The sequence below is a fragment of the Euprymna scolopes genome, chromosome 42, assembly GCF_053919585.1.
Source record: "Euprymna scolopes isolate OS-2025 chromosome 42, ASM5391958v1, whole genome shotgun sequence".
Classification (NCBI taxonomy): domain Eukaryota; kingdom Metazoa; phylum Mollusca; class Cephalopoda; order Sepiida; family Sepiolidae; genus Euprymna; species Euprymna scolopes.
In genome coordinates, this window is record NC_136523.1 from 45,806,650 (window position 1) to 46,045,712 (window position 239,063).

Sequence of the window (239,063 nt, forward strand, 5' to 3'; positions counted from 1 at the left end):
GTACCCTTTTCTTTCATTTGTTTCGTCACGAAATAAATCCTAGTTCGTTTAATTCAATTTAACACATATTTCGTCTCTTTCTCAATTCAATTCATTATTCCTAATTTGCACCACCTCAACAAATTTGCATTTCCTTCTATAACCACAAATCCACAACAAACCGGCGACCGACCGATGTGAAACGAACACGCATGGTGATCCTACCTTTTTGAAATTAATTGTTTTGAGCGATACGCGCGTTTTATTTGATAAAGGAAAAAACGAACTTTTCAACAAAGAAAAACAAGTGAACTACTACCGACAGGAATAACTACTACAAACAACAATGACGAAACCCCTCATCAGACTCGACAGAAAAATAAATACGGAGCTTTCGACTTCATCCCGAATTTAAAGAAAAATTCGAGCTCGACAAACATTTTTCACGGTTTCCTGACATTACCCTGCAACAAACGCGAGGAGCAAAATCACATAGACCTATGCAATTCTCTCCCACACAGCAGACGCAACAATAAAGAAACAATTACAGGACATCCCTATCAACACATAGGAAGAAGTTGAATTAACAATACGAGTTGAGATTCTCCACGCGTGCTGATAAACTCACAAATTGGAAGTTTCGTTGACAGCCGGCAATCACACTCATCGTTCAACAAGAATGAATGCACAACAAGTGCCTGTACAAACAATGTGCACACACTACCACAGACTCACATGCGAAGACAACGGCAACTGGAAACTCGTTCAACAAGAACGAATGTGCAACTAGCGCCCATCCAAACAATGCATACATTACCGCAGACTCACCTGCGAATATACCGTCAACTGGACACATCGCGTCAACACAAAAAAATTTTCCTTCCAAACGAACAATTCACTTCACTGTCCAAGCAACTTGTTGCACATGTCAGCACACAAAAAAAAAAACACACAAATATCACCCTAAAAAAAGAGTAAACGCCTTTCCGCGCGTAAGGTAATACTTTTTTTTTTTACGAACACACTCCGTTTTTGAGTTTTTTTTCAAACAACCACACCAACAGCAAAAAAAAAAAAAAAAAAAACAGGACGAAAAGTCAATTGCCGAAACCATTACGTACACAAAAAAATATATATATAAATACCTATACACTGCATATATTTTTTTTTTTCCTAGGAAGGAGAGTATTTCGCGAGCCTTTACTAGTCTCACACAAAAACATGCGTTCACATTTCAAGCCATATTATTTGTCATATACATACGCACACACAAACATACGCACGCACGTCCACACACGTACATATATTCACGTTCGCGTATATACACTCACATTCACATGTATACACACACACACGCTAACGTATGCACATGTACGCACACATAGACAACGTCACTTTCCCTTTCAAAGGAAATCCACACATGCGCAAAAGACCACTGGAAACAATTATAAAAGCAAGAGCAATAAGCAGCATCTTTCTTTTCCAACTCACTTTCCGAGGTGCGAACAAACGATATTGACCTGAACATGAGATGAAAACACACATTTCCTTTTTCTTTATACACCACCAGTCCCGCAACAAACGATTGTTACACTCGAGGGCGGACAAAAACATGTGTTATATCTAAAACAGTCATTCTTTCAACAGTAAATAAACGACACGTTTATCTTATCCATCAATTGAGTTTTTGTTTCCTTCATACCACCCGTTTCATTATTTTCTTTTGCAACAGGATTAGGATTTATATATCCTAGTCCTCTACAAACTCTAGCACAACGCCAACTATTCCAGTTTGTGTGTTTAGGGTCAACGAATCTGGCATTTAAACCCATTGCAAATTTAGCGTTTGCATGGTATTAACCCCTGGATCCTGGGACTATTCTTGCGCTATTTCACCACTTTTCTTACATGATGCGTTTGCATAGTAAAGTGACTTGTCACATCGCGGATGTTTGAAATAAGGAAGTTTTAAAAAAAAATGTGGTTAATTTTATGTGTGTGTGTGACATATTATTTAATGATTTTTAATGGATCTAAAAGATAAATTTTCACGAGCGATTTACAAAACCATCTTCATGTTTTTTTGGGGTTTTTTTTTCTTTTTGAGTGGCCTATGAAATTATATAACTTGTAAATTTTGTAAAATTCTACTTTTATTTCTCACGTCCGTATAAAAAATATAACTTTTTTTTTGTTGTAGATTTCGGTCTGCTTAAAAAGAATATGATAACCTTTTCCATAGCAAATTTACCGCTTGCGTAGTATGAACCCCTGAACCCTGGGACTATTTTCACTATTTCACTGCCTGTGAATTTCACGCGCAAGTGGTTTCTAAATGAAATGTAGGTTCACGAGCGCATACGCGCATAGTTACGTCACATTTCACGAGGCGCATGAATACATGTTGGACATTTTAAATTACAAGAAATACCTTTCATAAAATAAAAAATAGTTTTCACCTCGTTTAATAGTAAAAATAATGATGTCAGTCACGAGCGGTTTACAAAAACATACTTTTATGTTTTTCGTTTTTTGGAGGGAGGGTATTCACTTATAGAACTTATATAGCTTAGCAGGTGCTTTTGCAGTTTAATAAACTGTTTTTCCATAAGTAACACACCGACATTTATCAAGCAGAGTACTGCTTAAAATTTCACAAAACTTCTTTGTTTACATTTGGGGGGGGGGCGCTGCCCCCTCGTCCCCAAGTAGAGGATAGAGTTGAGAGAGATAATTTCTGGGGTGGTAGAAGGATCTAACCATCTTTTCAGTTAGTTTGGTAACGGATCTGATATAAGTATTCCATTTAATGTCAGGTCTCAAGGTCAGTTCAAGAAATTTGTCTAAACCAAGTGCTTCATCAAGGCGAAGGTCATTCATTCTAACTGGGGCTAGTGGGCATCTGAGCATTGGTGATGAAAAAATAGAAGTTTGGTTTTGAATGCATTAAAGGTAACTAGTCATATTTTTAATGTGGTGTGACCACCTAGGAGAGCGATATTGCTCTCCATTGGGGAGATTAAGACCCCCTAAAACACTGAGTAAGGACGGGTAATTATGCTGAGATTGTCTGTTAAGCGTTAATTGGATCCCGGACAGCAGCGAATAACCTATCAAAAGGGATGAATTTATTGTGTTTTTGTAAAACAGACACATATTTTATTGTTTATGAAAAGTGACAAGAGATGTCAGATTAAAGTTAGAATGAAATCATTCATTCGTTTGGCCTGATGAGCCCGTGCTCAGGATGTCTTGCTTTCTGAGTGCGAGGGGTCAAAGTGTTAACCTTTTGAGTATGTAAATAAATTTAAGTTCTTATCCCAGATCCGAAAACCTTGCAGAAGTGCACACACGCAAAGGATTCAGGAATTCCCTGAGGGATGTGTTGAGTTCTGATTGGTCTGGGGAACAGCTTACCCCACCCCTTCCAATAAAAACAAATGTCCGAGCCAAAATTATCAGATCGAAGCCGAATCTTGAGAGAAACACACGCTCCCAAGAAACGCCCCCTCCCTCTCTCCATCATGGCCACTATCGTGGAGAATGAAGAATAAAATTTTGGACTGTTTTTCAGGTATAATCGAACTGAACAATTGTACATATGTAAGACACCTGTAATTTTCGTGAATTAACTTTTAGTGGACTAGAACCCCTCTAGTTTGTTTTCTTTTCAGTTTGCATGAGAAGCTAATTGATTTTCAGCGGAAATCAACACGAAGCCTGCAACACTGAGAATCCAGAGAAGACGATCATCGGCCATTGCAGTTTCAACAGGGTCAGAGACCACATCTACTGACCTAAGGTGAGAGGCTTACATTAATCCATTGTATAACACGCTCCATGTCAGAGGAAAGAGATCCTCATCTTTATTAGCTTTTGAAGTCCTGCTATAGAAGGTAGTATTGAAGAATATAATTTGAGATGTCATTAATAAAGATCAGGAAGAGAGTTGGGCCCAGGATAGATTCCTGACGCACACTCACATTAAGCTTCAGATTTCTGCCCATAAACGACCATTGGATAAACATTTCAGATGGAAAAGGATCTGATGGTTGAGAGGACATTTCCAGCTATTCCATAGCTAGAAAATTTTATGAATTAGACCTTTGTGCCAGATCCTATCAAATGCCTTACATAAGTCAACAGCTATTACTCCAGAAATAAAGCCTTTATCAATAGATTCACTAATCCTGTGTGACATTACAGTCAGCACATTGGCAATTGATCTCAGGAACCATATTGCAGGTTGCTGAATAGGTTGTTTTTGCTGAGGTTGTTGACATCTTCTCTATTTATCACAGATTCAAGCAATTTACTCATGACGCACAGGAGGTTGATTGGTCTGCACTGAGATGCGAAAGACCAACCCCAATACTTTTAAATACTGGGCAGACTATCGAGGTTTTCCAAGGTGTTGGGTAGCAGTTTTCCTTAAGGCAGTGATTGAACAACTTTGTTAATATTGGAGCTAATGTTCGAACAAGTTTTCCCTCACATATACACACCCACATGTACGCACGCACGTATGCACACACACACGCACGCATATACACAGCCTCATACACACACTCACATTTATGCGCATACGCACACCCGAGCTGCGACGTCACTTCCTTTTAAGTGAAAACCAGACATGTGCACCCAGAACACTAACTCCAGTATAAAAGTCAACAAAACCTGTCAACTTCCCTTTTTCGTCCGGACCAGCGTTCGACCTGTTGAGTCGACGAACCGACCGCGCGCCCTAACGTCACTTTCCCTGCTACTGTAATGTGGGATAAGCGCACATACACTTTATACGCTTTCTCTCTCCATGAACTGAATTGACTTTCTCACTCTATCTCCCCTTCGGCTTTGGTCCATCAAAATAGACATGTGCGCGACTCTCTACTGAGCTTAACCCTCTCTTTCTACAGGCTGGCCTGCCACTTCGCGTTTCTCTATTGCATTCCCCTTTCCTTCCACGCGCGTAGTCGTCAATGGCTGAATGAACACGTGCACACCCAAGACTTTCATTTCTCAATCGAAAATAAATGACATGTTTATTTTATTCCAGCATTTGAGTTCTTTGTTTTCTTCATTCAATTCGTTTCATTATTTTTTCTTGTAGTGAGATAGGGTATTTATATTCTGGTCTGCAACACTAATTCATGTTGTAGCTGTTCTAAAATTGCAGGAGACGATTTAAGCCGAAGTTATTTCCTACACACAGGTGTTTTCTTACTGAATAACGTATTGATCACTCTGCGAGTAAAAACAACAAGTTCGCGCGAAAGGAAATAGATTTAAATTATGTAATGGATATAGACGTGTTGGTGAAAGTAATTGGCCCAATTATTGCATTCATTTATTTAGATTTTAAATAGCGTTTGCGGTTATTAATTTCACAATATTAATATGTTATATACTTATTTATTTATTTATTTATTTATTTATTATTTACAATAAAAAGGTCGTTTGATTGTTCATAAATGCTTAGGCTATTTTCCTTTTTTGAAATTACATTAAAAATAATTAGTAGCCCGCATGGGGACTCGAACCCCAGACCCTCAGATTTCTTCAATGAAATGAAAATACTTCATAAAAGTCTGATGCTCTACCGACTGAGCTATGAGGGCTGTCATATACAAGCGAACCAGCCACATAATTTTTTTCTTTAAACCTCTGTGAGAATATGTGTGTCTGTGTGTTGGTAATGATTTCTTTTTCTCTGCTATCTCTTTCCATCTCCCTCCCTCCCTCCCTCCCTCCTCTCTCTCTCTCTCTCTCACTTTGCCTCTGCATGTCTTTTTTTATTTTATTTTCTACCTATTTCTGTCTTTCTCTCCTTGTTTTATTTTTATCATAACTAAGCGGCGTCGTAAGTCGGATACGTCATAACTTTATGATTTCGGGTATTAAAAACAAATAACCTTTTTGTTTGTCTTTACACGCTGGTGTTATTGGAAAATCTAATGAACTCTTATTTATGTAACTTAAATCATTTAGGTTAAAATGGTTGTTACTTTCAACCAACTCATTGTTATATTGAAGCGGTTGGCTTCCAAAATAGCTGTCAGATTTTAGGAGTTTGTTTTACAATCCACAGAGCTACGAAAAAGTTGTCAAATAAACATATAACAAGTAAATGTTATCAAAGGCAAGATAAGTTACTTTTATATCTATCTGGATAATTTTTTTAGTGTTTTTATTTAATGTAAAATGTTGGGTTTGTATTACTGTACACATAGATTCGAAAAAGTTGTCAAAAAACAAGTTACTTTTCTACCTAACTGGATAATTTTTTTAGTGTTTTTATCTAATTTAACATGTTTATTCGGTTCGAAAAACATACAGTGTTTATTGATGTATTTAAAAATTGCAAATGGCGGTGCCGGTGCACTCTCTGGTGAACACGGTAAGCTTGGGAAAATGAGTTAAAACTAAAAAACTAACAAATTGTATTTTTTAGTTTTAACTCGTTTTCCCAAACTTACTGTGTTATTAGATTTCTTGACAGGTGTTTAAAAGTAGCTTGTTTTTCGATAATTAGAAATTTTATTTTTAAAAGTACTTGACGTTAAGTTTAAAAAAATGTCTTAAGCCCGCATGGGGACTCGAACCCCAGACCCTCAGATTTCTTAGTTAGATTTGTTCATAAAAGTCTGATGCTCTACCGACTGAGCTATGAGGGCTGACGATTAGAGCTCCAGTCCACCATTCCACCAATATTCAGTATTTGTACTTGTGTTTGTGTGTTCGTGATGTATTTTTATGTAATAGATAATTGTTAAATTTTAAAGTTATTTCTTGCGCTTGTGTGTGCGTGTGTGTGTGTGTGTGTGTGTGCCTGTCTGTCTGTGTGTCCACATGTGTCTGTATTTAGCTACGACTACTTTGTCCATCCCAATCCACTTCGACTTTACTTCTTTGTTCAAATGTTTCTATGAATAATAATTTCGTCAAAATATAGAGCGCCTTTTAGCAATTTAATTTTTTGAACCAAGTAAAGAATAGATACCCTGTAAGCAGACGACGGCGACGACTAGTGACAACCGGCGCGCGCACATTTCAATTGACACCAGTGATTCGACCTTGACATTGGCACAAGCACATGGTGTTGATTGTTTAAATTATTTAATTTTAATAAAATAAAATAAAATAAAATATACCTGATTTCGCGTCAAATAGCAGACATAAGCGAATATTCGCAAGCAAGATTTTTTAAAAATATATTTACAAAACTTTTGAAGATTTAAAAGAAAAATATATATTTACAAAACATTTTTTAAGTAAGTAACAAAACGAACGTATTTAAATAGAATATATTTAAATAGATGGGTGCCTTTCTGAGTGCATTTTTAATATATTTACAGAATTAAAAAAAATTAGAATAATAATAATTATAATTATAATAAAATAAATAACTAAATACATTTAAGCCGAACTTATTAATGGCAAAAACAAGTATAAAATAACTGCCTTGTTCGGATTTTGTGAATGTTTCAGTTTGTTTCACGGATTTTTGCGACAAAGATTGATTTTTATGTACAGCGTTTTTTTTTTTTGTTTTTTTTTTGGGGGTGCGTTTTTAATACAATTCAATTCTTTAAAAACATTCTTTAAAACATTAACTTTAGCGAAAATTAATATATTTTTAAATATTAAATTTTGATTTAATCTTATGATACACTCACGTGATCAATTTATTAAATGACAAAAAATTCCAAGAGTAATATATTTAAATAAATGGGCATCTTTCCGAGTGCGTGTTTAATATATTTACAGAACTTTTTAATAAATGTTGCGAGGTTGTATAAATCATGTTCACGACTTAGCAATAAAGAAAACCATTATACCAGTATATATATAAAATCACATTATTTATTTAAAACCAAACAAAGTTTATACATTAGTGCAATAATTGGGTAGCTCCATGTGCAAGCATCTTACAGGTAACAATCCATATGAAAAATATGCGAGCCGACCTCATGTTTCTATTGTAGCTCTCCAAGTGCATGCTTATGAAACGCGTGGTTTATACGTGCGCCCGGCTTGGTGTCACCGGAAGCCATGTGCTGCCTGCACGCGCTCTGCTCCATGCACAGCTTGTTCTGTGTCTGTGTGTTCGATGTAGACAAAGCAAGTTTGGCAGGTCTAAACAACTCACTATAATATTCCCCCCAGATAGCTGGAAGCTAAAAGGAAAGAAAAATGGAAAAGAGCGTTCATGGATACGACATCTTCATTATAAGAACCAGTGTTATTTACATGTTACTTTAGCATTTTATAAGTTTTATAAGTTTAATGCCCGCAAAGGGAAAAATTTGCAACTAATTTTATTGTGAATAAAATCTCTTCATTTCAAAGCAAGACCTTTATATTTTATTCTTTACCCTCCCCCCACTTTGTATTCCATGCTGTCATTTTTTTTTTCAGGTTAGTTACTTTAGCATCGAATTTATCTGGAAGCAAGATAAAATTACGACAGGAGGAGTGGGGGGGTTGAAAGCCGTTCTTAACATGAGAGGTTTGAGGGTTTATAATATGCTGGGGCACGTCGTAAAAATTTACTGATATTTTAATCAAATAATTTTTAATTTGAATTTTTTAACTGTTTCTCAAGATTTGTTTATGTAAATATAATTTACTTTCTGCTATTTGTTTATTTCTGACTTGATTATTTAAAATTTAAACCAATGAATATTATTTTAATACTCATTCAAATATAAAATACTTGTGGACTTAAATTTTTATATTTCACTAGTATAATTAAGAAAATGGATTTTACTTTTCTACAGAGGAGGGGATCGCTTTTTTGCCAATATTTTTGAAAGTCATCCTCTCCTTTCGATTGTCTAGCCTTAATTTAAACATAAGTCACTTCCGGTTTGGCGGTGGTTGTAACAGCAAAGACGTCACGTTTTTTCCCCCGTTCTTTTCCTCCTTCAGAGTACGGGTTCGAGCCTGCCTTCCTACTACCACTTTTTTGGGGGGGCTCAACATACACCTCCAAACACCCGGGCAACGCCGGGCTGAAATGCTAGTATATATATAAAAGTGAACGTGTCTCTGTGTGTATCTGTGTGTGTACATTTCCTTACGCAATAACTGTCAATTTTCAGTCTACAGACTAGAAATTTGTTATACAGATTACTGAGATTTGGGAAAATCTTTGTAATCCATTTTTGGCCAGAAACTTGGCTATTAAGGGGTCAAAGTTCAACGATTTGACCTTTGAGAACTCTATCAAACTCTTCTGCCAATTTTGAGTCTAAACACTTGAAACTTTAGATATAGGTTCCTTGGACATGGATCTAACTTAATAACTTGATTTGAGCCCCAAACAATAAATGTTAAGGGATCATAATAGGGATCAAAGTTTAAAAAATTGGCCGCTTTTTTTCCCCCTCTCTCAACATACACCTCCAAACACCCGGGTAACGCCAGGCTGAAATGCTAGCAAAATAATAAATTAAGGAAATAGTTTTTGAACAAATTAGAAAATTTAGCTATTTCCCCATGTCTGAACGGCAAACAATCATTTTTTTTATTTGAATCATTGACAATTCGGTAGATAACATTGCTTATTGGGTAATGTCCAAGATCAGTGTTCGGAAAAAGAATAAAGTTTTTAGGAAAGGTAAATGTTTTACCTTCCTGATGAAATATGTTTAAAGAACAAGACACAAAAAAAAAAAAACCAACAAACTTCTTTGTAACAGTAATAATCTGAAATATTTATTGGAGGCAGGAACTGGCAGGTCGGACTGCGAAAAAGGAAAAAAGTTCTTTTTGAGGCCATCATCAGTCAGTCAGTACTGTGTCATCCCCAGCTGATAGCAGTTGTCTCCAGTGGAGGCCGTCTATGCTATAGCAGGTTGTCAAGTGGACAGCAGACGAGAGAAGAGGTGTTGCTTGGCTGAAGGTCTGGTTCTGACTGACTGACGTTCCCTCAAGACTTTTTAGGGAGCAGATGAATCAATGTGCCCTGTTAGCCGATAAATCAGCCTGTGGCCCGGAAAACTCGAGGGGGGGGGGGCATTGATTCACTATAGAAAATAGTTCTTTGTAACTGCTACAAGCTACTAGAAGTGGATATGGTTGGTTATGTAAAACAACTGAACAGGACGGACTAACAGAGTTATAGACATGCAAAGTGAAACCATGTATTTATAAAAAAAAAATAAAAAAAAAAAAAAAATTAGTTTTAACACTTATTTTTGTTATTATGACCCCCCCCCCACACACACACACAAAAAAAAGGAAACACTAGTTGGATTATCAAATAAGAAAGTATTTTAATCAGCAAAAATAATGTAGTTCTAACACTCCTTGTGCTATCACGACCTAAAAAACAACTTTGTGCTATCACGACTACTTGTATTATCAAACAATGAAACAAATATTTTAATAGAAATAATTTATTTTCAACATGAACACAACAATCTAATACATTATTGTATGTAATCTATATATCTATAAAAGTGAAAATGTCTGTGTATGTTTGTGTACATTTCTCTACCAAATAACTCAATTTTTGGTCTAGAGACTCAAGATTTGAAATAAGGAGTGTTGAGATTTGGAGAAATCTTTTCTTTTTTTTTTTTTAATCGGTTTTTGGCCAGAAATTTGACTGTCAAGGAGTCAAAGATCAACAATTTGACCTTTGAAAACTCTACCAAACTCCTCTGCCAATTTTGGGACTAAACACTTGAAATTTTAAATGTAAGCTACTTGGACATGGATCAAACTTTTAATTTGATTTGAGCAAAAAAAAAAAAAAATAAATAAATAAATAAATGAAATAAAATAAATAAATGTTAAGGTGAAAATTGGGGTCAAAATTTAAAAAAAAAAAATGGACCTCCATGAGCGTTGTTCAAATGTTGGAACGCTAACTCGACTTTTTATTTTATTTATTTAAATTTTTTTTTTTTATGTTATGTTTTTAGTAATTTTTAAGGTTATATTAAGGGGGTGGAGGTGAGTTTTTATTTTCTGATTAGTTACTTATTTATTATTTTTGTTTTTAATTGAATTTTTGATTAGCCAAGCAGCGCTATCTAAATGGAAGCAGATGACATTCGAATTGGAAGAAAGCGACTAAACCAACAAAAAAAGCTGACAAATATATTTTCAAACTCGCCAAAAAGAAAAATGACAGGCAAAAAAATAAATCTATACATGTTAGAAAAAGAAATAAAAACATTGATGCAGACAATCTCATTGTCAGGAGAAAAAATTGCTGTCCCCAAAAAATGAAGTGCAACAATTGTAAACACAAATGTTTACTTAAAAAGAGATCGTGTGTAAAGGATGGTTTCTCCTGGAGATGTACAAATGGGCAGTGCCAACAAAAGAACTTGACTGAACAAGAAGTCTTGAAAATAAAAAAAGAACAAAAAAAAAATAAATAAAAAATACGGTTACAAAAAAAGAAAAGAAAACAAAAAAAAATTGTACTTACACCTATCAATTATATAGTTAAAAAAATTTTTCTTGGAGAAAAAAAACAAAAAAAACTTTCTGTTGATAAATATTTTGAAAAAAAAAAAAAAAAAAAAAATTAGAAATTAAATACTAAAATGAAATAAACATATTTTCATTTTTCAAGGTAGGTTTTTTTGTTATTTTTGATTATTTGCATTTTTTCCAGTTTGTTTTGCTTTTTTTCATTCATGTCTGTTACGACGCTCGGCTGACACCGATAATTGCCGATCTTGCCCGATCCATGCTTGACAGGAATTCACCAGAATTCGGGTCAAATTATGCAAGAGTACCAAGACTTGGAAGAATGACATGGAAAGTAAAAGTCTAATAGTGAATCTTGCCAAGACTAAATTGATGACCAGTGTTGGAGAGCTCTTAGAAAGAGGCTAGTTCCTCGGATCAGGTCGTGGAAAGAGAGTAGAGTGCAACTCAATTTTTTGTGTGCAAGAAGTGCAAGACAATGGAGATGGATGAGAACTTAGATGTGGAGAAAATATATTTGGATAAACAAGTTTATTGTCAGCACCATAGAAAAGTTGTGTTAAATGCCCGGTCTTTATGTATGAAGGCGTTGATTTCTCGATATACAGGGTGGAATGATATAATTGTCCTCCTAAAGAAAACAACACTACAGCTTTATTTTAAAACTTTTATAGAAAGAAACAATTCAGTTAACTTGATTATGTAGTAGAGCTGATATCTATCAAATGTAGCAACCTTCAGCCTCAATACGGGTCTGGAACTGGGAACATGCCTTTTCCACAAGTGTTGGCAACCACACCAAAGACCATAACTATGGCCGGAAACTTTGTTTTCATCACTCTGGGCACATCCCTGTCATCCAAATTTGCAATTTGCTGGCAATGATCTTGTTCTCATAACTTGGATCGGTAGAGAGCATGCTCTCTCTCGAACATTATGTCACTTTCAGACAGGATAGAAAGCTTCTAATGCTCTTGGGATTTGTACACAACTGGCCATTTAGTAGATGGTCCACAACAAAAAAAGAAAACCTGTTTTCATCAAACAGAAATGGAACCATGCCGTCTTTTCTAGAGCCACAATTTTATCATTCCACCATGTATAATCAGAAAACAGCTCAGAAATTGAAAGAGAAATTGTCCTGAAAAGGACAAGTGTCTGGGAGAGGAGTATAAATCAAAGAAAGATTTAAAAAAAAAAAAAAAAAGACAACATTATATACTTTATTTCTGATTCTTTTATTTCTTCAGACTTGTTAAACTTTTTTTTTTTTTTAGAATTTAAATACGAGATTGTTATATAAACACAAAAATTACATGATGAAAAATAAAATTTACATTACTATCATTTCAAATGTTCAAAATAACGAAAGCAGGATATACATACATTAATTTACAAATCATCTACAGAAATAAACATTCTTGAAAACTTATTAAAAAATTTTTTTTTGATTTTTAGATACTGTCCAGCAATCAACCAGTCTAAATGTATTCAAGCATTTTCAATACTCAACACATCATAAAAGTTTTGCTATTCGATTGTTTTTTTTTTTTTTTTATTTGATGGCATATTAACTTTTTTGGGGTTATTTTGAAAAAAAGCTTTTGTTTAAATTTCTTTATACTTTTAAATATTTATTTATTATGTTTGGTTTGGTTGTTTTTTTTTTCTCTTACGGCATATCAACCCTTTTAAGGTTATTTAATGCCAAATCCAGTCATTTTGGAAAAAAAAGGTTTTGTGCTTTAAATTATTTATATCTTCAAATATTTATTCATGGTGTTTGGTTTGGTTGTTTTGTTTTATCGCATGTCAACTCTTGGCACTTGTACAGTTTAATCAAGACATTAAAAAATGAAAATATCGAAAAAAAGGTTATATTGTACATATCCGTTTTGGACTGAAGATCTCCGAAAAAAAATTTCATTTAATTTGATCGAGTAGTTTTTTTTTACAGCGGAAAAACACATTCTTATGAGAGCGCGTTGAAGTCAGCCATTGTGAAATTTGCTGAACATGCCATGGGGAGATAACTCAATGTAAAGCACCGACACTCCCTCCCCATCTTTAATTCTAGCTTTTCTTCCTAAAAATCGAACCTTTTGCTTGGTATCATAAATTGTTTTTTCGCTGTAAAAAACTACTTGATGAAATTAAGTGAAATTTTTTTTTTGGAGAACTTCGTTTCATAACGGATACGTGAAATATAACCTTTTTTCGATATTTTCATTTTTTAATGTCTTGACTAAACTGTACAAGTACCCAACTCTTTTTGAGTTATTTAATGCTGAATTCAATCATTTTGGAAAACTTTACAATTCAAGTTTTTATATATCTTCAAATAGTCATTCATGGTGTTTGGTTTGATTGTTTTGTAGAGGAAAATTGCTTTTGGCTTTGCAGAACATGATTGAGTTTTGCAAAGAGAAAGGAAAAAAAACAACAGGCATAAATTATAATTATTTTATGCACATTTGAGATAATTTTCAGTGAGGATATGTTTACAAAATATCATACAATATCTATACATTATATATATATATATATATATATATATATATATAAACTGAATGTCTATATATATGTAAACATGCACTAGCTGGTTGCATGTTAAGTGAGTTGCATAGTAATTTGTGGAGTGTGGAATCAGTACTTTTATTGTCCATCTCAAGTGCTTTTGATCTTCATGATAATCTTCATAAGTTGTTATTTTTTTTTACTATTTTGTTATGATTGTTGTCTTTTAAAAGAGAAATAGGCTGATTTGTTTACAAACAGAAATGCATTCTGATGGATTTAATTTTCTAAATCAGAAGAGTGGGAAGTGAACCTTAAGTTTATTTTCAGCAATTTTATAATTCATGTTTGCTTTATTTTATCATTTAGGCATCACATTCTGTGAGTGATGTTTCTTACAATGGGGAAAGAATTGCTGTTTTCTGGGTTGGAATCTATCTATTAAACATTTAGTATTGACTAGATTTTAACTTTGAAGTATTTTAGTCCTTACATTATGTGGATTCTTGCCTTATCTGGAGCGATTTCCATAAAAAGAAAAAAAAATTAATTTTTAGGTATCACTATTGCCAGAAACAAGAAATGTTCTTTTAGAACAAGATGGCGCCACCTGATATCTCATGACAATCCGGTGTAGGATAGAAACAGAACGAGCATCAACTAAAAGTTATAACTTCACCATTCCTTCACAAACAGATAGACTATAGAGGAAATTCTCTGAAGTTTTTGGCATTTTTTTGCTTCGTAAAAGTTCAAGGGTGATGTGGGGTTTGCCTGTTTCTTCATCAGGGACTGACAAGGATTTGAGATTGTTCAAAAGTTCCTTGGTTTTTTCAGAAATTTCCTAGAAAGAAAAAAAAAGATTTTCAAATAAAAGTTTACAAATTGGAGATGGAATTGGAAATTACTTTGAAACAAATAAAGAATGTGGACAGAGTCAGATATGGAGCAGAAGCTTTTTTTATTGTTATGATGTCGGAAATAAAAATAAAGAATTTTTTATAAACTTGCTAAATTTTAAGCAGAGTGTGGCCAAACCCAATGAAAAGGTGCCCAAGTATAGCAGGTGTGTCTAAATGCAACTTTATCTTCTATTTGTTTTTGTGGCCCCAGGGCAACACCAGGTATCCCTGCTAGTCAGAATATAATTTTCCAATATATATAATTAATATTTGTTCATGATTAAATCGACCATTTCATTGACCTCTTAACCTCAAGTGTTTTTTTTTTTTTTTTTACAGACTTGATAATTGCTGACTCATCTATATTATATAAAGGCCAGTTGTCTGTGGTTTTATGTCCAGCTAAAGGTAAAAAAAAAAAAAAAAAACCCTACAAAACCAACACCCACTAAGTTGGTATATTTTTAATTAGCATTGCTCCGGATGAATCACATCTAAAATTTAGAAAAAATTTTTTGAGGGTCAGCCAAGTCAAGTTTTGTCGGGAAAGAGGGGGGGGGGCAGTTTTTTAGTGTTATTATGTACCAATTATACTAATCAGTTTTTCAGTCATTTCCAATGTTATGTATTATAAAAATAGAGGTGGAGGACTTATTTTAAATACATTAAAACAAGAGAGACGAAGACGGGTTGACAAATGAAGATTGTTTTAATATAAAGATATTCAGATTTACTTGCCTCCCATGAGAGCAGAGTTATACACAAGGTCAGTTTTTAATGTGAAGAAAATAAAAAATACAATTGCGAATTATTTAGGACCTCTATCCCGTCATGGCTGATGGAACAAGAGTACACTACACCCGTGATGTAAATAAATGGTTCCGCTCGAAATTCTGTCTAAATTCCCAAGTTCGACAGAAACAATCCAGAGTTCAACAAAATGCATCTGAAGAAGGTCGGAGGTTACATCGACCAAAACATTATGAAAATCACACTCAAGATGAGAACAGTAGTCTGATGAATCCAAGTAATACAAAAGAAAATCCGACTCCCCAAAAAGGGGCACTCTGGATAGAAACAAAAATTAAAATTGTCTCAGTCATGAAGGATTTCTCCTCCACTTACCACGGACAGAAAAGATGAAGTGTAACATCAGAACAGATACTACACTATGATCACACTTTTAAACCTCTTATTTTGTTTTGTTACTTTGAGCAATGTCGAGTAGTCTTGTTAGTACACATATATAACAAATGACAAAAATCTTTATTCCAAATTTAAAGATGTTGACCATCTTACTGTTTATTCCAGAAAATTCAAAGATGGCATAATATAATGGAAAAAAGTAATTGCAACTTCTCTGCCAATTTTCAGATTTTGTAATTGTTGTGGTGGCAACCACTTATTTGCATATGCGAATAACATAACACTATAAATGGCAAGCCTAGGTTGGCCTTGGTGTGTCTTACTCAAATGCCACCGGAAGTGACGCCGAAGAGCGTACATGTCCTCCCACCAAGACTCTCTGACTCGACACCGTCATTTGTACATATTGTAAATATACCTTTTCTTATTATTGCGTTATCTTGTTGTTTGCGTCTTCATTGTATTTCCTTACTAATCATTGTTCAACCTTGCAACCACAACAGTAATCATGCCCATAATATCCCTTTATTTTCTTTTAAAGTTGATAAGTGCTTTTTCTTCTGATGAGTTAAGGGTGAAATACATTTGTTGATTAATATAATAATTAAATTAATAGTTTTGAGCTACAAAACAGGTGCTGTCAAGAATTGCGCATGTCAATTTACTTAAACAAACAGTAAGATGATCAACATCTTGAAATCTGGAATATAACTTTTTGTCATTTATTTGTTATATGCTCTGCAATTACATGCAATTACATGCAATTACATCGAGCTTCATTAATTAAAGGATTGGTATGAATAAAAGGTGAAATATATTTGAAGAAATATTTCCACACACACACACACACACACATATATATTAGTGATGGGAAGATTCCAATATTTTTCCCTGATTCCGATACAATTACTGATTTCGTGCTACATTCCCAAGCCCGATACAATTCCCAATTCAGATTCTTTATTAATCTCTAATTATTTAACTATAGAGTTGTTATTTTTCCTGATTTCTGTAAAAACACATGTTCAATATGCAGATATTTTCCTAAACGTCAAAATACACTTGTGGAGAATGATCTATCGATTTTAACTTTACTGGTATTTTAAAACCAATAAATATTTATTATTTTATCATTATTACCAGCAATGGAAGATTTTTGTTTAAACAAAATCGAATAAAAAAGACAATTAAAAGAATCATTTTGGCATCAGAAAATAGGGATCAATATTTTTCGATCCTCAAATCTTCCGATTCCAACACTATATATATATATATATATATATATATATATATATATATATATATATATATATATGAGAGAGAGAGAGAGAGTGAGAATAAATGAAAAAAGTTATATTCCAAAATTCGTGATGTTGACCATCTTATAATTTATTCCTTTAATTCAGTTGCCATTTACAATTCTTGACAGTATCTGTTTCGTAGCACAAAATCAATCATTTAATTATTATATCAATCAATTTTTTTTTTTAGTTTAGTTTCGTATATACAAACATGTATAATAGTTTATAATTTATTGATATTTTCATGAGTATGTATATACAAATTAGAATTAATAAATTTACTAATTATTAAATAGAACATTTTGGTAGAAGATTCATAAATTAATGTAGATTGTTAGTACGAATAGTTGGGTTTAATGACTTTGTTTAATAAAAATTCAATATGGCATAATGGAAAAATATAGTTATTTGCAGCTTTGCTTCCAATTTTTTTAGTTTAATCATGTCAAATCACACTTCATTTCCTTTTGACGGACTGATTGTTGCTATTTCTTCTGATGAGTTAAGGGCATAATAGATTCACTGATTGATATAAGAAGTGATTGATTTTGCGCTACGAAACAGATACTGTCAAGAATTGTATAAGTCAACTGAATTACAGGAATAAATTATAAGATGGTCAACATCACGAATTTTAGAATATAACTTTGTCATTTATTCTCTATATTACTCTGTAATTACATTGAGCTTCTTAAATAAGGATTGATATATATAAGAAAATATATTTCTACAGAAATATATATATATTTATTTATCTAAATATTAAACCCAGGTGACCTCATTCGTGAAGCCATTGACCCAGCACCACCACCAGACTCGAAGAAATGCAGCGATGGCCAACTCAAGACCTGGCTCAGGACGGTGAAACAGGATACTGAAATGATTCTTGGCTCCCTTGTAGCGGAAACAGCCTCTGACCACCGCTATATGGGATGCGGTGAATTTGTTGAATGGAGCTGGCCCAACCGATCCGTGGTGAACGTTGCAACAACCATTTATTTATTCCAGGTTAAAAATATTCAAAAGTAAAAAAAAAACACTGAATTTAACAAGGTTGTTAATAGTGCTCAATAAAAAGAGCAAGATTTTATTAAATTTAAGTAAATAAAATTACCATTCATCGCTACAATAGATCTACTGTTTCAATCTAGAAAGATTTCATTAGGCAGCACTAGCCTCAGGCATTTTGAAGCCTAATGCTTCTCATCAAAAGAGAAGATAGCTACATTACAAATATAGAGAAATGCGACATCTATATATAAAGGTATAAGTGCTTAGCTTACCTTGATGACTTGCTGGTTAGAAAGCTCTACATTCTCTGCACACTGCACCATAAACATTGCAATTTCTTTATGCAGTTTCCCTAGAGTAAGTGCCTCTTTAAAACAAAAAACAACAAAAAAAAACGACAGTTAAAAATAAGAGAAAAAGATTATGAGTACACTTTTTTTCTTTTTACAAAAGGAGTCAACACTTATCAAGGCCTGGAGGCGCCTCGAGGATAATGATTAATGAGTATGGAAGTCAACGGGAAAATATTTTAGTTATCGTTAGTAGTGGAAATTTAATAAATTGGATTACTTAAGGGACGGCTCATCAAGGACTTCTTCACGTTGGACTGGAAGACAACCATATTGTAGTCAGTTGGAAAGCAGGAAAACGGAACAGTTCCACAGGCGTGCAGTTCTAAGAAAGAAGCTTTGTTCATGGAATCTACAAGTTTAGGCACAGATAAAGAGTGGGGAAAATTATTGATAGTGGTTTCAGCTAGACGAGTGTTTTTCGTGAAACTCAGACAAAACAAGTACAGGAATGCAACATTGTAATAATGGGGTAGGGGATGGAGCTTGGTAGACAGTATGAGACTCTTTGTTTGAACCCGATCCAAGACATTGGTGCACTAACCCAGATGTGGCGACAATACATTCTATGACTAATTAAAGAGAATAAGTTTTCATTTTATCTACCTACTGTAACAGAGCGCATATGAGTGTATGGGAAAATAGCAGCAGCAGTGAAGAATGGATGGCAAGCGATTGCATTAGCAGCAGGAGCAGTGTTTGAGCACATATGCAAATTAAGGAAATGTGCATGAGCTGGTGCAAAAAGAAAAAGGAAAAAATGCCACCACGTGGTGGAAAGAAACAAAGTTGACGCTGAAAGAGATGGACAGGTAAAGAGAAGACGAGAATGGACCAGCTGTGGCCAATGTGCAGTTAGAAGAAAGAGAAACGCATGCGATGTTAGATGGACATGTGTTAGTGAGATACTTTAAGTGGCGTCGGGACAGCAGAATAACAGTAATTAATGCTTTTGTTAAAAAAGAAAAAATGCCGACCTGGATTTTTTTTTCTTTTCTTTCTTTTGTTTGCAACGGTGATATTACAATACTACAGTAACACCTTGAGATATGAATTTATTTCATTTCATGACCGCTGACGCATCTCGAAAAAAAAATCATATCCCAAAATAATTGTTCCCATTTGAATTAAAAGAAACAGAATTAATCCGTCCCATGGGTAAGAAAATTTACCCAAACCAAGCTCAAATTACACTCAATCACTAAAAAAAGATAAATACAACAGTAATGACACGGAAACTGATATAATGATAAGTGTTAATAAAAACAATTAAAAAAAAAATAGAGTTATACTCACCACCTAGGCAAGTGCTAGCATAAGGGATGCATGCAAGAAGGATAGAGAAAGAAGCAATGCTACTGCACACACAATACAAGATAAAAAGGGGCAAGACTATACATAATTAAATCAGTGAATGAACTTATTAAATGCTTAATATTTAAGTCTTAATGTAAAATAAAAGATGAAGTAAAAAGAATAAAGAATAAAATTGTAACCAGAAGATATCTCACTACTGATGCAATTCTCTATCTGTATAAAAGCCAAGTACGCCCAAGGATGGAGTACTACAAGTTCTAGATAGGAGAATGCACTCCTTAAGATTAGCCAGAACAACTTTAACGGAGATAACTCCGATAATTTAAAATCTTAAGACAGGTACATATTTTATTTTTATTTATTTTTTTTTTATTATTATTTTTTTTAAATATTTCTTTATTAATTTATTTATTTTTTCCATTTAGTGTCTTTTAACAACTCTTGCTGACATTTTCTTAAGTAATAACCTGTACATTTCAGTTGACCTATTTTTTTGCCCTATATTATTTTTGCGCCTTTTAACATCTTTTTGTCTGAGTCATTTTGACATTTGCTTTTCTATTTTATATTTAATTCTATCACCATTTAATTTTTTTTTTTTTCCTCTTCTTCTTCCCTGATCTTTCTTATTTACATTATGTCTCGGCAGCCGTGTGAAAAGCATATCTTCTTTTTCTTTTATTAATATTATTGGATTTTTCCCCCTTTTCCTTGTACATATTTGTGAATTATTCCATGGATTTCGGCCTTTTGGATTATTTTGGACCATCTTCCAATTACGTGATTTCCTTGGATTTTACTTGTGCAAATGGAAATTCAATTAACTTTCTGGGAGTTATATTTTTGGATTTTACCGTCATTGGATTATTTACCTTTCACCAGACTATCCATTCACGTGTAATCACCTTTTTCTTTACCATATTCCCTCTGCTTCACTTTTTGTTATCAAGTAAGATCTTTGACTTACTTGCAGTTTCATCAAATACTTTTGTATGCAAAATCCGATCCCGCATTTTGCTAATTCCTACCCTCTGATGAGAAGAAAAGTATTTCTTCGAAACTCTGCGGATTAAGGACTATCCACTTATCAAGTGTTTCCTTTTCAGATTAAATATGTTTTTAACTCTTTTTCAAAGTGTTTTTTTAACATGTTTTATTAACTGTTTGCTCTTATAAGTAACCTTGTCTATTTTTTTTGTGCAGAACAGTCTCTACCAAACTACTATTAATTTTTAGCCTACAGATTTGAAACTTGATATCGAGAGGATTTGGACCTGTGGAGAAAATTTGATTTGCTTTTTAGCTGGTAAAAATAGCTGCTAAGGGATTAAAATTGAAAAATGTTGGAACTTGGTAGGCATAAGTCACCTAAACATGTTACTTCTATGCTTTATATCTTTAACAATTTTACTTTTTATATGTGTATGAACTTACTTCAAATGGTAACAAATAATGTTGTAGAGCTATGTGTTTTGGTTTCGATTCTAGCTGATGGCATCAAAGTTATTTTTTTTTTTTTTACTTTTGAAATCACTACTGTATATTGGTTAGAAAATAATCAATAGAAAATTGGCTCTATAATAATAAATACCAAATCTACATAAATTAAAATATATTTAAGCGTATTTTATGACTGGGCTTTGATGCCAGGCAATATATAAGTTGAAATAGTTTCTATTCCAACATTGTATATTTAGTCAGAAAGGAAAGGAAAGATATTATGGCCGTATTGGTTTATAATGCAGAAAGTCATGACCCAGGTACATCGGTGACTATGAATTTTATGAAGAAAGTGTGGACCAACCTTTAGCTGAAGGAGCAACGTTGATTTCACATGATTGAAGGTTGACCATCACATCATAAAGATCCATTCTGTAAATGACAGACAAAAAATAAATAAAATAGGAATTTAGAAAATGAAATTTTTTAAAATTCAGGGTTTGTATTATAATCCACAGAGGTATGAGAAAGTTCAGGAAAAAAATAAAATAAATGTTACCAAAGGCAAACTAAGTTTTCTACCTAATTGGATAATTTTTTAGTATTTATATTCAATCTAAAATGTTTGTTTGGTTCGAAAAACGAGTAATATAAAGCGCTACTGAAGAAAAAGAAAAAATGGGTGCGATGTCTTTGACGACTCGATAATCACTTCAAAATAATACAAAATGAATTTATTTTTAATTCAGGGCTTGTATTAAAATCCAAAGAGGTACAAAAAAGTTCTCAAAAACAAAAAAAAAAAAAAAAAAATAAAATAAATAAAATAAATATATAACAAGTGTTACCAAAGGCAAGATAAATTAGTTTTCTACCTAATTGAATAAGTTTTTAGTGTTTTTATTCAATCTAAAATGTTTGTTTGGTTGGAAAAACGAGTAATATCAAGCGCTACCAAAGAACAAGAAAAAAATGGCCACAATGTTTTTGAAGACTCTATAATCACTTCAAAAGAAAAAGAAAAAAATGGTGGTAGAAACTTACCCAATAAATGTTAGTGACATTTCTTGGGTGGACTTCTACCATCATTTTGTTTTATTTCTTATTTTGAAGTGATTATCGAGTCTTCAAAAACATTGCGGCCATTTTTTCTTGTTCTTCAGTAGCGCTTAATATTAGTTGTTTTTCAAACCAAATAAACATTTTAGATTGAATAAAAATGCCCAAAACTTATTCAGATAGGTAGAAGAGCAACTTATCTTGCCTTTGGTAACATTTATTTGTTATATATTTGTTTTTTGACAAATTTTTCATACCACTGTGAATTGTAATACAAACCCAACATTCATTATAATATATACTTAAGTGTCATTAAAAACAGTGACCTACTTTCCTCAGTGTGTTAATTGGCTACATACCACCTGATCATAATATTTTTAAATATTTTGTATTTAAAAGAAATTGAATATTTGGCACTTGTGTAATTTTATCTTTGGAGATTTCTTTTTTTTTTTGTTTTTTTGTGGAGAACTCTTTTGAAGGGGAGATAATTCAATCCGAAAATGTCAAAATTTTGCATAACTTTTAGTTAAAAACAAAACAAATGAACGCCATACAATAACAAAATGAAACAATTATCTGAACATTTATTGAATGCAAATAAGATTAAGAAAAATTTGTTTTCTCAAAAAAAAAAAAAAAAAAAAAAAAAAAAAAAAAGACATGCATTCCAATAATGACTTATAAATTTTAAAACCTATACATTTTTATGTAATGGTAGCTTTCATTAAAAAATTTCCTTAATTTTATTTTAATTCAATTAACGTTCAGATAATGTTTTATTTTGTATTACTGTATTACTTCAGTATATTTGTTTCATTTTTAACTAAAAGTTAAGCAAAAAATTGTCTTCCCTGAGTTCTTAAAAACTATGAAAAAGAAAAAAAAATAGGTTAGATTACATCAAAAAACAAATATGGTTTGTATTTTAAAGGGAAGTAACTCTTTTCCTCGCATCATTTGCCTTAAAGAGTTATGTCCCTTGCATTACTTCCCTTTATATTTTAAATATAAAATATATATATTGTAAATTATTTCTTTTGCTCCTTCTCAGTACTCTCCTGACTCAGCGAGGATTATGTCACACGTGTATCGCGCAGTTGTATCTAAGTTTTCCTTGGCTGTGAATCAGATTGAAAGGTAATGTTTATGTAATAAACTCATTCACTTTTCTTTTTATTTCAACTTGTAGAAGCATTTTGTGTCCATCATAGATATTAAAAAATAACAAACTGGTGTATCTTGTGGGTATTTTTTTTTTACATCAATGTTATCTAAATCTAATATTTTTCCTTATTTTATAATTTATTTTATTGTATTATTTTATGTTGATATCAACTTCGATTATCGTTTATTGATACTTATCAAAAAACATTCAGACACAAAACCAATCTAAGAACACTACTAGGCACATAAAGTACTTCTGTGTGAAATTTCATAAAAATCGGCCAAGCTGTTTTCGAATACACAGAAACGAACTCAGAGAAATGCAAATCCACAAACAAAATTCCTTTTATATAATAGTAAAGATAGAGGTTAGAGTGAAAGATGTTTTGGTGTTTTAAATGTTGTTTAAACAGACAAACCTGTTTTGGATTGAAGCATCCGTGAATCCGGCAATATATGAAGATCTGCCCTTTAGATCTGTATTAACTTCCTGGTTGTCTAACGTAATAAATGGGATGACAATGCTCCAATCCTGTCGATGCCAAACCAAAGCAGGTAAACTCCTACAAAATAAGTTTTGAATTTTATAAATTTGATTACTAATCCTTGCTTTTCATTCGTTTTTCCATAAAACGCAAAAGCTTTATTAAAATTATTCACTGTACAAGAGTACACAAAAAGAAAAGGCTACAAAAGCAAAGGGTATAAAAACAAACAAAGAAGTACTAAAAAAGAGGAGTACGAAAAAAAGAAGTACAAAGAAAAAGAGAAGTAATAAAAGAAAAATACAATAGAAAATGTACAAATAAAATACATAAGAGAAGTACGAAAAACGAAAAGTACGAAAAACGGAAAGTACGAAAAACGGAAAGTACGAAAAACGGAAAGTACGAAAAACGGAAAGTACGAAAAACGGAAAGTACGAAAAACGGAAAGTACGAAAAACGGAAAGTACGAAAAACGGAAAGTACGAAAAACGGAAAGTACGTAAAACGAAAAGTACGAAAAACAGAAAAGTACGAAAAAAAGAAAAGTACGAAAAAAAGAAAAGTACGAAAAAAAGAAAAGTACGAAAAAAGAAAAGTACGAAAAAAAGAAAAGTACGAAAAAAAGAAAAGTACGAAAAAAAGAAAAGTACGAAAAAAAGAAAAGTACGAAAAAAAGAAAAGTACGAAAAAAAGAAAAGTACGAAAAAAAGAAAAGTTCGAAAAAAAGAAAAGTTCGAAAAAAAGAAAAGTACGAAAAAAAGAAAGTACGAAAAAAAGAAAGTACGAAAAAAAGAAACGTATGAAAAAAAAAAGAAAAAAGAAAAAAGAAAAGTAAGAAAAAAAAAGTAAGAAAAAAGTATGAAAAAAAAGTATGAAAAAAAAGTATGAAAAAAAAGGAAGGAAAAAAAGGAAGGAAAAAAAGGAAGGAAAAAAAGGAAGGAAAAAAAGGAAGGAAAAAAAAAGGAAAAAAAGGAAGGAAAAAAAAAGGAAAAAAAAGGAAGGAAAAAAAGTATGGGAAAAAAAGTATGGGAAAAAAAGTATGGGAAAAAAAGTATGGGAAAAAAAAGTATGGGAAAAAAAAGTATGGGGGGAAAAAAGTATGGGGGGAAGTACGGGGGGAAAAAGTAGGGGAGGGGGAAGTACGGGGGGGAAGTATAGGGAAAAAAAAAGTACGGGGGAAAAAAAAAGTACGGGGGAAAAAAAAAGTACGGGGAAAAAAAAAAGTACGGGGAAAAAAAAAAGTACGGGGAAAAAAAAAGTACGGGGAAAAAAAAAGTACGGGGAAAAAAAAAGTACGGGGAAAAAAAGTACGAGGAAAAAAAAAAGTACGGGAAAAAAAAAGTACGGGGAAAAAAAAAGTACGGGGGGAAAAAAAAAGTACGGGGGGAAAAAAAAGTACGGGGGAAAAAAAGTACGGGGAAAAAAAAGTACGGGGGAAAAAAAGTACGGGGGAAAAAAAGTACGGGGGAAAAAAAGTACGGGGGGGGAGTACGGGGGGGGGAAGTACGGGGGGGAAAAAAGTACGGGGAAAAAAAAAGTATGGGAAAAAAAGTATGGGAAAAAAAAGTATGGGAAAAAAAAGTATGGGGAAAAAAAGTATGGGGAAAAAAAAGTATGGGGGGAAAAAAGTATGGGGGGAAAAAAGTATGGGGGGAAGTACGGGGGGGGAAGTACGGGGGGAAAAAAGTAGGGGAGGGGGAAGTACGGGGGGAAAAAAGTACGGGGAAAAAAAAAGTACGGGGAAAAAAAAAGTACGGGGAAAAAAAAAGTACGGGGAAAAAAAAAGTACGGGGAAAAAAAAGTACAGGGAAAAAAAAGTAAGGGGAAAAAAAAGTAAGGGGAAAAAAAAGTACGGGGGGGAAAAAAAGTACGGGGGGAAAAAAAGTACGGGCGGGGGAAAGTACGGGGGGGGGGAAGTACGGAGGGAAAAAAGTACGGGGGGGGAAAAAAGTACGGGGGGGGAAAAAAAGTACGGGGAAAAAAGTACAGGAAGGAAAAAGGCATAAAATGAAAAAGCAAAGAAAAGAAAAAAAATACCTCATAAAATGAAGGAGTTCTTCCACATTCGGATGATATACAACAACATGTTTTTTCAACATCAATGCCGTATAGATAAGAATTGTCTCAACCGCAAATGACTCAATCACACCTGTGAAAATTTAAAGTAAACATTTTAATAAACACTAGTTTATACCACTTGACTATATCAATTTCCATCTTTACCTAGATTTTCCCATTTTATAACTGTAGAAAGAAAAATATTTGTGAAAAATGTGCTACTTAAAATTTGCTTCAGAAAGTAAATAACCATGATTAATGAATTTTTATATTGTTTTTATTGGCAAAAAAAATCACTTTGAACTAATGCCAAATACCCTTTGTGTCTATATTTTTTAAGCTTATGATGTGCCTTCAGTAAGTTTCCAGATATTTTTATATGGGCACTTTTATTGAAACTATTGTAATGTTCCAATGAATTCTGGAAAGCCTCAGGGAAGTCCTCTGGTGTGAGCGTGTCAATGACCCTCGTCACAGCCTCTTTCATTTCCTCAATTGTCTATATATATATAAAAGCGAAAATGTGTGTGTGTATGTATGTATGTTCGTTTTTTGTGTATGTCCGCAAAAGGATTTTTTGCGGCGTCTTCTCGAGGCTGTTACTCATTTTTAAAACTTTTTATATCACATCGAAATCATAATATCTACGAGTTATGAACAGAAGTCGCGTGTGTATTTAATTTGCCCGACTTTCAAAAGCTAAATATTCAACATTTTTCGATTGGCATATGTAGATTTGCCTTTTTCGTATAATAAAAGCGAAAAGGTTGTTGCATCGTTCCCAGCACGATCGCCGGAACGTCCAAAAGCAATCAGCTTTGATCAATGCGGTTTTTCTCTTATATCAGACAATTGCTATTCAATTTGGACAATCCCCTTTCAATGGGGAGCTGGTTTCCCCCTCCCATCATCTTGGGGAAGCCCAAACTGCCCCACGGTAAATGAAAAAAATGATCCCGCAGTGGAACAAAGTAAACAAACGCCAAAAAACTGTCCCGTCATTGTAACGCTCTTGCGATGACCTCATTAAGCGGCGACCTGTCAATCAAACCTCCTTGACTTGACTTTAATCGCTCTTACATTAACATTGTCGCCGTAGCACAGGTGTTCAGGCTCAGTCTAAGGCTCCGGGTTCGAGCCCACATGCCACCAACCTCCCATCTTTAAAAAAAAAAAAAAAAAAAAAAAAATCGCTATCGTTAAGTTTCCTTTTTGTTCTGATTTACCCCCCCCCCCAAAAAAAAACACACACACATTTACAAATACCCCCACCCCGCTAGTCTATATATGTAAAAGGCAAATGCGGCGCACGCATTTTTGTATGTCCAAATAAGGCTTTTTTCGCCGACGGTCCCGGGGTCGTTACTATCACTTAGAAGTGTTTAGTTACCCCCTAGATAATGATATCTAGTGGGAATGCGCGTCGCGTCTAGATTTATTTACAGCGACTTTTACAAAATTATTGTTATTTTGGCTTCTCACGTGTTGATTCGGCTTTTTCGTATAAAAAGCGAAACTAATTCAAAGCTAAGACATTGTTCTCGGCAATCCGGGACAAGGTTGAGAGGGCCTTACTAACCGGGGCCTCTTCCCCCCCCCCATGTCCCTCAACACAAATGAAATTTTATTAATATTGTTATCTTTTTTTGTATTTTTTTTATATAAATAAAAAATGTAGGAACACCCCCTCACCACACTCACATAAATACAAATTTAAAAGGGTAACCATGATAAAGATGCTGGCCGAGAGAAAAATCTTTTAAAATTTACAATAGAGATGAGATGGATCAACCAACCTCACCATCCCCTCTTCTTTTTGAGTTGGCCTTGTGCCTAAGTTTTTTGTTCATTTTCCCTATTGTATTTTTTTCCTTTGAATAAAAAATTTAATATCTCAAACTGTAGTATCTGTTCTTCAGATGCTGCACTTCAATTTCTTGTTCTCTGTCAGTGGAGGAGAAATCCTTCACGACCGAGACAATTTTAATTTTTGTCCCTTTTCTCCACATTAAAAAACAACCCTGGTATCTAACTGTCTCGTGGGGAGGCATTGTAAATAGGGACATTGTTATCGGCAATCGTGCCAGGAACGTAGCAATCAGCTTTAATGCGAGGAAAATTCCTTATATCAGACGATTGCTATTCAATTTGGGCAATCCCCTTTTGATGGGGAGCTGGTTTCTCCCCAACATTTTGGGGAAACAAAAAAAAACCTGCCCCACAGTAAATGTTAACTCCATTACTTCTATTTGGCCTCATTAATGAGGTCAAATAGAAGTAACGGAGTTAACTTTATTGCGGGCATCTGTCAATTCAAACATCTTTCTGTTACTATTTCTTGGTCGGTAAACGGTTAACGTTGCACTTTTTTTTTTTTCATACTTTATTATTTTCCAACTGCGCCTCAAGGCTTCGACTTCGATTCTTCCTACTTACCTACCAAAATTTTTTTTTTTTTTTTTAAACAAACACCCAGGCAACAATTTTTTTTATTATTCTTTTGTTTTGATTTACCCAAAACCCTAACACACCTCCAAACACCTGAGCAATGCATTTATTGTCTCTATAGACACACAATGGTCCTTATCCATGAAATTCTTTATTTAGCCAATCAACTCTGGTGTTCCGACTTCCTTACTCCTCCCTCACCTATCAACATCCCTCACAGCCCCTCTGCCTTCCTTGAATCTCTTATGCCACTCAAAAACTGATGCGTGATTGATGAAATATGGTCCAAAAGCAGTCTAAAACATTCCATATGTTTCTGTGGTATTTTTTCAAGTTTAAAACAGAATTTTATCGCATATCGTTCTTATAAAGTATCCTCACGTCTAGATTGCATTTTTGAAATTCACCAGCTGTGACAATCAGGCTTTAGTAAGTTGTATTCCAATTCCTGCTGTAGCAGTTCATTTGAACCTGAAATTATAAAAATTGGCCAGTCATCTTATAAGATGTATAGCAGTAATATGCTGAATTTTCAAGAGTTTACAATAATTTTAACTTCCTGTACAAAAAAAAAAGTCTAGAAATTTATTTAAGGCACCTCGTACTTAAAAAAGATTTTTTTTTTATGTCATGTTAATTTCTTAAAATTTATTAAAATAATATATATACAGTAAAAAAAAAAAAAAAAAAAAAAAAAAAAAAAAGAAAAAAAAATACAACCTATTGACAAAAATACATGAATGAGATATGAAACCACCCTCTTTTCCACAGATAAGACTTTAAAAAGTATTTGGTGTTCGTAGTAATAATATCGTATGAGTTAGACATCTATACAGCTATTTTTAAGCCAGTCTGAGAAATTGTCTTCAGTCGGGTGACTAGGCAATGTAGGATCAGGTGATCTGTATTCTGGGGAGATTTCTTGCACTCTGGGCAGATTGGGAAGTCTATTTGTTTCCATCTGTGTTTGTTTACTGCAGTTCTGCAGTGTCTTGTTCTGATCCGGTTTGCAGCTACCCATTTTTAACAAAACCTGGGAGGCACAAAGTTGGGTCTTCAATAGTGTTCCCCTCCTTTGGGAGTATTGTTTCTCCATTCCTCCTTCCAGGTCTCAACTGGGTCAAAACTTTTGATTTTTGAGTCGTAGAAGTGTTTTTGGAACTTGAGCCTGGAGGTATCTGGAACATCTTTTAAAATTTGTCAGATTGGTAAGTCTGTGTCCTCCTCAACGTTTTGAATCCAATGTTGAGTTGCCTCTTCTCTCCTTATGCACAAAGGCTCACCACTTTGTCGTAGTGTGAAGGATTTAAAACTAAGAGTGTTCCACCCAGGTGATCAGACGGAATTTAGACACTTCCTGAATTCCCTCCTGATCAATTCTTCTACACCGTCCCAACAGGAATGGTGTTTGTAGGTAGGCCTACACAAGTGATATATGGCAGTTCAAGCAAAAATAGATATCTACACAAAATATTATGGAAAATTATCAAGTAGAATTTTTAATAAAACATAAAAGTAACACAGGGGTTTGTCAGAACAACTTGGCATGAGGATACTTTTCCCTAAAAGTAAACCCTGACCAAATATTCAAAATAACATAGTGTTCGCTGCCCAAATAAGATCTCTTTTCTATGGCTAACCCATATTAGCTTTTACGAGGAATGGTGCACCTTCTCCAAGGGATATTTACCTCCAGTAATAGCTCAAAGCTGGATACTCCACCAGACTAGATAAATTCTTGTCCTGGAATCCAGTAAGATCAAGAGACCAAAACGTAAGATATACTACAACACATGAAAATCGTTAATTGGTGACAGGAAAATTATGTTCTCAATTTCTTAACTAAGTGTTTGGTTGGTTGTTTTACGGCTTATCAACCATTTTTAGGTTTATTTTAATGCCAAATCCAGTGATTTTGAAGAATTTTTTAATATATCTCTTGTTTTCAAGTCGGTTTCTATTTCACCCATAGTTGGGACCCTAACAGGTACTACCACTCTAGGTCAGAGTGGACCTGGAAGCAATAGCAATTAAAGGGTGGCTCCACACTTCCGAAAGCCTGCAAGCTGGGGCCTGACCATCGGATATAGTTTAAGGTCATATCCAGGACCAACTCAATGTTTAAGATATAAAGAACTTAAATGGAACATTCGAATATCTATGCATCTCATATAGAGTTCAAGTGTTAGCCCCAGGTAGTGGGCCCCCTTTGATTTCTGAGAATTTGATTGAAGTTAAATAAAACAAAAAAGTGTAACCTTAATGTATACGAGTAAGAAATGAACATTATTTATCACTAAAATTTTAATTGATAATTTTCCATATATTATGACTGTTATGCTCTGACTGTGTTTGTTACAGTTCAAACCTCTCTCAGACCCCCACACTGTCTGGCACCGTCGAAAAGGAACAAACAAACAAAAATAAATCCAACCGCTTTTTTTTTTTTTTTTTTTTTTAGCAAAAGTAATTTATTATTACTTTCCAAACAATACCTGGTTCTTGCTTTTATTTTTCTAACTGTTCATTTCTGTCACCACCACCACCACCACCACCATTGGGCCACACGTCCATCTTCTCTAGTTTGGACTTTGCTTCTCCCGACCACGCGGTGTCCTTTTTTTTTTTTTTCTATTTCTTGTCGCACACACTTCTTAATTTGCATATGTGCTTTTTGTTGGCTACTGCTGCTAATATCTTCCCAAACCAGCTATCTTCCAGCTCTTACTGATATTTTCTCACGCGCTCATACACCCTCTGTTACGTTTTTGGTGCAGATATTTATTTTTGCCTGATATCATAGCATCTTATAAATTTATTATGAACTGCCATATTACAACCGTGTATTTCTTAAGACTTACATGAGATTCAAATTCTAGTATTGACATCATAAAAACACTACTACCTTAGTAAGGTGCTCTCTGCCTATTCCCTTCTATCAACCAATTTCACATTTCTATTTCTGTACAAATAGACCCCCCCCCCCAAAAAAAAAGAACGCCATAACTTTTTCATAGTAGATAGATTAAATACTAAGATAAAATTAACTGAAAAGAAATTTTTTAAAATTAATTACAAACTAAAAATAATGTGTCTTATGTTGATTTTATTTTGGGGGGAGGGGGGTTAAGTCTTCAGGAAATGCAAAGATCCATATTATTTGGATTCATCGGACTACGGTTCTCATCTTTAGTGTTATTTTCACAACGTTTCGGTTGTTTCAGTAACCTCCGACCTTTGTCAGGTGTATCTTGTCAAACTTGTCATCAGAAACATTCCCGAGGTTGACAGAAACATTCCTGAGGTCGACAGAAACATTCCTGAGGTCGACAGAAACATTCTCCAGAGTTCAACAGGATACACAAGAAGAAGGTCGGAGGTTACATCCACTGAAATGCTGCGAAAAATGACATTCAAGATGAGAACAATAGTCTGAAGAATCCAAATAATCCAAATAAACAATCCGGCACTTTTACACTATTGGGACAAGATTTTGTAGTTAATGAATAGAGTTTTCAGATGAAAAAAAATGGTTTCAACTGATGTTTTTGTCAATTCTAATAAGTTACAATTGTAGCTTTCAAATTATGCAGTCAAAATTACCCAAATATTTCTGAATTATTAAAAAAATAACTTTAATCATGTTAGCAGGTGAAAAATTACTGCCATCTTTGTTTAATTCGAACAGGAAATTACCTCCCTGTTGAACTTGTGTTTTACGATCGTTTTCATCAAATTCTATTTTTATTTTCTTTAATAAAAAATTTTCTACCATATCAATTTTCGTAATTTTTGGATATAACCATCTTAAAAATATTAGGAATACATTCATGCCATTGTTTTCATGTGAAATTAAGTTTTACGATTTCCGAAATTTCATCTGAATAGTGTAGAAGCACTACCAATCCTCATGTGAAAAATTGAAGAGACGTTGCGAGCCTATCCTTGTTTTATCGCTATTTCCATGGCAGGTGCTCGTCTGAACTCCAATCTTTGGTCCCCCCTCGCCAATCCTTCACGAAAAACACCCGTCTAGCTGAATCCACTGTGAAAAATTTCCCCCACTCTTTATCTGTGCCTAAATCAAAACCTAGATTCCATGAACAAAGCTTCTTTCTTAGAACTGCACGCCTGTGGAACTCTGTTCCGTCTGCCTGCTTCCCACCTGACTACAACTTGGATGTCTTCAAGTCCAACGTTAACAAATTCCTAATGAACCGCCCTCTTAAGTAAACACTTCATTAAATCTCCACACTAACGTACTGTACTTGCAATGACCCTTATCCCTGAGTGGCTTCCGGGCCTTGATAAGTGGTGACCACCGTGTAAAAAAAAAAAAAAAAATTGAGAAACATAAATGCAAAGATAATCTTGCTTACATGGTTCCAAAATCAGGTTCTGATAAGTAGTTCTTTACTTACTTCTGAGATCGGCTTTCGTATATGCTTGTCGCTGGCTGAAGTCAGAGACAGAAAAGATGCCGTTATTTGTGCCTGTGCATGTTCCCTTCGTGATGACACTCAGGTAGAGTTTTAATATTGCAGTCGGATCACCAGATTTTAAGTATGATATCAGCAGCACTTCACACAGGGATTTGTATTTCTCGGGTTGAAAATCTTTTGTTATTAAAATCAGCGAGACAAAGCGGACCTGGAGTGAAAATCAGAAGAGGTAAAATAAGTAAATTTCATTGTATATAATGTAAGATGACAGTTGTCTGGTAGTTAACGACATGGACTGACGACCTGGGTATCCCAAGTTTAAATTCGGTTCATTCCACAAAAATCACTTAAATTTAGGATGTTGGCAACCTTCACATGGTCCCTCCTGTAATCTCTGATATCTAGAAAGAATTCTGACTAGAAAAATATCGGGGAAACCAATGCCAGCAATAGGATTTTAACATTCATATGATTAAGCCAAAAAAATAAATAAATAAATAAAAGCTATGGAGGAGTATAAGAAGGCTATAGCAATGCAGGGAACCGGATGTTGTTTTGATATGATGATTGAACAAAAATGGACAAAAGAAGGTTTATTTGTTCTGTTATTTCTTTTGAACTTTGTATATCCATTTATTTTTCAAGATAACCACAATATAAATCAGTAAATATGAACTTACTGTTTGATATAACCCGAATGGTGGAGGTCTTAATATTTCAAAAATGAACAGTTCTTCTAGTGTAATATATCAAGTAAAGTCGTTCCGATTCTTAATATCGTACCTAAATAGCAATTTGAGAAATCAGTTTCATCCTTATTCTTACAGCCTGTTCTAAAAAAAAACAAAAAAAAAAAAAACACAATGTTAAATTAAAAAAAAAACAAAAAAAACTTATGTTATTTTGACTTTTGCTTTTTGTTCAGTGGAAGTTCTATCCTTACATCATCAATGCTCTGATATCCATCTGGCATCAATTGAAATGAATGGCTTTCATCTTGCGGTGGCTTCATGTTTTGATAAGCTTCTGGGCTTGACCTTTATTCCTGATCTGAAATGGAACACATATCAAATCCATTGCCAAGATCGCTGGGAAAATGGTAGGATCCTTCTACTGCTCCAGTAGATATCTCACTCCTGATGCAATTCTCTGCCTATATAAAAGCTAGGTACGGCCAATGATTGAGTACTGTTGCCACGTCTGGGCTGGAACTGCTAGAAACAGCTTATGCCTTGATAGAGTTCAAAACAGACTTCGTAGCTTAGTGGGGGATGTCCTTTTCTCTTCCCTGCAACCCCTTTGCCACAGAGGAGACATTACGAACCTGTCTCTGCTTTATCATTATTTCCATGGCAGATGCTCGTCAGAGCTTCAATCTATGGTCCCCTCCTCGCCAAACTTTCACAAAAAACACTTGCCTAGCCAGAACTACTACCAATAGTTTCCCCACACTCTTTCTGCACCTAGACATAAATGTAGATTCCATGAGCTGAGCTTCTTTCTTAGAACTGCACGCCTGTGGAACTCCTTTCCGTTGACCTGCTTCCCAGGTGACTACAACCTGAATGTCTTCAAGTCCAATGTACACAAGTTCTTGATGAACCATCCCTCTGTAATCCAACTTACAAAAATCCTATTACCTATGTCAAAAACGCTATAATCACATTGACTATTGTATACCCATTAACCCTTATCCTTGAGTGGCCTCCGGGCTTTGATAAGTGAGGATTCTTGTATATAAAAAAAAAAGTCATGACGATGTTTACCAAAGAAAAGTACTTTCTGATTAATACTTATGTAAATTCCAGTTTAAATTTAAAACTGCATCAAAAAAAAAAAAAAAAAAAAAAATTCTTTATTTTGAAATGATTTTTTGGTTTTGCAGAATGGTTTCATTTTTAATAAAATATGTTATAAATCCAAATATATTTTTTTAGTCTTTAGTTTGAAATGTTTTTTTTTAGAATTGTTTTATATAAAAAAATAAAAAAAACTGGAATTTTTAATCCCGATTCAATAAAATATTTGTAATATAAAATAAACATCTAAAATATTTTATTTTAGAATAAAAAAAAATCTGACGAAAAAAGATCAATTAACATTAAATTCTAAATTATAAAAGAAACTAGAAACTATTACTATTATAGCAATAAAAGGGGGAATAATCTATATATCTATAAAAGTGAACGTGTCTGTGTATCTGTGTGTCTGTATGTGTACATTTCCCTATGCAATAACTCTGTCAATTTTCAGTCTACAGACTCGAAATTTGATATACAGGGTACTGAGATTTGGGAAAATCTTTATAATCCGTTTTTGGCCAGAAATTTGGCTGTTAAGGGGACAAACTTCAACGATTTGACCTTTGAGAACTCTACCAAACTCCTCCGCCAATTTAGGGTCTTGAAATGTTAGATATAGGTTCCTTGGACATGGATCTAACTTAATAACTTGCTTTGAGCTCCAAACAATAAATCTTAAGGGGGTCATAATAGGGGTCAAAATTTAAAAAATTGGCCGCTTTTTTTTTTTTGCTCAACATCCAAATACCCGGGCAACGCCGGGCTGAAATGCTAGTTTTAAATAAAGAAAGTAAGAGTTATTGCCCCTTATATATTTAAAAAAAAAAAAAAAAAAAAAAAAAAGATTGGTGAGTTCCAGGGAGAGAAAAGCGTCGCCAGACATTCAATATCGTCTGTAATTAATTTAATGCTTTTGACACAAATAATCTGTGTTAAAAAAAAAGAAATTAAAAAAAAAAAAAAAAAAAAAAAAGATATAATGAGCTTGCTTACTAGTTCTATGTTATCTAATAATTCTGACATCACAATTTCTCCAAACACAACAAAATTTGGCGACGAGGATGATATCGGATTAAATACCAGATCTCAAAAACAAAAAAAAAATGCAAAATCAAAAAAAAAAAATAAAATAATAACTTCGGATAAATCTTTTCTCCATAAACAGAAAAAAAAATCTTTTGCACAATAATTTTTTTTTTTAATGAACAAACTAAAAAAAAAAAAAAAAGAATTTTGTGCACAAACGAAAAGAGAAAAGCAAAATTATTTAAATCATGGATCCAAATTTATTGCGAAACCATTTAATTTTTAAAGGCTAAAAACAATTTAATTCAAACTTTCACAAACAATTGATGGAAACATCAAAATCAATTTCTCTGGACACCATAGCAAGCACAATAACAGAGTTTTCGTACAATCCGGATTTAAAACTTTTACTGCTTGGTACGGACAATGGGAGAATACGTTTCAACGAGAGTTCGCATCCATGGACGTATAGAAATTACGTTTACTACTTTGCAAGCTGGGCCAGCAGAAAATGAAAGATATTCAAATTTTATCTTTTCGAAAAAACCAGGAGATTTCACATTTGATGAAACGATGGCACAGTTATCAAGCATTTTTGGTGAGTCAGCATCATTAATATTGTTTGAAATTAAAGAAAAAATACTACAGACAATTTTGTCAAATATGTTAGAATTGTTAATCTACAATGTGAAAATTTTCAGCTGAAATCACTGAGAGGATCAATTCAAATGCCTCATTTTCATCGCAAGGTTACCATCTCCAGAAGATGCGAACATATGTATAATGTCTATGGTTGATAAAGACAAAGAAATGATGGTACGAATCCTGACCACAGAATGTCAATGACTAATAAATCTAAAACGAGACACAACAATGGTGCAACAACAAAGCCCATCGGTTTCACACAAAATCAAATTGGTAGAAAAATTTCCGACTGGGAATAAAAAAAAAAATACCCAACAAAGAATATTCCTGAAAAAAATTTACTTTAATTTGCCAATGCGAGAAAACGTTTTGGTTGTTCCTACTAATTAAACTTACATTAAAAAAAAAAATCCAAATGCTAATTCAATAGAGTATTTGTAGCATAAAGTAAACATCCAAAAGGTTTCAATTGTAAAGCATTCTATTTTAGCAAAAAATCTGAAGAAAAAGACCAATTAACGTTGTTAAATTCTCAATTATAAGAAAACTGTAAAAATTTCATGGTATACACTGGCATGACTCCCACTAAACAGAAAGCCGAAGTTAAAAAGTTTTTTTGAATTCAACCAAAAAATGTAATTCTGTAAAGTTTCTTTAAGAAAACACTTTTCCAACTAGAAAGATTGCTACAGTGGAGACATTTCTCAAACAGCCGAGTTGGTCTAAGTCATTAAAAAAAAACTTTGTTATTGAACAGTTATTCTTTTAGTGTAATATATAAAGTCGGTCTGATATTGAAAATCAATAGCAATTAATTTGACAACTCCATTTCTTCTTTATTTTTACACCATGTTCTTTGCAGAAAAAGAGAGGTGGTAAATTAAAAAAAAAACTTGTCATTTTGATTTTTGCTTTCTGTTTAGCCAAAGTCATGCTGATTATACCACCGAAAAGTACTTTTCCAACTAGAAAAATCGTTACAGTGGAGACATTTATCAAAAGCCGAGTTGGTTCAAGATAAAAAACACTTTGCTATTGATTGATGTTTTGGCTATTATTACACATTTTTTTCTTCTAATATACTAACACGCATCATCGTATTTCGCTGGATGTCCATTACACATGCTGGCAAGTATTGGAAAACTTTTAGAACTCTACTTCCAAAGTCACCGATATCCGAGTCAGACTTTCAATCTATATTATACTATCAGGTAGACCCGACATTGCCCTGGATTGAATGATGATCAACGAATATTTCACACTCCCATATTTTTATTGTCATCGAAATCGTTGAAATCGCCCATTTTTCAATCAAAAGATTCATTGTCTGCCCCATTTGAGGAGCCATCATGATGGATGGAGAGGAAACTTCATATGCTTCTCTGCAGTGACAGTCCACAACATTTTGTAGTTTACATTGCACTGTAGAGAACCTACTGTTGATTTTATAAAATTATTTTTTAGTTATAAAGGCTTGAATTAAAGTTTAAAATGAAAAAGTCAAGAAGTATCATGTTTCCATTGTGCTCTAAACAAACATTCATTTCAAATGTACCCGTCATATCAAAGAATCTACTGTTAGTTATAAAATATAATTGGCATAAGGGAAGTATCTCCTTGATCAAAAATCAGAGTTACTTCCCTTAGATTAATATATGAAATGTCTGGAATTAATAGCAGGGAAACTTTCTTAAAAAAAATGGGGGGGGGGATACTTCGTTGTTCAATGAATTAAAAAATAGGTTTCTTCAAGAAAAATTTTTATTTTTAAGAGCAAGCTGGTTAAATTCTTTTTAAGGGAGACTTTCTTCAATTACAAGTATTCAGTAAGAGTAATGCACTTGTTGTCTGCTGCAAAACTAACAGCGTTTGCACATGCTCCAAGAACAACTTCCTTTCATTAACAAACATGGTGGACAATTCAAAATACTAGAAAATAACATTGCACACTAAATGCGTTAATAACAAAAAAACTACTTGTCAACGATAAATTTAAAAGGTGATATTCGTTCATAGCAGGCCAGATTATCCCTATATATCCTTAAAAGTCAACATTCTAAAGGTAAGTCTTCGGTTGGACAAGCAGCGCACACTGACAGAGATTTTTTCAAGGAGTTTATTTTCTTTGTTTACTCATTTCTCAGTGGACTCTAAAAGAGTATGTATGCATGTCCAGAGAGGGGAATGGGATGGGCAGAGAAGAAAGAGAGGATAGAGAGAGGGAGGAAGAAAAGTGGGGAAGAGGAAAGAAAGAAGTTTTAATAGAAATATGTTACACCTTCGCTCCGGGCAAAGCCAGGTAGCCCTGCTAGTGTACTATAGAATGGTCACTAGAAAAGCAGGACATTTGAGACTTTGATTTTTACTTTGTTTGAATTTTATTGCGTCTGGTTTATTCACTTCTTCGATTTTTCATGGGTGACATTTTGAGCATCTGTAAGTGTATTACAATATTCGTCTTTGAAAAAAACTTTATAAAAATTATGGTAGTGTTAGGACGATTAATCCGAATTGGAATCTAAACATTTTGGGATTCCTTTAATTATCTCTATATTCCTATAAATTAGTTTTTTTTTTTTTTTTGTGCATCGATATTCATAAAAAAAAAAAAAGAAAAAAAAAAAGAAAATCCAAAAAATCACTTTTCTGTATTTATTTAAAAAGAAAATACAACTTTCTTATATATGGGCCATGGAATTGCATTCATTTGCAAAATATCTAGCTAATTTTCATATTCTTTTTAACATTCATTTTAATTAATTCTCTGTTAGTTTTTTCAGTTTTCTTATGGGATGATCATCTTTAGTTTACTATTATGTAATTATATTCATGTAGATATTCTACATGATTTATACTTGCTTAATATTAGGTTATAGTAAACACAAACCTCTTTCTATATATATTTATGTATGCATATATATATTTGTTTAAAAATTTTGCCTACCAAACTCCTGTCAATTTTTGAACTACAGACATGAAACTTCATATATAGGGTATTTGAACTCATGCAAAACTTTATATTTGAGTTTTAGCCGGGAAAAATCAGTGCAAAAGTATGAAAATTAAAAAAAAAAAATAATAGAATTTACCAGGTGAAGGTCGAAGTATAGAATTACAAATATGTATGTGTAATGTAATAGCTATTGGTTCATGTTTTAATGTTTAGCCTTGCAGTAAACATGTCTTCATAGCTCAGGCATTAACATCAAAAGAAAAAGTAAATTGTAAGCTAAACGTTTTGGTTTCAATTCTCACTGGTGGTACTGCAGGAGTCATTTTCTTAAACTTTTTAAATTATTACTATATATATTGGGTCCAATATAATATAATAAATATGTAATCTGCATTAATCAAAATATCATATTAAATTATTTAAATATATTTTATGACTGGGCAATGCCATGTGGCCTGCTAGTATTTTTATATTTGCTTAAAATAAAATCTTTCACTGCTAATAGTAATAATAAATTATAAACGTTTATTGATTTTGAACTACCAGCAAAATTAAAATCGATAGATCACCTCACAATTGTTTTTTTTACGTTTAAGAAAATATATGCACATTTAACGTGTTTTTATAGTAATCTGCAAAAATAACCTTATAGTTAAATATTTAGATATTTATAAAGAATTGGAATCGGTAATTGTATTCGAATCGTCCCAGGAGTACCATAACATATATATATATATATATATATATATATATATATATATATATATATATATATATAAAAGGCAAAATGTGTGTGTGTGTGTGTGTGTGTGTGTCTCGCAAAAAATTCCAACAGACGCGTTGGAATGTGACAAAACCGATATCATTTTAAACCTTGATCTAACCCGGACGACAAATATTGAAAAACTGGCCAAAAACATTTATTCCTTCACCATCAACTCGGCAGTTTTCTACAAGGAGGGGAGGGGGTCGCTTTTTTTTTTTTTTTTTTTTTTTTTTTTTTTTACACAAGTGATTGACTAGTCTCCATTTCAACGTTTGTGACTTTTGGTTTTTCCATGGAGGCAAAAAATAGATGTTACATCTTTTTTTTAAACCTTTTTTCTTCACGTTACGGGTTCAAGCCTGCCTGTCTACTACCACCCCCCTTTAAAAAAAAAAAAAAAAAAAAAAAAAAAACCTTTCTCCACCCAAACTGCCTACTGTTGTTTTGCCCCCCCCCCCAATACCACATTTTTTTCGGGGGGGGGGGGTCCTTACTACACTACCTCGACACCTGGGTAACGCCGGGTACCCCCTGCTAGTTTATAATTCGAGTATAGATGAGTCTTTGAAAATCTTTAGGTTATTCTTTGTAAAAATAAATAACCGTTGGATAAGTTTCCTGCTTTTCTAGCGACTAAAAGTAAAAAGCTGATCAATACAAAAGAAAAAAAGTCTTTCTAACCTTCGCAAGATTTTGTGGGCATGGTTGCTGCACTGGACCCGTGAAGATGTAATACCAATGATGGCCCGTTTGACTGTACAGAAACTGAATATATGGGGTCGATTCGGTTGCCATGGTGCTGCGTTGGAGGAATTTCTCTTGTAGTTCCTGCGTGACTGAAGGGTACGACCACACATATAGGCTGTCTCCATTATTGTCTCTTTCTGTAGAATGAGAGGAGAAACGCCAATATTTATAAAATCGACAGGTTGACCGGTATTTTGAAGGAGTAAAATAAATTGAAAGATTTGGTTTAAATTCATGCAGGTCTCATATAGTTCATACACAAATTAGATTCCGCAAATTCTCCCACAATCCATAGAACAATAGTAATGCATGGTCATTTTTAGTTTTTGATGCGTCGGTAGCGAAATTCCAAAATCAAAATCTTGAATTTCAAGTAAAACCAATAGTAACTACTTAATTGTCATGCCGCAGTAATGAGCATATCCAAAAATTATGAAAAATGATCAGGTAGAAAAATAATTATTAATAAAAACAGTTTTCAAAGACAATTAACAAAAATTAAGTTTTGCTGAATTAGCCCAAAATTTTCAAGGTTTTTAGAAAATACTTACCTCCCTTGTTATGATTTGAACTCTATTTTTTTCTAAATTTTTTTTCAGCAAAACTTAATTTTCAATAACTTTCTTCAAAAAGTATTTTCATTAATGATTAATTTTCTACTCTATTGTTTTTCATGATTTTTGAATATGTTCATCATTGAGACATGACAATTAAATTGGTTTTAATTGGTTTTGTTATATATATACTATTATTATTATTTTCTCTTGTTGTTGTTATTGTTCGTTGTTTCTGGAAGTCAGTGTTGCGAACTAAATGTCAGTGGCTGTCAAATTAATTTCCAGGATACGAGTTGCGATGAATATTAAGTATTGTTGGGAATTATTGAAGCTTTCTTTTATCTACATGTATATAAATGATTCATTTTTGCATATTACGCTTCATGTGAGGAGTGTTAATGACTGCTGTATTGGTACTGTGTAATATCCGGTTTGGGTAAAGTGAATGGTAAGGTAAAGCAATGGAGGTAATGGTAAAGCTAACGACATGGACAAGCAACCAACATGTGCCAAGTTCAAATCCAGTTTGTTCCACAGAAGTACTTTCACTTAGGGATGTTGGCAACCTTCATGTGATCCCTCTTGTAAATACTCGATGTCTTCCTAGAAATAATTCTAACTACAAATGTTATATAGGAGTTTCATTATTATTATTATTATTATTATTATTATTATTATTATTCTTGTTGTTATTGTTCGTTGTTAGGAAGTCTTATTAAAAGTGAGTCTTAGAGAGTCTTATTAAGAGAGATGTTGCGTTCTGTGTTCGTGTTATGAAGAGATTCATATATATAAAATGTTCATACTTAAAAGTGTAGTAGAAGCTCTTAGAGTGAGGAGACAGTGTTGAGATAGTCTTAGTGTTCACATTGTAGATATGAGATGTAGAGACATTGTGTATGTGAAGACATTTTAAAACACAGGATATATAAGACATATAATGACAATTTCACTTGTCCTTTTGGTAGAATTACAACACAAAGACGACGTTTATAAAACACATGACGCGTTTATTTCCATGGACCGGTCGGTGGTTTTCTTAGTCAGGAATTCAAAGTTTTACATTCTATGTTTCAAAGGTGACCGTCTCGCTTCCAGATGTTCGACTGTCCATCTCTGGACTCCAGACTGTCGTCTGTCGTCCTCAGACTCTCTCTGCCTAACTCTAAAGTTTCTAACTATATCGAGAACTTCCCATTTTCCATGACGTCATACACATGTTAAAACATGAGTCTTCTTTCACGTGTTCTGGAAATGCGTGTCCAATACATTTTCCTTTGTTTACAAAAGGAATTTTAACCTATATTGCAGTAAATATGCAGTAAAGTAACCTTTATTTCCAATATGTTAAAAACATGTTTATTAAATTATCCTATAGTTGAATTCCTCAATTCAATTTCATAACAGAATTGACAAATGCACATTCTTTTTCTTAAAACTATTTTATCTCTAAGCTAAACAATGGTTTGTTTTTACATTCCATTTCTAATTCTCTATCGTAATCTATTTCTAAACCTAAATTACGAGGTTCGAATTTCGTCTATTCTATTTCATTTTTACATTTAACTAAATCTCTCTATTTTTATACTTACATGAAAAGGGGACAGCCCTTATCATGTAACAGTTTTACTTGAAATTCAATATTTCGATTTTAGAATTTCACTCTAATAATGAAGAAGCACTGGCTATGTCCAAAAATTTAGTACACAAAGTTAAGACACCGGAAGTGTTTTACCTAAATATGGAACGGAAGTCAGTAAACATGAAATGAAATACAAAAACATATGGAAATAATTTATTTGAAAAAATTATTTTATTTTTAACATTTTTTGTGCTATCATGAAACAATAAAAAATAATAAACTTTACATTTTTACATTTCTATAAATAGTTGTTTTTTTTTTTAATAAAATAAAATATGCATTAAGTGCACTTGAAAGCCAAATCACAATGCAATATTAGGAAAATAAACAAATATTTTACTTGCTTGAAATTTATAATTTAAATATATTTCGGAGTCAAACTCTATCCTCAGTATGTTTTCTTCTTTTTCTTCCCTCTTTCTTGCCATCTTGTAAAGTTGGAGAAAGAAAAGTCTGTTTGTATTATTGTATTGTTTTATTCAAATTAAAACAACGTTTCTAATATGGAACTCACACCCTTGATGTTAATCTCACATAGCCAATGCCATGTTCCAAAATTTCAAAATACAATCACTGAGAGACAACGTGCATATCTTTACAAATAGACTTTGTTGTGATCCTCTAATGCAATCAGGTGGCTGTTAACAGACAAGTAGTAATCTTGGCCGAACAATTTAAAATCAGATGAAAAACAAGCAGTTTTCCAGATATTAAGCAATGTAATTCCTTATGTTATCAGTGGTGGCCATTTGTGTACGTGCAAGCAGCACATGCATATTTTGCCGCACGTGCTTGCACGTACAGAAATAGCCACCACTAATAACATATAGAATTACATTGATTAATATCTGGAAAACTTCTTGATTGCAGCAAAAATGTGGTGCTTGAATGTATAGAAATGGTCACCACTGATAACATAAGGAATTACACTATCTGCATACTAATTTTTCTTTATGTTTGTTTTTTTAATTTCCTTGTGTCTTTATTGAAAGATGAAAGCAGATAAAAAATAAATAAAAAAGCAGCCTATTAGCCAATAAACAAACAAAAAAATGCCTCCTCACTAGGTGGCCATAAAGCGGGTGCTCAATTTAAGTGAAATTTACATGGAAAAGTGATCACCCACTTTTTGAAAAAGTAATTTCTTCATATCATGCAATCTACTTATCTGCCTCAAATTTAAATGTGATATTCGTTTTCAGTATCTCCGAAAATTTACAAAAGTCGTCATTTTAAAGTTTTGGGGGGAGTTGGAAAGAAACTTGACATTGACCCATTAAATAAAGTGATGAAAAAAACAAGTGATTTTTCCCGGACATTTTTTGTAATTAATCAGAAGTGATTTTTCCACGGCATTCATCATCAAGCTCAAATACCAGCCTAATAAACTTGTTTCACGGCATAACAACCCTTTTCAGGTCATTTAATGCTGAATCCAGTTATTTTGAAGAAAATCTTTTTAATAGAATATATATTTTGTTTCAAGTCGGTTTCTATTTAACCCATAGGTACTACCACTCCGGGTCAGAGTGGACCTGGGAGCAATGGCAATTAAAGGGTGGCTTCAGTCTTCACACTCCCCAAAGTTGGCAAGCTGGGGCCTCACGATCGGATATAGTTTTAGGCCATATCCAGGACCAGTCACATTAGACTTGAAGACTAAAACGTTTATTTGTGTTGTAACATATTTAAAGCGTTTGTTGGTTCAAAACAAGCTGTGTCCACCCTGTCTAGTTAGAACGAAACAAAAATCACGCGCGTCCAACAAATGTCAACAATCGTGCGCAAATGTAATTAAACCAGTATTTTTTTTTTTTTTTTTTAATTTTGATTTTTCGACAATTATCAAATGTCCTCGTGCAATGCTTATGGCAGCTATGCTTTTTAGACACTCGGGTTTTTTTTTTTTTTTTTTTTTTAATAAATAGTAAACACAAAAAAAAACGCTTTAAAATATGTCAACTTACAAAGGTAGATGAAACAAACACTGAAACAGTTACTTACTTTGCTGTTGGTAACATTTATTTCTTTATATTTTACACCCTTCCCAGTTTTATTCTGTTAGGTACAGTTTAAAATAATATAAATATATATTTTTTTAGAAAACAGCTGATAATGTGGTTAAAAACCTCCGCAAAAAAGATTATATTTGCGGCAAAAAAAAATCTCCGTAAAAAGGCACGCCCCCTATATTCGAAAGTACAAACAATTAATTTAAATAAAAAGGGTGGGGGTTCATCTTGCAATGAGTCTGATAAAATGAATAAATAAAATATTATGTCATGTAGATATTTAATAAACTAAAGATAGTGCATTTGTGATAAAAAAAAAACAAAAACTTACCGACAAGACCAGTAGCTAAAAAATCGTAGAGCGCCATCTTGAATTACCTAGAATTCCCTCTTGTTTACTTCCGGTAATCAAGCACGTGGACTTTTACTCCCGCCTACAAAATAATAGTTATCTGGCGTTAGCCTGTTTTTAATGTGGTCGAAAATCCTTAAAAAAAAAAAAAAAAAAGTGCCACTCTGAATTGAAACAAAAATAAAAATTGCCTTAGCCTACAAAGAATTCTCCTTCTTTCACCGAAAATAGAAAAGATGATGATGTAGTTTAGTTGTAGGTTTCTGTCGATCAGAATTGACCAGAATTGATGTGTCTGTTTTGGGCACTCAGTCAACACTTTGACAGATTTAAGCCCCCTATATATGTAATACGATGTAAGTGTGATCTAATTTAATATTACCCTCCTAACTTTTATTATTTAGATATAAAAAAAAAAAAGCTTCAAATAAACTAGTAATATTTTTAGTTTAATTTTTCAGCGTATGAAAATGCGAGACAAAATCGTGTGTTTTGTTTTAAAGCGTGGATAATTTATCCACGCTTTAAAACAACGTCCTATGTAGTGATCATAATTTTAAATGATTAGCAAAAAATCGGGTTTGTATTACTATACACATAGATTAGAAAAAGTTGTCAAAAAACAACTATTTAAGAAATAAATGTTATCAAAGGTAGGATAAATTACTTTTCTACCTAACTGGATAATTTTTTGGTGATTTTATTTAATGTAACATGTTTATTCAGCTCGAAAAACACAGTGTTTGCCGATGTATTGGAAAATTTTAAATGGCGCTGACTGAACTCTCTATGCTGAACACGGTAAGTTTGGGAAAATGAGCTAATATATATATATATATATATTATATATATATATATATATATGGCGATTAAGCTTAGCTACACTGAATATTCGGCGTTTCATCCACTCTAGGATTCCTCAGGCTTATATATATATATATATATATATATATATATATATATATATATATATATATACAAAATACTATTAGAAACTCGTCCAATATATGTTACCGTGACATAGGCTGACATATATTGGGACCATATAGCTGCTATTTAACCTTTATCCTCGAGTGTCCTCAAGGCCTCGATAAGTGGTGATGCCTATGTAAAAAAAAAAAAAAAAAAAAAATGTAGTTTGTTCTCGACTCCCAAGAATTTGTGCGACTAAACTAGGGATAAATTCTGCGAAAAAAAAAAATCAATTATAATATGATTTATAGTCATTCGTGGTTAGCAACATTATCACTGGTCGTAGATCCTGTACCATGAATGGCTCTGTAAAACAAGCGGCTTTCACAGCAAATCGGCAGAATTTTGTGAAAAAAAATATTGCTCAATTACGAAAAAAGACTAAAGATGATCTTTCATGAACTCAGTCATGTGATCAGCTCGCTCGAAAGATGGCCTCTGATTGGACAAGTCAAAAAGGAATTTGACTGCTACAACCAATCAGCAATGATCTTATAAACTCTCAGGTCCATTGATGATAGTTGGGATAGAGCACATGATTCTGTTCAGGATCCTGTTTGCTATTTCCCAAAACTGGTGGAAACAAGCCGCTGCTCAGCTACTTTGGACTTAACGGATTGAGCATACAACTCTCTCACGTTCTTCATTACTCTTTTACAGTGGTTGGTTGGCAGTCCTGAAAGCGGCTTTAGTCTCAGTACATCTATTACGTTGGAAGCAATGGAAAAAATGATTTCTGTGTGCAATGGCAGCAGCACATTCTGGTGAGAACCACAGCTGGCTGTTAGGTTTTTGGCTGGAAATTTTTCGAGGGTATGAAATGATCTATACCTACAATTAACCATTCCGTCAGGTTTGATACTATAAAGGACACATAGAGGAATGCAGAGGTAGATCTGATATAAATGTACAGAAGCTATCCAGTCAGCTATAGAGTATCGATATACTGTATGATGGAGAGGTACATCTGAGAACTTATTACATTTCATTTTTGTTTTAACTGATACAAGAGAGTGGTCAGAAGATGCCAGTGGAGACAGAACAGAAGATGAAGATAGCTCAATGCAAGTTGTGAGGAAAAGGTCTAGGAAACTTGCATACTGATCATCAGTATCGGGCAGATGGGTGGGTTCGCGAACAATCTGAGAGAGGTTGTAAGCAATGGAGAAATTGTGACAGAACCTCCCCTCATCATCTGTCTTGCTGGAGTCGGTTAACCGTTCCATATTGTGAACAGTGAATGTTAGCCATGGGATGAGCAGATAGGATATGGTGAATTTTCTCAGATATGCTCTTAAAGATAGTAACTCTGCTATTGTGGGGGCGATAGAGGGCAAATATAAACGCAGTCATGTGAGCAAGTGCAACCCAGAAGCACATATAGGGTAATTTAGGATCTTCTCTGGAGATGTCCCGACCACATGGAAAGCCATCATTAATGTAAACACATATTCCATGCTCATAGCGATCTTGGGGGTCAGATTTGGATATTAAGTTAGAGTATCTTTTAATTCCAAACTCTTCTAGGGAAATAGTTTATCCAATACCAGTTTTGTTTAGGAATAATATGTCTGGTGTAGTCTCCTATAATTGGGTTTTAACCTCTGGAAGGTTGGAACATAGACTCCTGATGTTAGAGAAGGAGACATGCTAGTGGGGGTCTATGATGGAAGTTGTAGATTTAGGTTTAATCGTGTTTTTTTCTGGAAACTTTTAATAGTGGTTTTTAGGGATTTGTGGAATTGGTTAACAGACTGGCTTAGAGCAAGGCAGAGAGGGAAAGTAAGAGAGAAAAAGAAGCAGAGAAATTTTTTTTTGTAGCACATGATAAGATAAAGCCGTAACCACAAATATGGCATCGAGAAGCCCCACCAGAAGCTACTGCATGGTCCAGAATCCATTCACCAAATGGCAATACAGCAGCCCCAGTACTTTGCACTTGCTTATAGGACAGCCTCCTTAGTGGTTAAACTAAGGTTCAGGTCCCTGACTATCAGGCGGATAACGTCAGCCCAGATAAAACGTTTACCTATAGCACCATTACTAGTAACATGGCCACAAGGATAGACATAGAAACAGAAAATTTCTGACATCTCTGGCGACTGTTCACACAAAATACTGCCAATCTAGAATAAAGCTTTTTTTTTTTCTCCCTTTGTCAGAAAAATCACTAATTAAAAATGAGGACTGAGAGACAATTAAGGAGAAGCGAGAGTAATGGGAGTTGCTGATAACGCATCCACAGTGCACTGTCAACTCTGCCATCCGACATCAGTGGGCAACAATAACCCAGAGTGGTCACCATCATACTTCTAAATAATTAAATAATACGTACGGGCAAAATGAATGACGATGCTCAAAATGTATAAACATGTATAAACATTTTGACCCCTCCCTTTACTTAAAAATTCACCAAAAGTCAGGAAATTAACCAATTTTAATGAAATTTTCAGTATTTATCAAATAATGATCGTGGAATATAATAAATTAATTATTTTTATTTAAATCTGAGTGGAAATGTATTATTTTGTTTAAACAAAATATACCTTTACTCAAATTATAATTTTCAGTAATAAATAAAAACGCAAGAATTTATTTTTGCTTTTTTTATATAAATAATGCATTGTAATTTGTAAAAAATAAAATAATTTTTACATGAACATTACAAAAAAAAAACCTAAAGTCCGTATTAATAAATTTGATATAACTCAAAGAAAAATAAATTTCTCGAACTACTGATATTACCATTGAATTAAGCATTGATTATTTAATATTTTCACACAAAAAAAATTATAATAGCAAAATATTTCAACTTTTTTTTTTTAAATTACAAATTTTGCATAATTTTTATATGTAAGATTTTAATAATTTCCTTGCTTGCAAGAATGAGAAACTTTCGGCATAACATAATTTTTATATAATCTCGAACAATAATTAAAAAAGAATTAATTTACAAACAGGAACATAAAAAATAATTAAATCAAAAAATGATAAAAATTGATATAAAAGTTCAGAATAGAAATGTATGGATGCACATCTGGAAAAAAAAAAGAAGAAATCTGACACCCCTACCTCCTTTTACTATCATGAGTTCATTTTGAAACGGCCTTTTGATTGACTGAAATTTTGGGCCTCCTTATAATCGTGTTTACATTTTTTTAGTTTGTTGCATTTTTGGCGAACGGTAAATTACTTGCTTTTTGAGGGCCAATTAAATTTTTTTTTTTTGCACGAACAAGGTGTTTTTTTTTTTAATTTAATTCAATATCTTAGGATTTTACTTTACTAATTATCTTTGAAATAGACCCAGAAAACTAATATCTATCTTTAAAAGGATTTTTACAATGAATTTATTTAACTTCAAAATTTAGCTGAATTGAGTAGCTCGCCGTGCAAACATTTTTCATAACTTTTTTTTTTTTCACGTGTACAAATATTTTTTTCCTTTTGGAAATTAAGTTTAGTTCTTAATCTTTCAAATACAATCAAAAAGTAGTCAGAAACTTACAAAAAAATTATGATGAATCGGCTTTCAAAACTAGGTCCCCCTATTTTTGTCCGCCCATTTTTGCCTGTGCCTACTAAATAATCATCAGACATGATAGAACGGCACTTAGATTTAATAATCTTCATGTGGGAAAAGGCTGAGTCACATAGATAAGTGTAGTCAAATTATGCAGTCAATGAAGTTGCGCATTTTCTCATGTTAGATTGGTTGGTTGGTTGTTTTTGTTTTACGGCATATCAACCATTTTCAGGTTATTTAATGCCGAATCCAAAGATTTTGAAGAAAAATTTTTTTAATAGAATATATTTGTTGTTTTCATGTCAGTTTCTATTTAACCCATAGTTGGGACCCTAACAGGTACTACCACTCCGGGTCAGAGTGGACCTGGGAGCAATGGTAATTAAAGGGTGGCTCCACACTCCCCAAAGCCCGCAAGCTGGGGCCTCACCACTGGATATAGTTTAAGGTCATATCCAGGACCTTTCTCCTGTTAGAATAGTTTTTATTTGTAAATAAGTTCCAAAACTCTCCATGCATTCTAGACTTCAGATGAGTTCAGGTGGAACAGTGTTGCAATTGTTATATTTGGATTCGCACCAAAACAATCATATTACATAGTGGGTGCGATATTGTTCTTATACCGAGATTAGATAAAAACGTATATTACATGTATGTATGTTGTTTAGCCAGAGGATATGATATTGATGTATAAACTGAGTCATGTTGTATCAGAGTGTTATCACACAGGTATATATTACAGTTCAGATTTACATAAGGTATAATTTTTTATAAGAATAATAATATATGCTCCATACCTTTTCTTTCGGCAAGAGTTCTTCTATCTTCACTGCTGAGCTCCGTGATGAAACATGAAATGACCAACACCATAACCAATTGAGACCTCTTTTCTTCCTTCTTTTGTGAAACCACAGAACAACACTTTATATTTTTAAAATATAAATTTATTTCAGTTGTCTTAAATGGTCTTCACAGAGTCTGCATTTTGTCTACATGCTTATTCTTTACAGCCTCGCTTCCTGGCTTCAAGTATGTCTATTCACTTGTGTGATCAAACTCCAACTCTCAACCGACTAAAACTTCCCGACCTCTGACCTCAGTTCCATTACATCATCATTCAAAAAGCACACGTATCTCTAACGTGTGACCTTTCAACGTCTGCCAGTCCAAGATTATTTTGTTTATTTAACCTAGCTAATTTACGTAAACATCCTCAGCTAAAACCCATTGCTACACTTTATTCTATAAACAATAAATAACTCCCAATATAAACTATTTTAAGAATATCATTGAATAGATAGATAGATCGATTAATTAACTTTTTACAATGTTATTTTTGATGCAAATGGAATAACCACGGCATCTTCCCGAAAAGGGTAGCACATGAATGTAGGTTCGAGTAAAGCAAAGTCTTGAAATCTTTTAACAGTTCACAAATAAATAAATAAAATATAAGAATAAATATGTTTTTATTGCTGATATTGTAGAAAAAAAAAATTTCTCAGTAAAGTCGACATTGGTGCCAAGGAGTCTAGCTGGCATCCATATGACATCAGTAGTAGACCATGTGTTTTATGTTATGTGACAGACCACCTTGTTGGTGATAAAAATTAACTTGAGAGATAGAAAGACCTCAGACAGTTGATAATAAAGTTCCTTTGGAGCAAAGGAGGGGAGAGGGAAAGAAATAAAAGGGTTTGAGAGAGAGAAAGGCAAAAAAGGAAAAAGCGAATTAAAGAGAGATATAGTTTAAAAGAGAGGGAAAAAGAGAAGAGAAAGACAATAAAAAGGGAAGGGTAATCTCTAAATGATAGAGAAGGAAATGCTAATCTAAAAAAAAATGGTGGTCAGAATGAGTGTGCCATAAAAAAACCATTGGGTTTGGCAAACAAAAAACAGACTTGCCTGCTGGCTGTCGAAGAGTACACACCTGAGCTTTGAACTCTCGCACAGAGCTCACCAAAAGAGCTAAGTTGAAAAGCTCCTCCTCCTCCTCTGAGTGAGAAGCTGTCTGAACAAATCTAAGTGAAAACATCCTGGATCTTGAAACCGTTAAGAACCCAAAAGAATTAACTTTTGTTTGCACAAAGTGTACCCTAAAATATCTTATGATCTTATGAATAATTATTCTTGTTTATAAGAAAATTATTTTGTTTATAATGAAAATAAGTTATTATTGAACTGCTTTGATTTTGAAAACCCAGTTATTTACAGCACTGACACCACAACCAGCCCCCCCCCCAGCACATATGAGAAGAATCAAACCACAGCATCTGACGATGTGCTAAAAGTATTGCCACACAGACTTGGGGTCATGCACGTTTTGTGCGCTATGAACATGAAAGCAGTAGTTCTGATGACAAGTATGTGTCTGGTTACATTTTGAAGGGTCCACCACTAGACGAAGATAAAAGTGTAGCCAAAGGAACTTAGGGTTAATCACTGCTTTTAGTGACTGCAGATGGTCTTGTTACACTAATTGGTCCCGTCAAGCAGGGTTCGGCAAACAGACCACCTCGCCGGGGTATGTGTTCATGTGTTTATGAGCCAACTCTTGACGCAAAAAAAAAAAACATTATGCTTTCCAACTTTCCAAACATTGCTGGACTTATGGCAAGACTATCTCTAGAAGTGTAAGCCATTTTGAATTTCAGATGGTTCGCTGTTACACACAAGTCCTGGTAGATGACTTGTTTGTAGTAGACAGTTCCACAGAACAAAATATTCTTACCGTGTCGAAACCCGGGAAAGAATATGTGAAATTGCTCCAGAAAAGGTTTAATATTTATGAAGCAATTCTGGTTTCTGATTGGTTGGTAGCAGAACGTGAATTAATTTGATTTGTCAGTTCTTAGCAGCATCGTTTATAAATAGAATCGTCCGACTGTGTGGGATCATACCCCATTAACAGGGCAAAAATATTGCAACACTATCTATTAGCGACAATTTTACATGTATTATTCATTTACATTTATGTGTCGTCAAATTAGGGTGAATGTGAAAGGCGATGTGGAACCTTGAACATTTTCTTTATTTTTATAGCAAATATGGGTATATTGGAGATGTTAACTCTGGTCTAAATTGAAGAGGTTAGCTTTTTTATAATACTAGCCCGGCGTTGCCCAGGTGTTTGGATGTGTCCGTTAAGCAAAAAAAAAAAGTGAAAGTAGGAAGGCAGGCTTGAACCCGTACCGTGAAGGAGGAAAAGAATGGGAACAAAACCTGATGTCTTTGCTGTTACGACCACCACCAAACAGGAAGTGTCTTATGTTTAAATTAAGGTTAGACAATCTAAAGGAGAGGATGATTTCTAAAAATATCGGTGAAAAAGCGACCCCCCCTGTAGAAAAGTGCCCATATTAGGGTGAAGAAATTAATGTTTTTAGACAATTTTTCGATATTTGTCGTCTAAAAGGTCGAACTTCAAAACAATACTGATCTTGTAAAAATCCGTTGCCTCTGTCGAAAGTTTTAGACAAACATACATACATACATTTATATATTGGTAACTAAAAAATTTCGACCCAAACCGATAAAAAAGCTTGCCCTATCTCTGAATACCCTTTATGTAAAATTTCAAATGTTTAGACCAAAACTTGTCTGAGTAATTTGGTAGAGACCGCAGAGGTCAATTTTTTTTTTTTAATTTTACCCCTTATGATCCCTTAACATTTATTATTTGGGCCTCAAATCAAGTTATTAAGTTAGATCCATGTCCAAGGAACCTATATCTAACATTTCAAATGTTTAGACCCAAAATTGTCTGAGGAGTTTGGTAGAGTTCTCAAAGGTCAAACTGTTGAATTTTGACCCCTTAACAGTTAAATTTCTGGCAGTAAAGGGATTACAAAGATTTTCCCAAATCTCAGTACCCTGTATATCAAATTTCGAGTTTGTAGACTGAAAATTGTCAGAGTTATTGCGTAGGAAAATGTACACAGACACACACACACACACACATGGACACGTTCACTTTATATATATAATAGATTATGGTGAAAAAATACAGAAGTTTATTGAACAAAATTATTTTTTGACAACAATTTTATTTTATTTCCCCAACATACTTCTTTCAATAAAATTACGTAATTTTTTTATTGCAACAAATCATTATAAAAAAGACATTTGGAAGCTAAACTCTTCAATATATAAACATATATGAAATTCGTCTGTACTTTGCTACGGTACATTCATTTTGGCCACGGGCGCCAGTGCCCGCCATTTTACTGGACCGGCAGTGACTCCCACTAACAACCATAGTTTGTTTTTTTAATACATTTTTTAAAATTAAAAAAAATTTTTTTTTTATTACATTTTCACCCCAAACAAGGCACATTGCCACTTTGGTGTAGGGGGCTAATATCAGGGGCAACAACTACTGGGACACTATGTAGGGATTTGGGCAGCAAGATGTCTGTTCACGTTGCACTTGAACTTCTGCACGTCAGTACAGTTGGGGAAGCAGGGATCTGGAATGGAATTCCAAAGTCTAGGGGTTCTGGGGAAGAAACTACTGGAGTAGAAAGATCTTTTACATCTAGGGATCTCTACAGTGTGGGGGTGGGATTTTGCAGCCTGTCGGGTCTGTCGAGGGTGTTCACGTCGTGGGGGCACAAGTGCTTGCAGTTCGTCAGAGCATTCACCATTATAATACTTGTAGAACAGGCAGAGGGATGCAACGTTTCGTCGATGGGACAGAGGCTGAAGCTTAGATGCCAGTTCAAGGCCTATCAGATTGGCGACTCTCTTTTGAACCTTGTCAAGGAACAAGAGACTAATAGCCAATGCACCAGCCCAAATATGACAGCAATACTCCATACATGGGCGAATGGTTGCCTTACTTTCGGGTGTTAGTAGTTTTCTAGCACGGTAGAGAGAGCCCACCTTCCTCGCAGCGGCCCTGGCAATGCTCTCGATGTAATTGTTCCAACTCATGTTTCCTGTGAACGTTAGGCCAAGGAGCACATGTGGGGTGGAGGCATGCTTCCACTGGGCAACACCAGTACACGAGTCCTGCTAGTTTGAAATAATGTAGAGTGGCAGTTTCTAGAATTCTCTTTAAATTAATTAATATTAACAATAAGCGTTTACATATTGATACAGCGGTCAAAAGAAAATTTGGTAAAATTATTGCTGTTTTTGTTTTCATGGCAAGTGCTCGACTGAACTCCAATCTATGGTCCTCCCTTGCCAAACTTTCACAAAAAATACTCGACTAGCTATACCCATTATATATGATTTTCCCCACTCTTTGTCTGTGCCTAAACCTAAATGCAGATTCCATGAACAAAGCCTCTTTCCCAGAACTGCTCGCATGTGGAACACTGTTCCACTGGTTTGCTCCCTGATTGAATACAACATGATAGCCTTCAAATCCAATGTAAACAAGCTCTTGTTGAGCCGTTCCCATAAATAATCAAATTGTACACAATTTACACGATTAACGCTTACTACACTACCACCTTACCTTCATTAACCCCTTATCCTCGAGTGGCCTTCGAGCCTTGATGAATCTTATGTAAAAAAAAAAGAATAAATAAATAAGATCTGTACAACTTATACTAATTCACTTCAAAATAAAAATAAGATCCTACTTTTTAAAACACAAAAAAACTTATATAGATAGGTAGAAGAGTAGCTTATCTTGCCTTTGGTACAAAATTTCTTTGTTTTAGATCTATTTTGTTGCTTATTTAGAATTGCACTTATTAAAAACGAAACAAACAAAAAAAAAACTAAAAATATAGAAAAGTACATACTCGTCACGAAACGAAGATGTCATATTCCAAAAATGTAATTGATTAAGTAGCTTTCTTTTTCTCCAAGAAAATCAAATTTATGACGAAGCAAGACGTTGATCGGCCATGTTGAATAAACAAGATGAAGACAACTTATTTCGAACTATCGAGATCAAAATCAGCCTTAATGTTTTAAAAATTGGGTTTAAGTAAGAACACCCCACACACAAACATTACGAAAGAGTATACACGGTAAAAGATGCTAGCTAAAAGAAATATTTTTTTGCTTCCAAAGACGAGATGGAGTCGACCAACCAACTAGCCCCCCCCTTTTTTTGAGTTGACCTTGTGCCTAAATTTTCGTTTGTTTTTTATATTTTATATATTTTTCATGTGATTAAAAGATTTGATACCTCAAACTCAGCCTTATAATGGATACATTTAGTAATAAAATTGCTAAAAATAATAAATTTTTATTTTCGTACATCGTTAAAAAATTTTCTGTGTATTTGTTTTAAATAAGCACCTTTATTTTTTTTATTTTTATTTTTGCCTTTGTTTATGGGCTCTTGTTAAAAATGCACAAATTATTACATATAACTCATCAAAAACCTTTATTGGGGAACGAATTACATGGGTCGGTAAACTATTTGATTACCTTGTTGGAAAGTAAACACATTAGCTGCTAGCGCGAAACAGGAGACAGCTAAAGAAAAATATCTTTAGATGAATACACGCTGGAACTTCGACTTAAAAGGACATTCTATAAGAGGAAAAAGTTGAACATTAAGAAACTTTGGATACATGCAAAAAATCAACTTAAATCTTTTCACTACATAGTTTAATACTTTAAATACATTTTTAACTAGTAAGGAAATATATATATATATATATATATATATATATATTTTTTTTTTTTTTTTTTTTTTTACTGCAAAGTATAAAAGCAAAATAAGTTTCGCTTTTGGAGAATTTGGAACCGCCATGACGGATTTTATTGGTTAATCCAAAAATGAATTTTTTTTTTTTTTTAACAAATTATTGATAAATATTTATAACCATCAATATTCAACCAGAAAAATTGTTTTAAATTATAAAATAAAATGTAAAAATGATTTATTAATGATAATATAATTTTATTATTTTTTGTTAATCTCCGCATTGTGGCGCCATTAAGACCGGGCGGAAGTGTCTATTGCGCATGCGTGGTAGCCATTGACATCTAGAATTAGGCTTAGAGGAAGCTTGTCGCCATTGTTTTAAAACAGAGTTTTTGATCAGTGGTTTATTTTTTGAAAAACTACGCAAAAAATAAAATGTCGCGTTATTCACGTCCACCAAACACATCGCTTTATGTTAGAAATGTTCCTGAAGGAACGAGGTGAGTTTCTGTTTGATTTTGCGATTGAAAATATTACTTAAAACTATTTTTATTTTTTTTAATATTTCCGCCTCCAAAAATACCATTCCCGTTTTATTTTTTTGGTAGTTTTTACTTTTTTTTTTTCTCGAGAAAGAAATAATGTCGAAAAGAAACTAAGGATTTAATTTAAATATTTGAATTGTTTCTCCTATTTTTATTTTTTTTATTTTTTAGATATTTTTCCTTAATTCTTTTATTTTAATATTTAAATACCTCTAATTATGTCTTGTGCTGTTTTCTAAAAGACTGAAAATAAATAAAAGGGGTGCTTATGCAGTTTACGAATCGTGCTGAAATAACACCGTTATTTAGAAATCCATTTTACTTAGCAATTTGATTAACTAAAGATACCGTAAAAATTTATAACTCGAAAATCTTTAAAAAAAGAAAAAAAGCGCGATCCGTAAATTGCACAGGCATCGCTAAAATTTTAAATAAAAATTTATATTTTTCTCTTAGATTTTTTTTTATCATCTCATTCAGAAATAAAATATTATTTGCGTTTTAAATTGAAACTTTCCAATTATTTTATGGCTGTCGGACATTAAAACATTAATTTCTATAGAATGTAAACGAAACTTTTTTTTTTTTCTTTCTTGCAAAACCTGGTTCTGTTCAAATTTTGTAGAAGCACCAACTGCAATTATTATTGTAAGCTTAAAAAGGTAACATTTACTTGTTATTTTAGAACGGTCCATAAATTGCGTGCTCGATATTCCATTTTGGTACTCGTGTAGAGCCGTGCTGAAAATATATCTATTATAGGAAAATTGAATAGAACATAAGGGTTTGTATTACTGTACACATAGATTCGAAAAAAATATTGAGCGAATTTCTAACAGTATTTTGTCTAGTTTATTATTTATAATACCTTTTCCCAAACGTACCCTCTCCGAGAGACAGTCGGCTGCCATTTTGAATTTTCCAATACATCGGTAAACATTGTATGTTTTTCGAGCTGAATAAACATGTTACACTGAATAAAAACACGTGAATTATATCCAGTTAGGTAGAAAAGTAACTTATCTTGCCTTTGATAACATTTATTTGTTCTATATTTGTTTTTGACAACTTTTTCGAATCTATGTGTACAGTAATACAAACCCAAAAAGGTACTTATGAGTTTGTTTATCGCCACAAGTGTTAATTAGGACTTGCACCAGTTTTCCTAAAAGTATACCCCCCCCCCAAAAAAAAAATATCCAAGCAAAATTAAAAAAAACAAAAAAAACACGCCAAACTTTTCCTTTTCGGAATAAAGAACGCGGTGCTAGTGCAGAGTGATCCAGTGATCCGCGCTATTTTTTTAAATTACGATTCAAGTTTTTTTCTATTTTTTTTTTTTATTCAACTGTAAGGTTAAAGTATAGAATAGGTACAAAACACCCTCCCCATGTTAAGAATGGCTTTTTAAATATTATTTACGTCCGGATCACTCTCTGCACTAGTACCAAGAACGCTTCCTCGAACGAACTGCGTACATCAGAGCCGATGCGTATTTTGTTAAAGGGGCTTCCTCACCTCGAAAGCCATTCATAACATGGGGCGGTTCGGTTGGGTGTGTTTATACTACTCTAGGGCACTAGGTGTAATGTATCAGAATTTTTGACACCCCTAACACGAAACTGCAAATAAAATATAAAAAAAAAAAACTCGTAATTTCTCTTTTAAAAGTTGGTTGTTTATTTTCTTTATGGATTATACTTCCAAAATAAACTATTAAAGTTGTATAAAAAGTAATAGAAATATTATTTTTGGTACTCCTTAGGCGTTGTTCCATGGCGACCAGCAGAAAAATTTAATGGGTAAAACTACAACAGAACACCGACCAATAGAACTTTTTTTTTTTTTAATAGGTTTTTGGGGTCGCTGACAACGAATCTGATATTCAAACCCGTCGCAAATTTACCGTTTGCATGGTATTAACCCCTGAACCCTTGCACTATTTTGTGCCAACTCATCGCCATCGTTTATGCTATTCTTACATGATGCGTTCGCGCATGGACGCGCGTAGTTAGGTGACTTGTCACATCGTGGAAGAATTTTTTAGCAGACATTTAAAATAACAGGAAAGTTTTCAAAAACAAAATGTGGTTCATTTTTCTGTGTATGCTTTTTTTTTAATTGATCTAAAAAATTAAGTTTTCACGAGCGGTTTACAAAAGCATTTTTATTTTTCGTTTTATTTTTTTGGGAGGGGAGAGGGTTCAATTATAAGTACAATATTTAACGGGTGCTCTCTGCAGTTTAATTTACCGTTTTTTTTTTTTTTGTTTTTTTTTCCGTAAGTAACGCGCCGACATACACCGAGCAGAACTCCGTCGCTCTACCCCCAATGTAAACAGAATTTTTGTGAAAAATTAGTTTTTTTTTTTTTTTTTTTTTTTTTGCCTGTTTGGTCTTCTGTAGTTTGCTTTTTCTCTAGTACAAATGTAAACATTATATCGAACCGACGCGAAGTAACTGGTTGCCTATATGAATAAGTGGAATTATTTGAAATCCAGGTACTTATATTATAATATTTTTGCATATACTCATAGAAAATCACCCTAAATCTTCGACAAGAAATAAGCAAATTCTTTCAAAAACCTTTTAACTATTTATATACGCTTTTATTTTATTTTTTTATTTTTTTTTTTTTGTGGAAGACAAAAAAAATGTCAATTGTTAACTTTTGAAAAATTTAACATTTAAAATTTAATTCAAAAGTCGTTTTACATTATTCTGCTTTCTATATAAAATTCAGGGTTTTATCTTTCTGGAAAAAAAGTTACTCAGAAATAATGGATTTTCGTAAATGTGATTTCGTTTAAAAAAAAACTTGATTTTTCGGCCATTTTTGGCGGTGTCTATTTAAAACCTTTTGTTTTTTTAAATGAAACCCTGGTCCCTGCTCCTTTAATTAAAAGAAATTAGGGTGAATTACATTTTTCGAGTAGTTATAAGCTTGGAAAGACAGTTCGAATTAATTCACGACCCCCCCCCCCCATTTTGAAATATCTATTAAAAAGTAAATAAATTTACTCACCAAAGTTTTATATATTACAAATTGAAGATAAAAGATCAATAAATAATATATTCAAATTTAAAACAGTGTCTTTTAGAAATTTACCTGTAAAGTTCAAAGTTTAAAACTTTTTTTTTTTTTTTTTTAAATGAAACCTTGCTCCTTTTATTTGAAAAAAAAAAATTAGGGGTTGAATTACATTTTTCGAGTTTTTGGAAAGACGGGGTCGAATTAATATTTTTCACAAAGTTTCTGACACACCTACTGGGGCATGGGGCACATAGTAATTTGTTCTTTCCGCAACTAATCATTATCTAGTTTTCATGCTTCGGTCATAGTTTTAAATACTAATTTTGATAAGTGCCCGAAAAAAATGGCGTCTCCATTTTCGGTGATAAACTGTAGATACTAAATTTTCAAAACGCAATATATTAAAAACTTAGTTGTTAACCTAATATATAATGTATATATCCAGTTTAAGGTCTAAAAACGGATAAAATGTAAAAAAAAAAAAAAAAAAATTAAATCCATCTTGTGGGCCAAGTAATCAGGAAACTAAGTGAGCAGATTTGCTGTTTAGTTGCACAAATATCCTCGAACCAGGTAATCAGTGATTACCGTAATCACTAAAAGGGACTCTTGAAGGTCGACACCGGTATCTAACAGAAGCTCTTTTTTTCTTAAATTTTTTTTTGTTCCACAAACTTTAAATAAGTAAAATATAAATCACATAATTATTGAAAATGTGATCATGTTATTAAAATTTAATGTAAATTAACGGGTTTGTATTACTATACACAGATTCAAAAAAGTTGTAACAAATGTTATCAAAAGCAAGATAAGTTAATTTTCAACCTAACTAGATAATTTTTTTGTTTTTATTTAATGTAAAATGTTTATTCAGTTCGAAAAACATTTAGTGTTTACCTATGGAAAATTCAAAATGGCGCCAAACTCTCTGCTGAACACGCTAAGTTTGGGAAAATGAGTTAAAAATAAAAAAACTATACCAAATACTGTTAAAAACCCACCGAATATGTCAGCATATTTCACGGTAACATATATTGAGCTAGTTTCTAACAGTACTTTGTATATTTTTTACTTTTAACTCATTTACCTAAACTTACCGTGTTCAATGTCAGAAACCGACATCAAAAATGTATGAAAAAAAAGAAAAAATTGAATAATTCAACCTCTTTTGAAGCTTGAAAAATGTAATTCAAACCCTAACTTTTTTCAATTAAAGGAGCAAAGACCAAATTTAAAAAAAAAAAAAATTTTAATAGCAAATTATGCAATTTGTTTTTAAATCGGTTTTCTTTTAAAAAAGATTTAAAGAAAATCAACGAATTTTAACGATAAATATATGTATATATATAAATTCCAAAAAATCACTTACCTATAAGAAAATACTATTCAATGGGTACTTCCATTCTTCATTGTTAAGAATTTATCCATATTTATATTTTAAATTCCGTGTATTTTTAAATAAGAAAAATTTTTAAACAACTATTTGAAAAAGCTGCCATTACGTAAGCATTGTTACGGATTTAGCGAAACACTGGAAGTGTTGGTTGTTCTTGTTTTGAAATATGGATGGACATAATGACATAAAAACCACACGTTCGCGTTAGCCTTGTGCTTGAAATGTGTCACGATAGTTAGAAACTAGTCACATTTTACTTTTAAGTTTTTGCCTTAAAAAAAAAAGTCGGATTTTTTTTTTTTTTTTTTTTCTCAAAGAAATACATGATTTTGTGATTTAATATAGTTTTTCTTTATGGAGTGAATTTTTTTTCTTAATATGTAAAGTGAATGAAATAGAAATAATTGTAATTAAACAAAACTTTCTGTGCAGTATAAGATTATAAGGTTTCACTAAAAAAAAGGTCAACGTGGTTTTTAAAAAAGGTTTTAAACTTTGGACTTTTCAGGTAAATTTGCAAATAACTTTCTTTTTTTTTTTTTTTTTTTTTTAATTAGCTTATTTTATTTATTGATCTTTTATCTTCAATTTGTGATATGTAAATTTGAGGTGAGAATTTTCATTTTTAATAGACATTTCAAAATGGGGTGGGGTGAATTTAAAAAAAACAAAAAACCTAGAATATTAAATTTGGTTTATTAGAAAGAGCATAAAATTTCACATTGAATTTGAAAATATCGTAAAAAATTTAACCAATAGAAAACTTGATAGATTTTTAAATTGAAAAAAATTAACTCTTAAAATTCAATTAATTTCATTACGTAAAAAAAATGGCTGCATGAAGGCGTGCAGGCACTTTGTAAACACTTTTTTTTTTTTTTTTTTTTTTTTTTTTAATATATTTCTATTTAATAGACTTTAATAGTTTATTTTGGAAGTATTTTCCATAAAGAAAATAAACAACCCACTTTTAAAAGAGATTACGAGTTTTTTATATTCTATTCCGTTTTGTGTTAGGGGTGTCAAATTCTGACACCCCCTAACATACCTCCTCATTAAGAATAGTTTTAAAAATAACATTATTCCAGTATGGCACCAAAAATACATAAGTACTCAAAATTTCATTTTTATTGGTCAATGTTTTTAATTTTAAATTATGAAATATATTTAATCATTTTAAAACTTCATCTTGCATTATTTAATTTGTTAAACAACGTGATTAATTTTAATTAAATTTTAATCACGATTACATTTTCAATAATTGTGATTAGCCTACCCATTTAAAGTTTGAAACATGTAAAAAAAAAAAAAAAAAAAAAAGCTTCTGCTCAATACCAGTGTCAACCTTTAGGAGTCCCTTTTACTGATTACCTGGTTCGATGATATTTGTACAACTAAACGGCAAATCTGCCAATCTGTTTAACATGATTTAAAAATAAAATGATCATTTAATGAAAATGAAACTAATGAATCGATCATTGACGTTTAGGTGACGTCACAACGGTGTAATCTAAAAAGTTATCCCTTTTCGTCGTGTTAAGGGTTAGAAGCTATCTTTACAACTTAAACAGCATTATGCCCCCCCCCTTTCTTAATGGGTACTTGTGCAGTTTTGTTACCGCAATAAATCCGAACATTAACAAGCGTTTCCAGGCATATAACGGAAAGAACCGGAATATGCAGATGCAGAAATGTTTTAAGACAGAAAACTGAAATAACCCAAAGAAGTTAAGGAGAAAGTAATTAAAACACCACTTGTAATGTTAAACTTTAGTTTTTAACAAGAAAACGAAAACCAAAATGGAGAATTAAAAACAACAAAATCTGAAAAAGTTTACAATCGAAAGAGGTACGAAAAAGTTGTCAAAAACAATATAACAAATAATCGTTACTAAAGGCAGTAACGTCACTAAATAGGGGTTGCGGATGATATGAGAAAAATAAGGCATTAAAAATGTAAATTTTTACATTAGGTCCATCTCTACAATTTTGTGATCAAAAACCCAGATCGAGTCAAAACTAAACGAATTGGTGTGACTTTTAATCTGTTTAGTTCGTATTTTTATGAATTTGTGGAGAGAATGGCACAGATAAATTCAATCCTTTTCTGCATTGCATGCATTTTCATGACAAAACCATTTTTAAACAATTATTTATTTATTTTTTTCTATGCTGTAGAATTCAAGCAACTTTTAAACAACTTTTATTTAAGTAAAATTTCATTTTAATTTAAAATGAAAAATATTATGTAGAATAAATGTGCACGATGTCGCAAAGGATTTCGTCAAATTTATTTGTGCCACTCGCTCTCCACATAAATTCATAAAAATATGAACCAAACAGATTCACCGAAGTCTAGTCAATTCATTCCATTTTGACTTGATCCTGGTCTTTTGATTGCAAAGTCAAGGCTGCTTTTTGGTCAACTAATGACATTTTTTTTTTTTTTTTCATCAAATGTTTACGCATATTTAATCATGCATTTCTCGAGTTTTGATTGGTAAAATAAACTTTACATGAAATGAATCCTCATGTAATGAAGTTTAAAATATTTTTAATGCCTTATTTCTCTTATATCACCCACAAACCTTATTTAACGGCATTTTAACCCAAAGGCAAGATAAATTACTTTCCTACCTAACTGAATAAGTTTTTATTTAATGTAAAATGTTTATTCGGTTTGAAAAACGAAATATTGAGCGCTACCAGAGTACAAAAAAAAAAATGGCCGTGATATTTTGAAGTCTTTGTTGAGACTTCAAAGATGTAAAGAGATATTGCGGCCTTTTTTTCTTTTTTTTTTCTCCTGTAGCGCTCAATATTATGTTTTTCAAACCAAATAAATATTTTACATTAAATAAAAACACTAAAATTTTATCCAGTCAAGTAGAAAAGTAGCTTATCTTGTCTTTGATAACATTACATTTTCACCCCAAACAAAGCACAGTGCCACTTTGATGTAGGGTGTTACTGTCTGGGACATAAGTTGCAGTATGTAGGGAGTTGAGCAGTAAGATGTTTGTTTGCATTACACTTGAACTTCTGCATGTCAGTACAGTTGGAAGCAGGAACCTGGAAGGGAATTCCAAAGTTTAGCATTTCTGGGGAAAAAACTATTAGAGTAGAAGGCTTTCTTACACACAAGGATCTCTGTGTAGGGGTGGGATTTTGCTGCGTGTCGGGTTTGTCAGGGGTATTTATGTCAAGGAGGTACAAGCACATCCGCCATTAAAATACTTGTAAAACAGGCAGAAGAATGCAACATTTCATTAATGGGACAGAGGTTAGTTCAGGACCTATCAGATTTGTCACTCTTTTGAACCCTGTCCAGGAGTGAGACTAGTAGCAGATGCACCAGCCTAAATGTGACGACCATACTCCATATATGGGCAAATGATGGCCTTGTAGAGGTACAGGATACTTTCAGGCATAACTTTCTAGCACGGTAGAGAGAGTCTACCTTCTTTGCAGCAGCCTTGGTAATGCTCTCAATGTATCTGTTCCAACTATTGTTCCTTGTGAACATTAAGCCAAGGAGGTTGAACGAAGTACTTTCAGATAATGTAACTTTAACCATAGTTATTGGTGGTTGAGAAAGTTTCTTTTAATTATTAAAGGAAATGAGCTCAGTCTTGGCAGCATTGAACGTTACCATTCGTTTTTGACTCCATCCCACTACAGATAGGTCTTCCTCTAGAGTTTCCGCTATTGCCTTGTATATGTGTTCATTCATTTTTCACTTGTGCCTGTTATAGAGAGTGGTGTTGTCAGCAAATATACCCATCTCAGAGACTTTTATCAGGGAGGTCATTTATGAACATCAGGAATAATAAAGGTTCAAGGATGTACACCCGCATTTATATAAACGACCATCGAGGACAACCTGGATTCTTCTCTTAAGGATTTAATTAAGTATTTGTCCAGTAATATTATAGGATCTGATTTTTATGAGAAGACCATTGTGCCATACCCTGTCAAAAGCCTTAGATATATCTGGGGCTACTGCCCTCACCTCCCCCTGCCGTATCCAGTGCATGGTATATATGTTCAGAGATTAGTTAGAATATCTGCAGTAGAACAGGCTGCCTAAATCCATATTGATTGTCAGACAAGTTTAGCAACTGTAAGATGGTGGACTAGAGCTTGATTAATTATGAACTCAAATAGTTTGGCAAAAAGCAAGAGGAGACTAATGAGGTGATAATTTAATGGGTTAGTTCTTTCGCCAGAATTCTTGTGAACTAGTGCTACGGGAAGAGTTTTCCAGCAGTTAGGAAAGCATGATTTGTTAAAGAGTTTGGAAAGAACTGACTTCTCAGTCCCACTTTCCAATCCTGGTGTCTAAGTTCTTGCAGTGGGAGAAAACTAAACACTTTGTGCCAATCAGCTTCTTCTCTTGAGTGAATTGGATAGCAGACTCTGCAGATTGGAGTATTTTTGCTTATATGCAACAAATTCAATTTTTTAATTGCTTGTGAACTTTGGCAAAAAAATTTAATGAATTGAGAAATTCATTCAATTGTTTTCTCCTCTTTTAGTTTGAATTTGATTGGCTAAGCGATTCGGCATATTCTGGTTCTTTCCGTTATCTGCTTGGAAACTCTTAAAGTTTGGATTTATCGCGGTAACAAAACTGTATAAATACAAATTTATTTAATCAACTTTTTTTCTCAAATAATTGTATAGTTTATTTTGGTAAAAGTGTAGAATACTTTTAATTAATCGAGAAAATGAAAAGTGTTTATAAATTCATATCACACATGTGATAAAAATATTTGACGAAGGTAGAAAAATATTTTGTTCTAAATTTCACATATGCGTCAGTCCTTCTCCCTTTAAGACAGTACCGGAATCCTTCTTATCCACTTTAGATTTCAAGTTTTAGCAAGACAAAAACACATGTACATACATCTCCTTTATATAATAGGTGGCCTTAAGGAAGCAAACGTTGATTAACTCCACTTATTGGCATCAGGAATTAAGAATTTCTTTAAATAAATGCATGACGTCATAAATGGTGAAATAAATCAGTGTGACGTCACATAAAAGTTTGAGGTAATTTCTGTCTATAGTTAAGTAGTGGCAGCAGCCGTAACTGCTGCTGTATCAATCTGTGACCCAATGCATTTAGTCTTTTAAAAGTATTTAAATATAAGGAAATAATTCAAAGAAAGGGAAATGTTGAAGTTTAAGGATTAACTCCTCCCTCTAAAAAAAAAAAAAAAAAAAAATGGTAAAAACATTTTCATTTAATTAAATCTAAAACAGTTTTATCTCCCCCTTTTTTCTGTTAAAAACTGAGAATTTACTATTAAAAAAAAAAAGATATTTCTTTTTTTTTTTTTTTTTACAATGCCCCCCCCCCTTTAGTTTGCACATGTTATTTCATTAATAACAATTGATGCCAGCATTTATTTATCGACTCAAGTTGATGTTAAAACAAACAATTCTGGCTTCTCTCCTTGGATACAGAAATGGCTTTCTCTCCTTGACGACAAATGTTTATGCAACAGATTACATTTGTACTATAGAGACTACTGTAATGATACAAAATTTTATTATCTTGGTCATTTTTATTTAATTGTTCTTTATTCAACATAAAAAAAAAATGAACTGATAGTTTTTTTTTTGTTTTTTTTTTTTCCTTCAGAACTTAAGCAATTTAAAAGCAAAAAAAAAAAAAATAATAAATAAAACCTACCAGTTGATAAATTGATACAAATTATAAAAGATGGACATAATTATGAAGATTTTTTTTTTTTAATAGAATTTTACATTTTTGTACAAGTCAAATTTTATTCTGATACACTGAATACAATTTAAAATCAATCTATTTTATACAAAAGTTGATAAAATGAGGTTACAATGCTACATACAATTGATAAAGTTGTAACTTTAAAAGACAAACTTCCATTAAAATTTTCAAAAAAGTTTCTATACCAGAAGTTTGGTCACCTCATTTCTTTTTGGTATACATTTGTTTAGAACTAAACAAAAAATGCCATGTAAATTTTATGAAGTCAAAATATTCATATTGAAACTTTTAGATGTATCCCTCTAAAATCTAAAATTGTTGGTTGTAATTTTTAAAGTTGTACCTAGATAGCATTTAAATGTGAAAATTAAGACTAATCAATTTTCACTTGTCATTGTTGTACCATGTTATTGACAACAAACTGGCATATTTGGTTAATTAGATTTAATTTAGTATGACAGTTTGCTAATATGGAGACGTCCTTAAATAATAAACCTCTAAAAATCAACCAAGGAAAGTAACTCTTAAATGTTTTGTATTTGCCATTTTAGCTTAGGTACTGGATTAACCAAAAAAAGGCATGATTATAAATATTTACAAGACAAATATACAAAAATTAATATATGTATGAACAACAAAGTTTAGGTTTACAAAAGAACATTGATGTGTTGATTGTGCCAAATAGGTATGTTTAAAATTTGAGTTGGATGGATTCTAGTTTTGAAATTTTCCATCTGTGGAACACAAACCCCAGAATGACTTTCCTGCAGATTACAGTATGGTTACCTGCAAATCCAATATCATGATTCTTATGAACAGTCCTCACAAGCATTTTAACTCTGCCCCTCACCCTTATACTCGAGTGGATTTCGGCCTTCAGCTATCATCCTGGTCAAATTGAGCTGACTTCCTCCTGAGCACAAGGCCCTGTCGGTGGGGCATTAGAATACGCCGACTGCCCCCCTGCAGAGGGTAAAAGTCCCTCAATGGGGGTCCTGGATATGACCTTGAACTATATCCAGTGGTGAGGCCCCAGTTTGTGGGCTTTGGGAAGTGTGGAACCACCCTTTAATTATTATTGCTCCCAGGTCCACTCTGACCCGGAGTGGTAGTACCTGTTAGGGTCCCAACTATGGGTTAAATAGAAACCGACGTGAAAACAACAAATATATTCTATTAAAAAAATTTTTCTTCAAAATCTTTGGATTCGGCATTAAATAACCCGAAAAGGGTTGATAAGCCGTAAAACAACCAACCAATCCTGAGCTCAAGCTGCATCTTAAACCATTACAATCCAATTTCGATAATCCTGGGCCAGTTTGCAGGAAATGGCTAACCACTCCTGATTCTAACGCCAGAGAATATTTGTGGACCCGATAGTACTCCAAGTTGTCCTTAATTGTCAGCCAGGTCTTCAGCTCCCCACTGACACGTTTGTGCCAGCCTAGCAGAGAGATGGGGAGAAGAGGACCTTGCAAATGAGCTCTCCTTCTGATCGAGCCACATGTCCAAACCACTGGAAACCTTGAAAGAGGACAGTGGGGGAGGGGCATAGGTTTATTCTTCAGCGGAGAGTAAAAACCAGAACTATCTCCGTGGTGGCAGTGCAGAATGCTGCAAAACGGCCATTGTCAAGGACTTCTAGTTTTAGCACATCCGCCACTCATAGGCCACATTTCAGTCATAGAGAAGGACGATTCTCAGCATCGCCTGATAGGTGTATCCCTGTCAAGATGGAAAAATGCGGACCGTGCTTCTACTATTTGCTGCCCAATGTCATCTGCTGTCTGCCCGATAGCCAAGATAGACAAAAGAATCCACATTAGCTAAGTAAATTTTGTTGAGCGTGAGTGGTTGCCAGGTCAATCAGCAAGGACATAACCTTTGTCATTGGCATTGATGTGCATCCCTAAACTGTGTGACAGTTTGAATTTTGACCTTGATTACTGGTGCTACATTTGTATTTAAAAGAAAAAGATAAAATGGTTCTTGTCTAGAATTATCCCGATATTACAAAAATCCTACAGATTTTTTTTTTATCCGTGACAAAACAAAAATATAGCAAAAATCGCATCAAGTTTTATTTTTAAAAAGAAAATCAAATTTTATGAGTAACCGAAAAGACCGTCTTGTCCACCATTTTAAAGTGAAGGAAAAAAAATTCAAATAAACGGGGTGATAACTTAACAAAAATTCGAATTTGTAAAATTTGTTGAAATGCCTGTTCATTGCTAAAAATTTTCTTTATTAAAAAAAAAAAAAAAAAAAAACTATTTGATCAATTTAAGTGATTTTTTTTAAAATATATTTTCGGTTTGTCACAGGTACCTACATCATACAGATTTTTCTTTTTTTGTTAATATAATTCTGGACAAAATCCCAAAGTCAAGCTTAAGTTTTAAAAAAAAAATTTTTTTTTTTTTTTTCCCCAGTGCAAAAATTGAATGTCTTAAGATGCACATTGTTTCTTTATTCTCAATTTAGCAAAATCCGTTTATTTCTACATTGTTATGAATAGCATTTTTTTTTCTTTTTCTTTTTTTTATCGCAGTAGTATTAAACATGTCCGCTTAAGAAATATTTTGATTTTGTTTAGTCAGAAAAGTGGACAATGTATTTGTTTCCTTAGATACAATATTCATGTTGATTATTTCGTTTTATAATCTTATCGTCTCCAACTTGTATGCACACACCTGGCTACAAGTCTAGACATGTAACATTTGACTTTATTTTCTTTTCTTTTTTGACATCTATTAATCTGACTTGGAGTTAATTAAAAAAAAAAAAAAAAAAAATGTGAATCAGATTTTTTCTTTTTTCTTTATGGAATAAAATTACCTTGCACCCAGATTGTAAATGCATTTTATTTTCTCTATTAAGCGTTGGTTAAACTACTATAACTACAAAGGTTTTTTTTTTTCTTTAATTTGGGTGAAAATGTCTCTACCCCCACTCCTTCCTCTTAAGAACCCCAAAAGAATCTATTCAAATGCCTTGTTTTATAGATTTGGGTTTTTTTTTTTTCATTAAAAAGTATATGAATTGGTGTTAAAGACCATAATTCTCAAATGGTTTCTAAAATGTCACTTGTTCTAAAGTTGAAAAAGTAAAAACAAATTGGATAAAAACATAAAATACTTCTCTAAGAAATATAATTAGAATCTCGACAAAAAGAAGCAATTGACAAAATTAAAGTTTTCAGAAAATTCCTGTATTTCCACTTATTTTAAAGTTTTAATTTAAAGAATCAAATAGTTTATCAATTATATAGTTCAATTTCTTATTGGGGTTTTCTTAAAACAAATGCTAATTTTTCCTTTATTGTTCCTTTTTGTTCCTAAATAACTGACTTGGGTCTAGAGATGGTGTTACATGGAAATTACACCAAATCTTTTAACGGATTCAAGCCAATCGATATAGTGATATTACTTACTACTAAGAAAGAAACTCTGGAAAAAGTTCAAATTTTTAACCTAATTCAGTTGTTAGCAATATTTATACTAGTGTGGCAATTTATATTTAGGGAGGGACAAATACAAAATTATATCGTGTATGAAATGTATTTGCTTCATTAAAGCCAAAATTGTAATACGAACATCAAAGTGATTTCAACCTTGCAATATAACTACTGACATAAAATGACCTATAGTACACAAACATTAAGTTATTTTAAAATATTTCGATACAATTCTAAGTGGATCGGATTAAATTTAAAATGCTCACAAATAAATTTTTTATTAAAGTCTTATATACTTTAATAAAAATTTGGCTTTTTTTTTTTTTTTTTTTTTTTTTTTTTTTTTTGTTAAATCCCCGAAACGGTGTTTCATGGTAAATAACTGATGATCCCTTTAAGGATATTGGTACTATTGTTTGTTCATGTAAGTAAAACTATTCAGGGATACTGAGGACTTGCTGAAAAAATGTTTCAAAGAAGGACTTTTTTTTTTTTTTTTTGTCAGTATATTTTCTAAGTTGCCTCTGGCATCTCAAAATTCATTGTTTCCGTCTTTATATTTCTTTTGCCTACCCTATTTCTGAACTCTATTAATTAATCAAAATCCCTTCTTGAATATGACATTAAAGTACATCAGGTGGTGAGGCCCCAGTTGAGTCTGGGGCCTCCCCTGAATTGCTATTGTTCCCAGATCCAGTCTGATCCAGCATGGTACTACTTTTTTGAGTCCCATCTGCAGGTTATAGTTTGACGAAATGAATTATATATACCTTTAAATATTTGTAAATATCAAGAACTTGAAACATGAAAATGTCTTAATTGGCTTTAAATAATCTAGAAGTGGTTAATATGCAATAAAATACCCAGTGTGAAAGTTATTTAGAATTTGTTTATATAATGGGAAGTTTTAGCAACAGGTGAAGGAATTCGTTTCCTTAGATATAATTCTCATATTGATTATTTGATTATATAACACTTATCTTTCCTCCACTCCATCCCAGATACATATGCATCTATGTACATGTTTGTACTTGTAACATTTCACTATATTCATTTTTTTCTTGCATAAAATAGGTTTTACATTCTCTATCAGGATTCTACAAATTTATCTTTAGTTGACTTGACAACTGACTATTTTTGTTTATAAGCACAACTCACATGATTTTTGGAATATAACATCTTCATTCCATGACATACATAAAAGATTTTTATTTATTTTTATTTTTTTAAATAAGTGTAATTCTAAATATGTACTGAATTTTATGTTGATACTTGAAGGTATAAACATGCAAATTTCTTCAGATGTCTTTTAAAGTCGTTGTTAAAAAAAATATATTTATATTGTGCTTAACTTTTAGCAGTTGAATATATGGGTTAAAGCTTTAATATGTAACGAACCTCTAATCCATTTTTATAGAGTGGCAGATTAGTGTTAATTTGGAAAAACTTACCATTTTTTGATTTTTCTCAAGTTTCCATGAAGTTATATGAACGCAGAAAATTCTCAGAGCCAGATTTTTTATGATCTTGATTTCAATTCCAAGTTAAACTGGGAATTCTATTTTTTCGATTAAACTTGTAAAATTAGCATAAATCAGTTTTGATACAACTATTTGAAAGATATAAAATCAAGTTTCGAAAACTTTAATGAAATGTGATGGGAAATATTCCTCAAATATTGCTTTTTTTTCTTTTTTTTTCTTCAAATGTTATGCAACTCCTTTTCTTTGTAAGGTTTGAAGATAGTTTGTTTACATCTACTTTATTTTCAATGTCATTTCTTTAAAAAAAGATTGTTCTTGGATAGTTAAGAATCTTTACTTAAAATTTCCAAGATTATCTAGTGACTAAAATCTATATCAAAATGAAATATTTTTTAAGGTTATTTATTTTTTTGTTTAAAAGCTTTTCTCTTTCCATAGTTTAATTACCAATAATACTTCTACAGTATATATAGAATTAGAATACCTGTCTGAGTGCAAGTAGAATTCATTCCATGAATAAATCAAGATACTAAACTGTCTAGAATCCTCTATTTTGTTCAAAATTCATAAAGTGATTTTGATTCTTTTAGCAATATTAAATTTAAGGCTTAAGGGGGGGGGGTCTAAAAAAAAAAAATTGGAAATTTAGGGAATCTAATGTAATTGGTCTTATGACTATGGGTCAAAATTAATGCAAATCTGAAATATTTCCATTTTAATGAAGAGCTTCTACCACCTTTGCATAAAACTAAATATAGTGCATGTTGCAACTGCTTACACCTAGCATAAGTCCTAAAATTCATGGTAGATCATTAATTAGTTGAGGAGTAAATCCTGTATATACATAAACATACACATACCTAACATCATACTTTGTTGCAATTTCATTCTTGCATATTTTCTGTAAATGTTTTGAAAAATAAGATATAATACCAGTTATTTGGAAAGCATTTTATGGTATTTAAAACAAAAATAAATTTCTAATGAGAAGAGTTGACATGTGCTGGTTCACTCTGCTCTACATTAGATGTAAGGGGATTGTTCCAGTCTTTTTTTAGGGTTTCTTCAAAAACAATTTCTTTTTCTATATTGCTAGACCCGAAGACTTTAGGAGTTTATTTGGTAAATATGGACCTGTTACTGATGTGTATATTCCTGTGGATTATTACACGAGAAGAATTCGAGGCTTTGCCTACATTCAATATCCTTTTCAAACTATGGATAGCACAATCCCTTGATGACAACAGAGGAAATGGGATGGCGGAATGAAATGATCAAACCTTGGGGGAAATGTTTAGGTTCTTTTGAATGGGCAACAGAAGAACACGGGTCTGTTGGTTATTGAAATGTTTTGTTTTTGTTTGTTTGCTATATTTTTTTTATTTATTTTTTTTTTATATATATATACCCCCCACTCTTTTTCGCTAGAGATAACTGAGTCAAAGCCAAAATTAAGCCTATTAATATTTTCAATCTGCAATTCATAACATTCCATACTCACTGGAAAAACGTTTTCCATTAGGACAAACAAACAATGAAGCGTTTATATAATGAAGATAAAATATGTTGCTAATGTTTTTGTGTTTATAACAATATTATCAGTAAAATTATTTGTGGAATGTATTTGTATGAAGATATTTTTTGTCCTGTTTGCGTAGGTAAATGATTCAGTCTGCTGATTTTTGAGGCTACTAGAAACTTCCTGTGAATTTAATATTCCACTTACATTTCCTCCTTTGGAGGAAACCGTTTCAATCTACCTAGAGTGAATGCAATACAACAAACTGATTGAGAATAAACAAAGAAAATCACAAAGGGGAAAAATGACTAACAGAATATAATCTGTTCAGTTGCGTGACTTTGCCTACATTTAACTTTTGCGACTTTCCACTTTTCATCACTATTTATATAATATTATATTAAGGATTATAGTCAGCTAAGTCTTCCCTAATTTTCTGTGTGACTGCTACCAGAACTGGTGATGAGGCAAAATAGTCTTTGCGATTTATTGAAGTAAAATATAAAAAAAAGTGTATTATTGAAAAAGTATAAAATAAAGTTTTTTTTGCACTTTATTATAATGCAATTATAAAGTATTTTTATTTAAAATTTTATATTTCAATTTTTCTTTTTAAAAAAAAGTACATACACAGGAACGTGAGAAAAAATAGCGAAAGGATCATTTTTGCCTCCTCGCCGATTCTGTTAGCAGTCACATGGAAAATTGGGAAAGATTTTAGCAGACTATAACCAAATTAAGTTTAAACCCATTGAATTTCCCATGGATTTATTTGAACTGTCACTTGTGGATTCTAGGCAATCAATGTTAGTAACGATTGTTGGTTTCTTGCAAATCAGTTTAAATTGTTAAATTTCTTACTCACTACATTTTTTTTTTTTTTTTTTTTTTTTTTGTTACAGGTAATGACTTTCATCTTAATTTAAAGAAAGTTTTTTTTTATTATTATTATTATTATTACAAAGTGATTTTCGCTTTTATAATCTTATTCAGAATTCAAATGTCAGATATAAAAGGGTGAATTACTGTAAGTGAACACTGCAATGGGTAACTGGTTTGTAATGTATACAGGGCAGGACAGTTCAGCTGCATTTGCTTCTCTATCCTCTTTAGTCTTCATATTCCATGAGCGATGTTTCTGACAAAGAGGAATGGATTGCCATTTTCTGGGTCAAAACTTATTCCATCTGACAGTTATCATTAGCAAATTTTTCAACTTGAAGCAGTATTTTTTAATTCCTTACATCATGCTGGGCCTGAAGTGATTTCCATAAAAATAGTATTACTATAGTACTCCTTGATTAACATGGATATCCTACTCAGCATGGTCTATTGTATGAGGAAACTTGTGTTGGTACTATAAATTTCTTATAGTAAAATTTTTTATTTAACATTGATAGTTTTTCATATATTGCCTACGTACAATATCCTTGTCAAACTATGGATGACACAAGAAACTAATGTCTTGACGACTATATGAAGAGGGGTCAGATATATTAGGTAGGGTACATAGTTGAAAAAGGATATAATCAAAGAGGTATAATGAATAAGAATATCCTTTTTAAAAAAAACTCAATGTAGATAGGTCTTCTCTAAAATAAACATTTTTTTTTTTTTTTTTTTTTTTTTTTTTTTACAGCAAAGAAAATGTCAGGTTTAAACCTTTGTATCCTAATAGCAAACGATTAAACTCAAAATAATAACTTCGTTTATAAGCAGTCAGGCTCTTGGCTCAGTTTTCTCAACATAACTTTACATTTTTTTTTGCCTATAAACGTTTTTGAAGTTTTGTTTCAGTGACATTTTTCCATGACGCTTCAATTCATTTAGTAAAACTCTTTTTACTAATTAACAATAAAAACCCTGTCTTATCTAATCATTATATTGACTAATAACTTATCACTTGTTATATATTTTTAATAACATTTCACTTTGAAGTAGAACATTATTATAGTTTAGTTTTGAAAAATGTTCCAAGCCATGGAGTTCTAAGTTACGTGTCCAACATTTTCCATCGTTCCACTCTGCCTTTTCATAGATTCCTTACAGGAGGAATTTGTATTCCATTTTGTAACTATATATGTATCTTTGTAATGGCAGATAATACTTGATTTATACATGTTACGTTTTGATTTGCCTTCTGGTGATCGCTTTTTTGAACTAAATCTCTTGTTTGGCAACAATAAACCCAATATCATTCCTTTGTGGTTTAACTTAAACGATGGTTATTGCCACTAGACAAGAATTAGGTAAACTCCCCAGGTTATTTCAACCCAATTTAAAATTTTCAATCTGTTCATGAAAATAAGTCGTACTTATGCATTCACATTGTTTATAACCTGGCCAAATACTTTGCAGAAGTCAACTTAGTTATGCAAAGTAACAATTTCAGTGTGTGTGTTTGTTTAAATTTATCACTAACCACCTGAAAGGAATATATCTGTTATATTTCTGTTAGTCTGCTTCAATTTTTCCTGGAAACTACTTATTAGTGTTCATTTGATGCACAGTTAAGCATTAATAGGATTATTTTTTAATGCAAAAATGAGCACATATTCAACTACCAGTTTGACATATAGTGCTCATTCTGAGTCAGCTTTTAACAAGTGTGTGTGTGTGTGTGTGTGTGTGTGTGTGTGTGTGTGTGTGTGTGGTTTTCAGTTTTGACCTCCATAATTATTACTAAATTAGAATCATAAACAGGGTTCGTACAGGACTTGAAAGGTCCTTGAATTTAAAGTTTTGCCTTTAAAAGGCATTTCGATTACCTTGAAAATATGGAAAATGCCTTGGAAATTGTATTTATGTCCAGTAAAAATTTGTCGAAATATCAAAAATAAAATCAAAATAAATACTATTAAATTATTTAGTATTAATGAAAATACCATTAAAGTATATTTTAAATATCGTAAATAAAATCAAAATACATTCTTCTGAAATTGCATAGCATTGTGAATACCAGAGTTTTTTTTTTTTTTTTTTTTTATCTACCTCTGGTAGTTTTGTGATAAAGATTCAAATCTCCATCTATTTTTATTCTCATTTGTAATTTAATTTTTTGGGAGGGGCAGTATAAGCCACCATGAATAAAATTCTCTAAGAAAAAAAAAAAAAAAAAAACTTTGTGCAGAAAGGACTCTTCAATGGCAAGCCAAAAAAAGATGGCAACCATCTTGGTTAGAAATTAAAAAGCAGTAAAGAGTTTTTATTTAAGATGAAATAAAAAGCATTTAAAACTACTATAAAACACCAAAAAATGATGCAAAGTAACTTTTATTGGCTTAGTAACATTCATTTGTTGTATATTTGATTTTTATCACTGTTTCGATTCGCTGTGAATTGTAAAACAACCCCCATATTTCAAAAACTTGCATTTTGTCTTGTCTGTAGAAGGCCTTGAAAAACTTAGAAAAATGGACATTGAAAATCTGTACGGACCCTGGTTTAAAAAAAAAAGTACAGAAAGTGATTGCAATAAGAGATTGAAATATGTATAAGTATTTATCTAGAAAAAAATAGTTTAAATGCCTTTTTATGGAGTACTCCAGGGCCAAAATAATCAATGTTGGACAATTGAAAAATTTCAAATCTATAAACCTTAAGAACCTCTATTGATTCAGTCTGTATTAATAGAATTATTAAATATCTTTAATTCTTCATTGTGCCATTGCTTTCATGAAAGAATTGCTACAGAGTGTTAGAAATTGTTGTCTCTACCGAAAATTTGTTTCAGTTTAAACATTTAATTTATGAAATAAATAAATAAAAAAATAAATGGGATATTAGAAATTATATTTACCAATTAAGTTTTGGAAAGTGAAAATCAAAGCCTAATGACAGGCTTTTTCCAGTGAAGTGGAAATATAAAATCTACTTAGTATGTGATGATCACATGAATGTGATTTGTATGACAGCAATCTTTTCATAAATGTTATTTGTAAAACATCCAAATTTTATTTCAGAATATGAATTCTAAAAAAAAAATTGTTCCCTTTTGTTTTGTTTTTTGTTTTTGTATTATTTGAGATAATTTGAATTTTTGCAGTGATAATGAAAGATTGAAAAGTTCCTTGCCTCGCCCACAATTTTTTTTTTTTTTTTTTTTTTTTATTATTAAAGCTCTTTAAAATGGTTGGGATTCCTTTAAAATATACAAAGCATCATTCAAAAAAAAAAAATAGAAAAATATTTGGAGAAGGAGGGGGGGTAGCTTTCTGGGCAAATCTTGCATAACCTTATCAAAAATCGTCTCGGGGGGGGGGGATGTCTCTTGTATAAAATCCTTGTTGGTCATAGCTATTTGTGAACTTGCAGGTGTTTAGCCACAATACTAAGGACAGTAAGGCTCAGCAGTTGCATATGAACTTGAGGTGGGTTTAGATCAGAACACATGAAAAGAGCAGTTTTACTAAATATGACTAAAAATTATGTATGACCAATTGCCGCTGCTGATTAAATCAACTTCGACACAGGCGATCAACTTGCTCCGTCAGTGTAAAAAAAAAATAAAAACAATCTTGTAATAAGCAATAAAACAAATTTACTCAAGTTTTGCTTTGGCAAATATCTTTAAGTCCATACTTAAAAGGATATTTACTAAAAGAAAACTTGATTTTTATTAAATATTCTCGCTTACATTGGCGATCTGAGTCTTAGTCCAAAAATGTTATTAAAATAAACAAAACTTAGTCGCAATCATTTTGGTAAATTTTTAGACACTTTTTTTTTTTTTAACCCAATGTTTCACTCTTTTTTAAATTTTAATCATTGTAAAAACAAGTGTATTTATTGAAATAAAATAAAACTAAAAAAATAAAAACAAATTTAGTCTGCCTCAACTTTCAGCAGTTTTTTTTTTTTTTTCTTAAATTTTACAAGTGACCTTTTTCTTTAAAATTGGAATTTTATAACACTAGAAAATCTTTGTAAAAAGTGTCATTACCAACTATTGCTAGTTTTAGTTTGTTTTTTTAAATGAAACTTGAAACTGTCGAAGTTGCTTTAACTAATTAAACCCTTAACCGAGAATTATTTTTTCGAATACAGTGTGCCAAATAATAGCCTCAATCTTAGGAATTAATTAAATAAAATTCATGTTTGATTTTAGTTGTGCATAGTTGGTAAAACCAAGGCACGACTAATTTAAAAACTTTTTTTTTACAAAAGTAGCACATGGAATTGGAAAAAAAAAAAAAAAAAATTCAGTTTAAGGAGTTCATTATGTAAATAAATACTTTAGTATCTATTTAATATCTGCCTTAAAAGAAAATATTTAAAAAATTTATTGTTTGTAAATACTTACATGAATCTAGAAATATATTTGCCAAAAAATCTCTCAACTGAAACTTTAGTAAATTCATTTTGTTTATTTTAATAATACCGAAACAGATTTTTACAATATTTTGCGCTGATAAACTTGGTAGTTTATGTCGAAGTTGCTTTGATAGCAAAACGATGGAAGGAGCAAATGGTCGTACATTACTTAGTCGTACTATGTCCAACTTGGCTCCTGCTGATTCAAGCAACTTTACATGTTTCTATACGACAAACAGCAGGCGCAGTCGGGCGTACATTGATCGGGCATAATTGTTTTACATTTTTAGTAAAACCCCAAAAGGGGGTATAGTTTAATGTAGAAACAATGCTTCCACTGGATTGAGCTTGCCACGTGCAGAGAATGATGGATCACAATGTTGATTCAACTTTGAAACCTTTGTTGTTCCTTATTCTAAGTTGCCAAATACAAATGTTGTTAGGTAAAGATAACCACAGTTGATTCGTCCTTTACTGAGAATGAAAGTGTAGCAACTGTTCTATCCTCAGTCAGGAGAAATTCATAGACTGAAGAAATTTGAAATCTTTGTCTTTGTCCATCCATTTGGCTGACCTTGTCTTACCTTGGTAAATAAAGGATAAAAACTACTTCCACTCACAAAGGGAGGTTTTTTTTTTATTTATTTAATAGACCTTGGGTATCATATGCCTGTGTTTTTGGCTAAGAAAAGTATTTGTTAGTATATAGTATCTGTTATGGCACTACACTTAATCTTTTCTGTCCAATCAATGGAGAGGTCCTTCTAGACAGAGGCAATTTATATTGTCCTGAGCCAGAATGCCCATATATATATATATATATATATATATATATAATATATATTTGTAGCTGAATTGTTGAAAACTAACAAAACTTTGCCCTTATGGGGAGGCTAGTAACTTGTACTTGTTTTGGCATTTGTCGCATCCGGACCTAATATTGACCAGATGCGATGGTCCACTGCAGCAGCAGATACAAGAGTTAGACAATCACGGTTCTAGCGGTGAACCCCATAAAGGCATGGGCGCAGGATCAGCTCGGTATCATGTTTCACTGTTTTGAGCTAGTTTTTCAGCTAACCTCCACATCTTTCCCAATTCTGAAGAGGAGCTGGTTCAATGACTAGAAAGCTAGTAAATAGACCTGATCTTTTTAACAGGAAGAAAGGGATTTTTTTTTTTTTTTTTTTTTTTTTTTTTTTTTTTTAATGCTAATTTTTATAAAGATACTGGGATGGTGAAAAAATCTTCAGTCTTGATAGATGGAGAACACCTGACTAAAGATTGTTACCAATTTTATCCAACCATAAAGACTTTTACTGCAGAATTTAGAGCTGCTCTGAATCGGGTGTTTTTTCTATAAATGTTTTTTTTTTTTTTTTTTAAACCTCTGGGTATGGCAGAGAAATTTTGGATCTCTTGTTGCAGGTCTTTGTATGACCTTTTATTTATTTATTTATTTTTTTTTTATTTGGTTATTTCTGACTTGAACCACTCAAAACTGACTTGTCAATATGAACATAGAAATCCTGTCTTTTTTTTTTTTTTTTTTTTTTTTTTTTTCCTCCTCAAACTCAATTTGAGGAATAATGGGTGGAAATTTTGTTCTTGAAATTCTGTCAAAATATTTTGCTTGTATAAAAATATTTTCTGAATTTTTAGCTGTGGAACATGTTTTACGAAGACAAAGTGCTTAAAATGGAATTGGTATTATATGAAACAGTGTTTAGTGCTTATATTACTTGCATCCTTAGCTGTAATTTCTCTATCAGAGCCTTTGACCTTTCCTCACTTCTCCCGATTGATTAAAGAGTTGTAATTATAATTCCAACCTTTCTTCCCAAACAGCAGAATAATACAATACCTTTTATGCTATGCACTGATCTGAAAATTATCTCTATCTAAAATGTATTTTTTCAAAATCTTTTTGTATTTAAAACTAGCTAATAAAAGTGGATAATTTTAGTACATTATCTCCTCAGATCTTCAGTTAACATTTGTCGGGCGAGTAAGGTTGGGTGCAGAATTTCTTTTAATGAAAACCAAATCACATGACTAAGCACAGGTTCAAATGTTACACAGGGTTTGTACACATCAGGAAATCAGATTTTAAAAAATAAAGAAAATCGAAGGTCTGATTGAATGGATCTGAGACACTAGAAAGGACAACAGCTACAAATTTTTATTTACGGTTAAATTATGAAGAAAACCATAGAGTATATATACGCATTTGTAATTTTGTCTTCATAAATATTTTTTAAGTTTTATTTACATTTTGTTATACGCACTTTTTTAATTTTAAAAGTTTTTTACAAAACATTTTTTATAAAGTTTGGAGATATGATAAAACTTTGGTATAAAATATCTGCCATAAGCAAAACGGGAAGTATGGAAAAAAAAAAAAATATTTAAAGGTGATGTGTCCTTTTGTTTGTTCATTCTGGGGTGCCTCAAATCTATTTGATCCATTCAAAATGCAACTATTGACAAGTTGGTTATTGTAATTTGTATTAAACAATTTGACCAGATATTTAATTTTTCCTTGACAATTTTATTTAAAGTTCACAATATAATAAATTGAAATAACTTTTTGCTAACTTTTTGAAAGCAATAAAATTTTCCTAGCAAATAAGATTCTTTGGAGTTCAGTATTTACAAAAGTTTATGTAATCCTTTATGTGAATTCTGTAATCTTATAAAAACCATGGATATTTTTCTGCTGGATGTTAGTTGAGAAGAGATCTTTGGAAAAATTTACTAAATGAATCTGCTCTTATCAGTTGCTTTTAAAATTTGTACCCATCAACATTTTATCTTGTGTTTAGAAAACTTTCTTTTTTTTTTTTTTTTTTTTTTTTTTTTTTTTTTATATCCAACTTTATTTTTGAATTATTTTTTTATTTTTATTTTTTTCTATAAACTTTTTGAAATGTTTGTAATTGTTTTTTTGGTCTGCTGGAATTTTGATGTGAATCTTTCGTTTCTTTTTATTAGAGCTCAAGTAAAGATAAATACTAACAAGGCTCGTCTCCTAAGTGATCAAGGTTAACCTTAGCAAGATCAAAAAGTCAAGTACAGTGGAAAGGCAAAGCAATAAAGAGGTCTTCCCCCTTCAAGGTGTTTGGCCAAAAAAGAGCTAAAGATGCATGACGTATGCAAGTACTACTATACCTCCTCCTCCTCTATGTTTGTTCTACTTGTACTACCTACTACTACTGCAGGTGTAGAGAGTGAGGGAGCGAGAGAGAGCAGACAACACACAGCCAACAGATCTCACATTTACTACTTCTAACCAAAAAAAAACAAGACAAGATTCAGAAAATAGCAAGGGTTTCAAGCAAGTCAAAGATTTCAAGACCAATTCTAATTTCAAGCAAGTCAAGTTCAAGCAAGTCAAGTTCAAGACAGATAATATCCAGACATGTGCAATGCCGCTTCTCTACCCTGGCCCTTTTCTTTTTTTTCTTCCCTCTTTTTTCTTTTTTTTCCATTTCCAGCTCTGATGCATTCATATCAAGGTAATATCTATAACAGGTCTGGCAGCTCATGTCCAAGACTTTGAGTGTGTGGAAAGTGCAATTACTGATGAATAGCATGCAATTTCACTTTACAGTATCAAAGTGAAATTGCACCCTGATATATAACCATATAGTGTCCTGTCATTTTTGGGTTTTTATTTTGCATACTTTGTTTCTAATACTAGCAGTACAGGAGAAAAGAAATGCAGGTATTAAATATGACAATTGGGTGGGGTGGGGTGACTACATTAATCATTTAATAATTTAAAACTTTATCCTAGTTTATACTTTTATTTTGCTCACTTTCTTTTCTGTGGATGACATTGGCAATATTGTTGGAGGATCCAGATCTGAGGAGTGGCGTCCAACAAGTCTGGAGACACGGCCCGGGAGATGACATCAAATGGGGGTAAAATTCTAGGATATAAAATTGTCAATCAGCAAGTTTGACCCACATTTCAACAAAACGGGTTGGAATGTTGACATCATCTGGGTCAATAAAACTATACAGAAAGACGGTTGGAGTCCAGAGAACGGTACGAGAGGGTGCTAGCAACACCTTCTTCTCCACACACCACCACTCCCGCCACGCATGCCATCACCTTGTTAAAACTGTCAGTTGAAAACAGAATGGTTATGTTAAATAAACAAAATATTTTCATAACCAGCTGTTTGTGTGTTTTTTTTTTTTTTTTTATCGCCAACAAATGTATAAATCAAGAAATGGCATTAATAATATAGAAATTAGACTTAAAACTGATTTAACAATCGGCCACCAGCGAAATATAACACCAATATTGCAATGACATTTTGTTGACTAGAAAGAACATTTATTAGTTGAGAACAGTTGTATTTTATGGTGATAAGTTATAAAATGTAAATTTGTTAGTAATGCTGTGTATCATACAAAGGTATGCAGTTTGATGATGCATTACCACTGTTAAGCAGAGGAAGAGTTTATCAGTCTTGTCTGTGTACCATGTGGTGATATATAGAAACAAAGATTATCAGGAGTCTTATATCTTCTGCTTGGTGAAAATTACAAACCCCACGTGACATTTTCCACCATTCCTTCCGATCCAGTGCAAGTTGGTTGAAATGTCTGATCAAAAACATTTTCTCTTCATCTTCTTGGCTTTCCTCTGCCTCTTTTGTTTTCTAACATACCCTTAAACAGGTGAGTGGTTGATAGTTTGGTATGACCAAAATGTTTAAGGCGTTTTACCATTTTGATTTTTATCGAATAGAGAAAGTAGTTTAACAGTTTTTTTTTATGTATATCAGGCGATGTCCTGTAATGGAACACGATTTTGAAACCCCTCAATGCGATTGGCTAGTTTAGTCTGTGATACAATCAAGCCCATATAAAACTGAGAGGACATAGATTAAATAACTTATATAAAAGATCAACTCTTTCTATTTAAAAAAAAATTAAAAGGATACAATTTGTGTGAATCTTAAGGACTGAATTAGATCTGATTAAGTCAGGAAACTTGGTTTGTTCACATGTACAGAATTAATAAGAATGCTTGTGTTGGTTGATGTAGAAATAAAAAAAATGCTCAATAAATAACATCCAAAACCATGTGCAAATTGGTCAACCTTGCAACTGCCAAATATAGAGTATCTACAAAAAGGTGGCGCATCATTTGTATAAAGTTGAATTTTAAAATAAGGCATTTTGATGTTATTAGTGCCCAACTTTCTCATTTATTTAGTCAATAAATTCTGTATGCTAAGTCACTAAATACTGAATCTTACAATGTTTCAGTAATTGTTATATAATAATAATGTGTTTCTACATTCTCTGCTCGGTCTTGAATTGTGGTTCATGGATGCCAGGTATGTTATGGATATTGCTTTTGCCTTTTTTTTTTTTCTTTTTTCTTTTTTTTTGTGTGTGTGATGATGAATGGCCACAAACAGCCTCTTTCATCACTTGCATTTATTTTTTTTTTATTATTAGAGGTGGGTGGAAGGTTATTGATTAAATATCAGGTTCTTTTGCATGATTGATATGTTCGAAAATTAATGTTCTTTTTGTTTGTTTTTAGGATTCCAAATTAATCATAATACTTGATTCTTTTAAACTTTATTTCAAACCAAAAATTATTTTAGACCATTAAAATGTAAACACAGCCCTTATATATATATATATATATCTGTAAAGGAGGCTGTTTTCAATCGAGTATCCGTGTTTGTGTTAAGTCTAGTACCCACATTGCTTGACCAATCGTCTCAACTTGGGCGAAATATCAATCCTAGTCTAACTTAAAACTGATTTGATTTTGGTATAAATTGATCATGATTATGGAAAAGTTAATCTCAATTTTGGCATAAACTTGTTTTATTCATTGTATGAAATCCACATTCTTATAAGACTAAGTTAAACATTTTGATGCAATTTCAATGTTTCCAAATTTATATGGATCTGATGCTATTTGATAACTATCAGCATTTCTTTTCCATGTTTCATAGAATATGGAGAAATCATAGATAAGACTTTGGCCCTTCCTTATCTTGTCAAGCATGTAATCGGCCTCGGGACAGATTTAAGTTTTCATTTTAAACTATAATTTCTGGCATGAATTAAAGTGTATAGGATAAAGTCAAGTATTATGGTTCATTTGTTCTCTAAAAGGCAATGAAAGCATTAATTTTTATAAATCCTTCATACTAAAGAACTTTTTTTTCTCAAGTCATGGGTGGGGGTGGAGATTAAATTTATAAACTCAACTGGTGTTTGGCCAGAGCATAACTGCATTTTTAGCATTTTATCTTGAATTTTTGAACTGTTTTCATGTTTTTAATTGCCTTGTTTGTCTATTAAAAAGTTGGGTTTGTGACAGAAAATTGGAAATTTTTAACTATAGAAATTGAATTTAAAAATTCTTTTAGGAATATTTTAATCTTAAATTTTTTTTTTTTTTTTCTCAAACTATTTTTAATTTTTTTTTTAAACATTTCAGAATTTTTTTAGATGAGGTTTGATAATTTGGAACTATTTACACTACTGTTCTCCTCTTGATTCTAAAACTTGCAATGTTTGAGTCAAAGTAGCCTCCTAGGTGTGCAACGGATCAAAATACTAAGTAGAATCAGTTCTAATTTTCTGTCTTCTGGAGGCTGATTCCTGAGAATACAACTAAGTTAAGATTTGTACGCTGTCAAGGCTGACTGAATGGGAACAATCTACGTCTGTAGATTAAGTAATTGGTTCCTTTTAAAAATTCTGTGCAGATTTCAGTATTTGACAAGACGCACCTGAAGGTTAGAATGTTGTGAGAATAACTACCAAGATGAGAACATTAGTTTCAATAGTTTTTTTTTTTTTTTTTTTTTTTTTTAAATAACATTTGAGAACTATTTAAAAAAAAAAAGTGAAATTCTTGATTTATTTTCTTCGTTTTTTTTTTTTTTTTTTTTTTTTTTTTTTCTTCCCCTCTTCGATGTTAGGGGTGGGTGAGGGGGGGATAATTATCTGAAGGCGTTGTTGCCAATGTATGCAACATTTGTAACGGCTTCATCTTCGCTCTTATGGAAGGAAGACGTATGCAGTGGTTGTTGAAGGGTCAAGTTTTTTGGGGTTTTTTTTTGTGGGGGATCATTTGCTGTCCATCGCATAGTGTTGCGTGTATGTGTGCGTGTTCTCTCTCTCTTTGTCCTTAACATATGCACATTTGAAGACCCTCGAGATGCAGATGATGCCTTGTACCATTTGGATGCAACCAATTTTTATGGGAAAAACCTGCAGATTGAATTTGCCCGAGGCGACCGCAAAAGTAAGTATCTTTTCTTTTTTTCCTCCCCCCTCAACCATACAAGGTTTGCTATTTGTAGGTATGTAATTTTGCTTAAACATAAATCTTACTTGAAAAAATATGCAACTGCAATATAGAAAGCTAACAAAGGATACACTTATGTTTTTGCAACATAAAACGTTTATTAAAGCTTTGTACCTTTTAGTATCTAGTAGGCAGGCTCGAACTCGTACAGCGAAGGAGGAAAAGAATTTGAAAAGTGATGTTTTTGCTGTTGCGCCAATTGCCAAACCGGAAATGACGAGTGATAAAATTAAGGCTAGTCAATCGAAAAGAGGGGATGACTCTCGAAAATATTGGTGAAAAAACATAACTTGAGTTTCTTCAGCTATAAATCGAAACTGAAACTTATGAATAATTCTTGGTAAAATTATTTATTACAAGAAATGGAAAGTCATAATTACACGATGGTCACTCAGAAGAAAAAAGATTTAAGCTCGACACACGAAAACACGCATGCTATCATATTAATATATAGAAGATAATCAAAATACATCTATAAGGGTTGTTCTAAAAATAAAGCCTATTTTTTTTAACTCAAAAAGTGAATTAAAGGTTTTGTTTTTTTTACTAAAATGTTATAGGAGTGATACCATCAAAACAAGCTAACTTTTTGTGGCCACAGAAGGTATTTTTCTGCATAGTAATCACCATTCTTAATTCACTTTTGCCAATTCACGCAATATTTGCAACAGATGAAATTTCAGATTCTGAATGCATAAATTCAGTCATCATAACAATGCAATTTGTAATCCCTTCTGATCCATTCAGGTGGGGAACAAAAAGGCATTTTTGGAACACTCCTCATATTCATACTGTAAATATGCTTTTTATATGAATGAATTGTAAAGCAATTCGTTCTATAGACGTATATTTTATAAACAAAAATGTTTGTAAATGAGAATAGCTTTAAACTAAAGGGACTTATAGGTACTACTATTCCATGACAAAGTGAACCTGAGCGTAATCTATAATATAAATCTCACCGATTTTGTTTGTATGTCTGCATAAAACTTTTGACGGGTAAGATTTTCACGAGATCAGTATAGTTTTAAAGCTCGACCCTTCGGACGACAACCTGGTAATACCGGATATATACAGTTAATTATAGAAATTAGAAAGCCAAATAACACTGCTTTGGTTTTTTTTTTTTTTTTTTTTTTTTTTGTCACTAAAACAAATTAAAGAATATACTAGCTTTTGACTTGGTCTTCATCAGGTACTGACCTTTTTTGCAAAACATGTTTCCCGTCAGAAATATATAAAATCCCTCCTGGATAACAGTTGATATAGGTGTTAATCATGCTTGGTTTAAATGTCTTGTGCCACAACATGTTTGGTTGCATGGTATGGGTAGAAAAACATTAGCACTTTAGAAACCTTGTTTTCTATTTAAATTATAGAAATTAGGACATTTTTCTTTTTTTTCTTCAAAATAAACTTCTATAATTAAAATATGAAACAATGTTTTCAAAGTATCAACATTTTTCTGAACCACATTTGGCACAAGACATTTAAAACAACTGTGATAATACATCCATGAATTATTATCCACCGAAGATTTTATATCTTGGATGTGGAAAAAAAAAGATGTTTAAACCTGATAGACTTTAGTTGAAAACTTGTTTATTCTTTGATATATAATTTATTTTGAAGAAAAACATAGTTATTTAGCTTTCTTTTCTTTTTCTTTTTTTTCTTTTCTTAATTTCTATAATACATGTGAGATTTTTTTATCTCCCCTCCTCCCCCTATTTAGTACTATTATCTTGCCATCAAAATGGGTTACTGTTATTTAAATAAACAATCTATTTTTAAATATTTTGTATATAAACAATCCAAGAACAGTAAGTAGCATAGCTAATTTGCACATATATATTTTAAATGGTTTATTGTATTTTATCTATGTACTATAGTTTTGTCCATAATAGTTATAAAGATTTGATGGAGTTGGGTAAATTTAGGAAAACCTATTTGTATTATAAGTGAGAAAGGAAAAATGAGGAGGATGGCTGGCTATCTGCCTGATTTTTCCCCCACCACCACCTACGCACATACGTTAACACCATGTTTTTTGTTTTTGAATTCACATTTGATGTCACTGAGAAAAGATGCTACATTCTGATTTTAGTCAAAAGGCCAAGGAACTATAAATTCTTTAGTAATTAGAAATTTTTAAAGAAACATTTTTTTTTTTAACTTACTAGCCTCCCCACGGGAGCAGTTAATCACATGGTGGTGGTGGGGGGGGGGTTAGGTGGTGGGAATAATACTTCTAAATACACCCTCCTTGGAAGGAGTTAATGTACTATGTTCTGTTGCCATAGTACTATCTTCCAAGGTATTACCTTTTTAGTGATGGTGGGGCTGCCCCCCCCCCTTTATGTATTAGAAAATTAATCCTTATTTCAAATTTTTGTCATAGGCCACTTTGCTTGAGAAACCAAAAATCAACGAGGGTGGATACAAATTAATTTTATTTCATTAAAAAATTTTATCTTTTGCCTGTTAAAAAAAATCTTATCAGTTTATTTAGTTAGCGGCATTTTTTTTTTTTTTTTTTTATTGATAGGATTTAAGTTCAAAATTTTGTTTTTAAACACATTGTGTGTTGCTATACATTTTTTGTAAAGGTTGGTATGGTATGAAACCAAACTCTGAACAAGCTATTAAAAATAAAATTGTTTTATATTGCAGCTCCATCCCAAATGAGAGGCAAAGAAAAGATGCGTCGCAGTTCCCTGTCTCCCTACCGCAGCCGATACTATGATGATTACTGTGATCGACGAGGCAGTCGCAGAAGTTACAGATCTAGGAGCAGAAGCCCGAGGTGAGAATCTCTGTGCCCTCTACATCCTTTCTGTGCCCTCTAAATCCCCTCTGTGCCCTCTAAATCCCCTCTGCGCCCTCTACATCTCTCACTAATGGTAATTGTTATTTTCTTAGTTACAGATCCCGTTCTCGAAGCCCTTACAGTAGTAGTCGAAGAAGGTGAGTATCATTAGATCTTCACATGCTCTGTCCCTCATCTTTCACAATAATTTAAAGAAAAATGAAATCAACTCCATGTACTTAATTTGATGCTTGTCTTTTTCAGCAGAAGATCACGCAGCAGAAGTCCCCGTCGCCACAGGTAACTAATTGAGCTGCTTCTACTGTTATTAGTAGTCACTTAATATCCCCAGTTGATATAATTAACTTGTAATAAAAACATCTAATCATGATTATTGCTGTCATATCCTGTTGCATTGATTAACACACCAGTGTCTCCCTAACCTTTTGATTTTTGTGATCAAAGATTGTTTGCAAATTAATTGCAAAATTCCTTTGACTACACCTATAAAATTGTGTGTGAGGACAAACCTAATTGAGAGGAAACGCTATTTGTTTCTTGATCCCATCCTCATTTTTGAGTCACAAGACTCACAATAAATAACGGCAATACGAACTTGTAAAATGAGTTATCAAAGCTATTCCAATAACTATTTACATTAAATCTATATATATCTATAAAATTGTGTGTGTGTGAGGACATTCAACCTATATACTCCACAAACTTTTGATCTTCAAATTTGGTATATAAGGGGTTCGGACATGTGGAAAATGTTTTAATAAGTTTTCATCCATCTGCTAAGGGGTCAAAACTGAAAAATTGGAGATCATCGGATCTTTTATCTATTTGTCAACTGTTTCACGACTGCACATGCACAAATCATTCACATGACAGCTTCTTTATGCTAATAAGTAGATTTGAAAACACTTTTTTAAAGATCGTGTCAAGCTGGCCTAATGGTTATCATACTAGCTATCTATATATCTATTGCTTGCTATTGGTTTTAATCTCCGCTTGAGTTTTTTACATTTTTTTTTTTACATTGTTTTTTCTCTCCTTTTTCTCATTTTTTTACTCTTTACTTTCCTTTTTCTCTTTTCTTTTCGTTAAGGAATTTAACATTGCGTTTAATAATGGGAAATGCGAGGTACATCTGCTAGTACTATAGAAAAGTATGTGTTGATTTATAAGGACTATTAAAGTTTATTGATTGAATAGTAGAACAAACTGATCCTTCCAATATACATCAGATAGATATATCTTAAAACACTAAAATCTTTGATTAACTATAGATAACTCTAAAAAAATAGAAATGTTGCTGAAATTAACAAAAAAAAAACCTGTTCTAATTTTTTTATCCTCAGATCTCGTTCCTACAGTCGGTCATCTTCTCGGTCAGGAGGAGGCAAGGAAGGTTCCAACCATGAGGAACAGAAAACTGAAAACACGCAGGAGTGAAATCTACGGGTTTCTTTTTTAATTTTTTTAACCATTTAAAAAAAATTTTTTTACTTAGCTTCAATTTTTAGTAAGCCTTCATATATTGTAAATTACTACGAAAGTGTGTATGCGAAAATAAAAATACAGAAAAAAAAAACAAATTTTCATCTTTGTACTTTCAATCTTTTTTCTCCGCTTTATGCCAAAGACCTAATTTCCAGTAAATGCATTGTAAACTTGCATGATGCAGTATGTTTTGTGAATGGGGTATATGAATGCTACAAAGAAGAGGCTTGCACTAAGGAGAAAAAAATCTCTCTCTGAAGAGACCACCTAAAAAATTGGTTGGGGCTATACAAAAAACTGGTATATCACTGTTATCAATATATACATAGGATACTGTATTTTTTATTTTTTTTTTTTAAGATAAATTCTCAGACCACTTATATAATATAAAAATTTACTAACAAGAGTTTACGTACGGTAATAAAACAGCCCATCGTTCTCTCTCTTATCGATATATTTGTCAGTTTTATTTTTTTCCGAAACTACTGGTCCAATCTGGCTGAATTTTTGTATGGATATTTCTTACAAGAGTGTCCATGTGATGCCCATTTAGAAATTAATAAAAATTTGAATTTGGGCCAAATTTTTGGTTGAATATGGCTAAATTTGTGCTCATTTTTGCATTGAGGATGGATCGACTGGCTCTAATTTTTACCTATCTTTCAACGGCTAAAAAGACTTGTTCCAGCATAAATAGTTTGAAACTTAGTAGGTGATGCCCTTTTCTCTCCATACAACCTCTTTCTCACAGAAGAGACATTGTGAGCCTTTCTTTGCTCTATTGTTATTTTCATGGCAAGTGCGCGTCTGAGCTCCAATCTATGCTCACTCCCTTACCAACTTTACACAAAAAAAAAAACGCTCAACTAGTTACAACCACTATCAACAATGCCACATCTGTGCCTAAATCTAAATGCAAATTCCATAAACAAAGCTTCGCTCACCTGTGAAACAGTTCCACAGGCCTGTTTCCTGGCCGATTACAATATGGTAGCCTTAAAGTCCAATGTAAACGAGTTCTTATTGAGCCATCCCCTTAATCTAAATTGGGTAGAATTTGGATTATTTAACGATTACTACACTAACACCTTACATTCATTAACCCTTTGTCATGGGATTAACTATTCAAATAACATAATAAAAATAATTATTAATATAATTAATAATCATAACAAAATAACAATACTTAAAATATTATATCAAAAATAAATTAAAAGATTATATAAAATATAATAAAAAGTATTAAGAATTTCAACAAACAAATTTTTTTTTTTTTTTTTCATTGATATGTTTGCAGTGTTCCGATACCAGGAACAAATCCGTAACCCCCTTATTCTCAAGTGATCTTTGTGGTGACTGTCTTGTAAAAAAAAAAAATAAAAAAAAAAAAAAAGTCATTTAAAACTCATAAAATGAAGTCCTCATGATTGGGTGATGTGACACAAGGGTTGGAAAGTAGGATTTGAAAAGCCACTACCCTAAAAGTCTTCTGGCCTGCCAAAAAAAAAAATGTGAGTAGCCCCTTCAGCATTCCTTGGTAAGAAGCACTTTAGGCAATTTAGTAATAACCTAATCTCTTCTCAAAGCAGTCTGGGAGGGTTGATGTAGAACTGCACACCTCGATAAATAGAAGTGCCATCTTAACAATGGCCTAAATTCTGTTGACTTTTCTGTCAATCGAAAACCCCTAGCTGATGGCTAAAAACTGAATTAAAAAAAAACAAAAAAAAAAAAACCATGGTTCCTTGTTTTGAAACTAATTACAACATTGATCTAGACGACAATTTTTTTTTTTTTTTTTTTTTTTTTTCCCCAAAACAAAGCATAAAGCCACTTAATGTGAGAGGCTTTACAAAAGCAGACTTCATCTTAGGTGGCTGGGGAAGGTAGGAGGAAAACAGTTAGTAGGTAGTTCCACAAGCCTGCAATTCTTGGAAAGAAGCTACTGGAATAAGAAGCAAATTTATAGACTACTAGACCAACATGTCATAACTCTAGCATTGAACACAAACAACTTCACAATATAACCCTCTAATGGAGTTGGAGATATTGATGTTGATTATTCCCATAAGAAAACCAAAGAAACTAACAAGGAATTAATTAAAAAGAATGTTTAAAAGAATATGAAAATTAGCTAGATCTTTTGTAGATAAATGCAATTCCACAACCCATATAACTAAATTCTATTTTCTTTTTAAATAAATAGAAAAAAAAAGGGCTTTTAATATGAATATCAATACACACCCACCAAAACAAAAAAAAACTAATTTATAATTGTCTTGGATAAGCCTTCTTTTTTCTCACTCCAGACTTGATGGGCAAACTGTCGTTTCCATAACTAGTTTCTTCTATTACAGAATAAGATCAAACGTTGAACCCTTGGAGCAAACTTTGTGCAAATCTTCCACATCTTCAGTTCCTCGCGAATAATTATGTGTGCATTTCACACACTGACGTCAAACTGTGCACTTATTGTCTCTCTAGATGCACGATGGTGATTATCCATGAAATTCTTTATTTGGTCAATCAACTCTGGTGTTCTGACTCCCTTACTCCTCCCACATTTTATCCCTGCAAGATGGTCCAAAAGCATGTTTGTGTGGCATTTTTTTTTTCCGAAGGCTGACTTTTTTTTTTTTTTTTTTGCCCCCTCATAACTCTAAAAAAAAAAAAAAAAAAAAAAAAAAAAAAAAAAATATCTGGACATATTTTGTTCATTAGATTTGTTTTATTAGTAAAACTGGTTCTCCAAAACCTCAAAGTTTTGGAGAACCAGTTTTACTAAAAAGCAAATCATTTTCTGAACAAAAAGAAAAACCACCGCACTATTTTCACGCAGTTTTTTTAATTTTTTTTTTTTCTGAATATTTTTACGTTTTCCATTAAAGCTCTGCAGACCGGATTTGGCCTGTGGGTCAGTTTGGAGACCCCCGATTAAGACTATTGGTTGAGGTTGAGCTACTTTGCATTCATTCTGTTGGTTTGGCCAGTTTGAAGGGAGTGATTTTTGGATAAAAAAAATGCAAAGACCTTGAGGAGTAGTCAGACAGCCTAAGATAACCAAAAATCAAATCTAAGACTTAGAAAAAAAAAAAAAAATTTTTTTATTTCTTTTTTGTGCTAGTTGGTTAATTATTTTAGTTGACTTTGGTCATTTTAATCTCCAAAGCTGCTTTTGGTTTTTTGGGATGAAAATTCCTGTAAAAATAATTTGAAGCTTAGATAATCACCAGAACCCACCAGTCTTCTATTTATGTCAAACTATCCTGGGTGTCAGGCGTTACTCAAGCGTAGGTGTTTTTAAAAAAAAAAAAAAAAAAAAAAAGCACGCTCAAAATACATGACGTGAAAACGGAAAAGAAGTGAAAGGAAACCTGACGTCTTACCTCTATTCCACGACGTGACCGGAAGTGTAAAGTGTTCAAATTAAACGTACTCAATCAAAAAGATGACTTGCAGAAATGGTGTTGCTTTTAAAGCTCCCAGGAAGGTCGTTTTCAATGTGTGTGGGGGGGGGGTATCAAAAAAGAGGCACTCTGGCAGTATCTAAATAAATAGTAATTGTCTCAGTATGAATGGTTTCTCCTACAAGGACCAATTACAGAACAGATACTGCTCAGCTGGAAGGCTGGTGGTTGTGTTCGATTAGTTTCGCTTTATATGAAAAAGACAAACCACTCAAAACGAGGGAATTTTTTAAAACTCAATAAAAAATGAATTTTTTTTTTTTTTTTTCCCCCCCTCACATGGACGTTGGAAGCAGACTTGTCTGCTCACCCAGTGTCTTCCTCTGTTCTAAACAAGGGAGGACAAGAGCTTTTAGGTGTTGTGCAGGCAGGGGAAGTACCGCCAGTCGGTAAAGGAGAGGGAAGACATATGTGCCGCATGCCTCAGCTCTACCCTTTAAGGAAAGTTTCCTAGGAAGCCACGCGTTGACCGCACCTCTGACCAATTCTTATCAAGGTGGAGACTCGGTCCGAACCACATGCCAAGGATCCGAACCCGGCCATCCAGACCAAGAAAAGCTTAAAAAGCTAAGAACAGCATCTATTAACAACAGACCTTTGATCTTAACCCAAAAAAGCCAAGCACAAAAGTGTTATGGACAGACTGACGGAGTGGCTTATAGTCGCTTGCACGTGACTAAAAATTAGGGAAATTAAAGAATCCCTGCACATACTTTCTAAAATGGCAAAAAAAAAAAAAAAAAAAAAAAAAGTTAAAATACTTCAAAATGAAAAAGAAAATCATCTAAAACAAAATGGATGAAATTATGACAATCTTTGAAACTGTAGTTGAAAAAATAAAAAACATGGTCCTAAGAAGGATTCCAGCAACTTACATTGTGTAGGTACAGGGGGAAGAGGGAGGGGGTCATTGTTGAAGGAATGAAATACAAAGTCGACTGAGACAACATTGTCATTTTGAAGCTATCCATGCCTAATGTCTGTCACTAGTCAGTCTGTTAAACCGGCTATCAGCTTTCGTTTTATGTTTAGTTTTCACACAGAAATGGAGGTGATTGGATTTTGATCGTATTTTTGTATGGAGAAGATTTCTCCATTTCATCCCTATCTTCTCATGCAAAAGAAATTAAAATAAAAACAAAACTTATTAATCAGTTCATCTGATTTATTTATCCAACAACACGGCCAACCAAATACAATCAGTTGAAGATCTTAAAAAAGCTACAAATTGTCTAAGTGTCCTCCATCTTTAATTCAGCATTCATACTGCCTTTTGAATACCAAAATCCTTCGCTAAGCTATTCATTTCAACTGAAAAAGAAAAAAAAAAAAAATTAATCAAGAAAACAAGACAAAAAAATTAAGAAAACTTTTTGCAAGTGTAAATCCTACTTTCTGACCATGATGGGTTGTATGCAGGAGACTGCTTGCAGTGGGAGAATACTAAATACCTTCATGTGTAGCCAGGAAAAAAAAAAGACCAAGATACAAGTTTCCAGTTAGGAAAGAGCAAGGGGAGATGAGATTATGAAGTCATTAAACGATTCAAACAATAAAAATATGAATCTTTTCAAAAAAAAAAAAAAAAAAATTTATATACGAAAGTTACTCGAGGATAAAAGTCAATGAGTTTGTGAGCTGGATGCTGAGACAACACCACAACAACTGGTAAAAATGGTTGAAACGAAGCAATTTGATCATTTATGAAGACTGCTCAACAAGAATTTGTTTACACTAGACTTGATAATAACCATGTTGTAGTCAGCTGAATAGCAGACCCATTATATTGTTCCAAACGAATAGTTCTTTGAATGAAATTCTGCTCATGGAAGTTTTTTTTTTTTTGCTGCACGTACACAGAGGAAGAAAGGAATTTATTTATAGTGGTTATAGCTAGATGAATTTTTGCCATGAATTTCAAGGAATAAATTAGCATAACTATAAGATGTATATCTGTCACAATGGAGAGCTTTCAGGTAGCTTGCAACAATTTTACAAAACGCAGGGATCCCACTGTATGCAGTCTCCTGCATACAACCCATATTTGACCTGTGCCTGTGTATGGTTGCGAGATGTCAAACCCATACGATCCTGACTGCAGCGCATCAGATGAAGAAATTTAACGATCTCGCTGTGAAAAAAAGGCTTCGATAAGAAATTATGTCACACGAAGAGGTCTTAACTGGTACGACCATGTTACTTCCTGTTAGCCATTCGAAACACCCCAAACTTTGTCGGACTTCGATGTCAATGTGCAGTCGGAACTTTAAGAAATGGAGAGGAGGAATTAATAATCCGATTCCTAATGGTCAGCACAAGCGAAACAACAGACGGGAGTCATTCACAAAACGTTTAACCTCAGCATTAACAATAAAGACGAAAAATGGAAAAGAATGCAATGTGAAATCATCATTCTATATTAAAATGATAGAGCTACAATCAAGGGGAGCTAATTCATTTTTTTTTTTTCAGGCGGAGTTGCCTCCTCCTTTTTTCACATCTTTTATGCAAGTTTTCAGGTCTTCACACGAGAACAGGTTAAGACAGGATGACTTTGAACGCAGATAAATGAAGATGGAGATATATTACTTCTGTCCGTGATAGTTGTAACATACTAACTGAAGTAATAGTGGATCTCACCGTTTAAAAAAAAAAAAAAAAAGGCTTCTATAAAAAAATTATGTCAAAAGATAAGGTCTTAACTGGCACGGCCGCGTCACTTGCTGTCAGTCATCTGAAATACTCTCAAAGTCTTAATGTCGATGACACATAGGTGTGCGGTTAGACACTTAAGAAATGAAAGTGAGGAGTTAATAATCCAATCCTAATGGACAGCGCAAGAAAAACAACAGATGGGAGTAGTTGGAAGTAGTTCACAAAACTTCTTACCTCAGTATTAATGAAGACAAAAAAAAAGGAAAATAATACAATGTGAAATCATAATTCTATTTTAAGGCAATAGAACCACAATCAAGGGGAGATAACTCCTTTTCTGATTTAGGTGGAGTTGCCTCCTTCCTTTTACTGCTGTTATGCAAGTTCTTGTGTCTCCACATGAGAAGAGGTTGAGATAAAATGATTTTGAACGCACTGCCTTGATAGAGTTCAAAATAGACTTTGTAGTCTAGTGGGTGATGCCCTTTTCACTTCCCTGCAACCTCTTTCCCACGGAAGAGACGTTGCAAACCTGTCTCTGCTTTATCGTTACTTTCATGACAAGTGCTCGACTGAGCTCCAATCTATGCCCCACCTCTGCCAAACATTCACGAAAGACACTCGTCTAGCTGAAATCACTATCAATAATTTCCCCCATTCTTTATCTGTGCCTAAACCTAAACATAGATTCCATGAACAAGGCTTCTTTCTTAAAACTGCACACCTGTGGGACTCTTCGGTTTGCTTGCTTTCCAGCTGACTACAATAGGGTTGTCTTCAAGTCCAATGTAAACAAGTTCTTGAGCCATTACCCTTAAATAATCCAATTTACCAAATTTCCACTAACAATTACTAAGATATTGTCCCATTGACTACTGTACACTCATTAACCCTTATCCTTGAGTGGCTTCCAGGCCATGATATGGTGACTCCTTACTAAAAAATAAATAAATAAAATAAAAAAAGAGAAATGAAGATGGAGATATATTACTTGTCTATGATAGTTGTGATACAAACTCAAATAATATCGAACTAAGACTGATGGATGTAATTTGTATCATTCTGTGTGTTGCCTCTTTTTAAATAAAATGTTTACGTCCAGTCAACGTATCCTCATTTCTTCCACTATTTTCTGTTATACTATTCTGCAAGCTATTAATAGTTATGATATGCCACCATTCATAACAAAATCGTGCTGATTAATTGAATTGGAAAATAAAAATGCCTATTTCTCCAGAAATTCTTAAACTTTGGTGCTTATTTAGCACCTAAAAAAAGAAAAAAAAGATATTTATGATGTATGTACTTGTTGTAGAACGAAAACGTCATATTCCAAAAATCACATAATTTGGTAAAGTTCTTTTTTTTTATATATAGAAACAAACTTTCTTTTAAATGATTTTAATTGTAAGCTTCATTACATGGCTAATTTTGATTTTGTTAAGTCGAATAGAGTTGTCTCCTCCTTATTTGTAAACAATGGCTGTGAAAAATTATTAATTGCTAAAAATCATAAAATTTGATATAAATAAAAAAAATAAAAATACTTGACCAATTTATATGATGTTTGGAATCTTGGTTCCATGATGGGTACATAGCTGAATTCTGCATAACCAAAATTTTGTCACAACAATAATTAGAAAAAGCTGAACTAAATTAAATAATTGCATTATCACAAAAATTTCAGTTCTAAGACAACGGTAATTCATAGTGTTGACCTTTTGAATATAATTTGAGAATTTACTTCAAAGTAAATGAAAAAAAAAGAAAGAAACAGAAAATCTTATACTTACCATTTACGGCACTTTCCTTCTCTGCCTTCAAACGAGCGTCTCGGATCGCTCGGATTTTGTTTTCTTCAACTTGAATTACCTTTTCCTTCTCTACAAGGCTGTCTGGAAAAAAATAAAATAGAATGAAAAAATTTTAAATCAAAATGAATCCATACAAAAGTGGTGCCCATTTCTTGCACTAACGGTGAAATCAAAAGTATTCCAAGTTAACTAGAATTTACAAAATGGCTACACCAAAATAATCATCTAAGTTTCTGAATTTTTTAGATGAGGATTGGTTATCCGTATCCTTTGGATTCATCGAACTAACTACTGTTCTCACCTTGAGTGTCATTTTCACAACGTTTTGATCGATGTAACCCCCAACCTTCTTCAAGTGTATCTTGTCAAACTCTGAGAATGTTTCTGTAGAATTTTGAACGGAACTCTTTACTTTTACTTCACAGGGGTAGCATGTTCTCGTTCTGTCAGCCATGACTGAATAGAGGTCCTAAAGAAATCTGCAATTGTATTTTTCTGTCGCCAACACTGAGAATTGAACCTTCAAACTTCAAGAGAATATTACATTTACGACTGATTTTTTCCAAATACTCTAACCACTGTGCCATGGGTTCTTACGGACAGTTCTAGGAGAAATAAATAAAGGGTTCTATTCGAAATTCCATCAAAATTCCCAAATTTAACAAGATACAACTGAAGAAGGTCGCAGGTTACATCAACCAAAACATTGTGAAAATAACACTCAAGATGAAAAACGTAGTCCAATGAATCCAAATAATATACAGTATCAATTAATATGAAATCTATCACTTAAAAAAATTTTTGTTTTGTTTTCGCTTGAGATGAGGCATCCTACTGGATGCAGGCATTACTGGCTATTTCAGAAACTGGGAGATCTTTAAGATTCTAGGTTTGGTTTGCTTGTTTTTGTTTTACGGCATACCAACCCTTTTTAGGTTATTTAATGCCGAATCCAGTTATTTTGAAGAAAAATTTTTTAATAGAATATATTTTTTTTTCAAGCTGGTTTTTATTTAACCCATAGTTGAGGTACTACTACTCCGGGTCAGAGTGGACCTGGGAGCAATGGCAATTAAAGGGTGGCTCCACACTCCCCAAAGCCTGCAAGCTGGGGCCTCACCATCGGATATGTGTAAGGTCTGTTAAGATTCTAATCATCCCGTTTAGTACAACTGCTTTTTATATATATATATATATATGTGTGTGTGTGTGATACCAAGATCAATTAGTTTGCACCTTTGTTTTGGAAAATAACATTTTATTAATTATTTGTGATTTATTTTAATCACATTGACACACCAGTTCTCATCAGATCACTGAAGTTAAGCAACGTTGAGCCTGGTCAGTACTAAAATGGGTGACCATTTTGGGAATTCCAGGTGTTTTATGTAGGAGAACGTCGACACCTCCCTGCAAGAATTGCAAAAACCTAACAGCATCATCGCCCCTAACGGGGCATATATATGCGATTGGGGATCGCTTGTGAATTCTATACTCCCATAAAACTTCCACCTTCAGAGGAAGCCAGTTAAACCCAAATAGGGTTAGTGCTGTTTCACACACACTTATTTTAATATAACAAATAGGTTTTGCAATACAGTTTTAATCCCTAGAAAAACATTTGGCGTTTGTTTCAACATGTCCATTTTTAAGAGGAACTCGTTTTTCAACAAGTTGCGATCTACAAGGGTCATTCCAAAAGTTTGTTTTTTTTTAACTTAAAAAGTTGTAGAGCTCTGAAGACGGGAATGGTACCATTAAAGCGAGTGATTTTTTGTGCTCCAGAATTTATTTTTCTACATAGTCACCACCATTCTCAATTCACTTTTGCCAGGAATTCAATGACGCATCTTTGCTTCTGATGCACGTCCATGACGGGGTTGCTTTCTAAAGAGTCTCACACCGTCAATATCTGCAACAGAGAGATGAAGCTTTTAGAGGTCATGAATGCATAAGTTCAGTCATCATAACAACTGATTCATTCGGGCGGAATGAAAAAAAAAAAAAAAAAAAAAAGGATGTATTACTTTTGGGACATCCCTCATATTTTCAAATTGAAAGTGAAAAGGTAAATTGGGCACTTGTACAGTTTAATCAAGACAATAAAAAAATGAAAATATCAGAAAAAAGGTAAAATTGTACGTATCCGTTTTGAACTGAAGATCTCTGAAAAAAATTTTCACTTAATTTGGTCATGAAGTTTTTTTTTTACAGCGGAAAAACACATTTTTATAACAGCACGTTGAAGATAGACATCTTTGAATTTTTTGAACATGCCATAGGGAGATAACTCAGTTTAAAGCGCCAACACTCCCTCCCCATCTTTATTACCTTTTCTTCCTAAAAATCGAACCTTTTCATATAAGAAATTGTTTTTTCACTGTAAAAAAAAAAAAAAAAAAAAAATACTTGATGAAATTAAGTGAATTTTTTTTTTTTTATAACTTCATTAGCAGATACGTACAATATAACCTTTTTTTTTTTTTTTTTTTTTTTTTTCGATATTTTCATTTTTTAATGTCTTGATTAAACTGTACAAGTACCATAAATTAATTTCTTCCTTTTCCTTTCTTTATGGTCAAATTAGAAAAGATACATCTATATTGAAATTGTCAGAATGTTCATGATTGTGTACCTATAAATATTAAAAATTAAGATTTTGTTTTATCTCTACAATTATATAAATGTCTTTTGGCCAAGATCAAAGTGTAGTATCTGTTCTTCAGATGCTGCACTTCCATTTCTTGTCCTCTTTCGGTGGAGGAGTAGCCCTTCACGACTGAGACAATTTTTTTATTTTTGTACCTTTTCTCCATTTTAAAAAACGACCCTGGTGTCTAACTGTCCCTTGGGGAGGTATTGTAAATAGGTACAATTATATAAATGCAACAGTGTGTGTGTGTGTGTGTGTGAGAGAGAGAGAGTTCTTTATAGACTCCGAAACGACTGAACAAATTGTCTTTAAAATGTACATAACTAGTTTATAAGTCTGGGAGTGATTCTTAGTTAAGGTTTGTCTCAGAATACCTCCGATAATTACCGATAATCAATAATCGAAACCGTCATTTTAATTCATCTATCATCTGTAAAGCCATTTTTTCCATGTCATCGCTTAGCAACAATGACAGAACAATGGGCCATGAAAATTCTACTGAGGGTAAATTGATAGCGTCTTTTTTTGTTTTGCATGACATGATTGGTAGGTTCAAACTCCGCACATAAATTTCTTAATTTTTTTTTCATTAACTGAAAAGAATTTTATGAGACTCGAAAATTTACGTTTCTTTTTTTTGTTTTGTTTTTTGCATGATGTAGTCTGTAGGTTCAAACTTCGCACCTAAATTTCTTAATGTTTTATTTTTCGTTAACCAGAAAGAAGTTTATATAAAATAATTTTATAAAAAGAAACAGTATGTTTTCTAGAGTGCAATGTAGAACAACATACATTTTGGACTAAGTTACTGCATGGAGGCATGTGAAGCTTCCTCCCGGGCGGGCAATTTCACGGATTTTGATAACAATAAAAATGTAGGAGTGCGAAATATTCGTTGATCATCATTCAATCCTGGGCGACGTCGGGTCTCCCTGCTAGTGTTTACATAAAGTTATGAAATGTTCATTATTTTAAACTAATGTTTCAAGTTTACAAACTTTATGAATAACCAACTAGTATAAATGAATAAACACAAATATTAAAAAAAAAATTTTTATAATCAACATCAGAATGATTTGTTGTTATTTAAAACCAATAATGCAACAAGATGTACAAACAAAAGGCCCAGACATATTTGAATATCTAATTTGCATAATTTTTTTAAACAGCTTATAATAAATTAATGTTTACTAGTGAGACCTGTGGAAATTCCAAAGCAGACTTTTTCATATGTAAGATAGTAAAACCCCAAGATACAGTGGCGCTAGGATATGTTTTTTTTCTTCAGGTTACAGTGTGGAATATGTTTTTCCAGCCTCTGGTTACGGTAATGTTATTTGATTATATACGTCTGTATTGTATACTGTAATGTATTTTGTTAGTAATTTTTAATACTGTATCCCAGGGTTCTTCTGTATATTAAGGTTGGCATTCCGTGGATGTTCAGCGTAAATGCAGACGCTCGGATATTATTGTACCTATTTACAATGCCTCCCCACGGGACAGAGTTAGACACCAGGATCGCTTTTTTAACGTGGAGAAAAGGTACAAAAATAAAAATTGTCTCAGTCGCGAAGGATTTCTCCTCCACTGAAAGAGAACGAGAAATGCAAGTGCTGCATCCGAAGAACAGATACTACACTTTGATCTATTTATTTGCTCCCCCACCGAGCAAATTAGGCACAAGGCCAATTTTTAATGTGAGGATTGAAGGGGAAATGGGGACCAGCACCCCGGGGAGTAGGGGAGTTGGATAGTGACAATTGGTATGAAGGGTTGCCCCTACATTGACCAAGGTCTTATATGTGGGGTTGCCCCCACATATGGTCTTTGCTTGCAGTATCTGCCGGAACAGATACTACACTTTGATTTTGGCCAAAAGGTCAAATTGTAGCTCTTTTGTTAAAACTGCAAAAGTATTTATCTCAGTTAGCAGCTACACCCGGCATAGCCCGGTTGTAAAATACGCTTAAATATGATATTTTAATTCTTGCAGATTTTGTATATATTATTATTATAGAGTTAATGATTTTTATATATTATTAAGTTGTGATTACAAAAAAAAATAAAAAATAAATAAATCCATAAGACTTGGATCAGCTTGATTTGAAACCGAAACTGAAACTCCAAGAGTTTTTGATAAAATTATTTATTAAAAAAAAAAAACAACAACAAAAAAGACTTGAGTGCCATCAGCTATACTTGAAACCAAAACTTATGGAAAATTCTTGCTAAAATTATTTATTACAATAAAAAAAAAAAAATGGAAGGTCATAATTAGGGATATGACAACAGCATATTCTTTTCCTTGTTTTCATTCTCAGGTATATATCCATTGATATCTTATGTTTTTATGTAGAGTGATGTGGTTCTCGGTTGATTAATTGTGTCTGTGTCAGATATATACTCGAGAGTTAAAACAATGAAAAGAATATGCTGTTGTCATAGCCCTAGTCATAACAATTAAACCAGTCACTCAGAAGAAAAAAAGATGTAAGCGTGACATGCAAAATAACACAGAAGCTATTGTATTAATATATACATTATTCATTTGTAATTTTATCGTCCTATTTTTTCCATGCAATAGTTTTGTTGATATTAATCTTGTAGTGGTTCTAGAGCCATTTCTCCATGGATGAACTCTCCTAGGCTGTGACGTACGACCAAAATGTCTTCTTTAAAAGAGATTTGTTGAGCGGTTCAATCCTATATCACATCACGACGCGAGTATTGGAGATGAATTGATGCTAGCAGACCCACATGATACAATGGAGGCAGTATTGGTTGGACACATCTTGCATTGGTATTTTGCCGGATAATTAGACATGATCAAGCAGAAACAGAAAGCCATTCCATGGGGAAAGGGGGGGGGGGTCACATTATCTGAGATGAAGATAATCATCAATCAGAAGAAATCACATCTTGCTTGTCACTATCGTCCCATCTACAGAGAAGAAACCGGAAGTCAGAAAGAGCAAACAATCTTGACTTTAGCCACATAATATTTCGACTTTTAGAAATGCGACTTAAAATGAAATGTGCATGCAACAGTTGTTGCGCCCATGCATGTTGTTACGAATTCTACATTCATTTTCACAACGCAAATGTAGATTTGAACAGAATTTTCTACAAACTATGCTAGTGTAACATTACTGTTTATTAAAACGATGAACACAAAATACTTACTGTATCGGCTTCTTCCATAAATCAAACCAGCAATAAGGGCTGAATATCTGCCGAACTGAAGAAAAAAAAAATTTTTTTTTGTATGTATAATAATACATTAACGCATGTTTGTATGTGTTATCACTTTTCACGCACTAAAAAGAAGGAAGAATAAAAATAAAAAAGAAAAGAGAAAATGGGAAGAGAAATGGAACAGAAAAAGAAAAACTAGAAAAGAGAAAAATAGAAAGAAAAAAAAAGAAAAACCAAAAGACAAACAAACGAAAAAAAAAAAAAAAAAAAAAAAACGAACGAAAAAAAATGGTATTTTTTAGATTAGATCAACCGCCACAATTTTCTTTTATATCACAACTTTTATAGGTTTTCCACTATGCTGAATACGAAAATCACATTGAAATTTTGCAGAAATAATTAGTTATCGAGATATAAAATATTATATTATGCATTGTATTCTTTGGCGGCCATCTTTTTTCACGCGCGTGCAGTGCCAGTCATAGATGAGTAGATTTGTTCATGGCGCGCGTGCACGCGCATAAAAAGATGGCCGCCAAAGAATACTATGCATAATACAACTTTTTATATCTCGATAACTACTTGTTTCTGCAAAATTTTAATGCGATTTTCGTATTCAGCATAGTCAACAACCTATAAAAGTCATCATTTAAAAAAAAAAATTGTTGGGTTGGACCTAATCTGAAAATTTACCAATAATTGTTATAAACTCTCTCAATGGGTAATCAAGTTTTTTTTTTATAATTTTCGATACTCACGTATTTTTTATGATCCAACTGACATTTCGGTAACCTATCACACTATGTATTGAGTATTATTGTCATGTTTGATAAAGGTGCAGACACATCTGTAATTTGATAGACCCCTACCTGTAATATCCCTAACCCCTCATCCCTTGAATGAACTCTTCTGTTAACTATAATGCTGCGTAATTAACGCTATTTGTGACTTGCTTTCTTTTGTGAATAAAACCTTTACAAAGGTATTTGGCTCTTCGTTTTTCACTACAATTTTATTCACAAAAGAAATGGACCGAGTACTTCGTCCCGAACGATTCGACACAGAGTCTACAGCCTTCAATGCAGAAAAAAAGTACAAACACTGGAAACTCACGTTTATGAATTACTTACATACGGTTAACGGCACTGAAGAAACCGGAAACACCCAAACTAACTTCTATACTTTGATAAATAGCATATCGGCTGATGTATACGAAATAATCAGTGACACAAGCGACTATGCATCTGCCATGAGAGCTCTGGACGCGGCATACATCAGGCCTACTAATATCGTTTACAACCGACACCAACTTATTACCATGAAACAACAACCAGCGCAAACAGTGGATTCTTTCAGGCTACAGTTGGAAAACCTTGCTAAGTATACGTCAGAGATCATATTAGGTCGAGTAAAAATGACCCCCCCCCCCCCGGTTACACCTGCGACGTTACTGGAGATCAACCCTCATTATGCCCAAGTACGACTACCTTCAGGCATCGAAACTACCGTCAACGTCAGAGATTTGGCTCCCAACACAATTAATGGAGACAACACGTTAGAGAATGGTTGCATGCCACCTGTGAGTAAGCCAGGGAGTGAAAACGAATGTATACAATATCCTGAACATATAGAAGAAAACACCCATGGGGAACCAGTTGAGAGCGAAATGCCAACCGAGCCGCTGCGTAGATCTGGCAGAATACTGAAATTTCCTGAGAAATACAAGGACTTCATTACTAAGTAAGGCACGAAAAAAAAAAAGTTTAAATTATAGGCAAAAAAAAAAAAAAAAAAAAAAAAAAGTTAGAGAAAAAAAATAATGAAAAAAAAATAAATAAAATAATAACAAAAAAAAAACTTGAAGGGGAAAGTGTAATAACCCTAACCCGTCATCCCTTGAATGAACTCTTCCGTTAACTATAATGCTGCGTAATTAACGCTATTTGTGACTTGCTTTCTTTTGTGAATAAAACCTTTACAAAGGTATTTGGCTCTTCGTTTTTCACTACACTACCCTTCTTTTCCGCAACCTGTTACAGACATGATGTTGCTAGTCTCAGTCTTAAATACTATTATGGCATGTTTTCAAAATTGTCGGATCTTTTTCCTGCGTCTTTTGCTTCATCTCGTTCAACTTGTTGGTCTAGTGATCTCCATCAATTTGCTGTTTTGTTTTTTTTTTTTTTTTGTTTTACACAAGGGAGTCACCACTTATCAAAGGCTACTCGAGGATAAAGGTTAATAAGTACGTTAGTCATCAAGAGAAAAGTGAAGTAATCGTTAATGGTGGAAATTACTACGCTGTTGTCCTGATGGTTGCCATACACTTATTGACCTTATCCTAGAGCTGCATTTGATGAGTGGTGACCCTTATAAAGAAAAAAAGATACTGACAGCATGAGACTAAGAAAGGAACCCGGAAAGCAGAGATACATCAGCAACAGAGGTGTAACTTTCAGATCATGAATGCATAAGTTTAGTCATCATAACAATGCAATTTGCAATCCCCTCTGATTTATTTGGGCGGAATTAAAAAATAGGATGCATTACTTTTGGAACGTCACTAGTATATTTTTATTGTATACTAGCAGATGTACCACGATGTTGCCTGGTATTAGATGTAATGTTAAATTCCTAAAAAAAAATATGGAAAGAAACTGAGACATGTGCATGCGAGTATATTTTTTTTATAAAATAATACTTGAGCTGAGATCGAAACCAAAACCTAAAGACATTGAGTCAAGTACGATAACCATTAAGCCAGCTTGCCACGATCTTTAAAAAGTGTTTTCAAACCTACTTATTCTTAACATAAGGAAGGTGTCATGGGAACGATACACTCGTGCACATTAGTGAAACAGTTGACAAACATAAAAATCCGATGACCCCCAAGTACTAAATTTTCAATTTTGACCTCTTAGCAGCCCCCTTTTTCCAGATGAAAATCGATTAAAAAGCTTCCCACATGTCTGAATACCCTATAAACTAAATTTAAACTCTACAGATCAAAAATTTGTGGAGTATATAGGTTGAGAGTTGTCCTCTCACACACACATTCTCACTTTTATAGATATACTAGCAGGCCCAGCGTTGCCTCATCATAAAATACACATAATTTTATATTTTAATTAACACAAAAACTGAGACGTGCATGCAATTATGTTTTTTACTAAACAATTCACTTCTTGTAAGTAAAAAAAAAAAAAATACTCGAGCTGAGATCGAAACCAAAATCTAAAAATGCAGTCAAGTAAAATAACCATTAGGCCAGCCTGACACAATCTTTAAAAAATGTTTTCAAACCTACTCATCTGTCATGTAACCGAGTCACGCATGCACATTCATGAAACAGTTGACAAACATAAAAATCCGATGACCCCAAGTACCAATTTTTCAATTTTGACCCCTTAGCAGCCTTCTTTTCCGGATGAAAATCGATTAAAAAGCTTTCCACATGTCTGAATACCCTATATACCAAATTTCAAGTCTTTAGATCAAAAAATTTGTTGAGTATATAGGTTGAGAGTTGTCCTCTCACACATAACATTCTCACTTTTATAGATATATACAGATTTAATGTAAATAGTTATTGGAATAGTTTTGATAATTCATTTCACCAGTTTGTGTTGCCGTTATTTATTGTGAGCCTTGCGACTCAAAAATGAGGATGGAATCAAGAGACAAATAGTGTCTCCTCTTAATTCAATTACTGCTAACAAAAGAGGCACATAGAAATTTTTTTGTATTTGACCATTTCCTCATCGTGTCTACTTTTGTATTGAAAAAAATTTTTTTTTTTTTTTTTTTACAAAGAGGTAACCACTTATCAAGGCCCGAAGGCCACTCAAGGATAAGGGTTATTTAGTGTACAGTAGGCAATCGGCTAATTTCTTAGTAATCGTTAGTAGTAGAAAGTAGTAGGTAAGTTGGATTATTAAATGGGACGGTCCATCAAGAATTTGTTTACGTTGGACTTGAAGACAACCCTTGTCTAAGTGTTCTTATATATTTGCCTCCCCACGAGGGCAGAGTTAGACACATGGTCTGTTTTTAATGTAGGGAAAAATCCAGCTTCTCAAAAAGGGGCACTTTAAGATTGTCTCAGTCATGAAGGATTTCTCCTTCACTGATCGAGGACAGGAAAGGTGAAGTGTAGCATCAGAACAGATACTTCACTGTGAATGTTATCTAGGCACCGCCAAAAATGGCCGCAAAATCAAGTTGTTGTTTTTTAAAACGAAATTACATTTATTAAAATCCATTATTTCTGAGTAACTTTTTCTTTCCAGAAAGATAAAACTCTGAATTTTATCATATAGAAAACAGAATAATGTAAAACTTTTTCTACTATTTTTAATTCAATTTTAAATGTTAAATTTTCCCAAAAAGTTAACAATTGACATTTTTTGTCTTGCACAAAAAACGTACTTAAATATTTAAAAAAAAAGGGTTTTTGAAATAATTAATTTATTTATTGTCTAACTAAGATTTAGGATGATTTTCTAAGAGAATATGCAAAAATATTATAATATAAGTACCTGAATTTCAAATAATTCCACTTATTCATATAGGTAACCAAATATTTCGCGTTGACGTAGAGTTCAGATCGACTCTGTTTACGTTTTCTTTTGATGATAAGAAAACTATGGAAGACCAAACAGGCCAAAAAAAACTTATTTTTCAGTGACGAAAATTTCAATGTATTATTAAGCTGAGGCTGGCCAGTACCAGATGGGTGACCATTTGTATGCGTTTGGTTTTTAATGTGTATGTGTGTGGGGGGCAGGCTCCCCAAAATGGGGGGGGGGCAATTTAAAGCTGAATAAAAAAAAATTATTTCAGCGCGTTTGGTCCACCGTAGTCGAAAGGCGGCAAACGTTTTCAAACGGGATCGAAAAAAATGATGCTATTTTTAACACAAAGGGCACAATATTTATCGAATTTTTTTTTTTGGTATCGATTATTCAAAGCATGCCCTGTTTAATAATGGTCATGCATTATTCGGCTCGCTAAAAAAAAATTGTTAATTTATTTATCAAAAATTTTAAAATAGCTTTTTTCGTATAAATATTAAAAAATTTTTTTTTTTGTTTTGCTTAACTTAAATTAATTATTTTACTTAACATATTCACCGAATTTCACACTTCAAAACTCAAAAGCGGGATAATTAAACACAATCGAAGTTCTGATATTCAGACGTCAAAATAAGGTATGCAAACAATTTTTTTTTTTTTTTTTTTGAATCTATAATTCTGTCCCTTACAACAACACAATATGTTGATTTCAGTTTCAGATGATTATTTTAAGCATATTTGTTCCCACTTCAAAACAAGGGGGGGGGTTTGTAAGCAAAAATATATATATATATAAATATCGTTTATGAAAAATAAGTACACTGTTATAAAGTTCATTCTTCTAATAATCGCTGAAAATTTCGTATTGATCGGATAATTACCTGATTTTTGGTAGATTTTGATTGATCGGATAATTACCTGATTTTTGGTAGATTTTTAAAAAGACGGACCTGCCCCCCCAGTTTTGGCGGTGCCTAATGTTATCTATTTCTCCTTTTATAATTTTCACTGTGATTATTGAATAAAATTGATGACACCCAAATGCCTCATATCCAGAGAGAGTGGAGTTCAATGTTTCTTCTCCGGCTGCTTGTCTGGAACTGCCTGAAAAAGAAAAGGCATTCAAAAACCCGCCAAGCCCATCGGGCCCCATCACTTGGCAATTAAAATCTCGACCAATCTGATTGGTCTAAACAAAGACAGTGGATGGGCCACCTACTGGGTGGTCAATCAGCCAATGAGGGACTTGCTTATATAATTGTAGAATTTCTCACAAATAACACGGCAATTAAATAACAAGCATTTGGTAAAATGGAGCACGCTCTATTTTATGGTTGTTTTAAAAATAGAACAGAAATTTAAATTCTGTTCCGTTTTAAATTCGATACATTTTTACATTACGTTTAACTCACCTTTCACATTCGACATGGCAACTTATGTAGGTTTTTGTGTATGCTGATTGCTGAACAAGTTGGGGATGTCTATTCTGAAAGCCATTCTTACATAACATGGAGAAGTTGGGGGTTTCTAGTCCGAAATTCGGTCAACAACCGAGAAACGCCACCTGGTGACAGTTTAGTAAAATGCACAAAAAAAAAAAAAGATTGCCGCCGTCTGCATACTGCAGAAGTGCCGATTTTTTTTTTTACCACTTTTTCAAATCTGTATAGTAAAACAAACTCGAAGAGAGCAAATAAAAGATTGAAAATAGTCGACACTGACCATTCAAAATTTGAAAATGTTTGTCGTTTCGAAAATAATTTGGGTTTGTATTACTGTACACAGATTCGAAAAAGTTGTCAAAAAACAAATATATAACAAATAAATGTTATCAAAAGCAAGATAAGTTACTTTTCTACCAAACTAGATATAATTTTCGTGTTTTTATTCAATGTAACATGTTTATTCAGCTCGAAAAACATGCAGTGTTTACCGATGTATTGGACAATTCAAAATGGCGGCCGACTATCTCTTAAACACGGTAAGTTCGAGAAAAGGTGTTATAAATAATAAACTAGACAAAATACTGTTAGAAATTCGCTCAATATATATTACCGTGACATAGGTTGACATATATTCGGTGTTTTTTTAATAGTATTTTGTCTAGTTTATTATTTATAGCACCTTTTCTCGAACTTACCGTGTTTAAGAGATAGTCGGTCGCCATTTTGAATTGTCCAATACATCGGTAAACACTGCATGTTTTTCGAACTGAATAAATATGTTAGATTGAATAAAAACACGAAAATTATATCCAGTTTGGTAGAAAAGTAACTTATCTTGCCTTTGATAACATTTATTTATATATTTGTTTTTTGACAACTTTTTCGAATCTGTGTACAGTAATACAAACCCGAAAAGTTATTTCTCACTCTTTTGTATCATTGAAGCTGTTTGTCAGCACAAATGAACCATGATGCTTAACTCTTGGCCTATAAAAGAGTACTTGTAAAGACTGGCCACCCAGTTGATTTCGAGCCAGTCCCAGAAACGGTCGAAGCAGTTTACAATTTGAAAGCCCCCACCACACTTTTTTTTGGTTGGAGGGGATGAGCGGATGAGGTGAAAATATTTTTTTCCAACTGCAACCTTGATATGATTAAGTGTCGTCTGTTTCTTTTTTATTTCTTCTTCGAAGCTTTTAATTAGTAAATTGCTTCAGTCATCTCCAGGACTGTCCAGACTCTGAACTGAAATCATCAGATTATTTATTTCTTGTAAGTACTCAATATATTTCGACCGTGGCCCTGTCGTAGTAATGAAGCCGCGTTTACAAGCACAATTTAGCTATAATAGTTGAGTTTAAATTAGAAATTTTAATATTAGCCAGAAATTATTTCTTTATATATATTACTTGAAGGTAAAAAATTAGCTGAAAAACTAAGTGGTAGACGGATAGATTTCAACCCTGAAAACAGCAATTCTTGACCTTTTGTCAGAAAAATAAATCGCTCATGGAATGTGAGGACTAAAGGACAAAATAAAGACAGTGAGAATTTCGAGGTTGCCGAAAGTCATAGGTTTTTACACTACAGAAAATTTAGTTTCGTAACTAGTTTAAAAGGCTTCAAAATCACTTCTGAATTCCATATGATCACGAAATTAAGTTTGTTACCGCGCTATTTTGGTATTATTATACAAACACCGTGACAGCGTTAGGGTTAGGGTTAGGGTTAATTCGCTGTCACGGTGTTTGTATAATATTACCGCTATTTTTAAATAGCTTTTTTTTTCGGATTAAATTCAAGTTTCACAAGATCATTTTATTTTTTTTTTTTACTACATTGTTAGGTGGAAACACAGAATAGTTACAAAACTCCCTCCCCATGTTAAGAATGACTTTCAAAATAACATTATTTCAGCACGGTAGCAAAAGTGCACAAGTACCCTTTTTTTACATCAATAATGAGAGAGAAAAAATAGGGATGCTTATGCAGTTATGCACCTATGTTACCATGCTATTTTTAAAAATCCTATTTTCAAGTTAAATTCTAGTTTTACGATATCTTTCTTTTTATTATTAAAGTGAAAGTACAGGTATTTACAAAACACCTTCTCCTCCCCATGTTAAGAATGGCTTTTAAAATAACTATTATTTCAACACAGTAACATAAGTGCAGAAGTACCAAAAGGTGTACTTATGTTTATGTATACGGTTTGTGCCATTGATTTTTAGACGGAATTGTTAAGTTAAAGTTAAATTTTATGGTATCTTTAGTTTATTAAATTGTTAGGTGAAAGTACAGAAGTTAAAAAGAAAATAAAGCTCCTCCTCCCCAAGTTAAAAATGAGTTTTTAAATAACGTTATTATTTCAGCACGGTCCGTAAACTGCACGAGTACCAAAGGATGTCCGTAAACGGTGTTTATGTAGACATTAAAAATTGATTTTAAAACCTTTAAAATGTGGATTCGAAAGTAATTTCTGTCTAAAATTAAAGCTTATAGTCCAAAGTCAAGTATTAAGGTTCATTTGCGCTCACAATTAAGTTTGTTTTTCGACCAAAGCAGATCTTTAATTTACTAACCTCCAAATCACCTTGAAGAAAATCCGTAAAGACATCAGCAAGAAAGAATTTATAATATTAATAATAATCACAAATGTATAATAATAATAATAATAATAAATAATGAAGACAATGTACTTTAAAAATAAACAAAATAGAAATGGCCAGAATAAATTCAAGACTGAAACAATTCTTACTTTGATCAATGGCGAAACAACTTTTGGAGGTACAGCGGTAGCCATGTTTCAAGGATGAGGACAAGAAGAAACGACCGGAAACACTGAAGAGTTCGACTACATAGAATAAAGGATTAGTAGAATGACGAATTCCCCGTTCTTCAGAATACAGGATTACGAATTCTAATCTTTTATTCCAATAATTATTCTAACTAACACAATTTTACTGGTATTTTTGTTGTTGTTGATGTTGTTGTTGTTGTTGTTGCACAAGGGATCACCATTTATCAAGGCCCGAGGACCACTCGAGGATAAGGGTTAATGAGTGCACCGTGATGGAAGTTGGGTAAAATTTAACTATTTAAGGAGCCGATCGACGGGCCAGGATGAGATTGTAGTATCTGTTTTGATGCTACTTTGCTACACTCAAGTTAATGTGTCCTCAGTCAATGGAGGGGGAAACCGTACTAAGGCAATTTTATTTTGGCCTACTTCCAGAGTGCCCTTTTTTGGGGAGCTGGTTTCCCCCACATTAAAATCGACCTCATGTCATATTTTGCTTTCATGGGGGAGCAAATAAATACTTTTTAAGGGGGCTGTCCAACAAGAATTTGTTTACATTGGATTATAAGACGATCATGTTGTAGTCAGTGGGAAAGCAGGCTGGCAGAAGAGAGTTCCCCAGGCATGCAGTTCTACGAAAGAAGCTTTAAAAGGAAACTCAGAACTAGAACTTTTAATGTAAATCCCCATTATAAGATTTCCTTCTCTAACTTTTTTTTTATATGGTAGTCACCACTTATCAAGGCCCAGAAGCCACTCGGGGATAAGGGTTATTGCATGTACAATAATCAATGGGATAATATCGTAGTAATTGTTAGTAATAGAGATTTGATAGTCTCTTACTTAAGGGTGGGGGCGGTTTATCAGGAATTTGTTTATGTTGGACTTGAAGACTTCCAAGTTGTAGTCAGGTGGGAAACAGGCAAACGGAAGAGAGTTCCACAGGTGTGCACTTCTAAGAAAGAAGCTTTGTTCATGGAATTTACATTTTGATTTAGACACAGATAAAGAGTGGGGAAAATTATTGACAGTGGTTTCAGCTAGACAGGTGATTTTTGTGAAAGATTGGCAAGTCGGGGGCCAGAGATTGGAGCTCAGACGAGACTAACCCTGACCCGTTGTTTATGTATGAAACTGGCATTGACTGAACTGCTCCCTTAGCTGATTTCTCCATTAAAGATATTTTAACTTTACATCCAAGCTTGACCCTCAAGACTGCCATGGACATGGAATATGTACTTACATTAAGGATAGCTTCCCCTTTCGCAGGGACATCTCTAAAGAAGACCCCAAATATCTCTACATGTGCTTTAGGGTAGCACTTATTCAGCATAGCATAGAATAAGAGAACGAAATGGAGTTTCATTCTATATTAATAAAAAAACTTTATTTGTTATCTTCGTTAGTAGCATGTTGATGTGTACATGCGTACAAAAGAGAAACGGGTTAGTAGGTGGAAGTGTTCTTGTGTAAAGATAGATTTAATATATTGCCGACTTGTAGAGGAGAGAATAGTTCCGTAAACACGTGTTTATATCTAGTAGTTGTTGGGATGAAGAAGGCCAAGAAAGAAAGGGAAAGGTATGCAGTGTGTCTGCATGTTGTCGTGGGCTCGTGTGTGTCGGTGTATCGATGAGAGCAGTTCTGTAACATGATAAACAAAGTTAGTTTGGGTACCGCATGTGGAAATAAATGTGAGTTTGAAGAGAGCCATTTTAGCTTGTTGTACTTACGTTCGGCCGAGGGACAAAGCCCCAGGCTAAGTCTAGTGCCAGGAGGAAAGAGGAAGAAAAGTTTGTGATTTCGCCTTTTATGTACTCGGTCACATGATTGAGAGCTGGTCTGTGATTCGACAAGCCAGGGAGAAAATCGATTTCAAATCTCGAGCCGCAAGAATTAGCTCCTGCCTGTGATTGTAGCGAGCTTTCGGCTGCTACAATAGCATTTATGTTTGCTCGACCTCATATCATATTTTGCTTTCATGGGGGAGCAAATAAATACTTTTTAAGGGGACTGTCCAACAAGAATTTGTTTACATTGGATTATAAGACGATCATATTGTAGTCAGTGGGAAAGGTGTATAGGATGTGTATTGCTAATTTGCTGAAGTCGAGGGCACAAATCTATAGCATGCTTTTTCAGGACCCTTAATGATAAATTAAATGGGGTCAGCAATTTATAGGAAGGGTTATCAATTTACATCCTATGATAAAGAAATAAAAATGAATTCAGGAAAAGACAGCACTCGATAAAGAACACGGAATTGCTGAGATTATATAAAAATAAATAACATTTATTTACGTGTTAGAAATGTTGAAATAAAGTGTGCAACGTAATTGTTTTGTTGTGTTTGAATGTTTTAAATGAATGATTATTGGTGTGAGGATTTTACGAATATGGCACAAAGCTCAAAAGTACTGATTTTTATGATAGGTGTGCCGCACGAGGGCTTAGAGTCAATATGGCTATTTTTTAATGGAAACAGTCTATAATCCATATAAGCGAATACGTGTATGTGTGTTTGTATTGTAAGAACAGTGGTTTGGAATATGAATGTTTAAAAGGAAGTTTGAGTTCTCACTGGATGTGGTGAATTTCCACAGTCTGTGTAAAACCGTGATGGGTGTTTTAACGTCTCTCAAAGACGGAGTTTCCTCAAATACCTGTTGCACTTGTGAATTCGGAGAGAAACTACTTTGATTTTGTCAGGTAAATGCTTTTATAATGCCCGCCTGCTGCTTCGGGACTGATCACCATATTCAAGCGCAAGGGAGCGTAACATAGTTCTTTTTCTTTTATGTATGCGTGCGGTCACATCACAACATTATGTGGTGACGTGTTTAATAACGCAGAGGTGTTTCAAAGTAGTGATCGCTGTGAAATGTTCCCGCCATTCATTTATTCTGGCCGGACGTAGCAGGTCACCACAACTGTTCCCACAATGATAGAGTAGATATCTTTGAGAGTATTGATAAGCAAATTGAATATACCTTGTCTGTTCATCCCTCAGTCTACATTCACGTCTGTGGAGATTTCAATGTTCACAATGTTGAATAGCTTGTAGTAGCAGGAGCAGCATATACTCACGGCTTAAGATTTTGAATATATTTTCTTTTATAATATCTTTAGCCTGGGTGCCCAACATTTCCCGGGTGTTTGTAAGTGTAAAAAATAAAAATGCACGGTTGTTTAGCTGGTATAGTAAGGACCCCCCCCCCCGGGTTGGGCGATCAAAACAACAGTAGCAGAGGAGTGTGTGTAGGTGGTGTAGTAAGGAACCCCCCTCCCCCCAAAAATGTGATAGTAGCGTAGGGGGGGGGGGTGAAATCAAAACAATAGTAAGCAGAGGTGTTAAAAAAAAAAGTGGTAGTAGGCAGGCTGGATTTAACCCGTAACGCGAAGGAGGAAAAAAAAGGTTAAAAAAAAAAATGTGATGTTTTAGCTGACGTCTCCATGTCTGACCGGAAGTCAAAAGCGTTTAAATGGTGATGATGACTTGCTAAAATGTCGGCAAAAAAAAAATCGACCCCTCCTTGTATAAAACGGCCGAGTTTGCAGTGAAGGAATTAATGTTTTTGGCTAATTTTTCAATATTTGTCGTCTGAGACGTTGAGCTTCAAAACAATACTGATCTCATTAGGATCCATCACGTCTGTTGAAAATTTTAGCAAGACATACATACATACATACATACATACATACAAACAGACAGGTGAAATTTATATAATAGATTACTTATTGGCTGTAGTGGTCAACTTCCTTTCTGGCTTGTCCAATCAAAGATCATCACTCAGGTGAATTGACCATGTGACTGAGTTTCTAAAAGGTTAAACCCGCGGTTATTCCCTCTCTGTCTTCCCAGCTCTCGGACTGGTAACATCCCCACGTAGCATGGACCCATCCCCAATAATACACCCAGGCTCATTGTGTCCGAGAGATTTACTAAGATAAGAAGATAAAGAATCCACCATGGCTACAGCAAAACGATAATTTCAATCACAAATATGTGTACATAAACTCTTCTTTTCCCACGGGATTGTCTAATCTTTTTCCCCCATCGATACATGAACGCACACGTCTACTTCTAACTTCAACACATATCCATGAACTCTTTCTCTTTCAACAGGTCTGTCTAATTCATCAACGTCTAATACTAACCCTTTCTCTAAGATTTCTTAAGATTTTGAATATATTTTGTTTTATAATATCATTGCTGATTGGTGGTAGTGATCAACTTCCTTTCTGGCTTATCCAATCAAAGGCCATCACTCAGGTGAGTTGACCATGTGACTGAGTTTATAAAAAGTTAAAACCATCACAATTCACTCTCTTTGTTCCCAGCTGTCGGTGACAACACACTCCTTCATCGGGGCGCAACTTTGCCCCGGGCACTTTGGCCCTGGGTTGACAAGAAAGCAAACAAGCCAACATGGCTACCTCTGAACACAAACTTCAACAGAGTACACAAATGACTTCTCTTTCTCCCAAAGGACTCTCTAATCTTTTATGCATGGACGCATGCTACGACGAACTTCAACACATATCCATGAACTGTCTCTTTCAACAAATATGTCTAATAATTCATCAACGTCTCTTTACAAAAACCTTTCCTAATACAAACCCTTTCGCTTTACAATCATACTAATGAAGATAATCAATCATAAAACACTTTCTTGGAATTTGTTCAGGGTCAAACTGTATTTCGACTTGACTAATGATGCAATATTTGTAGAGTAAGATCTTAATCATCTTTAATATAGATCTCACCTGGGCAACAATGGCTAGTCTCTAATAAAATGTGGACTCAAGAAAAACAAGTGAAGCATGCATAGTCCCCTGTGAGTGCACAGAGAACGAGGCATAAAAAAAAAAATGGCTAAGTTCAGCATTTCCCCCCATCCCCCATTTTGCCCCAAAATTTCCCAGGGGATGTCAAATCCTGGTGAAAATGAACAATTTTAGGCCTTAACATATGTAAAACTGAGTTCTGCACCATGCAAAGAAAGAAAAGTCTATCATTTATTATATATATATATATATATATATATATATATATATATATATATATATATATATATATATAATTTGAGGTTGCTATTATAGAGAGGTAAGGTAACCAGTGAAATATAACGAGGTTAATACAAGAGTGCTCAATACCGACGTATAGCAAGGTATACTTCCAATTTTTTTTTTTTTCCATGTTGCTACACAGTTTTTTATGTTGCTACACAGTCATGAGCATGTTTCAGTCTTCTAGTATTTAGTAACTAGAGACCTCTTCAGGCAACAACTCTTATATTCAAAAGTTAATTTCGCTTTTGAATATAAGCGTTGTTGCCTGAAGACTTTTCTAGGTACTAAATAAGACCGAAACATGCTCATGACTGTGTAGCAACACATTACTGCTTATGCAAAATTGACTGAAAGTATATATATATATATATATATATATATATATATATAATTATGTTATTAAAGAGTAAATCTTTAACAAAGCAAAACTTATCAAGATAAGAAAAGCTCAAGAGAGGCAAACAATAATATAAAATTGAAAGATGAAGAATATAAGTTATATATAACTTTATTATATCGTCAGAAAAATAAGGAAAAGTTAAGGGGGATAAAAACTTCTTTAGGCTAAGACATTTTGAAGCTAAATGTTTCTCGTCAGAAGAGAAGGGCCTTTTTCTTAATTTTCCCCTTAACTTTTCCTTATTGTTTTAACGATATAATAAATTTATATGTAATTTATATTCTTCATCTTTCATTTTAATATTATATATATATATATATATATATATATATATATAGTCATCCACATACAGTACTGTTTCGCTGTTTCACAGCTCATCAGTGTGGCTAGACAAGCAACTACTTCAATCCAGGATCGAAACCCGATCACCCTAATGATAGTCAGAGTTTCTAACCATTGCGCTATATGGCTGCTGCTATGCGAACAGTGAATTAACAATGTTTTGACATTGTCCAAAGTACCTAAGCTCAATTTGTTTGCACAAAGAGCATTGCTTCATACGCGAATGGTAATTTGTATATCACTTCCCAAATGCTCAACCCAAGATAGGAAGCATTATAGTCATCCACATGCAGTACTGTTTCGCAATATATATACTAGGGAGGAGGGCCTGGCTTTGCCCAGTCATAAAATACGTTTAAATATGATATTTTAATTTGTTCAGATGTTGTATATATTATTATAGAGTCATGATTTCAAAAGCAAAAAAAAAAGTATTTGGTGCCACCAGCTAGAATCGAAACCAAATCTGTAGCATTCAATGCTGGTAATATTACCACTGTACCCACATGATACACATATACATTGATTAAAAATAAACTAAGATGAATGTACAAAATGTATAACGATTTTTTTTTCGATTTGACGCCCTTTTGACCCCTTAAAACCTATTTTAACCAGCTAAAGATCCCTAAAAGAATGGTCCATAAAAAATCCAATCATTTGAGGCCCCCAGCACCGCTCAGTGACTTTTAGTTTCGGAAGAGATAGAGCTTGAAAATATGGAGACAGACAGACATATAGTCTTTTATATATTAGATTATATATAATCAGAAGGTCTTGAATATAATCACCATCAATGAACCAGTTCATATGGCCAATAAAATTGATTGTAAACATCATGCCTAAAATTAGCAATCTGAAGAAAACCTTCGGGCCGGGATCAAAGTGTAGTATCTGTTGCGGCAGATACTGCAAGCAAAGACCCTATGTGGGGGCGACCCCACAGATAAGACCTTGGTTAATGTAGGGGCAACCCTTCATACTAATTGTCACTACCAGCTCCCCTACTCCCCGGGGAGTTGGTCCCCATTTCCCCTTCACTCCTCACATTAAAAACCGGCCTTGTGCCTAATTTGCTCGGTGGAGGAGCAAATAAATACCGTATCTGTTCCAGCAGATACTGCATGCAAAGACCATATGTGGGGGAAACCCCACATATAAGACCTTGGTCAATGTAGGGGCAACCCTTCATACCAATTGTCACTATCCAGCTCCCCTACTCCCCGGGGAGTTGGTCCCCATTTCCCCTTCACTTCTCACTTTAAAAATCAGCCTTGTGCCTAATTTGCTCGGTGGGGGAGCAAATAAATACCAACCCCACATATAAGTTATTGGTAAATGTAGGGAGACCCTTCATACCAATTGTCCCTATCCAGCTCCCCTACTCCCCGGGGAGTTGGTCCCCATTTCCCCATAACTCCTCAATTTACGAATCGGCCTTGTGCCTAATTTGCTCGGTGGAGGAGCAAATAAATACCCTGAAGAAAACGAAATTGAAGTAGAACGTAAAGTTCATCTTTAAGAATTTCCCTGACTAATACTAAGAATTTCTCTGTCACATCCATATAGACATTAAGAAATTAAATTTTGACCCCTTCCTGTAATATAGCGTATAGTGAGGGGGGGGGATAATTGCCTAGCAGTAAAGTCAAAGAGTCAACAGATCACCAAATATCCAGAGAGACGAACTGACAGTCAAGGGGAGATAATCATGACCAAACAAACACGAAGAGAGAAAGAGGAAGGGGGTGTTTAAATGAAGAGAAATTATTTCAACTTAAAAACACTTATCATCTTATTCGTTAAAATTGCTAGTAGACATACTTATAGTATATAATATTTAATGGTATTAGATATTATTATAGGTTTTTAATATATATATAATTTTTATAATATGGGAAAGATTACAAAATCACAGTCTAGTGACATAGGTTTAAATTAAGACTAGACAATCAAAAAGAGGCAATGACTTTCAAACATATTGGCAAAAAAAGTTACCCCTCCCTGTAGAAAAGTGCTTAGTTGAGGGTGAAGGAATTAATGTTTTGGCCAATTTTTATTTATCGCCCAAAAAGTCGAGCTTTAAAATGATACCGATCTCGTGAAAATTTATCGCCTCTGTCGAAAGTTTTAAGCAGACATACATACATACATACATACATACATGCATACATGCATACATCTAAACAAATACAAAGGGTAATCTATATATATAAAAGCAAAAATATGTGTATGTATGTATGTATGTATGTATGTATACATGTGTGTTCCCTTTTTGTGTATGTCTGTAAAAGGCTTTTTTCGCTGGACATTTCGGTCAGCTCATTCCTTCTTAAAACTTTTTATATCACGTATAAATGATAATATGTATGAGTTACAAACGGGAGTCGACTGTCTATTTAATTTGCTCGACTTTCACACGCTATTTTTTCCAGATTTTTAGAGCGTCCCGTGCATCTTTCGCTTTTCAGTATAAAACAAACGAAAACTGGCTTGCAGCCACGTCATGTTTCAAGGTCAAACGTCACATGACTTAAGATTCTCGCACCTGTTAATTTCATTTTATAAACGTTAAAGTAAGAGGTTTTTCATTCCTCTTCTCTCATGGCCGAGATGGCTAGGTCCCAGGGTTTTTTTCCATTTCGTTTCCATCTCCACATCAAAGGTTCGGGGTTCAAGCCTACTTTCCTACTAAAACTTTTTTTTATTTTACACCTCCCAATTCCCGGCCAACGTTTTTTTTTTTAAAGCAGGGTTGTTTTGATCACCCCCCCCCATACACACACACCTACAAACACCCGGGATATGCTGGGTACTCCCCGCTAGTCTATGATATAAATCTCACCTGTCTGTTTAACTGTATGTATGTATGCATGTATGTATGTCTGCCTAAAACTTTCGACAAAGGCGACTGATTTTCATGAGATCAGTATCATTTTAAAGCGCGACCCTTCGAACGACAAATATAAAAAAACTGGCCAAAAACATTAGTTCCTTCACCTTCAACTGGGCACTTTTCTACAGGGAGGGGGCACTGTTTTCGCCAATATTTTCGAAAGTCATCCCCTTTTTCGATCGTCTAGCCTTAATTTAAACTTACGTCACTTCCGGTTTGGTGATGGATGCAACAGCAAAAGCGGCACGTTTTTTTTCCCTCCCACGTTCTTTTTTTACGTTCTTTTTCTCATTCTTGGTACAGCTTCGACCCTGCCTGCCTGCCTGCCTACTACAACTTTCTTTTTTTTTTTGCTCAACACACCACATCTCCAAACACCCTGGCAACGCCGGGCACCCAGGCTAGTCTATATATATAAAAGCGAAAATGTGTGTGTGTTTGTGTGTTTGTATGTCTCGCAAAAACTTTCGACAGAGGCGGTGGATTTTCACGAGTTTGGTATCATTTTGAAGCTCAACTCTTTGGATGGCAAATATCGAAAAATTGGCCAAAAACATTCATTCCTTCATCCTTAACGGCTTTCTTTTTTACAGGGAGGGGGTGAAAAAAATGGTATCTTCATGACACGATGGCTTTACGCATGCGTCAATATGCGCAAAAGATGTTGCACATTGAATTCGTTTTAAATGTTATAAAAACCGACTTACTTTCATCCACGCGTCTATAACGTGATGTGTTAAATGACAGCATCATTATCTAAAGATTTCAGGTTCAATCCCAGTTATCAGATATACTTTTTTTCTCGATTTTTAAACATTTAATATTGAAACGAGGTTATTTATACCATTTTTTCTCGCTTTTCGCTGTGTTTTTTTCTTGTTTTTTTCCCTTTTTTGGGGTTTTTGTTTATCCGATTGTTTTAAAGAAGTTTTACGTCCGTTCGCTGTTTAATTTGTTTTGTTTTTTTCCGATTTTTAAAAAAAGTTTAAACAGGGTTATTAATTCGCTTATTCTTTGCCCCTTCCTACATACACACCTCCAAACACCCGGGCAACGCCGTCCTTTTTTTGGGGGAGGGGGTTTGTTTTTCCGATTTTTTAAAAGAAGTTTTACGTTCGTTGGCTGTTTTTTTTGGGGGGGGGGCCGATTTTTTAAGAAGTTCTTTACCCCGTCCCCCCTACACACACACACACACACACACACACACACGGGCAACGCCGGGTACCCCCGCTAGTTAATTATACAGCTAACCCTTATAAAGTAAAGCATATAAATTAAAACCAGTCACCCGGAATATTGCAATTAATATCTCTCTCTCTCTCTCTCTCTCTCTCTCTCTCTCTCTCTATCTATCTATCTATCTATCTATCTATCTTAGTGATGAGACAATTCCAAAATTTTTCTTGATTCCAATACAATTACCGATTCTGTTCTAAATTCCAGATTCTGATACAAGTACCGATTTCAATTCTGTTGAAATTTCTAAACATTTGTAGTGAACTACTACTATGATGCTGCTACGGTATGCTTCCCTTATTTCTCTCTTTCTCCCTACTCTTCTACTTTTCCCTTCCTTTCTTCTCTCAACATCACCAGAGGTTTCAGCCAATCGGAATAGAGGATTGTCTTGGAGGGAGATACAAAGAAGAAATCTCTCTCAGACAGAATCAACATGCGACTGATCAGTTTCCCTGGATAAAGACTTTTATCAAAGAAATGTACCATCCCCTTTGTACCCCTATATCTTGGAAACCTTTATAAAACATCATCAACTCTAAAGTCTTGTCGCACTTAATTATAACCGATGTTTTCTTTTCCACAACCGTTTTTTTTTCCAGCACTTTTGTTCTCTCTCTAATTTCAGAGGTGCCCCAAAAAGGGAACCGACCGAAATGGTGACCCTTTTTCAAACGTCGTTAAAATCTATGGTAACTGCCATACATTTAATTATAGGTTTGATGTGTTTTAAAAATGTTCAAATGACTCTCCCCCACCTCCTCATGTAATGCCTATATATATATATATATATATATATATATATATATATATATATATATATATATATATATACTCGGGTCTTTTTATATTCAAAAGTAATGGACTAATGAATTCAACGAGGTTGTTAGATAGTGCTCAATAAAAAGAGCTGATAATACTTGTTTATTGTTATATAAACATGCTCACATCCCGCTGCTACAAATAGCCACTTGTTTCAATCAAACAACAGATATCATCAGGCAGCGACTTGACTATTCAAAAGTTCAATGAATAAACTATTCATTGAACTTTTGAATAGTCAAGTCGCTGCCTGATGATATCTGTTGTTTGATTGAAACAAGTGGCTATTTGTAGCAGCGGGATGTGAGCATGTTTATATAACAATAAACAAGTATATATATATATTGTAAAACGTAAAATATGCATTTCGGAGCGGGCGGGAGAGGGTGAAAATATTACAAGAGTAGATTTTTCTGAATATTTTTCTCAAATGTTTTCCTGGTAATAGATTAAAAATTGTGAGACAAGATTTGTTTTTCCTTTTAAAACAAAACTCATATGCATTTGTTCGTCTTAATGCCCTAGTTGGGTAACTGATGACCTTGACTTATGATAGTTGGATAACTAATGACCTTGACTTATGATAGACTTCGTGCTGTTTGGAATTTCCATAAACGATTAAAATCGACGATTTGTATACAAAATTTAAAAAAACAGTGTTAGAAAATAATAGTTAACCAAGCCCATCCCATGTCAAGAATGAATTGTTACATAATAATGCTACTATTAAGAAAACTATTCTTTACATTGAGAGGGGTCTCTGTTAACTATTCTCTCACCTTTCCTCTATGAAGAAATGTTCATGTTTTTTATCGCAATTAAAATTTGGTCGGTTATTAGATTGATTTGTGTTACTTTAAAAAGAAAAACAAGTTACAGATAATAATAATAATAATAATAATAATAATAATAATAATAATAGGGATAGTTAGTATAGAGGACTTTGTAGATGACACCACAAAAAAAAGAATTAGAGAAATACATAATGTAGAACACGGAAAGAATAATTATTGCAGCAAAAGACACTGAAAAAACAAACAAAACAGAAACAGAAGAAACAAAGGATAAGACAGGAAAAGAAAAATGGGAAAAGAAACAACTCCATGGACGATTCATAAGGATGAAAAAAAGATGAGACTAACAAAAACACTTGAACTTGGCTACAAAAAGAAAACCTTAACAGAAAAACTGCATCCCTAATAATGCCCGCACAAGGTAACACAATTAAAACCAACCACATTAAAGCAAGGATTGACAAGACACAAGAAAACAGCAAATGCAGACTCTGCGGATAAAGAGACAAAACAATAAACCACATAATAAGCAAACACAGCAAACTAGCCCAAAAAGAATATAAGAAAAGACACGATAAAGTGGGTCAGGGAATAAACTGGCAATTATGCAGATAACTGAATTTTGAACATTCAGACAAATTGTACAAGCACGAACCGGCAGCAGTACTTGAAAATGAAAGTCACAAAATCGTATGGGACATGGATATACAAATGGATAAACCCATCTAAGCAAGACGAATGGATGTCATACTAATTAAGAAGAAAGAAAAAGACCTGTACTCTCTACAACATATAAAAAGGCAAATAAAGTTCTTTCCTTTTAAAGGTTAACTCTCCTGTGTCTTATATAATCAAATACGACCATTTTCTTTAAATTCTATTTTCTTTAGTAAATAATTTTCTACCTTATTATCGATTTTCGTAATCTTTTGATGTTGTAGGACTGACCTGAATCACCCCTGAAAGCCAAGAAGTAGGACGAAAATAATACCATTCCCCCCCCAAATAATAGTTTCTAAGCCCCTCTCTTTCTCTTTCTCATAAACCGGACACAAACCAGAAACTGCTATCCAGAGTCCCTCATCGTCTCCCTCCCCCCTCCCTCTCTTTTTCTCCTTAACCAATCCCTAGCCAGCATGACAGGCGAGTAGGCAGTACACTCTTAGCCCCGAAACCAACGAGACGTATGTTGCCGGTGAACATTATTAAAAAGAGGTGTACTCACTCCAACATGTAAAAAGGCAAATAAAGTTCTTTCCTTTTAAAGATTAACATTTGTATTACTTTTATCATTCCAACTACCACTAATAAAGATAAGTGCCAGCCAGTGTTACAGACCTACCAAGGTGAATTGGGAGCAAGCTTCACATGCCTCTCTGCAATACATTGTAGTCTACATTGCACTGTAGAGAACCTACTGTTGGTTTTATGAAATTATTTTTATATAATGGTTTGAATTACAGTTTAAAATACAATGGTCAAGTATCATTGTTCAGTTGTGCTTTAAACAGAAACATCAAAAAATATACTGGGTCCTTCTGCTTGTGTGGTGGTAAAACTTTTCCATTGCATTTGTGATGTTAGGCTGTATAAGGGTATTGATGTTGGTCAGAGTACGACTGCTCCTTCTCTAATCAAATTTTTTTTCGATTTTCAATACTTATCAGAGACATTCCGATACAAAACTTATCTAAGAACACTCATAGACACGTAAAGTACATTTGTGTGAAATTTAAAAATAATTGCCCCAGTCGTTTTGGAATCCACAGGAAACAAACTCGCATACACATATACATACATTCATGACCTGATCTGTGCTACAAATCAACGTCCAAGTGTTACATGTTGGTTTTTAGGTATATCAAATATCTGACACATGGAATCCCACATCATATGGCAATGTGCTGGTCAACCATTGGTTTAGCTTGTTGAAAAGGAGCGAAAGGTGGTGTCAAGTTTCCAATCGATCATACAACTAATAAAGTAGACACAAGGGAACGAGGTAACGGCAATAGCAAAGAAGGATGACAAATACAGATGTTCGGTTGAAACCACTATCAATAATTTCCGCCACTCTTTATCTGCAAACCTAAATTTTGATTCCATGGAAAAAGCTTCTTTCTTAGAACTTTTCTTTTTTTATAAATAGGCATCACCACTTATCAAGGTCCATAGGCCACTCGAGGATAAGGGTTAAGGAGTGTACAGTAGTCAATTGGACAATATAGTAATCGTTAGTAATAGAAGTTTAAAAAAAATTTTTTTTTTTACATAGGCATCACCACTTATCAAGGCCCAGAGGCCACTCGAGGATAAGGGTTAAGGAGTGTACAGTAGTCAATTGGACAATATAGTAATCGTTAGTAATGGAAGTTTTTTTTTTTTTTTTTGCATAGGCATCACCATTTGTCAAGGCCCAGAGGCCACTCGAGGATAAGGGTTAATGAGTGTACAGTAGAAATTGGACAATATAGTAATCGTTAGTAATGGAATTTAAAATTTTTTTTTTACATAGGCATCACCATTTGTCAAGGCCAAGAGGCCACTCGAGAATAAGGGTTAAAGAGTGTACAGTAGAAATTGGACAATATAGTAATCGTTAGTAATGGAAGTTTTTTTTTTTTTTTACATAGGCATCACCACTTATCAAGGCCCAGAGGCCACTCGAGGATAAGGGTTAAGGAGTGTACAGTAGAAATTGGACAATATAGTAATCGTTAGTAATGGAAATTCAGTAAATTTGTTAACAAGTGGACGGCTCATCAAGAACTTGTTTACGTTAAATGTGGCAACAGTATTCGGTAAATTTCAGTAAATTTGTTAACTTAAGTGGAGCTTGTTTACGTTGGACTTGAAGACAACCATATTGTAGTCAGCTAGAAAGCAGGCAAACAGAAGACAGTTCCACAGGCATACAGTTCTAAGAAAGAAGCTTTGTTCATGGAATCTACGTTTAGGTTTAGGCACAGATAAAGAGTGGGGGAAATTATTGATAGTGTTTTCAGCTAGACGAGTGTTTCTCATGAAAGTTTGGCGAGGGGGGACCATAGATTGGCGCTCAGACGAGTACTTGCCATGAAAATAACGATAAAGCAGAGACAAATTCGCAACATCTCTTCTGTGAGAAAGAGGTTGCAGGGAAGAGAAAAGGGCATCCCTGATGAGGCCACAAAGTCTATTTTGAATTCTATCAAGGCAGGACAAGTCCTTTCTAGCAGCTCCTGCCCAGATGTGGCAACAGTACTCCATCCTTGGACGTACCTGGCTCTCATATAGATAAAGAATTGCATCAGGAGTGAGATATCTACTGGATCGATAGAAGGATCTCATCATTTTTCCAGTGGCCTTGGCAACAGATTTGATGTATGTATGAACTGCATGCCTGTGGAACTCTCTTAAATAATCCAATTTACCAAATTTCCACTACTAACGATGACTACGATATTGTCCCATTGACTACTGTACACTCATTAACTCTTATCCTCGAATGGCCTTTGACTCCTTTTTTTAAAAATAAAAAGACGTGTATTATGTTTTATTTTTTTACTAAGAAAAAAGGTAAAATGAATGACAAATGGATACAGGATCAGCTGGAACGAGAACTGGCGTCTCGCTGGTTTGAGATTCTTGGGTCCTTGAGGTAGGAACTGGTAACCGGACATCAGTGGGCACTGGAACAGGTAGCTAAACATCAGCAGGCATTAGAACAGGTAACTGGACGTCATTAGGTACTAGAACGGGTAGCCGGACGTCAACGACTGTAGGAGCTGTGGGAGAAAGCTGGAGGCACTGTGTGAGCTGAGGGCTCTGGTGTCATTGAAAGAGGGAAGAGTTCGTGTGTGTGTGTTGAAGTTATTGTTCTTAGTCGTGATGGATTATATGTCTCATAGAAGTTAGTAGTAGACACGCGCGTCACGAAAGATTAGAGACAGTACTCTAAGATGGGCTTGTATGTGTACTACATGTGGAGATAGCCATGTTGGTTTGTTTGTATTCATGCTAGCCCAGGGCCAAAGAGCCTGGGTGGAGTCGTACAACAACAGAGGTATCGTAGCCTCGTCGTCGCCCTGGCAAACAACGGCAGGGGCTACTCAACCAGAATAATAATAATAATATAAGTCTGCTAATTAAAGAGGATAAATTGTAGAAGTCGTTACGTTTATCACTTGTGTTAAAAATGCAGACTCAAGAAGTTTTCGCAGAGATTTGTTTCAAATAAATATAATGAATCGCGCTTTTAAAAATGAAATGAAGGCTAATATTGTAATGCATCACAATTAATCATAACCCAGACCTCAAAACACGTAATATTTTGGCATTAGAGCATAGCGATATTTTGGCTGCGGGATTTTAATCTCGCTACAGAGAACCATTTGCTTTCCTACACCCATGCAAATAACTCTGTACTATTAGTTGAACACGCAAGAATACAATGTCGTGTTTTGCCTATCTGCACACCAGATAAAAAGACTACGTTATGCCTCACGTATAGAGATAAAGTAATAATTCAGAATTCCGGTTATTTAAGCTTTTGCGCGCGTAAATTAAACAGTCGAGCCCAGCATGCTGTAACAACAACATCGATTCCGTCCTTGTGACGTTAAACTCATGTGTACCCGTTAATTAATTCTCATTGTGGAAATTGACTTCTTTTACACTTATCAATGTTTTGCTGAAGTGAGCAATTGAATTTTATGTTTTCTTTAATTATTTCTAAAAAGGACTGGTTTATCCAACCTAGAATTTTATCTTTTTCTACTTCATTTCATAAAGAACACTTGGGTTTGTATTACTGTACACATAGATTCGAAAAAGTTGGCAAAAAAACAAATATATAACAAATAAATGTTATCAAAGGCAAGATAAGTTACTTTTCTACCTAAGTGGATAATTTTCTAGTGTTTTTATTGAATGTAACATGTTTATTCAGCTCGAAAAACATACAGTGTTTACCAATGTAAAACTTTGGTACATTAATTAATTATTAAAATTTTAATAGACATTTCAAAATGGGGGGGGGGAATTTAAAAAAAAAACGTCTGTCTAAAATATTATATTTGGTTTATTGGAAAGAGCATAAAATTTCACATTGACCCTGAAAATATTGAACCAATAGAAAAATTTGGATAGATTTTTAAAGTTTTAAAATTGAAAAATATTTAACTCGTAAAATTCAATTGATTTCATTACGTAAAAAAAAAATGGCTGCATGAAGGCGCGCCGGCATTTTTTAAACACTGTTCTTTAAAAAATAAAAAATAATATTTCTATTATTTTTTAAACAACTTTAATAGTTTATTTTGGAAGTATATTCCATACAAAAAATAAACAACCCACTTTAAAAAAGAGAAATTACGAGTGTTTTATATTTTATTCGCAGTTTTCTGTTAGGGATGTCAAAAATTCCTCCAAATTTCTGATACACCTAGCGGTATATGACTCCTTTGTAAAAAAAAAAAAAAAAAAAAAAAAAAAAAGAAAGATCATTTCAATAAAATTTGCAGACAACCACAAAAAGAATAACAGAATAACTGAATTTTTTTCAATTTAGAACGCGTGCTACTCTCTACCCCCTAGTTTATGACATTGCTATTAAATTAACTATTTAAAAATAAATTATTAAATAATGTACACTTTAATTATTATAATTTTTTATTTAAAAACATGCTGGTGAAATTTTTCAGATTTAAAAGAGAGAAAAAAAATCTTTCAAATTTGTTTATTGTTGTTATATCTTTAATTTGGATTCGAGAGTAAACGCGTAGCGCCTGTATCGAATGAAGCAGTTGTTAGTTAGCCTTCACCTTGTAAGTGTGCAAGTTCATGGCTAGCAGAAAACAAGGAGCCGAAAAAGATTATCATCATTTAAAAAAAGACTTGTTGTTTGGTGAAGGAATTTACAAAGTATTAGTTTGAATTATAAGTTTAATTCTTGAAAATCCCATGGAGCAGGAACATTTGCTCCTGGCAGTTATCTCTGTACTTTTCCTGCCAATGTTTTTTATTCTCTTTACTGTAATAGTGTTGGCATCTTTAGGAAAATCTTTAGGTGTGCGGAGAAGATATGTGAAACTTCTTCTTAAGATCTTTCAGGTAAGTAAAGACGCTTTTCTTCTTTTTTTTTTTTTTAAATAGTTATATTGAAACGGTTAGCTCCCAACAAAATGGTTGTCAAATTTTATTCATTAGTTTTGTTTGCCTTGCCAAGCGGTGACGGAATAAAATAATCTACCTTATATTTTTTAATTAATTTTTTTTTAATTGATTTTATTTATTTTTGGTAAAATTATATTTTAGGGTATTGATAGAGAGATTCTTGAGTCAATTCCCAAAATCGGCGAAAATAATTTACGATTTTTCGAAAAGCGCGAAAAATATGGGGGTGGGGGGGTTCTACAGAAGCTGAACCGAATCAAACTGATTTTTTCTTAACTAAACCTAAAATTTAGTTTAAGGTTAGGTCATAGTTCCAACCCCCCCCCTCCACACGCACGCACAAAAAAAAATTCGGTTCAAATTCTGTAGAAATACAAAAAAAATTGGCACTTAGGCAGAATAACGGACCGTGCTTTTTTTTTTTTAATTTTCTTTTTTAGATATCCAATTTTACGATATCTTTTGTTTATTAGATTAAGTGAAAGTGCAAAACAGAGAACACCCTTCTCATGTTAAGAATAGATTTCTTACTAATAACGTTAATTTCAGCACGGTCCGTATTCTGTATAAGTACCGACTCCATTTTTTTTTTTCTCAAACGGATTAAAATTAAAAGGGAAAGGTTCTTCGCTTGACACCGTTTGCTGTTAATGACTAATTATTGAAGGCTGATTGTCATTTAATGTCCAGTGTTCGAAATAAATATTTATGAATCGTTGAAAAATGTCACCTACTTCTTTAGTTTGATTTCCCCCATAGTTTTTTCCCGATAAAATAAAACTGTAGTTTACTTTTTAGTACTGAGTGGTGCTGGTGAGTGGTGCTCTTGTTGATCCGTGCTGAAAAAAAATAACGTTATTTAGAAAGCCATTCTTAACATGGAGAGGGAAGAGTGTTTTGTATCGGTTCTGTACTTTCACCTAATAATTTAATAAAAGCAGATATCGTAAAACTTTAATTAAACTTGAAAATAATATTTAAAAAATATGCGGATCAATAAGTGCACTAACTGCACTAGCATCTACTTTTTAAAGTCCATAAATTTTAATTGTTTAATGCTTTTTAATAACGCTGGAGATCATTTACCTTGTGTTTGCTTTCCACTAAAAATCATACTTGTGCAGTTGCAGTTTACGGACCGTGTTATTTTTTTATTCATTTAAAATTTTTTTATATTTTTTAGATAGGATTTCCAGGTTAAATTAAATTTTGTCGGTATCTTTTGTTTATTAAATTAAACACACAATGGTAAAAACTCCTCTCCGATTTGTATTACAATCCAAAGAGGTACGAAAAAGTTGTCAAAAAACAAATCTATAACAAATAAATGTTACCAAAGGCAAGATAAGTTGTTTTTCTACCTAGCTGGATAAGTTTATAGTGTTTTTATCTGCTGGCTGACGTATACGAGTGAGGCCTGAGGCCCTATAGAAAATACCCACAGAAATGCAGCATTCTGAAACTAGGGAGTAGGAGATCAGAGGCTAAATACACATTTAAAGACAACTCGCTTGGGGGGATAACGCTGGAAGACCATGATCATGAGAAAGACCTAGGCGTCTACATCGACAACAAACTGGGATCCAAGGAACATGTAGCTAAATACATCGCAAAAGCAAATAAAGTTGTCGGGATCATTCGCTGCACTTTTGACTTCCTCTTGAATACAGTCATTGTGCAACTCTACAAGAGCCTTGTGCGTCCTATCTTGGAGTATGGCCACTCTGTCTGGCAGCCACACCATAAGACCTTATGCAATGATCTGGAAGACGTACACAGCGCCGAGCAACCAAGTTGCTGGCATCACTGAAGGATAAGCCATATTTTGAAAGATTGAGAACCCTGAGACTGCCCACTCTTGAGCATCGGAGAAATCGTGGTGACATGATCGATCTCTACAAGTACATCCATGAGATCTATGATACAAGAAAGCCATCTTTTCAGATCGCCAAAAACAGCGCAACCAGGGGGAACAGCCTCAAAATTGTAAAAAAAAACAAACAAACACTGTAGGCTAGATGTCCGCAAAGGGACCTTCTCACAGAGGGTTGTCAACACATGGAATGATCTCCCAGATGCAGTTGTACAAGCACAAACGGTAAACGCATTCAAAAGCAGACTTGACGCCCATTGAAGATTGCTGCCGAGTTTATATTGTCCATCCTCCTAAATGGAAGTGCAAATTCCTGGGTTTCTGTGCCACGCAACCCACGCATGCCACAAAGTTGTCTAGGAAATTTTTCCCTTGGAACAATGAACAGGTCCAAAACCTGGACCTCAAACGTCTATATCTCAAAGTCAAAATACGCATCAACTCCGATGTTGTATGCAGGCAGCGTGTTCTGGGGAGCTATTAGATTAATAATCTGAAAAGAAAGCAAAGAATTTTGGCGTTTTTTTTGTTTTGTTTTTTTCAGCTTCAACTTTGCGCTTTCCGGATTATTTTGTTATGTTTGTTTTTTAAAGGTTTTTTTTGGGGGGGGGATTATAGTTTATAGGTAATTGTTAACAGGAAAATTGGTGCAAGTCCAGATTAACACTTGTGGTGATAAACAAACATCTGTCAAGGAATGTCGCCAGTGTTTTCCAGTTTTTTGTTTTTTTTTTCTCATATCGAAAAACAGTGAAATTTTATTTCGTACTAGTGCAGTCAGTGCCCTTATTGATTCACATATTTTTTTAAATAGTATTTTTAAGTGTAATTAAAGTTTTACGATATCTGTTTTTATTAAAATGTTAGGTGAAAATACAGAATCACTTTAATATAAGAACTAAAACAAAACTGTGTTAGCAACCCACCCAATAAATGTCACGATAACATTTATTAGGTGAGTTTCTTTGAAACTTCAAAGACATCGCGGCCATTTTTTTCTTGTTCTTCAGTAGCGCTCAATACTACTTGTTTTGTTTTTCATTTCTATCCAGAGTGCCCCGTTTTGGGGAGCCGGATTTCCCCCCATATTCAAAACCGACGTTGTCTAATTCTGTCCCCCGTGAGAGAGAGAAGTAAATAGGAACTTCAAACCCAAGTTTTCATGTTAATGTCTTTCTAAACATGTTAATGTCTTTCTAAACATGTTAATGTCTTTCTAAACATGTTAATGTCTTTCTAAACATGTTAATGGCTTTCTAAATAATAACGTTTTTTCAACCTAGTCCGTGAACTATACAAGTATCTCCTAAAAATAATTTGGAAAATTAAAACATAACCATGGTGTTTATTAAGCTAGTTGACAGATCGATTTTTTTTTAAATATGCTTTAACAAAAACAACAGTACTTAATTTTCATGTCGAAAATTCGAGTAAATCATTTATAGCTAAAAGTAATTTTTAAGGAAACTTGGGGGTTGGGTGGAGTGCATTTTCCCCTAGATGTAAACACCTTGAAGATTGCGAATGCAGGGGAATATTTATCTCCCTTTTCGCTACTGTTAATGGCGACCTTTTGTTTTAGCTGATAGCGATAGACTTTTCTTGGTAAATCTTTAGGATATGCCCCAGCGTATTATAAACCCTCCAAACTCTCCATGTTAAGAACGGTTTTTGGAATAAACACCCCCAACCTCGAAAGTAGTTCTTTGCATAGAGTGTTTATACTACGCTGGGGCAGGTTGTAAAAAAAATACCCTTTTTTATATTAAAAACAATAGCAGTGAGTTTTAGTAATTTTTGGATATGTTACTATTTTCGACATGACAAGTAAGTACTGTTGTTTTTGCTTAAAACCTCATTTAAATAAATCCATCTGCCGACTGTATCTTAGCAAGCACCAAAACCACCAGCAAAATAACTTAGGATAATAAAAAAAGGCATCAATTCTCATAGCTGCCCATATTGGTTCGGTTAATGGAGTCTGCAGGAATTTAGCAGAGAATCCAACAAACGAAAAAAAAGGTCAAAAATTCAAATATAAACAAATAAATGTTACCAAAGACAAGTTACTCTTCTACTTACCTAGATAAATACCCGAATCTGCTAACAAGTTACAACAGCCGAAAGTCAACCACACAAAATGAAACTTGGATTCCTGAAACAACAACAACAAAAACTGATGTATTGACATTGAATTGTATTTTTCATTGTTATTCGTTTCTTTGTTTCCTCAGATCCATACTTCTACAGTATTCCATTTTTTTTTTTTTTTTTTACCAAAATTCAAGGTTCAGAATTCAATTTATATATATATATATATATATATATATATATATATATATATATATATATATATATATTATTATTATTTTCCAGGCAGGAAGATATCCAAAAATTAAGAATAATTGAATTTCAACAAGGGCCATTGATAGTGCTCAATCAAAAAGACCAAATTATATTTTTCTTTATTATTCTTCTTCATGTAAATACACTCATATCTTGCTACGATGTGCAGACCATTTCAATCATATTTGATTTCAGCAGGCAAGAAAAATTAAAATACAAAAATTAAAAAGGTTCTAGACCTTTTCAAAGTTTGAGGAGAGAAAATATGCCATGGCTGGTGTGAAGCAAAGCTAAAGTTCTTACCTGATGATGAAATCAAATATGATCGAAACGGTCTGCACATCGTAGCAAGATATGACTATTTACATAAAGAATAATAAAATATATATGATGATTGCAACGTCTTGTCAGACGAGTGCCACTCCCACGGACACTTAATGTCCATGAGCCCAAATGTCTGAGGGAGTATCTATACAAAGATGATGTTACAGAGTTTTAGCTTTGTACGACAGCTAAGTCTCTCTCTCGGTTCAAAATGTTGGGATCCAGCAACAAGCAAGAGCAAGATAGCCAACAACAAGTTAAACTGCAGACCAGCTTAATGCGGGTACTGGTCTCCTGCTTTATGGTTTTTTAAATCAGAGATTTGCTTCTCTTAGAAATGTTGACTTCACCACGATTTACGGGAACCCTCTCCACCCCAACACACACACACACATATATATATATATATATATATATATATATACAAACAAATATGCACGGTGCTAGTTGGCCGTTGACCCCGAAAAAAGGGTTCATTCGCCCTTTGGAAGGTCTTGTTTTTAATCCTTCAGGGAGACTAGCCGCCTTCCTCACCAAACAAGCCTGGTGGGGGAACCAGTTTAGTCGCCAGTGACCTGACCATGAGGCAGGTAGTACTGGGTTACATGGTACTAGTAGCATAGACATGACCTAACCAGGTCATGTCATATATATATATATATATATATATATATATATATATATATATATATACACTAGCAGATCGCCTGGCGTTTTCCGGGCATAAAATATGTATAAATATTATATTTTAATTAAATTCATGCAGATTTCTTATAGAATCAATTATCTGTTTATTATTGTCCAATGTATACTAATGATTTCAAAAGTTATAAAAAAAAAAAATGACTTGGGTACCATCTGCTAGAATCAAAACCAGAATGTTTAGTGCTCCAGCCTTAGTCATTTTTCATCTCTACAGCATTGTTACCTTCTGAGCTACAGACAGATGGATATAAAAGGTTTAAAATTAAGTGACTTTGAGCCATGAATGTTTAATTTTACGCATACGTTTCGGTCAATATAACTTCCAACCTTCTTCAGGTGTATCTTATCGAACTCAGGAACGTTTCTGTTGAACTCGGGAATTTGGAGGAATTTTAAGCGGAACCCTTTATTTACTTCACGGGGGTAGCGTGCGCTTGTTCCGTCAGCCATGACTGGAAAGAGGTCCTAAGTAATTCGCAAATGTATATTTTGGTCGCCCACACTGAGGATTGAACCTTCAACCTTCAGGAGAATATCACTTTTTACAATTGATTTTTCCCAGTACTTTAACCACTGCGCCACGGTCCTTGCGGAAGATGACAACAGTAGTCCGATGAATAATAATGCAAATAACCAAGCCTCATCTCAAAAAATCAGAAATGTCATGAAATATGTTTATATCTTTTATTTCTCATTTGTTGGCATGTAGGAATACAAAATATCTTGGAAAATTTTATTTTGGTACTTCTGCATTTATCAACCCACAATTTCCACGAAGTTACTTGGGTGTGCCCGGCAAATGACAGGAAGAACCGGAAACGGTCGACAAGTAGTTTTCTGGATAGTAAACACATTTTTTTTTTTTTTTTTTTATATATATATTTCATAATGAATTTCAGTGGTCGTCGCCATTCTTAACATGGGGAGTGGGGATTGTAATAATTTGATTTTTTTGTAATAAGGCTCACCCAGCCGTTTCTGGTTATTCCTGTTATCTACCGGGCACACTTGAATAACTTTGTGAAAATTGCAGGTCAATAAATGCAAAAGCACTTTTTAAAAAAATTTTATTTATTTATTTTTTTTTTTAAAGGAAACTTTTTACCGATCCTTTGGCCTTCCTCCATATATATATATATATATATATATATATATATATATTTTGACACAAACATTTTGATATCGTTAACACATTTGAGTATGTTTTAGTCAATTAGTTATAAGTAACTGGAGATTTTATCAGGCAAGTTTGTTTTACATCTTGCTCTATCTTGTTATTGAGCACTTTTGTATAAACCTTGTTAAATTCATTGGATTTTTCATCTCGGAACAATATTAAACTGGAATAATTTTATAATATATGATGGACATGCCATGAAAACATTGGTTAATGAACCAGTCATGTTTGGTATCTTTAACCCTGCAAGTTGAGCTTCCAGTATTTCTGTGAAACCGAAGATACTGACGAGAGATCAAACCAATACATATTCTCTTATATAAGTAATTGATCACTTTTTATTTGTTCTATGCGTCTACACATAACACACAAAAGACCTTCTCCCTTCTTGGCCCCAAAATCAACAGAGACCAGACCATTCCTGTAATGACCTGGTCCTTTTTGATTGTGGTATAATGTTGGTTTTGTAAAATTCTGGGAGACCCACCCTCTCAAGCTTTGCTTTCTCTCTTCTTTGGGAAGAGGTTAGTTTATTGCTAGTAGCCTGAGGCGGCCTTACCAGGAAATGCTGACAGGGCTGCCCAGGCAATTTTTTTTTTCAGGCCAGAATATCACTCCTTGAGGGTGCTAACTTCTTTGTCCCACTTTCTAACCTTGGTGTCACAGTTCTGGCAGTGGGAGAGAATTAAATACACCCCCTGGATTTTTGGGTTAGAGCAAAGTGTGGTATCTGTTACCATCCTACACTTCATCTTTTCTGTTCCCTGTCAGTGGATGAATCCTTCTAGACTGAGGCAATTTTTTTTTCTCTCCCAATCCAGAATGCCCCTTTTTTGTTGAGAGAGGGGTGTATTTTCTCCACATTAAAAACCAACCTTGTTTTTAATTATGCTCTTGTGGGGAGTCGAGTAAATAGATTGGGGAAACATAACAAGAATGCAAAAATAAGTAAAAAAAAAAAAAAAAAATTGTTACAAGTTACAGATAAAATTTATTGCCCTGTCAGCAAGGTCACGTATTCGCTGTAACCCCCTTCTCGGAAATTAATAATTATTTTCAACTACCAGGGAGACTTGATGTTGCCCAGGATTGAATATTTTTATTGTCCTTGAAATTGGTGAAATTGCATGCTCTAGTTGGGGACTCACTATAGTGGTCTGGGAGGAAGTTTTACATGTCTGCCTGCGGTGATTTAGTCCACAATATATTGTAGTTTACATTGCACTGTAGAGAATCTACTGTTAATTTTATAAAATTATTTTTATATAATGGCTTGAATTTAAGTTTTAAGTAAAGTATCATGGTTCAGTTGTGCTCTAAGCAGAAACATTCATTTCGAACATGTCCGTCATGTCAAAGAATCTACTGTTGATTTTTATATGCCAGGCCTTTCCGCTTGTCCGTTGATAAAACTTCTCAAATGCGCTTATGATGTTAGGCTGTATAAGGTGTTAACTTTGGTCAAAATTGCCTGTTCCTTCTTTCATAGAATTTTTTTCGATTATCGATGCTTATTGAGAACGTTCCAATACAAAACCTACTCAAGGACACTGCCAGATACATAAAGTACATTTGTGTGAAATTGTATAAAAAATCGGCCCAGCTGTTTCGGAATCCATAGGGAACAAACTCTTACACAAAGTTTCTTTTTATATAATAGTGAATAGATAGATTTTGCCTGATAATTTTTTTTAAAGTATTTTTTAGATTGAGATGACTTTTGCATGTTTAATTATAAACTTTCTTTCACAATATTAAGAATTACTTTGACATTTGTTTCTTTTTCATATTTGAATGTGATTTTCTAATTACATCAAAATCACCATTGCAGTAATGATTCGCCAATTGGTTTGTTGCCCCTAATCTCAACCCCACATTATGATTTAAGGAGAGTATAAATTCGATTTTGTGTTTATTTTCGGCAGCTGCATAACTCTTGCTTCCCTTATTTTGTTCTTTAGTCCTCATATTCCAGGAGCCATGCTTCAGACAAAGAGGGAAGAATTGCTGTTTTTTTTATGTCAGAATCCATGCCATCGTTTATTGTTAGCAAGTTTAACTAGATTTTTAACTTATTTCCATCAAATGGCTTCATGGCTTGTCTGGAGTGATTTCCATAAAAAAAAAAATCCACATGTTCATATGGATAGTTGTGTGGTAAAACAAACAAAAACATTCTAATTATTGTTTTTTTTTTTTTTTTTTTTTTTTTAAGCTCCTTACATCAAATGGCTTCATGCCTTGTCTGGAGTGATTTTCATTTAAAAAAAAAAAAAAAAAAAAAAAAAAAAAATAACCAAAACATTCTAAGAGTAATGTTTTCTGGGATTAATGTTCCCACTTTCATTGTGAAAATTCCTTCTAAGAACAATGTTAGCTAAAGTTAATTCAGAACTAACCAAACTTTTCTTATGGTAATTTATTCTAAGAATATAAAATAATTATATCTATAGGATTCCATTTGACAACTTTATTTGGCGTTAAATGACCTATAGATGGTTGATATGCCGTTAAAAAAAAAAAAAAAAAAAGCAACAACGTAAATAAATCTGTAACATTGCACGGATGTAAACACATTCGAAATGACGTCGCCAGTAAAAAAAGAAAAAAAAGACAAGATCATGTGAGAGATGTGGATCACTAACGAGATAACGTTCGATCTCATGAGAGGTGTGGAGAACATCCTAGCTCACATGGGTGACGTCATGGCTGCACTAATGAGGAAATAAATATTGCTGCTACAAAAAGTTGGAGTTATCTCCTATTATTTGTCTTGGTCTCCTTTGCGACTGAAACTAGACACAGCGTGTTGGTCTGCGGACAATGTTACAAAAGCATGTTTTTGTTTTTCTGTTTCAAGAATCTGGTTTCCATTTTGTGTATATTTTTTTATTTTTCTCACCAAGGAGTCGCCAAGTTAAGTCCACTGAGAGGTTCTAAGTAATTTGCAATTGTATTTTTCGTCGCCCACACTGAGAATTGAACCTTCAGAAGAATATCACTTTTACCATTGTTTTTTTTTTTTTTTTTTTTTTTAAGTACTCCAACCAATATCTACCTCTATCCAGTCATGGCTGACAGAACGAGAGGTGTGTATGTTGTGGCTGGGGGGGGGGGGGTATATCAAAACAAAAGAATAAGCGAAGTAATAACCCTGTTTAAATATTATATTTAAAAGAAAAAGCGTTAATAAAAATCGTTTCCCGGGTGTTTATAGGTGTGTGTTGGGTAGAATCGAACCCGAAACCTTGAGGCGAAGGTAGAAAATAAAGTGTGAAAAAAAACTTGACACGTTACCCGCTCGGCCAGCAAGAAAAAATAATTGAATAACGTTTGAATTTATTTAAGTATCAAAAACAGAATTGACAGGTGCACGCATTTAATCAGGTAAAATAGAAATAGCGCAGTTAACTTTTATTGCAGGACAGTTTTTTTGGGTTTGTTTTCCCAAGATGTTGGAGCGGAGTGGGAGGGGAAACCAGCTCCCCATAAAAAGGGGATTGTCCAAATTGAATAGCAATTCTCTGATATAAGGAGTTTCCACCCCATTGATCAAAAACTAATTGCTTTCTGGACGTTCTCGGAGGGATTGCCGGGAACAATGCCTTAGCTTTGAATTAGTTTCACTTTTATACGAAAAAAAAAACGAATCAACACGTGAGAAGCCAAAATAGCAAAAAGTTTTGTAAAAGTCGCTGTAAATAAAGCTAGATGCAACGCACGTTCGCAAATCTTAGATATTATTATCTAGTGGGTATATAAACACTTCTAAGCGGAACCCCAGTGAAAAAAAAAGCTTTTGTTTGACCTACAATAACTTTCACACGCGTTTTACCTTTTATATATATATAGAGAGGGTGCCCGGGTGTTTGGAGGTGTGTGTAGGGGAGGGTAGATCAAAACAACCATGTTTTAAAAAAAAACAAAAAAAAAAAACACGTTGGCTAGGTGTTTTGGGGGTGTAAATGAAAAAAAAAATGTTTTAGTAGGAAGATAGGCTCGAACCCAAAGCCTTGATGCGAAGGTGGAAACGAAAGGGAAGAAAAGTGTATTAATTTGAAGTTTATAAAGTGAAATTGACAGGTGCGAGAAAGTTAAGTTGCGTGATGTTTGACCTTGTTAAGGTCAAACTAAGTTTGGCGCTGCAAGCCAGTTTCTATTTCCCCTGCCTCAGTATTCGTTTTTTTAATACTGATAAGCGTAACGAAGACGTAGTGATAGAAAAAAAAAATCTTAAAAATAGCGCGTTAAAGTTGGGCAAATTAAAGATAAGCGCGATCCCCCCCCCCCGTCATAACTGGTAGATATTATTATCTAGCTGGTATATAAAAAGTTTTAAGGAGTGACCTGACCGAGAAGCCTGGCGAAAAAAGCCTTTGGTAGACATACAGAAAAAAATGCACACACACACACACACACACACACACACACACACACACATTTTCGCTTTTATATATATAGATAACCAATCCTGATCTTAAAAATTCAGAAAATGCAAAAGTCAAGGTTCTGTTGTGCTCTAAACAGAAACATACGTTTCGAATGCGCCCCCTGTCATATCAAAGAACCTACTGTTTAATTTATATGCCATGCTTATGTGGTAATAAAACTTCTTGAAGGCACTTGTGTTGTTAGGCTGTATAAGGTGTTAACTTTGGTCAAAATCGCCTGTTCCTTCTGTCATTGGGTTTTTTTGATTATCGATACTTATTGTAGACAGTCAAATACAAAACCTGAACAAATAAATATATGCTGAGAAAAATTTGCTAGTTTTTTATGACGATTTATGACAAATATTTGTTGCCATTGGATTTGAAAATAACCATGTTGTGATGTAAATGTATTGACAGCAGTTGTGCGTAATAATATATTGATGGGGGAGGTGTAGCTGTAGTTTATTGTTGGGATTTATCTGCAGTAACTACTGATTTTGATATTTACTTGGGAATGTTTTTTTTTCTGTTCCAACAATAATCTTCAACTCCAAACGTGTTTTATATTTTTCCTTCACTTGATTTAATGGTCAAATTTTGTTTTACTTCCACAAAATTGTACAATGAATAGATCGGCACTCAAACGGCCCCATTAATTTAGCAGGTTATGGGCTTAGTAATACTCTACCACTAACTTAATCATAGTTTTAGTGAATAAATGACAAAAGACTATATTCCAAAGTTCATGATGTTGACCATCTTATAATTTATTCCTTTAATTCAGTTGACCAACTGAATTAAAGGAATAAGTTATAAGATGGTCAGCATAATGAACTTTGGAATATAGTCTTTTGTCATTTATTCATTATATTGCTCTGTAATTACATTGAGCTTCTTAAATAAGGATTGGTATATATTATAAGAAAATATATTTCCACAGTATGTGTGTGTGTATATATATATATATATATATATATATTTTTTTTTACACAGTGATCACCACTTATCAAGGCCCGGAAGCCACTCAGGGATAAGGGTTATTGCAAGTACATTACGTTAGTGTGGGGTTTTGATGAAGTGTTTACTTAAGGGGGCGGTTCATTAGGAATTTGTTAACATTGGACTTGAAGACATCCAAGTTGTAGTCCGGTGGGAAGCAGGCAGACGGAACAGAGTTCCACAGGCGTGTAGTTCTAAGAAAGAAGCTATGTATATATATAAAAAATGTATATATGTAAAAATATTTTTAACCTTTATATATCTAATTTTAAATAAATAAGAATGTAAATATACTGAATACTAATCATAGTGGGGGTGATAAGTAGTTAAATGGATTAATCCGTAATCTTATAAATACAAGACTGATAAATTAAAAAATATATCCATTTTAAATGTGGAAATTGATGAATCACACAGTTAAGAAATTCATTTTTATAGTATGAAAAGGTTAGTAACTGCAATTAAGAATAGGAAATTGGATCAAATGTTTGTAACATGTCCTTCTTCCAAAGATTAAGGGTGGTGGTGTTTGATCAACACTGCTGGGGAGCCATGATGTAATATACTGTTTTGTTTTTAAATCCACGAAACAGTGTTTCATGGTAAACAACTGATGATCCCTTGAAAAATAAATTATTGGTACTATAGTAAATTCGAGAACGAGTTGATACAGTGATTGCAGGTGATTAAATAACTTACTGACTAGATGGTTTTCTAACGAATGATAAAAAATATTTTTTGTATAGTTTTAAAGGTTAAAAACTTCAAAGACATATATATATATATATATATATATATATATATATATATATATATATATAAACTTTGCTTCAAGTAGCAATAAGTTGTTTTAGAATAATACTCAAATCCATCATAGATGTATTTTCGGCAACCTTATGACTTTTGCTTTCCCCATTTAGTCTCTTCATTCTCACTTTTCTAGAGAGTTGTTTTTGACAGAAGAAAATGCTGTTCATTGGGTTAGTTTTTGTTTTAGTGTCAGTGATTGATTTATTTACAATGCCTCCCCACGGGACAGAGTTAGACACCAGGGTTGTTTTTTAACGTGGAGAAAAGGTACAAAAATAAAAATTGTCTCAGTCGTGAAGGATTTCTCCCCCACTGAAAGAGAACGAGAAATGGAAGTGCCGCATCTGAAGATCAGATACTACACTTTGATCTTGGCCAAAAGGCCAAGATGCTTTTTTCGATTCAGTGAGATGTAGATGACTTGAATAATTTCTTTTTTTTTCCTATTTTTTCTATTCCCCCCCTTTTCTTTTTTATTCTCTTTTTTCTTTGTTTCTTATTTTCTTTTTTTTTCTTTTCATCTTTTTTTTCCCCTTTCCTTTTCTTTCTATTTTTTAATATTTTTTTTTATTTTTAACCATTTCATCCACAGTGACCAATCCTCACAACTGACAATCTCATTAACTCGTATCCTTGGGACGCCTTTTCATCTTAGTAGGCAGTGACATCTTAAAAAGAAAAAAAATGTTCACTTCATTATGAATAGTTTGGACGACTAAACTGCGATTTAATCTTTAACTAAAAAAAAAAAAAAATTGTACTGGTCTCTAACAACCGGTTAAAAGTTGGAATAATTTTGAATGGTTTTCCATCCAATTTTGTTTCGGTTGATTTACAAGAAATGCACTCTTAAATGGCAATCCCTTATGAATAAAGCAACCATCAAAACAATAGCACCTTGTAATATTTGGATGCTTTGGATTATTGTTCTCATTTTAAGTGGTTTTTTTTTTTTTTTTTTGGTCCCTCGACAAAAGGAGGGTGAATCTGTAAATTCACCTTTGTCCTTTCACCCGTTCGTACTTTTCTCAATAACTACGCCTTGGAATTTTTGCGCAAACATTAAACATAAAAAAAAAAAAAATAACAGAACGGATTTTCTGGGAAAACTCTGGTTGCCCCCCTAGGGGTGCCTTTCGGTTTAAAATGGCTAAAATTGACACTTTCGTGCTTATTAAAAAAAATATTGATGCCTTGGATTTTTATAAAACTTTCTGAAAAGTTGTAACTAACTGATTTCTATATAATTTTGTTTGTCTATACGTCGTGATAACTCTTGGGTGTGCCCCAGGGGCTTTTTAAGGCTAATAAAAAACACTCCATTTTTGGGACTATTTTACCATATTTGTCCAAAATTTTCTGTGTATGTCTATTTAGCAGTTTTCCATGGTGCTGAACTCAAATTTAAATATGTTAAGGTCTTGGGAACTTTTGAGGCTAAAGATGGACTTAGTCATTTCTTTTTTAGCATGGTGCAGAACTCAAATTTACATATGTTAAGGTCTAAAACTGCATCGTTTGTTCATTTTCAACAAGAACTGCCTGGTGCTACCAAATCAAGCTGTCTGAAAATATTTGCAAATTATGTTCTGCAAAAACAAAAACAGCAATCACCCACGTTTCCCCCTTCCCATTTCTTTCTTTCTATTTTCCCCACTTCCTGACTGGTTTCCTAACTTTAAATGTACTAAACATTAATAATGTAACCCTTTTCCCTCTCCCATTGTAAAACTCATTCATGTTCTGCAAGGCAGGGAACAAAAATGATAAAATCTACTATAAAACAACCAAACCAAACACTACAAACTACAATTGAAGATACAAAGAGCTTGAAGAATAAAAACCTTTTACAGAATAACTGGATGCAACATGAATACTATTTTAAAAAATAACTGGATTTGGCATTAAATAACCAGAAAAGGGTTGATATGCTGTAAAACAAAACAAACCAAGAACTGCAATCTGGTGCTACTAGATCAGATCGTCTGAAGATATCCGCTTTTTGACTTGAATGCACTAAACACTGATGCTTTTTTTTTTTTTTTTTTTTTTTTTTTTTTTTGGCTTTCTAGAGAAAAATTATTTTTGTCTACAAAACAACCAAACCAAACACCATGAATAAATATTTGAAGATATAAACAACCTGAAGCATAAAAACCTAAATGTAGATTCCATGAACAAAGCCTCTTAGAACTGTATGCCTGAGAAACTGTTCTGCTTTCCAACTGACTACAATATGGTTGCCTTCAAGTCCAATGTGAACAAATTCTTGATGAGCCATCCCTTTAAGTAATCTAATTTATCCAATTTTCACTACTAACGATTACTACAGCATGTTTCCTTTGACCACTGTACACTCATTAGCCCTTATCCTCGAGTGGCCTCCGGGCCTTTATATGGCTGGGAGTGTTATCTAGATTTTGTATAGGAATGCATCTGATAAATATATATAGATTATCAAAAAAAAAAATCCGATTAAAGAAGGACGTTCGATTTTGACCAAAGTTAACACTTTTAACCAACCTAATATCACAAGTACATTTGATAAGTTTTATCACCGCACAAGCAGAAAAGCCCAGCCTGTAAAATCAACTGTAAATTCTTTTATAAGACAAGGGCATGTTCAAATGTATGCTTCTTTTTAGAGCACAATTGAACCATGATATCTGACTTGCATTTTAAGTGAAGCCATTATTTACAGATAATTTTATATTGACAGGTTCTCTACAGTGCAATGTAGACTACAATGTATTGTGAACTAAGTTACAGGCATTTGAAGCTTCCTCCCGGTACACTGTGGGTGAGGGGAGCCCCAACTAGAGCACACTGGGTGAGGGGGGGGCTAACTAGAGCAAGCAATCAATTGATTTGATTGAAAAAAGGGTCGATTTCACTGATTTTGATGACAATAAAAGTAACAGAGGGTGGAACATTTGTTGATCCTCATTTAATCCTGGACAACGTTGGGTCTCCCTGCTAGTCAGTAAATAAAACAATTCATACAGATATTAATTGAAATTTATTTATAAATTTGGTTCAAAGGGCAAGTAAAAGATAGGCTAGTGATGAGCTCAAAGCGTCCATGAACATATGATGGGGAGCGAATTGTTTTGGCTAAGAAGTTGAGCAGACATGTTTATTTCAGCTGTTGCCGTGTGATGATTGTGTGTGGCAATGTTTAAATTTGGTAGACTAGAAGGCGTTGTGTGTATACATGTCTTGTCTTTTGTTCAGTCCGTATTTGTCTGGATGAGTTTGTGCATGTCCCTAGTATCATGTGCCAAGAACCTATGCAAAAACCAAGCCAAATTAACACACTCTTAACCCCTTCAGACCCCTACTACAATATTGGGCACCTTTTTTTTTTTTTTTTTTTTTTTAAATATTTGTAAATCGTTTTAATTTAATGCCAATACAAGTATAGCAATCACACTGCCCTACTTCCTATTTCAGTAGCTTCAGACTTGTGGAACTCTTTTCCTGCTGATTGTTTCCCTCCTACCTATAACCTTGGCCTTTTACATATCCATCTACAATCTAGTGGATAAGGATCTCTTCTGTTCCTTACAGTCTGTTTCTCAGAAGAGACCTCGCAAGTCTCTTTACTCGATCGTTATATTTTTTTTTCTCAGAAATTCCTCCAGACAAGGCATGAAGCTACTTGATATAAGCAGATAAAAATACAATACTATAAGATAAAAAACCAGCCAACGATAAGTGTTAGGTGGAATAAGATTCTGATCCAGAAAACAGCAATTCTTCCTCCTTTGTCAGAAACATCGTTACTGGAATGTGAGGACGAAAGGACAGCAAGAGTTACAAGGCTGCAGAAAATAAACCCAAGGCTCAATTATCTTGCTATAGTCGCCAATCAAAAAGGAATCTTTAGGTTGCCTTTGACTATGGTCAGTTATTCTGATTTGTCTATCCTCTCATAATTACTGGTGATTCTCTCCAGCCTGACTATATCTGGCTTGTTACGGTTCATTAAAAAAAAGTGAAATATCTTTTTTGAAATCAGATTTTTTATTCAACTTTCAGTAAATGTATACTTTAACTGCAACTTAGCACTCATCTTTAAATTGACGACTTTTTGTAGGTTTTTGGGTATGCTGAAAACGAATATCACATTCAAATTTGGGGAACACAAGTAGTTTTCTGGATATTAAGACATTTTTTTTTCCTATGTATTCATAAATTTCAGTGGCTGTTGCCATTCTTAACACGGGGAGGAGGTGATGTTTTTGTAACACTCATGCACATTGATGCTTGTTTAGTTGGGAAAAAACATGGCTGCCAGTGGAAACAGAAGAGATTGCATAAGATAATAAAGGTTTTAATATCTAAAAAAAACTACTTGTTTGCCCAAAATTTAGATGTGGTATTCGTTTTCAGCATACCTGAAAACCTGCAAAAGTCAATTCAACGGTGAACGTTGAGTTACAGTAAGTAAAATAAAAAAAAGAAAAGAAAAAAATTGCCAACTTCCCAACGGAACATATCTTTTCATATTAAGTCCTTTATTAAAGAAAAAGAAAAAAACTCCTGACCTAGTCTCACCCGATATACCCAAATCTGTGTCAGCTTATCTCTTTTAAACTTTAGTCTACAAAAGCAAAAGAAAAAATATTAAAATTGGAGATAAAATAAATAAAAAAAATACAAAAAGACCCGTTTTAAACATTCTACTTGTCCTTCAACCGACAATGGCTACAAGTTGCTGGTCCCCTGACAAAAAGAAAGTGGATCTGTAGATTCACCCTTGTCCGTTCGCACTTTTCTCAATAACTACACGGAATTTTTTGAAATTTTGCACAAACATTAAACATGATATGAGTAAAAAAGTAACAGAACGGATTTTCCAGGAGAACTCCGGTTAGGAGTCCCTTTCGTGTTAAAATGGCTAAAACTGACACTTTTGTGCTTATTAAAAAAAAAATTGATGCCTTGGATTTTTATAAAACTTTCTGAAAAGTTGTAACTAACTGATTTCTATATAATTTTGTTTGTCTTATATTTTGCGATAACTCTTGGGTGTGCCTCAGAGGCTCCTTTAGGGCTAATAAAAAACACTCCATTTTTGGGACTATTTTACCATATTTGTCCAAAATTTTCTGTGTTTAGCAGTTTTCCATGGTGTTGAACTTAAATTTAAATATGTTAAGGCCTTGGGGACTTTTGGGGCTAAATGGGAAGGGTGTGTGTGTGGGGGGGGAATGATAGACTTAGTCATTTCTTTTTTAGCATGGTGTTAAGGCTTAAAACTGACTATTTGTTCATTTTCACCAGTATTTGATGTCCTCTGAGGACATTTGGGGTTAAAGGAGGTGGGCAAATGCTGAACTTAGTCATTTTTTTGTGCCTCGTTCACTGTGCATTCACGGGGGACCATGTATCCTTCACTTTTTTTTTTCTTAACAGGTTAGTTATTTTATTTATTTTACTTTTTTACATGCACACAATATCATCTAGAATCCCTCGTACAAACAAACAAACAAACAAAAAATCTGTATGATGTACGTACTCATGATGAGGAAATATAATATTCCAAAAATCATGTAAATTGATTGGTAGTTTTTTTTTATAAAGAAAATAATTTTTAAGCAATTAATGGGAATTTGTAAGGCATTACACTTCCCCATTTTTATAGATTGTTTTCAAAATGGCGGACAAAACTACTTGATCAATTATGATTTTTGGAATATGATATTTTCCGTTTGGCACGGCTATGTATTCATAAGATTTTTTTTCTTTTTGTTTTATCATATAAGTGGAATTCTGGACAAGAACCACAACGTCTTCATAAATATAAATATTGAAACAGATACACAAGCTACATTATATTAGTTTTTAACTATCTTGAAAATGTTTGTTCTGGCCTAATTTTCCAAATAAATCTGCTGTGTTGACTAAAATTAAAAGTTGGTCGCATCCACCCCTTCCTTTCTTTAGCCTTCTAATCCAGCCCATCCCCCCCTTTCCTACCTTTTGTTTATGTTATGAAGGACAAGCCTTAGATGAAATTCTTTCTAGAAGTCCCTGCTCTAATTTCTGACACTTAACGTCATCCTCTCCTCCCTTTCCTTTCAGGGTCGCATTGTTGTTGTTATTTCTGAACTTTGGACGTGAATAATCAGCAGTTCTGTTTTTAATGTTTTATTTTAAGAAAACTTGTTTTAATTTGTATTCTTTGGAGTTTTGAACTACGGCTTTCATCTTGAGTGTCATTTTCACAACGTTTAAGTTGATATAACCTCCGACCATCTTCAAATGAATCTTGTCGAACTCTGGAATTTGAAACGAACCCTTTATTTACTTTGGGGGGGGGGGGGGGCGGTAGCACGCTCTCGTTCCGTCGGCTATGACTGGATAGAGGTCCTAAGTAATTCGGAATTGCATTTTTTAGTCATAATTGAAGCTTCAACCTTTAGGAAAATATCGTTTTTTTTCTTCTCTTCCCCGCAATCTCTTTCCTGCAAAAGAGACATTGCAAGTACATCATCTATCATTATTTTTATGGCAAGTGCTCGTCTGAGCTCCAATCTGTACCCCCCTTGCCACTGTCCCATTGCCGCAATGTTGCATCACTGTGCCTGTTTTACAAATATTTTGATGGAATGTTCTGATGAACTCGTTTCACTTGTACCCCCCTCGACGTACATATCTCCCAACAAACCCGCTTAGCAATAAGATCTCATCCCTTCACTGTCGATGTCCCTAAATGCCAGAAAGCTTTCTATTCTAATAGTTTCTTCTCTCGAACAGCTAGACTTCGGAATTCTCTTCCTGCTGCCTGCTTCCCTGGCTGTACTGATATGAAGAAGTTTAAATGTAACATAAACCAACATCTTGCTAATCTTTCCTAGACATGGCCCCAAATAGTAGCCCCTTACGTCCAAGTGACGATATGCTTTGGTTGACAAAAACAAAAAAAAACCACTCAGCTAGCTACAACTATTATCAACAATTTTCCCCACTCTCTATCTGTGCCAAAATCAAACGCAGATACCATGAACATAGCTTCCTTTCTAGAACTGCCCGCATGTGAAATGCTGTTCCATTGGCCTGCTTTCTAACTGATTACAATATGGAAGCCTTCAAGTCCAATGTAAACAAGTTCTTGTTGAGCCGTCCCCTTAAATAATCCAAATTCTACCCAATCTACACCATTAATGATTACTAAACTACCACTGTACATCCATTAACCTTTATCCTCAAGTGGTCTTTGAGCCTTGATAAGGTGAATCCCTTGTTAATAAAAAAAGAAAAATTAATTTTTTCAAGTGCTCTAACCACTGTGCCACGGGTCTTTAAGAGGTACATCTTGGGTATACAAATCTGTTCTAAATATACTCTTTTATCTCTCTCGAGATTTCATTTTTTATTCAATCTTAATGTTTCAAACAATAAACAATATTTATAAAAAAAATGTACTTGTGATACTATCACGTAGCGTAGGAAAAGGAATCCCAAATGTTATCCGTCACTATCTATCTGGTCGCGTCGGTTCCCAGCGATTTTCTTCTCGGCCTGATCTACTCTTGTCCAACTTCAACTCCAATCTCTCCGACATTTCTTGGGGAATCTGTCCCAAACTGGAAACTGTCCTCAACTGTTGTAAACTCAAGACTTCATAAACTGTTCCAAAATTCACTGCCACTTCTAAAACTGTCCGTAAACTAATCTTAAATATATAAACTTTATGTTCAATCTTTTGTCCCAGTCACCTACCACACCTTGATTAACAATCTTAAGCTTTCCTTTGTGTGCCTTGGTGAACAACTTCCTCCTCATTCTTTCTACTCACCTCACTTCTATACTCTTGTTCTGGTGATTAGCTTATTTCCTCTTTTTTGTTATAGCCCCCGCCCTCATTTTTTCTAAATTCTTAACAATTGAGGGGAGAGGGCCTTGATAGCATCACATATCTACCTAATCTAAATGTAGTAATGTCCTAATCAATGATGGGACGATACAAATATTTTGTGCGAGTGTGTGTGTGTAAAAATAAACTTATGGGTGTGACCTAGATTTTAGTTTTAGTGGTGTTCGAGACGTGACGAGAGAAGCACGTGTTTGAGACACGTGGGTAATGTCACGCAAGAGACGAAAAGACATGTGGCCGGAGAAGTAGAAATGAACTGCTTAAATATTTAGGAAAAAAATGCATTGTTAGAAATAAAGGCTTTTGTTAAAAAAGAAAGTGAGTTGAGTTTGTTGTGATATTTTTTTAACTATAATGGGGGTATGATCCCGCACAGTCGAAAGATTTTGTTTATAAACGATGCTGCTAGGAACTGACGAATCAAATTAATTCACGTTCTGCTACTAACCAACCAACCAACCAATCAGAAAACAGAATTGCTTCATAAAAATTAAACGTTTTCTGTAGCAACTTTGCATATGTTTTCTTTGTGTCAACACGCGAAGAATCTTTTGCTCTGTGGCTTCCAACTCAGGAACGGTCTACTGAGAACCAGTCACCTCCAGGACTTATATAGAACATCTAACCATCGGAAACTGTTCTAAAACTAAACATGGCTTTCAACTAGAGTTTATTTGTCCCCCCCCCGTCCTCTCGTTTCTTTCATATAGCAACTACATTACACGACCACCTTGATGTCCACCTCTAAAGGGCTTATGTGCAGATAATCTAGTTCAAATTTTTGTGTGCTCCCCCTACACTTTTACAAGTGGTGAGTACATTTTTAGACGTGTGTATGTTTCTTGTATTAAAAAAAAAAAATCAAAGTGCCTGATTGTAAGTCATATGAAAGCTAATATTTATTATCTCTACTTATATATAAAAGGCACTTCATTCTTTATGGACTCCAAAACGACTTGGCTGATTTTTTTTTTTTTTTAAATTTAGTGTATTTTATGTCTGGGAGTGTTCTTAGGTAAGTTTTGTATCAGAATGCCTCTGATAAGTATCGAAAATCAATAATAAAAAAAAAATCTGATTAAAGAAAGAACAGTCTGATTTTCACCAAAATTAACACCTTTACACAGCTTAAGATCACAGATACAATTGATAAATTATATCCCTGAACAAGCAAAAGGACCCAGCATATAAAATCAACAGTAGGTTCTTTAATAAGACAGGGGTGCATTCAAAATGAATTTTTCTATTTAGAGCACAATTGAACTCTTATGCTTGACTTTTATATTTTAAACTTTCAAGCTATTATAGAAAAATATTTTTATAAAATCAATCGTACATTCTCTCCAGTGCAATGTAGACTACAATGTATTGTGGACCAAGTCACTGCAGGGAGGCATGTGAAGCTTCCTCCTGGTGCACTGCAAAGGGTCCCCGACTAGAGCAAGTACTCAATTGATTTGATTGGGTGATTCCCCCCCCCCCTGATTTCGATGGCAAGAAAAGTATTGGAATTGTGAAACATTCGTTAATCCTCATTCAATCCCAGGCAACGTTCGATCTCCTTGCTAGTTTTGTTTAAATGCCTGACGTTATTGCATCTTGATTGCCATAGATAAACCAGTGGAAAACATTGGTAGTCACTAAGATTTCTAGTTTGGACATTTTCCATATCTTAATAGTGCTGTCCTTTCTGGAGTATTACAGCTCAGAATTTATCCAATTCCTGTAAAACAGATGGACGAAATCTGGGTACCTCTAGCAGATGCAGTAATGTATAGTACTTGCATAAAATATATAAGACCTGTTCAATTCTGATTGAAGTGCTTTTAGTCTAGATCATATCCTACAAAGTTGGGAGTGGATCAATTTCCTTTTATTCAATACTTGAATCTTGGATCTTTACGTGTCTGACGTAGACAATGACATCACATCTGATGTAGCGGATGGTTTAAATTAAATTTTTTATATTTAGGCTGGGGCACATTATTATATCCTGTTGAATAACAATTCTTTATTCATATGGAAAAAAGTGACTTCACAGCCGCTTCAATGTGAAACAACCCCCCCCCTTTTTGTTTTCATACAATTTTCAATTTATACATAAATTAATAATTTAATTTTTTTTAAAGTCATTTTAATTTTATCATTTTTTTTTTTTTAAATTGGTGTCCTGTAAATATTTATTTGCTCGTTTTGGAGAGGTTTAAATTTTTTTTTTTTTTTTTTTTTTTTGTAAATACTTTTTCTTTTAAATTTGTGTATGGGGAGAGTATAAATTTCATTTTTCCTGAGTAAGTTTTTTTTTTTTATAAATTCTTTTATGTATGGGGGAGTGTGAATTTCGTTTTTCCTTGTAATATATTTTTTTTGCAGTGGCTGTAGCTAGACTAGTTTTTGCTAATGTTTTGTGGGAAGCAGAGATTGGAGCTCAGTCGAGCAACTACCATGGAAATAATAGTTTGATTGTTCTGTGCAAATTTTGTATTTTATGAATTTGTTTTATTTTTTAATTCTTTCAATTGTAGCATTTTAATGTATTAAATTTTTTAATTAAATTTTTAAATTACACTTTAAAAAAAATTTGAATTTCAAATAAAATAATTTGCTTAAAAATGTTCTTTTAATCCTTTTTATTGATTTTAAACTAGTAAAAAGTTATGCTTATAAAAGTATATAAAAACAAATAAAAATGGTGGTCCAACAAAAGAAGCTTTTTCAAGAGGTACATGGATTTATTTAAAAAGAAAAGAATTAAAAAAAAAAACCCTAAAAACATTAAAATTCGCTGAAAAATAAAATACTGATGACAATGCTCTATTCTAGACGTATGAATAAATCATCTCAGTCAATGGTTGAATCCTTAGAAAATTGCCTCCAGTCTGTAATAGAATGGTGTTTTAAATGGATGACATATACACCATAATTACGTTGATACACTGAGTCTCAGATCACCGAAGTTGAGCAATATTGATCCTGGTCAGTACCAGATGGGTGACCAATTTGGGAATACCAGGTGCCGTATGTAAAAGGACGTTAACACCTCCCTGCAAGAATGGCAAAAACCCAACGTCATCTCCCCTAACGAGGATATACATGCGACTGGGAACTGCTTGTGAATTTCATACTCCTCAAGTAAGCTGGTTAAATCCGCCTAAGATTAATGCTAGTTTCATAAATAGATGGTTACATTTAATGCTACTAAGACAAAACTTCTTTCTTTCCTTTTTAACAATTATAAGAAACCTTACTAACCACTGATTGCCATGGCAGGTAGCATCCTACCTGATTGTCCATAATTCAAACTCTTAAACCTAACCTTCAAAGGTAACATGAATTGGAATAAATACATAGAAGATACTGCCAAATCTGTTGCAAAGAAGATGGGTTTTGTCTACAGAACTAGAAAACATCTCACACCTGCCAGTATCCTATATTGCTGCAAAACCACCCCTATATGGCATATTATTGCACCAATCACAAATTGTTCCCGTTAGGAATCTTTAATAGATCCCACACAGTCTACTCTGAATGTGCTCCAACGAACTTATGCACTTGTATCCTCTGAACGTTAACCTAATTGCACTGATGACTAGCAGTAAAATCCCCAACCTTCACTATAGATTATTTGGTAATGACGTGTAATTTTCGAAAACATTTTCAAGCAAGTGACAACATTTTACTCTCAGAATAGTAAATTTTCCAGAAAGTGACATTTCACTTTTGAAACGAAAAATGTCCAGAAAGTGACAGCATTTCACTTTTGAAAAGAAAAATGTCCAGAAAGTGACAGCATTTTAGTTTTGAAACGAAAAATGTCCAGAAAGTGACAACATTTTACTATTGAAAAGAAAAATGTCCAGAAAGTGACGACATTTTACTATTGAAAAGAAAAATTTCCAGAAAGTGACGACATTTTACTATTGAAAAGAAAAATGTCCAGAAAGTGACGACATTTTACTATTGAAAAGAAAAATGTCCAGAAAGTGACGACATTTTACTATTGAAAAGAAAAATGTCCAGAAAGTGACGACATTTTAGTTTTGAAAAGAAAAATGTCCAGAAAGTGACGACATTTTAGTTTTGAAAAGAAAAATGTCCAGAAAGTGACGACATTTTAGTTTTGAAAAGAAAAATGTTCAGAAAGTGACATTTTAGTTTTGAAAAGAAAAATTTCCAGAAAGTGACGACATTTTACTATTGAAAAGAAAAATGTCCAGAAAGTGACGACATTTCACTTTTGAAACGAAAAATGTCCAGAAAGTGACATTTCACTTTTGAAACGAAAAATGTCCAGAAAGTGACAGCATTTCACTTTTGAAAAGAAAAATGTCCAGAAAGTGACAGCATTTTAGTTTTGAAACGAAAAATGTCCAGAAAGTGACAACATTTTACTATTGAAAAGAAAAATGTCCAGAAAGTGACGACATTTTACTATTGAAAAGAAAAATTTCCAGAAAGTGACGACATTTTACTATTGAAAAGAAAAATGTCCAGAAAGTGACGACATTTTACTATTGAAAAGAAAAATGTCCAGAAAGTGACGACATTTTACTATTGAAAAGAAAAATGTCCAGAAAGTGACGACATTTTACTATTGAAAAGAAAAATTTCCAGAAAGTGACGACATTTTACTATTGAAAAGAAAAATGTCCAGAAAGTGACGACATTTTACTATTGAAAAGAAAAATGTCCAGAAAGTGACGACATTTTAGTTTTGAAAAGAAAAATGTCCAGAAAGTGACGACATTTTAGTTTTGAAAAGAAAAATGTCCAGAAAGTGACGACATTTTAGTTTTGAAAAGAAAAATGTTCAGAAAGTGACATTTTAGTTTTGAAAAGAAAAATGTCCAGAAAGTGAAATTTTTCTTTTGTAAACAATGACAATAGGATGAAGAGAAAATATTGTTCTAAATAGAATCCCCTATAAACTATTTTTTAACATCAAATAGGTTTTTAAAGTTTCTGGCCTTAAATCATCGTTCAGAGGTTGATAGACCCTTAAACACAACCAACCAACCACTGTAGATGCTGGAAAACTTTCTACTCTAAAAGCTTTTTTTCCTCAAACTGCTTGCCTTTGGAATTCTCTTTGTTTCCCCTGGCTGTACCAATATGTAGAAATTTATATATAATGTGAACTAAATTCTTGCTGCCCAACCCTCCACTTAAGGTGCACCCTATAAATCTGGCCGCTAACTGCAGTAGTCCATTGTGTCTCAATGGTAATATGCCATGTTTCAGATGAATAAAAGTAAAAAAAAAAAAATCTATTGAAATCTGATATTTGTCGACAGAGTAATTTGCCTTTTTTAGACTATGAAAGTGTTGAATTCAAAACCGAAAGCAAATAGACGTTTCTTTTTAATATTTTTTTTTTGTTTGTTTTTGCAACATGTGTAATGTTTCCAAATCTAGGCAGGAACTGCTCGAAGCCTTCTATCCTACCATGATAGTTCAAAACTAACTTCATAACCTAGTAGGTCATGCACTTTTCTCTTGCTTGCAGCGTCTTTCTCACAGAAAAGACATTGCAAGCCTGTCTCTGCTCTATCATTGTTTTCATAGCAAGTGCTCGTCTGAGCTCCAATCTGTCAAACTTTCACAAAAAAACACTCATCTAGTTGACACCATGATCAATAATTTCCCCTACTCTCTATCGGTGCCTAAACCTAGATTCCATGAATAAAGCTTCTTTCCTAGAACTTCCCACTAGCCTGCTTTCCAGCTAGCTACAATATGGCAGTCTTCAAGTTTAATGTAAACAAGTTCTTGAACCCTTTAAATAATCTAATTATACCAAATTTCTACTATTAACGATTACTATATCTCAATGACTACTGTATACTCATTAACGCTTATCGAGTGACCTCCGAGCCTTGATAAAGGCCCAGAGGCCACTCATTTTTTTTTTTTTTACATTTCATTAACTCTAAACCCAACACATTAGTCTCTGGTATCAACAACAGTTGTCTCCCCCTAGATCAGAGCTAAGTTGTATAGTGACTTTGTCAAGAGCGTCACGTTATGGCAGCAAATGTTTGGTTGTCTCTCGCGTTGCCGCGGGACAATAAGAGATCCATGATTCGATGGATCTGGAAAAAAGTAAAACAAATTAATATCAGAGGCTGAATGGGAAATTGCTAAGATTTTAAACAAAGTAACAATGTTAATATGACAATATCAGAGGCTGTTATATTTGGTAGACTTTGAAACCAACTGCTTTTTCAAATGGCAGAAATCAGAAGTAAAATGACAAGGGATGAAATCTCCAAAAGTGACAGGCAAAGACCCTCGAACAGAAACAAAGGCCGATTTAATCGATTAGAATTTTTGCTGCCCACCTTCCTCCAAATAAGCACACAAAGACTTTTTTTTTCTTTTTTTTCGGTGTTGTTATCAAGAGACAATGGAATTCTGTGCCCCAGATTAGTCCGTTGCCAAATTTGTAGTGTCTGCTGTCACTGTGCAAGCCTATCCTGTATCGACAGGCTCTGTTACAGATGTAAATGTCTGGTTGTTAGATTTAGTTAGTTTAGTGGTCTTCATCTTGCCTGGATTTAAGGTTACACTAACGATGAATTGAGATTATGCTAGTATTTGATAAAAAAATAAATTATGTATGACTCCCGGTAGCCATGCTACTTATAAATAAAAGTAAAACAGATTAATATCAGAACTGTTATATTTTGGTGGACTTTGAAACGAACTGCTTCAATTTTTCAAATGGCAGAAATTGAAAGTAAAATCCAAAAGTGACAGGCATAGGAGCATGTAAGCGAAGACCCCCCCCCCTGAACGGAAGCAAAGGACTATTTAATTGATTAGAACTTTTTATAGCTCTTCAAGTCTACTGCCAATTCCAAGACAAGATAATATTTTATATAATAGATTCCTTGTAGAATTAGTTGACATTTTCTTTTAAAATTAATACATAACAAACAGGTCACCCGGCATTGCCTGGTTATTAAATATATTTTGATTAATGCAGATTTTGTATTTACTCTATTGGACCCAATACATAGTAATGATTTAAAAAGTTAAAAAAAAAAAAAATGACTTGTGTGTCACCACTAAGATCGAAACCAAAACGTTTAGTTTACAATTTACTTTTTCCTTTGACGTTAATGCCCGAGTTATAAAGACATGTTTGCTGCAGGGCTAAAAATTGAAACCTGAACCAATAGCTATTACGTTACACATGCATATCCGTAATGCTGTCATTCGACCATCACCTGGTAAATTCCATTTTTTTAAATTTTCACACTTTTGCACCAATTTTCCCCAGCTAAAATTCAAATATAAAGTTTTGTATGGGTTTGAATATCCTATATATTAAGTTTCATGTCTGTAAACCAAAAACTGACAGAAGTTTGGTAGGCAAAATTTTTTAAACAAATATATATATATATATATGGCGATTAAGCTACATTGAATTCTGCATTTCATCCACTATAGGATTCGTCAGGCTTATGCGCGAATTCTGTGGTTGCTTCTTGTTTTTATATATGTTGAGGATTTCTAGTTAGCCAATCAGCTTTCTAGTATCCACTGCGCCTCTTCCTATCAGCCAATGAGCATGCATTTTATCGAACAAAGGATCTGTTTTAGAACTAGGTTAGTGGTTTAAGGTAGACGTTTTCCTTCCTTTTTTTTTTTATATATATATAAATATACCTATGTGTACACACACACATGCATATATATATATATATATATATATATATATATATGTGTGATCGTTTATGTATATTCATAACTAGCTCCACCTACGTATTGAGCACTTTTGAAGTAAATACTTAAAGTTTACGCATGAATCTATACTTTCGTATATTAGGTTTATGTGAGTAAATGAAGTAGTTATATATATATATATATATATATATATATATATATATAGAAAGAAGTTTGTTTACTGTAACCTTTCACACAAATATTACACAAGTATAAATCATGTAGAATATCTGCATGAATATAATTACATGTCATAGTTAACAAAACAATACAAAAAAAACTAATAGGGAATTAATTAAAATGAATGTTTAAAAGAATATGCAAATTAGCTAGATTTTTTGTAGATGAATGCAATTCCACGACCCATATATAACAAAGTTGTATTTTCTTTTTAAATAAAAAAAAAGGATTTTAATGAATATCAATACACAAAAAAAAAAAAAAAGTTTATAGGAGTACAGTAAAACCTTGGTAGACGGTGGCCCGAGGATATGTCTTTTTTTCAGGTTACGATGTGGAATACAATGCTTTTCCGGCCCCTAGTTACGGTATTTGCCCCACCTTACGGTTTTATTCGTAATGTTATTTGATTATATGTGTATTATATACTGTATTGTATTTTGTTGCTAATTTTTAATGCCGTATCTCGGGGTTCTAGTGGATAGATAACATTAAAAAAAAAATTATCTCTCCCCTCCCCCTAACGAAACCCAGCCCAGTTAGTCATCAAAGAATGTGAATAATTTTTTTCTAAATTTTAGATATTATTCCTCCAAGGCAACGTCGATCAAAAATATACCAACTTTGTGGGTGTTTGTAGTTTTTTAGTTTTACCTGGACATACAAATGCATATGCACACAGACACCTGGTCTTTATATAATAGACGATGGTGGATGTTTGTCCCTTGTCCAGTCCTCTCTTATCCATCTGCTGTACAAAAACGGATCCATAATCAGCTGGAACTGCAATGTGAAATTTGGCCAAACTCTACACAACAGATCCGACAATTTGCTAAAAGCACCACACTTGCTCGTTATAGAGGTTAGGACGAATCTGTTGTGTGGGTGTAGTCATATGGAGTGTTCATCCCACTGGATAAAGCACTGTATAACATGACTTAAATCGCAGGACTGGTGCTACCAGATCAGGCTGCCTGAAGATATTGGCTTCCTGAGACGAGGCCCTGTCGGTGGGGCATTAGAATATGCCGACTGCCCCCCTGCAGAGGGTAAAAGTCCCTCAATGGAGGTCCTGGATATGACCTTAAACTATATCCAGTGGTGAGGCCCCAGCTTGTGGGCTTTGGGGAGTGTGGAGCCACCCTTTAATTACCATTGCTCCCAGGTCCACTCTGACCCGGAGTGGTAGTACCTGTTAGGGTCCCAACTATGGGTTAAATAGAAACCAACGTGAGAACAACAAATATATTCTATTAAAAAAATTTTTTCTTCAAAATCTTTGGATTCGGCATTAAATAACCCGAAAAGGGTTGATATGCCGTAAAACAAAAACAACCAACCAACCAATCCTGAGACGAAATGCACCTAACATTGCTGCTTTTTGTTTTTCTACTTCCTTTTGCAAAACTTAATTATGTTCTACAAAAACAAAAACAACCCACCTTTCCCCCTTTTCTTTCTTCCCATTTCTCCTTTCTCTATCTCCCCCACGTCCTGACTGGTTTCTTAACTTAAAATGTACCAAACATTAATACTGTAGCCCTTTTTCTTCTCCCAAAACTCATTCATGTAGGCAGGGAACAAAAACGTTAAAATCCACTATAAAACAACCAAACCAAATACTCCAAACTAACAACTGAAGATACAAAAAGTTTAAAGAATAAAAACCTTCTACAAAATAACTATATGCGACATGAATACTATTTCCAAAATAACTGGATTCGGCATTAAATAACCCGAAAAGGGTTGATATGCCATAAAACAACCAAACCAAACCAAACTCTACTAATAAATATTTGAAGATATAAAGAACTTGAAGCATAACTACTATTTCAAAAATAACTGAATTTGGCATTGAATAACCTGAAAACGGTTGATATGCTGTACCTATTTATAATGCCTCCCCACGGGACAGAGTTAGACACCAGCGTCATTTTTTAACGTGGAGAAAAGGTACAAAAATAAAAATTGTCTCAGTCGTTAAGGATTTCTCCTCCACTGAAAGAGAACGAGAAATGGAAGTGCCGCATCTGAAGAACAGATACTACACTTTGATCTTGGCAAAAAAGGGTATTTATTTGCTCCCCCACTGAGTAAATAAGGCACAAGGCCGATTTTTAAAGTGAGGAGTGAAGGGGAAATGGGGACCAGCTCCTCGGGGAGTAGAGGAGCTGGATAGTGACAATTGGTATGAAGGGTTTCCCCTACATTGACCAAGGTCTTATATGTGGGGTTTCCCCCACATATGGTCTTTGCTTGCAGTATCTGTTCCGGCAGATACTACACTTTGATCTTGGCAAAAAAGACCAGCTGTAAAACAACCAAACCAAACTAAATCGCAGATCATTGGTTGGTCATTGAAAACTTAAAAGGAAGTGATTAAAGAAGATCACATAGTGAAATCTGGTGACAGTTGACCCACTGAACTGTTAATACTAGAAATTGAGCTTCATTGAGCTTGCATAATATCCAATACCTTTGATCCCTGAACAAGGAAAAGGCGATGTTAAATGAATAGAAGAAAGGGTGTATAACTAAAAAAAAAAAATCTTACAGATAACGATCCGGATGGTGGCAATGGGGATGGGAGTGAGCAGGGTCATATAAGCTTGTACTTGAATGATTTATTGCTATTGAGAATGTTTTTATCTATTTTAACTAGGCTAATATGGTAGCCTGGGAGAAGGCGGCACTTTATAAATGCAAAAACCGAACACCCCAACACTCACCCTCTACTCGAATATTGAATGAATATATGTAAAACATGGAGCTAAGCTTAGTTGTAAACATTTGGAATAGTTTGTTTTTAGTAGATTATCAGTTTTTTTTCTATTGATTTAAGGTTACCATGGTAATTCCTATATTGATAAAGTTAGGTATGTGTTATATATATATATATATATATATATATATATATATATATATATATATACTTGCAGGCCACTTGCTAGTGTGTGTATATATGATGATTGCAATGTCTTGTTAGACGAATGCCACTCCCTCAGACACTTAAAGTCCATGAGCTCAAAAATGACTTCCATCGCCACAGGACCATTTTAATAGACAAATGCCTGAGGGAGTATCTATACACAGATGATGTTACAGAGTCTTAGCTTTGTACAACAGCTAAGTCTCTCTCTCTCGGTTCAAAATGTTGAGATCCAGCAAGAGCAAGATAGCCAGCACCAAGTTAAATTGCAGACCAGCTTAATGCGGGTACTGGTCTCCCCGCTTTATGGTTTTTTTAAATCGTGTTTGTGTGTATGTATGTATGTGTGTGTGTGTGTGTGTGTGTATATATATATATATATATATATATATATATAATATACACACACAATATGCTTTAATACAATAATTTATGCAGACTTCATATTTATTATAGTCAATTCTCTATTGATTATTATGTGGCTTTGTGGCTAGGATTTAATATCACAATCAGTAGCAATCGTCATTGTTGATTATTATATTGTACCCAATATATAGTAGTGACTTCAGAAGTTAAAAGAAATATAACGTGGGTGCCATCAGCTGGAATCGAAACCAAAGCATATAGCTCTCAAACTTTATTTGTTATCATCTGAGCTAACAACAGATAGACATCAAAAAGTCGGAACTTTTCTGGGTGTTGGAATCGGAAAAATTTGTGTATATTTTCCTATGCCAAAAAATTGTTTTGTCTTTTTATTTGATTTTGTTTAAAACAAAATCTTTCACTGCTAATAGCAATGATAATCAATATTGATTTTTAACTATCAGTAAAACTAAAATCTATAGATTACCCCCCTCACACACACACACACACACAAGTGCATTCTTACATATTAAAAAATATCTGTATATATAACAGGCATTTTTACAATAATCTGGTAAAAATAACAACTCTACAGTTAAATATTTAGAGATTTATAAAGAATCAGAATCTATAATTGTATCGGAATCGAGAATTTAGTATAGAATTAGTATTTGCATTGGAATCAGAAAAAAATATTGGAATCGTCCCATCATTAATAAATAGTGACACATTTTGCATAATGGTTTGAGTTTTCGCTAATAAACTGGAAGATCAGGTTTCAATCCTAGCTAGAGTCATACCAAAGACTAAAAAAGAAAAAAATGGTACCTGATTCCGCCTTGTGTTTCTGAATTTTTTCACATGAGGATTGATAATTCGTAGAATTTGGATTCTTCAGACAACTGTTCTCATCTTGAGTATTATTTTCACATTTCGGTTGATGTTATCTCTGTTCGGACTACTGTTCACATCTCTCTCACAGACATGATTCTGCTAGTTTCAGTCTTTTCGACAAATACTATTACGGTATGTGTTTCTGAGAATTGTCTAATCTATTCCCTGCTTCCTTTGTTCCAGCTCGTTTGACTCCTTAGTCTAGTGGTCTTCATCAATTTGTTGTTTTAATACCTCCTTGTAATGCAGCTTCCTATTCCAGTAGTTTCCTTCCAAGGACTACAAGGTTGTGAAACTCTCTTCTCTGCTCAGTTTTCCATCTATTCACAACCTTGGTCTTTTCAAGATCAAGGGCAATTGACATCTTCTGGCTTTGCAATAATCAACTTTCATTCTGGTTAGCTCCTTACATCAAGTGGCTTCATGCCTTTTCTTGGGCGATTTCTGTAAAAAAAAAAAAAAAAAAAGGGGGGGGGATCATGAGTGTTATTTTCACGTTTGAGTCGATGTAACTTGTGATCATATCTTGTTGAACTCTGGGAATCTTTCTGTGAAACTCTGGAATTTGCACAGAATTTGAACTCTTGGAGTAGTGAATAAAGCACTTGGTAAAATTCAGTTGAAAATTACTCTTCTGGGGGTTTATGGTTCAATCCTCCGTGCAGGCAACACTCAAAATAGGATTATAAATTACTTAAGACTTCTACCCAGTCATGGTTGACAGAATGAGTGGCTACCCTTATGGATTAAGTAAAGGGTATCATTTGGAATTCCATATAGATTCCCGAGTTTGACAGAAAGATCCCCCCACCCGGTTTGACAATATACACCTGTATTAAAATGTTTTTGCTATAATTGGAGGGTAAGACTCCCAAAATTTAGACGATCTTATTTATAACTATGCGTTAGGACAATCGACCAATGAGAAGTCTCCGACCTCATTATAAAAATATTGAATTTTGGATTCCAGTCAGTTTGCTATCAATCTCCGTCTTGACACGATTGAACCACTGCTTATCGTAACTGTATTGATTCTTCGCTGATTAGATCTACTACCGCCATCTTTTGTTCTACAGAATGGCTCAACACTTAAACAAAAAAGTTGTCCGTTACATCAACGTGGATATGAAAATAAAACTCAAGATGAGAACAATAGTATCAATAATCCAAATATGAATCGTCAATCCTTATCTCAAAAATACTGATTCTCTTTTGTTTAAACACTTGGTGTGATAAGGTGAGAGTCAATTCAATTTAATTTGACAAAATAAAAAATAATTATGCTTTAATGCTATGTAGGGAAAAGAAGGTAAAAAATTTAGAGAAGAGGACACAGTAGTCCAACACCTGTTTAAATTTACCTGAAATTGTTGCGCTGTTGTTGCATTTATTACTTTGAAATTTATTCCACAAACCAGGGATTCTGATTGAGAAAGCAGCCTCCCTTCAATTCAATCGAAATTGATGATGAAAAATTTTCATATAGTGTCATCATAGTCTATTTTCTGGTGCAGGAGTGAATAAAAGGTCTCTAGGTATATCATAATGCCCATTGATGAGATTGTAGGCCAAAATCAGATCACTGCGTAATTGTCAGTGCTTCTGGGCCCAACTCTCTTCCTAATCTTCATCAATGATCTCCCAAATCACATTCTTAGATCCTTCAGAGACATTTATGCAGATGGCAACACTTCAAAGATCTTTCCGATTCTCTCTCTTCTGATCTTGAGAACGTGGTGCAGTGGCGGAAAAAGATGGCTGATTAATTTGAATGCATCAAAAACCAAGCTTTCCTCCTTTCATCACTATCGCTCTGATCCCCATCACACCCCCAATTGGAATAAATAGCTCTCGTCTTTGGGAAGCTCTCTGTCGTGACAAGCTTCTGTGACTGACCTTCACACCTAATCTAAAATGGGACACGTACATCAAATCTGTTGCCAAGATCGCTGGGAAAATGGTTGGATCATTCTACTGCTCCAGTAGGTATCTCACTGCCAATGCAATTCTCTATCTGTATAAGAGCCAGGTACACCTTAAAATGGAGTAATGTTGCCACATCTGGGCAGGAGCTGCCTGGCGAGCTCTATCCAGCCTTCATAGAGTTCAAAACTAGCTTCAAAACCTAGTAGATGATGTCCTTTTCTCTTCCCTGCAACCTCTTTCTCACAGGAGAGACATTGCGAATCTGTCTCTGCTCTATTATTTTCATGGCAAGTGCTCAACTGCATTCCAATCTATGGTTCCCCCTTGCCAAACTTTCACAAAAAAAAACACTCGACTAGCTACAACAATTATAAACAATTTCTCCCCTCTCTATCTGTGCCGAAATGCAGATTCTATGAACGTTTCTTTCCTAGAATTACCCCTCTGCAGAATACTGTTTCACTGTCCTGCTTCCTGGTTAAATACATGGTAGCCTTCAAATCCAATGTAAACAAGTTCTTCTTGAGCAGTTCCCATAAATAATCAAATTCTACCCAATTTACACCATTAATGATTACTACATAACCACCTTATATTCATTAACCCTTATCCTCGAGTGGCCTCCAGACCTTGATAAGTGGTGATTCCCAAGTAATAAGTGAGAAAAGATTGAGTTTTTGAAGTTGGTTATCATAAGGCAGATCCGATAGACCCTACATCATTCGAGTAGCCAGGCCAAGTGATGCGATCCTGGTAAAGGATTGGTGCTCTCCCTTACTTCTCAATGTTGTAGTTAATGAAAAGAGAGCCTCTGAGTCGCCCTCAACTATAGTCAACTATTTTTACACTATATAAAATACATATTTCTTGATAGCCTATTTAACTGGTGCGTCCAAAATTACTTCAATTTATGTTCTTTCACTGTTTTTCACTTTCGAACCAATCTCGACAGGTTTAAGTGATTTTTTTTTTTTTTTTTTTTTTTTTTTTAATGGCAAAATCTCACTATTTATAAATCATAGGCATGATTAAAAAGTTTAACTGCTGTGTATGAAGATTAACTGTTTGTAGCAACCACAGAATTTTAAAACACCATTTTGTTTGTAAAAAACTTTGTCTAAAGTAAATTAACCGTGATCTGGAATTTTCTTTATATACAAGGTGCCTTAAATAAGTTTCCAGACTTTTTTTTTTGTACAGGCATTTAAAATTGTCATAGACTCTTGAAAATTCAGTATATTATTGCTATACATCTTTTAAGATGGCTGACCAATTTCTGATTTCAGGTTCAAATGAACAACTACAGCAGGAATTGGAATACACTCTACTAAAGCCTGATTGTCACGGTTGGGGAATTTTAAAAAATGTAATCTGGACGTGAGGACACTTTAGAAGAACGATATGCGATAAAATTCTGTTTCAAACTTGGAAAAATGCCTCAGAAACGTATGGAATGCTTCCGACTGCTTTTGGAACATCTTGCATGAATCAAGCATCAGTTTTGTGTGGCATAAGAGATTCAAGAAAGGCGGGGTATCTGTGAGGGATGGGGAGAGGTGTGAGAGGAAGGAAGTCAGAACACTAGAGCTGAGTGGTCAAATAAGGAAGTTCATGTATAAGGACAACCATTTGTCTAAAAAGGCAGTAAGTGCACTGTTTGATGTTAGTGTAGTAACTGTACACGCAATTATTCATTAGGAACTGAAGATGCAGAAGATTTGCACAAAGTTTGTCCCAAAGATGCTCAGAAGATCAGACGATTTGACCAAGATGAGTATCAAAAGTTTTTTTTACCTTCCCTTTTGTCCAGATCTTGTTCCTGTGATTTTTGGTTATTCCCTAAGCTCAAGGAAAACCTTAAAGGCTGCTATTATGAGATAATTGAGATGAAAGAGGTTATGATGAGGGTCACTGGCATGCTTACACAAGAGGACTTCCATGGGGCCTTCCAAAAAGTTTTTGAATGGTACAAGTGCATTGCAGCCGGAGGCGATTACTTTGAAGGGGATTAGGGTTTCATATGTGTACTATAAATAAGTGTCCATACGAAAAAAAAAAGTCTGGAAACTTATTGAAGGCACCTCGTATATCCCTCTCTTAAGCATTTATACAAGGCTAATATCCTGTTGACACACTGGTTTTTGTTAGATCACCGAAGTTACTATAAATGTTATCAGAACATTTGCTGATGACACCGTTCTGTATAATGGGCACGAGAGGAAAACATCTCTAAGGAAATGGCAGAAACACTAGAGTAAGACCTCCAATCTGTAGTGGAATGGAGACAAAAATGGATGGTCATATTCAATGCTGCTAAGACTAAGCTTCTTTCCTTCAATAATTACAAGAAACCTTCTCTACCGCCAATAGCAATGGTCAAAAACACATTACTTGAAAGCACTTCCTTCAAACTCCTCGGCCTAACATTCATAGGGAACATGAGTTGAAACAGATACATTAAGAGCATTGCCAAGGCTACTGCGAAGAAGGTGGGCTCTCTCTACCATGCTAGAAACCTACTTATGCCTGAAATTATCCTATACCTCTATAAGGCCACCATTCGCCCATGTATGGAGTATTGTTGTCACGTTTGGGCTGGTGCATTTGCTACTAGTCTCTCACTCTTGGACAGGGTTCAAAAGAGTCGCCAACCTGATAGGTCCTGAACTGTCATCTAAGCTTCAGCCTCTGTCCCATCGACCAAATGTTGCATCCCTCTGCCTATTTTACAAATATTTTAATGGTGGATGCTCTGATGAACTACAAGCACTTGTGCCCCCTTGACATAAATACAACCAACAAACCTAACAAGCAGCGAAGTCCCACCTCTACACAGTAGAGATCCCTAGGTGTAAGAAAGCCTCCTACTCCAATAGTTTCTTCCTCAGAACTGCTAGACTTTGGAACTCCCTTCCAGGATTCTGCTTCCTCAACTGTACTGTCATGCAGAAGTTCAAGTGTAATGTGAACAGACATCTTATTGTTCATCTCCCTACATAATATCCTTGTAACTTATGTCCCTGATAGTAACTCCCTACTTCAAAGTGGCACTGTGCCTTGTTTGGGGTGAAAATTGAATATCAATAATAAAATTTTTTTTTTTTTTTTTTTTTTAAACTCCTTTACATTTTTAATCAAATTTATTTATGCATTGTTTGGTGCTTTGTTATTAGAAAATTGAAAAAATAAATCTATAAATATAAAAGCGAAAATGTATGTATGTATGTGTGTTCGCTTTTTCTGTGTGTCTACAAAAGGCTTCTTTCAGAGAAGCGGTCGGTCGGTGCACAACTTTTTAAAACTTTTTATATCACATAGAAATAGTAATATCTCACAGTTAACAACGAAACTCGCCTGTCTATTTAATTTGTTCGATTTCGGGAAGATAAATATTCAGTATTTGTCGCTCACCGCATGTGGGTTAGTCTTTTACCTATAACATCTTGGGGTGGGGGGAAAAAAAGCGTTCAGCAGTAAATGAATACTATTCCGCAGTCAAAATTGACCTCATTAACTCATTAAAACGGGCACCTGCTAAATCCAACTAATTCCGTTAGCATCTCGCGGTGGGGCAATGGTTACATCGCACGTTTTTTTTTTTTTTTTTTTCATACTTTAATTTACAACTTTGCCTCAACGGTTCGGGTTCGATCCTCATACTTACTTTCTTTTTTTTTTTTTTAACCCCCCCCCCAAAAAAAAAACACCCGGGCAACGCCGGGTACCCCTCGCTAGTTTTCATTAAAAACCAATATCTTTACTTTTTATGAGCATTTCAATTAAATTCAATGTTATCTACTTGATTGTCATGTCACAATTAGTTACATAATACTGCATTATAATATAAAACGTACTTTGACAAATCCATAATTGTGTGACATCCGCCATTAATTGTAACAAGACAGAGTGCAGTTACTTTCCCCTGACTTCATGATGTTTATTTATGTATAACTCCAACTAGTGTGGGTCTGGTCTCATCCCTACTATACTAATTAAGAAATGCTCAGCTGAGCTAAACCCTGTACTTTCTAAGCTCTACAATAAATGCCTTGCTGAATCTTGCTTCCTAATAGCTGAAAGACGGCCTCTGTGCTACCAGTGTACAAGAATTCTTGTGAAAGGGCTGACCCTCTCAATTATTACTCTATCAGTCTCTTCCTCCTCTTCGCTAAAGTCTTTTAGACCTTAATCAAGCACTAGTTCACCACCTCGCAAAAGCAAATCTGACAAACTGTATGGATTTAGGCAATGTCGTTTGACTGCAGATATTTGAAATCCTCCATGAATGCACATACCATGCACTGGAAAAGGCGGGAAAAACCAGGGTTGTAGCTCTTGATATATCCAAGGCCTTTGAAATTTATTTGAAAACTATTTTTGTTAATAATTTTCTACTTTACTAGCATGGGTGCCTGGCGTTGCCTGGATGTTTGGAGGTGTGTGTTGAGCCCCCCCCCCAAAAAAAAAGTGGTAGCAGAAAGACAGGCTCGAACCCATACCATGAAGGAGGAAAAGAATGTGAAAAAAAACGTGATGTCTTTGCTGTTACGACCATCGCCAAACCGGAAGTGACATAGCTTTAAATTAAGGCTAGACAATTGAAAAGAGGGGATGACTTTCGAAAATATCGATGAAAAAAGCGACCCCTCTCTGTAGAAAAGTGCCCAGTTGAGGGTGAAGAAATTGTTTTTAGCGAATTTTTCAGTATTTGTCATCTGAAGGGTCGAGCTTCAAAACGATACTGATCTTGTGAAAATCCATCGCCTCTGTCGAAAGTTTTAGGCAGACATGCAAACATACATACATAGATTTATATATTTGTAACTCAAATTTTCGACCCACACCTAAAAATTGACAGTTATTGCGTAAGGAAATGTACACAGACAGACACACAGACACATTCACTTTTCTTAATATACTGGCATTTCAGCCCAGCGTTGCCCGGGTGTTTGGATGTGTATGTTGAGCAAAAAAAAAAAAAAAAAAGTGGTAGTAGGAAGGCAGGCTCGAGCCTGTACTGCGAAGGAGGAAAATAATGGGGGGGGGGGAACCTGACGTCTCTGCGGTTATGGCCACTGCCAAACCTGAAGTGACTTATGTTAACATTTTGGCTGGACAATCGAAAGGAGAGGATAACTTTGAAAAATATCGGCGAAAAAAGCGACCCCCATCCCCCGTTTAAAAGTGCTTAGATGAAGGTGAAGATATTAGTGTTTTTAGCCAATTTTTCGATATTTGTTGTATGAAAGGTCGAACTTTAAAACGATACTGATCTTGGTAAAATCCGTCGACTCTGTTGAAAGTTTTAGGCAGACATGCAAACATACATACATTCATACATTTATATATTAGTAACTAAAAATTTTCGCCCGAAACCGGTGAAAAAGCTTGCCCTATCTCTGAATACCCTTTATGTAAAATTTCAAATGTTTAGACCAGAAATTGTCTGAGTAATTTGGTAGAGACCGCAGAGGTCAAATTTTAACTTTGACCGCTTAAAATTTATTGTTTTGGGCTTAAATCAAGTTATTAAGTTAGATCCATGTCCAAGGAACCTATATATAAAATTTCAAGTGTTTAGACCCAAAATTGGCGGAGGTGTTTGGTAGAATTCTCAAAAGTCAAATCGTTAAACTTTGACCCCTTATCAGCCAAATTTCTGGCCGAAAACCGATCACAAAGATTTTCCTAAATCTTAGTACCTTATATATCAAATTTCGAGTCTGTAGACTTAAAATTGACAAAGTTATTGCGTAGGGAAATGTACACACACAGACACGTTCACTTTTATAGATATATAGATAGATAGATTGTTTTTCTGTAATTTTTGGATATGTTACTAATTTCGACATAATTGAGTGGATATCATTGGTTTTAATTGAAATTCAATAATTCGATTTTTGAATTTTGCTATTATAATGAAATAAATTGTCTTTTTGCACCATAATATGCAAATTAGTTTATCTTGCAGCTGATATTACGTGTACATTAGAAGTATATAAAACAGCAAAGGCATGATGATGACCCATTAGATTAGTAAAGTTAAGCATCATTAAGCCTGGTCAGTACTGAAATGGGTGGCCATCTGGGAATACCAGGTGCTGTATGTGCTCTCTACTTATCTCGGCATTGTTTCCAGTCGCCTTGAACTTCTTTCCATAGGAATGAAGCAGTGTCAGCTTGGGAAGGGAGAGGTTAGTGATTGCGCAACCATTGCTTCATAATTCAGTGTGCATCCTACATCTAGGATGATCAGATGGTCCTCATCATTTTGATGGACGAATATCTTGTAAAAACAGATGATAAACTTTATTTTAAATGCGATATTTTGACCTCACCATTAGTGCAAGAAATTGACCTTACTTTTGCATTTATTCATTTAGGTAAAAAAAGATTTTTGTCCCTCGACAAAGGAGGGATTGGACGAAGTTTAAAACCTTTTTTTTTTTTTTTTTTTTTTTTTTTTTAACCCACTTTTTTTCTTTTTTTTTTTAATGAAACTTTGGTTCTTGCTCCTTTAATCGAAAAATTAGGGTTTGAATTACATTTTTCGAGTAGTTATAAGCTTGGAAAGACGGGTTCGAATTATTCAATATATTTCACGCATTCATAAGGTCAGTTTCTGACACACCTAGTCTTGCATGCGTCAAGTCTTTGTTTGGGACTAGAATGTAACCGCCTCTTTTAGTTAAATATCTAAAAACTCCATCTTTTTTATTGTCAATTCACCCCAAACAAGGCACAGAGCTACTTAGTCCTGAGGGGTTACTATTTGAAACCAGATTTGCAGGTATGCTATTTAGGGAGTTGGGCAGTGAGATATCTGTTTACATTACACTTGAATTTCTGCATGTCAGTACACAGGAAAACAGGAGCCAGGGAGGGAATTCCAAAGCGCAGCAGTCCGAGGGGGGGGAACTGTTTAGGTAGAAGGCTTGACGGCATCTAGGGATTTATACAGTGAGGAGTGGGATTTTGCTGCTTGTTGGATTCGTCAAGAGTATTGTCGTTGAGGGGGTACTAGTGCTTTCAGTTCATCAGAGTACTTGTCATTGAAATACTTGTAAAACAGGCACAGGGATGCCATATTTCGGTGATGGGACAGAAGTTGGAGTTTAGTTGATAGTTCAGGACCTATTAGGTTGGCGACTCTTTTTTTTTACCCTGTCTAGAAGCGAGAGACTAGTGGCAGGTGCACCTGCCTAAATATAAATATAAACCATGCATGGGCAAACTGTTGCCTTGTAGAGATGCAGGATACTTTCAGGTGCGGGTAGCCTTTTAGTACGGTAGTGAGATCCCATCTTCCTTGGCAATTACCTCAATGTATTTGTTCCAGTTCATGTATGTGAATGTTAGCCCTAGGAGCTTGAGGGAAGTATTTTCATGGCAGTGTATCATTAGCCATGGCAATCTGTGTTTGAGAAGGTATCTTGTAATTATTAAAGGAAAGAAGTTTAGTCTTAGTAGCATTGAACGTTACGAACCAGACTGAAAAAGTGGGGAAAATAGTATACAACAGTTGCATATTTGCTATGCAATACAAAAGCACGAGTCAGCAGGCGGATACCTCTGTACTTGGGTTTTGAATCCGCGTGTTTTATGCACGTCAAGACTTTGTTTTGAGATGAGAATGGAATATGGCCATTTTCTTCGGCCTGTCTAAAACTAAAGAAAAATGTGAAAACGCAGGATACTACGGTTTAGCGGAAATGCTTCCCCCACAGTGTTCTGATCGGATGATATAGCAGGACCCGTGGAAATACCATGAAATGAGAAATGTATTTAATAAACAAATGTTTTAATAGAGCTGATATTTTTCTGGATAGCATAAAAAATTAGTTCTTTGAACAGAAAAAACAATAACACTCAGAAAATATGAGCGTATTAACATTTCTATGAAAATAACGGCCATTGTATTAATAACTACTAATAAATACTCAAAAAAGTCATATTGTGCTACATAGTTCAATATAAATAATAAAATCATATTGTAAGAGACAATATTTAATTTACTACTTCAGTTCAGCACCTCTTGGCAAACAATGTTTTTTCCCCTGTTTCTTTTGAATGTTCCCTTTTTTATGTAATGTTTCACTGACTTCTGTCTTCAAGATTACAAGTTCTGTTTTTACACTATTACAACAATGATCATATCTTTATGATATTAAAATAAAATAAAGCTATATCAAAAGGAGATCACTCTCATATTCTTGTACAGGGTTGCCAGATTCGCCTTTTCAAAGCCAAATTTTATGAATTTGGCCCTTTTTTTTTTCTTTTTTTTTCTTTCTTTTTAAGCAGTTTAGCCTTCAAAGCTTTCTGAAAGCATAACGTATGGACTAACTAGTGAAGGAACAAGCACAATATTATATAGATTAATACGCCTGGAAGAATAAACCTACCACAAAGAAAATCGATTATAAACAATTTTATCTTTCCAGATTGATTTTTTTTTTTTTTCTCTCTAGTTATTGATTATATTTTTGTTTTCACTTTTTTAGTTTGGCAAAGCAAAGATAGAACTTCACGAAAAGAAGCAACAAACGGATGAAAATTCTGAAGATGAAGATGAAAACGCAAAGTCAAATGATGAAAAGGGTAAATATGACTCATTAAATGTCGAGGTAAAAAGAGGTGGGTGGTGATGAGGTCAATCAAGTTCACAATCTCTACAGGTTTTGACATTTTCTTTTTTTCTTTTGTTTTTTCTTTTGTTTTTTCTTTTGTTTTTTCTTTTGTTTTTTCCGATCCTCATTAATTTGCCTCCTCTTTGTATGTTCTCTGACCCTGACCGCATTTCTTTTCTTTTTTTTTTCTTTGTCCTTTCTCATCATCTTTCGTCTTATTTCCACCCCCCTCATCTTTTGCCTGATTCTCTCCCCTCCACATCTTTTGTCTTGTTCTCTTTTCCCCCCTCCACATATTTTGTCTGGTTCTCTTTCCCTCCCACATATTTTAGCTGCCCCCCCCCCACATCTTTTGTCTTGTTCTCTTTTCCCCCTTCCACATCTTTTGTCTTGTTCTCTTTTCCCCCTTCCACATCTTTTGTCTTGTTCTCTTTTCCCCCTTCCACATCTTTTGTCTTGTTCTCTTTTCCCCCCTTCCACATCTTTTGTCTTGTTCTCTTTTCCCCCTTCCACATCTTTTGTCTTGTTCTCTTTTCCCCCTTCCAAATCTTTTGTCTTGTTCTCTTTCCCCCTTCCAAATCTTTTGTCTTGTTCTCTTTTCTCCCTTCCACATCTTTTGTCTTGTTCTCTTTTCCCCCTTCCACATCTTTTGTCTTGTTCTCTTTTCCCCCTTCCACATCTTTTGTCTTGTTCTCTTTTCCCCCTTCCACATCTTTTGTCTTGTTCTCTTTTCCCCCTTCCACATCTTTTGTCTTGTTCTCTTTTCCCGCCTCCACATCTTTTGTCTTGTTCTCTTTTCCCCCTTCCAAATCTTTTGTCTTGTTCTCTTTTCCCCCTTCCAAATCTTTTGTCTTGTTCTCTTTTCCCATTCCAAATCTTTGGCCTTGTTCTCTTTTCCCCCCTTCCACATCTTTTGTCTTGTTCTATTTTCCCCCTTCCACATCTTTTGTCTTGTTCTCTTTTCCCCCTTCCACATCTTTTGTCTTGTTCTCTTTTCCCGCCTCCACATCTTTTGTCTTGTTCTCTTTTCCCCCTTCCACATCTTTTGTCTTGTTCTCTTTTCCCCCTTCCACATCTTTTGTCTTGTTCTCTTTTCCCCCTTCCACATCTTTTGTCTTGTTCTCTTTTCCCCCTTCCACATCTTTTGTCTTGTTCTCTTTTCCCCCTTCCACATCTTTTGTCTTGTTCTCTTTTCCCCCTTCCACATCTTTTGTCTTGTTCTCTTTTCCCCCTTCCACATCTTTTGTCTTGTTCTCTTTTCCCCCTTCCACATCTTTTGTCTTGTTCTCTTTTCCCCCTTCCACATCTTTTGTCTTGTTCTCTTTCCCCCCTTCCACATCTTTTGTCTTGTTCTCTTTCCCCCCTTCCACATCTTTTGTCTTGTTCTCTTTTCCCCCTTCCACATCTTTTGTCTTGTTCTCTTTTCCCCCTTCCACATCTTTTGTCTTGTTCTCTTTTCCCCCTTCCACATCTTTTGTCTTGTTCTCTTTTCCCCCTTCCAAATCTTTGGCCTTGTTCTCTTTTCCCCCTTCCACATCTTTTGTCTTGTTCTCTTTTCCCGCCTCCACATCTTTTGTCTTGTTCTCTTTTCCCCCTTCCACATCTTTTGTCTTGTTCTCTTTTCCCCCTTCCACATCTTTTGTCTTGTTCTCTTTTCCCCCTTCCACATCTTTTGTCTTGTTCTCTTTTCCCCCTTCCACATCTTTTGTCTTGTTCTCTTTCCCCCCTTCCACATCTTTTGTCTTGTTCTCTTTTCCCCCTTCCACATGTTTTGTCTTGTTCTCTTTTCCCCCTTCCACATCTTTTGTCTTGTTCTCTTTTCCCCCTTCCAAATCTTTTGTCTTGTTCTCTTTCCCCCTTCCAAATCTTTTGTCTTGTTCTCTTTTCCCCCTTCCACATCTTTTGTCTTGTTCTCTTTTCTCCCTTCCACATCTTTTGTCTTGTTCTCTTTTCCCCCTTCCACATCTTTTGTCTTGTTCTCTTTTCCCCCTTCCACATCTTTTGTCTTGTTCTCTTTTCCCCCTTCCACATCTTTTGTCTTGTTCTCTTTCCCCCTTCCACATCTTTTGTCTTGTTCTCTTTTCCCCCTTCCAAATCTTTGGCCTTGTTCTCTTTTCCCCCTTCCACATCTTTTGTCTTGTTCTCTTTTCTCCCTTCCACATCTTTTGTCTTGTTCTCTTTTCCCCCTTCCACATCTTTTGTCTTGTTCTCTTTTCCCCCTTCCACATCTTTTGTCTTGTTCTCTTTTCCCCCTTCCACATCTTTTGTCTTGTTCTCTTTTCCCCCTTCCACATCTTTTGTCTTGTTCTCTTTTCCCCCTTCAACATCTTTTGTCTTGTTCTCTTTCCCCCTTCCACATCTTTTGTCTTGTTCTCTTTTCCCCCTTCCAAATCTTTGGCCTTGTTCTCTTTTCCCCCTTCCACATCTTTTGTCTTGTTCTCTTTTCCCCCTTCCACATCTTTTGTCTTGTTCTCTTTACCCCCTTCCACATCTTTTGTCTTGTTCTCTTTTCCCTTTTCCACATCTTTTGTCTTGTTCTCTTTTCCCTTTTCCACATCTTTTGTCTTGTTCTCTTTTCCATTTTCCACATCTTTTGTCTTGTTCTCTTTTCCCGCCTCCACATCTTTTGTCTTGTTCTCTTTTCCCGCCTCCACATCTTTTGTCTTGTTCTCTTTTCCCCCTTCCACATCTTTTGTCTTGTTCTCTTTTCCCCCTTCCACATCTTTTATCTTGTTCTCTTTTCCCCCTTCCACATCTTTTGTCTTGTTCTCTTTTCCCCCTTCCACATCTTTTGTCTTGTTCTCTTTTCCCCCTTCCACATCTTTTGTCTTGTTCTCTTTTCCCCCTTCCACATCTTTTGTCTTGTTCTCTTTTCCCCCTTCCACATCTTTTGTCTTGTTCTCTTTTCCCCCTTCCACATCTTTTGTCTTGTTCTCTTTTCCCCCTTCCACATCTTTTGTCTTGTTCTCTTTTCCCCCTTCCACATCTTTTTTCTTGTTCTCTTTTCCCCCTTCCACATCTTTTGTCTTGTTCTCTTTTTCCCCTTCCACATCTTTTGTCTTGTTCTCTTTTCCCCCTTCCACATCTTTTGTCTTGTTCTCTTTTCCCCCTTCCACATCTTTTTTCTTGTTCTCTTTTCCCCCTTCCACATCTTTTGTCTTGTTCTCTTTTCCCCCTTCCAAATCTTTTGTCTTGTTCTCTTTTCCCCCTTCCACATCTTTTGTCTTGTTCTCTTTTCCCCCTTCCACATCTTTTGTCTTGTTCTCTTTTCCCCCTTCCACATCTTTTGTCTTGTTCTCTTTTCCCCCTTCCACATCTTTTGTCTTGTTCTCTTTTCCCCCTTCCACATCTTTTGTCTTGTTCTCTTTTCCCCCTTCCACATCTTTTGTCTTGTTCTCTTTTCCCCCTTCCACATCTTTTGTCTTGTTCTCTTTTCCCCCTTCCACATCTTTTGTCTTGTTCTCTTTTCCCCCTTTTACATCTTTTGTCTTGGTCTCTTTTCCCCCTTCCACATCTTTTGTCTTGTTCTCTTTTCCCCCTTCCACATCTTTTGTCTTGTTCTCTTTTCCCCCTTCCACATCTTTTGTCTTGTTCTCTTTTCCCCCTTCCACATCTTTTGTCTTGTTCTCTTTTCCCCCTTCCACATCTTTTGTCTTGTTCTCTTTTCCCCCTTCCACATCTTTTGTCTTGTTCTCTTTTCCCCCTTCCACATCTTTTGTCTTGTTCTCTTTTCCCCCTTTCACATCTTTTGTCTTGTTCTCTTTTCCCCCCTCCACATCTTTTGTCTTGTTCCCCCCCCCTCCACATATTCATCTGGTTCTCCCATATTTTGTCTTCCCTTCCCCCACCCCCAACACACATTTGTCTGGTTTTGTTCCGCCACATCTTTTAGTTTTGTCCTTTCATTTTGTATTTGTCCCCCCTCCCTCATCTTTTTGATTTGCTTCCTCTCATTTTCTTGACTTCCCCTTTTGAAGGCCGTCATCGATTTATGGTGTCCCCTTAATGTTCTCCCTCTCTCCTGCTTTGTCACCCTGCCTTCATTTTCATCCCTTTCTCAGAACCTATCTTTTAATACCTAACTGCTTGAAAAGTTTGCAATCCCTTCATTTTCTATCAGATAATCCCAGCCTGCTTCATGCGGCAAGTCTTCATGTTTTTTTCTCCTTGCAGTATAATTACTTATTTTAATCATATTTCCTATAATTATTTATATTATACTATAATATAAATAAGTAATAATTAATTTATAGATTACTTAATTATAATTATTTTTATTTATATTTTCTATAATTATTTATATTATACTATAATATAAATAAATAATAATTAATTTATAGATTACTTAATTATAATTACTTATTTTTAATTATATTTCCTATAATTATTTATATTATACTATAATATAAATAAGTAATAATTAATTTATAGATTACTTAATTATAATTATTTTTATTTATATTTTCTATAATTATTTATATTATACTATAATATAAATAAATAATAATTAATTTATAGATTACTTAATTATAATTACTTATTTTCCATTTCACAGGTTCCCATGTCATTGAAAGGGAAATTGCAATTTCTGCTACACAAGGCATCAAAATTCCTGACATTGCGGCAATCTCTGAATCTATGAAACATGAGTTCCATTTGACTGACGTTATGTATTTCACCAAGTGTGGCGTCGAGGTAAGTTTCAGCTTTCTTTTTTAAGATAAACTGGCAGATGAACTCGGTATTGTCTGGGAATAAAATTTTCGGGAGGATTTTATTCCAATCTCTGCAACTCTTATCTATTACCAAGAGATGTGCAATCTTCATGCTTTTGTAAAATTCTGTTCTTTTGTAAATCAGAACAAGTGGGATTTTACTTCTTTTTTTTTCTTGTATTTGTTATATATTTTTTAATACAAAGACTGATTTCCATGGAATTGCTTAAGTTTTTTTTCCCCCCATTTTTCTTTTTTCCCCATTTTTTTCTTTTTTCCCCATTTTTTTCTTTTTTCCCCATTTTTTTCTTTTTTCCCCATTTTTTTCTTTTTTCCCCATTTTTTTCTTTTTTCCCCATTTTTTTCTTTTTTCCCCATTTTTTTCTTTTTTCCCCATTTTTTTCTTTTTTTCCATTTTTTTCCTTTTTTTTCCATTTTTACCTTTTTTTCTTTTTTTTCTTTTTTTCCATTTTTTTTCCATTTTTTTCTTTTTTTTCCCATTTTTTTTTCTTTTTTCCCCATTTTTTTTTCCATTTTCTTTCTTTTTTTTCCATTTTCTTTCTTTTTTTCCATTTTCTTTCTTTTTTTTCCATTTTCTTTTTTTTTTCCATTTTCTTTTTTTTTCCATTTTCTTTTTTTTCCATTTTCTTTTTTTTTCCATTTTCTTTTTTTTTTCCATTTTCTTTTTTTTTTCCATTTTCTTTTTTTTTCCATTTTCTTTTTTTTTTTCCATTTTCTTTTTTTTTTTCCATTTTCTTTTTTTTTTCCATTTTTTTTTTTTTTTCCATTTTTTTTTTTTCCATTTTCTTTTTTTTTTCCATTTTCTTTTTTTTTTCCATTTTCTTTTTTTTTTCCATTTTCTTTTTTTTTTCCATTTTGTTTCTTTTTTTTTTTCCATTTTTTTTTTTTTTTTTTTTTTCTTTTTTCCATTTTTGCCGCTTGCTATTGCGGATACAAAACCTCGTACATCTATGCATCAATATTGCATAGCACTGCACATAAAGGGAAGTTGTTTGCATGTCCAACTAAAATCAGAAACTACTCAAGATGATTCGTTCAGATAATTTCCTGCTTTCTATGAGTCTTGAATTCTTTTACTTACTAAGTATTTTAATGGAATATGTTCTGATGAACTCATTTCACTTGTACCCCCCACCACCACCACCACGTGTCAAACCCATTAAACAACAAAATCCCACCCCTTCACTATAGAAGTTCCTAGATGCTGGAAAGCCTTCTATTCTAATAGCTTCTCCTTTCAGACTGCTAAACTTTGGAATTCCTTCCCTGTTACTTGTTTCCCTGAGTGTACTGACATGCAGAAGTTTAAATGTTATGTAAACTGATATAATTGATGAAATGACATGATTTCTTGACTTCTGCTTTAAGGCTCCCTGTCCTTCTCGGACACCCTCCTGCTCTCTCGTACATCTATCCGATGATGAATTTAATGCCGTGACTACGTTACAGTTGTATATCGTTTACTATTGCAGTTGCATAACCAGGGTTTGCTCAAGCCTGAAAAGTCTTTTAATTTTGACTTTTGCATTGAAAAGGCTTTATTTCTCTTGTTACCTTGAAAAATTCTTGAAAATATGGAAAATGTCTTGAAAATCGTATTCTTTATGTCCAGTAAAAATTTGTGTTGCAATATTAAAAATAAAATCGAAATAAATAAATATTATTAACTTATTTTTCTTAAGTATCAATAGAAATATCATTAAACTATTTCTTAAATATTAAAAATAAAATCAAAATCATTAAATTATTTTTATTGGAATTCACTTCAATTCATCACGGTTCCAGGTGAGAATTGTCTGAAGATAGCGGTTTCAATCCTACCCAAAAGCCGGCCAGAGACGACAACTATGGATGGCAGTAATTGCTGAGAATGCAGTTAGGAGATCTGAAGTTCCTATCTCGTCGCGGTTAACATCTGACGAAGGCCACAGGAATAGTTGGCCAAAACGTCATGAAACAACAACCAAGAAATACGAGGATAATAGTCCGCAATAAATAAATTAATAAAATACTATTAAATTATTTTTTAAGCATTAATAAAAAAAAAAACATTAAAATATTTTTAAATATTGGAAATAAAATCGAAATACATTATTCTGAAATTGCGTCATATTATTGTGGATACAAAAGTTCTCTTCCCCCCCCCTATCTTTTGTCTGGTTCTCTTCCCCCCCCCCTATCTTTTGTCTGGTTCTCTTCCCCCCCCTATCTTTTGTCTGGTTCTCTCCCCCCCCCCACATTTTCTTTTTTCCATGTGTGATCACTTAGTCCACCATACACTTAATGAAGCAGGGAATAGATCAGACAATTTCTGTTTAATAACATTGGGTAGTTTTGTGATAAAGGGACATAACTCTTGTTATACCGAAAATTCAAAATTTAAAAGTAAGACACAACCAATCTACAATGGGGAAAATAACGTTTAATTGTGCTTGGTTGGCCAAATATAAGCGGGTCAGGGAATATAAACATGATTGTTGACAGGCATATTGTTTTGTGTGTAAATGAAAATAACATTTCCTGTTGTCAATTAAGTATTTTAGTTTATTTGTTTATATATAAAATTTTATTTTGAAAATTTGAATTTTGTCTAGAGAAGGCCCTGAAAACTATGAAAAATCTTTGAAAATGGACATTGAGAATCTGTATGTACCCTGATAACATCATATACCTGTTACATGGAAGGGCTGTCCCTTCTCATGTAAGTAAGGAGACATACTAGATAAGTGAAAATGATATTAGGAAAAGGTTAGAATCGAACCCTGTAGGCAAGTGTTAAAGATAATGGGGAAATGGAATGTTAGAAATTAAGTCTATTGTTAATTCTATTAGAAATAGTTAAATATTGTTAATTCTATTAGAAATAGTTAAATATTGTTAATTCTATTAGAAATAGTTAAATATTGTTTATGTCGGAAAAAGAGTCGATTTTTCCATTCTTTTAGAAATCTGGATATTAAATATGTCAGTTAAAAGAATGGACAATGCAAATTAAAAATATATTGTTTAAAAATATGTTAGAATTGAGGATTCTTTTGTTTGCCAAAAGTGTGTTTGGACAAACATAGGTAAAGCCACGTGAAAATTAGTCCCGCTTGAAAACCACACTTCTGACATCATAAACAAAGGAGATTTCTCAATATAGGAATGTAAGGGTTCGAAGTTAGAAGAGTTGTCAGTCAGGAGTTGATGGGTTAGAGTCAGTTGGATATGAGAGCCTCTTAGAAGCGAAGGGAGGAAAAATAGACCGTGGAAATCAAAGTTTGAATTCCTGACGCCTCCGATCGGTCGATTAAAGAATAAAGAAACCAACTATGTTTGTAACTGTTGTCTCGTGTTGTCATTACTCACAACCAAAAAGGTAAATGTGTTTATCATCATCTATAATGAACTTTGTACAACCCTTCCAAGTACTACGTGTCCTCCCCTCCATCATCATCATAAGCGAAGTATCTCCTCCTCTCTATAATGTGTTATAAGAACTGTTGCATCATATGTATCCCAGTCCGTATTAAGATGAAGCCGCCCCCCCCCCAACGAATCATCCCAGTGTCTCCCTCATTATCATTGTCATCTGCTCTGAGTCCCCGTTATATGTATCCCCGTTAATGTGTCCCCAATATGAGCCTCGTGCTATGTAACATACCCGTGCATCATCATTGTAATATAGGTTTTGTCGATGCTCGCACTGTTGGCCCTTGTTTCTTGCTTATTCATTGAAAATGCCTTTGTTAAAAACCTTACCTTACTTTTATGGTTCAGCTCCATCATTCAGTTGATAATCTTATTAACTCTTATCCCCGTGATGCCAATTAATGTAAGGAGCTAATAAAGACAAAAGATAATTATTTTAAAGACAGAATGTGTCTATTGACCTTAGTCTTGAAAAGACAAAGGATTTAGGCAAGAGGAAAACTGTCAGCAGGAAGAGTTCCACAAGCCGGCAGTTCTTGGAAAGAAGTTACTGGAATAGGAAGCTGTAATACAATGCAGTATGAAAACAGCAAACTGATGAAAACCACTAGACCATGAGTCAAATGAGCTGGCACAAAGGAAGCAGGGAATAGATCAGACAGCTCTGAAGAACACGTGCCATAATAGTATTTACAGAAAAGATTGAGACCAGCAATAGGAATTCCCCAACCCAAATATAACAATAGTACTTCTTTAATATCTATTTTTACTTAAGAAAAAAAAATGCATGTATGTTAGGGAAGTTGATGTAAGTTTGATTTTTTTTTAAGGTTTATTTGATTTAAAAGACGGTCACAGAAAATCATCAGAGAGAAACAATTTTGAATTTTCCTGACTGCGTCTCTGATTGTACTAACATAAAGAAATTTAAATATAATGTGGACAAACATCTCGTTGCTCAGCTCTCTACTTAGTGTGTCGCTGACGGCATGGTTTCTAATTCACAGTGGCCTCTTACATCTTAATGGCAAATCTGCCTTGTTTTGGGTGAATATAAGTGGAAAAACAAATCCGTTCGAAATTCTGTATAGATTTCAGAGCTAAAGACAAAAAGATTCCTAAATTCGAGAATGCATCATTTGAAGAAAGTTACATCGGCCGAAACGTTGTGAAAGTAACAACCGAGATGAGAATAATTTTAATACAAAAAAAAAAATCCTAATGCAAATTATTTCCATTTATTTGTTTTTTTCTTTTTTTTTTTTTTGTATTCAGGCAATCATTGAAGATGAAGTTACAAGTAGGTTCACCGCTGAAGGTAAGTTGCTCAGTTTGTCTTATTTTCTTTATTTTTATTTATTTACTAGCAAGGAGACCCAACGTTGTCCAGGATTGAATGAGGATTAACAAATGTTCCACAGTCCTATATTGTCATGAACATTGGTGAAATCACCCATTTAAAAAAATTTTTTTTTTTTTTTTTTAATATGGAGGTCACCACTTATCAAGGCCCAGAAGCCACTCAGGGATAAGGGTTATTGCGTGTACAGTAATCAATGGGATAGTATCGTAGTAATCGTTAGTATTGGAGATTTGATAAAGTGTCTTACTTAAGGGGGCAGTTTATCAGGAATTTGTTTATGTTGGACTTGAAGACATCCAAGTTGTAGTCAGGTGGGAAACAGGCAAACGGAAGAGAGTTCCACAGGCGTGCACTTCTAAGAAACAAGTTTTGTTCATGGAATCTACGTTTTGATTTAGGCACAGGGGAAAATTACTGACAGTGGTTTCAGCTAGACGGGTGTTTTTCATGTAAGATTGGTGAGGGGGAAGGGACCAGAGATTGGAGCTTGGACGAGCACTTGCCATGGAAATAACGATAAAACAAAGACAGGCTCGCAACATCTTTTCTGTGGGAGAGAGGTTGCAGGGAGGAGAAAAGGACATCACCCACTAAGCCACGAAATCTATTTTGTACTCTGTCAAGGCAGGATAGGCTGTTTTTAGCAGCTCCAGCCCAGATGTGGCAGCAGTACTCCATCCTTGGATGTACTTGGCTTTAATACAGATAGAGAATTGCATCAGTAGTGAGATATTTTCTGGATCCCACCATTTTCCCAGCGACCTTGGCAACAGACTTGATGTACGTGTTCCATTTCAGATTAGGAGTAAAGGTCTAACCCAGAAGCTTATCAAAACATGGAGCCTCCCCAAGACGAGAGCAATCCATTTCAATTGATGCCAGATGGGGATCAGAGCATTGATGATGTAAAGATAGGAGCTTAGTTTTAGATGCATTAAAAGTAACCAGCCACCTCTTCCTCCACTGTACCATGCGCTCAAGATCAGAGGAGAGAGAATCAAAGAACTTTGTCATATACGGCCTTTGATGTGTTGCCATAGATGGTCGTGTCATCAGCATAGATGTCAACGAATGATTTAAGAATGAATTAAATTGATTGAATGCCTGCTCTGGTTAGAAACTAGCTCCCCCCCCCTCCCCAATGTATTAGGACGAAACTTCATATGTCTCCTTGCAGTCATTTAGTCTACGATACACTATAGTCTACATTGTATTGTAAGGAATATACTGTTGATGTTATAAAAGTATCTATAAATAACGGTTTGAAATGCAAAAGTCAAGTATCATGGTTCAATTGTGCTTTAAACAGTAAAAATTCATTTTGAACACGTTCCTGTCTTATCAAAGAACCATCTGTCGATTTTCTAAAATTGTTTTTACATAATCACTTGAATTAAAATTAAACGTTAAGTCAAGTATCATGGTTCTATTGTGCTCTAAAAAGAAACATTCATTTCGAACGCACCCTTGTCTTATAAAAGAACCTACTGTTGATTTTTAAACACTGAGCCTTTCTGCCTCTGCAGTGATGAAACTTCTCAAATGTGATGTTGGGTTGTATAAAAGTGTTAACTTTGGTCAAAATTGGACTTCTTTATTTAATTGGATTTTTTCCATTATCGAGTTTGGGTACTTATCAGACGCATTCTGATACAAAACCTATGTATGAACACTTCTGGACACCTGAAGTACCTTTGTGTGAAATTTAAAAAATATCTGCCTAACCATTTCTGAGTCCATGGGGAACAAACTCACAAAGTTCTTTTGTATAATAAACTTTTTTTTCATGGAAAATGCTCTAGACAAGGCATGATGTGACTTAATTTAGGAGCTAACAAAAACGAAAGATAATTATTGTAAAGACAAGGTGTGCCTATTGGCCTTAGTCTTGAAAATACCAAGGTTATAGGTAGGAGGAAAACAGTCAGCAGGAAGCAAGTTCCACAAACCTGTAATTCTTGGAAAGAAGCTACTGGAATAGGAAGCTGTAATGCAAGATATCAAAACAGCAAATTGAAGACCACTAGACCAACAAGCTGTAACAAAGGAAGCAGGGAATAGATAAGACAATTCTGAAGAACATGTACGATAATAGTATTTACAGAGAAGACTGAGACCAGCAACACAGCTTCACCAGTCTAACTATAACAATAGTACTTTTTTGGAATATCTATTTTTTACTTAAGAAACAAATGTATGTATCTTGAGGAAGTCGACGTAGCTATGGGTGTATTCGATTTTTCTTTTTCGCTAAAAGCCACTTGAAGATAAGGAAGAATATGGAGTGGATGTGTAACGTCTTATCTGATGCATCCATCATGAAACCGGAAGTTGTGAGCATTGGAATTAAGAGTAGTCAATTCAGTGGAGATGATGACTTGCGAAAATGTTGGCGAAAAAGTAACCCCTCATTGTAGAAAACTGCCCAGTTGAGGGTGAAGGAATTAATTGGCCAATTTTTCGATATTTGTTGTCAGGCTTCAAAACGATACTGATCTCGTCAGGATTTGTCACGTGTGTTGAAAGTTTTTGGCACACACACACACACACACACGCACACATGTTTTGCCTTTTATATATTAGACTAGCGGGGGTGCCCGGTGTTGCCCGGGTGTTTGTAGGTGTAGCAGGAAAAAAATGTTAGTAGGGAGGTAGACTCAAACCTGAAGCCTTGAAGCTAAGGTGGAAAAAAAGTGCGACACGTTACCACGACGCTAAGCGGGCAGAGAAGTGATAATGGGTGAAATTAAACGTTTAAAAAATCAGGTGGTTAAACGAACGCCAACGTGTGATTTTCTAGGTCAAACATCACACCATATTAGTAGAGAAATGAAATCACAGCGCAAATTTATAACATAAAACGCACTCAAATAAAAGATAGACGACCTTGTTTCGTAAATCGGAGACTTTATAATCTAGAAAGTATTATAAAAAGTTGTAAGAATTAGTGACCCCCCCCCCTCAAAAAGCCTTTGGTAGACATACAAAAAAAAACGCACACACACACATTTTCGCTTTTATATTATAGATTATTTAAAATTTGATCATGTGACTTTTCAGTTTTTAATCTAATGTTTCTGTGTTCTTATTCTTTTTTTTTTTTTTTCAATGTGAACCACTAATTGAAAAAAAAACAAAACTTTTAGCTTAATAAAATCTTAGTTTTTAATAACTTGGATTGAAACCTTGTCATGTCAATGTTGCATATGTCTGTATAAATAAAAATATTAACATTTTTTTTTTCTTACCCAGAACTCCAGTCCTGGAATCTCTTGACTCGAAACAATGATGGATATCATTTTATTAGGTAAGTATTACAAACTACTCCTATACTGTTTTGTCAGCATCTTAATTATATACTGCATATATCTGTACATGGAATTTTCATGCTATTGCACCATATTAATGTGCATTTACTGCTGATTTATTGGATTTTCAGTACCATATTCAGATTCTAATAGTATTTACAGAGAAGACTGAGACCAGCAACACAGTTTCACCATAACTATAACAACAGTACTTTTTTTTAAATATCTATTTTTTACTTAAGAAACAAATGTATGTATCTTGAGGAAGTCGACGTAGCTATGGGTGTATTCGATTTTTTTTTTTGCTAAAAGCCACTTGAAGATAATGAAGAATATGGAGTGGATGCGTAACGTCTTATCTGATGTGTCCATCATGAAACCGGAAGTCGTGAGCATTGGAATTACGAGTAGTCAATCCAGTGGAGATGATGACTTGCGAAAATGTCGATGAAAAAGTAACCCCTCGTTGTAGTACAAAAGTACACTTGTACGTCAAATTTCATTGAGTTATTTTAACAAGGATGTAACTTTTTTTTATTTTGAAAAAGTAGTGCCAAAGATCTGGCAAAATTCATATGGTCTTAAAGAGGGGAAAATATCCAAATGTGTGAGGCACAAAAATGTTCATACCTTTTATTTTTGGTCAGATTTATACGATTTTTTTGAAGATTCTGGTGCTTCTTAAGATAGTCAACAAATTGATTTTTTTTAAATATGTTGTTTTAAGCAAAAACATACTACGTACTTTATTGTCATGTCGGAAATAGTAATGTATACAAAATGTATGAAAATTTGAATAGAACTGCTATTGTGTTTTTAGTAAAATAAGGTCTATCGCTATAAACAACAAATATTTGCAGCCATGACACAAGGAATCTAAAATATTCATCTCGGGGTTATGTCCCCTGTATAAGCCTCCTACTGCCTACTTTATAACGGCTAAGAAAAATACGATTTTACCCAATTTTCCGTAAAAATTACTTTTAATTATAAATAACTTTTTACTCGAATTTTCATAATGTTTGGATATATTACTATTTTTGGCATGACACTTGATTATGTAATATTGTTTTTGTTTATTTTAAAAAGTTGATTTGTTACCTCTATCTTAACATGCACAGTCTTTCTATGTATGCCGTTATTGAGATATTGAAGCAGAATGTTCTATTTTCAGTTTTTTCTTCTTACTGTCCATTTCTTTCTGACCTTGATTCACGATACTGAGTTTTTTTGAGCATGGGTGCTTGTTTAAATTGCCACTTATGCTAAGAAACAAAAATGAAGAAAAGCTTATCGTGTACCTACTTGTCATGGAATGAAGATGGTATATTCCCAAAAATTAATGAAGTAGTTTTTTTTTTATTTTATATTTTGTTTTAAATCTTATGGTTTTTCCAACATAATCCAAAAAAAAAAAAAAAAATAGAAACGAAAGTAGGTTGTCTACCCTTAATTTATTATGTCAACTTTTTTCCCTCTCATCAACAGAGTAAAATTTGATTTTCTTGAATTAAAAAAAACATAAGTACCAATTTGCATAAGAACAAAATTTTTTGTAATAAAATAAATTTTAAAATTAAATTAACAATTTCCAGATAAATAAAAATTTATGAATAATTTAAAATAGTTGCTACTGAAAAATTTTCTTTTTTTTTTTTTTCTTTTTTTCTTTTCTTTTTCTTTTTTTCTTTTTTTTTTCTTTTTTTCTTTTCTTTTTTTTTTTCTTTTTTTCTTTTTTTTTTCTTTTTTTTTTTTTTACAAAAAAGAAAAGTTTTTGTGCTTATTCAGATTGGCACTTATGGTGATAAAGAAAAAAATCTTTTATCATGTACTTACTTGCCACGGAATGAAGATGGTATATTCCAAAAATCACAAAAATTGATCAAGTATTTTTTTTGTTTTTAAAAAATGAATTTGCCATTTAAAAATTTTTTTTTTTATTTTTAACAGTAAGTGAAGGCTGAAGCCCTTTTAATATTCTCCAAATTTTGTTTTTAACTTATATGAAACTAGCCTGGGTGCCCGGCGTTGCCCGGGTGTTTATAAGTGCGTGTTGAGCAAAAAAATAAAAATAAAAAGTTGTAGTAGGCAAGCAGGCAGGCTCGAACCTGTGACGTGAAGGCGGAAAAGAAAGTGGAGGTGTGTGTAAGGGTGTCGGTTGAGCCAAAAAAAAAAAAAAAAGGAAAATTGCGAGTGCAAAAAGAAAAGAAAAACTAGTAGTAGGCAGACAGGCTTGAACTTGTACCGCAAAGAGGAAAAGAAAGTGAAAAAAAAAAAACATGGCGCATTAGCTGTTACACCCATCACCAAACCGGAAGTGACGTCAGTTTAAATTAAAGCAAGACAATCGAAAGACTTTCAAAAATGTCGGCAAAAAAAAGCGACTCCTCCCTGTAGGAAAGTGCTCAGTTGAGGGTGAAGAAATTGTTTTTCGCCAAGTTTTCAATATTTTTTGTCTGAAGGGTCGAGCTTCAAAATGATACAGAGCTCGTGAAAATCCGTTGTCTCTGTCGAAAGTTGTTGCAAGACATACATACATGCATACATTGAAACAGACAGGTGAGATTTATATCGTAGATGACCATTCTAAAATAATGCTTTCATAATTTGAGAATTTGTTATTTTATTTTTTTTTTTTTTTTTTGTATTCGACATTATCAAAAAAAAAAAAATTGAAATGAAAATTGGTCGTTTGCTATTGATTTTATGATTGCCACTATTCAACACTGAATAAAATTTAATTTGCTTGAATAAAAAAAAAGTGTACTTGATCAAATTATGATTTTTGGAATATTTCTTTTTGTTCCATACAGTATACAGATTTTTCTGTATTTTCTTTACTTTTAATTTCCGTTATAAGTGCCAATCTGAAGGAGCACCACGGCATGTTTGCTTTTATGGAAATAGAAAATTCTCAAGTGCCTAAAATGGCTCTTATAATCTTCCATTTTCAAAGGACTAGCAACATCACGTCTGCAGACAAGAAGAATCAAATTACAGATGCATTATCATCTTCTCTGCTTGTCGTGTCACCAGAAGAAAGATAGAAAATCTCTTCGAAAATCATATGGTTTTGTTGACTTCCATTCTGGGGTCAACTCTAACCCTTAGGTGTCATTTAAGCTTTTTTCATTCAAGCAACAGTTGTCATTATGTAACAAAAATAAAATTCAGAGAAAAATAAATCGAGTAAAAAATGAAAATATTTAAGATCCAGAAAAATATAATATAAAAATATTGAATGATTTAATATTAATGTTGAATTGTATTATTTTTTTAATTTATTTATTTATTTTTTCAGTGTGCGGTTAACTATTTTATATTTTGTTGGATTACTTATCCGATATTGTATGCTTTTTCCATTTAGGTAAGTAAAAAAATTTTTTTGAATTTTATTTTTTTTGTTTTTCACTTTTTGTGCAGATTTTTTTTTATGCATCTGTGCATGCCTTTAAAAGGCTCAATCAGTTTGTCATGATTAAGTTTGAATGGCTCTGTTTGTTTGTTTTTTTTTTTTGTTTTTTTTGTGGTGGTGGTGGGGGGGGGATTCCGGCGAACATTGTCGAGAGTGCCCCCCTCCAAATTCCACAATTTTCACTTTAAAAAATTTTTCCTGTTAACATCATTGGTTACAGACTTAAGTTTCAGATTATAAAAAAAGATTTTTTTCATAACTTTTCATGTGGGGGTTCAGTTTTCAATTATAAAATTGTACTAAATTCAACATGGACTTTGTGACCACGATGAAAAAAAAAAAAAAAAAATGGCAACTTGCTTTGATGTGACCGGAAGGTAGGGGTTAGAACGGAGGGGTTAAAAAAAGGAAGATTTCTTTACTCCTCCTCTTCCCTCCTCTTATTCTCATCTATGTATCCCTCTCTCTTATGTATGTATCTATTCCTCGTGGTCAGAAAGTTTGTGTTCAATTTAGTACAACGTTATATTGAAAACTGAACCCCCCAACGTGAAAAGTTATGAAAATTTATTTTTTTAATTTATTTTTTTATAATCTGAAACTTAAGTCTGTAATCGATGATATTAACGAAAAAAGTAAAAAAAAAAAAAAAAAATGAAAATTGTGGAATTTAATTTATAGGTCACCCTCGACAATGTCTGCCAAAATTCCTTCGTTTGTTTGCGCGTTTTTTCGTACACACGAGGGTCATTCCAAAAGTAATGCATTCTTTGTTTTAACTAAAAAAAAAAAAAAAAAAAAAAGTTGAAGAACTATGAAGACAGAAGAAGTACCATTAAAATGAGCGGCCTCTTGTGCTCCAGAATTATTTTTTTACATACTCACTACCATTTTCAATGCACTTTTGCCAGTGATGGGTAGATGGCTGTGTATGGGCGTCCGGGATGTGCATTGTCGCTCACCTCTCTGTCGACAGTTTGAAATCTATGAACCCGTCTCCGAACTGTGCTGACATTGACTGCATTGGTTTTGTAAATGTTCAACAGGTGCTGGTGAATGTTAATCTGTTCAATTTTTTCTGCATGGAGGAATTCAATGATGCATCTTTGTTTCTGATGCATGCTCATGACAGGGATTGGTTTCTTAGTCTCATACCATCAATATCTGCAACAGAGGGATGAAACTTTTAGGTTATGAATGCATAAGTTCAGTCATCATAACAATGCAATTTGCAATCCCCAGGCAGAAAAAAAAATAAAAATAAAAAATAGGAGGCATTACTTTTGGAACACCCTCATGCATTATTTTATCCATTGTTCTTTGTTGATGTTGTTCTAAGCAAAAAAAAAAAAAAAAAATAGCATAATTCCAATTATAGAAGCATTTTTCAGGCAAAAAATTAATCCAGTCATGATCAGCAGAAACCTAATGGTCTTGTGTCAAGTACAGAAAGTTGCCTACAGATTATTTCATGATTCTTTCCCTACCGCAATGTTTCTTCCCTGAATAGACCAAACCAGCAATGATATACATTCTCATTAGATCTACTGGAGATTGTTCAGAGATGTACCGGTGATCTCCTTTCGCATTGTGTTCTGCAGTCCTGAATATGCTGCCTCAGAATTGTGTGAATGGACATGTATTACTGTCACATTTTCGCAGTTCTGTATTGGCTATCGTGATGTTCCTACATTTTAGGCATTCCATAATTAGCTTAGTAACCTCTGTCTATTGCTAACGATTTTATGATCTTGGCTTAATAAAGGGGAAAAAAGCAAAAACAAAAAAAACCTGAATAATTCAAAGAGATTCAGTATATTTTATAGTGATTCTGGCATTCGATTGGTTTATTATCCCCCTTGGTTATAAATAGATTCCCTCAAATCTTTGTGGCCGTACTCTTCTAACATCGTTTAGAGTTATTTGCTGTTATACATATGAATTCCAAGACTGCTTCTGTTATGAGTGCAAACCATTCGCGGTCTGGTCAACCAGTGTTTGAAATGTGAACTTTTTGAAAAGAGCCAGACCGACCAACCCAGTGAATGTCACAACCATGACCACACCAATTAACGTCAGGGAGTCGCTGTTTTTTTAAGGCCTGGTTGTTACTGAAACAACAGCTTAGTGAGCATTGGTGGAAATTGGGTAGAATTTGATTATATAAGGAAGCGAGACATTAAAAATTTGTTTACATTGGACTTGAAGGGTGTCGTCAGCTGGAAAGCATGCTAGCAGAACCAAGTTTCACAGCTTTGCTCATGGAATCTGCATTTAGATAAGTACAGATAGAGAGTGGGGGAATTGTTGATAGTGGTTTTAGTTAGACGAGTGTGTTTTGTGAAAGTTTGGCAATGGAGGGACCATAGATTGAAGCTCAGATGAGTATGTGCCATGAAAATAACGATAAGCAGAGACATGCTCGCAACGTCTCTTTCTGTGGGAAGAGGTTGCAGGAAAGATAAAAGGGCATCGTCTACTAGGTTTTGAAGCTGGTTTTAAACTCTGTCAAGGTAGAATAGGGTGCTTCGAGCAGCTCCTGCCGAGATGTGGGGAAATTGTTGGTAGTTGTTGTAGCTAAACGAGTACTTTTTCTTTTCTTTTCTTTTTTTTTTTTTTTTTTTTAAATTCCAACATAATTACATGTATTTTGTAGATTGTGTTTTTGTTGTGTTTGTAGCTAGATGAGTTGAAGTTGATGTAGGAGACAGCTGACCAAAGAAAACTTATTGTGACTGTTAAAGATGATCTTGAGTAATGGCCTATGTACAATCTATATTTGGTATGGAAAAGACACACTAGTAACTGACAAAAAAAAAACGTTTGAACCTATTACTTCAAACTCAGAAAAACTATATACAAGTTGCCTTGAATAAGTTTTCATACTTTTTTTGCTCAGGCATTTAAAATTGTTGTAGTCTCTTGAAAATTCAGTATGTAATTGCTATTCATCTTATGAGATGACTGACCAGTTTTTATGATTTCAGATTCAAATGAACAGCTAAAGCAGAAATTGGAATACACCCTACTAAAGCCTGATTGTCACAGCTGGTGAATTTCAAAAATGCAATCTGGACGTGAGAACATTTTAGAAGAACGATATGCAATAAAATTCTGTTTTAAACTTGGAAAAAATGCTACAAATGTATGGAATGCTTCAGACTGATTTTGGACCATCTTGCATGAATTGAGCATCAGTTTTTGAGTGGCGTAAGAGATTCAAGGAAGGCAGAGAGTCTGAGGGATGATGAGAGGAGTAAAGGGAGTCAGGACATCAGAGTTGATTGGTCAAATAAATAATTTTGTAGATAAGGTACATTGTGTGTCTATAGAGACAATAAGTGCACAGTTTGATGTCAGTGTGGGAACTGTACATACAATTATTTGCGAGGAACTGAAGATGCGGAAGATATGCAAGAAGTTTGTCCCAAGGGGGGCAGTCCACAACTCCATCCTTGTCACAGACTATTTGACCAAGATGAGCATCAAGACAGTTCCTCAGCTCCCTATAGTCCAGACCTTGCTCTTTGTGATTTTTGGTTATTCTATAAGTTCAAGAAAAATCTTAGAGGCTGTCATTAGGAGACAACTGAGAAGATGAAAGAGGCTGTGACGAGGGTCATTGATACGCTCACGCTTCCCTGGGCAAATGATGGACTTAGTCATTTCTTTTTTTTTTTTTGCATGCTGTAGAACTCAAATTTACATACGTTAAGACCTAAAACTGCACCGTTTGTTCATTTTCACCAGGATTTCACATCCCCTGGGGAATTTTGGTGCTAAATGGGGGGTTGGGGGACAAATGCTGAACTTAATCATTTTTTTTTTATGCCTCGTTCCCTGTGCACTCACAGGGGACCATGCCTGCTTCACTTGTTTTTGTTTTTCTTGATGCTAAGGCAGAGAGTGATCCGCTATTTTTTAAATCATATTTCCACGTTTTATGTTTTTTATTCAATTGTAAGGTTAAAGTACAGAATAGGTACGAAACACCCTCCCCATGTTAAGACTGGCTTTTTAAATAATAATGTTATTATTTCAGCACGGATCACTCTCTGCATGAGTACCGTTTTTTTTGTTTTGTTTTTTTTTTGTTTTTTTGAATTTTTTTGTTGAATACGTCTTTGGAATTCTGCACACAGAAAGATAAACGTTATCGGCTAATCGAGGTCAATGAACTTTAATCTATAGAATAAGATTGGTTCTGGATTAAGAACATTCAGCTGTCTTGCTTGTCATTTCATGCAAGCAATAAATATCTGTTATCTGTTTCTACTTAAGAAATAAAAAGAGAAGTGTCAAGGCTTGGAAGTAGGATAGGCAAAAAATAAAATATTTTTAATAAAATGTAGGATTAGGAAGGAGGGGGGGTGATTACATTGACCAACGGTGTCCGAGTTTGTTCTTTTAAATATCTATTTTTACTTAAGAAAAAAAGGGTGCATAAGAAGTCTGCATAACTATGGGATAATTCGATTTTTTTTTTTTTTTTTTTTTGCACTAGTAAGTCAAATGAAGGCTAAAAGCTACTTGAATATAATAAGGAATGTATTTTTTTTTTTTATGAAAATTACTCCAAACAAGGCATGAAGCCACTGGATGTAAAGAGCTAACAAAAATGATTATCATAAAAACAGGATATACCTATTGGCCTTAGTCTTGAAAAAAAGAACCAAGGCTGTAGGTAGAGGGAAAGTTAGCAGAAAGAGTTCCTCAAGTCTGCAGTTCTTGGAAAGAATCCACTGGAATAGGAAGCTGTATTAAAATCCAGTCTCAAAACAGTGAATTGGTGAAGACCACTGAACTAAGTAAAATGAACTGAAACAAAGGAAGCAGGGAATGAAGAACACAATGTAACAGTATTTATAAAAAAAGACTGAGACTAGCAACATCATGTCTATGAGAGAGTTTGCAGAAAAGAAAAAAAAGGTGAGACAAATCAAATTACAGATAGGTTTCTGCACATTATCAAGCATCAGAATAGTTAACAACCAAGAAATCATAAACAAAACAAACAAATAATTTGTACCAAATGTAGTAAAATTTATTTATCTACTGACCTGTAATGTTTTAATCTACTGAAACTTTTAAATTTTTTTTTTTTTTTTTTTTTTTTCAAAGTATTATTTCTACAAAACACATCGACACACGAAAACGACAACTAAGCTTTATTCCAGTAAATACATTCTAAGAACTGCAGACTTGTGGAACTCTCTTCCTGCTGATTGTTTTCCTCCTTTCTATAACCTTGATCTTTTCAAAACTATGACTAATAGGTATCTCCTGTCTTTACGATGATTTTTTTTTTCTTGTTAACTCCTTACATCAAGTGGCTTCATGTTTTGTCTGAAGCAATTTTCATAAAAAGATGATTTTTTTAAATACATTTCTCATTATCCTCAAATAGCTTTTGGCTTTCGTATGACTTACTAGTAAAAAAGAAATGGAAAAATCGAATTATACCGTAGTTATGTTTTTTTTTTCTTGAGTAAAAATACAGGATGAAAGATGCCGTTGTGGAATTTCCACAGGTCCTGCTAGTATGTGTTATTTTTGTATCAGAAGATTTCTAGGCTTGAGTGTCAGTGTTTCTCTACAGCAGACACATGCCAACCGTGGGCATTTATTACTATGACTCTCCGTATACCATCATCACACTGACACAATTTTATTTATGAATATTAAAAATTTGCTCAGAAGTGTCTGAGCCAGTTCTTTAACTAAGAAAATTGAAAAAAAAAAAAAAAAAATAGTAAACTATTATTAAATTTTTTTTGTTTTTAATTCCAGAGTTGTTTTAGCTGTGATTGGTACAGCTTGGTTGATAGCAACAACAGCAATTATTGGATACTTACCAAATAGCAAGTAAGTTATATTTACGTAATAATTTTATTTATTCATCCTTTAGTTTAGCATGGCCTTAATATTGCCTGCAATTTTCTAATGTATTATCATTTAATATTTACATTGAAATCGGTTTTGGCATTATTCTGAAACATTTCCTACATTGATGAGAGCATAAATTCGAAACATGTCGAAACCATTGCAAATCATTTTGTTATTGCTACAGCCGTTTACCATTGATCTCTCAGTGGCAGTAATCATTATCCTACTCTGGAATTTGAGCGGCAACAATCCCCCCAACTATCCCAAGATTCCTATACTTTCTGTACTCTTCTGGTGGAGGTCTGGATGGTGTTCTCTTGCAATCTTTCCACTCTCCTTACCTTTTATAACCATTTTGTATTGTTTCAGCCAAAATTTGTTTTTGGTCGGATTAGCCTTCGACTGTCCACAAGCATGAATATTAATAATTATTTTTAAACTCACAAACATGTTTATAATACTTGTATTAATCGGACTAACCTTTGACACCCTCGGACGTGTTGATGGTTGTTTGGAAAAGAAAAGAGAAAAATTACTGGCTCCGTAGATATTTTTGTATTCTTTGAGTTAATCTCTATTTTATGGTTATTTTTTCCTATTTGTGATTTCACAAACACGAAACAATAACTATAAAATACATCAAGCGGCTTCATGTTTTGTCTGAAGCAATTTTCATAAAAAGATAAAAATATTTTCGCATTTCTTGTGCCAATCTGTATTTTATGTTTGTTTTGTATTTGTGATTTCGACTGGCTCGAGGAATACGAAAATATCTACGGAGCCAGTAACTTTGCACAAATAACATTCAAGATGAGGACAATACTCCGATCAATACAAGTAATATAAACATATCTGTAAGTTTTTAAAAATAATTATTAATATTCATTAAAAAATATTATTGTGTGTGTATATGTATATATTAGTATGTGTATATGTATATATTAGTATGTGTATATTAGTGTGTGTATATGTGTATATTAGTGTGTGCATATGTGTATATTAGTGTGTGCATATGTGTATATTAGTGTGTGTATATGTGTATATTAGTGTGTGTATATGTGTATATTAGTGTGTGTATATGTGTATATTAGTGTGTGTATATGTGTATATTAGTGTGTGTATATGTGTATATTAGTGTGTGTATATGTATATATTAGTGTGTGTATAGGTATATATTAGTGTGTGTATAGGTATATATTAGTGTGTGTATATATTTATATATTAGTGTGTGTATATGTATATATTTATATATTAGTGTGTGTATATGTATATATTAGTGTTGGGATGATTAATAAGACTCGGGGAAACTGAACTTTTTGGGAGTATCGGAATCGGAAAAATGTGTGCCTATTTTCCGATGCCAAAAACGATTCTTTTAATTGCCCTTTTTTTTTTTTATTTGATTTTGTTTAAAACAAAATCTTCCACTGCTGGTAGTAATGATAAAATAATAAATATTTATTGATTTTAAACTATCAGTAAGATTGAAATCTATAGATCACTCCCCCACAAGTGTTTTCTTTTTCTTTTTTCTTTTTTTTTTACTTTTGAGAAAATATCTGCACATTTATTGCATGTTTTTTATGGTAATCGATCGGGGGAGACAACTCTATAATTAAATATTTATAATCGATCGGGGGGGGGGGGACAACTCTATAATTAAATATTTAGAAATTTATAAAGAACGGGAATCTGGGAATTTAGTACGGAATCAGTAATTGTATTGGAATCAGGAAAAATATTGGAATTGTCACATCACTAATATATATATATATATATATATATATATGACAGCATAATCACATTGACACACTGGTTCCTGTTAGATCACCAAAGTTAATCTAGTACTAAAATGGGTGACCGTTTGGAAATCCCAGGTGCTGTATATGCTCTCTGCTTATCTCAGCATTGTTTCCAGTTGTACTGTACTTCTCCTTGCCCCTGGACTCAAACGGTGCCAATTCAGGAGAGGTGTGGTTGGGAATTGCACAACCCTTGCCTCATAATTCTATGCACAGCTACCCTTACGGGGGGGTGGGGGGTGTATTCATTGTCTTTTGAGACAGAACAGAGGTAAGAATATTTAATAAATATTAATTATTTTTTAACCTTACAAACACATTTGTTTCAAACTTATGTTTTCTTTCAGTGTAGGAGATAATTACTGATATATTGCAATATTCTAACTTCCTGTCATCGAATACTATCCAACTGTTTACTGTTTATACCAGCCCGATTTAAATGAAAGGTTTCGTTTGAAATTCTGTGCAGATTTGAAAGGTTGGGGGTTACATTGACGGAAACATTGTGCAAATAACACTCAAGATGAGAATAAGTCTGAATAAGTTGAATAATATAGATCGTTTTTTGTTAAAATAAATAAATAAATTAAAAAAAAACTTTAAATAAGGTAAGTGTAGAAAGTTGACTGGTATATGTGAAACGGCGAATAAAAACTTGTTATGAGAAAATCTAACATGAAATCATGAAAGTTTGGCAAATCTGCAACATTTGATTCTAATGAAGGGAGATAATCCAACACACTGGAACACCTTTAACAAAATGAATGGGTACTGATACAACTTTTGAATTGGACAAAACAGATTCTTTTGTTTGTCATCTGGTAGCCGTTTTTGTAAATGGATGAGCACTTCATCTTCCACCCAATCACAAGGCTAGAGAAGCAGATAGGAATTCTGGGTCTTTGGAGGATTTGAACGCGGCAGAGATCAAGTGGATACTTTCTATTCTATCTGATGCTCACATAATTTCTTTTCTCTTCCAGCTGCAAAAGATTCCTGAACCAATATGTTAGCTTAATGAGTCATCGTATTCTCAGCCGAGCATTTTCAGCAACAATTACATATCACAACAGGTAAAATCATTTTCTGTTTCTTCTAATTTTTTGTTGCTTTCTTGCATTGGCAGTTTGTCATTGATAACTATGTTGCTCAGAGTATTTTTTTCATTGCTTTCACAAAATACAATATTTTTTCATTGCTTTCACAAAATAGAAAACCAACTTTACAGAACAAATAATTATGTTACTACTGAAACTTACATAACTAACAAAGATATTTTATAAAGGTATTGGTATTTTTTGTTTGTTCCTCAGAGAGAACCGAGCCAAAAATGGAATCTGTGTAGCAAACCATACATCACCAATTGACGTGATCATCCTTTCCTGTGACAACTGTTATGCTATGGTGAGTTGTCATTGCTCAGTGTTCATTGAATCTTAGTAAAAAAAAAAAATCTTTGTTTCAACTTTTATTTACATTTTTGGATTTTTTTTTAACTCTCTTTTTTTTTTTTTTTTTTCTTTTTTTTTTGGTACTCTGTTTTTTTGGTACTCTGTTTTTTTTTTTGGTACTCTGTTTTTTTTTTTTTTTTGGTACTCTGTTTTTTTTTTTTTTTTTTGGTACTCTGTTTTTTTTTTTTTGGTACTCTATTTTTTTTTTTTTGGTACTCTGTTTTTTTTGGGTACTGTTTTTTTGGTACTCTATTTTTTTTTTTGGTACTCTGTTTTGTTTTTTTTTTTGGTACTCTGTTTTTCTTTTTTTTTTGGTACTCTGTTTTTTTTTTTTGTTTTTTTTTTTGGTACTCTGTTTTTTTTTTCTTTTGGTACTCTGTTTTTTTTTTCTTTTTTGATACTGTTTTTTTTTTTTTGTATTCTGTTTTTATTTTGGTACTCTGTTTTTTTTTTCTTTTGGTACTGTTTTTTTTGGTTCTCTGTTTTTTTTGGTTCTCTGTTTTTTTGTACACTGTTTTTGGTACTCTTTTTCTTTTTTTCCTCACTTTGGTACTCTTTTTTTAAGGGGGGTACTCTTTTTTTGTGTGCTGTCTTTTTTTTCCACATCAACTTTTGTCCTTTTATTTTTCCACGTCATTTTTCTTTTTTTTTTCCAAGTTGTTTTTCTTTTTTTTTTTTCGATGTTGCTTTTCTCTTTTTTTTTTTCACGTCATTTTTCTTTTTTTTCCACGTCATTTTTTTTTTTCCACGTCATTTTTCTTTTTTTTCAACATCATTTTTCTTTTTTTTCCACGTCATTTTTCTTTTTTTTCCACGTCATTTTTCTTTTTTTTCCACGTCATTTTTCTTTTTTTTCCACGTCACTTTTCTCTTTTTTTCATTTTCCACGTCACTTTTCTCTTTTTTTTATTTTCCACGTCACTTTTCTCTTTTTTTATTTTCCACGTCACTTTTCTCTTTTTTTTATTTTCCACGTCACTTTTCTCTTTTTTTTATTTTCCACGTCACTTTTCTCTTTTTTTTATTTTCCGCGTCACTTTTCTCTTTTTTTATTTTTCACGTCATTTTTCTCTTTTTTTCCACGTCATTTTTCTTTTTTTTCCACGTCACTCTTCTCTTTTTTTATTTTCCACGTCACTTTTCTCTTTTTTTTTTTTTTCACGTCACTTTTCTCTTTTTTTATTTTCCACGTCACTTTTCTCTTTTTTTATTTTCCACGTCACTTTTCTCTTTTTTTATTTTTCACGTCATTTTTCTCTTTTTTTGTTTTTCATGTCATTTTTCTCTTTTTTTATTTTTCACGTCATTTTTCTCTTTTTTATTTTTCACGTCATTTTTCTCTTTTTTTATTTTTCACGTCATTTTTCTCTTTTTTTATTTTCCACGTCACTTTTCTCTTTTTTTATTTTCCACGTCACTTTTCTCTTTTTTTATTTTCCACGTCACTTTTCTCTTTATTTTCCACGTCACTTTTCTCTTTTTTTATTTTCCACGTCACTTTTCTCTTTTTTTATTTTCCACGTCACTTTTCTCTTTTTTTATTTTCCACGTCACTTTTCTCTTTTTTTATTTTTCACGTCATTTTTCTTTTTTTATTTTTCTCGTCATTTTTCTCTTTTTATTTTCCACGTCACTTTTCTCTTTTTTTATTTTTCACGTCACTTTTCTCTTTTTTTATTTTCCACGTCACTTTTCTCTTTTTTTATTTTCCACGTCACTTTTCTCTTTTATTTTCCACGTCACTTTTCTCTTTTATTTTCCACGTCACTTTTCTCTTTTTTTATTTTCCACGTCACTTTTCTCTTTTTTATTTTCCACGTCACTTTTCTCTTTTTTATTTTCCACGTCACTTTTCTCTTTTTTATTTTCCACGTCACTTTTCTCTTTTTTATTTTCCACGTCACTTTTCTCTTTTTTATTTTCCACGTCACTTTTCTCTTTTTTATTTTCCACGTCACTTTTCTCTTTTTTATTTTCCACGTCACTTTTCTCTTTTTTATTTTCCACGTCACTTTTCTCTTTTATTTTCCACGTCACTTTTCTCTTTTTTTATTTTCCACGTCACTTTTCTCTTTTATTTTCCACGTCACTTTTCTCTTTTATTTTCCACGTCACTTTTCTCTTTTTTTATTTTTCACGTCACTTTTCTCTTTTTTTATTTTCCACGTCACTTTTCTCTTTTATTTTCCACGTCACTTTTCTCTTTTATTTTCCACGTCACTTTTCTCTTTTATTTTCCACGTCACTTTTCTCTTTTATTTTCCACGTCACTTTTCTCTTTTTTTATTTTCCACGTCACTTTTCTCTTTTTTATTTTCCACGTCACTTTTCTCTTTTTTATTTTCCACGTCACTTTTCTCTTTTTTATTTTCCACGTCACTTTTCTCTTTTTTATTTTCCACGTCACTTTTCTCTTTTTTATTTTCCACGTCACTTTTCTCTTTTTTATTTTCCACGTCACTTTTCTCTTTTTTATTTTCCACGTCACTTTTCTCTTTTTTATTTTCCACGTCACTTTTCTCTTTTTTATTTTCCACGTCACTTTTCTCTTTTTTATTTTCCACGTCACTTTTCTCTTTTATTTTCCACGTCACTTTTCTCTTTTTTTATTTTCCACGTCACTTTTCTCTTTTATTTTCCACGTCACTTTTCTCTTTTTTTATTTTTCACGTCACTTTTCTCTTTTTTTATTTTCCACGTCACTTTTCTCTTTTATTTTCCACGTCACTTTTCTCTTTTATTTTCCACGTCACTTTTCTCTTTTATTTTCCACGTCACTTTTCTCTTTTATTTTCCACGTCACTTTTCTCTTTTTTTATTTTCCACGTCACTTTTCTCTTTTTTATTTTCCACGTCACTTTTCTCTTTTTTATTTTCCACGTCACTTTTCTCTTTTATTTTCCACGTCACTTTTCTCTTTTATTTTCCACGTCACTTTTCTCTTTTTTATTTTCCATGTCACTTTTCTCTTTTATTTTCCACGTCACTTTTCTCTTTTTTATTTTCCACGTCACTTTTCTCTTTTTTTATTTTCCCCGTCACTTTTCTCTTTTTTATTTTCCACGTCACTCTTTATTTTATTTTCCACGTCACTCTTTATTTTATTTTCCACGTCACTTCTTTTTTTTTATTTTCCACGTCACTTTTCTCTTTTATTTTCCACGTCACTTTTCTCTTTTATTTTCCACGTCACTTTTCTCTTTTATTTTCCATGTCACTTTTCTCTTTTTTATTTTCCACGTCACTTTTCTCTTTTATTTTCCACGTCACTTTTCTCTTTTTTATTTTCCACGTCACTTTTCTCTTTTTTATTTTCCACGTCACTTTTCTCTTTTTTTATTTTCCCCGTCACTTTTCTCTTTTTTATTTTCCATGTCACTTTTCTCTTTTTTTATTTTCCACGTCACTTTTCTCTTTTTTTATTTTCCACGTCACTTTTCTCTTTTTTTATTTTCCACGTCACTTTTCTCTTTTTTTATTTTCCACGTCACTTTTCTCTTTTTTTATTTTCCACGTCACTTTTCTCTTTTTTTATTTTCCACGTCACTTTGTGACTAGGTTTAAATCCCCACACTAACAGATATATCACTTCCTACAATTTTCCTTTTACCTTTCTTTTAACTTTTTATTTACTTTCTTTTTTGTGCTTTTTTTGCCCTGCCACTTTTTTTTGTTAATTTTTTTGTGCTTCCGAAAATGGACAAAAGCAGAATCTTAAGTTCCGGCAGTTGCGAAAAGAGTGTTGATAACCCTGGGGTTCTCATTTTCACTCAATTTTGCTGTTTTGGAGTGAGGAAATACAGCATGTTCCACACCACCAATTATTTCTTTGTGCAGGCCTCTGCTTTTTAGGATTGTGAGTGCGGTAACAGTGTAGATATAAAAACAAAAACGTCCAAGGAGGCATAACATCCAATGTCATTACACTCACCTATTCGCAAATTGTGTGGACCATCGGGTTGAACTGAGTAAACTCTGAGAATTCGTTTATAGCAAAGACAGAAAATGGACAACCAAGAAATGGATGTTGATATTCTTTAAATGCTTTAAATTTTTCATTTATTTTTTTTTTTTTCAGGTTGGCCAAGCTCAAGGTGGCTTCATGGGAATTATGCAAAGAGCTATGGCCAGGGCTACTGCTCATATTTGGTTTGAAAGGTCAGAGGTCAAAGACAGAAATGCAGTGGCACAAAGGTAAAATATAATTTATTTACAAATTGAAGGATATAAAAGTAATAGTTTAAAAATGAATAAACTTTATTTAGTATTTTTTTAATTGGAAAAGTTAATTCATTGGTTTAAGTTGTGCTTTTAGTACAATTTTAGACAGTTTGTAGTTTTAACCTGATCGAGAGATGACCTTTTAGTGTTGATCTCACGTTGTTTGGCCTTTTGGTTTTGATCTTGCCCTAGGTGGCCTTTTTTGAAAGCTTTGATCCTGCCCTAGCAGTTCTTCTTTTTGGGAGCCTTGATCTTGTCCTTACAGTTCTTCTTTTTGGGAGCCTTGATCTCGCCCTAGCAGTTCTTCTTTTTGGGAGCCTTGATCTCGCCCTAGCAGTTCTTCTTTTTGGGAGCCTTGATCTCGCCCTAGCAGTTCTTCTTTTTTGGGAGCCTTGATCTCGCCCTAGCAGTTCTTCTTTTTTGGAGCCTTGATCTCGCCCTAGCAGTTCTTCTTTTTGGGAGCCTTGATCTCGCCCTAGCAGTTCTTCTTTTTTGGGAGCCTTGATCTCGCCCTAGCAGTTCTTCTTTTTTGGGAGCCTTGATCTCGCCCTAGCAGTTCTTCTTTTTTGGGAGCCTTGATCTCGCCCTAGCAGTTCTTCTTTTTTGGGAGCCTTGATCTCGCCCTAGCAGTTCTTCTTTTTTGGGAGCCTTGATCTCGCCCTAGCAGTTCTTCTTTTTGGGAGCCTTGATCTCGCCCTAGCAGTTCTTCTTTTTTGGGAGCCTTGATCTCGCCCTAGCAGTTCTTCTTTTTTGGGAGCCTTGATCTCGCCCTAGCAGTTCTTCTTTTTTGGGAGCCTTGATCTCGCCCTAGCAGTTCTTCTTTTTTGGGAGCCTTGATCTCGTCCTAGCAATCCTTTTTTGGTGGGGGAGCTTTGGATCTCGCCTTAGCCAGCCCTTTTTTAGGAGCCTTGATCTCACCCTAGCAGTCCTTTTTTGGAGTTTTGATCTTGCCATAGCCAGCAGTCTTAACTTGCCCTAGCCATCGTTTTTTGGTGGAATTACATTAATTTCTGTAGAGAACAGAAAACCAAACTTGAGTTGTTTGATGTTGAGTTCTGTGCACTTTCCTAACTGAACATTGTTTTGGAATCCACAAACGAACATTGTTGTCAATTTTATCCTCTATAGCTGCAATGCTGCATGTTTGTGCCTGTTTTACAAGTGCTGCAATGAAATATTCTTTGAACTTGTAGTGTTTGTGCCCCCTTGACTAACCCAAAATTCTATCCCTCAGCTGTTAAGGTCCCAATATGCTGGAAATCTTTTACTGTAATAGTTTCTTTCTTCAAACTGCTAAACTTTGAAATTCCCTCTGTTTTCTGTTATCCTAACTGTACTTATCTGCAGATATCTAAATGTAATATGAACAAGCATCTCTCTGCTCAACTCCTCACATACTCTTCTGTAGTGCCTTGTGTCCAAATGGCAATATGCTTTATTTGAGGGGAACAAGAATTAAAAAAAAAAATTATTTAGGTAGATTAACTCAAGAAATTTCATGAAACCTGTCTTATTACAAAATTAAAATTAAAATTCGATGTTAGCCGTTCTTTTTATGATAACAATTGTTTGATGCAATATTTATTACAGAATTGAATTTTTTATATGAGGGCTGATTATTTGTATTACTTGTTTTGATCGGACTATTGTTCTCATCTTGTGTTATTTGTGCAACGTTTTGGTCGGTGTAGCCTTCGACCTTAGTCAGGCATGTTAGCCGATATCTTGGAAAAGAAAGGAGAAAAGTTACTGGTTTTGTAGATGGTTTTATATTCCTAGAGTTGTTTTTGTTTTTTTTCAACATAGTTTCATATTTGTGAAAATAAATTTGGTTGACAAAGGGAAGCAATTCTAATAAAGTTTGAAAGCCATCTCCCTTTTACTGTTAAAATCCCTCCTTAAAATTTCAACAGTAAAAGGGAGATAATCCTGTCAAACTTTATTAGTTACCTATCTTAGTCAACCAAATTTTTTTCATACATACGAAACCAGGGGCAAACAAAAACAACTCCAAGAATACAAAGCCATCTACAGAGCCAGTAATTATTCTCCTTTCTTTTCCAGGATGGCGACCAAATTTCCTAACAAGGTCGAAGGCTACATCGACCAAAACGTTGCACAAATAACACTCCAGATGAGAACAATAGTTTAATCAAACAAGTAGTATAAGCAATATTTATTGTTGTTTATTCAATTTTTTTCTTTGTTTTCCTTTTAGATTACAAGAACACGTCGAAGACGAACAAAAATTACCAATTTTAATATTTCCCGAAGGTAAGACAAATTCCTGAGTTCACTGTTCGCTGATGATAAACCCACATGATGGGGATAGGGGATTCATTACCAGCATGGCTATCTGGCGTCACCTAGGATCACAGACAACAAATTAGAAAAGTTAAAAAGTGGGTGTAACACTTTTCCCTTTCTCCCACCGCTACTCTCACCTCTTCTCTCCCACCGCTACTCTCACCTCTTCTCTCCCACCGCTACTCTCACCTCTTCTCTCCCACCGCTACTCTCACCTCTTCTCTCCCACCGCTACTCTCACCTCTTCTCTCCCACCGCTACTCTCACCTCTTCTCTCCCACCGCTACTCTCACCTCTTCCCTCCCACCGCTACTCTCACCTCTTCCCTCCCACCGCTACTCTCACCTCTTCCCTCCCACCGCTACTCTCACCTCTTCCCTCCCACCGCTACTCTCACCTCTTCCCTCCCACCGCTACTCTCACCTCTTCCCTCCCACCGCTACTCTCACCTCTTCCCTCCCACCGCTACTCTCACCTCTTCCCTCCCACCGCTACTCTCACCTCTTCCCTCCCACCGCTACTCTCACCTCTTCCCTCCCACCGCTACTCTCACCTCTTCCCTCCCACCGCTACTCTCACCTCTTCCCTCCCACCGCTACTCTCACCTCTTCCCTCCCACCGCTACTCTCACCTCTTCCCTCCCACCGCTACTCTCACCTCTTCCCTCCCACCGCTACTCTCACCTCTTCCCTCTCACCTCTTCCCTCTCACCTCTTCCCTCTCACCTCTTCCCTCTCACGTCTTCCCTCCCACCGCTACTCTCACGTCTTCCCTCCCACCTCTTCCCTCCCACCTCTTCCCTCCCACCTCTTCCCTCTCACCTCCACTTTTTCCTCCCGTTTTCCATCCACCGTCATTAAGGATTTCCCTTCCTCTGACCAAGTACAGAACAGATATTACAATTTTAATTATTTATTTAGACAAAATATTTTCTTTTTAAATTTTTACTTTTATAACCAGGCCATCAGAAATGTGGGGGGGAAATGGGTGTCGTTGGTCATCTTCAGTCACAAATCATAAAATAATAAATAACTGAATAGGAATTATCAAATGCAACTAAAAGTAACATATATTCATTATTCCTTTATTTTATCACTTACGTTACTTTTTTATTCACAAACTCTTCGTAAAGTTCGACCCACATATCTTTAAAAGTGAGTGAGTGTGTATGTGTGAGGACAACTCTTAACCTATATACTCAACGAATTTTTGATCTATTTATTGAAATTTGGTATATAGGGTATTCAGACATGTAGAACACTTTTTAACCGGTTTCCATCTGGAAAAAAGTGCTGCTAACGGGTCAAAATTAAAAAATTGGTGCTTGGGCGGGGGGCATCAGATTTTTCTCAACTGTTTCACAATTGCACATGCGCGAATCGTTCACCTGACAGCTTCCTTATGTTAAGAATAAGTAGGCTTGAAAACACTTTTTAAAGATCATGACAAGCTGGCTTAATAGTTACTGTACTTGACTCGCTGTTTTTAGGCTGTGGTCTCGATCTTAGCTAGAGTATTTTCTTTTGTTTTTGTTTATTTTATTTTTAAAAAATTGATTATAAAAAACTTTAGTTTTTTTAAAACTTTATTGAATATATTAAAACATTAAAAGTATATATATATATATATACTATAAAAAGTGTGTGTGTATATATGTATATATGCACACACACAGTGGGAGGGGGGCATTGCCCAGTCGTAAAATACAGTTAAATAATTATATATAAAAACATACGGGACTTGGGTGTTTTCTTATGTTATTAAAAGAAAAAAAAAAGAAGAATGGCGTCTGATGGACATGTGTAAGCAAATTGAAAATTTTTAAATGTAGGAGAAAGAAAACGTCATTTAAAAAAAAAAATGCTGTGTGGTGGACACAAACTATCGAGATGACGCATTATCACGCTGCAAATGTTTCTTTTTAAAATGAAAGAATGAAACGACTGTTCGCACATGCATGATTGACAGTGTCGAATCCAAGATTTTTATTTGACCCCTTCCCTTTCAAACAAAACGACATTTCTACTGTAAATAATCGGCAATATTTCCTAATTTTTTGATATTATGTGTCTAAGAGTGTCTTTCTAACGCTGTCAGGTTCATGCCGGTTTGATGCAGATGACAAGAGTTTAGCTGACATACAAACACACAAACATACAGATGACCGATTTATATAATAGGCTAGCGAGGATGCCTGGCGTTGCCTGGGTGTTTGGAGGTGTAAAAAAAAGTTTTGATAGGCTCGAGTAGACTCGAACCTGAAGCCTTGAGGTGAAGGCAAAAAAAAGTGTGACACGTTACCGCGATGCTAAGCGGGCAGAGAAGTGAGAATGGTTGAAATTAAATGCTTAAAAAAGCAGGTTAAAATGAACGTCAACGTCTGCTTTTCTAGGTCAAACATCACGCCATAGAGAAATAAAATCACAGCGCGAATTTTGTAACATAAAAGTCGCTCAAATAAAAGATAGACGACCTCGTTTCGTAAATCAGAGATATTATAATCTAGAAAGTATATAAAAAGTTGTAAGAACAAAGTCACTCAAACACACACACAGTATCTTTTATATGTAAGTAGAGATAATTTGAATGCATTTGAAAATTTGTTTGGATCTTGATTATTATGAGGTGCAGTAGACTAAGTATTATGGTATCCATTCAATGCACAATTATGGATTAATAAGAATCAGTATTTCATGCAAAAATTACTAAAAAAAATTACATATTCTGAAACAAATTAATTGGAGTACTTGGATAAGTATATTTCATTTGGATCAATGGGGGGGTACAATAATATTGGAGGGAAGGGGTCTCAGCGTCAGACATCTACAAAAAGAAAATACATTTCACTTTATTTTATTTGAAATTTAAAACAGTTGGAATAAAAATGTTGAGGAGGAGGTTAGTGCTTCATGGGTCATCACTTATTTGCAGGGAAATGCTGGCTCTGTCCGGTGGAGAGTAAGGACAATAATTTTACTGAAAATTATTTCCATTTATATCAATTATATCCCCTTCCATTCAATCAATGACTTGTGCTTTGGCTCCACTCCAAAAATTTGTAAAATTAAATTTAAAAAAAAAAAGTTGAAATAATATTCTGGATAGAGAGTAAAAGAATGGTTCCTCATTCTGTGCTTCTACAGAATTTGAACCAAACCGACTTTTGCTGAACTAAAATTTAGTTTATGGTTAAAAAAAACAAAAACAGTCCAGTTCAAGTACTATACAAGTATTTATTATTTTATCCCAGGTAACACCAGGTATTTCTGCTGATATAATATTGAAATTAAAAAGATTATTTACCTTCTCTTCAGGATATTTAAAGATTTTTTTTTCTAAATTTTATGGTTATTTAAGGAATTTGTTATCAACAGAGCATTATTGTTCTGATGTTTAATTTTTAGCTAGAGGCACAATAAACCAACCATCAATTTTTTTTTTTTTTTTTTTTTTTTTTACATTGATAGCTTCTTACAAAAAAAGGTTGATATGCCACCATAAAAAGTAATTCAAGAAAATCTTACTCCTTTTTCCCAGGGACTTGTATAAACAACACGTCTGTGATGATGTTTAAAAAGGGCAGCTTTGAAGTTGGCAAAGTCATTTATCCGGTTGCTGTCAAGGTCAGAATTTTTCCCTCAATCTTTTTACTTTTTTGTTTTTGTTTTGTTCCTTTTTTTTTTTTAATCTTTTCTATTTAATTTTTCTTTTTTTCGTCTTTTTTCTTTTCTTTTTCCTTTTCTTTTCTTTTCCCTTTTCTTTTCTTTTTACTTTTCTTTTCTTTTTACTTTTCTTTTCTTTTTCTTTTTTTCTTTTTACTTTTCTTTTTACTTTTCTTTTTACTTTTCTTTTGTCTTTTCTTTTGTCTTTTCTTTTGTCTTCTTTTGTCTTTTCTTTTCTTTTGTCTTTTCTTTTGTCTTTTCTTTTGTCTTTTCTTTTTTTGTCTTTTCTTTTTTTGTCTTGTTTTTTTTTTGTCTTGTCTTTTCTTTTTTTTTGTCTCTTTTTGCCTTTTTCTCTTTTTCTTTCTTTTCTTGTCTTTGTTCTGTTTTTGTCTTGCCTTTTTTTTTGTCTTTATTTTCTTTTATTCTTTTCTCTTTTTAGTGAAATATGTTTGTTTTATTGTTTTTGTTTCCTCAGTACGATTCTCGGTTTGGTGATGCCTTTTGGAACAGTAGCAAAAAGAACCTTGTTTTACATTTATCCGACATCATGTCAAGCTGGGCTCTCGTTTGTGACGTCTGGTATCTTCCTCCAATGACAAAGATGGTGAGCGATTCTGTTTTCTTCATCACTTTCGCAGCATTTTATTTTTTTTATAAACATTTGCTTTGTATGTAAATAGATCTTGCAGTGATAGATGTTTGGCTAGGGTAAGAGGAGGGGGGGTGCAAAGAGTTGAAAATATCTCTGGCCAGAGTCAGACCTGAGAGATATTCTCTTTGTTTAAAATAAGTAATTACCTCACTTAATGGCCTAGTCCTACTAGGATTAGCTTTGTGAGAAAAACAATGTTTGGGGATGAGTTGGATGTCATCTTCAGTGATATCTCTGGGCGGCTGAATAATGACCACTAATAAAAGGCTAGTCAGTTAGGCATAAAGAGACCCCAGAAGAGGAGGAGGAAGAGTTGGAGTTAAATGCTATCTATAAAAGTAAAAGTGTCTGTGTACATTTCCCTACACAATAACTCTGTCAATTTTCAGTCTACAGACTCAAAATTTGATATACAGGGGATGGAGATTTGAGAAAATCCTTGTAATCCGTGTTGGGCCAGAAATTTGGCTGTTAAGGGGTCAAAGTTCAACGACTTGACCTTTGAGAACTCTACCAAACTCCTCCGCCAATTTTGGGTCTAAACACTTGAAATTTGAGATATAGGTTCTTTGGACATAGATCTAACTTAATAACTTTATTTGAGCCCAAAACAAATGTTATGGGGTCATAATAAAGGTAAAAGTTTTAAAAAATCTGACCTCTGCAGTCTCTACCAAATTACTCAGACAATTTCTGGTCTAAACATTTGAAATTTTACATAAAGGGTATTCAGAGATAGGGCAAGCTTTTTAATTGGTTTGGGTCGAAAATTTGAGCTACCAATATATAAATGTATGTATGTATGTTTACATGTCTGCCTAGAACTTTTGATAGAGGCGATGGATTTTCACAAGATCAGTATCGTTTTGAAGCTCGACCTTCAGACGACAAATACTGAAAAATTTGCTAAAACCATTAATTTCTTCACCCTCAACTGGGCACTTTTCTACAGGGAGGAGGTCGTTTTTTTTCACCGATATTTTTGAAAGTCATCCCCTCTTTTCAATTGTCTAGCCTTAATTTAAACCTACGTCACTTCCGGTTTGGCGGTGATCGTAACAGCAAAGACGTCACGTTTTTTTTCCCCGCCCTTTTCCTTCTTCGCGGTACGGGTTCGAGCCTGCCTTCTTACTACCACTTTTTTTTTTTCTTGCTCAACACACACCTCCAAAACCCGGGCAATGCCAGGCACCCATGCTAGTTTGTTTATAAACTCGACTTCTGATTTTGCTTGGGATGAAGACTCTTCATTGCAATACTGACTGGTTGGGCAGACTGCCTTAGTCCGACACAGCATCATGGCCTGTTGCACATGGCGGATAATTATGAACAACTTTAATCCAGTTCAACAAAATATATACTTGAAACGTACTGTTTTAATTGTAATGGATTAAAAAGTCTTTCTCATAAAGTTTTTTATAATGAAAAGAATTTTTTAGAATATTTTTTGAAATTTTTGAAAAAATCCAAACTCAATAAATGACTTTTTATTGGGTTCTAGAGCATTTATAGTGTAATAAGTATGTGACTAAATATGCAGCGATAACATAATTTTGTAGACTTGTTAGTCGCAATATGAAAAAAATATTGTAATGGCTACCTGTTAAAAAGCAATAAATGACCGATTGAGAAAACTTGATATTTGGAAATTATTATATTACACTGTGTGTGTGTGTGTGTGTAGATATATATGCACATATATATATATATGAATATTTTTATTTTTGTTTTTTGAAAATCATTTTTTAAAATGTTTTTTTTTATTAGTTTTTATTTTGTTTAAATTTTTTTAAATGCGTTCTTTTGTAGGATGGTGAAGATGCAGTATCATTTGCCAACAGAGTGAAAGCAGAGATTGCTAGAAAAGGTGGTTTAGTCGACTTGGAATGGTCAGTACAATCGAGTTATTATTACTACAACTAGATGAAATATATATGCATAAATTACACAGTATTATTATTGCAAGTATTGAATATATATCCTGGATATTATTGGCACAATGTTTCAGTTGCTGAAACCTATGACATTCATCAGGTGTAAACTCCATGTTTTTTGGGGTTTTTTTTTTCAATGAAGGAAAAGGGGTTAGCTCTGTTTTGTAAGAAATCAGGCCATGGATTTGAGGGTGTGTCCGTAAATTATAAAAAAAAAGGTCAATTTTGACTAGGGTACTTTTTTAAGACTTTCTTATGATTCAATCATTGAATCAAATAAAATAAATGTTTTTAGCCTTCCGAATGTATTTGTATACATAATTCTTATTTTCAATTAATATGCAATGTTTCAAATGCAGGTTACAATTTTCATTAATATATATATATATATATATATATATATATATATATATATAACAGTCAGATGACAAAAGTCTATATTCCAAATTTCATGACATTGACCATCTTAATTACGTTGATATTCACAATTCTTGACAGCAACTGTTTCGTAGCGCAAAATCATTCATTTAATTATATAAATCAATGAATCTATTCTGCCCTTAATTCCTCAGAGGAAATAGAAACCATCAATTCATTAAAAGAAAATGTATTTGGGCATGATTACAAAATCCAAATATTGGAAGAGAAGTTGCAATTAACTTTTAATCTTTTATGCTTTTTGTCATTTATTTGTTATATGCTCTATAATTACATTGATCTTTATAAATTAATGATCAGTATTAAAAAAAAAAAGTAAAATATAATTAAAATAAAAAAACAAGACAAAAGGTTTCCACAGAAATATACATATATATCTATATATCTATAAAAGTGAACGTGTCTGTGTACATTTCCCTATGCAATAACTCTGTCAATTTTTAGTCTACAGACTCGAAATTTGATATATAGGTTACTGAGATTTGGGAAAATCGATGTGATCGGTTTTTGGTCAGAAATTTGGCGATTATGTGGTCAAAGTTCAACGATTTGACCTTTTGAGAACTCTACCAAACTCCTCCGACAATTTTGGGTCTACGCACTTGAAATTTTAGATATAGGTTCCTTGGACATGGACCTAACTTAATAACTTTATTTGATCCCAAAACAATAAATTTTAATGGGTCATAATAGGGGTCAAAGTTAAAAAAAATTGATCTCTGCCGTCTCTTCCAAATTACTCAGACAATTTCTGGTCTAAATATTTGAAATTTTACATAAAGTGTATTCAGAGATAGGGCAAGCTTTTTCATCAGTTTGGGTTGAAAATTTTTAGTTACCAATATATAAATGTATGTATGTCTGTTTGCATGTCTGCCTTAAACTTTCAATAGAGGCGACGGATTTTACCGAGATCAGTATCGTTTTAAAGTTCGATCTTTCATACGACAAATATCGAAAAATTGGCTAAATCATTAATATCTTCCCCTTCAACTAGACACTTTTCTACAGGGGAGGGGGGCACTTTTTTCGCCGATATTTTTTAAAGTTATCCTCTCCTTTAGATTGTCTAGCCTTTATTTTAAAAAATGTCGCTTCCGGTTTGGCGGTGGTTGTAACAGCATAAACGTTAGGTTTTACCCCGTTCTTTTCCTCCTTTGCGGTACGGGTTCGAGCCTGCCTTCCTACTACCACTTTTTTTTTTTTTTCTCAACATACACATCCAAACACCCGGGCAATGCCGGGCGCCCATGCTAGTATATATATATATATATATATATATATAAAAATGACTATATATATATATATGTCATTTTTTCTCTTAGCATATTTCATTAAATAAGACATTTTTTGTCTATTAATCCTATTTCTGATCCTTTCCAGATTCCAAATAAGTTTTCACTTTTGACAGGAACTGGCTGATGTAATCGTCATATTTATCATAAGTCCGAGTACTTTCCAATCCTTCTGGGTCCTGAATATGACCTTAAACTATATCCGATGGTGAATCCCCAGCTTGCAGGCCTTAGGGAGTGTGGAGCCACCCTTTAATTGCCATTGCTTCGAGGTCCACTCTGACCCGGAGTGGTAGTACCTGTTAGGGTCCCAACTATGGGTTAAATAGAATACGACTTAAAAAACAAATATATTATATTAAAAAATTGTTCTTCAAAATCACCAGATTCGGCATTAAATAACCTGAAATGGGTTGATATGCCGTAAAACAAAACAACCAACCAACCAATCCTTCTGGATTCATCGTCAGGGATAGATTAATCTAACTGGTTTTGAACAATTTATATACGTTTTTTTTTGTTGGTTAATTTTATATTTCATTGGTTAATTATTTTAATAACTTTATAAACATTTCAGGATTATTACTACTATTGGTAAAGTTTATTTTATTAATAGCAGGTTTTTTAGTTTTTATTTATAATGCTTCTAGTATTTCTCCTGCCAGAAGTGAAGACTGTTGTTCGGAAGTTGGAAAGGATCAAAATTAATAGAGAACACGTCTATTTTATTTAATGACATATATATATATATATATGCTATTATATAAAAGTTACTTTGTGTGTGTGTGAGAGAGAGAGTTCCTTCCTCATACTTTCCGAAATGGCTGAGCTTATCTTTTGCAAATTTTATACAAAGCTAATTTATGTCTGGTAGTATTCTTACGTATATTTTGTACAGAAATTCATCAGATAAGTAGCGAAAGTCGAAAAAATCCAATCTTAAAAATAGCTTTTTATTCTTATAGATAAAAAGAATAATTTTTGCAGGGCAATATTTTACATTACACAGACCAAGGGAAATAAGATTTCAGCAAATCATTTCTTCTTAAAAAAACAAACAAAAAAAAAAAACAAATTTATTATGATCTGGAGATATAGCTCAGTGGTAGAGCATTCGATTACAGATCAAATGATTCTCCATTCAAGCCTGGGTGTACCTCACCATTTTATTTTAATTGTTTCTTATTAATGAGTTCCATTTACGATAAAAGAATCGGTACCATTTAAAATTGCCGCAAATCATTTCTTCGTTTGCATATTTTAAAACTAAACATTAATCAGAAGTGACTTTTCCAGGGCATTCATTGGCAAGTCCAAATATCAGCTGATGTGATATTGTAAACAAACGTAGACGGAATTTGATGAACGACATTATCATTATTATTTTTATTATTTTTTTTACAAATTAGTCCACTGGATAAATTATTCCTTGTAATTTATAATCAATAGACGATTGATTTTTCTCGATCAATGATTTGAGGGCAATTTTATCCCTATAATGCTCCCTGGGAGGGTGGAGGGATGTAACCAGAGTTATCTAAGAAAATCCGTTTTGGCAAAAATTTACTTTCACCATGACTAATGTTTGTGCAAAATTTCAAAATAAATCCAATTTATAGTTACTAAGGAAAGTACCAACAAATGAACAGGAGTGAATTACTAGGTCCAATCCCTCCTTTGTCAGGGGACCAAAAAGAATTTTTACAGGGGAATATTTTACGTTTCACTGGGGTAACGTAAAATATTCCCTGTAAAAATTCTTCTTTATCTATAAGAGAAGAAAGACTATTTTTAAAATCGTCAAGCCCAAATATCAGCTGACATGATATTGTAAACAAACACAGACGGAATTTGATGAACGACATTATCATTATTATTTCTTTTTATGTTTTTTGCGAATTAGTTCACGAGGCAAATTATTCCTTGTAATATATAATCTATTATATAAAGGGCAAAATGTGTGTTAATGTGTGTGTGTGTGTGTGTGTGTTTGTATGTCTGCCAAAAACTTTGACACACGTAATGAACACTGACAAAATTAGTATCGTTAGAAAAATTGATCTCTCGGATGACAAATATTAAAAAATTAGCCAAAGACATTAATTCTTTGATTGTCAATTGGGCCATTTTTTGCAAGGAGGGGTCAGTTTTTGTGTCGACATTTTTGCAAAGTTATTTATGCCTAGTGATCTCAACGTACGTTTAAAAGACGTTATTTTGAAAGCCGGAGATGACTAATGTGTTTGCTTTTTTCACCTCATTTTCCTCTTTTGCATTACAGGTTCAAGCCTGGCTACTGCAGCTAATTTTTTTTATACACTCGCATGGGCACTCACTGCTATTTTGATTGAAACATTACTTTGGAAAGATCAATCTCTCGGACAAAAAATGTCTCAAAATTGCCCAAAATGATTAATTCTGTACTGGTCAACTGAGATGTTTTTTGCAAGGAGGGGTTACTTTTTGCATTGACATTTTTGCAATTCATATGCCTAGCAATCTCAATCTATGTTTAAAAAACATTATTTGAACCCGTCTTGACGTCATAAGACAGCTTTTTCCACCCCGTTTTCCTCTTTCGCATTACATGTTCGATCCTGCCCACTGCAGCTAATTTTTTTTTTTTTTTTTTAAGGGAGTTGTTCAATATCCTTATCATACCACCTCTCGATACCTGGAAAAGCCAGGTACCCATGCTAGTCTAAAAGGCAAAATGTGTGTGTGTGTGTGTGTCTGACAAAAGTTTTTGACAGACGCATCAGACTGACAAAATTGGTATCGTTAAAACATTGATGCTAGTGAGAACCTGATGCATAAAAAAAATATAAATAAAAAAAAATTACATATATATTGCATTAATAAAAGGTGATTCTGTATAGCTCGTTCCACTGTTATATTTTAATTTGCTTAAGTTTGTGTTGATCCGCGACACTTCTGCATCGTATGGCCTATATACGGCATAATCAGTTCCCATTAGATCATTGAAGTTAAGCAATGTCGAATCTTGTCAATATTAAAATGGGTAAATATTTGGGAACTCCAGATTCTGTATGTGCTCTCTGCTTATCTCGGCATTGTTTCCAGTTGTCCTGTTCTTCTCCAGTGCCAATTCAGGAGAGGTGGGGTTGGAGATTGTGCAGCTCTTGCCTCACAATTACACGTGTAACCACCCTTCGAAACTGAACAGAGGCAGCAACGCATTGTATTGCCTTCTATAAAGTACCTTTATATATATACTAGACAATGCTTCAAGCAAACTATATTAATCTCTTTTTTATTTTTTTTTTTTTATTTGGTTATAGTCAGCTAACATACTTCCTAACTTCTGGCATAGCTGCTACCGGAAGCGGTAAAAAGACAAATCAGTTCTTTCACTTTTATTGTTCTTTAGTATTTCTATTGTGAAGCGATTTATTTAAATAAAATAGAAGAAAAAGGACATTATTGAAAAGTATACAATAAAAATTAACAAAATTATACAGATAAAAACTGTTTTCAATAAAAAAAGAAAAAAAAAAACTAATTTCAATAATTCTTAATTAAAATAAGACTGAAAAAACATTTCAGTGGTTAATAAATAAAAAAAAGAATGATCAGAAAAAAAAAAAAAAAAGTAAATGCACAGGGGAGATAATAGGCTTGAGAGAAAAAAAGCGAAGGAACTGATTTGCTCAGTCATTGCTTCTGGTAGCACTATGCCAGAAATTAGGAAGTATGTTAGCTAACTATAACCTTTTATTGTTTTTTTTTTAACCTTGAAATTATCAAAACGATTATAGTTGCATTTTGAACACAGGGTCTACCCACATCCCTGACTTACATCTCATTATCATTTAGGTTATAATCTGCAATTCTGATTTTAAAATCAAAATGACATTTACATAAATTCAATTTCTCTTTCCAGGGATGGTCAACTGAAGAGAATGCAAGCGAAAGAATCCTGGCGAAAGAAACCTCAAGAACAATACAGCAAAACCATTAAGATTGATTAAGAAAAATAACGGCTAGGCTTGTTGTCACTTTATTGTCGACAAAAGCCAACATTTCCATTGGCTGCCACGAAGAAAAGGGAAATTAAAAAAAAAATAAATAAATAAATAAACCAAAATTTAAAAAGCACACGGAAGAGCTGGAGAGGAAACGTGACTGTCTCTCACACATAGTTGACATCTCATTCCATCCTAACGCGATCTCATCTTTGACTGTTGCTAAGCAACTAACGTGTCAGTCTCGGTTCAACGGATGCCAAAATCAAGCTTTCTATATTCAAATGACCTTGCCACTCTTTTCCGGGCCGCTTCATCAGTGCTTCGCGGTGTATTTCTAATCAAACGGCTTCAGCAGGTGCACTCTCTGGTCATTCTTCTCCTGTTACACACACGCCTGAGTAACGAACGATTTTAAAAGTCAAGCCAGAACCTTTGCCGTATTCTCGCTTCTCTTTTGGAGGATTCATTTTCCGTTTAGCCCAGTGATTTAAAAGGTGCGAAACTGAATTTGCTGTTCTGACCTGCTTGCAATTTTTTTCTTTTTTTTTTTTTCATTTTCAGACAAGTTAGAGTTAACTCCCCCTGTTACTATGGGTTAACATTATTGCGCGTTTTTGTTTTTCTTAAGTAGGTATTTATTTAAAAGCAAAACATGTTTAATACTAAAGTTACTAAAAAAAGAAGAAAAAAATGTCATGAATTTTATTTAATGTCAGCTTTAATTACGACTTCCTATTTTGTTTGACTGACAATTCACTTCACGGACAACGAAGCGCCGATTCTTCGAAGTAACCCACATTTTAACTTCGCTTACCAACTTGTTTAAATTATTGTCCACTTTGGCTGCCAATTAGTATTTTTTAGCGATCGATTGACGTGGGAGCCTCGGTAGGAGAGTAGGGCGGATTTGACAACTGATTTCCCATCCCTTGCTTATAATGGATTTAATAGTGCGGAAATATGGATATTTAAAAAAAAAATAATAATAATAAAAGTGCAATAATTGAGCATCAACGTAATATTTGGTTAAGATATGATATAGCCCGAAGAAAATTTTTTTTTTTTTCTAGTTAAAACTTTTGAGGCCAGAAATTTTTTGAAATTCAGACAAAACTTTAAAAAAAAAAAAAAAAGTTTATAGTCAGCTAGCATACTTCCTAATTTCCAGCATAGTGCTACCGGAAGCAGTGACAAGCCAGATCAGTTCCTTCACTTTTACTGTTCTTCAGTATTTAAGCGATTTATTGAAATAAAATATAAGAAAAGAACATTATTTAAAAATATGCAATATAAAATTACACAGATTAAAAATAACACACTTAGTCTTTATTTGCACTTTTAACAACAAAATTTAAAAAATAAGGTTTTATTTTATTTGAAATTTTATAAAAAATATACGTTTATGAAATTATAAAGATCAGTTTGTTTTTTGTTTTTTTAATTTTAAAAATAAAATTTTTTTATTTGAATTTGTATAATAAATATATGTTTATGAAAGTATAAAAATAAGATTGAAATAACAATAGAAAAAACTGGAGAACAATAAAAGGGAAGGAACCTATTTGCCTTATCGCTTCTGGCAGCACTACACTGGAATTTAGGAAGTACGATAGCTGACTATAATCAAAAAATTGTGTAGCCTGTCTTTTTTTTTTTTTAATTTTTTTTTTTTATTTATTACTAAAAAAGATTTATCGTCAGAATATTTTGATTGTTTCTTTGCTGGTTTTGCATTTAATTTCGATTGACAATTTTTAGTTATTCATGTATGCATATTAATATATATTAAGTATGTGAGCATGGAATGTTTGCATTTTCACCTCAGGATGTGAAATATGCGCATATGCATGTGCAAGTATAAAAATACCATAGAATAAGTGCATATGTGTCTGCGGATATAAAATGACAATGAAATGTATGCAGTTATGGATATAAATTGACTATGAAATATGTGCATATGTATCTGCTGATAAAAATTGTTGTGGAATGTGTGCATCTGCAGATAAAAATTTGTGGAATGTGCGCATCTGCTGATTAAAATTTGTTGTGGAATGTGCGCATCTGCTGCTAAAAAATTATTGTGGAATGTGTGCATCTGCTGACAAAATTTTGTTATGGAATGTGTGCATATGCATCTGCGGATATAAAATGGTCATGAAATGTGTCCATGACTTAAATGAATGTGCAAGTTCTTTTACATTAATGTGCATATAATGTATATATTTTAAATATATAGTGCATATCTATACATATGTCTATATACATTTTCACACACACATACATGCGTTGTGATGTTTATGTGAATGATACATGTTTGTATGTGTGCAGCCTCTGAAGAAGACCAGTAAGAACAATAATTGAAATGTTTTGGAAAATCTTTTCTTTTTTAAACTGATTGAAACAATTTAGAAAAAAATGTTTTCCTGTTGGAATTAATTGCTAGGTTGTATTTACCACCATTATTGGCACCATATCATTCTCTCTCTCTCTCTCTCTCTCTCTCTCTCTCTCTCAGCACCCTGCTCTTTAGACTCCAAGAATTGGTGTTTACCAAGCTTTTCAAAAAAAAAAAGAAAAGAAAATTTGGTTCATTGCTACAATAATGCCGTCAATGGAAAAAGAACCATAAAACCTGACTTCAGTTTGGTCGACAAGCTTTAATTCTTATCATAAATTATTTTCTAACAATTTAAAGTCTCCAAAATTATTTTGAAGTTTCCTATGGTCACAGAGTTAACTATTTTGTTCTAAATTTTTTTTTTTTTTTTAAATATTAACTCTTGTAGAACTTTTGATTGAACACTTTGCTGTTATTTTTAGTTATTAACTTGTCATACATATTATTTGGTTTGGTTGTTTTACAGCATATCAACCCTTTTCGGGTTATTTAATGCCAAATACAGTTATTTTTTAAAATAGTATTCATGTTGCATCCAGTTATTTTGTAGAAGGTTTTTATTCTTCAAGCTCTTTGCATTTTCAATCGCTAGTTTGTAGTCTTTGGTTTGATTTGTTTGTTTTATAGTGGATTTTATCATTTTTGTTCCCTGCTCTGTAGAACATGAATGAGTTTTGAAATGGGAGAGGGAAAAGGCTTACAGTATTAATGTTTGGTACATTGTAAGTTAGGAAACTAGCCAGGAAGTCGGGAAGATAGTAAGAGGAAATGGAAAGAAGAAAGGGGGGGGTGTTTTTGTTTTTGCAGAACATAATTAAATTTCGCAAAAAAGTAAAAAAAAAATAAAAAGCATGAATGTTAGGTGCATTTCATCTCGGGAAGCCAATATCTTCAGACAGCCTGATCTGGTAACACCAGCATACATATGTATGTGTGTGTATGTATATGTGTATATATATTTCATTAAATAAAATAGACTTTTCTTTTTGTCTATTAATTTTATTTTTGATTCTTTCCAACTTCCGAATATCGGTCTTCACTTCTAGCAGGAACTGGCTGATGTAATTGCCATATTTGTCGTAAATTTGAGTACTTTCTAATCCTTCTGGATTAATCTAACTGGTTTTGAACAATTTAATTTTTTAGATTGGAAAGTACTCTAACTTATGGCAATTACATCAGCCAGTTCCTGCCAGAAGTAAAGACCGTGATTCGGAAGTTGAAAAGGATCAAAAATAGAATTATTAAACAAAAAACGTTTATATTATTTAATGAAATAGGCAGCATTTTCTCTCTTGAGCATATCGCGTTGACACACTAGTTCTTGTCAGATTACCAAAGTTAAGCAATGATGAGCCTGGCCAGGAAGAAGATGGGTGACCAATTAGGAATAGCAGGTGCTGTATGTGCTCTCTGCTTATCACGGCATTGTTTCCAATTTTCCTGAAATTTCTACTTGCCACTGGAATAAAACGGTGCAGGCTCAGGAGAGATGTAGTTGGGGACTGTGCAACTCTTGCCACAAATATTTTAAGCAAAAGTCACAGCATCGTCAGTGACATTTCGTGGTATTCATCGAAATCGATGAACAAACATCATATATTTATACATGTGTGTGTGTGTGTGTGTGACTGTGTGCATGCACACATAAGGTTAGTGGGAGAGAACCACAACAAAGTTTCAAGATCAAAAATAAGTGTATTATTTATTTATTTTTTTTTGACAGTAAATAAAAAAGAAATTGGTACCATCAGTTTCAAATCCAAACAAAAGACACCTATAATTGTTCACTTACTTCAGACTCTGTTTATGTCTGTCTTCTCAGAGACTAAATAATAGAGTCCGACATGGGTGGCCAATTATAGTTCTCCTTTATTTGGATTTGAAACCAATGATACCAAGTTAAAGGTATTGAGGAGATAAAACTCATTAATTAAAACGAGGTTATTAAGAGTGCTCAATAAAAAATGAGCAAAATATATTTTTATTTATATAGACAAATATTACATGGTCTCTACACTGAACATGCTAATGTTTTGGGCAATTAATTTGCATGAAATCAAAAGTCACTCGTCAGGTGACGTAATAAAGTTTATTTGCCACTGAAGGTTTTTGAGAACCAGATGCCTTCAGTGGCAAATAAACTTTATTACGTCGCTTTACAGTTGACTTTTGGTTTCTTGCAAATTAATTGTCCAAAACATTAGCATGTTTAGTGTAGTGACTATGTAATATTTGTCTATATAAGTAACAAATATTATATATCCAGGGTGGGGCAGAGCAACTTGCTTATTTGGAATATGAATTAAAACAAAAGTAATGCAGGTGTACATGTAATTCTTTGAACTGCAACTCGTACGACATTTAAATTTTATTTTTTACTAGTTTTCAAGATATCAGTAAGATGGTGTCCATTCTTCTCTACATACTGAGTTAATCAAACTCTGAAGTTTCGGTCATCTCTTTTCAGCATATCAGTGTGTATGTTGGCGACAGCACGATGAATGTTGTTATTCAGGTATTCAGGTGAGTCAAGGTGCTAGGACGATCATTGTAAACAATTGATTTCAGATATCCCTATAAAAAATAGTCACATGGTGGTAAATCAGGGGACCATGCTGGCCAATGCAGATCACCCCTCAAAGAGATGAGGTGCCCTGAGAAGTTCTGATTCAGTGTTGGCAGGAAACCCTCATTGATCATGTTGACATAACGGTCAGATGTCACTGATACTGCCTGTTCATTTTCTTCAAAAACCCATGGGCCAATTACGCCAACTTGCAATAGTGCACACCAAACAGTTACACATAGTGCATGTAGAGGATGTTGATGAAGTTCCCTGGGGTTTTCAGGGCTCTAATAGCGCATGTTTTGCTTATTTACAGATCCTGAAAAATGGAAATGAGCTTTATCATTGAAGAAAACAAGTGTCCTCAGGCAAGCCCAACGTGACACGCTTATGAACTAATTAAAAATTAAAAAGATAGTGTGAAAATATGCAAACAGACATAGTACCTTTTTATTTATTTATTTATTTATATTTTGCATTTGAACTCAAGTTTTTTAGCTTGATTTTTTAGATGATTCTAGGATTCTTATATGTAATTAGAGAGTAATTGAAACCTGAAAACAATCAAGCAAATTGGTTTCATTTTGTTTTAGTAATTTTAACCTTAAATAGAAATCAATTTGCTTGATTTGAGTTTTGTTGGAAACTGTTTCTGCCTCTCTCTCTCTGAATAAATATATATACACACACATACACCAAGTTAAAGGCATTCAGGAGATAAAACTCATGACTTGAAACAAGGTTATGAAGAGTGCTCAATAAAAAAGAACAAAATATATTTTTTATTTATATAGACAAATATTAGATGGTCTCTACACTGAACATGCTAATGTTTCGGATAATTGGTTTGTAAGAAACCAAAAGTCACTCGTCAGGTGATGAGATAAAGTTTATTTGCCACTGAAGGCATCTTGGTTCACAAATACTTTGGATTTGAATTTGAGAACCAGATGCCTTTGATGGCAAATAAACTTTATTACGTCGCCTGAAGAGTGACTTTTGGTTTCTTGCAAACCAATTGTCAAAAAAATTAGCATGTTCAGTGTAGCAACTATGTAATATTTTTCTATAAAAAAATATTTATTTTTATTATTTTTATTTTTTTTTGATATAGTCAAATTTACATAGTTGCTACACTGGACATGTTAATGTTATGGATAAGTGGTCAGGCGACTTTATAAAGTTTGTATTCCGCTGAAGGAGTCTGATTCTTAAAATTGATATATATATATATATATATATATGTTATGGGAGTTTTATGAAACATAAAAACAATGTTTTTTTTGTTTAATTTTTAAAAGAAATATTAAATATAACAAACATTTTTATTCTTCATAAAACCCTCAAAACCTTGAAATTACTGTTCTTGAAGCAAACATGGATATCTTAACATTCCTATATATATTTTTATTTATAGGAGGTGATGTTTGATCAATATTGCTGGAGAGCCATAATTTAAAATACCATTGTTTCATGGTAAACAACTGATGATCCCTGAAATAACATTGGGACTATTATGAATCCGTGAAAGCAAATTAATTCAGTGATTGCAGGAAATTGACTTACTGACAAAATAATTTTCTGATGAAGGACAAAAACTTATATATAGTTTTAAAGGTTCAAAAATTTCCTCTGTGCGTTTGTGTATTACTTTAAAATTGTGACCCGTTGTGTCACCTATTGATCTTGGGTTATTTGTTTTGAATTGGTAAAAAGTAAGTTTGAAAAACCAGTTACATACAAAAATAAAAAGACTAAATCCAAAGTTAGTCTCGTTCTGCTTGTTATACGTCTTATATCTTTCACTCTCCAGCTACAAGTTACTAGTTACTGTGGTAGTCGCTTTTTATTTATAATGGACTTTTCCAATCTTTTTCATTCTTTCCTCTCTTTATTACCTTCAGCTGTTAATAAACAGGGAGAGAATTATGGAAACGAGAGTGATAGGTATAGTATAGAATATGAGAAAGGAAAGGGAGGGGGGGAATAACAACATGTCTCTGCTATTACATAAAAGGAACTTTGTGAGTTAATTCCCTATGAATTTGAAAACGGCTGACCTGATTTTTATGAAATTTCACACAAATGTACCTTATGTTTCTGGGAGTGTTCTTAGATAGGTTTTGTATTAAAATGTCTTCAATAAGTATCGATAATCAAAATAATCTGATGAAAGAAGGCAGAAGCAATTTTTACCAAAGTTAACACCTTATACAGCCTAATATCGCAAGTGTGTTTGAGAAGTTTTATTACCACACAAGTTTTATTACCAAAAGGCCCGACATAAAATCAAGAGTAGGTTCTTTGATATGACAGGGGTGCATTTAAAATGTTTTTGTTTAGAGTACAATTGAAGCATGATACTTGTCTTTTTCATATTAAATTAAAGCCATTACATATAAAAAATATTTTTATAAAATGAACAGTGTTCTCTACAGTGCAATGTTTACAATGTATTGTGCATGAAGTCACCACAGAGAGACATGTGAAGCTTCCTCCCGGTGCACCGCGTTGAGTCCCAAACTAGAGCAGGTACTCAAATATAATGTTTCTTCCACAAGACAACCAAACCAAACACTATGAATAAATATTTGAAGATATAAAGAACTTTAATCATAAAAACTGTTACTAAAATCAATGGATCCAGCATTAAATAACCCAGAAAAGGGCTGATATGCAAGAAAACAGCTAAACCAAATTAAACCAGGTAGTTGGGCCATCTGCCTTGCTTAGGCCACAAAACAAACTAAAGTTTTAATTTAATGGTCATCTTATTTTTAAGAACTAGTGAGACCTGGGGAAATTCCACAGTGGTATCCTTTGTTTGCCGTTAAATTTTTTTTTGTCCTAACATTTTGTTGAGGGGGAAGGGACATCAATAGTATCACAATAAACTTGAAATTGCCATAGCATATTATAATAATGCAGTAAACTTGTGTGTGTGTGGGATAGCCTCTACTAAACTACTCTCAGTTTTTAGTCTACAGACTTGAAATTTGATACATGGAGGATTCGAACCTGTGGAACAGATTTGATTTAGTTTTGGTAAAATAGATGCTAAGCGGTCAAAATTGACTCCACATATCGATTTATATGTCTATATCGATTAATTTGTAAAGCTTTGATATACATGGCATCTTAGCTCAGATGGTAGCAAATAATGCTGGGGAGCTAAGTTTTGGTTTCGATTCTAGCCAATGGCACCCAAATCATATTTAACTTGGGTACAATATAATAATCAATAGAGAATTGGTTTTATGATAATAAATACGAAATCTGCATAAATTAAAATATGTTTAAGCATATTTGATAACCGGGCAATGCCAGACAGCCTGCTAGTTTGTGTGCATGTGTGTAATATATATATGTTGAATTTTTGTCTCACTTACATTGATATTAAAAGCCTGCTTTTTGCATTTTAAAATTAAAACTAACAATATACTTAAGTGGTACTCAACCTAGGCTAGTTGAACTAGCTTACTCCCAAGGAGGAAGTTTCATGGAATCATCAAATTCACAAACAGTTCCCAGTCAGTTGTATTTCTTAATAAACTCCGTCATAGATATGCGAGTTACTTAAAATTTAATTAATTTTTTATATTTCTTTGAAAAAAAAAATTGACTTGGTAAAAATAGCTGCTAAGGGGTCAAAATTGAAAAAAATTTAACTTGGCAGGTGTAAGTCAACTAAACCTGTTACTTCTATTCATGAACAGTTTTTTTAATGTTTTATTGATCTGTTGATAGCTTTAACAACAACTACAAAGGCTGGAGCACTAAATGTTTTGGTTTCAATTTTAGCCAATAACACCCAAGTCTTTTTTTTTTTTTTTTTTTAATTTTTGAAATCATTACTAAATATTAGGTACAATATAATAATCAACAGAGAATTGGCTCAATAATAATAATAGTAATGAAGTCTGCATAAATTAAAATATCATATTTAAGAATATTTTACAACCAGGCAATGCCAAACGGTTTGCTATATATATATATATATATATATATATATATATATATATATATATATATATCCAACTTTAGTCATTCAATGAATTCAAAAATTTATGAAGTGAAATGTTTAAATTTCAAATCAAAAGATTTTTATTATTCTATGCTTACATAGAATAATAAAAGAATACATTTGAAATATAACTCCTTATCCTATAGGATTTCGATGTCTACCATCTCTTCAGAGGAGAAAATATTAGCAAATAGTTATAATGGTTAACACCTTATTTGCTAAAGTCAGTGAGACATGGAAAATCACAAAAGTTGTTTAAGTATTTAAATGTCATAGAGTAAAGGAAGTTAATGAAAATTATATAAAAATTCACATCAAAATTGCATGGTTAATATCTTGTAAAACTTATCACAGGTTTCCATACCAGCTGATTGTTAGATAATTTTATTCTGAAGTGTATGTATGTATATATATATATATATATATATATATATAATAATAAACAGATAAAATGCAAAGATTTTTATTAAAAGGAGGAAGAAAAACACGATCCATTTTATTTTTTTTAAGTTGAAACAAAAATTGTTCATGTTTTTCTTCCCTCTTTTAATAAATTAATTTTATATCTTTCATGCGTTCTAAAAACGGTTTTATCTGTTCATTCAAAGTTTTTAAATTCCTAATGATGCTTCCAAGAGCTTCCATACCCATACATACATATATATAGAGAGAGAGGTATATGTTGTTAATAAAAAAAAAAACAAGGATAAAGAGTGCTCAATACGTTAGTAGAGCCAAATGTTCTTTTATTATTATTACAATCTCAAGTGTATACCCTTAATCCATTACAAATTGTTTTAATTGACAGGATAAAAATTATGTCCATGTCATTAGATGATTCAATAAAAATCAAATTTTTATTGTAACTTAAATCCTGTGACGATATGGACAGATAATTTTTATCCTGTCTATTGAAACAATTTGTCATGATTTAAGTTAATACACTTGGGGTTGTAATAATAAAAAAAACATATATATATATATATATATATATATATATATATATATATATATATATAATCATTATTTTGATACCTACAGGCACTAGTATCAGTACAGGGAGTTACGATTACAGTCAGTCAGGAGATTCGAACCTAACCACGAAGTCATCTCTGACTCCATAATTGTCGGAGGAGTTTGAGAGATTTCTTAAAGGTCAAATCGTTGAAATTTGACCCCTTAACAGCCAAATTTCTGGCTGACACCCGTCACATCGATTTTCCCAAATCTCAGTACCCGGTATTTCAAATTTCGAGTCTATAGACTAAAAATTGACAGTTATTGCGTAGGGAAATGTACACAGACAGACAGACAGACAGACACGTTCACTTTTATAGATATATATATATATATATATATATATATATATATATATATATATATATGAGACACTTTGTGTGTGCAACTTCCTTCCTCATATGTTCCGAAATGGCTGAGCCTATCTTTTACAAATTGCACACGAAGGTAATTTATATTTCTGGCAGTGTTCTTAGATATGTTTTGTACAAAAATTAATCAGATAAATATAAAAAAATCCGATCTTAAAAAAAAATAGTTTTTCTTCTCTTAGAGATAAAAAAGAATTTTTACAGGGGAATATTTTACGTTACACTGGGGTAACGTAAAATATTTTACGTTACACTGGGGTAACGTAAAATATTTTATGTTATACTGGTGTAACGTAAAATATTCCCCTGTAAAAAATCTTCTTCTTTATCTATAAGAGAAGAAAGACTATTTTTAAGATCGTCAAGCCCACATATCAGCTGACATGATATTGTAAACAAACACAGACGGAATTTGATGAACGACATTATCATTATTATTTTTTATTTTTTTTGCGAATTAGTCCACCGGGCAAATTAGAGGATTGATTCTATAATAATAGATATGCAATCTGCATGAATTAAAATATGTTTAAACTTATTGTATGACCGGGCAATGCCAGGCGTCCAGCGAGTGTATGTATGTATGTATGTATATATATATATATATATATATGTATGCATGCATATATATATATGTATATATACACACACACTATGTGTGTGAAAGGGAGAGAAAATGTTTACAATGAGAATAAAATATTTGAATTAAAGACTCTGATATTCAGAAATGATTTGGTAAACTTTAACACTAGCAGAAAATAATTTCCAGGAAAAAAAAAAAGCCAAGTATTAAGGTTTATTTGTGCCGTTCAACTACAGTAAAACAGTATTTTTTTAATTTTTTTTTTTTTTTTTTTTTATGACTCCACTATTGTATTAGTGAACTAAAAATTTCTAACATGAAAAAATAATCAGTATTTGGCAATATTTCTGCGATGAGATATTGTTTATGATATTTGTTTCGAACTGGAATATTAGTTTCTGAATTTTTTAGATCAGGATTAGTTATTCGTATTATTTGGATTTTCCAGACTACTATTCTCATCTTGAGTGTTATTTTCAAAACCACTTTGGTCGATGTAACCTCCAACCTTCTTCAAACTTGATTATCTGCACAGAATTTCAAACGGAACTCTTTATTTAATCCGCAAGGATAGCATTGGTCTGTGGTATAGTGGATAAAGTACTTTGTAAAATTCAGTTGTAAATTTACTCTTCTGGAGGTTGAAGGTTCAATCCTCAGTGGAGGCGACAGCCAAAATACAATTGTGAATCAATTAGGATTTCTAACTTGACTGAATAATAGCATGTTACCTCCATTCAAAATTCCATACAGATTTCAGAGTTCGACAAAGATTCCTGAGTTTGACAAGAAAGTCTGAGTTTACATCAATGGAAACGTTGTGAAAATAACACTCGAGATAAGAACATTATTCTGAAGAATTCAAATATGGAATATTAGTATGTGGAATAATAAATAAGTATAACAGGCTGGTAAAAATAAGGACATAAACACATCACTAAAGCAGAACAAAGATATTTCGGTCGATTCATACATAATCAGTAAGTGCTGAAGATAATCAGGGAAATGATTATGGTCATCTGACTCTACCGAAATATCTTGGTTCTACATTAGTGATGTTAGTGTGCTTATTTGTACTAGCCTGTTTCAATGCTTATCTACTATTCTATTTTGTCCAAAATCCCCCCCCCATATGAAAAAAACAAAAATAAAGAAAAAGCTGTATGATGTACGTGCCTGTTACAAAACGGAAATATCACATTCCAAAAATCACGTAAATTGATCAAGTAGTTTTATTTTTATAAAGAAAATCATTTTTAAGCGATAGATGGGCATTCATAGGCATTACAACATTAATCTAGTATTACTTATTTTTTTATTTTATTTTTTTTTTTTCAAATGGCAGGAGAAACGGTCACTCTTTGGTTACTCATAAAATTTAAGTTTCTTATTTAAAAATAAAACTACTTGATCAAATTATGTGATTTTTGGAATATGATATTTTCGTTTTGCCATGGGTATGTACATTATAATTTTATTTATTTTTAGTTCAATAAAAAAAAAAAATTGTTTTTATTTATCTTGCACATCTTCCCTTCCATCTTTCATGTCCATACCAAGTAAATTGTGGACACTGCTGACCACCACAAAGTTCAATCTATGTTATTGAAGACAATACAGGGTGTCCAAAAAGTCGCTGGAGGGTTTTGAACTTAAATAGATTTTTTTTATTTTTGATGATAAAGATTTTCAATTTTGCATTTTTTAATTTTTTTATTTATAATTTCCCAATGTCAGATTGTGTTAAAATTACAGAAACATATAAAAAATAAAGAATCTATTTAAGTTCAAAACCCTCCAGTGACTTTTTGGACACCCTGTTTGATGGTTTCTGATTTCTAAGAAAGACCACAACAAAACCTGAGAAATATAGATATTCAGACCAAGGAAGACATTTTTATTTTTTTTTTTTTATAATGTAAAAAGTTTTGTTTTTATTTATTTTTTTTTCAGTGTTTTTTTTTTTCTTCTTTGAAAAAATTATTAAATATTTGAAAACAATATTTTCTTTTTTTTAATTTTATTAAGATTTTTTGATTAATTTATTTTTCAAATTTATTTTTACATTGTTTATTTATTATTAATAATACAAATATGGACGTTGAGACATTTTTTTTTTTTTTAACATTTTTATAATGTAAAATATTTTTTTCAATGCTTTACTTTTTTTTTCTATTTTTTAAAGATGTTTTTTTTTTATTTTGACGATTAAATGATTTAAAGAAGAGATTTTTAATTAAAAAAAAAATAATTCAAATTTTTTTCAAATTTATTTTTATTTTTACATCGTTTATTATTAGTGATGCATAATTATTGCAAATTTCTTTTTCAAGCAACATTGTGGTCAAACAACACTGCGATATAGTGCAGTGACATTATAAATATAACCAAAGCAGTAAAAACAAGTTATATATATATATATAAGTACAAAACTTTGCCGAAATTCAAAGACTTTTCTTTCTTTCTTTTTTTTTTGTAACTTTTTATTTCGTCTTGGATTTCTTCATTACAACTATTTCGTTAATGGGATGGCACTCTTATGATTTTATGTGTTCATATATATAAAAGGCTTCCTTCAGTCTTGACAGACTATGGATACCCACGGCAAGGGTGCCTGCACGTGAAGCTTTTGTGGCAAGAGTTGCGCAATCTCCAACCACCCCTCTCCTGAGTCGACATTGTTGAATACCAGTGGCAAGTGGCGGTTAAGGACGACTGCAAACAATGCTGAGATAAGCAGAGAGCACATACAGTGCCTAGAATTCCCAAATGGTCATCCATCTGGTACTAGCCAGGCTCAACGTTGCTTAACTTAGGTGATCTGACAGGAACCGGTGTGTCAACATGATTATGCTGTACTATATATATATATATATGTATATTATAAAACAATTATTTTTTATGTCTACACATACTAGCGTTTCTTGTTTCTACAATCATCGATGTAGGAAATGATAACTACTGCTGGTTGGCAGATTCGAACCTGGTCAGAAAGTCATCTTTGACTTCGTAGGCGAAGATTTGGAAGACTGGTTTCTTCTGTGAGAAACAACCATCTATTAAGTCACCTGATGAGGACTTCTGATTTTAACTGACCATTTTTCCAAAACATTAGCATGTCCAGTGTTGCAATTATGTAAATTTGTTTTTATTAATATATACATATATTTCCCACAATACCTCTGGCCTCGATGGATGGGAGACTAAAACTTTCTGCTATGGTTTCAAATGATTTGAAATAACAGTAAGGGGAAACTTGATTCCAAATATTTCTCATATGTTATATCTCCCCTCTTTGGTTTTCAGACATTAAGTAAATGTCACAGTGTATAAGGATTATTTGATACTAGAAATATTCATAATCGTACCTTATTTTCAAAAGAGGGGATATATAACATATGAGAAATACTTGGAATCAAGTCTCCCCTTGCTGTTATTGCAGATCATTTGAAACCATTGCAGCAAGTTTGTTTTCCCTCCATCAAGGCCAGAGGTTTTGGGGGAAATAGTACTAATAGCCAAATTGAATATTGAATGCTCATATCTTTGGTTCTATGAGATGAAACTACATGAAAATTTGTAGGCTTTTTGAAAACTATAATACCATTCTATGGTTAAAATTTTATGACAATTAGTAAAAAAAGAACCTACGTTTTCAAACCAATAAAATATGCCAAAATTTGCCTACATTTGTATATATAGTGTCCTGGCAGGCCAGCTTCAGTTTTGCTGCTTTGGGATGAATTTTGCTTAGATTTTTTTTTTTTTTTTTTTTTTTTTTTTTTTTGCTTGGTTGTCCCCCTTTACCAGGCCACTACACATACAGGGTGGAACTATAAAATTGTCTTAAAGAAAACAACTCTACAGCTTTATTTTAAAACTTTTATTGAAAAAATCAATTCAAGTAACTTTATTATGTAGTAGAGCTGACATCTATTCAATGTAGCCGCCTTCAGCCTCAATCACTGCCTCAATATGGAATACTCGGTAGATGGCGGTGATCAGATTGGCTTTGGTGTTGTGGGAGGTCATGTTGGTGATATTCTCAACGTATGACTAAACAGAGTCGTCGAGTGGGTTCAGGTTGGGGGGAGGAGGTAAAGGGAGGGGCAGTGAGAGAAGGGTGCAAAGTCATAGCACTCCTTCAGAAGCCAAGCCTGGGTCTCTTTGGACTTGAAGGCTGGCGCCGAGTTCTGCTGCCACAACCAGGGTCTGCCAGCAGTCACCTGATTGCACCAAGGGATCACCACACTCTTCATCACATCCAGGTACACTATGGTGTTTACTTTCAAGCCAACTTCAAAGGCGTGAGGTGGCATGATGTGGCCGTCACTTGAAACCACACCAAAGATCATAACCATGTCCAGTAACTTTGGTTTCATCATCCTGGGCATGTCCTTGCTATCCAGATTTGCATTTTGAGGGTGCTGGCAATGGTCCTGTTGTCATAACTTGGATCGATAGAGACCATGAGTTGTACAGCGGCGCATCTCCAATCTCGCTCGTTGAACATTGTGTCACTTTCAGACATGATAGACGGCTCCTATCACTCTTGGGATTTATACACAACTGACCAACTAGTAGATGGTCTAGAACAAAAAAAGAAATCCGTTTTTCATTAAACGGAAATTAAATCGTGTCGTCTTTTCTAGTGTAACAATTTTATCGTTCCACCCTGTGTGTGTGTGTGTGTGTGTGTGATATATCATTTTTTATTTTATTTTTTATTTACAAAAATATGTTCTTATTTTCAGAATTTTTCGTTATAATACAGCACTCTGGTGGAATCCTTTTTTTCCAAAAAAATAACTAAGTATAGCAACATATATACAGCGTGTCCCAATAAAATGTATACACTCTTTAAATGATCATGAAATCAACATTTTTTTATAATAAAGAAAAGTTTCATGCATCAAAATACTGTGAACAAATATAGAAACCAGCGAATTATCGAAAGTGTTCGATTTGGTGGCCATGTTGATCCATTCCCAGCTGACAACGCTCACTGATTGAATCCAAAATTTTTGAACTCCTGTTTCTCTAGCTGGTTGCTGAACAGATTTTCTGGACGATTTGTGAAATCATCTCTTGTTTTTGTGAATCTGGCTGATGATCGTATTTTTCCAGAGTGGTTCTTATGGACATTTTTAAACTTTTTGTTTTTTGTCTTGCTCAAACTTATCTCAGAAACGATTAATTGAACATTGTTGGTGCATCTAAAATGTTTTTGCACTTCACTTATGTTCAGTCTTCCGTTAGCAATTTAGTGTGTTTTATTTTTTTCCTTAAAGTTTGCTTCAGCCATTATTCACGCGTGAAAAAAATATCTATAAAAGTGAAATTGTCTGTGTGTGTGTCTGTGCGAGTACATTTCCCTACTAAACTACTCTGTCAATTTTCAGTCTACAGACTCGAGATTTAACATAAGGGGTATTGAGATTTTGGAAAATATTTTAATCGGTTTTCGGCTATAAATTTGGCTGTCAAATTTGACCTTTGAAAACTCTACCAAACTCCTCCGCCAATTTTGGATCTAAACACTTAAAATTTTAGATGTAGGTTACTTGGACATGGATCAAACTTTTTGATTTGAGCTTAAAACAAATGTTATGGGGTCAAAATTGGGGTCAAGTGATCTCTGTGGTCTCTACCAAATTACTCAGCCAATTTTTCGTCTAAACATTTGAAATTTTATATAAAGTGTATTCGGACATAGGGCAAGCTTTTTAATCGGTTTTTGGCCGAAAATTTGGCTGCCAAGGGGTCAAAGTTTGTAAGATTTTACTTTTGTGGTCTCTAGCAAACTATTAAGCCAATTGTTGGTGTAAATATTTTAAATTTTACATGAAGTGTATTCAGACATACAGCAAACTTTTTAATCAGTTTTTGGGTGAAAATTTGGCTACCAAGAGGTCAAAGTTGAAAGAGTTGACCTTTGCAGACTCTACGAAATTCCTCCGCCAAATTTTGGGTTTAAACATTTGAAATTTTAGATGTATGTTACCGGGACAGGAGTCAAAATTTAATATACATATATATGCACATACACAAAGTTATGAACAGTATATAGGGCCCGAGCAAAGCCGGGCTGAACTGCTAGTTTATAATAAATATTGGAGTTATGGCTATTTAAAGAGGGTATACAATTTTTGACACACTTTGTATAATATGTGTAATCTTTGTGAGAGAGAACCCCAGCAAAATGCTCAATTATAAAGAAAACTCAATATAAGAGCAGTTTTGAATCCGACATAAAGGAAGGTGGGCTCTCTATACCATGCTAGAAAGTATCTGAAAGTATCCTGTACCTCTACAAGGCCACCATTCACCCATGTATGGAGTATTGTTGTCACATTTGGGCTGGTGCATCTGCTACTAGTCTCTTGCTCCTGAACAGGGTTCAAAAGAGTCACCAACTTGATAGGTCCTGAACTGTCATCTAAGCTTCGGCCTCTGTCCCATCAATGAAATGTTGCATTCCTCTGCAAGCATTTTAATGGTGGATGGTCCAATGAACTACAAGCCCTTGCACCCTCTTGTAACATATGTCCCGGATAGTAGCCCCTCCCCCCCCCCCCACATCAAAGTGGCACTGTGCCTTATTTGGGATGAAAATGAAATAAAGAAAAGAATATATATATAATGAATAAATGACAAAAGACTATATCCCAAAGTTCATGATGTTGACCATCTTATAATTTATTTAATCTATTTTAATTCAGTTGACATTTACAATTCTTGATAGTATCTGTTTCATAGCGCAAAATCAGTCACTTAATTATTGTATCAATCAGTGAATCTATATTGCCCTTAACTCATCATGGCTATTTCTTCTGATGAGTTAAGGGCATAATAGATTCACTGATTGATATAATAATTAAGTGATTGATTTTGCGCTATGAAACAGATACTGTCAAGAATGGTAAATGTCAACTGAATTAAAGGAATAAATTATATATCATGAACTTTGAAATATAGTCTTGTCATTCATTCACTATATTGCTCTGTAATTACATTGAGCTTCTTAAATAAGGATTGGTATATGTTATAAGGAAATAAAATATATTTCCACAGAAATATATATATATCATAAATTAGTAATTTAAATTCTATGACGTGAAATGGTTAAGTTTCAAATCTGGAATTTTCATTATATGTAAGACAAAGAATACAATTCAAAAAGTATATTTCCTTAACCTATAGGTTTTCTATAACGATACCGCACCAACCACACCAGGTGTCCTTAACCTCGTCGGATTCCACCCGATGTGGCAGGTGTTCTCTCGATCGTACATTGTCCCGTTACAAGTTGGCCTGTTGATCGTCTTCACCCACTGTGTTTTCATGGTGAGGCGCTTTGCCTCTCGATCGAATCGTCTCCTACCCTGTGTAGGTAGTCTCCGGGTACATCAATCACTGCGCTGGTCCTTGCGGCTTTCTGCAAAATGAACAGTCCTCACTACAAACAAACAGAACTCCGGTTTATAACAGTGACAAAATATTTAATAATTTCATTACTTCATAACAGCTACTGTCTAAATTGAGGTGACTGATTATAGCAGTGAAACGATGTAAGACCAGACCAGTAAAGTCACATATTTCCCATTAACACAGGTTAGTTAACATCATAACATCAGGCCCTGAGGACTCCCAAATCGGGAGCACTTGGCCAGCCCAGCCATTCCATTTGCTGGTTACGACTCTTCTCTTTTAGAATTCCTTTTTCTAAATCAACCCCTTTTTCCCCACCTCTCCTTCAGAGAGTGGTTACAAACACCCTTCCTTTCTTCCTCTTAGAGCTTACTTTTCATCTTGTCAACTCAGCACCTTTCTCTCTCTCTCCCTTTTATCCTATTAATTTGTACTGAGGTTTTTACTTATCAAATTAGGAGTGATTAGTCATTCTAGGTCGAACAACGCCTGGCGGCGACCCCTACCTTTGGCCCCCCATTCTAAGTTATCAGCCTTAATCAGCTAAGGGTCTCTGGATCTCTTCATATCTCTCAACAGAGGTTTTAAAAACAACCTTTCATGTTAACAGATATATAACAACAATGAGATAAAAACAATTATTCTTTGTTTTTTTTTCTCTTTTCCAATCAGACATTAACACCCCCTCTTCTGCCCTCTCTTCCTCTATCCCGTCCGGTCAAACACCCTTCTCACCGCAATATGCACCTCACTGCATGCATTCATGACACAAATTAGTGTCATATTTCGATGTCTACCCATCTCCTTATATATATATATTATTTACTATAATAATTATTAAATACCTACAAACACTAGTGTTTCATCCTTTCGGGAATCATCAGTGCAGGGTGTCACAATTAATATATATGCATAGCTGCCAGTTCAGGTTTTGAGTTCTGCCATGCAAATGGGAAGTCTATGATTTGGTTCCGATTTAGTAAACTCGTTTCTACCACTGAATGAGCTCAATATCTGCGATTTGTACAGCATCATGGGTGTTCTTAACAAAACTGATTACATATACAACTATAATCACACGAATACATCAGTTCCTATTAGATGGCCGAAGTTAAGAAATGTTGAATCTGGTCAGTGCTAAAATGGATAACCATTTGGGAATACTGCATGTGGCCTGAAGAGAGGGATGTACACTATCGGGTTTCATCAGTCCAAGAGTTACATGATGGATAATCACTATACAGCACCCCTCCGAACTTTTCCCTCTCCCACCCCGAGAAAACTGGTTATAAGAAGACCATTCTTGATAGCAAAAGAATGTTGTGGCACCAATGAACAAGTCTCAGAATTTTGTAAGGAGTTCTCCTTCTCCTGAACTAATTGCGCCTCTCAAGATTCTAGATTTTAGTGTACTCCGTTTCACTTATAGTCTTCCCAATGGTATTACTGAAAATTTCAACAGTGTGTGCTTGCAATCTGTAATCTTAACATGGAACTACATGTTTGTACTTGTACAGATTTCTCACTGCTGATGCAATTCTCTATCTAAGAGCCAGGTACGTCCAAGGATGGAGTACTCTTGTCACATCAGGGCAGGAGCTGCTAGAAAGGACTTGTCTCGTCTTGATAGAGTTCAAAATAGACTTTGTAGCTTCGTAGGAGATGTCCTTTTCTCTTCCCTGCAACCTCTATCTCACAGAAGAGATGTGAGTTTGTCTCTGCTTTATCGTTATTTTCATGGTAAGTGCTCGACTGAGCTTCAATCTATGGTCCCATCTCGGCAAACTTTCACAAGAAACACTCGTCTAGCTGAAAACACTATCAATAATTCCCCCCACTCTTTATCTGTGCCTAAACCTAAACGTAGATTCCATGAACAAAGCTTCTTTCTTAGAACTGCACGTCTGTGGAATTGTCTTCTGTTTTCGTTCTTTCCAGCTGACTACAATATGGTTGTCTTCAAGTCCAATGTAAACAAGTTCTTGATGAGCTGTTCCACTTAAGTTAAATTTACCGAATTTCCATTTCTAATGATTACTGTATTGTCCAATTGACTACTGTACACTCTTAATCCTTATCCTCAAGTGGTCTCTGGGCCTTGATAAGTGGTTATGCCTATGTAAAAAAAAAAAAAAAAAATTTCTTTGAACCGGACGTATTTAAGCGTTTGCTAAGCTTTGCCCGGAATATAACGTTAACTGCCGAATTATGCCGAGCATCGCTGATAATCAAATGTTGACAACAATACAAAACAGAAAGATAGTAAAATAAATGGAAATCGTAAAAAAAAAAAAACCCAAAACCAACCTACTGTAATTTTCTTTTATTATTCATATAATGCTTTATGGCAAATATTTTTTATGCATGAGGGGGGTTTAACTATAA

General features: G+C 33.6%; 4 protein-coding genes, 2 non-coding genes and 1 pseudogene across 10 annotated transcripts; 2 read left to right on the forward strand and 5 right to left on the reverse strand.

Annotated features, from left to right (window-relative positions):
• Positions 1-5,498: 5,498 nt before the first annotated feature.
• Trnak-uuu (transfer RNA lysine (anticodon UUU)) lies at positions 5,499-5,597 on the reverse strand. Its single transcript has 2 exons — positions 5,561-5,597; positions 5,499-5,534 (listed from the first exon to the last, which is right to left on the reverse strand). It is a non-coding gene; the product is annotated as a tRNA-Lys (tRNA).
• A 963-nt stretch (positions 5,598-6,560) lies between these two features.
• On the reverse strand, positions 6,561-6,653 carry Trnak-uuu (transfer RNA lysine (anticodon UUU)). Its single transcript has 2 exons — positions 6,617-6,653; positions 6,561-6,596 (listed from the first exon to the last, which is right to left on the reverse strand). It is a non-coding gene; the product is annotated as a tRNA-Lys (tRNA).
• Positions 6,654-12,971: 6,318 nt separating this feature from the next.
• On the reverse strand, positions 12,972-45,682 carry LOC145267078 (DENN domain-containing protein 10-like). Of its 2 annotated transcripts, none has more exons than XM_080123047.1 (8): positions 45,561-45,682; positions 40,953-41,155; positions 33,059-33,287; positions 26,169-26,280; positions 24,063-24,206; positions 21,782-21,849; positions 18,583-18,677; positions 12,972-14,794 (listed from the first exon to the last, which is right to left on the reverse strand). In XM_080123047.1, the coding sequence occupies exons 1-8, from the start codon at positions 45,595-45,597 to the stop codon at positions 14,618-14,620; spliced, it is 1,065 nt and encodes a 354-aa protein (XP_079979173.1). In that variant the 5' UTR covers positions 45,598-45,682; the 3' UTR covers positions 12,972-14,617. The 2 variants fall into 2 exon arrangements, with proteins under 2 accessions (XP_079979173.1, XP_079979174.1); XM_080123048.1 differs by lacking the exon at positions 45,561-45,682 and adding an exon at positions 45,222-45,335.
• Positions 45,683-56,993: 11,311 nt separating this feature from the next.
• LOC145267079 (serine/arginine-rich splicing factor 10-like) lies at positions 56,994-90,978 on the forward strand. 4 transcript variants are annotated; one of them, XM_080123052.1, is made up of 7 exons: positions 56,994-57,198; positions 73,466-73,570; positions 86,398-86,501; positions 89,238-89,370; positions 89,493-89,531; positions 89,638-89,673; positions 90,738-90,978. In XM_080123052.1, exons 1-7 carry the CDS (start codon positions 57,134-57,136, stop codon positions 90,829-90,831), a joined length of 576 nt encoding a protein of 191 aa, XP_079979178.1. In that variant the 5' UTR covers positions 56,994-57,133; the 3' UTR covers positions 90,832-90,978. The 4 variants fall into 4 exon arrangements, with proteins under 4 accessions (XP_079979178.1, XP_079979175.1, XP_079979179.1 ...); XM_080123049.1 differs by having other exon boundaries at positions 56,997-57,198; positions 89,487-89,531; XM_080123053.1 differs by having other exon boundaries at positions 57,008-57,198; positions 89,641-89,673.
• A 4,512-nt stretch (positions 90,979-95,490) lies between these two features.
• Positions 95,491-113,588, reverse strand: LOC145267080 (ATP synthase F(0) complex subunit e, mitochondrial-like). The gene is made up of 4 exons (XM_080123054.1): positions 113,444-113,588; positions 104,655-104,709; positions 98,795-98,896; positions 95,491-95,657 (listed from the first exon to the last, which is right to left on the reverse strand). Exons 1-4 carry the CDS (start codon positions 113,486-113,488, stop codon positions 95,608-95,610), a joined length of 252 nt encoding a protein of 83 aa, XP_079979180.1. The 5' UTR covers positions 113,489-113,588; the 3' UTR covers positions 95,491-95,607.
• A 17,198-nt stretch (positions 113,589-130,786) lies between these two features.
• Positions 130,787-219,299, forward strand: LOC145267081 (glycerol-3-phosphate acyltransferase 3-like). Its single transcript, XM_080123055.1, has 15 exons — positions 130,787-131,141; positions 174,287-174,383; positions 178,968-179,107; positions 183,838-183,880; positions 187,178-187,232; positions 190,535-190,600; positions 196,439-196,513; positions 199,320-199,409; positions 199,650-199,740; positions 203,866-203,981; positions 206,227-206,282; positions 209,853-209,938; positions 210,453-210,581; positions 212,439-212,518; positions 218,201-219,299. The coding sequence occupies exons 1-15, from the start codon at positions 130,992-130,994 to the stop codon at positions 218,286-218,288; spliced, it is 1,362 nt and encodes a 453-aa protein (XP_079979181.1). The 5' UTR covers positions 130,787-130,991; the 3' UTR covers positions 218,289-219,299.
• LOC145267318 (U2 spliceosomal RNA) lies at positions 144,134-144,266 on the reverse strand (annotated as a pseudogene).
• Positions 219,300-239,063: the final 19,764 nt, after the last annotated feature.

Coding starts and splice junctions, on each gene's coding strand:
- LOC145267078 (XM_080123047.1), bottom strand. CDS start 45,597: ATGGCGCTCTACGATTTTTTAGCTACTGGTCTTGTCG. Junction 26,281..33,058: donor TACGAAAGCCGATCTCAGAA/GTAAGTAAAGAA, acceptor AAATTTTCACAG/GTGTGATTGAGTCATTTGCG. Junction 21,850..24,062: donor GATGCTTCAATCCAAAACAG/GTTTGTCTGTTT, acceptor TGTCATTTACAG/AATGGATCTTTATGATGTGA.
- LOC145267079 (XM_080123049.1), top strand. CDS start 57,134: ATGTCGCGTTATTCACGTCCACCAAACACATCGCTTTATGTTAGAAAT. Junction 73,571..86,397: donor CGAGGCTTTGCCTACATTCA/ATATCCTTTTCA, acceptor TAACATATGCAC/ATTTGAAGACCCTCGAGATG. Junction 89,371..89,486: donor TCTAGGAGCAGAAGCCCGAG/GTGAGAATCTCT, acceptor TTATTTTCTTAG/TTACAGATCCCGTTCTCGAA.
- LOC145267080 (XM_080123054.1), bottom strand. CDS start 113,488: ATGGCTACCGCTGTACCTCCAAAAGTTGTTTCGCCATTGATCAAA. Junction 104,710..113,443: donor TTGTTTCGCCATTGATCAAA/GTAAGAATTGTT, acceptor TTTTTTCTTCAG/TTCGGCAGATATTCAGCCCT. Junction 95,658..98,794: donor GAAGGAAAGTGCCGTAAATG/GTAAGTATAAGA, acceptor TTTCTTTTTCAG/TTGAAATGAATAGCTTAGCG.
- LOC145267081 (XM_080123055.1), top strand. CDS start 130,992: ATGGAGCAGGAACATTTGCTCCTGGCAGTTATCTCTGTACTTTTCCTG. Junction 183,881..187,177: donor AAGTAGGTTCACCGCTGAAG/GTAAGTTGCTCA, acceptor TTTCTTACCCAG/AACTCCAGTCCTGGAATCTC. Junction 206,283..209,852: donor AATTTTAATATTTCCCGAAG/GTAAGACAAATT, acceptor CCTTTTTCCCAG/GGACTTGTATAAACAACACG.